The following is a 241,278-nucleotide window of genomic DNA, read 5'->3' as shown; positions in this document are numbered from 1 at the left end:
GGACGTCCGTTTATCATCCACAATCGGACGGTTTGGTTGAACGTTTTAATCAGACCTTAAAGTCGATGCTGAGGCGATTTGTAACACAGGAGCAGAAACATTGGGCATCGCTTCTTCCCTACCTCCTTTTTGCGGTGAGAGAAGTGCCGCAGAGTTCAACGGGGTTCTCCCCCTTTGAGCTCCTGTACGGCCGGCAGCCTCGCGGCATTCTCGACCTGCTGAGGGAGGGGTGGGAGGAGCACAAAGGCTCGTCTAAAAATGTAGTGAAGTATGTGCTCCTACTACGAGATCGGCTGGATTTGGTCGGTCGTTTGGCCCAAGACAACCTCAGATCGGCTCAGCACCGACAACAGCAGCATTACAACAAAAATGCACGGATTCGAACCTTTCGACCAGGGGACAAGGTAATGCTGCTACTTCCCTCCTCAGAATCGAAACTGTGTGCTAAATGGCAGGGGCCGTATGAGGTGATTCGGGCTATAGGGAAAGTAAATTATGAAATTAGACAGCCCGATCGCCGAAATGAACGTGAAATTTATCATGTCAATTTGTTAAAGCCCTGGCAGGCAAGGGAGGTCTTATTTATAGCCCCAGGCAATATGGAGGATGATTTAGGTCCCTGTCCAGAGACCCCGAGCACAAGAGCGATTTCTATGGGGGAACAATTGGTTCCGGATCAGCAAAGAGAGCTGCGTAAGCTTATTGAGGAGTTCAGCGATGTTTTTTCTGACGTGCCCGGCAGGACAAACTTAGTTGAATATGACATTATCTCTCCACCAGGTGTCACAGTGCGAGAGAGACCGTACCGGATCCCGGAAAGTCGACGAAGTGGCGTTCGCAAAGAGGTATGGGATATGCTCGAGCTTGGGGTGATTGAGCCTTCCAGGAGCGAGTGGTGCAGTCCGATCGTCATAGTGGCTAAGAAAGACGGCACCAACCGCTTCTGTGTGGATTTCAGAAAGGTGAACGCTATTGCTAAGTTCGATGCATATCCCATGCCTCGGGTCGACGAACTTTTAGACAGACTGGGAAAAGCGAGGTTTATTTCCACTCTGGACCTGACGAAGGGATACTGGCAAATCCCTTTAACCCGCAGCTCCAGAGAGAAAACCGCATTTTCAACACCAGAAGGGCTGTTCCACTTTAAAACCATGCCGTTTGGGCTACATGGTGCGCCCGCTGCCTTTCAGAGACTGATGGACCAGGTTTTACGCCCACATCATGAATATGCAGCAGCGTATATTGATGACGTGGTGATTTACAGCTCCACCTGGCGAGAGCATTTGGCTAGGGTTGCAGCCGTTCTTCAGTCTCTAAGGGCAGCCCGGCTGACAGCTAACTTGAGGAAATGTGCGTTTGCCAAAACAGAGACTCAATATTTGGGATTTTTAATGGGGAATGGAAGGGTGAGACCTGTAGTCACCAAAATACAGGCTTTGGTTGATGCAGCGATCCCCAAAACCAAGACTCAGGTGAGGTCACTACTGGGCTTAGCCGGTTATTACCGCCGCTTCATCCCCGAGTACGCCACAGTGGTTAACCCGTTAGTCGACCTCACCAAAAAGAGTGCTCCAAATTTAATTAAATGGTCAGCTGAGTGTCAGGGAGCGTTTGATACTATTAAGCGTACACTTTGCCAGGCCCCCACTCTTATCACACCGGATTTCACCAAGAGATTCATCCTCCACACCGACGCATCGGATGTAGGTTTGGGTGCAGTCTTGTCCCAAAAAGTAGCTGGAGTAGAACACCCGATATTATACCTCAGTAAAAAAATGTTACCTCGGGAACGCAACTACTCCGTAGTCGAAAAAGAGTGTTTGGCCATTAAATGGGCTACTCACTCTTTACGATACTACCTGCTGGGACACTCATTTGATCTGGTCACAGACCACGCCCCACTCAAGTGGTTAAGCACAATGAAGGACAGCAATGCCCGAATAACTCGGTGGTATCTGGCATTGCAGCCCTTCATGTATCACATGAAAGGAAAGACCACCAAAATGCGGATTATTTTTCCCGGGAGGGGGGAGTAATGGGGAAGGTAGATTTAGCCGAGTGTTCCTTCGGCTCCACTCTGAGCGGTGGGATATGTGACGAAAAGATGAGTTCTGGTGATGAATCTTCCTCCCAACCTGTGAGGGCGCTAAAGAACGGGAGGAGAAGTATCTGGAAGGGCTGGCCTGACAGTTCGTTTCCGGGTCAGGGAAGTGGGTCAGCCTGGAGGGAAGCGCGACTCTGTTGTAAGACCGTATTGATTTGAAAGGTAAACGAGAGGCAGCTGCAAGTAATAAGGCAGCTGCAACCGTTTATCTCAATATCATGCGGGATTACATATAGGGGCCAGGGTAACGCTGGTCTTCTCCTTCGTTTGGGTTAACGCTTGGAGAGAGAAGGATCAAGAGAGGAGCTCTCGTTGTAAAGAGGAATTACGTGTTGTGTTTGTTTGTAATTGTCTGCGTTTTGCACCACCAGACAGTTAACTCACCTATCCGGAGCTGTCGACCAGGGTCAGCACAATCCGGATCACCACTGCACGGAACCGTCACGAAATACAGTGTCTTCACCCACCACAAGCACGTCTGCACTCACCCAGGACTGGTGACCGTGTGTTCGTTTTGTTCGGGACTGTGTCCTATTATTGCTATCCCCGTGCTTTACACATTGTTGTGTATAGCCGGGGATTTATTATTTAACGGTCACCAGACCTGGATTATAAATAAAAGCACCTTTTCACTGGAAACTGTTGTCTGCCTGTCACTCCTGCATCGCATCACCGCTATACCTGTTCCCCTCCACTAGCCACTTTGCCACAATATCGCACACATTTTTACTTTCTCTTGTTTTTTGTCAATCATTTTTCTTTTTTTATTTAATACCTGTCAATTGATCCAGTGATAACTCACTTAAAATGGTTTCCTGGTTATAGTACATTGGTTGACAGAAACGCCTAAGACAATTCCATGAAGTTTATTTAGTAACACAGAAAATGTATGTCACCAATTCATAAATCTATTCCAATAAATGTTTTTAGATGCCATTAAAAGTCTTACTTCAACCTTTTTACAGTTTTATTTCTGCAGGAATACTGTACATTCCTGAAGCAGGTGTGCCTTGTTACACTTTTCTTATAAATTCACTGAGTTTGAATTCAAGTTTGCACAAAAAACTACACACAGTTTCTTAACTGTTACACTGATCTTTTTAACAGGTATGTGAAATAACATCCATAATATTTGTCCAGTTACAACACCTCAAAGTAAAAAAAAAGAGAAAGATTAATTTAATACAGTCAGACTACAATAAATACTTACATATCTTTATGTTATCAGCAGAGACAGTAAAAAAAAAAAAAAAGGTAAAAAGTAACTGACCATTTGTTTTAAAACAAAATCTTTTTAAACACATAATTGGGTAATGCAGATATTTCTAGGGCTGTACAGTGAAACCTCTATTATCCAAAAACAATTGGTTTGTTCAAATAATCAAATATTTACTGTAAAATGCAAAACCTTTTCACAATTAAATATGTAACATACAGTAAATATGTATATGTATACATTATATGTTATGAGCATGTTATCAGCAGAGACAGTAAAAAAAAAAAAAAAGGTAAAAAGTAACTGACCATTTGTTTTAAAACAAAATCTTTTTAAACACATAATTGGGTAATGCAGATATTTCTAGGGCTGTACAGTGAAACCTCTATTATCCAAAAACAATTGGTTTGTTCAAATAATCAAATATTTACTGTAAAATGCAAAACCTTTTCACAATTAAATATGTAACATACAGTAATATAAACACAAGAGAAAGAGAAGGCTGGCTCGTGCATTTTTCGTGATGATGTGTCAGAAGTGTATTGCCCAAAACATGACAGTTGACTGTTATAACGGCTGTTTGGATAATAGCTGGTCATGAAAATTTGGATAATCCATTTTATATTATTGTGTACCTATTATTGTGTGTCATAAAGAGGTATACATACAGAACATACATCTTTTTAATCGTGGCTTGTTACATGTATTGATTAAACTTATCAAATATTTAGCACAGTGGTAAACAGCCAAACAGATGTCTTTCTTGATGAAAACTATACTTCGAGCTCATTAACTGACTGGTTTTCTACTTAAGTTATATTCTCATACAAAACTGGTGAGTATAAGCAATTTATCTTTTATAAAATTTTGCTAAATTATTCACAAAAAAATGAAGCAGAATAAAAAAAATTCAGTGAAATGGTGGTACAGCATAAATGTACAAAGAGTATTAATGGTGCAGTCTCCTTGCTTTTATTTATTTATTTTCATTAAAAAACTGTATGTTAGAGAAATATAATTGTGTTGAATAACAAATTTCTTGCTTTTTTTTTTTTTTTTGTGTTGTTTTTTTTTTTTTTTTTTTTTTTTTTTAACTGTCATTCATCAAACTGGTTTCTGGAAGCAAGATGACAGCACAATCATAAAGGGACATTTCTGAACTTCCAAACACTGGGGGCTCTGTTACAGTTTTTGAAGTTGCCTGGGGTCCTCAGTGTACAGAACTGCTTTTCTTGTTCTGTTATATATTTTAAGTTTTCTTTGTCACACATTATGTAATGTATTTTATCAGGTGGGTAAAAAGTTGAATGCTCTTATAACCAGTTTTGGCAATCGCCAAATTCATTTTGAAGGGTCAAGGTGGATTTCCAACTTAACAAAATATTAAAGTGAACCAGCGAGGTAGGCAAATGGTCCTGACTCTGGGCTGAGAAATGGCTTAAAAGCAGAAAACACTAAGAGAGTTGGCTAATGGGTCATTGAAGGGCTCTAATAACATACCTCAGACACTGCATTGAGCATGTGACCTGTACTCAGTGTACTGATTCTCAAAAAAACTCAGTCTTTACTGTGCTTTAATGGGTTAATGTGTGCAGTCTATGACTCATGGGATGGTAAGCTTACCTATCCCTTCATAAAACCTTTTCCTTTACTATCTACTGCTGCTGTAGTTGATATGATGGCCAAATAATTTAAGCCAGTGGTTCTCAAACTCCTGAGGACTCTCTAAGTCCTGAGGACCCCCTGTGGCTGCTGGTTTTCAATGACTTAACTAGACCCCTTTTTTGAACTGATAATTAGTTAATTAGACAAAAGAAAAAGTCTAAGCGTTTGAGAAGCCTTGATTTAAGCAATAGTGTAAGTGGCACCTAAATATTAAGAAAAACATCACCCCACATGACATTGTTTCAGTCAAAGAAAGAAAAAAAAACAGTACAATCTTTTTCTAACAAGAACTGCAGTCTCTAAATAGACCGCTTCTGAAATAAAAATATGTAGATGAATGCGTTAGAGATCAGTTATCCCATAGTATTAGAATACATCATGCTACCATTAAAGCAATTAGTCCTGGTTTGCACTGCTAAGGACCACGAACTCTCACTAAAATATATGCTTAACTGTTTCTGTAAAGGTTGTCTTTGGTGTGAGGTGGGGTTGTGTAAACAAATCTGAATTTGTACCTGAAAATCAAGGGATTGACACAGTGCCCACTGGTGGCTGAATGTGTTATTTATTTTATTACTTTTATAAGGCCTGTCATTTTGACTGAACTCCCAAAACTCTGCAGTTTCGTAATGTCTTTAAACTTTAAAATGTGCAATAATATTATGTAAGAACCATGGAAGCAACCTACTGTCTTCTGTACATCTTTCTGGTTATAATAAGCCAACACCAACACTCTTTCCACACATTATTATTATTATTATTATTTATTATTATTATTATTATTATTATTATTATTATTAATAATAATAATAATGTTTCAGAACAGACATTTGGCAAATCTGTTGCTGCCACTCTGATAACACACAACATGTGAGAGACCATTTAAGATACAGACTTCATAATTTCAGGGTTATTGTTTACACTATGGTAAATGTGCTTGTTATTTTTACATTGACTTCAATTTCTATACTGCTATATTGTGTGAATGTAGTGATGTGACTCTAATTTCTGGTTGATAAAGACCCAGAGCTTTGACACATATAATTGTATTCCATTTCAACAATTTCAAAGATTAGCAAAGATTTTACTGAGTTACAATTCATATAAGGAAATCAGTCAATTGAAATAAATTCATTAGACCCTAATCTATGGCTTTCACATGACTGGGAATACAGATATGCATCTCGTCATGGTATATCTGTGCATTCAAATTGCAATCGATAAAATGCAATTGTGTTTGTTGTCCGTAGCTTATCCCTGCCCATACCATAACCCCACCGCCACCATGGGGCACTCTGTTCACAAAGTTGACATCAGCAAACCACTCGCCCACGCGACGCCATACATGCTGTCTGCCATCTGCCCGGTACAGTTGAAACCAGGATTCATCCAAGAAGAGCACACTTCTCCAGCGTGCCAGTGGCCATCGAAGGTGAGCATTTGCCCACTGAAGTTGGTTACGACGTCGAACTGCAGTCAGGTCAAGACCCTGGTGAGGACGACGAGCACACGGGTAAGCTTCCCTGAGACGGTTTTTGACAGTTTGTGCAGAAATTCTTCGGTTGTGCAAACCCACAGTTTCATCAGCTATCCCAGTGGCTGGTCTCAGATGATCCCGCAGGTGAAGAATCTGGATGTGGAGGTCCTGGGCTGGCATGGTTACACGTGGTCTGCAGTTGTGAGGCCGGTTGGACGTACTGCCAAATTCTCTAAAACGGCATTGGAGGCGACTTATGGTAGAGAATTGAACATTCAATTCTCTGGCAACAACTCTGGTGGACAGTCCTGCAGTCAGCATGCCAATTGCATGCTCCCTCAAAACTTGAGACCTCTGTGGCATTGTGTTGTGTGACAAAACTGCACATTTTAGAGTGGCCTTTTATTGTCCCCAGCATAAGGTACACCTGTGTAATGATCATGCTGTTTAATCAGCTTCTTGATATGCCACGCCTGTCAGGCAGATGGATTATCTTGGCAAAGGAGAAATGCTCACTAACAGGGATGTAAACAAATTTGTTAACAAAATTTGAGAGAAATAAGCTTTTTGTGCGTATGGAAAATTTCTGGGATCTTTTGTTTCAGCTCATGAAACATGGGACCAACACTTTACATGTTGCATTTACTTTTTTATTCAGTGTATGTAGTATATATTGGGACTGGTGAATATGTAAAACAATTAGGTTTTGCAGTCAAACACCAAAGATTATATATATAATATATATATATATATATATATATATATATATATTATATATATATATATATATATATATATATATATACACACACACACACACACACACACACACACACATATACATACACACTGAGTGTACAAAAACATTAGGAACACCTTCCTACTATTGAGTTTCACCCACTTTTGCCCTCAGAACAGCCTCGGTTCATCAGGGCATGGACTCTACAAGGTGTCGATAGCGTTCCACAGGGATGCTGACCCATGTTGACTCCAATACATCCCACAGTTGTGTCAAGTTGGCTGGTAGTGGATCTCTACTCCGAATAGCTCGTTCCATCTCATCCCCACAGATGCTCAATTGGATTGAGATCTGGTATCTGGGCAGGCCACTGCAGTAGCTGAATTCACTGTCATGTTCGTGGAACCATTCCTGGACAATCCTAGCCTTGTGGCATGGGGCATTATCCTGCTGAAAAAATCCATTAGCAGATGGATACACTGCTGCCATGAAGGGATGCACCTGATTGGCAGTGATGTTCAGATATCCTGTGGCATTCAAACGTTGCTCCACTTTTATCAAGGGGCCAAATGTGTGCCATGAAAACACATCCCACAATATCACACTACCAACAGCCTGCAATGTTGACACACGGCATGGTGGATGCATGTACTCATGTGGTTTTCTCCATACCCTAGTCCTCCCATCAGCATGAAACAGCAGGAACTGGGATTCATCAGACCAGGCATTGTTTTTCCAATCCTCCAGTGTCCAGTGTTTTCGTTCTTTAGCCCACTGCAACTGCAGTTTCTTGTGTTTTGATGAAAGTGGAACTCTGTTAGGTCGTCGGCTGCCATACCCCATTCGTGTCAAGGTACGACAAGTTGTGCATTCTTTTATGGGTCTTTCGGCACCAATGGTGTACTGGACTGTCAGTTGAGTAACTGTAACCTGTCTGTTGCTCTGCACAATTCGTGTCAGCCTCCTTTGGCCTCTTTTCAAAGGCACTTAAACCTTTTGTCTTGCCCATTTACCCGCTGAATGGCACACATACACAATCCATGTCTCAATTGTGTCAAGACTTAAAAATCCTTCTTTAACCTTGGCCCTTCATCTACACTGATTGAAGTGGATTTAACAGTTTACATCAAAAAGGGATCATAGTTTTCATCTGGCTTCACCTTGTCAGTCTATTTCAAGGAAAGAGCAAGTGTTCCTAATGTTTTGTACACTCAGTGTGTGTGTGTGTGTGTGGGTGTATATATATATATATATATATATATATATATATATATATATATATATATATATATATATATGGGCCGGCTCACCAAACAGACCCGCTTGGGTTCTTTTCCCTTCACAAATCACGATCGACACACAGGATTGAAAGAAAAATAGCGCTGATGCGCACTTTTAATTACAAAAACAAACAAAAACAAAACAAACACCTAGCTCCTTCAAAGCACTGACTAAACATTCGTTGCAGGTTCCTGACTAGCTTGCAGGACGGATACGCCGTTTACCTGCCACAAACACACAAAACACAAACGGGCTTCACTCTGCACTTTACCTTTTAACGACTGCTCACACACACAGTCGGGCTCTTCACTCAGCAGCAGCCCTGAGCAGACTGGCTACCTCTCTTAAATACCCTGCACCTGGCTCTAATTTACAATTACCACCAGGTGCAGGGAATAACTAAACAATAAAACAATTAGACCCTTAGCCCATTCACCCAAACGTGCATTCTCACATGTTTTTTTAGCAGGGAGGATTTTAACCCCCTCCCTTCTATCTCACATATCTTCCCCCCCAAGTGTGAAAACACTGACCAGCCATACCAAGGCCACCAACACAACCACCCACACTCAAGTCCTGAAATGTCCATTTCCACCCTTTTCCACGGGCGGACTTGAGGGTGGGTCGGACCTTCCGGCACTTCCAGGAAGGGACCAGGAACCGGCGACAAGGGACCCCACTTGGATGACAGGGCCGACCGAGGGAACAGGAGGATGCAGCAGTGGACAAAGATCTTCCCCTGGGGACCAGCGCAGAGATGTCCGATCACCCAAGGGGAGCGAAGCAGCAAACAGGGGGAGCATCAGCGACGTCTGGCAGCAGCCCAACGACGTCTGGCAGCAGCCCAGCGACGTCTGGGTGCTCAGGAAGAGTAGAGCAGGGAACCAGGGGCAGAGCTGTGGCCAATGTTGCGGACTCCTGGGCTCCAGGTCTAGCGCAGGAAAGTCTAGGAAAACCGGTAGGGTGTCCAGGAGAAAGGGGCACGAGACCGCAACTGGCAGTGCCGGACTGGTTCGCTGGGGTGATGGAGGTGGGCACCTCACCTCCTCCTCTCTGGGCTCTGGGAGCGGCGGCTCCTCCTCTCTGGGCTCTGGGAGAGGCGGCTCCTCCTCTCTGGGCTCTGGGAGCGGCGCATCCTCCTCTCTGGGCTGTGGGAGCGGCGGCTCCTCCTCTCTGGGCTCTGGGAGCGGCGGCTCCACCTCTCTGGGCTCTGGGAGAGGCGGCTCCACCTCTCTGGGCTCTGGAAGCGACAGCAAGGCTTTTATTGCCTGCTCCCATTTTGGAGGAGCAGATCCACCTCAGTCGGGCTCTTCCCTCAGCAGCCCTTAGCAGACTGGCTGCCTCTCTTAAATGCCCTGCACCTGACTCTAATTTACAATTAACACCAGGTGCAGTGAATAGCTAAACAATAAAACAAATAAATAATTAAACAATTAAACCCTTAGCCCATTCACCTGTTTTTTTAGCAGGGAGGATTTTAACCCCCTCCTTGCTATCTCACAATAATATATATATATATATATATATATATATATATATATATATATATATATATATATATATATACACACACACAGTGGCTTGCAAAAGTATTCAGACCCCTGACCAATTCTCTCATATTACCGAATTACAAATGGTACACTGAAATTTTGTTCTGTTTGATATTTTATTTTTAAACACTGAAACTCAGAGTCAATTATGGTAAGGTGATATTGGTTTTATGCTGGGAAATATTTTTAAGAAAAATAAAAAACTGAAATATCTTGCTTGCATAAGTATTCAACCCCTGTGCTGCGGAAGCTCCCAGTTTGCACCGCTGAAAGAAATTGCCCTAACGAGGACACATTTACCTTATCATTGGCCTCCACCTGTGAACCATTAAAGTTGCTGTCACATTGTCTGGATTAAAACCCCACTGTTGAAGGATCACTGGTAAGGCTGTGAAACGGAAGGAAAATGAAGACCAAAGAGCATTCTACAGAAGTTAGAGATAAAGTAATACAAATGCATAGATTAGGGAAAGGGTACAAAATAATATCCAAGTGTTTGAATATCCCAGTGGGCACAGTTGGATCAATAATCAGGAAGTGGAAGCTGCATCACACCACCCAGGCACTGCCAAGAAAAGGCCGTCCCTCAAAACTCAGCGCTCAAACAAGAAGGAAACTTGTGAGAGAAGCCACAGAGAGGCCAACAATCACTTTGAAGGAGCTACAGAGTTCAGTGGCTGGGATTGGAGTAATGGTGCACCAGTCAACCATATCAAGAGCTCTGCATAACACTGGCCTGTATGGGAGGGTGGCAAGAAAGAAGCCATTACTCAAAAAGTACCATCTGAAAGCATGTCTGGAGTTTGCCAGAAAGCATGAGAGAGACCCAGCCGCGATGTGGGAAAAGGTTTTGTGGTCAGATGAGACCAAGATAAAGCTTTTTGGCTTCAGTCAGCTAAAAAACTGAAGCCAGGGAGGAAATCTACCTTTCAGCAGGACAATGATCCCAAGCACAAGGCCAAAGCAACATTGGAGTGGCTCAAGAACAAAAAGGTGAATGTCCTTCAGTAGCCCAGTCAAAGTCCTGATCTCAATCCCACTGAGAATCTGTGGCACTATTTGAAAATTGCGGTGCACAAGCGTCGTCCAACCAACCTGAACAACCTGGAGCAAATCTGCCAAGAAGAATGGGCCAAAATCACTCGGACACTGTGTGCAAAGCTGGTACATACTTACCCCAAAAGACTTAAAGCCGTTATTGCAGCGAAAGGTGGCTCTACCAAATATTAATGTGTGGGGGTTGAATTCTTATGCAAGCAAGAGATTTCAGTTTTTTATTTTTCTTAAAAATATTTCCCAACATAAAACCAATGTCACCTTACAATAATTGATTTTGAGTTTAGGTGTTTTAAAATAAAATATCGAACAGAATGAAATTTCAATGTACCATTTGTAATTCAGTAATATGAGAGAATTGGTCAGGAGTCTGAATACTTTTGCAAGCCACTGTGTGTGTGTGTGTGTGTGTGTGTGTGTGTGTGTGTGTGTGTGTGTGTGTGTGTGTATATATATATGTGTGTGTGTGTGTGTGTGTGTGTGTGTGTGTGTGTGTGTGTGTATATATATATATATATATATATATATAATGAATATATATATTACTGACTATATTTGACATTAATGAATGAGCTGACAAAGATAAGGACAGTGATATTTAAATATTAATTTACAAAAACATTTGTTAATCATTTTACACCAAAAGGGTATCAGACATGACAATATTGCTGAAATCTATATTTGTTGTACCTTTGCAACTTAGGCAAAATACACAATAAATGCAAATTCTATTTATTCATCTGTCCTAGTACATGCACATAACAATGTGTCACAATGTTTTATTTGTGTATCAATATAATGTACTTGCACATTTTATTTTATTATGATTCTTCTCCAGTACATTTTCTTCTGTGCTATATTTCCATGTGCTACAACACAACCATTTCCTAGCAACTGCAGAACACTTCAGATAGCAGTGTACAGAGCAATACATTGCTCTACATTTTCTACATTAACAGCAATGCTGCAAAATTGAACTTGGCTTTGTTGGGACTGAATTATGTTAATGCTATTTACAACATTAATGAAGCATCTACATTTATTCTGCCCCTAAGGAAAGGAATTTACTGTAGCGGTGATTTGGAAAGCGGATTCATGTATTATATACAACATCTGGCAAACAAAGCTTGATGAGGTTTTCATGTACTTTCATAATTAAGTAATGTACTCTATTAAAATTGCTGAATTAAGTTAAGATTTTGATCTAGTAACATACAATAATTATAAATGTTTTTATTTAAAACCTGGTGTAGAAATGCTGGTATTACCATTGTTATTTGTGTGTTTCTAGTCTTTCTATTTTTTATATCTAGAATTCATGGGACGGGAGCCAGGGCTGCGAGAAGAAGGGAGTGTTTTGGTAATTTAGGACTGGAGGCTCGGTCTCTAGAACAGGGGAGAGAGAGAACGAGAGAGCCTTCCATATGGAGTCGAGGCTAGCCCTATCGGCCCCCGGGCCCCTAAAAATACAGAGTCATCTGACTTCTCTGAGTCGTTGTAGGCATTGTTTCGAAACTCAGTTAACAACCTAGTTCAACCCTCAGAAGACGGAATGGCTCATACAAAGCCTTGAGTAAGGAAGAAAAGAGAATCTGAAAAAACAAATCATTTTTAGTTATAGGACTCAAGCACTAAGAGTATGAGGACCACGTCCCAGTAGGATAAAGGAGGAAGTAGCCTTTTTCTTGAGGCAAGATTTAGCACATGAGCTGCAAAAGAATAGTGTGGCTGGTGGTTCCCTCTGACCACACGAAGAACCTGTGGAGTTAATGGAACTCTAGGTTGAGGAAGTGAGATTCTATCCCCCCAAAAGATGGACTACTGTCTCCCCGCTGAACCCGCACCTGTGAAGACAAACAAAGACCGTGTACCAATGTATAACATAAAAGCAATAAGAGACAAACAATGACAAACATAAATAATTAAATAAATAAATGGTTAGACGAACAAGCTCTGTGTCAGCCATCTGCTCGGCAGAGAGGGGAAAATACCCTCTGTTAGGTCCTGCCGGAGAGGGTGCTCCCACTAAGCGCATGCTAGCTATAGACTGGTGTGCTGCAGTGTATCGAATGGCAGCGATCAGATGTGGGCGCTAACTGCTGAAGAAGACTAGTGCCCCTGGTCTTGATCAGGTGATGGTTGAACCATGATCTGGCTGCTGAAGAGGCTGCAGCGATCCTGATGGAGTGTGTGGTGTACAATTAGGGAGAAAGTCCTGCTCTGGTGATGAGAACAGAGAGGTAAGAAGAGAACCAGTGTCTGGTAATTATGTTTTTGGAGCAATCAATGAAGAGGGGGTCTAGGGAACTAAAAGTTTTTTACTAGATAGGAACGTGGAGTGGAGAAGGGGTAGAGAGGAGAGTCTACCTTTGATCTTTGGATGAATTGACCTTGCCGAAGTTGGTCTGTCTTGGATGCTCTCAGAAACAGGATGTTGATCTGAAACTAGAGAGAGATCGCAGGTGTGGATGCCTATGGCTGGAAAACTGGGTGATGAGGGGACTGTGAATTTTGAACTTTGCAAAAATCCAAAGAAGGCAATTAGGTACATTTCTTCCATGATGATGTCGTCGAATGGATTGAAACATCCTGACATGAGATTGATATCAGGATATCGGTGGTTAAGGGAAGTCTGGAAGGAGATGCAGGGGGGAGGCTTGTGGTGATTCCTCAGAGTGTCAGACGTACTACTGGGATAGAAAAGGGTCAGCGTGGGGATGGACATGCTGCGAAACTGGAATTAAATTCCTGAAATGTAGGTTTTTGTAGAGGTTGGGGATGAATGTAGTGTGTCCTGAGTGTGAACAATGAAAGCTATCTTGCTTAAGATGAGCGGGTGGATGATGAGATGACTGTTAACATATAGGTTCTTGCTGATAGGAGGAGGTTGGAGAGGGTTGGGTTTAGTTGAAGATAAGCTGCTGGAACAGCATGACTTGGAGGGGAGGATGGAACTGCTGCTGGAACCAGGCTGCAGAACTTGGCTACCTGTAGACGAGATAAAGAGTCAGTTGCATTATTGCGGAAGCCTGAAAGTTGGGAAGCCTGAATGAGGAAATTATGGGAAACTGATATCCAGACTAAATGATGAAGTAGTTGCACGATGAGAGGGGAGGAGGATCTGCTTTTATTGATGACGTGCTCGGTTGATTGGTTGGCGCTGAAAAATAATATCGATTTTCTGGAACAACAGTGCCCCCAGAGATGGGCTGCCGTGACGATAGGGTACATTTCAAACAGAGCTGAGGACTTAAGATGGGGAGATAAGTTTTGAATTTCGGGGGGCCAAGTACCATAGAACCACTCTTTGATTAAAAAAACCCTGAATCCTATGGATGAAGCGTCGGTAAATAGGGATAGATCATGAGTGGTTCAGATGTCATCATTGTAGAATAATCAGAGGCTGTTCCAGTGCTGCAGCAAGGTGGACCACATTCTGATATCTGTCATTGTTTCTGACGAGATTTTTATTTTTTTCCCCGATATTTTGACGGGCTAAGCCTGAAGACAGGGAACGGAGGAGCTGGGAAGGGGCAGGCCTTGAATTCTTTGTCCACTTCCACTTGAATTAGAAACTCTGTGATTCTGGGCTCAGAGGAAGCTGAACAAAAGTTTTTGCATATGAAAGGGATAGAGGGGATATTAGAAAGGAGTCGTGCTGCAAGTTCAAAGCCAGATCAGGAAGTCAAAAATTCAGGAATCAAAAATGAAATCAGACATGGTTCATTCCCAATATGAATTTAGTTATTCTCTCTCTCTCTCTCTCTCTCTCTCTCTCTCTCTCTCTCTCTCTCTCTCTCTCTCTCTCTCTTTCTCTCTCTGGACTGTTGTTTACATAGGAAGTCTAGGATGAAAGGCAGGTGAAAATAGGAAGAGACGCAACCATGGCCTCCACCCTCCGAACCCCACTAAAGTTAACAAATTATGAATGTATATAAAACTAATTTGACTTAACATACCAAACTGTAATCACCTCTTGCTCTGTGAGATCATGGAAAAAATGGAGGGAATTGTTGAGAATATTGGTAATTGTAAACCATATTTAAAATGGAAGGCTTTGGAGCACCCTGCTACCATTACAATTTTGAAATGAAACATTAATTTGATATATTACCCATGGAAGCTACACCCCCGGACCCCCATTGAGCTTGAAATGAAGTTTATTATATACATTAATTCTGCTGTGGAAATGGAACAGCAGGTGATATTGAATAGATGTAGTTACATAAAAAATATATTTAGTTATACATTTTATTTCAGTGCACGACTGGATTTCCTTGGTGTTTTATTTTTTCTTTTAGTAAAATTGCATAGGCTGATGGCAAGATAGATATGTAATTAATAGCAGATTTTATATTCCCCAAAGCATAAGCAGTATGACTGCATACGTGTTTCAATTCCTGGAATGACCCCTAATGTGTGGATATTCAATTTAAGAACCAATATTCAGATGTTTGCTTCTCAGAATCGTTAATTCTGGAACATAAATAGAACATAAATAGATTGCATTTTCCAAAATGCAATATTTTTTAATAATACAAATGAATGTAGCATAGTACCACAAGGTGGGCATATTCATTCAACCACTCAAGGATTTAAACTGCTTCGCACAACTTGCATCCTGCTTGAATTGTATGAAAATAGTGGAATGATTCCCATAATTTCATTCCACTCTCATCATTTGGCTGAAATTATGTTTAATCAGCATGTAGTAGCTTTATATAACAAAATGAAAGGAAATTGACAAACATTGTACAAAAAAATTAGATGCTCTCAAATAGGTGTTGCCTTGGGAACAGCATTTTTACATCTATTGAGTTGCATTCTGTGAATGAACAGAGACGCTTTTCTGTGGCATGATACTGAAGAAACACTACTTTAGATGAGAACTAGGTTCAGAGGTAACAGAAGTCCCAAAAAAACAGATTACCACTTCTATGTTACTTTAAGGCACTATATAAGTTCAATTTGTATTGTTTTTCGTACTCTTATTGTATATATTCTGGCAGTCATTGCTGCACATACCTGGATCAAATGCATGATTCAGTTTTGTGTTTTCTGGAGTGTTGCAGACTCCAGCATTACGCAGCATTATCTAATTAACCCAACTCTTGGTCTTTCTGAAATCGTGTGGTACCGCTCAGATTGTAATTACTATGAATTTGAGAATCAAGTGCTGCTGTGCAGATCAGTGAGGCAGTTAAACAGGTGAGGCAGAATGCCACCTGCAATTCAGTTACACAACTCAGTTCATGCCTCATGCGGCTCTTTATTTTATTCATAGGCTTTCCATACTGACAACTAAAAGAATCAGATGCCTTGTTTCTATCTGCCACTGGGATCAAGTTTCGGGCATAGTAGGACTGATACCCTTTCCATCAGCAGGACAGCGCTCTGCTCTCCGATATGATTTCAGAGCGCCCCGAATCATAGAAAGCCCTTTTGGCTGCAAATAACTTGCCTATTTGTCAGTGTAATTCATTATTTACTATACTGTGCAGTGTTCTACACTGAGCCCAGTGACCTGAGAATTACATTAAGAACTGATATAAAGCGACTGCAGAACAGTTACCTAGCAGGATGTTCTGGAAAGGTGATAGACTACAGCACTGCTAGATGTCCTCAGGAAATGCTGGATTTCATGTTTACTCATAGTTGCATTGTCTTTGCATTTTCTCTATCACGGTCCAAGCCTTAATTGATTGCTTTCAGTTCAATAAATGAAATACTTTAAACAAATACCACTCTTCAGAGGTGGGTTAGTGGGTACTGCTTATGAATGGATAGGTTTAAAAAATGGACATACAGTATATACACTCACCTGCCAGAAAACGGGGTTTGGTGGTTTTGCCTGGAGAGCAACAGAATTGAAAATTGTGGTCCACAAGCGTTGTCCAACCAACGTGACAACCTGGAGCAAATCTGCCAAGAAGAATGGGCCAAAATCACTCCGACACTGTGTGCAAAGCTGGTACATACTTACCCCAAAAGACTTAAAGCTGTTATTGCAGCGAAAGATGGGTCTACCAAATATTAATGTGTGGGGGTTGAATACTTATGCAAGCAAGATATTTCAGTTTTTTATTTTTCTTAAAAATATTTCCCAACATAAAACCAATGTCACCTTACAATAATTGATTTTGAGTTTAGGTGGTTTAAAATAAAATATCAAACAGAACGAAATTTCAATGTACCATTTGTAATTCAGTAATATAAGAGAATTGGTCAGGGGTCTGAATACTTTTGCAAGCCACTGTATATATATATATATATATATATATATATATATATATATATATATATATATATATATATATATATATATATATATATATATATATACAGCTCTGGAAAAAATTAAGAGACCACTGCAAAATTATCAGTTTCTCTGGTTTTACTATTTATAGGTATGTGTTTGGGTAAAATGAACATTTTTGTTTTATTCTATAAACTACTGACAACATTTCTCCCAAATTCCAAATAAAAATATTGTCATTTAGAGCATTTATTTGCAGAAAATGACAACTGGTCAAAATAACAAAAAATATGTAGTGTTGTCAGACCTCGAATAATGCAAAGCAAATAAGTTCATATTCATTTTTAAACAACACAATACTAATGTTTTAACTTAGGAAGAGTTCAGAAATCAATATTTGGTGGAATAACCCTGATTTTCAATCACAGCTTTCATGCGTCTTGGCATGCTCTCCACCAGTCTTTCACATTGATGTTGGGTGACTTTATGCCACTCCTGGCGCAAAAATTCAAGCAGCTCGGCTTTGTTTGATGGCTTGTGACCATCCATCTTCCTCTTGATCACATTCCAGAGGTTTTCAATGGGGTTCAAGTCTGGAGATTGGGCTGGCCATGACAGGGTCTTGATCTGGTGGTCCTCCATCCACACCTTGATTGACCTGGCTGTGTGGCATGGAGCATTGTCCTGCTGGAAAAACCAATCCTCAGAGTTGGGGAACATTGTCAGAGCAGAAGGAAGCAAGTTTTCTTCCAGGACAACCTTGTACTTGGCTTGATTCATGCATCCTTCACAAAGACAAATCTGCCAGATTCCAGCCTTACTGAAGTACCCCCAGATCATCACCGATCCTCCATCACATTTCACAGTGGTGCGAGACACTGTGGCTTGTAGGCCTCTCCAGGTATCCGTCTAACCATTAGACAACCAGGTGTTGGGCAAAGCTGAAAATTGGACTAATCAGAGAAGATGACCTTACTCCAGTCCTCTATGGTCCAATCCTTATGTTGTCCCCAATGTGTGCTGCTTGACCTTGTTCTTATGAACCGCCGTCTTTGAAATTTTAAGGATGGAAGCAACCCAACTCTCACTGTATCCCTCTGCCAGTAAAGCCAAAACTGAACCCTTCTTTTCCTCACTCAAAACTTTCCTTTTCAACTCTTTGGGCATGGTCAATAGTTATTTTTTGATTCCAATTACTTTTGAGGTGCTACTAGCACTGTTTTTCCATCCAGCTGGTCCTAATGCAAGAGGATAGTGATGATCACAGGAGTGTTTTTTATACTTTTCCTCGTTAAATAAGATTTGGTTCAGGTGATCCCCTAATAAGTACCTTATTCAGTAGAATGAGGTGTGCCTGTGTTGGAATTCAACAGACACTGGAATGGAATGGCTGCCGTACATGTAGAGATGCTGATTTAAGAAAAATTTGCAGTGGTCTCTTAATTTTTTCCAGAGCTGTATGTATAGATGCTCTTACTGCATTTGAAAAATGTTAGGGAAAAAACAATGACCTAAAAGTGTTAACTGTTTTACTCAGTATTGGATAAAAATATAATAATAATAATAATAATAATAATAATAATAATAATAATAATAATAATAATAATAATAATGTATCTCTTGGTATCACTGTATTTAATTCCTTTAAAAATGTTGAATGACAGTAAATGATTGTGGTTGACTGTATACAGGTGCAGGGGTGATGCAGTACATCAAAGAAGCAGACAAAGAGAATTGCAATCCAGTTTGGGAAATATTTTTATTTTGTATTTCCAGGTCTGGCGACCAAACAATAATTCCCCGACAGTAAACACCAATGTGTACATAAAGGGGTATACAATGCCTATAGAAAGTCTACACCCCCTTGAACTTTTTTCACATTTTGTTGTGTCAGTGCCTCAGAGTTTTATACATGAGGATTTTTTTTCCACTTATCTACACATCATACTCCACACTGTTAAGAGCAAAAATATTTTATTGAGAGAAAAATGATATATTAAAAATATAAAACTGAAAGATCATAATTGGATAAGTCTCCACCCCCCCCCCTGAGTTAATACTTGGTGGAAGCACCTTTGGCAGCAATTACAGCTGTGAGTCTGTTGGGATAGGTCTCTAACAACTTTGCACACCTAGATTTGGCAATATTTGACCATTCTTCTTTACAAAACTGTTCAAGCTCTGTCAAGTTCCTTGGGGAGCGCTGATGGACAGCAATCTTCAAGTAATGCCACAAATTTTCCATTGGATTTAGGTTGGGGCTCTGACTGGGCCACTGAAGGACATTTACCTTTTTGTTCCTTAGCCACTCAAGTGTAGCTTTGGCTGTGTGCTTTGGGTCGTTGTCATGCTGAAAGGTGAACTTCGGTCCCAGTTTCAGCTTTCTTGCAGAAGGAAGCAGGTTTTCCTCATATACTTCTCCATACTTGGCTCCATTCATTTTCCCTTCTATCGTGACAAGGGCCCCAGTCCCTGCCGATGAGAAATATTCCCATAACATGATGCTGCCACCACCAAGCTTCACAGTAGGGATGGTGTTCTTTGAGTGATGCGCTGTGTTGGGTTTGCACCAAACATAACGCTTTGCATTTAGGCCAGATAGTTCAAATTTAGTTTCGTCAGACCACAAAACTTTTTGCAACATGGCTACAGAATCTCCTGAGTGTTTTTTTTGCATACTTCAAACTGGATTCAAGGTGGTCTTTCTTGAGTAATGGCTTCGTTTTTGCCATATTATTCTTCGTTCTTTGGGATATTATTGTCACATGCACACTTTGACCAGTCTCGGCCATAAAAGCCTGTTGCAATTGGCCTCTTGGTAGCCTCTCTGATCAGTCTCCTTCTTGTTTGGTCATCTAGTTTCTAGGCAGGGTCTTGGTGGTGCCATGCACCTTCCATTTCTTAATAATCATCTTGACCGTGCTCCAAGGGATATTTAATGCCTTTGATATTTTTTTATACCCTTCCCCTGATCTGTGCCTTTCAACAACTTTGTCCCAGAGTTTATTTGAAAGCTCCTTGGTGCTCATGGTTGAGTATATGCTTTTAAATGCACTGCCCAGCAGAGGGAACCTACATGAACTGCTGAATTTATCCTGAAATCATGTGAATCACTACAATTTAACGCAGGTGGAGGCCACTTAACTTGCTGTGTGATTTTGAAGTAGATTGGTTACACCTGAGCTAATTTAGGATTGCTATTACAAGGGGGGGTGGACACTTATCCAACCAAGCTATTTCAGTTTTTATTTTTATATTAAGTTTCTACAGATTTCTAGAATATATTTTTCACTTTGAAGTTGTGGGGTAGGATATGTGATAAATGAAAAAAAAACTATTTTAATGCATTTTACTTCCAGGCTATAAGGTAACAAAAGGTGAAAAATTTGAAAGGGGGTGTAGACTTTCTATAGGCAATGTATAATACAAGAACAGACAGTACCAAATAATAAACAATATCCATCCCACAATAATACAAACACAGTCACCAGTCCTGGGTGCGTGCAGTAGTGCTCGTGATGGGTGATACAGGTTTATATTTGTGACAAATGTGCAGTGTTGTTCGGTTTAGTGCTGGCCCATGGCAACAGCTCCGGATCTGTGTTAACTGTCTGGTAACGTACAAGACAAGGCAATTACAAACAAAAAAACACAACACTGATGATTTCAGCAATTTATTCACTTTTACTATCCTTCTCGGCTTTTACTCACTACAAACCAGTGCGAAAGAACAGATTACGACTCTCTGTCCCCTTTTATGCTGTCACGCATGACCCCTTAGTAAACAAGGGTAGCTGCCTCTACAATCTGTGGCTGCTACATCGTTTCCCATTCGGGTCAGTAGTTCTTGCAATAGAGTCTCACCTTCTTCCAGACTGACCGACTTCCTGACCCGGGGAAAGAACTGTCAAGCCAGCCCGTCAAAAAAACTATGTCCTCGCTTAGTTCCCTCACAGGTCGGGAGGGAGATTTACAACCAAGATTCATTGTATTTCTGTCACAGTGATCCTTTAATTACTTTGGAAAATATTTCTTCATAATTTATACACCAAAAGAAGTACAGTACAATGTCGCATATCCAATCCCCTGTGGGTGGGGGTATGGGCGGTTTTGTGAAAAAGTCGGATTTGCGAATATTTATAGAAAAAGCATTTACACATAACATAAATAGCTTAGTGAACAAAAACAACACGCAAACTGATTTAAACAGGGGGAAATGTTTTGCTTTAAAAGTAAGCAAATGTTAACAAGATTAATTAGGCTACAAATACACCGTATTACTATGTAGTTTGCTGTATAAGCCATCTCCACACAAAGCTTAAAAAAAAAAAGTCCCTGCCTTCCTGGTTCTGAATTCTTAATATCGCTGTCACTTTCATCTTGATATTGCCAACAGCTGATATTTTAAACTAACGGCTGATAAGCATTGCGTTTATGAAGTTTGCTTTGTAGAAATTAAATACATTTAAAAGATACAACAACAGGCTGCCAATATCTGAAAGCATGCGTTCTGTCATATATACACACTGCACAAACAAAAAAGCGTTCTCGACTGGTGTACTGAAATGTCACTACTCCATGCAGCTGACTGACACACGCACACAGCCCGTCTCTCTTAAAGGGGAACACACCAAAAGGCTGATTGCTATAACGCTTTCTTTCTGTTTCCATCGCAGAAGCTGCATTTGCTGCCAATGCCATTACTCTCATAGCCTACTTTTAAACTGTATTTATTTATTTAGCGAGGCAGTTATTTGATCATAGCGGTTATGTGACGGTCAGTTATACGACGTTTCACTGTATGCATAAAATGGGTGAGTTTGACTTTCAGTGTTACATTGCATCCTTTTGTGGTGGTGTGGAAATAATTCTGAGTGACACTAATTTGAACTCCTGCTCTCTGACCTTTCTTAAACCTGATTTATAATTTCTCACAATGCCTCTCCGAGTTATTGTTTCCTGATAAAATGGTTTTCTTTTCAGATCAAAGCCTTTTCAGTCAAATACTGCTTCATGAACATGCAGAAAACACACAGAAGAAGACCATCAACAGTTTCAAATGTCCTTCTTTGCATTCAAGATGAATGAGATGCATGTGGATTCTGTAATATTCAACCTTGAACAATGAAATATGATGTTTTACCCATGGAGTAGAAATATATTGCTATTCAAATATATTGCTATTCACTGTGGAGGCTATTCCTTTTTTGTTCTCTTTTTCTATAATGCATGGCTGTGGCAAAGTGGCTAAGAGTGTGCAGGTGCAGGAGTGCTGCAGTGATCAATAAACAGACAGACAACGATAATCCAGGTGCAATGGTGTTTTATTTGTATAACACTATGTAACACAATTTTTGTTCCTGGGTAGTAAGTGTTATTTCCTAATTGCTTATGTCTCAAAAGTAAAGAAAATGGCTATTATTCCCCACAAACTTTGTTTTTGTGACCAGGACAGTGATATTTTGAAATTTACTTATTTCCAATGAGAAAACGGGCGAATTTGTGTCTTTTCATTTACATAAAGTCAGATAAAAACAACATATGAATCCAAATTAACATGTATTTATACTAAAGTAATACAAAAATGACTACAAAAGATTTAGAAGTGAGTAGTTTTTCAAGATTTACGATTATACTGTAAATACAGTAAATGACTGAAAAGACATAAATGCGCCCGTGATATTTTGAAATTTACCTGTCCTGGTCACAAAACCAAAGTTTGTGGGGAATAATAGCCATTTTCTATACTTTTGAGGCATAAGCAATTAGGAAATAACACTTACTACCCAGGAACAAAAAAAAAAAAAATTGTTACACGGTGTAATCCAAAGTCTGAAGACAAAACAGTAAACAATTATGATAACAGGCAGTACAACGTTGTGTAATGCTTCATATAATCCACAGGTTTGTCCTGAAATAATGGTCCTGATATTTTAACACCCACATGTAACACAAACACAATCACAAGTCCACAGTGAGTGTTATAGCGCTCGTGGTGTAAATACAGTTAATTGTGAACGGTGGTACAGTGATGTCTGGGTAAGTGCTAGCCTTTAGCGACAGCTCTGAATCATGTTAGCCATCTAATAACAACAAACAAGTAATTCTTTAAGCACGACAGAACCAAACAAAACACTCACAATAACAATATGGGTTTTCCTACTGGTTCAGCATTAACTGTAGAAAGGAACAGATCACTTCGCTACGTCCCCGTTTGTACCATCAATCATGACCCCATTGTTAATGAGTACAACTGCTCCTCCAATCTGCAGCTGCCATATCGTTTCCCTTCCAGGTCGATGATTTAGTGTACCGTAGCTCAGCCCCCTTTCTACATGGACGACTTCCGCCTATCCCTGGGAATGAATTGTCTGGCCTTGCAGTCCAGGGCACTCTGTTCTCTTTACACAGTGCCCTCACAGATTGGGAGGGAGATTTATTACCAAGAATCATTCTGGCTCTGTCACAATGGCTTATAGAACTATTTCTTCCTGGAAAGAACAAATTATCTCCAGCAGGGGATAAATATTGGTGCACTTTAAAATAGAGTGTGCTATGTACAGGAAAAAATTGTTCTGTACAGTCAGTGGAAATATATAATTATCCATAATACTGTTAAAAAGTTTGGACTTCTTAATCGTGCAGTACAATTGATGCTCCCTCCTTTAATTGTACAGGAAAAAATTGTTCTGTACAGTCAGTGGAAATATATAATTATCCATAATCAGCCTCTCTAAATCTGACCTCCTTTACTTTCTTGTTTCTTCTCCCTCCTCTTGACTCCTCTCCTCAGCTGATGAGCACTATTATGTCATTTTAGGTACAAATTGTTTTAATCCTAACTTGTTACCTTAAACTCAGCCTCTAAATCTGACCTCCTTTACTTTCTTGTTTCTTCTCCCTCCTCTGACTCCTCTCCTCAGCTGATGAGCACTATTATGTCATTTTAGGTACAAATTGTAAATACTTGTTATTTCATATTGTATTCTAGTAGTATTTGCACTTACTGTAAACTATACTGTATTTAAATATTCAAAAGGGTTACGCCCTATACTGTATTTATTATTGTTTTCCGCCCCTGCAAACACCTGTAAGTCGCCTTGAATAAAGGTGCCTGCCATATAAAAATAAGAATTTCCACTAATAACAATAATAATAGTAATAATAACAATAATAATAGTAATAATAATGTTACCTTTGTATTGTTTTCTTTATTGTTCCCAATGCAATAAAATACATCATTCAGGTTATATTTACATTCCTACATTTGTATATATTGGTAATGTTTTGAGCAAACCAGAATACAATGGATATACATTTGTACTGTTTATTGGTTGAATTTGTTTTTCCCCTGAACTGTTTTTTGACCACCTACAGTAAACAATAATTGAATTGATCCATTGGTCCCCGATTGGAACCACAAATTACATTCTAACCAATGTAATATAATCAATTTGTTTGTGTTTGCTTGTGGATGCTTTGTGTAGGTATCAGTGGAGTGTGCACATTATAAAAAGTGGTTAAATAAAGACTACAATGATGTATCCATATGCCCAACCACAGAGCCTGCTCATTTCAAATATCTTAGTATCTCTTCCCAATAAGGTGTTATTTTAGTATATTATATACAGTGCCGTGAAAAAATATGTGAACCCCTTAGGATTTTCACATATTTCAAACCTAAAATGTTAGTAGATCTTAATCTAAGCCCTATTAATAGATAAAGGTAACCTGAATAAACAAATGACACAAACACATGATACTTTTTCAGCATTTATTTATCCACAAATTATTCAACATTCAATATTCATGTGTGAAAAAGTATGTGAACCTTTAGATTCAGTAACTGGTGGCACCCCCTTGAGCAGCAATGACCTCAACATTGTTCCAGAAGTCTTGTGGATCATCTATGTGCTCTTTGGCGAACTTCAGACAGGCAGCAATGTTCTTTTTAGAGATCAGTGTTTCCTCCTGGCTATCCTTCCATGAACACCATTCTTGTTCAGTCTTTTTCTGATAGTTGAGTCATGAGCACTCACATTAGCCAAGGATGCATGCCTCCTGTAAAAAATAAACAAATATCTTTACTAACTTTTAATCAGATTAACAGATCAAATGAATACAATTCAAGAAAATGCTGTAACAATTAAAAAAACTTGAACGATGTACAAATGTAATACAAATGTGAGAAACTAGAGATATTCATCAAATCAATTTTAACAAAGAGAAAAGTAGGTGTAATTACATTTCTGGATTTTGGTGACACTGATAAATCATGAATGTAGCTCAAGTCATTTATCTGTCAAAGACCCAAAAGGAAACACAACCTAAATATGTACAGGTGGTTGTGCACTATTCCTTATATAACTGTTTTTCAGAAATTGTGGAGGCAAACTTTAGAACAGTCGTTATTAATCATAGTTTACAAAAAATTCAATTCTTGAAGAAAAACAGAAATAAGTTAATATAATTATCAATTTGTCAAAACAATTTTGAACATGCTCCTAAAGGCAAATTATACAGAACACTAGTTGTATTATGGTCTATGACTGCTGTAGTACTGATTTAATTAATAAGATATACTACATGCTGAATGTGAACTAAAAACACTTATGTCTCCTAAGAACCCTTCAGCATTAATGAAATGTATTTCTCTTCCACTCATACAGATTCCATCATTTCCCTGCAGCTGCTCATCTAAACAAATACCTTTCTTTCTTTATCATCTATATCCACGAAAAACATCTCGGGACTGAAAGGGACCAGAGTTGAAGTGGATTGATTAGCAGCATTTTTCTTTCTGGTCTCACAATAAAATAATGAACTGTATGTTTTGTAGAGCCAATTTGCAGAGCAGCCTTTTCTCTCTAATTACTGCCAAACTAATGCAGAAAACTCATGGGTGGGTAGAAATAAATTCATTTGCAGAAATACATGACATTTAAACAAAGACAAGAAATTGTGAATTTTCATTATCCTCAATTCTATCACACCTAAATGACATCCGTGGTTCTTTTCTTGGGCTTGCAAGGTTACATTAGGTTGTTGGTTGGGGCAATTATAAAATTAGCCAAGACAGCTACACAGTTTTTGTACAAAAATGCATGCACTGTCAAAAGTTGAACACAAACCCAATCCAAATACTTAAAAAGTAGTTTAGTAGGAAACCAATTGATCTAAATATTAAAAATAGGAAGAACTGAATTTTAGAATCCAATTAATACAAGTATTTTATAATTACCTTCATTAGTGTTCAGGTGCAAAGGAAGAAGTGAAGGTTTTTAAAGGATTCCCTTTATTAAACAGAAATAAATTACAAATATGTATTCCATTGAGTAGTCAAATTCAGATTTTTCACCATTATGGAATTTTTTAATAATTTGCAACTTGTATTTTTCGAGTAAACAAAAATGTCTGAGCTATGAATATGATACCATACGATATAATGTGTGTGGTATTATTACAAACAGACCACACCAAAACAACTGAGCATATAACGCTAAGAATTAATTGTCAACTTTCCTAGGATTAAACAGCAATGAAAATGACTGCTTTTCAAATGTCTATCTGTTGAGTTAATTTATAATTGAGAAATTTTACAAGATTATGTATAGTCACTATCATATTAGTTGACATTAAATACATGCTGCTGAGTAATTAGCAAATAACAGCATGATGAAATGCAATGCAATATACCAATTTAGATGTTGAACCTGATTAATGAGTAATGTATTCAGACTAGGATGTCTTTCGTGCAGACACAACACTCCATTTAAATAAAAACACAGAGCCTCTGCTGAGGCTTTAAGTACACAAAATAAGGATAATAAATGGCAATTCAAAAAGAAGTGCATAGATAAAGGCTCTCAGTTGACAAGATGATAAGAATATATTTTAAAAGTAATGTTTGCAGAACAAGGCCTGTGGTTTAAATAATAACTAAATAAATAATATATAAAAAAAAAAACCCAAAAAATTATGCTATTACTAAAGTCAGGGATTATTACTTGGGAAAGTAATTAATACCTAACAAAAAAAAAAAAAAACTACCCATGCAAAGTTTAATAAATATCGGGCAAAAACTTTGTTGGTAAGTTTGACAGGATGACGCTGAGTGGGGACGTCAGACCAGATTGTCGGAAGAACAACATACAGGCAAGTACTACAGTTCAAAGGCGCAGTGCGCCGTTTTTATTTGACAAAAAAATAAATAAAACACAAAACACTTTCACGGCACTTCTGAGTTTTCAGTTTCGTTTTAATCCTCTCCTCTCCTCTCCACACCCAGAGTGCAGAGAACAGTGGGTTTATATACAGGTGGCCATTTCTCGGGAGAGGGACCCCTTCTGCACAAGGTTTTTAAATTAATGTGAATAGGCTAATACAAATAAATACACATAGCTTTTGCCGTCATTTAAATAGAAACAATACAATAAATAAATCATAATAAACAAACACACCACAGGGGAGACCAAAATACAAAATCAAAATAAACAAACAATACGTTTAAGCAGGGTGTATCATGGCGAGCTGCCTGTTATTTTTAGAACGGGGTCTCCCCCTCCGCCCCTGTGTTATTTTGTATTTGTTTATATATATATATATATATATATATATATATATATATATATATATATATATATATATATATATATATGTGTGTGTGTGTGTGTGTGTGTGTGTGTGTGTGTGTGACGGCGGAAGCCGTGTGTTTGTGCATTATGATTTTTTTAATTGTATTTATGTATTGTAAATGACGGTGGAGACGTATGTTTTGTTTTTCAAGCCTGGATGGGAAGCCCGTCCACGTTGATTATTAAACCTTGTGCAGAAGGTGGGCATCTCCTGAATTAATAAGTGATTAACTTGTTGCTAATTGGGAGATGGTCACCTGTATAAATACCTACAGCTCTCTGAACTTCGAGGTGAGTGTACGGAGGAGAGAAGAGAGGAATTTAAAAAACTAAGAAACATATAGGAACAGTGAAAGCAACTGCCCAGCCTCACCTATTTATGTTCGAGAGTTGTTTTTTTGTTTATTTATTTTATTTGTGCTCTGTGAGCAAGTGTTTTTTGTTTAAATATTTTATTTATTTTTGGTGTTAAATAAATGGCGCAACGCGTCTCTTTTTTTACTGCATTACTTGCCAGTGTTTTCATTTCCTCCTTCTGGCCTGACGTCACCACTCAGCCATTTCCTGTCACACAGGGCTTTCTACCTCCCTCCTACAGTAAGCAACAAATGTTCTTAACAGAATGTCAGGAATTACATTTGTTTCTGGCTGTTTTGGTGTGCCCATAGCTAAAGGGTCATGTATAAAATAAAGTTAAAATACAGTCAAATTCCTAATGAATAGTTTGAATTCAAAATGACCTTGCAATTGGTCTAACTTACATGGAATACCAATCTATATTACACTCCCCTATTCTGAACACAGTTACTGATTCTAAACTCATTACATAAATTACATACTGTAACCAATTACAAAGGACCCAAGAAAATTACCAAAAGATTCCGAGCACAATAAAATAGGAACATTAAGTTAGAAACTCAAAATTCACACTGCAAAGACACGGCAATGCATATAAATATAGTTTTCCATACAATTTGCTTAGGTATGAATTTAAAATTCTAGTTTCCATTCAAAAAAAGCTTGAGAATCTGTATAAATTTTCCTGTCATAATGGTTATTTTTTAAAATTGTCAACCAATGATTAATTTCTTCTTACATTCAATGGATTATCACACTATATCATTCAAGTCAGGAAAATACAACATTTGTCTACACCAAAAAATTAAGCAAAAAGTCTTAATTTTGAACATTAAAAAACATTTTTAGGCTAGGCATGTGTATTGTTCTTCTAAAACTGTTTAATAGCCTCCATTTCTTTTATAGAAGTATAGTATAGTAATGATCATGTACTTATTTTTTAACAACTGTATTTATTCTCTTACATGTCAAGGAGCTTCTATGTTTTAAACTGCTGTTTTGCTTAGAACATTTTTTCTCTAATTCATTTTGGTTCTCCAACATAATGTCTTGCAGAGATCTTCACTGGTCCAAATGAATCAACCCAACCGGACCCGATGTAGAATTCTTATTATTAGACCCGGCCCAAAAAATAACAGTGGAACATTTTTCCTATCCCCAACTTAGTATATGCACTGACTAGATACAGTATTAAAGCAGTATTTTTCCAGTCAACCTGGATGTCTGGTAGAAATACAGACACTGTTTATTCCATCAGGAACCTACACAGAGGACTAAAATTAAATATATACTATGTTTGTGTAAAATATCTTTGTCCACACTGCAGACTTGCATTTTTCTTTTGTTCATGGAATTCATTTTTCTTAAGTTTATTCTTTCACGCCCTTCATAAACAAATCTATTACTCTTAAGAATGACGTAAAAGAAACCCCTTTGATATTGGTCACGTGTCTGCTGCTGCGCCCTGCAAGCCATGTCATGTGCTACTGGGGGAAGCCAATCCACACAACAGGAAGTATAAACAATAATTTTTAATACCAAAGAGAGCCTCTTTAATAGTAACCAACAGTTTGTGTATTCTGAGTAAACAAAATCAAACCGACTTGACCCAAGTGTTGCGTGACAAGTTTGCACCCTAAAACCTGTTCGGTACGGATTAGGTTTCTGGTCCCTGGGTCTGGGTTGGAACTCGAAGGGTCATACTCAATTGTCATAATGCAGCAGAGGTCTATAAGTTCTTGCTGGCATTTTTGCAACCCTGCCATCACATTTTTACGCTGAACTGGGTCTTTGTTTAAGACTTTTATTTCTGCTACAAGAGTACCCAATTAGGCAATAAAGAATCTGATTAGCAAGCTCCACATCTAAATATCTAGAGCCATCTGGAATTTTGGCTTAGATGCTCTAGCTTCCATGCTGTTTGATAGGATTCCAAGAAGGGTAACAATATAAGCTTTAAAAACAGTGACTGGCTTTTTAGTCAATAGCACAGAAAGGTAGGTAAAAGGGAGGGAATTTATATCAATGTTCATGTTACTCAGACTGCAACTTAAATTCCTTTCTTTTAAAGATGAAGATGCACTACTGTCTTTTGTGCTTGAACCGTAAGCTGTTGCAATCCACAAAGGCTGGTTACCAAAAGGCTCACATTTTTATAACATCTTATTTAAAAATTTTCTGGGCAGTTTGCTACATTTGTCAATCCTATTACTGAGGAATATTTCCTCTTATATTCCCAGGACAGCGTTTCTCGATTTGGAATTTCCAGAATGACATTTCTATTGCTATGAAAACCTTCACTTCTCTCCTGCAGTTCTCTCAACAGTCTTTGCATTAGTTTGCAGTTTTACTGGAAGTGCTTTGGGCCTAGTGCAATTTTGGGGCAGGCAAGGAACAACAAAAAGGCTCCGGGTTGCTGCTGAGGTGCTGCGGCACTGATGTTTGTTTAGAAACAGCATGCAGCTCTTGCTGAAAGTTTACTTCATCCGATTCTTCCACTGGAAAATCGTGAAAATCAGCATTGTCAAATTCTACCAGTTCCTGATTGAATATCTGTGGGGTCCTTGTTCCAAAACCTTGGTCACCAATGTATGAGCGATTATTTTGAGACGCAGCATTCAGAGTAATAACGCTTGAATGTTTACTCCTGCTACCAGAGCCACTTTTATAATCAACTTAGTTATTCATTACTAATTGATCATCTGCTTCAAGGCTGGCACGTAACTCCTCATCTGATGGCCCTACATTGTTATGTATAACATCATCCGCATTTCTCAGTTCTTCATCCTTATTCTTCACTTCTTATTTGGTCTCTCTGTAGCATTTTCTGGTTCACCAAGTAACCTACTGAGAACTCTTGTAAATTCTTCCACAAGGACCTCTACTTCGCCTCGTATCACTTTCACATTGCCAGGTTTAAGCAGAAGAACCCTAAGATGATAAATAATTTCCCACTGTAATAAAATTTTGGTACCAGGATGGAGGTTGGCATGAAGAACAGGAATAGGCTGGTATTCCATTCCCTGAAGCTGCTGTACTCCATCTGTCAGCTGAAGCATCAGCAGGCAGTTGGGCTTTATTTCCCAGGGCTTTTGCGATGCCTTTATATAACTGCGGTAACATTTTAATTTGTTGCATCTTTACCTCTCAGTTTCTGAATCTGAGAGTATGCAGGTTGACTCACACCAACCAAGGAATCTATATATAGACAATAAAGTCCATTAACCTCCATTTTTGCAGCCTGTGAAATGTCATCAGGCAAGACTGGATGTTGTAAGTCTCTGAGGTCGCTTAGAAGCCACTGCTCAAAAACCTGTAACTTAATCTGAGCCTGTGTAAGGTTTGTACTAGCATTTTCCTGCTGAATCCAGTTGATACATGTTTCAAGTCACTGGAAAGGGGCTTTTATATGCCATGTTGCCTGCAGCCTAGTTTCCACTCTTTGTATACCACCAGATGGATTCATTTTCAAGTCAGAAAATAAAGGCTGTTGTAGTATTTCATTGATGACAAGTTCCTGAAAAAAGGAAATGCAACATGATAACACAAGAATGAATTTATAAACAGGATGTTTAGCATCTACCTCATCTAAAAAGTCTACAAGTAAACATATCATACACCCAATATTGGCTATCAGTAAACTAAACAAAAGTTTCTCAAAAACAAATGGGACCAGAATCAATAATTATGGCTAAATGACAGTGTCATTTTTCAAAACTGGTACACAAAATCCTTCAGATATTCCAGGGAATGTTCATGTCTTCTTTAATAATCTTTATGAAATGGAATCTAAATCAGACACACAGTTTTTAATTTTAGGTGTGTTATAAACAAAAACAATATTCAATTCAGTAAACTCCACAAAGGAGAATACATGTTTAAAATGGTTAAATTACATGTTGTAACCGTTTGTAACACAATTTCATTCCGTTAAATAAACATAATGTACAAGTAGATTGACTGTCCTGTTTGGTATTTACAATTACAATATTTTAACTGCATTGGCATATGGTCATTGACAGTATGTAAATTATTGTGTTGACGTTAATAAACACACCAGTACAGCACATTTTTTGTTTCTGTTCAAACCACATTCAAATTTTATTTCAACATAACCAGGCGCCAAACTGGCGCCCGAACAACCGAAACAACGCGAGATTAAATAGTTAGGTATGTGGGCGTTACTTTTTTATTTTATTTTTTTAGTCTACAACCAAAGAAAAATAATTATAATTTTATTCATTTGTCCATACGAACCTTGAAACTCTTGTATTTTCAAACTGCGTTTAACATTTCAGCAGACACTATTTAGATCAACCGTGTCGAAGAAACACGGTGCTCTGCGTGTCCAACCAAACTACTTTCACAATCGACGTTAGCTTGGCCCGTAGTCCGTGTCTTTAACATGTTGGCGTTCTGATTGACCAATTACGTTACAAAACGCAGTCATAATGAACCATTGCCTTCCAACCAGAGTGCTCCGCGCTGTGACTAGGACGGAGCTTTGCCCAGTATCAGTCTCGATGGTAAAACCTGTCGAGGAGATTAGGAAGAGGGTATCAAAGTAAGTAAGTAAAATAGATCGATTACACAAAATACCCAGCAACATCTAATATTTTAATTAAGGTAAATTAATACACAATGTAATAGATTCTGCAGTTCAATTATGGAATAAAATAAGTAAAATCATTATGTTTTTAGGCCGTAGATTACGGCGTGGTGGTTTGGGGGAGAGAAAAAGGCTTTGTTGTGTAATAATAAACTATAATAGTGGATTTATGTTACACTGCATTACGCTTCAGAGCCTACAGGGTATTATCTAATGTGTCCAGATGTATCGCCTTTTATTATTAGTAAGGGAAGCAAATAATTCGTTTTGTAACTATCAGATTGCACAAAACTAGGCCTACATATTCATATTGGCTGGTATAGTCCTGATAGAATTGCTATTGTAATCAAATTTACGTTTGCACTGTTTATTTTATATCGTGGGATAATGTGCAAGACCCTCTTTTCTGTGTTTAGTCTTATTAATTCGATTTAAATGTGTTTGTGCAGATATACAAGTACCTGCACGGACGAAGCCTGTGGGGTTTTCGCTTCAGTACAGAGCACGGGCAAACGAGTTATTAAATTTGTCCTGTGCAGATAAAATAATACTGTGCAAATGCGAATGGCCAAAGTAATTTAGAAATCAGTTAAGCATAGTGCAGTTTCTCACAAGTCTGTTCACCCCCTATGTGTAAAATCTATGAAAACAACACACCCGCTAGAATGCAATGTTTTGAATGACCAATACCTGGTAAATTAGAGCAGCCATTTACTTTTGCGAGTTGATCAGAAGTACGCACTACGCTGTATTTTAATGCAAATGCCTTTCAAGCTGATGACCACCTCAAAAATAGTGGCTATATTATAAGATGAGAAAGGAGGTGATACATATGTAATACCTGATATTTATAAATACGGTACAGTAGTAAATCGGATTATTTACATTCAGATGTTTGCCATGGCGATATTTGGTGTCCCCAAGGCCCTGTTGCATCAGCAATCGGTCGTTTTATTATTCTACTGTAATTGTTTTTATAATGTGGTGAAACAAGCAAAGGCGCAGTACACTTGATTAAGTTGTATTTAATCTTTTTTGGAGAATAAATGTATCGGGTCGTTGATAACATTTGGGGGAAAAAAATAAAATCTGAAAAAAATGATCCCAACTTACATGTATCGTGAAATTCCTTGGGGATTTTTAATTTATTTTATGTAAACCTGATCAAATATCTTGCTTGAAAAAAAATGTACTTGAAAAAACTGTATATTATATATATATATATATATAATATATAGAATATATTGATATATAATATATTTGGGATTGGGGATTATATGTCATTAATAAAACAGTTTATCCAACAAATAGGTTTGTAAACAAACGGTCATTGACCAAGAAAGAGTGGTTTATTTAGCATTTTAAATTAAATTTATAATCGGAAAATTTAATTAATATTGCCTCTCCTTTTCAGTTTTTAAGCAGTTCTAAGAGACGAGTTTCCGCCCACAACACGCCCATTCAGACTAAATAAATACCGGTAAGTGCCTGAATCAAATTCAGTTCCTCCAAACATGGGTAAGGTTATTGTTGTTAGTTTTGCTTTTTGTCATACTCTTTTTTTAATTTTTTTATTTTCATGTAAATTTTTATAACAGGTTCTAGCAGTTGGCCGCTGATAAGAGTCCAATTTCTGTCTAATTTTGTGACCAAAAAACTATGGAGACTGAAATTGAACAGCAGGAAGAAGAGACAACTTTCAGCAACACAGACACAAACGGTGAGGGTAAAATTATCGCTGCTTTACCATTTTCATGTTGAAGTTGTGTTATTCACAATAGCATCTAATTCAGTTTGGCAAGCATGAGTGATGCCAGCTGTGTGACTGCCTTATTTGGAAACTAAAATATAACCTAAAAGGTACTTTATAAAAAACACTTTTGCACATGAGATTTTGCTTCTCTTACTGGCACAGTTGCTTTTGTTCAATATTTACTAAGTTGAGCCATAAACCATAAAGCTAGCTGAGCAGTTAGATTAGTCTGTTGGGTTTATGTACCTAGAAACCGATACATCTTCGTAATAGAAATTTAGACAAATTGTGACAGCTGAATTAAATGTTTTGTTTGGTTTTTTAAATACATTTGATCAGTGGCTTTATTTGAAGGTCAACTAACGACTGCTCCAGATTTTTACTAATGTGTTTATTTATTTATTGAAAAATTTGTATATTGTGTTACATGCTCCTAGATTAATAGCTACTGCTGTCTGATTGACAGGTTGATTAAAAACTAATGTTCTTTACTTCTAAGGGAGACATGGGTTTTTCAGTACATAGTCGATGCAGAACTGGACAGTTAAGTGGACATTCACTAAGGTTCTGTAAATGAATGATTGTCTGCCTTTGTATTGTGTCTGAAAGGGAACATGATTCAGGAAAGTGGTAGCAGGGTAGAGGTTCTTTGGTTGCTATGCCAATAACTAAAGCAAAGGTTCACATTGTTGTTTCACATTGACACAAAGCTTGTTAATTAAATGCAGCTCATTAGTTAGCAGTCATTTACATTTCTACTGGCAGTTATTGTTTTTGAAAAAGCTGTATACATTTGAACATGTCCAGTGTTTCTAATTTGCAGATGAGGCTCTCCAAAGAGCATTGTAATCTAGGACAGATCTAATAAGGGGCACATTTGGCATACAGTAGTATTACACTTACATTTTGCTGTGCATGAATAACCTTACTGTCATCTTTTCTAATGTACATTTCACCCTTTTTGCTGTTAGGTATTTCTACAACCTGTCAACAGTTACCATACAGAACTTAAATGTAAAAATATGGCATAAAATGCATTTGTTGTGAGAATCATGCATTCTTTTCACAATTGGGGGGGTGTCCTTCCTGCTTGCATAATAAATGCAATATATGCATATTCCCTAGGCAAGCGCCCAGCAGAGGATATGGAGGAAGAGCAGGTCTTCAAAAGGTCCCGCAATACTGATGAAATGGTGGAATTGCGTGTTTTGCTGCAAAGCAAAGTAAGTTAACATTTTTTTTTTTTATTTAAATGATTCCATTTATACATATTTAATACCAAACTAATTTTGAATTTCTTTCTGTTTAAGAATGCTGGAGCTGTGATTGGCAAAGGTGGCAAAAACATTAAAGCACTACGTACAGACGTGAGTATTTATTATAAGTTATACACCAAAGAAAGCAATTTTGTATTGCTTTTGTAACTTACTCGTTATACCTTCAGTACTATTGGAGATTTAAAAAATAACATACACTTTTTGGGGGGGTTGTGGTGGCTTCTGTTGCAAGCCATTTGTAGTGATTTGAGTCCATAAGGATTGAGGGTTTCACTGTTTCCACCTCAGTTTGACTTTCAACATTTTTTTTTTTTATTCAACTTCTCCCAAGTACTAACACGATACGATAATTACACTCCAGCTGTTATTTAAATCTCAATTAGTGGCAGACGCAATGCTGATGCACCCTTTTAATTACATATTTTCCCTTAAAACAAATCTTCCAAATAATACATAATCCCTTGCGGTGGCTGGCCTAAACCAGAGTTGTTAATTTTTTTTTTTTCTTCATAACATTTCCGCCTATTCTTCCTTCAATAGAACATTGTATATGAAGCCTATGTAAAGATTTCATGATTTACAATGAATATTGATCATAAATCAATTCTAAACACTTAGTAACAAAATTAGTAAATATTAAGTTTCCCAAGTAATGTTTCTATAGGTTGGCTCATGTGACCAGACATTTTTTCTTGTGTTCAGTTACACTATTCATAAAAAGAAGAAAAAAAAACACACATTTAAAGGGCAGATTGGCAAAAGAGAAAAAATCTAAATACTCACTTAATAGTAAGGTTTTATTAAATTTGTTTTACATTAAAAAAATACAAATTTTTGCCCAAATAAAAGCTCTATTAAACATGTCTCTACTATCCTGAGCTGACCTATAGTCTTGGTTAGATGTTGGTTGTATAGTTCTGAATCTAAGCAGTAGTCCTTCAGTCCATTTTTGTTGCCTTTATAAAGCTGTGCCGTATTCAAAGGAAGAAACCGTGAACTGCTCTTGTTCATTCCTCAGGATTTGAGTCTGTTATAGAGGATTTAATAGTGATGAGTATAGTTTGTATTAAATTAAAATGTATTCCTTTTCCCCCTCTTCCCTCTCCTTTTTTTTTTTTTTTTTTTTTTGGCCACCTATCTCCGTTGCCCATGTTCTGGATCGACATGCCCCTGCGTTGCCCATCATGACGTTGGCCCATCCACCCCTGAACGCCCATGTGAAACCCTGGTTGGCCATGCCCATAAATGTGCTCATTGCCAAACGGGCACCTTACTTGACAACTGATTGAATGCCCATACCCAATGCCAACATCCACGAACGCCAATGACCAATGCAGTACAATGCCAGTGTATCAGTCCCAGACAGCAGTGGCCCCGAGCGGTATGTCCCAACAGTTTATGCCTCACTGCCTGATTAGACAGAGAAAAATGTATTTAATAACCTGCCTTTTTATTTGTTTAATAGTATCCCCTTTTAAGACGGTGTACTGTTGTTTTTTTCTGTCTTATTTTCCCCATTAAGTCTTTTTTTTTGACGCTGCAATTATTACGTGAGTTGCCCAACAGAGAGATCAACTAATTCATTTGAATGGAAGGAGCACAGCTTGAAGTGTTGCATATTTTGCTGCGTTGTTAATGATGAATTGTTCAAAGCAGTCTTTTTCGCTCTGTCCTTGTGGCCCACCTTGCTCCCCCTCCCCGCGCCCCCCTACCCAACATCACCTGTTCATAATCTATAATGAGAAATATGCCGGCGTTCTGACCACTGTTTCACTACTCATTAGTGTTGTCTGTTTTGTTTTGTCCTGCATTCGTATTTGGTTTCTCAAAGGGCCCATCAGTAATGCTGTATCTTCCAACTTTTTTCATAACTTTGCTCCAGATTTCTGTCCAGCACCTCTACAATGTTCACCACTTGCATACACTCCTGCTTTTTTTCCACCGAATGAGAAGGTGTGCCAGTGTTACGAACGTGATAGCGAGACTTTTTTTCCTAAATTGCTGGTGGTGGGGAATTTAATGAAATTCAACATTGTCTGGTCTCGGCTATGAAGTTTTCTTGCCCACTTAATCTGAGCCCTTCCAGTTGCCCATTCTTCAAGACCTGTCATTTGTTTTTACTGTATGTTAGGTTTAAAAACAATATGCATGTTTGTATTCTGTAACTAGTTTTATGTTGTTGATGGGGACTCTTGAGTGTGTAACTTGTATTTCTAAATTCATCATTAAATGTGGTGACTGTAAATGTGATGTGTAATAGTTGAATCTCGTGTGTCTGAGTTACAATTGATTGTTTTTTTCATTTTTCCCCTTTCTAAAATGCCTGTGATTAATGGTATTTCACAGTATTCTGAGTATCAGCGCTGACATCGAAACAATTGGCGAGATTCTGCTAAAGATCATCCCTACCTTGGAAGAGGTATGAATTTTGTTCATTTGTAGGAGATCTAAATGTAGTTGTGCAATTGTCCTCATTTGAGAACAGGCTACTTTTATCTATCTATAATAGGGGTATATATATATATTATATATAATATCTATATATATATCATTTTTTTTTAGCATTTCTAAAAGATTGACCATAGGTTGGCAATTAAATAACAATAACCATGTTAACGGCAAAAGTGAAGTCTAAATGTAATGTATAAATTAATACAGCATGCTAGTGTTAGAACAACAGATTATTGGATTGTAAATGCATTATTGGTAATTGTTTTCTTAACTGTTACCCAATATGTTTGTGGGTAAAAGTAGCTCTGAATTGAAGCAGTACTGAACTGTGTGTGAGGCTTAACTGTGGTTTCACAGCAAGCTCTTCACATGTCTGGTGAAGCCTTTCACAACGGTTGTGTAGCGTAAAACGCACAGCCTCTAAAATACACTGGTTATATTTCTGTCTGTGTCAGGCATAAATGTACTTTAACCAATATTTATAAAAAATCAGTGTGGCAAGACTGTTTATTACCGTGTTCAAAATGAAACAATGTTTTTTCCTCAATAGTAATAACATTCAGATTGTAAATGGCTGTTTCTGAGTAGGCTACAGGACTACCCCGCTGAATGAAAAAACAAACAGTTTAAAGCTCACAAAACAGACGCAAGCACCTCGGAAGAGAAAACCTCTGGTTTATCCAGTTTGCGAAAAGATGTTCACCCAGTCTGAAGTATTTAATTGAGCTATGTTTTGTTTTGGAGAAAATTTTACATTTATTTTCAGCAGACCTGGGATGGGACCAGGGGAATGAATGTTAGAAAGAATCACATGAATACGCTGCATTGTACAAAAAAAAGTAATAGCGTAAATATGAATGAATCATTATTTGATAAAGGTTGGCCTACATTTTGGGTTCAAAAATAAATCAAGAGCTATATATGAAAATCCCAACTGGGGATTACGGTAACACACAATCTGTTTGGAATGTGAATAGTCTGTTTGGAATGTGAAGCAGCATTTTGCCATACCATTTCTTTCTGAGACAACTCGCAGTAGGAAAAGTATCACAGCGGCAGAATTTTAGGACGTCAAAATATCACTAGGCGAGCAATATTTTGCAGCTGAGATTTTTCCCATAGTTCCAGCTAGCTGTGACCTATCAGATGGGTGGTTTTGGATTGCATGATACCGTTTTTGGATGAAAACATCAGACTATCCCATCAACGGGAGTTGTGTGATTTTAATATCCTATGCTACTTCACCACACACAAGTAACAAGAACACATTTGAATTGCATTCAGAACTTTTTGGCCTGGTTATTTGGTTCCTGTTGGGGTAATACAGTTCTTGATATTGAATTCTGTAAGAACAGAAAGTTAAAGGGGGGCAGTGAAGCTTTTGGAAACAAGGCAATTTTTTTTAAAAGCATAATTAAGGGTTACCCTGTGAAATTAACACCTCCTTCATTGCTATTTATTTAAAATGTAACAAATGTCAAACACATTGAAGCAATACATGTATAGTACATTTCAATTTTGTAACATTTAAATTGTTCCAGTTTTCTTTCCTGGTCCGTAAATAACAATATTTTCTTTAATAAATGAACTGCATATACTCAACGGCATATTTAATTTGTGGTCAGTTTGGCTGTGTTGGTAGGGGCACGATTTACTTTGGAAACCGCTGCTGCATATGCTGTTGTGTGTCCACCAATCTTGTGGTATCGCTCCTCACTGCTCCCCGCTAGCCGTGCCACTCGTGTGTCCCAGGCTTTAGTGTGCTGTTTATGCCACATGTTGTCTTCAGAGTAGGTGTTTTTTTTTTAAATTTATTTTTAATGTATGTGTTTCATTTATTTCTTCCCTTACAATAGTACCAGCATTATAAAGGGATTGACTTTGATAGTGAGCTGAGACTACTCATTCATCAAAGCCTGGCAGGAGGCATTATTGGTGTTAAAGGAGCCAAGATCAAGGAGCTGAGAGAGGTAAGAAAATTGTAATGTCAGACCTGGTCCAACATAGGAATGCAATGGATTAATAGTTTTGTTTGATCAGCATAGCAGATAAGAAGCAAGTCATTATTGTGTGCTTATTATATTACTTTGGCTCACTAACAACCTAGACATTAACCTTACTACAATATTTGTGATGCTACCTTCCTTGCTTTATCTCCAGAACTGCTTTTTATAGCTTAGCTATAGTTTTATAATCTAAATCATTTAAATAAGTCAGTAACCCTGATTTGCATCTACAGACAGTGCATAAATGAGAATTTCATAATAAACTGGTAACGAAACTATTCATTTACAAAGAGAATTCGAAATGAGTCCATCAGCAAAGTGGAAAGAGGTGCAAATACAGCCCACAATACATAGTTTAAATAATTTGTTGAATAAATGTTTTATATATATATATAATGTGTGTGTGTGTGTGTGTATATATATATATATATATATATATATATATATATATATATATATATATATATATATATATGTATTACACACACAAAATCAGCATGTCAATTGTTTTTATCGGTGTTTAAAATGAAGCGGTGTGTATATGGGTGTTTCCAAGTAGCCGACAGAGCACTGCCCCTTTAAAAATAAAAACAAACAAAAAAAACAGTTGAAAAGCCAAATCGCAGACAGGCATCACAAAGATCCAAAGGACTAAACAGAAACCTCTCGTTTTATCTATAGTTTGCAGGAAAAAAAGATGTTCAGTCTGAAATATTTTATTTAGCCATGTTTAGCTTGAGTATTTATTTTCAACAGATTAGAAATAAAATGTAAGTATGAATTAATATTAAGATGCAAGCCCACTTTTTCGTTTCAAAATAAATTAAGGCGGTAGGTGTGAAGATCACAGCCGAGTTTACAGTAACATGCAATCTGTTAATTTATGTGCTTGCTCAGCTACAAAATACAAATGTCATTCACTGACCTACATATCTACACTTAAATGCTGCGTGCATTCACAACCAAGCAATTTACAGGTCTAATTTGTATTTTCACTGCATGACATACTGCATTTTTAAAGGAAATGCATAACTAAATGTGTTTTTACATCCATTTCCAAGATTTCACTGACTGTTCAAATTCACATTTTTCATGATTTCAGTGGCCTCCAACAATCGTACTGAATTTATCTGGTCCTCCATTGTGGTGTTTTTTATTACACTCGTTGATCTGGCTACCTTGGGATTTTTCACACATTAATATTTATGTAAGACCTGCTTGTAATAGTAATTAAGTGTAATAAGATTGCTGTGGTACATGATCACTGGAACAGACAGATGCTTCAAAATCAACACATTTGTCTGAAATTGAATGACCCACTTATGTATGTGTGTACATGTTACATTTTTGCATTTTGTAGGAAAAGCTAAATATTTGGCAGCAGTGCAACCTTTTAAAAATAAATAAATAAATAATAAATTACTTGTCTTTTTTTCTCCAGAACACCCAAACAACAATCAAACTGTTCCAAGAGTGCTGTCCTCACTCGACCGACAGAGTAGTGCTTGTTGGAGGAAAGCCTGACAGAGTTGTGGAATGCATTAAGGTTATTCTTGAACTGATATCAGAGGTAAGATTATTTTTACACATTGTTATATTGCATATTGAAGCCAGTGTACATACGGATTTCCCCAGTTTTATTTTTATTTTTTTATTTTGACTTGATGTGTAACAGGGCAAACCTTTACATTTGAATGTCTTATTTTTTAGTCTCCTATTAAAGGGCGCGCACAGCCTTACGATCCAAACTTTTATGATGAAACATACGACTATGGTGGTTTCACCATGATGTACGATGACCGTGGAAGGCGTCCCATGGGTTTCCCTATGCGTGGTAGAGGGGGCTTTGATCGCATGCCTCCTGGTGGAAGAGGGGGCCGACCCATGCATCAGTCTCGCAGGGATTACGATGACATGAGCCCCCGCAGAGGACCACCTCCCCCTCCCCCTCCCCCAGGCCGAGGTGGCAGAGGAGGCAGCCGGGCTCGCAATCTACCCCTCCCGCCACCACCGCCCCCAAGAGGGTAAGAACACTAGGGATAGGTGTAGCAGAATGTTCGTTTCATGTTATGGTTTTGATAAATGAGCCTCAACCTGAATCTTCACATTCTGCTATTTTATCCATCTGTCTTGCATATTCTGAAGGTCAAGCATATGGAAGCATGTTGGCTTTATAAACAGACCTGTAAGGAGTTTTAAAATATGCTGTTCTCGTATGTATTACTTTGCCCATATTCATTCAAGTTTTCAATTTTGTCTGTAGCTTTTAACATTTTGTTTTGTGTATTTGCATACTTAAGAAACCTGTCCCACACGCTCACTGACTGCAACATCACACGGTTGCCTTTTCTATTGGGGTAAATTCTTGGGCAGAACTTCTGAAGTCTCTGTCTGCCCCGCAGACATAAATTAAGTCCAAGGTTCACAGAGATCATAATAGAAGTTTATTATGACTCCTAGTTCAACAGACAATCACTTTGATATTAGTAGAATCTGGCCTTCGTGAATTCTGCAGTATTTTTGTATATAATTTATTTTAATGTTTATAGTTCAAAACAATATGGGTATTAAGCATTTTAAAGTTACAAGGTTCTATATTCCCCGTTCTCAAATTATTTACAGAAGTGAGCCGTATTCCTTTGAGAGCTATCCTGCCAGTTCAGACGACGGAGCAGAGTAAGTTGTTTTACCCGCAATTGGGTGCACTGGAAAAACTGCTGTCTGTGTGCGAAAGAATTGATGGGCAAAGCAATTGTTTTTGTAAACTACTTCCATCTGTAAAACATGTAACATGTATTGAGTCACAGGTTTGGTAGATATGGTCAAATGCTGGAGAACAAATATTGTTTCTAAAAAAAAAAAAAAAAAAAAAAAAGGATTTGTAGCATGCAAAGGTATGACCTTTCTGGGGGTGGGGTATTTAAGGTGACATTTCTGAAACTACTATTGAATACGGTAAAACCTGTCTAATCCAGCCCCTCTGACATCCTATTTAATTTGGCATGATTATTTAAATCCTTATTGAAATATATAGTGTGATACAATCTGGAACCTGTCTGTGGTACAAAAAACAAGAAGACGACATTGCATATATACCCACTTGTCCCACCAGCGTCCTTCTTAATTTTATAGTTGTTGAACAGCAAATAACTTGTGTGGATGTTTAGACATGTTATGTCATGGAAAAAAAAAAAAATGCACTTATCAAAAAAGCTGAATGTTTTCCAAAACCTACAAAGAGCTCTGTGAAAATTTAAATTACACGGCAAACCATTTTAGACATTCTTAAAAAAAGAAAAGAAAAAAAAGAAAAACAAAAGCCTGTTGTAAAAGCAACGCAGAAAACCTTAATGCCAACAAAGCACCTGAATCCCGCTTGCAGATGCACTGTACCAAGTGAACGTCTTTCTATGTTAATGGGTTAAATAGGCTTGTACTAATAACAGGTAAAGATTTTTGAGGCATTATTGTTTAAGCATTCATAGTTTTGCGATTAGGTACAGTATTTGTTTACAGTAATTCCTGTAATCCAGCACACTGTCTAATCAAGCAATTTTCTGGACCCAAGTAATGACAGGTTGTACAGGTTTTACTGTAGAAGTTCTACTTCCTTCTTTGAACTCGCTTGTGGTGTGTGTGGTATTTTGCTGTGTTTCTCACTCAAACTAATCCTTATCTTAAAATGAAATGTTTTACCCATCTAGCCTCACAAATTTGTCTTGGTTTTGTAATCGAGTAACGTATGTATATTTTAAAACTCCCAACATTAAAATTTACTACTGAAAACCGTGTTTTAGTAGAAATCTTACACCTCTATGTTGTAAAGAGACCGTCTTTATGAATGGTCAGGGTTCCTTGTAAGGGTGAGTTGGTATACAGGTTTTGAGGTTTACGGGGGGTTTAGGTAAATTGCTGTATTGGCACTGTTGTGCTACACCGCAAATATTAGCAGGCAAGCGACTGCAGCAGGATAGCCTACTGTGTTTTCGAAGTTCTGTTTAAATAAGTTATTACAGTATTCAGTCTTTTTTTAGGAAAGTTGCATTTTTTTTGTACAAACTGTATCAATAGTATGCTTATTTGCAGTGTCACATGAACTGCAGATATAAAACCAATAACAAACATCTTGGTGTTAAAATAAAATGTAATGGTGTTGCTATACGTATTTTAACCCTTGTCAAAAATAACTGTTCTGCACTATTAAATAACTTGTTAGTAAGTGTGTGTTTTTAAGCAGTGTAATCATTTCCCAAATTTATTTACCATCAACTAAACAAGGATTTTTTTTTTTTTTTTTTTTACATTAGGATAATAGATATTTTACGTCGTGGTGTAACAAAACTGTTTCCTATGGGTTCAAAATTTCCGTAAAGATTATTTATTATAAGATTGATATTATATATATATATAATGTATAGATGGATGTGTTTTTATAATATATATAATATATATATATATATATATTACTATATATGTACAACTATATAGTTGATATAAAATGTGTAACACATTGCACAACTTAGGATGTTTTAAATTGTCTAAAAAAAAAAAAAACACTAATTGCTATGACTTTCAGCTTTTGGTCATCATGAAATATAAAGTAGACAAAGTTTTAAAGCATTCCATGAAATGAATTACTGTAATATTTCTCCATTTTGAGTAAGTGTTCATTTTGCATCTTGCATATTGTACAACCGGTAACGAAACTATTCATTTATGATGATTTTTGTCATGATTTTATCATACCATGGAAATTGTATAAATTGTCTTACTGCTACCTGTTTTTAGTTTTGACTGCACATTTTGTTAAAGTGCAACTACCAAAAGAGAATCAATCACATAACTGGAAAACAAATGTCCTTTTTTTTTCTTGGAAATAAATTGCGAGGCAGTCTATACCTGCAGGTGTATTCATAAAATGGGTTAAAAGGAAGTGTTTCAGAGAATTTCTGTTAAGATTTTTTCCTTTCTTTTTAAGTAATGATAGAAGAGGAAGACCTGGTGATCGCTACGATGGAATGGTAATGTAATTTATAGAAGCGCATTTAAGCAATATATTTTGTTACCAGAAAAAACATTAGTGATGTGCTGAAAATCTGTAGCTTTAAAGGTTAACATAACTTGAGTCACTTAATTGTATGATAAATATGTACATGTGTGGTGCAAGCTGGCTCTGCTTTTCATTGCAAGGCAATACATTTTTGCTGGTTGCTTCAGTAACTAAGGAACAGTTGAATTTGTAGATAAAAGCCTACATCTGTACAATGAATTCTGAGCTTGTAAAATAGTAATTGTAAACAAGTCTTTTGAAAGTGACTGTATAAGCTATACCTGTGTAACAGATGTATCTATTATAATCAAGACCTTTCTGTTTATTGGCATTTGTAATGAATAGAAATCCTGTCTATTTAAAGTGTTTTTAGTAATCCATTTTCTTTTTTTTTGCTCCATGCAATGGGAATGGAACAGGGTGGGGCTGGATATGGTGAGTGCATTTTACTTGATATAGTGCATTTAATTCTAATAAGTTGGAAAGATGTATTGTTGGAATGTGGTTTCAAGTCTTACACTTGAATCATTCAATTCTAAAAATCGTATTGCACTTCACTCATGATTAATTGTTTTTTGTTTTGTTTTGTCTCAGATAATAATTCATCGTGGGAACCATTTCAATCAGGTAAGAACGTTTTAATCTTGCTATGACCATGTCTCTTTCATACTATTAATTTTTTGACAGTAAATATCATTTTAAAAAAATTGTAAATTTCTTGTAAAAGGTTTAACAGTTGGGAATAATAAAGTTCCTGTTAATGTTTAGCCAGTGATTTCAGACATGTTACACCATTTATCTTGTCTGAGTAGTTAATTATGTAGAAATACTGTAATCACCAGGGCTTTGCATTATATGTTAGGTGCTCTGCCTCTTTTTTTTTTTATATATATATTAGTTCTACTATAGTGAAATACCAAAGGAAAAAAACCTGAATGTTCATTTTTTTTATTTTTGTAAGGTGGCCGGGGTTCTTATGGAGATATTGGAGGACCTGTTATCACAACTCAAGTTACCATCCCCAAAGATGTAAGTTTGTCTCCTGACAAAATAGCAGTTGCATTTTTTGCTTTTTGATGGCTCAGTCTCGGAGACAAACATGGATATATTAAAATAAATTGAATTCATGCAAAGAGAAGACATTTGACAGCCTTGGTTTCAATGGTTTTGCCAGATTCAAAGTTGACCTTGCAGACTGAGTACCTGGCGATGCAGTTGGTATGCAAGTAAATAGTTTTACTGAAATGTTGAACTTGTGTTCCAAGGTCAAAAGTTACACTCTGTTAAAGACCTACTGTTTTAATGTTCAAACCTGGGCAAACGTACACAATCCCAAGGGTTTTCTAATCTAGTGCTTTTTTTTTTTTTTTTTTTTTTTTTTTTTTTAAACTGGTAAATCATTTCTCTGTTTTGGTCCCAATAGTCCTTCTTTTTTCCAATCAGTACACTAGTATGGAATATAACCCAGGAAAAAAAAATGCAATGCATAATTCCTTTATAGAGATTCAAGTTCTATTTAAAAAAAACAATGAGTACTGTGTTTTACTTTTTTTTTTTTTTTTAATACAGTTCCTAACCTTCTGGTACGCCCTAACCTATTTTGCCCTTTCTTCTTTCAGCTGGCTGGGTCAATAATTGGGAAGGGCGGTCAACGAATCAAGCAAATCCGACACGAGTCTGGTGCATCAATCAAAATTGATGAACCTCTGCAGGGATCTGAGGATCGCATTATTACTATCACAGGCACACAGGATCAGATCCAAAATGCTCAGTATCTGTTGCAGAACAGGCAAGTATTTACAGATATGCATGTCCAAGTGTCTTCATTTTATTACTGAACTAACTTTTAAATGACTTCTACCTGACTACATTTTATAACAACTCTTGCTTCCTTTTTTCTTAATGTTCTACTAATTCCTGGGGGACAACTTTGAGGCTTTCTCCTAATTGTGAAACTGCTGCTGTATTGTATATTTTATATAAAAATAAACAAATATAAATAATTTAAAGAAAAAAGACATTTCAAGTAAGACAACTTGGAAGATCTGAAAATTGGCCTAGTTCTGTGTGGAAGACTAGTGATTTTGTTGTTTTTAGCTAGTTGAATTGACAACAAATCACAGTCTGCCATATGGCACAGGCCTAGCTTCATCTGGACGAGTAGAAAATATGTATTTTTTTTTAAAGCAGCATTTCACACGTACTAATGGGGGCTTCTTTCTAACAAGTGCATTGCAGTTATTTATATGTAATTTTTTTTTTGTTTTGTTTTTTACTAACTAGTGTGATGGATGTCTTCGCTAGTTAGACAGGTAAAAATGTAATGCTTTTGATCTAAACATTTTATACATTTTGTTTTGCATATTTAATGTGTTAATGTGTTTTTTTTATGTTTCAGTGTGAAGCAGTACTCTGGTCGGTTCTTCTAAAGGAGAGTGTGATTGAAGGAGATCTGCGCTGCTTGGTTTGTCCTGTCCCTGCTTCTGTTTAAAGAGCCAACATTCCTCTGCCTTCGGTAGATGATCTGCATTTGGGGTGTAGTTCAAGTTCTGCTTCTTTTCCATCCAGTGTAACGTTTTAATTCTTAGTGAACCTTACTAAATGTTTGGAATTTTTGAAATAGCAGCAGAATGAGTGGATTCTGTATTTTACTTTTGTTATTGTTTTGATGGTTTATTGTAATGTGTTTTCTGTAACTAAATGGTGAACAGACTCATTATTTATGTACACTGTATGGGCAAAAGTACTGGTCTAAATGTGCCAGACATCCATTCAGTACAATGTGCAGAATGTAATCTTGTTTTGTAAGGAACATTTTTATGATTTTTAAAATAAATTTAGTAAACTACTTGCAATTTCAGTTACTAAAAGGTTAGGGACTGTATAAAGAAATGTAAATATACAGTAGTAATTTCTAAGACTTTTTTTTTTATTATAGAATTTGAATCTCCATAAAGGAATTATGCATTGCATTTTTTCCCCTGGGTTATATTCCATACTGATGTACTGATTGGAGTAAATAAGAACTATTAGGACCAAAACAGAAATGATTTAAAGCCCAAAATCAGTCAAATTAGATCTATCATCTGGATTCAACAGTGTATTTAGATCATTGCCTGTTGCCTTTTATGGCTTTTAAACTATATGCCCCATATAAATACGATTCAGTCCTGTTGTAGAGCACAAGTTTCTCTTTTTTTTTTAACCTACACTTTGATCTCACTGAATAAACTACATTGGTCTTACTGTACCCTGGTTTCCAACTGTCAGTTCTACCTAATTTACTGTAAATGTTGCCATGATAGAATGACTGCTCTCTGAGAGAATCTGGGATCTATTTTGGCATCGTAAATACCAGCTTTTTTGACTTATTTAGCAAATTCTTGTTTGAGGGGCAGCCATAAGTATTACGTCATATGTTTATTTTTCTGCACAGATTTGCTATAAAAATGATTAATTCATTTCAGAATATTTTTTTGTAGGGAATATGAAATAAGCGATCACCAAGAGCCTTTTTATTGAATATAAATGCGATCTTGCACCATCCATATGATTATTGTTGGCATATGTTTCAGCTTCAATAACCACCACTGATAAGATGTAATCATGTTCATGGCTTCTGTTGCAAAACAGTACAGGATTTAAATATATTTTCATTTCTACTATATTTTGTTTAGTTTTCAGAAGAAACAAATACTGCACTTCATACAATGTTCATAAGTACATGTTATTTGCAGTTTAAATGGGAACTAACTTGTAGTCCAGTCCCTTTGTGTATACTTAATATTTTGTATTGCTCATGGTATTTCTGTTCTAACAAATAAAATACCAAAAAATGGATCTGTACATTATTAGAACATTCTTTTAAAATTGCAAACAAAGCTCATTTTAATTGAGTGTTGGATTTCTAAAACTAGTAGCAAGCAGCAACAACTTTGGGTTAGCAAAAATATCATATTTTTATTTGTATGGGTTGATCTTAAAAACAATTCTTACATGCTTTAACAAGAGGAAAAAAATGTAAAAACTAATCCAATCTTAACTTCATGAACAAAAAATTTAATCATAGAACTTAGAAGTTAGGTGCATTTACACTTGCACAAATATTCACAACAAATGGCCAAGACTGTGTATACTGGAAGATTTTGCTAGTGTGAACCCTAACGAGCACGTCCTCTTATCCTCGCAAAAGTTTGGGGTTAGATATTGGCACAGCCAGATTATTTCCTAGTGTAACCACGCTGAGGACATGTTCTGGAACGATCAGAGAAAATTCCCAGCAGACAGTGCACACACGGCAGCTATGTCGTCATCTTGCTGCCTTCCTGTAATTAACTAGGCGGTAGCATTAAATACTGGGGTTAAATATCCACTGCGTTACACATTACATGAACATAGTAAAAGTAAAATAAGATTAAGATTGTTGCTTACCTTTCCAAAAGTGTTTCTAATCCTTTTCATTAATGTCCACCGCAAGCACTGAAGAAGGTAGCATTTTCAAGTGATGCTCAATGTCAGACCATAGTTTCAGATGTCTTCACATTGCAAAGTGTGCATGGTCATTCTGATAGAAGTTACCCCCCCCCCAGTGCTGTTTCATGTACTTTGTATTCCAACACAAAGTAAATTGCGTTGCTATAGAAAGACAGTTATTCTGTGTTAGATTCACAAATTGCTTTAAAAGGGGGGAAAAAAAGGTTTCATAAACTAGTGCTGACAGTGTTCTAACTCGTTTGTCAGGCCATCAGGTACTTTAATTTGTTATTGTTTCAAACTAGTTGAGCTTGTACATTCTCAGGCAACCAAACTGATAACTTATTTCAGGTCTGATGATAGTGATGACTTATTTAATACAGGGTATACAACACATAGTTAAAAGAAAAGCTTTTTTTTTTTTTTTTTTTTTTGCAAGATCAGGAAGCAAATTTGATCATGGAAACACATTCATGTCAGTCAGATGAACAATTCTGGAAGGCTTAATGCTGTGGGGAGTGTTATTTCTCTCATGCTTTTAACCGCTCAGATGGAGTGGCTATATTATTTGGCCGATCTCTTGTAATTAAAGCAGAAGGAATTTCTAGAATAGTATGTCCATTACTAGTAATGGCAGTACCAAAAGTTGTAATAAATCACTTTTTTTTTTATTTCTCTGGAAAAAGTCTATAAAATCAAAAGGTTGGTTCTCATTGGTCCCCTAAAATTTGGGGGTTAAATATGATTAACTTTGAAATTCTAAATAAATCTTTTAAAATTGGTTGGATATGAAAATATTTGGTTAACAATTAATATATAGTATGCAATTATTAATGCTGTACTAAATAAAGTGGGAGGTATCAAGTTCCTGTTGCAATGTGACAGGTTCAAAAGTTACCTATTTGTCACCATTTCATAAGCAAATTTTAGAGATATGGTGTCAAGCTAGAAACTATAATACTTATTTCTCACAAACTATTATTTGGAATTATTAAAAATCATAAATAAGGGAAAATCTATTTTCCTTGATAGTTGATTTAATTCAGGTATCAAATACAGCACTGACATTGTGGGTGTTGTTGGGAACTTCCTTGCATAACAGCCTAATAGAAAAGATCAAAGCCATATTATATCAAGGAGAATATGAAATGATTAAGAAAGTTATTCCAACCAGTTTGCTTAGTCGTATAAAAAAATGAAATAGTTATAATGCTAACTACAACATATTCAAGGAAATTTAACCTAAAATAGATGGATTAACATTGCAATCTGTAAAACGCAACAATCATTTTGTAAGAAAATACTTTAACTCAAAAATACCACAAACAAATAATATGACAAAGTGGCAGATCATCTTGGATATACCAGAGGATATCGATTTTATGAGTGCGTGTGTTCCTGGCTGGAAGCTCCCTCTTCCAGGACTCCAGTCGGACTGTAGCGGGAACTGGTCTCTCCTGACCTCCCCCACCTTCTTCATGGCCGGCAGCTCCCCTTGTGGGGCTCCACACCGTACTTCCTGCCGCAAAAGCGCAGCTGGTCTCCTGACCCCCCCCCCCCCCCCCCCCTTTTCTGAGGCGCCAGCCCTGGTGTGTAATGGAATAATTGCATAGAACCATTCCTGGACCTGTTTGTTGCTACTCTGTACTACAATTATTCACTGAATTATACGCTTTAAAGCATTTTGAGTTTATGATCTATTATGTTTATAGAAATACAGTAAATGTATTAAACTGCAGGTACGTGTAGCTGAAAACCAAACTGTAGGTGGTGTGACAAAAAGAACATGGCTTCAGCTTATCGGTTGATCAGGGCGAACCCACCTTTCCACCTAACCTTTATTGTACTACCTCGTAAATACCTGTCTCCCTTTCTTTGTTACACCAACTGAGTTGGCTCTAGCTTATTGGTTGAAAGGGAAACTACCCTGTCTCTCTGTAAAGGTATAATAACTATGCTAACTCTGTATGAGAGAACACTGCTCGGGGCTTCCTAACACTGATGTGTTGAGCTGTTCTCGTTTGTGCAAACTAATAAAGCTTTGTATCTCTGAATACCTGGTGCAGTTCCTCTTTTAGTTGCGGACCTGAAAAGTTCCACGACATTTGCTTCCTGTGGCCCTGCAGGACTAGCAGCAGCCCCAGGAGGCACAGAGCCCTCAGCGACCCCAGGCGAAGCAGAGCCTTCAGCAACTCCAGGCAAAGCGGGACCCTCGGCACCCCCAGGCGAAATGAGACCTTTGGCAACTCCAGGCGAAGTGAAGTCTCCTCATTCCTCGCTCCTCAGTACACCCACTCCGAACGTGGAGAGCTGCAGGCTTTTTAAACCCTGGCTGAGGGGTTTAACTAGGTAGTAATTACTCTATTACCCCTCGGCCACAATCTGCACCAGTTTACTAATTTATTTATTAATAAAATACGACACGGGTGCAGAGGGGGAGACCCCATTCTAAAAATAACTGAACAGGGCTACTCGTCCTGTTACAAGAAAAATTGTCAAATATTGCCAAATCTAGGTGTGCAAAGTTGGTAGAGACCTATCCCAACAGACTCACTGCTGTAATTGCGGCCAAAGGTGCGGCCAACAAGTATTAACTCAGGGGGGTTAGACTTATCTAATTATGATCTTTCAGTTTTGTATATTTTTTCTCAATAAAAACTTTTTTCCCTTTAACAGTGTGGAGTATGGTGTGTAGATAAGTGGTTAAAAAAAATCCTCATTTAAATGCATAAAACTCTGAGGCACTTCAAGGGGGTGTAGACTTTCTGAACCTGCACAAACATGAAAATCTGTAAAACTGGTGAATTGTATAAATGCTATTTTGGATAATACCCTGATGTTTATGATTATCAATAAAATATGATAAAGAGATTGTACACCTTTCCAAAAAAAAGTGTCCATTTTACACAGCAGTGAGTTAAGTCGTTTACAGTTGCACAAGATACGCACACACACATAGCACAAGCAAACAACCAGGAAAAAGGACATACATACACATACAGAAGTGGCGCACCTGTTATGCTGCTCTCTATATACTGTACGTAAATATTTTCACTTGTAAATAATTGCCATGAAAATGAATTGCTACAGTTCTCGTGAAAATAAATGTGCGTAATTATTGATAGTAAAATATATTGTTTTGTTTTCACTACATAATACCACTACATAAAGGTGTGGTAATATTTATCGGAACTCAGCTGTGGCTGAATGTAAACCCTCTATATACTATACTCTACCAGTGTAGTGTTATTTTCAGGTACTCAGTAAAAAGTGGTACTCACCGCACTGTAGTTGCTCGCGCATAAGCAATGCCTAAACAACTTCCGCTAAGAAAGCAGTGAAGTGCCCAGTCAAATCTGGTATTTTATGCAGTTTTACATTTTAGTTAAATTGAACATATTCTCCAGTCTTTTATATCGTTGGTAATGTACCGTTAATTTATCAAATTTTTCCACCATTAGAAAATAGTATGCAAATATTTGTCACATGCAATACACTGGGTCTTGTGCGGTAGACTTCTCATTTTGCCTCGTTCGTGGTGAATTGTTTCATTTTAGAGAAATTGATTTTCTGTTCCCTGTTTACACGGGTCAAGTTTTGGTACCACATTCTGACGATATACCGCTTTCTAACACTACACCGGTATACCACAGATTACCACAAATGTTTCAGAAACATTTGAACTACGATGAACCCGAGCTCTTCTTATTTTTATTTTGTATTATTTATTTATTTTTCTCAGTTTACTTTGTTGATGTAACTAGCTGGACGAGAGTCCTGGGGAGAGTAGTAATACCGGATTGTAGGGCTTAGTTAGTTTTTGTTGTATTTTACTACACATAATCAAAGTAATACAAAACGTGCGCGTAACAGAACTGCTACAGTTAATTATGTAGTCTGTTGGTCAACTGGCCCTCCAATCCAAACACGTCGAAGTCACATATTGCCTGGGCCAATCGAGAGGCTGGAGGATTAAGCTGTAGTGGTGGGCAGAGCTACAAGCTTCTGGAAACAGAGAACCCGAAACTATAGTTCCATTTTGCCAGAGGAAGATGTGGTGTGCATGGTACGTGTGCTTTTAGGTTTCTTTTGTCGTAAATCTTGAAAACGTTTATTAAAGGACTATGAAAACTGTTTTTTTCCGTCTAAATTCTAATTATATGTATGTTGATGATGAATCGAAATACTATAGATACTGCTACTGTTATAGATACTAACGTGTTTTGCACTACATTGGTAATACATTTTGTCTAACAGCCTTTTTTTTGTTACCCTATCTAGTGCTGTTATCTGTATGCGGTTGCACACAAGTATTTAGTTTCGATCAGCAGATTAATGGTATAATAAACATTGCCTCTTGTTCTTTTCCAGTGCAAAGTTTGCCCACGACAGAGGTCGTCTCAGTGTAGAGTGCAGCGCAGTATTTAACGCTTGCATTTTATTGAGATTAAACCGAGACTTAAATATGACACACTGTCTTACACATATTGTGGATATGGGTTAAAAAATGTTGTTGTATAAATTATACATATTGAAGCATGGCTATTCCCAGAACAGTTTGGGATATTATTCCATCAAATACGGTATATTATTTCTTCTTCTTCTAAAAATGTTTAGATTTTATAAAAAAAAGCATGTGTCCCACACATTTAAGTGTTTCCTACAGAAATAGCAACAAAACAAAGTACTTTTAGTACTTTTCAAAATACTTTTGAATTCTTAGTTAAATTATTAGTGTCTGTATCCCCCACTAGGGATGGAATCCCATGTGAAGGGGATATACTGGAGCTGGTCATGTATCTGGACAACCACCTAGCCAATTGTCACAAAACTTGGTATTAACATTAATGAGGATGAGTTTTTTAGTGTCTGTCCAGTTCATCCATCTGTCTCTGTTATACTTACATTTGTGCATGTATCTGGAGCATCGCTCCCAGGTGAAACATTTCATTACTAATTCTAAATCTTTACTATTCTGCACATACTGTTGATATATGCCTTGTGTACTGTTAATTATGCAACATCTAATGTTGAATGGCAATGTATGTTACTGCTATACTTGTTTGTTTTTTTCATGAAAAAGGTGCACATTGAATTTTGGGAAACCATGTCTAAAAGCCATTGGAACAAGGGCTTCAGGTAGAAAAAATGTGTTTGTTTTTTAAATGGAAGAATTAAATTTAACGATACATTTGTAGAAGTGTAATACAGTATTGGTAACCACAGCTGTTTACAAAACCATAGGTACATTGAATGTTTCTGTCGTGCTTGATTTTCAGAGGAAGGAAAATGGAAGCACCTTTGTCTCCAAGAGAATCTGGGAAATGTGTAGCAGAGAACAGCAAAGATGTATTCATTGAAGAGGAAGGAGTTAAGAAGATAGCAGAGACGCTGTATGCTAAAAGAGGCTGTGAAGGGTTCACTGCGCAAGGCTGGAAACAAATGAACCCACTGGCTCCGATATGCATGAATGACGAAGCAGTTAACTGGGTGTTTGTGGTGGACACTCTTAATTTCTCCTTCTGGCCCGATAAAGATGATGAGCAGTGTTTGGTGACATACAAGGATAAAACTTACAGTGGGTATATGTCACTTTGTGCTGCTATCAGCAGGGCAATGGATGAAGGTAAGTTGCAGTGGTTTTCGACCCTGTTCCCTCTTGTTTGAACTAAATTGAAAACATAATGTACCAATTAGTATGGCCTGGTAATACATTGCAGCCAGGATTTGGCTTTTTAGAGTAAACTTGTATATCATTTTAAAGAAACTGAGGTCATACTGCAGATGATCCTGTACTACTGATGTCTTGGTCTTGTCCATGTCAACACAAATTGCTTTTTGCAGCATTAACATGAATAGGTGGATCTTATTGCAATTTTTTCAATAATTCGGTGTTAAGGTGCTTTCCCATGAGTTCAGAATTTGCTCGTCGGTTCTAGTTCCCTGATCGATGACCTAGAATTGTAAGACAGTTGGGGGTGTAGCTCATGATACCCTAGCTTTACTGGTACTAGAAGTATCTATTTGGCTACATGGTTCCACTTTCATCCCTGGCAAGCTTATAAGTAATGTTTTTAAATGTAGTAGCTTCAACTTTTGTTTTTATTTTATCTATTTTTATTTCCCCTACTGTTTTATGATGTTTGCAGTCGTCCTCAGTTCAGGAGTGGCAGCTAATTTCCAGTTGCCTGCCATAGATGCATGCAATATCGGCTAGATGAACCAGAGTCTTTAGTAAAGTAAGAGCCAGCACCATCTAGTGAGCTGCCACTTTTGTTTTTGCTGGCAATAAACAGAAGCGATCTAGATGGTGATTGGTGCTTACTAATATAAAGACACTTTTACTGATCTAACCTACAGTAAACATGTGGCAGGCAACAAGAACTGAAGAGCACTGAACTCAGTCAAAGCACTATAAAACAGTCTTATACAAAAACACTACATTTGTCTAATTGTAAAAGAACCACTGCAAACCTCATACAAAATGTAAGGAACGATAAATGAGAAAATGTAACTTACTCTTTAACGAAATAGTGTATTTTTTCAGGTATTCCAATCACAGAGGCATCTTATTTTGCAAACATGACCTTGGATGATTTGAAGCATGTGTTGCGTTCAGACAACAACGTGCCAATGCCCATGATTAAAGAAAGGCATCAAGCCCTTACCGAGGCTGGAAAAGTGCTGTTGGAACACGATGGCTCTTTCCTTAAGTTTATTAGAAAGGGGGGTAACAGCGCTGAAAAAATGATCAAGCTCATTGTGGAGACAATACCATCTTACAGAGACGAAGCTACTTTCGAGGTGAGCTTATTTTTCAACTGTCGGAAGGAACTTTACTATAAAATTACATTTTTAGATGTGGCAGTCTGGTATTTGTGTTGTAACTTGTGTTTTATATAAATAGATTCAAATCTAGTTTTTATTGTTGCAGCCTGTTAACATTGCATATTGGCAGGAGGAACGCAATACTTGGATGTAAGTTCCTCTGTTCAAGTGAAAAAAAAGTTATTAACATCCTTCTGGTTGGTATTTCAACCATTTTTACTTCAGGGTAAAAAAATTGCTTTTTACAAAAGAGCACAGATCCTTGTGGCAGATTTTTGGGGCATATTGGAAGCAAGAGGAGAGGCCAGCATTCCTGACATTGGCTACCTGACCATGTTCGCTGACTACCGGGTCCCACAGGCTCTCGTCTACATGGGGGCGCTGAGATACTCCAGTGAGCTAATGAAGACTCTCAAGGAAGGTTTGTAACACTGATCTTACTTGGGTTATAACACAACTGTTGTAGCTGGTTCAAAGTGTTTCAACCATTCACGTTCTGAAACCAAAAGAATGTGCCGTTTTTGCATATCCACCTTGAGAGCAGACACAAAAAACAACAAAGCCATTATACTTTGGCATAATAACATAACAGGGTTATTGTATTATTTTGTATATTTACTGACATACTGGAACTTCTTGCAAATGTGTATGGTAACTTTCAAGCACAATCTTTGTGTGTTGTAGGGGTGATTTTGGCATCTGGCGATCGACGGGAAGTGGAAATCCGGGGCTGTTCCATTTGGTGTGTTGAGAGGATCAAGCAGCAGTTGTGGGATATTGCTGAACAAAGAGAAGGGTGCAAACTGGAACATGTCAACTCAGCTGTTATTGATTTCTACCTGTGGTACTTTGCCAAGGAGCATCATGCGGAAATGGCACACATTCCAATCCACCACACTCGCTGCATTTATTACTAGTCCAAACACAATTACATTTTATTTTTAAATGTCTGTTTTGATGAATTTATAATAGTAATAATAATAATAATAATAATAATAATAATAATAAGTACACCAATGTTATCTCTCTGTTACTGTAAAGCTATCATGCCAAAAACCATTTTTACTTTGTATATTGCAACAGGCCACCAACATTTCTGAAGCAAAATAGGTTTTATGGGTGTGATTCACCAAATATTTTTGGCATTACAGTATGATAATTCATGGTAGGGCTGTGCTCTGTTGCACTTTGTGTCATTTTACCTCAGGAGTGTCTTTGGAACCACTGGTGGCCACTGGTTGCAAATCCTGTCAGTCATTGGGGGAATTAGATAGTTGGTTTATAGCAGGTAAAGAAGATGTTAAAGGGACGGTCAATTTCCCTGTATAGGGGAAATGACACACAAAGTGCAAGACTACCTGAAAGTTAGGTAAACAAACAACTTCCCTTAACTGAGTATGGTAGAGGATGTGTTGGTGATTAAGTGAAGCGAACAAACTCAGCAAATAGGAATGCAAACAACGTGCCATTTTATGCAACTAGTATTTTATATCATCTGTCAGGTATGGCCAGGGGGAGGGATTGGTGTTGATGTCTTGTTGGAGAAAATTGAATAGGTTTGATCGATTGTTTTTGTTTTTTAAATCAAAATTTTATTTAATGAATTGAATCTTAATATTATTTGTTAAACCAACCATATTCGATTGTCAAAATAGATTTTTCTTGAATACCATTGGTTAGAGCCTATTTTAAAATATAAACTAAAAACTTACAAATACACTACAGTTTAAAAAATGCATAAATAAAATACCTTCATCATTTTACCAACAGAATAAAGCAAAAGGCGTATTACAGATAATGCCATTTTGTTCAGTAGAACCGCCCGCCCAATGGGTTTGCTATTACAGGAACATACAAATAATTACCAGTTTCACGACTCGGCGGCGCTGTGCTATTCTTGTGTGACATTGTCATTGCTGTAATGTTCTGGGTCTCACTTGTTGGCTGAGTTAGTGGCTGCGTTCACGATACTTTTTTGACGGATAGATTGCAGACGGGAGTCTGCGTCTGATGGCACGGTCTGTGCAGCCGGAGCTTGGACACGATTTGGAGGTTTGCCGCAAAGCAGAGAACAAACATGGAAGCCGATTGAGTTGAACATTCTAACATACTCTCCTTAGACTTTCCACTTTTAGAAAATCATAATTTTACATTTCTGCTTTTATTACATAACATTTTATAAAATGGTATCGGGTGTTTCTATTTCTCCAAAGGCTGTTTAATGACTATTTATATCTGTGGTTTTCGACCCTGTTCCCTCTTGTTTGAAGCCGTGGTTGCTCCAGCGCAGTACCTGTCAGGAGATACGAGATCTGCGCAGAAACCACGCTCTGGAGATGCGTGCCCTGATGACGTCTTTTCCGGATGAGTTTGCACAGATGGCAAAGTTGAACCGGTTTTGCGCAAAATCTGCGCAGCATTAGGAAAATATGTGTACGTGAACGCAGCCAGTAACTTTAAGTGGTTGCCAGGTAATGGTGAAAAACAATAAAGAGAATCGAAGCAGAAAGGGTAGTAATGGCATATCAGAGACGTAATCTCCTTCACCAACAAAAATAGCGTCGCCTGTTTCTGCTGACATAAGGATTTGGTGGGTCATCGTTTTGAAAAAAAAAAAAAAAGATTACTGTATATTTGGTAAACATCTGTCCACAACATGTTTTACAAATCATCCTGCAAACTGAAGGGAACACGGATGCTGGTAAGACAGACAGTTTTGTAAATGTAAAAAAAAAAAAAAACAGATGACCGCTTAATAAACGGTTAGGCAAATACATACAATGTATAAATCAGATGGATGTATGTATGCACAATGTTTGTGTAGTAAGAACATTGAAACAAATAATTTAACAGTCCATCGATATAAAAGATTACGAAAAGTTAAAATAAGCTATATAGTGATTGTCGTGGGGGTCCAGTAACATGCAATCACTCGCTCATGAGCAAAATATTTGACAGCTTGCAGCATGCAATTTCTATTAATAGAATTAGGACACGGTTTTCCATTTAGTTAAATAAATTGCAATACAATATTTAAAAGTATTTTGATGCAACAGGGCCCTGATGTCTGTCACTGTAAAATGTGACGAATCCAAAAGAGAAACTACGTTAATTAAATAAAATTTAATTTAAAAAGGATATCATTTTACCATTTTAATAATCTGCCTTTAAGTACCAGGTCTGATACATATTTGTTCTACCTGTACTACGGTACATAACATGCAGTATGTTTTACTTTTATAACATTTAGAATACCACATATTATGCAGAACATTATCAGAGTTATCTTTGATGTCACACAATCATCATGGAAGAGATTCCTGCCAAGGTCGCTGTGCGAATAAGGCCTCTGCTTCCAAAGGAGATCCTCCACAATCAGCAGGTTTGTCACAGTGTTTGATTACGGGCAGACTGGATCAAGAAAGACACACACCATCGGCGGAGGTCATGTTGTTGAGTGCTGAAATCATGATCACCTTTGTGGAGCAGGTCTACATTGAGATGTCTTTAGATGTAGCAAGTATTAACAATCACAGTCCAGGATGTGTGTCAGGATCCATTTGCATGCAGAAAAGTATTGCTGCTGTATATGGTTGGAACATGCTGCACCAGACCAAAAATAGTTGTAACGGACCACATAAAGGCATTCGTGTATTTTTTTTAATTTATACCTTATAACCTATTAAATTACCTATAAATTACTGAGATTTTACTTTTTTTTAATTTTTTTTGAGACTTCATTAGCTTTATGGCTGGATATATACGACATTCCACAGCATACACAATTCTAAAACCAGAAAATGAAACACAAAATAAAAATGTGAGGAACTGTTCTTAGCATGGCAATAACCCCTTATATACCTCAATGGTGTGTTTGTTACTACTATCTTGCTCTGCAGCAACGGGGCCTCCTTAATGCAAGAATATGTAGCACTTTAAAAATACATTATACAAGAACTTCCTGATGCTGATTTTTTAAATTATTTTTATTTTTTTGCATTGTTGTATTACATGCATGAAACATTTTAAATGGAAGGAAACCATATGCTGTACAGTCTGATGTAATTGCAGTATTTTTGATCTTTGTAAGTTTCCTCATCTGATGAAGAGAAAGGCATTATTCCAGACGCTATCCAGGAAATCTTCCACAGCATCTCTGAAAACCACAACTTTTTACAGTCTTTACGGTAAAGGTGTCCTATATAGAAGTCTACAAGGAGGAACTGTGGTACCTGCTGGAACTTGAAACTTCTTTCAAAGACATGCACATCAGAGAGGATGAAAAGGGAAACACGGGTACATGTTTTACAAATAGAGGCATCACTGAAAATAAACATATGACATTCTAAAAAACTGGCTTTTGCCGCCATTAAGATTTTCTTTTTAAAATTATAATTTAGCTTTAAAGTGCTTACAAGGAATCGTTCAAGCCCTATTTTCTGATTCCTATTTTGATGGTAAACTTTTGAACTTTACTGTAGTGACCATAGCAACATACAAAACAAGAGTAGTACAGTACCAGTTATTTTAATACTTTGACTTCATACTCAGTTTGATTCTTATCAAATTTCCAGTTTGTAATAATTTCACTGTACATGATATTAAACCCTCCCTTAGCAGGAAAAGCTTCAATTAAAACCTGACAACCAAATACATAGCTTTTCAGCTTTCTGTACAATTTTACTTTGTTGTCAACACGTTAAAATTGTGTGTCAACACCTTTATAAATATATATATATATATATATATATCCTATATATATATATATATATATATATATATATATATATATATATATATATAGTGAGAGAGAGAGAGAGAGAGAGCATTCTAGAAGAAAATAAAGGGTCTTGGTTGTAATGTAGGCTAATTTGTTATTCTTTCATGCCCTTTCACTTTATGAAGTTTGGTGGTCTCAAATTAGACCCCACAAAATGCAATAAAAAACAAATTTGTTAGCTAATCCCAATAGTACTCAAAGAAATGAAATAAGTTATTTACAAACCGCTAACCAAGATCATGCAACAGTCTCTTGTACCGACAGACTTGAAAATTGCAAACGTAATACCGATCCACAAAAAGGGAAACAAAACTGAACCAGTAATTACAGACCAGTAAGCCTGACTTCTATTATATGCAAACTTATGGAAACTATAATAAGATCCAAAATGGAAAATTACCTATATGGTAACAGTATCCTGAGAGACAGTCAACATGGTTTTAGGAAAGGGAGATCATGTCTAACTAACCTGCTTGATTTTTTTGAGGATGCAACATCGATAATGGATAATTGCAAAGCATATGACATGGTTTATTTCGATTTCCAGAAAGCTTTTGACAAAGTCCCGCACAAAAGATGAATTCTCAAACTGAACACAGTAGGGATTCAAGGAAATACATGTACATGGATTAGGGAGTGGTTAACATGTAGAAAACAGAAAGTACTGATTAGAGGAGAAACCTCAGAATGGAGTGTGGTAACCAGTGGAGTACCACAGGGATCAGTATTAAGTCCTCTGCTATTCCTAATCTACATTAATGATTTAGACTTTGTTATAGTAAGCAAACTTGTTAAATTCACAGACGACACAAAAATAGGAGGAGTGGCAAACACTGTTGCAGCAGCAAAGGTCATTCAAAATGATCTAGACAAGATTCAGAACTGGGCAGACACATGGCAAATGACATTTAATAGAGAAAAGTGTAAGGTACTGCACGCAGGAAATAAAAATGTGCATTATAAATATCATATGGGAGAAATTGGAGAAGGAATCTATGAAAAAGACCTAGGAGTTTTTGTTGACTCAGATATATCTTCATCTAGACAATGTGGGGAAGCTATAAAAAGGACAACAAGATGCTCGGATACATTATGCACAATATAGACTATTCTTTTCTGTTCAGATTTGGTGTTTACTGGAGTAGTGACCTAAAATGAGAAACTGCGTTGTTGTAGTGGAGTAAAGTAAAATATTACAATGTTTGCACAAGTTTACAAAATCTAATGATATTTTCCAGTGCCTCAAAAGTCCTCAATGACTAATGTTTGGCAATTTATATCTTTTTTTAAGGATGCCTTGACTACAGATGAAGAAGTTTTCATTCAGAAAGAAGCTGAAATAAAGGAATTACAAGCTCAGGTTAAGTCACCCCTCCAGGAGAATGAGGAAGATGAAGATAGCAAACAATGGATACAGGTAAAACTGGAGTTTTACTAGCTGATTTGTGGGGTAGGAGCTAATAAATGATGAAGGCCAAAGCAACTAATAATAGATCAACTGAGGGAAGGATTACTGAACATCAAGCAGAGCAAGTCCTGTATTTGTGTGAATGGTGCTGCAGATGCAGCAGCCTTCGTGACCGCTTCCAAAAGACCTTACAGTGTTCCCCTAAGTAACAAACACCAGCCAGACTCTTTTCAGAATATCCCCAGGCCAGACACCAGAAAGGTACACTAATGCATAAAAAAAGTGGGATTGTCATTAGTTTAAGATGTCTTTTTCTAACTGTAATTGACTCAAATTACTTTTCCACAGCTGCAATCTCTTCATCTATATTTTTTAATTTAACTACATTTTCTAAAACAGTTTTCCTGACATGCTGGAGATCTATTCAGAATCAGTCACACCTCTTTTTTTAAGTCATGATTATTGAAAGTTACAGTAAAGTCTATAATAGGACAATTTTTTTTGCAATGAAAAAAAAAAGATAGTTCAATGAGTATTTGGAACAATTAACTTGTTCATTAAATCCAAATAAATATCGTCCCGCATGCAATAAATATTGGTCCATATGAAATTTAATGGGTCGGCATGTTTGTTGCACAGGTGCACACCAGCCCCCCTGCATACTCCCTGGAAAGAGTAATGGCAGCATTCAGAACCCAAAGCCAGATGCTGCTAGCACAAATTGAGGAGCAAAATGGGGTTCTGTGCCACGGGATTTCCGATAGCAGCGAGGAAGAAGAAAAGGATGATGAGATGGAAAAAGGAGGGAAGTTGTCATTCAGGTCAGTTCCTTTTTAGGGCTAGACATGTAAACGAGTTTAATTAAACCAAGGCCATTCCGTCTGCCCTTTATAGGAATTGTCTATCTGCAATGCAGCTTCTTTATTAAGATTCATTCTCTCTCCCAACTTAAACTTCTGTGGGTAATGCTTGTGATGTTTCTTTGTACCCTTTTCCTTTTTTTAGGACCATATTCTGAGAAATAAGAATGCACTTTTGATTGTACCATACTGTTAGTAGGGTGCTAAAACCTTAATTGACCGAACTCAAAACTACTGTGTATTTGCCACAATGATTTAAAAACAATATATAAACAAACAGGCAGTATTGTTCAACAGGAAAAACCTGCTGTACTTAATAACGAATGCTGGCATTGCATTTGTAAACACTGACTTAGAAGTTCAAAGTGTCCAGTGTGTCTTGCCAGTAAATTTGTAATACCTTGGATCTTGCTGCCACATGTGAAGTTTAGAAGAAAACAAGTGTCTGTAGAGACAAGGACAATGCCTACTTTAGTATCCACTCTGATAAACCTACAAATGACTTAGATACTGGTTTTAAGGACATGTGTACAAAAGGAAAAATTATGTACAGATCAGGTCACCTAAATAAACTGCTTTTACTAGGCGTTCTATCAGTCATACCTGGACTCTGAGACAGACTCCATTAGTTACTGAGCTGAACTGCTGCGATTTGTTCATTAACCATAAAAAGAACAATATCCAGAACGAGAATGATCCTGAGACTATACATACTACAGGTAAGCACTCTTGGATATAAAAACGTATTTATTTATTTAATATAAAAGGCAGGGGGATATTCTAAACCGGTTATTCTTTAAAAATGCTAAATTCAATTTTTTTTATGACATATGTTTAAAATAATTTATATCATCCATAACTATTTACACTCAGTAGTTGTAAATTTAGAAAAACAAAAACAATAATGTTTGTTTTGTAGGGGATGAGCTTGAGACAGCCTTGGCAGAGGAAGCAAGCCTCAGACAAAGCCAAACTCTAAATCTACATAATCTAAAGGATGCTGAATTAAGACTTACAGAAGCCAAGCAGAAGACAAAGAAACTAGCGCTTAATATCAGAATGAAGGAGGAACTTATCAAAGAATTAGTGAAAACAGGTGAATGTATATTTTTGTTCATTTGATCTATCTATCTATCTATCTATCTATCTATCTATCTATCTGTCTCTTTTTGGTGGCCTCCATTTTAAAAAACGTGAACAGTCTAACTGGTTGAAACTTGTTGTAACTAGTACTTATTTAAGGGAGAAATGCACAATAAAACTTCAGCTGTATTCTGATCCAATGCTTTCAGGTAAAGATGCCCAGGAGGTGAACAAATACTATTCCATGAAGATTGCTTACTTGGAACAGGAGGCTGACCAGGCCAAGAAGGAGCTGGCAGAGACCCAGAAACAACTGCAGGAGCTGGAGAGCAGAGAGGTTCAGGACGGTACAGAGATAGTCAGGCTACAGAAAGAGTTTCGCAAGAAGGTGGATACAGCTAAGCTCAAAGTGCAGGTGTGTTCAGTTTACAAATCACCGTCACAGTTATCTAGTTTGTATCAACTGTTTTCTTTACAATAGTCTGTTGTCAGAAACATTTGCTTGTTACAGCTGAGATATTCTTAATAATGTAAGAAAACTAAAATCTAATAAATAACATTTTCTGTCCGGATTAAAAACAGTGGCAATTGGGTTGTATCGCCGTTTCAGCATGGAGACAAAGCGTCTTTAGTTTTCTAAGTTTTCAGTTAAATAACATGCTCTGTTGTTGATATGGTTGCCTTCTAGATTGGGTACACAGTGTATACAACTGATGGATTTATCGATTGCTCGGTGAGAGTAATCAAATGACAAATAGATGGACATTTCCTGACCTAGTTTTCGTATGTGATAATGATACATAAATTTGGAGAGTGTTAGTTTGAATAATTTCTCATGTCTGACAGGTGCTGCAGAAGAAGCAGCAAGACACAAAGAAGCTGACATCTCTGTCATCTCAGACTGAGAACTGGCTGACTGAGCTGGAGCAGAACGTGGACCACATGAAACAGCAACAAACCCAGCTTCACAAAAAACTGAGGGAGGAGACTGAAAAAAAGAAAAAACTGGAGGCAGAGATATACAGGGAACAGCAGCGTATAAAAGTAAGTAAATAAATAAATAAGCAGAGAAACAATCAATTAACTTTGTTCTTTGCAACTTTCCCAAATTTGCATAAAATTTTTGGCGGGGAATATTTGTTACTTTTTTTAATGAGTGACAAGTAGCGATACATTCTTGATTTATACAGTTTGTCTGAAATACTGTGTCTGTGGTTCCCTAAAGAACTAGTTGTGCAGCATCTTATTTGTGGTCACCATTATTTTATTATTATCTTCCAGGATCTGCAGTTAAAGACAGAGCAGCAACAGAAAATTCTGAGACTGAAAACCAAAGAAATAGTTGCATTTAAAAGAAGGAAACGTGCTGTCAACACTCCGGATGAACAGCAGGTACTAGCCCATTATTATTACTTGCAGTTGTCCTGCAGAAAATGTGAATTGTGATTAACAAATACAATTTTGATAACTATTCAGGTCAATGGTAGCCTTAAAGAACTAATTATTCAGTCATAATGCATACTGTGTTATTAACGACAGACGGATAATAAAGTGACTGACTTTCCAACATTCTGTACCCTACCAATAAGTATTTTACTTCTCACATACCTGGCTTTAGACTAGCATAGCAATTTTTTTCTTTGAAGCTTTGAATTTGGTCATGAAGAAAACATTAATTGGTTGATTTAGTGATGTTTGTTAAATTACCATACATATGAGATAATGTTTTGGATTCTATGTGTGAAAAATGTATTTGCAAAAACAATATTTTTTTTTTAAAGATACAGTGCATGGATAAATACATATATTATTAAATATTTTTGTTGTTTGGAGATTAGAAAGGCAGCGGAAATTGCTTGATGATGAAGTTGAAAAGGTTCTTTGGCAACGACAGACTTTAGCCGAGCTCGAAGATGAGCTGAAGAAGAGAGAGGAGATTATTGCCAAAAAAGAGGCCCTATCACAAGGAATGAGCCAGCTGGAGATAAAGAAACTGCGATCCAGTCAGGTTAGAAAAAGGGAAAAGAAACATTACGTAAATCCTACTAGTTCCTCTAACATTTCTGACTAGATTGTGTTTCAACTTCAGCCCTGGCAAAGCCCGTTGCTCATTGTACAGCAGGTATAGGATCCTGTCTTGCACCACAAAAAAGTCCTTGTGCTGCAAACAGAGTTTAAAGTCTCAAGTCGGATCCTAGTACCTTTATGTAAAGGGAGTGAATCTACAAAATGGTGGCAGGTTAAATAAACTTCACCAGAGGAAGTGAACAAAGTCTGGGAAAGTTTTAGCGGTGTTGTCTCTAAAAGCTAAGGGGGAGCATGTCTTTCATTTATTCTGCTTTTTAACAAATAGATTAGAGTGGGTACTGTAAAAAACGAAGTTAGGCTGTCTTCACGCTGTTTAGAGCAGGTGTGTCAACCTCATTTTGTTTGATGGGCCTAATCCAATACCATGGTGCTTGGTGCAAAACCTAAAAATTCTCTTATTTAACAACACTTCTCATACATACCATATTTACATTCCCCTAACTAGTACATATTTTGATTATTTCACTCACCACAGAACATGTGTGCAAACATGCCTCTGAGCGAGCTCCTTCACATGAGCAACGCAAATTATAATGTTGCTGTGATTGCTGTCTGGGTGAGACGGCAGTGTGCCCACTGGTTCAAATTACAACACCAGTGATACCAGAGTAAGGTTTTTAGTTCTGATTTGTAAGTTCTGTAGTGACAACTGTCATCATGTCTTTATCCATGTAGAGAAATGTGGACTTAGTTCATTTGCAAACAAACTGTTCGAATCGTGGTTCACTTGCAAACACAATTTTTTCAAGCTTGCTTCGGTTCGTTTCACACAAGAACAGTTAAAGTGAACATGAGTTTCTTTTAAAGTGCATTCAGATTCCTTTGTTTGGTTCAGTTGCAGCTTCATCCAGACTAGAGTTGCACTTTTTCAAACGCACTTGACTGTCTTGCTGATTACAAGTACATAAGTTCTCTCTGGGAAAACGTTTTCCATCATGCCGAACATGGAGAATAATTCACATGATGTGATCGTGCTGTTGTCATGTGTTATTTTGGTTTATGTGGTGCTTACAACATCAAATCATTGCCGAAGAAACATAACATTCCGAAACAGCACAAGTAATTGTCGTAAAAACACTGTTCTTTTGAAGGAAATGCCAGATGATCATGATTATGAAAAAGATGTACATTCAACCAACTGCAATTTAGCGATGATGATGATGATGATGATGATGATGATGATGATGATGATGATGATGATGATGATGATGATGATGATGATGATGATAAGAAGAAGAAGAAGAAGAGCTTGTTGTACGTGTGACAATGTTGTGAGATACAGGTGCAACAGGAGCTCAGGCGGAGTAGCACAAATGCCACCGTGATTAATGTCAGTACAGACAATACTGCTTTGTCTTGGCACAATGTTTCCCCTGCAGGTGTATATAGCACAATAATAAAGTCAGATGTAATACATGTGCTAAATCTTATTCAGTTGTCATTTGATACTTTTCTTTGCTTGTGACAGTTTTGCTATTATGCTTAATGCACACGGTTGCTGCAGAAGTAATTCAATCTCAAAACACTATTAGCGTTATTTCATTGAATAGCCCGGGATCCGCCAATTAATAAATCAGCCCATAGTATTTTGTGATGTGCTGTTGTGTACATGTGACATCATGGTATTTAACACAGTATAATCAACGAGACAGAATGTTGAAGGTACATTTAGTCCTTTTATTAACGTTATAACACAGCACCCAATGAAAAACGTGCATTTTGTACAGTTTTATACACAACCAGATTTTGCAGTGTGCACCAGCATTAGACAGTCAGGTTAGGAAAATGTATTACAATAACATTGCATTAAACACAACACTACACTCCTCGTCACTGATATATATATATATATATATATATATATATATATATATATATATATATATATATATATATATATATATATATATATATATATTCATACAACATTCCACCTCTCATTCACGTTCCACCCAGTAACTGCATTTATCTGTCTGATCGGACAGTTCAATACAACTCTATTATTATTATTGTAATTATAATTATTGTAAACTGTACTTTTTATGCGCAAGTGTCAATGGGGTTTCTCTTAATTTTTGTTCCCATGCAGCAGGTTATATTGCTCCATGGTTTTATATATATCTCGATTCCTGTCTGGCTGTTGCCAATGGTACTATGCAAGTGTCACTGGGGTTTCTCATGTTAATTCCTTGTTCCGAAGGTCTGCCTGTCACTCATAACAGGAGTGAAAGAACGGAGGGAGTGATTTGCCCGTAACATATATACCAAACAAACCTTTTTTCCTCATTTACAGATTTAACCTAACAGGAGGTTTGATTACTCTTTTTGGCCTACAATTTCCCCCTTCATTAGAAGTAATAGATTCTGTAATGTGCTCTGAAGGGTCGTGGTTTTGAATCTGTGTATTCCCTTCAATTGCCAGCTCTGGTATTATTTCCAGTTGTTTACCCATCCCAGTCTGAGCAAGCTAGCTCCTGACTACACTTCTCAGTCATTTGGTTCACATGAGTTTAATTGCATTTTCCATTTACATCAACCAAGTATGTTACAGGATCCAAAACTCGCATTACCACACCTTGACTCCACTTTTCTCCCCTATGTCATTTCTTACTAGTACCACCTATCCTGGGTAGAATATCCTCAAGTCCTGTCTGATGCCTGTCTCTTTTCTCATATTCCCCCAATGTCTGACTTTCAATACCACTTGCGAAATTTGGTCTAATCAGGGACAGTCTAGTACGAACCTGTCTTTTCAGAAACAATTTTGCAAGTGTTTTTCCTGTTGTGGTGTGTTCCTATAATTAAACAGAAAATGTGCCACACAGTGCTGTAGTGACCACCCTGAATGTACATTTTTATCCAGAGCTTTTTTTTAAGGCTCTGCACCAGCCTTTCAGCAGCCCAGAAGGAGGACTAAATACAGCAGAGTATTTTTCACAACATTTTCCCACAGCATCTGTTAAGCTGTTTGCTTTGGACCAGTTCAATTTATTTCTACAGTTTACAGTTTCTGACCAAGAGTGCTAGCCCATTCTCTTTTGATAACAACAGCTTTAATTTAGCCAACCATCCCCACTTCTAACTTCACGTGTTTGTTAGTTCCCAATAACTCAAGTACCTGTAAAGTGTATGTGCTTAAGCTATGTGTGTGTGGCTGGCATTATTTTTACTCCTTTAAATTTTCTCTTCTACAGTTTTTCTGAAATTACAGACATTGCTGCACCTGTATCAACCTCCATTTTAGTAAGCACATCATTAATTTTTAACATGACATAGTATGGCTTTACATACTGACACAGCCCGGTCCGTTTTGGAAAGTCCTGGCTTCTCACAATCCTCTGGGACGGTTTGTTCATTGTAGCCTGTAACACCAGCCAGTTCAGTGAGTCCTTCTTTGCCAAATAACAGGTACTTGTCTGTGACGATCGTATCCGCGGTGATGCAGTGGTTGGTCTCTGTGCTTTGCAAGCCCATGCAATGTGTCCAATTTTATTGCAAATCGACATTGGTAGGATTTAAATTAAATATATATATATATTAGGGGTGGGCAACAATATCAATGATAATTTCCATATTGCGATATCATGGGAGTTTAAAAAAATTCATGTATACTCGCAGACTTTTTATTGTGAAATACAAACAGTATAATCAAGTTTATTTTACATTAAGATATAAGCACTGTACATACCAATCATTGTCAGTCTCGTAGGCAGACGCCACACACTAAAGTATTATTTAACCATTTTATTCCCTTGATTGGTATTTAGGTACCAAACGCTATTTGCATGCAGATTCTTTTGAGATACTGTAAAACTTCACTTAAACGCCTCTGATGTACAGTATTTGACAGGAGACTGGGAGCGTATTGGAGACTTGGTGATTATTTGAGGACATATTGAGAACTAAACACGCTTAGACAGGTACTGATACTGGGGCTTGGGAGCCGTAAAACTGCCTGGCAGTTCTAGTTATTTTTGTTGCTGTTATTTATTAATCCTGAGCGTCACTTTCATTGCTGTCACTTATTAGTAATTCATTATGCTCAAGGTGCTCCTCATCTTCCTGGTTTCAATGGCATTGACAGCATTTAATAGAGACTCAGCATTTATTTACAGTGTTTGCCAGGAGACCTGGTGCGTATTGGAGACAGGCAATTCTTTTAAGTTTTACAGTCTGCAAATGCGTCAGTGGTTCATTTGCATTTTGTCTGTGTGATTACTTACACTATTAATATATTTTTAAAATGTGAACTTTCGATTTTCTAAAAGATACGTACTTTTACTAAATCAAAACATATCTCAAAATAATGCAAAATTCAGCATAACACCGTACTTACTATCTTTAGTGGTGTCATGAGCCAGCATTTATACTCAGAGCAACTGAAGATTCAGTTACTTCCAGATTGGCTAGAAAATTAACAACCCCGGTCTGTGTGCAGTGAAGTATAGAAATATTTTGGTTTTGAGGTGGTTGATGATGAAATAGTAAAACAATATAACAAGACCTTTTTTTTTTTATCCATGGATATTGTGAAGCAATGCACCACTAAATTAAAGTAAGTTATTGCTTTTCATATGTAAATACAGGTAGTGGACAAAAAAATGGAAAGTCGCTTAATAGGGCGTTGGGCCACCACGTGCGGCCAGTACAGCCTGTATGTGCCGTAGCATACCAGCATCTGGAATTCAGGAGGGATGCGACACCATTCTTACACCAGAAAGTCAATCAACTCACACCTGGTTGATGGAGGTGGAAAACGCTGTCTCGGGCGTCGTTCCAGAATATCCCGTAAATGCTCGATTGGGTTCAGATCTGGTGACTGAGAAAGCCATGACATATGGATAACGTCAGTGTCATGATCATCAAACTATTGGGCGACCACACGTGCTCTGTGGATGGGGGCACTGTCATCCTGGAAGACCCCCCCCCCCCCGGCAGGAAAGAAATGCTGCAACATGGAGTGAAGATGATCACTTAGTACCATAGCGATTAGCATTGACCTTGCCAGGAAAATGCGCCCCACAACATTACAGAACCACCAGAACCCTTCACTGTTGGAACCAAGCACTCAGGGCTGTAGAGTTCTTTAGGTTGGTGCCACACGTGCACTCGTCCATTTGATGAGAACATGGTGAAGGATGATTCATCTGAGCATATCACATTTCTCTATTGCTTGGTAGTCCATTGCCTGTGCTCTTTGCACCACTGGACTCACAGTCATGCAAAGCCAGGTGTGATAAGCGGTTTGTGCACTGCAACCCGACTATGATATCCCGCGCTGTGGAGTTCTCAGTGAACCGTTTTTGATGAAATTGGCTGCTCGTGCCCCAGGTTGACATTTGTAGTCAATTGATGTGCAGTTGCTCACCTGTTTTGTCTTGCACTTTGAATTAATGCATGGATATCACGATCCTGGAGTATGCACTTCTGTCCACTGTTGCTCTTTGCTGATGATGTCTTTCCCTCAGAATTCCATGCCACCATCAGCTTAGACACTGTTGCTCGTGAATCATTAGCAAGTTGAGCTGTCTTGGTTACTGAAGCTCCTGCCAAACGCGTGCCAACAATCACCTCTCTTTCAAAGTCACTGAGGTCTCCTCTGGCAGCCATGCTAGCCATAACTGTAGGCAACCAGCATTTTTATACATGACCCTAAGCATGCTGGGATGTTATTTGCTTAATTAACGCATGAGCGACACCTGTGTGGAAGTCCTTACTTTCAATATACTTGTTGCCCGTCATTTATCCAGGTGTTTCAATTTTTTTGTCCACTACCTGTATCTGTTAATGTATGTATGTTTCTTATTGAAATTGTGTTATTATATTTTTCTGTATTTTGGAAGACTTCAATATTATCAATACAGTCAGCACTCACATATCAGGACATAACATTTTGACTTCAGTGACATTTTTCAGGGAACATAAAAAACATACAATGTAAAAAAATACATAGCTAAAAGGGCTGTTTTAAAATAAGTAGGCTTCTGTTTAGATGTATTGTATTGGTTTTGTTGGTACAGTACTATATTTTCAACAGAAGTAGTATTTTAATTCGGAATGATATGATTCTGAAAATATGTAATACAGTACATACTTTTAAATCTGGTATGTATTGTAGCAGTGTGTAAAATTCCCCATTCTACAATGTAAAAGGTAATGCAATTTAGGAAAAGATAAAAAAAAGAAAAAAAAAAAAAAAAAAATTTCCAGAATTAAAACAGTATCCAAAGTCAGTATTCAAAATTGCAGAATATAGTGCTCGATAAGGCACTAATGTCACAGTTCACTTGCAAATGAAAATCCACAAAACCAACCAAAGATCACAGTGTCTAAAACTGTATAATAATTAACATGTTGCCATAGCTTGTCTAGTTAGCTTTGTTTTGGCTGCATTTTCATCAGCTGGATTAATTTCTTACATATATATATATAGAATGGGGATTGATTTTGTTCTTAATGCAAGGGCGACTGACGTGTATCCGGGTAAAAGATATCCAAGTGTTGACTTTATCAAAATACGTGCATGATATACAAATTTATATATAGTCTGACAGATATCTCAAGTTTTATTGGTGTCCTTTACAGAACAAGGCAGTTACGGTCTTGCAGAACATATTAATGTTTATGAAGCTAAAGTTCAGCAACTGGAGAAAGATTTGTTCTTCTACAAGAAAACAAGCAGAGAGCTAAAGAAGAAATTGAAGGAAATAGTGGCAGATTCGCTGAACCAGCAATGTGCTTCAACAAAAGGTAAAGTATTAATTATTGCAGAAGAATACAAAGAACAGTGTGTATTTCACATACCCATTTTTTTATTAAGAATTTTCAAAATGACAGTGTTGTTCTGTTAATGTTGCATGCGAACAACAAAATCCATCTCCAAACAATATTTTAGATTCCATCTGTAATTTGATTGGTTTCTGGAATGCATTAATAACTTTTCATTAAGACACTTTTCTTTTCTGATGAATCTGTTGTTGTACCAGCATTACACAATCAATGTCTGTTTTATAGAAAAAAAGTGCCTATACCTTAAAACAAAAACATGTGGTGAATTTGGTGCTTTTCTAATGATTTCTTTTTTTCCTTAGGTAATGGGGATGGCCTAGAAAAAATTGTCAGCATCTCAGAAGAAGACAAATGGGCTACCAAGTTTGAAAGTAACAAAGCTAATGCAAACTCTCAAAAGAACAGTGATAGTCTTCCAACAAGTGCCCGAGCACAGAACAGCAGAATTTGGGATGAGATTACAGAAATAGCCCAGACTCCCACTTCTGCAAGCAGGAGGCGTTTAGCCAGCTATGAGGAACAGTCAGCTGGAGATGAAGCCCCTTATTTGATCACCGCTGTTTCATCAGTTCCACAAAGTGGAGACCGTGCAGCACAGCTCCCTGGGGTAACTCCAGTCAGGGTGTCGAGGAGGGGACTGAGGCAGATTTCTGCATCAGAACTGTCAACCAGAAACTCCAGCCTTGGAACCAGTGTGACCTCAATCCAGGAAGACTCCATTGAAATATCATGAAAATCCTCTGACTTTAAGGATTAGTAAGCACTTAAGTGGAGGCCTTAGAAAAAAGTTTTACAGCATTAATTTAACAGTGCACAAAACACATTCCATAGATCGAAAGTCAAAGTAAAAACAAAATACAATCAGCAGTTGTATACATTACAGCACTTTCATTCTTGCGAAAAAGTTTAAAAGCAGCGCAAGAACAAGTTCTGTCAAATATAATAGGTGTTGAACAAGAATAAAGGTTAATTTACTGGAGCTATTTAGTAGGGGTAGGTATTGGGACTGAGGATCTGTATTGCAATATATTACGATACATATTTGAATTCAATGCCGAATGATGCTGATGATTTTTTGCTACCAAAATAAATCTACATATATAAACTCTGCTTTTTGTCATTTTTATGGAATTTAAAGTATTAGAATGTAATGTGACAAATTAAACTTTCATATGAAATGCCCAGTAACAAATTTTTCTTGGATCCTCTGAAGTACTTGCATGTGTTCCCAATTTGAAAAATAAAAAAAACTGCTGGTTTGAAAGCTATTTAAAATTCTGTAAGAGCACTTATTTTAAATGTTATATTTAAATTATTATGAATAATATCTATTTTCATTTTATAGTAAACATATTTTTCAAAGGTGTGTCCTATGACTGGCCATAAACACGGGTTTAAAGCTGCTTTATATATCGCTAAGGGCGAGACCTGGGATTTGAAATAAATGACTGCCCTTGCTTTTAAGAAATATATATAATTACAAAAGCATAAATAAGTGCTACATATTTATTTAAAATAAAAACAATTTGGCAAGTAATGTTGTAAACTACTTATTTATGTATCTGCTTTGACGCCACATCTGTCAAGAGAGCAGCGTCTTCGTGCAATCGGCATGTTGGAGGCTGGACTAGGGCAGCATATAGAGTACAACGTAAACGCCATCTTGGGTTCTTACAGCCAGCAATTTCAAACCTGTCAAGACGGTATAACCAGACACACTCTGTCAATGACAGGCCACACACTGGGAGACACCTGCCCAAGATCAGCAGATCATTTTGCTTCATTTTTGTGATGTCAATTGTTAATCAGCAGAATAAAAAGTCACTTCACCTGCTCTAAAACTAAGTTTGCCTTTTTATCCAAATATAAGTGGTAAGTTTCTTTTGATGCTCAGTATAGTTAGATCTAGAAATGTCTGACGGGGATGTAATATCCTGTGTTTAGTGTAGGATCATTTTTTCTTCCTCCCTTCCCTCTCTTGCTGCAGTCGAGGAATTGGAAGCGCTTCGGTATTGTCCATTGTAGATTATATATATATATATATATATATATATATATATATATATATATATATATATATATATATAGCTCAGTATGGAGTGTCAACACAAGTGTTCTCCCTGTACAATTAGCAAGTTCACATAAAAACCAAAATCTTTTGAAAACTTTTATTCCAGAATAAACGTCTGATCTTTTGTCAATTGCTAAACTTAAATGTGTATTTGTTATCGCACAAATAAAATTTTAATCGCGTTTCCAATTTAAGATTACACGGTGACTGAATATGTTGAAAACTTATATGGCGGGTCAAACGTTGAATGGGACTCAGTTTCCACAAAACCCTTTTGAAAATCACCGGAAAACTTTTAGTGTCTTAACACAGAATTGCAGGGCTGGAAATACACTAGTTGTTAGGCAGTCTCAGAGGTCATCCTCTTAAGAAATTAAATCCTCCTCATCATCATCATCTTAGGCTGTGTTTGACCTACCACTTCACTTTGGGGGACATTGTCTGCGCAGCCATTAAGTTTGGTCACATTACAAGCGTGCAGACACAAAATAAATGTTTCTTTTGCAAGTTAAATCTGAAGCCAACATGCAAATAATCCCCACAATCTGACCCAACCCCCAAAGCTTGCCAAATAAATATTTATTTTGACAAAACCCAAATTTATTTTCCCAGATTTAATTGTCAAATTGATTTTAGATGTTTATTTGTGACTTGTGTTTTAAATGTTTATAACATATAGTACAAATTTCAAAACTTAACGTTTTTGTTAAAAAAAAATATGTATAAAGATAAATCTGGGGGCGGCGGGGGGGGTGACATTTTTGTTTAAAGCTAGTGAGAAAAAAAAATCTAGATTTAAATTAAATCTGGATTATTTTTTTTTTTTTTAAACTTGTTACCGCATATTCACTTGCTTTAAATTGTTAACATAACTGTTAATAGGGCAGAGCTTTGTACACAGTTCAATTGTCTATATTTTCTAAGAAAACAATAAATTAAAACGTCTGTGTACTATACATGCTGAATTACTGCTTAAACCGATCTCCATTTATATATTTATAACATTTATACAGATACCAGCAAGAAAGCACTATTTATAAATAATTCAATAAAGTAAATACGTCTATTTCTTTGTTACCCGAAAGGTCATCGCCCTTCTCAACTTGCTGAGTTCTGAACAATTAGCACCACAATAGACAGGCATGTCGGATAATACAAACACTATAAAATGGAAAGAGAACAGACGTATATAATTAATATAACAGACTGATTTCTTAGAAATACCCTCAGAGAAACTAGTCCAGTTAGATTCCACAGACTTGGTGCGTATAATTTATTACCGCCTCAAAAGGTATTATTTCCTACTTTGCGTAAAATACACAATTTTTTACTTGTAAGTAGTAAAACGACGTAAATAAGCATAACAGACTGCTAACCGTTAGAAATAATACGTAAACGAAAAATAGAAAAACGACACCACTGTACGTACACACCTGCAGCTGATAAGTAGCTTTGAAACACTACCAGGGTTGCCATATTTCTGCAAAGTTCATAGCCCAATGTTACTTAAAAATAGCCCCAAAATAGCCAAATTATTTGTTTTAACTGAAAGCAAGCTTATTATTAACACGTAGGCCTATGCAAAAAATAATAATCAAAAGTTGAAGAAAAAATACCTAGTATAAATTTGATAAAAAAATACGAACCTCAGTACAGTTTATCCACACGTCACTAGCAACAAATTCGTACCGAAGCTCTCAAGGGACAAATCAACATTCACACCAGACCAGCAACCGAATTACAGTGTGATCATTTTATTGAAATACTAATGCTGGTACTGTATCCCAAACAATATTACAAACACGAAAACAGTTCAATCTTTTAGAGTTATACGACTAATCTAATTACATTATCAACCCGCGACTCCTTAATATTTCCTGCGGCAGTTATGTACTGATACCCTAGATAAGATGGCGTTTCTAAATGAACGTAAAAATGACGTCATGGCCTAGCTCATCCTTCTGGAGCGATGGCGATACGCAGTGTTGTTTTGTACTTCCAGGCCACTGTAGTTCAGTCCTTCGGCTGGCGTGCTGAGAAGCGAGAAACAGAAGATACTCACACAGGTTCAGAAACGTTTTTATTTATTAATTTTAACAGCTGCAATCTCATAGATGTGTTTAATATGATTGTGTTAACATTATGTTTTATTAATAGACGATGTTGTCATTTATTTACGTTAATGTCTTGTCAGATGTACTCATTGTTTCTACATTTGAAAAGGACTGTTCGTTAGTTGTCTTGTGGTAACTAGAGCAGCAGTTAAGTTAGTGATGCCAAACTCTGATTTACTTTGTTGATAAGTAATATTCGTGAATATGATGCTTTTTTGTATTGCACTCAGCTTCTGTTAGATTTAATAATTGTTTAACCATTGTTTCGTAGTTTTGATTATTACCGGTGTAGGGCCAGAAAATGATACATCGTCAGAATGTGGTACGCGTACTAAAAACTGACCCGTCTAACGCGAGAAAATGGTACACTGTCAATGTTGTGGTTGACTACAGCACAAATCACTACAAACAAGACAAACTAGTACACCACAGAATCGCAGCCTATGTCTTTACAGTCTTAGATAACCCAATTTGATGCTTATCAGTAGTCACATAAATTTGTTGAATTGTGAAAATGTATATATTAAAAATAACTCAGTACATTGTACCCCCTTCAGATAGGCTTTTTCTTCTTTTCTGAGCCAAAATAATTTGTGAATTCCCAGGCAAGCGCAGTACCCTGTGTACCACTTTTTAACACATTTCATAACACCACACCATACTGTATTAATTTCCTAGAGGGTAATCACTGGTGTTTTGTATTACTTATCAAGTGAAGTTTAACACTATAATTATGCAGCAATTTTAACTAAATACCCCCTTTTTTCACAGACACAAACGATTATTTGTTTGTGTAAATGTAGGGCCTACATAGTTTGTATTTTGATGCCGCATGGAATGTCAAGTATTTTAGTCAAACTTCTGTGCTTGAAACAGGATAAACTGCTCTATCATAAACTGTACAGTACTGGCCTAAATACCTCCAAAGTGTGGGCCTAATACCACTCTGTTTCAGTTGTGAGGTCTTGGTGACTTTTTAAACATACACATTGCCGCAATAGAGATCATGTCTAACCTCCAAGTACATTTGGTGCACCAGATTTTAGCTACCTACCCCCTTGCAATAATTCATCTAGTAGAGGTAAGCAATACATGCAGTGAAAAATACCACATTGAACAAATTGAGAAGTAGGGGCAGAGTGTTTCAGGGGGACAGGTTAATTCTAGAGCATTCTAGAGCTGTTTGTTGAGGCATCAGAAGTGCTATTAAAAAGTCTACAGGATGTGAAACACAAAATTCTAGAAATGTAAAGAATTATTTTTTGATATTTCATGCCCATAACAAGTTTCATTAACAGTAACTGTTAAATTGATCCAATGCAGCCCCCTATTAGACATTAGTTTGGACATTAAGTGCAATGTAAACCAACCTGCCACCATCTTTTCTATCAGCTCTATTATGGATCGATTGAATCCTCAGTTATTCTGAGGAAAAAGGTTACATGTGACAGAATACAAATAAGACAATTCTAGTTATTTTGCATACAGTTCTGTAAGATGCTTTACAGATTTCAAGAAATTGTATTGCAGATTGACATTGTAATTTTGAGGTTTTTGAGTTGATTCGGGTTATGCAGTCATTACAGCACAGAACCGTACTCTATGGTAAATCTGTGACTTTTTCAGTTCACAGGTTCAAACGCAATAATGACGTCAGCCGTGATCTCCTCTGTTCCCACCACTGCATCCAGATTTGCCTTGCTGCAAGTGGACAGTGACAGTGACTCTGACTCTGAGCCTGGGAAGGGGAAAGGTGGTCGGGATGCAGGCAAGTCCCGGACTGGGAAAGCATCTGGGAGTAAATCTAACAACAACGAGAAGAAAAAAGAAAAGAGAAAGAAGAAGAGAGAGCAACAGCAAAGTGAGGCCAATGAGGTAAAGAAGGAGCAGCAGCACACTGATTCTAACACATTTTTATTGCGGGTCAGTGAGAGCATCAGCATCTGAGGGTATCTGTTTGTTCATGTATGTACTGTATGTCTTACATTTTTGCAGAGAACCACTTATCCAGGAGATTCTTTTGCACAATTATTCACATATTTTGAAAATATCGGGCTATATGTTATGTGTATGTTTCTGTGACAGTCACAGTTGGAATACATTTTTAAATATTACATAAGGTGAATGTATTTTTTTTGTTCTTTTCCATTGTACCGATAGCTGTCATTATCCCCTGATGGTGATGCAAATTAGTTTAGAGTTTTAAATATCCAGAAAACAGGTTACTATGAACTTACTGAGTTATTTAGGACAGGGTTTCCCAATCCTGGTCCTGGGGGACCCATGTGTCTGTTAGTTTTCATTCCAACTGAGTTCTCAATTACTTAGTTAAACCCTTAATTGAACTTTAGCTGAATTATGCCTTTAATTGTTTTCAGCTTTTAAACAGTTGGAGATTTCAAGTTAACTATACCATTTTATAAGGAACTTGAAATCGGCAACTTTTTAGGAGATGAGAACAACTAAAGGTCTAATTAAGCACATTATTAGTTGAGGGTTTGGTTAAGTAAGTAATTAACCTGTTGGGGTCCAAGCCTTTTGTTCATTATATCGAGCGGTTCGTTATAGCGAAAGGACAATCAAAATGAACTATAAACTGTTGGAGTATGTTAATGAGGTGATATTGTGAATAAAACAAGCAATTACATGTACCTGTTTGTCTCATGTATGCAGTATTCTGCCTTTGCTTTATCCAATTCATTAAAGAATTAAAACACAGTACAAAAAGCATACATCCCAAAATGAAGCTAAACTTTGATTCAAAATCAATCTGACATGAATCGTTTCGAAGTGCACCAAATCTTAATCCAACATGCAAGAATCCCAAACTGAGATTTTATTTCATGTCAGCTCGACATGAAAAGTTCATCAGATCCTCAAGTTTTTTTTTTCTTTACTCAGTTTTGCTTTGCCGCATGGTTGCTGAACAAGCCAAAAAAAAGAGTGCTTTTTGACAACCTATATTCATGACAGAGATATGCCTGTGTTACTGCTTTTGTCAAGCGATCAATATAGTTTTCAGCTTTGTTGCAACATACAATGATTTTCGTTTTGAAGGCAGTTACACAGCATGTGCTTTTTACTAACATAAGAGTTGACTTCACAGCGGAGGTGGCATCCCATACATACAGACAAGGATGTTGACAGTGTGTGTTTCATATTATCTTTTTTTGTTTTTTTTATTTGGGGTCCAGGGGCCAGGTTCGTTAGAATGAAGGACGTTATAGCAAGGATGTACTGTATTTAATAGGTGAACTAGTTCTGTACAGATTTTAATTTAAATAAATACCACTGTATATAAACTGTGTGAGAAAATACAGTATGGAAACTTTCAACATGTATACGATTTGGGGATTAATTTAATTCAAAAAGTAAAAAAATGAGTGAGTGAACCTTCTTTCTATTTGATTTGATAGTTGCGAAGTCTGGCATTTAAAAAGCTTCCACAGAAATCATCCCTGGCAGCATCAGGCCTCAGTCTTCAGAACATTGCTGCAGATCTGGTCCACCACAGCACAGCAGAGCACCAGGCACCGGGACCCAACTGGCAGCAGTGGAAACAAAGGGATGAACAGGTATCTGACGACAGGGAAGCAAGGGGGCTCTTTCCATTTATTATTGCAGTGGTATGAACAATGTACTGGAGGTTTACACAGAAATCTGGGTTGATGTGCTTTCAGTATATCTGGGAGGGGGGGAATAGATTTTGGGACCATGCCTTCCTTTGTTGGTTGGCTGTCCGATTTTTGTTTTTTTTTTTTGTTTTGTTTTGTTCCTGTCTGTTTCTGAGTCCAGATCCTTCACCTTCCTAGTTTACTTAAGGGATATGCAGAAATCTTAATGTTATGGCTAAAATCTTTTTTTTGTAATTTATTATTATTATTACTCACAATACCAGCCAGTGCAGTGGTTAAATGTCAGTGGAGGAGATTCAGAAACTGAAGTTCAAATTTAAATGCTGTGCGCTTCTAGTAGTTAGATATTACATTTTTTCTAGTTTCATCTTGTTTTGTTTGCAGTTAACAAGTGAACTATATGAAACGGAGCTTGAAAAGGCGTTGATTTTAAGCAAACTGGAATATGAAGAGCACAAGAAGGTATTGTCAGAATCTCTTCCTTGAGAATCATTTTGTTTTTGGTGTTACAAAGAAATATATATATATGTGTGTGTGTGTTAGGACCTGTGACGAGGTTCCCTCCCCTTGGGATTATTTATGTATGTATTTCATTTGTGTTGTTGTTGTTGTTGTTATTATTGTATGTGTTTGTTTGCTGACGGACGAAAGCTGGTCTCATAAAGGGTAGCTGGAATGGATGGGGTTAAATACCCATCCTGATAAAGGCCGTGGGAATGTGGCTGGAGTTTTAGTAAGGTAATTGTTTAATAGGTAATTAAAGCTCCAGCCACAGTATCAAAGACCCACTTCGGATTAAGAGTTGAGAGGAGAGTTAGGAGAATTGAGATCGAGAGTGAATGCCAGCGAACAAAGGTACTCGTTGTTGATAAGTATTAGTATTAGTATTTTGTTATTTTATTTTGGCCAATGTGCCCTTTTCTTTGGAGTGTTTTGTTTAAATCTTTTGTTTTATTTAATAAAGCTACAGCTGGGGCCGTTTTAGCCCTGTATCATTTGTGTTTGTGCTGCTTCCTGAACCTGACGTCACCATCCACACGCACCACTCAAGCCATATGTGACAGGACCCCAACCCAAAATACGTCCCCATCTAGATCGGGTCAGCAACATCGGGTTGGGGTTAATTGACGTTTTTAGAACCCCGAAATCTTTCTTATTCTGAAGAAGATCATCCGAAGACACAACCTAACTCAAGCAGTAAGCAGCAATGTCACAGTGCTTGTCAGTCTTCCAGTTGAAGCTACAGTATCACATTAGCTATGCAGAACACAAGTACCATCATTTTCGCTGTTTTCAGGTTAAAATACCACATCAAATAATAACCTAAATATTTTACATTTGTTTAATTCTAGCACATAATAGCATTAGTAAAAAAATCTGAATAGTGTAACTGATCCAGAATGCTGTTGCTGCAAGAATATAAACAAGTACAAAACGAACTGAACATATTACATCTATCTTGGAAACTTTGCATTGGATGCCTTTTAAGATTCTTCTGTTGACCTTTAGGGTTGTCTGGGGAACTGGCCCTAAATATTTATTGGACTTGCTGCATCCCTACATCCCTAGGGCTCAGCTGTGCTCTTCAAGTTCAGAGATACTGGCTGTTCCCTTGACCAAGTGTGTCACTCTGGGAGGTGCTGGCTGTTCCCTTGACCAGGTGTGTCACTCTGGGAGGTGCTGGCTGTTCCCTTGACCAGGTGTGTCACTCTGGGAGGTGCTGGCTGTTCCCTTGACCCAGTGTGTCACTCTGGGAGGTCGAAGTTTCTCCACTAGTGCTCCTAAACTTTGTAACTCTTTGCCACTAGTTGAGAGAGGCTTTCATTCTCTTGAAATGTAAAGCACTGCTAAAAACACATTTGTTTTTCCTAGCTTTCGGTAATCCGGATAGTTAAAAAAATAAATAAAAAATACTACTACTACTAATAATAATAATGTAAATTGTTTTGTAATGTTTGTAATCTTGTTTTTTTGGAAGGGTCGGGTTCGGGTTAAGTGAATTTTTTGCATCGCGATGGGGTAATTTACAGGACAATCCCACCCTGAACACGATGGGGTCGTATTTTGGTTTGGGGGTCATTTATTTTTACATATATAGTAAATCTGGACGAGTGAAGGGCTATTAGTAGAAAATTATTGACCCGAGGGATGACTGTTGTTACCGACAGGGGGCTATAATGCCCGAAACCGCAGGGGGTCTGACTGGAACACAGTGAAGACATACCTAGTCTGGTGGACATTGCCAAATATTCATGATGGCTGTTATGATTCTGTCAAGAAAAGATTTTTAGACAGTCAGTTTGAAACAGTGTCATTGGCTGAAATAGGGAAGTCTTTTGTAAATGACTAAAATGAATCCTCAGACTCTCAGATTAAACTAGGGGTGTTTCTTTCTAGGATTATGAAAGTGTTGGAACTACATCGCCAAAATCCAAAAGTGGGGGTAAAAAAGAGAAAAAAAAGATCCAACAAGGCAAAGACAAACCAGTAAGAGTGTCTTTAAAAGACTTCCAGACGGAAGAAAATATAGGTACGTTATTTTTTTTTTTGGGGGGGGTGTTGTTGTTGTTGTTAAACTGTTTAGTGTTATAAAAAGATTTAGCTAGTGATTCTAATTATTTTGCTTTTTTTGTTTCTTTTTTTACAGAGCACCTTAATAAAAAACAAGAGGTGAGTACTATATATATATATATATATATATATATATATATATATATATATATATATATATATATATATATATATATAAACAAATAGAAACAGTAACAAAGCAATTGCCATAGTTTTTGGGCTAGGTCTCAAATGTAGCACCCAGTGTACTCACATTCATTATGAAAATTCTTTTAAAATCTGTTTTTTTTTGTTGTTTTTTTTTTTTGCAAAAAGTGTAACAGTTAAATTTTTGTAGCATAAGTAATTCATTATTTAAACAAAATGAATGCAGCAACTAACATGTTTTTCCTGGTAGATTGTAAATCAAAGTTTTTGTGTTTTTGTTTTTTCACATATAATTAACAGGAAATAAAGCCTGTGAATGCACCAACCCTGGATGACCGTTTTTTTAACAAATTGAAAGATGATGTGAGCAAAATATTGCTGAATGAGAAGAGAAGAGAACAAGTAACCAGCTCCAGTGTAATAGAAAACTGTGCATCCAATGACCAGGAATCGGTGTGTTGACAAATTATATAATTCAGTTGCCAGGGTTACACTTTAATAAAGGTAATATAAAACTGGAGCAGTTAGGATTGGCAAGAGACGCCTACAGTTGGCAGTTATAGGTTACTGCTTTCACAATGGGATGGAGAAGCTACAGTCTAACCTTGTATGTCATGTAATACTGGAGACATTATTATGCTCAAAAAAAAAAAAAAACTTCCTCCATTTTCTTTTTTATGCAGTGGCTTAATTAAGGGCTAACCACAGGGTCTGATGAGAATGCAATGCAGTAAGTAACTCAAGGTGGTTAGCTTTTTTTTTTTTTTTTAAGGAAGCTGTGTTATTGTTGAGGTCACTTGACATATGCTTTTGACTTTCCTTTATAAATGAATAAAAAAGAGAAGCGCTGCTTATGCTGTCAATCTTACTGACTGCAACGGAATCAGTCATTCATTTGGCATCTTGTGCATTGCTATGAGAGCCATTGTGGTGTGTTTTTATCCAAACTGTCTGGTGACCAAAGAAAGAGAATAGGTTAGGTACTCTACTTGTCATGGAGTACAGTATGGCCTATCTATATTGAGGTATATTTATGAATGTGGCAGGCTCGGGGGGTATGATACTGTGATATTAGGTGGTCCATTTCAAGCCTGGCTCTGTTGCAAATATACAGGGATGTTGGCATTTGCCAGTTGCAAGGTTCCGTTTTTTCGTGTAGCAATTGTGATGTAACGCTACAGGCACGACACCAATGGTAGATTAGAATGCTTATTATAAATATATACATTTAAGTATTCTGTGTAAAATACAGTAAATGTAGCTTTTGTCTTACTATATTCAATGTTACTTTTTTACAGGATGTTAGAACAGAGCAACTCAAGTATGAACTGGAAAAAAAAGACTTGGAGATAGAAAAGTTAAAGAAGGTTATTTCACAGTGGGAGGTAAGCAGATACATGTACCTCATTAAATTCTGTTATGCAATATGATTAAAAGGGCGGCTTATTAAAGGGCAAATTATTTCAATCTGTCTGAAGCACATACTTTATCTTTTGCTATCCATGAAAACAAATAATACTTTATTTTTAGGTTTTTGGTTATGATAATACAACACTGCAAAAAAAATACAAAATAGGTATTTTTAATATGATTAAAATATATATTTACTGCAGTTTCATTCTGTTCTGTGTAGCCTATGCTGATGTGCTTCTTAAATGAGAAACACAACATGGTCAATGTTTATAGTTTAATATTGTGTGGGAGGTCCCTAAGGTCACTGTAATTGACTCTTAAGATTTATTTGTAATTTGTTATCTGTGGTAGACAGGCTAGAATTTTATGGACAGTAAATAAAGTATCATTTAACTTTTTTTTTTCTTTTTACACAGAAAATAGAACAGAGTGATAGGGTTTATCATAATATCACAATTATTTATTGGCCAAAGCAAACACAATCTGATTATAAATCAACATGGTTTTATTGCAGACTAAGTATAAGGAAGTAAAAGCAAGAAATTCACAGCTGCTGAAGATGCTTCAGCTAGGGGAGAGTAAGTATAACGGAGTTCTTTGTACTAAAAGTTGTGTTTTTTTAAATACTTTAGTGCCATTGTATTAATTCAGAATGATTGCTTCCTTATTCCCAATGAACTCTCAAATCATTTTGAGCATGCAATATTTGGGGAAACTAACTGGTCTCATTTATGTCCTAATTTGGCGAGACAGCAATGGTTATCCCCTGCCACAGGGATATAGTGGAGGCATACATACATATGTAGAGCATTAGTTCCCCATTTGTGGTCTGTGAATAAATCTGAGAAATTCAAAAAATTAGGCAACTGCACCTGTCCAGTTCCACAACCTCATTCAGTAACCCTATATTGCCAGAAGCGTCTTTCAAGCAATGTTTTCTAATTTACACGTATTTGCTATTTTTCCAAAGATTCTGACATGGTTCTAATTTTAGAATTATTCAAGTACAGCTGAACTCTAAGCACATTTACAATTACATAGCAATTTTGCTAGGTATCTTATAGAGTTCAATGGTCTTAACTGCATTTTAAAGACTACATTTTTTTCTGATTTTAGTGAAGGATAAAGCAGAAATACTTCTACAGGTTGATGAATTGATGAATATCAAGCAGGAGTTATCAACGCAGGTATGGAAACTGTCTCTCATATTACCCAACATTAATCTAGAAAACCTGATGAAGTGAAAGTGATATACAAATATGAGCAGACATTAAGTACTACAACATCACAATAAAATAATAAATTCTAACATTGATTGTATCTGTTGTGTACACTCACAGGTACACATTCAATTGTTTTTTTTTTTTTAAGATGTTAAACATGTTCTACCTGGAACACTAATAAAATAACACAAAGGCACTGTTTGGGTCCTACAGTAGGGATGTGCTTTTGGTACATTTTTGTGACCGTTTAAATGCTACGCAGGTTTCGGCACTTAAACGTTTAGATCATAACCACATAACTGAATGTAATACTGAAAAATCAATGGAATCTAAAAAAATAAATAGCAATTTGGTCTTTTAAAAGCATTTCTATTATTATTTTGTATCTAGTAAATGACTCTCTTTGTATTTGAACTGCACTATTGAGATGTACCTGTGCTGGCTCTATGGTCACAAAGTGAATAAACTAAAGTTGTTGTTATTATTATTATTATTTTATTTATTTATTTATTTTTTATTTATTTTTACATTATATTATATTCAAATAACAAAACAAAACCAATAATAATAAAAAAAATCACCTTACATATGTTACAGAGTCTATCAAATGCACAGATTCAATACATTGCTATATTAACTCTGCTGTTCAGGGATCGGTGCCACAAATGGGAAATGTCCCCTTTTGTTGACAGATTACATAGATATAAAGGACTTTTTTTTTTTTTTTTTTTTAAAACAAATGATTTACGTTAAAATGTACTGGTAAATTAAAGCCTATACATAATTCATTTACACTTACACGCTCTCTGTATTAATATATATAAAAAAAAAAATTAAATCCTTTTTAAATCGTGTAAGGCTGGGGCGATGCCTAATTTTCCACCATCATTATATCGTTCTCCAAAAAAGCGATTTATCGACGTTATGAAAGGGTTAAAAACAAAAACCCTGCAGTAATACATGCAGAGCTGTGGATTACTGTGTAACATTGCTACTATCACTTTAAAAACTGTTATGCATATTAAATTGATTACATTAGTTTATGCATATAGTAATTAAAAAATATAGTAACTATATATATATATTTTTTACCTTATTCGTGTTGATTTGTATCAGTTTGGGGGTCAAAGCATAAACCAAAAAAAATAGTTGTTAAAATCCATAACCAGGTCAGAGTAACAACTAATCAAAGGGGGGTGGGGGGGGGGTGGGTATCACTGTCCACAGCAGTTTAGTAACAAGAGTGTTTATATTTTAATTGTTTTAAAGAACATGACAGTGTCCACATTTTGTTTTTATTTAAGAGATGACTGGCACTTGCTCATCTGCCCAGCATTACTGAATACCTGCTCTCTAGGGACTGGTATTGCCAGGATGCTTAATACTTCTGACCAAAGATACAACTTTTGGAAAGATCTTGGTGGTTTTACTTCATTTTTTACTCCGGGGTAGTTCAGATGAATAAATGCAGATTTTGTTTGAAGTTTTGTAGGGTGCCATCTCATTAAATGGTCACGCAGATTAGTTGTGTTACCGGAATATCCCAAACATTACTTTCTTTACTTTAGCTTCTTGCATCTTACTTTAGAAAGTATTTGCCAGACATCGGAAGGCATTGTATTTATAACTAGATCGATACAGTATTTAATTCTAAAACAACACTCTTAACTTGCTCTGTTATTTTTAAGACTCCTGCACAGATGCAATCCCATCAGTAAACACTCACAGGGGGCGGGGCAGGAGGGGAGAAGGTGAGCTCAACCACATGCAGACTCAGTAAGTCAGAACTGAAGGGAGTAGAGAAGCTCTGTGTTTAATGCAAAAAATTATTGCAGATTCCCAATTTAATAAAAACAAAAAACTTTGCTTAAACCCTTTCCACAGATGCTTGACTATCGATACTTGTGGATAAATCAATGCATCGCCTTAAAATCCTATTATACGTATTCACAGTCGCCGTCTAGATCAGTGGCGCACAACTCAGGTCATGGAGGCTCATGGCATAATTATTTACATACCACGGTTTTCTCGTCTGGTTTCTCAGAATAATTCCAAACATGGTTTTGCCTTGTTCCTTTGTTTAGAGATGCAATTTTATTAAAAAAATATAACAAACGACAGAGAAAACACTTTTCTTACCCCAAGTGGACTGAATCCCATATCATACCACTTCCACTACAGCATGAACACCAGAGTGCATCAATGAAGCGCCAGATCGACCAAGAATAAAACCCGCCCCAGAGTCAGTCTTTCTGTTGCACCAATTAAAAAAAACTTAGAGGCAATTGCTAAACCCCTTTCTTTTTTAAATGTCCACTGTGGTACCACAGCAGTTGGATACGCGACTACTGTATATGTTAATAATATCTTTATTTTTATAAAGCGCCTTTTATAGTGGACCACTATCACAAAGTGCTTTACAGAGGTAGGCTGTGAACTGTGCATTATATGCCGAGTCACTTACAATAGGACATTGATTTAATATCTCATCCGCAGGATGGAGCACAAGGAGGTTAAGTGACTTGCTCAGTGTCACACAGTGAGTCAGACCGTGGCAGAGGTGGGATTTGAACCATTGACCTTCTGGTTACAAGCCCTGGACTTTTACCACTGGACCACGCTGTCTCCTATGATGATAAATTGCTAAAATTAATACATTATAAAATATGATTTTGGTGAAATTTGTCACGTAACCGGTTATACATCTAACATATTCTTCAATGTTTAATCACTTTAGAGTTTATACATTTTAAACATTTTAAATTCCCATCCCTATCCCAGAGCCCTGCATTGTGAGATCATATATAATGTTTTTCAATTATGTAATCTGAAAAAAAAAAAATTACATACAAGAACCTTTTTCCATGACTGCATTTATATTTGCACAGATCCCCAGGAATACCATAAACATGTTACTATTGAACAGTAATAGCTTCTCTTCAGAGAAAATGATCAATGTGTTTGTTTGCATAGGTCACCTCATTACATGCAGCCCTTGAACAAGAAAAATCTAAAGTGAAGGGCTTACAATCTGATCAGCCAAAACATCAGGTAATGTATGTTAATTTTTCAGAACTGTAACTTCACACACAACTACAGACTACTATTGTAATACACTGATAGAAAGATAACCACTAAAGACGATTGACTAACCTTCTGTAGGCCCTTATACTATATAATTAGTTGTCTTAGGCTAGGGATATATTTTTCTAAAGTTACTTGATAAACACTTTGCTGTAAAATACCAGTATTTAAAAGAATGTTGTGTAATTAGAATAAAAGTTTGTTTGATTTTTAGTTGTATTTTGTAGTTTTCTTTCTTGAAAATATATAACACTATGCAACACAATTTTTGTTCCTGGGTAGTAAGTGTTATTTCCTAATTGCTTATGCCTCAAAAGTATAGAAAATGGCTATTATTCCCCACAAACTTTGCTTTTGTGACCAGGACAGTGATATTTAAAAATATCACTATTTCCAATGGGAAAACGGGCAAATGTGTGTCTTTTCGTTCACAAAGTCAGAAAAAAACAACATATGAATCCAAATTAACATGTATTTATACTAAAGTAATACAAAAATGACTACAAAAGATTTAGAAGTGAGTAGTTTTTAGAGATTTACGATTATACTGTAAATACTACACTTACTACCCAGGAACAAAAAAAAATAAAATAAATTGTTACACGGTGTAATGTAATAGCAAGATTATAACCCTTTGCAGAAATGTGCTTGCTTTTGTAGATGAAGAAATTGTTCATGAAAAAGGTAACAATATAATCAGATGTATTTAATTGATCTGTTAATTTCTAACAGGTTGATGTGACTGAACTTCTTTCAGATGTATTTAATTGATCTGTTAATTTCTAACAGGTTGATGTGACTGAACTTCTTTCAGATGTATTTAATTGATCTGTTGAATTGAATCAGTTATTTCCCACTTTGGTAACTTGAATGAAGTTCATTAAATACACCAAAATACTTTTTTGACTAACTTATAATCAGTAATTGTATGTACAGTAATTGAAGTGATCATTATAGATTAGACAGTATTTCTCTGTTAGAGCTGTGTTTTGAAGATTTGTCAAGTGTAGTCAGCAGTATGTAAAACTGTAAAATCTCACATTTAATATCGCTGAAACACAGTAACTGAAATATACCTGTTACTGTGTTAAAAAAAAAAAAAAAAACCTGCTCTGTCCTGAAAAAACAGGACTTCAATTAAATGACTTAAAACACTACTAACTGTTCTTAAATTTTTCAGAGTTCAGTTTTTTGTATATATTTGTTCTGTTTATCTAGTTATGAATACACACACATGTTTGTACATATTGTGACTCTGTGTTTTCTTTGGTCTGCAGGGCAACAAGAGAGGTAAAAAGAACTCTGAGCCTGATACATGAAGACTTAAGGGACAAAGCTGATGGCAAAAAACAACCTTTGTTCAGGGCTTCATTTATACTGTACATAGTTCATACACCATATAACTGCAGCATTTAACTCAGTTTGGACTATTTAGACTTTGAATAAACACTCTGTTTGTTGCATTTTTTTGTTAACCAATAAGTGATACTAATAAAAGCTACCAACTTTACCAAATGCAATACATAATTGTTTTTTTTTTTTGTTTAAAGACCAAAACATGTAATTACAGTGTTGTCTTTCATTAGTAAGTAAATAAAGTTTAGGCCTACTTTTTTTCTGAATAAAGCTGCATGTTGCTTTATACTGTCCTATATACAGTATTGCTGACTGAGATTATTTTCCATTTGTTCCTTATAAACATCTGGATAATAACCAAATCTTTAAGAAACATTTTCTTGCTGCATTACTGTAACAAATTACTAGCTATTAGCTGTTTGATTCACATTGATATTTTAAATGTTTTATAACGAACAGGACAACTGTTAAAGTTTTACTACTCCACACTATTTTCATAAAAAAATACCCAGTTTGGCTTTTGATTATTTTCACACATTTAAAAGTATTGTAACCAACTTGAACCAGGTCATTTTAAAATCCATGTTCAACAGGAAACCAGAACTAGGCTGATGCAGAAAATTGTCTGCCTGCTTTATCGAGAAATGGAAAAGATGCCAGAATCTGTTTTTTCTGTTTGTTCTACCCTGTTGCCATAATAATATCACTTGCTAAAATTCCCTTATTTTAGTTTTTTGAAGGAAAAAAAAAAACCCCATCACATTCAAACAATAACTTTCAACAAATGTGTAGTAAATAGTTTGTCCAAATATATGACACTGCTAGCTCAGTATTTAATATAACTGCATTCAATGTATTAACTTCGGTAGTAGCCACACAATGCCACCACTGCAATTGACAACTACTGCACCGTTAAGGGCAATGAGCATTGTAAAATATTTAGATTGAGTAAAATTTATTACTCACTCCATTCACTGTTGTAAAGCTGAATTAGAGCATGCGCAGTACAGTGCGTCCTCAAAGTAGACACACCCCTTAGCCTTCACTTTTCTAGCAACTTCCCTAGAATATGTACGTCACTTTTCTGCAGGTAAACAACCTCTGCAAAACGAGAGCTGATTTGTACCTAAACATTTTATTTAAATATTTTACAAAACGGCACCGCCCTGATTTGTCGAATATTATGAAACTGACAAGTTGTTAATAAACGCATTGATGTTGCTTGCGCTTTTTTTTTTTTTTTACCCATGATGCCCGAGACGAGGTTGTAAATGAGGAAGCAGTAAATAGAAGCTGTTAGTTTCGCAGGCATTGATATTATAACAGCTTTCTTTTAATTCCAATGGTTTTGTGAATATTTGATACCAAACGGGAGCATAAGTACAAACTGCGAGTATGGCAGAGAGTGGGGAGACCCGGGGACATTCCTCTGATGGCAAAATCATCAAAGTGACAGTAAAAACTCCCAAAGAAAAAGAGGAGTTTGCCGTGCCTGAAAATAGCACCATCAAGCAGGTCAGTCTCCTTACTTTTCGTAATTAATCATTTAACAAAGAAGTGTTGTCAGTGACATTGGCTTAAGGCTGGTAGCTTGCATTTAGAACTGTCAGAAGTGGGAAGCATGCCGAGTAAGGTGACTGTTATTCAGCACATTGATCAGGTCAGCCGGGCTCTCCACCCTCGACTAGTAAAAATACAAATTCGTGAATATTTTTTGTATATAACGACAAATGAATTACTTTTACATCTTTAATTGAGATGTCTATGGTGTATGCACTAGCTGTCCTCTTGCAAGCTGCTGTTCCGCGTTTTTGGTTTTACTTTAAAATAACTTTTCCTGGAATGTCGCATTTTATTTTACATTTATTAAATAAGGATACAATCGGTAAAAAAATAGTTTTTAATTGAAACGTCGGTAAAAATCGTGGGGAAAAAAAATCTCAGTATACACACCTTTTTACATGTAGCATATGATGTGTAGCGGTTTAATGTCATGTCTGATAAAGCACAATCTGCAAGTTGAAGCCACATTTTCCCAAGTTAACTGGTACTTTGCGAACGTTTGAGCAATCGCTGTGCTGACGGAAACAATCTCTACAGAAGGTATGAACATGACAGGTTTATTCGCCTTGAAATCATGAAAAGTACCAGAACTGGATGGTGCAAGCCATCGGAAGACGCGTCAAAAATCACTCTGGACATTTCCATCAATGCGTTCCATGTAAGTTTATCAACTAAATCATCACAATTTTCTGTCAAATATGTATGATTAAGATTGTTGGCGTTAGGCTGTGTTTTAACTGATGGACAGTACGAAATCACTGATGCAAACCTCTGCAATAAACAGTGGCTGTCCATCAAAGCACAGCGCTCTGACAAACCTGTTAACACAGTCATTCTGCGGTGTCTTTTTCAAGCGTGTGTAAACGCCGCATAAATGGGTGGCTTGTTAACTTTGTTTTAGTTTAATGTGTCGCTTATTTTCCAGTATGTTCCTTTACTGTCAGCGAGAACATGTACCTCAGTGCAGCAGTATTTGCAGCGCTATGCATCATCTGACCCACTTGTGCTATTTTTGCTTTTTGTACACTTTGAAACATTCATTTTCTTTTGAATATTCATAAACTGATTTACCTTTTCTCCCCATTCCTCATCCACTAAAAATATGATATTTTTGTGTAAGTATTTCAATTTAGTATTTAATCAAGCTTGTAGTTACTAGTAGTTTGTGAAGTGACAGAGAACCACGTTTGAATGTTATTTGATCCTGACGTCTAAACGCCCGCTGTATCCCTGTGTAGGGCTGCTTATTACAATGTCGGAGTCTAAATAAAACAGCATTTTAATCAAATTATTGTGTATTTCCTAGAAAACAGTACTGAGATAATACTGAATAATAGACAAAAATCGTGTATCAGTAAAAACCGACGTCCAGTTAAAAAAGAAATCTTGTAATTTTTAGGTAAAATTCGGAATAAACCGGAAATGCAGAAGACTACTGATGATGTACCAAATTTGGCCCCGCCCCATAGGCTACACTGTTGGGTTTTCAATATCAGTAAGGGTCCACACCTTGCTGTATATGTTGGATGTTGCATCAGACCCACATACTGTAATTACATAATTTGTGGTTCTGTCTAGTAGTACAGCATAGAAGACCTTTTACATTTTGTAATCTAGAGTACTGGAAAATACATCACTATCTCACTAATCCCCATTTATGAAACCAAAATGCTGTTAATCTACCAGCATTCCTCATCAGTATTTTTGTCAAATGCATAATATACACGATCCTCTTAAATTTGTTCAGGTTTCAAAAACTTAATGTTGGACAAAGTCAAGTCAAATTGATGACAAATAATGGGATTTGTTTTGTTATGTGCTGTAGATGAGTATATTGGAAATAACATTGCCAAGGCAGCTAATTCTAGCAATAATTATGACCATTTTCATTTACAATATTTAAATAAACCAAATTATGCCTAAAGGGAGAGTAGACACATTGGCCTTTTCAAACACCCTGTGCTGAATTTTCAATGTGATGTTATGGAAACAGCTCTGAGAAAATCAAATGACATTTATGTTGATCTGAACACTGACAAATTGTGGTTGTGTGACTTTCAGGTTTCCGGATGATAGACCTTACACTGTCATATATTGACTTTGTACTCGGAACAGAACTGCCGTTGTATTGTAAAAGCTTCTTGTCTAGGTGGCCATTTAAAATAGGGACTTCAAACTAGCAGTGTTGTAAAAACTGTAAGGTCAGCATGTTGGTGAGAATGACATGGCTACCAAATTAAGGCCTTTGACTTTGAGATAGTGTGTATTTACAGTTGGCACACAGCTGTGTTGCCCAATAAACATATTTTTTACTTTATGCTTACAAACTATTTAATCAGAGATGCCATTCCCCCATTTATGCTGCTTGGTTCTCTTTCAGTTCAAAGAAGAAATTTCCGAGCGCTTCAAGACACGGATTGATCAGCTTGTGTTGATATTTGCTGGTAAAATCTTGAAAGACCAAGACTCTCTTAGCCAGCATACAATCCATGATGGGATGACTGTTCATCTGGTCATCAAAACGCAAACAAGGTAAAGATAAGCAAGCCTAACATAAAAAAGCAAACTCAAATAGGAACAAAAAACTATATACTATAGGGGGAGGTGGGGAAGGGAATTTAAACAATGGCAGTGTTTACATCTGAATTTCTGTTTTTAAGGTCACAGGACCATGCTGCTCAGTCATCCAGCAGCTCAACTACCAGCAATGCGACTACCTCCACAGAGTCCCACAGCACATCTACATCCAGCAGCCTCTTAGGACTGGGTGAGGATCTCTGCTGCTCTGTACCTGTCATTCCAGACATTTGAAGGCTTCTTCTATCTCCAGCAGCAGTCACCGAAAAATGCTTAACAGTGCTGTAGTTAACATGTGATCATGACGCATCTTCAGTAGTCAACATCTCAAACTATTTGAGATGTACACTTCATATTTTTCAGTGTTGTGCAAAATATACCTCTTATTTTTATCTGTGACCTAATTATCCTGCAATAAAATGTTATCAATCGCCTACTAGCAATCAAAATCTGATATCTCTGAGGCCAGTTTAGTTAGTAAATCTGTGCTGGTATCTCTTTCAACAGCTCATAAACCATTTGAGATGCTGAGTTATTATTTCCATGGCTTAACAAAGCAGTCTGCAAAGAGGAACGTTGACTGCTGTTAAAGAAAACATTTTAAAAATCCCTAGTGTGAAGTTGCAGTATACAGTAGATATCGGCTAAAAGGCAGTCAACCAGTTAAAAGATTTTCATGCTCGCCTCTTTTAATGTTAACCCTGGCTTGTAAAAGGTAGTCTTAAAGACTGTAGCCTTTCAGCGATCTTGTTACTCCCAATATCTGTGTCAGTTATCCCCCATGTACTTCGAACTTACATTTGTTCGTAAATCTAGAAAACCGTTCATCTAGTTGGGATAAAACTTGGCTAAGGGCATTCTATAGTAAAATTTCTTAGTATTGTATATAATATATATTTTATGATTCTGATGGCATTTATATAGTATAGCTTTCATGGTAAGCTGTGATCATGCTTCTGTTATTATTTCAGGTGGCCTTGGAGGGCTGGCAAGTCTAAGCGGCTTTGGAATGAACTTGTCAAACTTCTCAGAGTTACAGGCCCAGATGCAGCAGCAGCTTATGTCGAATCCTGAAATAATGGCCCAGATAATGGAAAACCCCTTTGTACAAAGCATGCTGTCCAATCCTGATCTGATGAGGCAATTAATCGTGGCAAACCCCCAGATGCAGCAATTGATTCAGCGAAATCCCGAGATTAATCACATGCTCAATAATCCAGATATAATGAGACAAGTAAGTTTAAGCACTCACACTGTACCAGCAAAAAAAACATTATGTAGCATAAAAAATTTGTGAGCAAGCCAGGTACACATACTTGTCACTACTTTGTTAATGCAGTTCTAGCGTCAACCAGAAATGCACTTAAAGTACATGTACAGTACCAATCATTCAAAAAAGAGGATTGAATTAAATAAACAGTGTCCCAAGTATAAAATGCTGTTATGTCTTTACTAAATTATGGATTTAATTGTAAACGATAAATAAACTACCCACCCCAGATACATACATATGTACATACTTACATACAAACATACATAAGCCTGAGTTTATCCCATTATAAAAGTTGCCCTTGCACACAAAGGGTTTCTAACTTTAGCTTCTAGGCTGTGCAGGTGGTATAGAGGGAACAAATTGTGCACACTGCAATTCCTGTCTCTGTTGTAATTTTAACTTGATTGGTTATCAGGACTTCTCAGCTAATCAAAACTTCTGTAAAGTACTGTGCTTTCCGGCAACACCAGATAGAACTGATCAATTCACTTTCAGACAGTTAAAATCAGAATCCCATATATATATATTAGCTCAAAGAGCCAGCTGCTATATATATATATATATATATAAATATAATAATATATATATATATATATATATATATATATATATATATATATATATATATATATATATATATATATTTCATTTATGCTGTATGTATATTTTACACTTTTTTAAATACATAGTTCCAATCATCGAGCATACGCTATTTGCTTTACGTGACTGGGTATTATTTGGTAAAAGGGGAATATATTATTCTGTCTGTAGACATTGGAGCTTGCCAGAAACCCAGCTATGATGCAAGAGATGATGAGAAATCAGGACAGAGCTCTGAACAACCTTGAAAGTATTCCAGGAGGCTACAATGCATTAAGGCGGATGTATACTGATATTCAAGAGCCAATGTTAAATGCTGCTCAAGAACAGGTGAGAGGATAATAACCAATGGGCTTCCAAGTTTTCATACGACAACTCTGGTTATGTGCCTTTCATGACAAACCAAGTTCTCGACAATTAAAAAAAAAAAAACTAGCAATTTGTAAAAAATAAATTGTATACAAAAAGTAAAGCTGTTTAAGTCCAGGGCTTGTAACCAGAATGTCACTGTTTCAGATCCCTATATATATATATATATATATATATATATATATATATATATATATATATATATATATATATATATATATATATATATAGGCGCGCACACACACACACAGTACCGGTCAAAAGTTTGAGTACACCTGCTTGAAACCAGGTTTTTCATGATTATCTATGCTTTTAACTGTATAAACATTTCATTATATGATACATGTACTTATATAAGCTGATAATCATAAGTGAATTGCATTCAAAAATTTTATTTTTAAATCAATTTCAATGAAATGGTCACCCAAAGCAAGGGGATTTCAGTCTGAAGCCCAAGTCAGTTACAAGTCTGAAATGTGTATAACACGGTGTTAGAACACTGGCCTAAGTATAAAAGTGTCTTTGTTAGATGTTCTCTGAGTTAACTAGCATGCTACCTAATTAACCTTTTGTCTCCAATTATTGTTAACAGGTGAGGGTCCATGATTACTATAAGTATAGGTTACATAGGCACAAGTTTGTCATTCCTGAATGTAAGAGAGCTGATAATGGGGAAAATACGCTCATGTAAGCCAATAAAAAAAGTCTGTAATTACTTTAAGAAATGAAGGTCACTCTTTAAGACAAATCATAAGAACTTTGCAAGTGTCTGTAACTGCTGTGGCCAAGACCATCAAACGATTTGAAGAAACTGGCACTCGTGAAGACCGAACAAGGTCAGGCAGGCCAAGGGTGACCTCAGAATCAGAGAACAAGTTAATTCGAGTCATAAGTCTGTGAAACCGGCGATTAACTGCCCCTGAAATACAAGCTCAGCTAAATTCTACTAGAAGTACAGATGTTTCAACATCAACTGTTCAGAGAAGATTGCGTGAAGCTGGCCTAACTGGAAGAATTGCTGCAAATAAACCATTGTTAAGAGTGCAGAATAAGAGGAAGAGACTTGCCTGGGCCAAAAAAACACAGAAACTGGACGTTTGAGGAGTGGAAGTTGGCCTTATGGACCGATGAGTCAAAATTTGAAATATTTGGGTCCAACCGCCGAGTATTTGTAAGACACAGAGAGAATGAGCGCATCAGTTCTGCATGTGTGGTTCCCACTGTCAAGCATGGAGGAGGCAGTGTCATGGTCTGGGGTTGCTTTGCTGGTGACAGAATTGATGATCTTTACTAAGTCCATGGCAAGCTCAACCAGCATGGCTATCATAGCATACTTCAGAGGCATGCCATTCCATCAGGATTACGGCTAGTTGGGCAGTCCTTCATTCTTCAGCAAGATAATGACCCAAAACACACCTCAAAGTTGTGCAAGAATATCTAATAAAGGAAAATACATGGATAAAGACTCAATACCATGATGCCTGAAGGTTAAATAGAGGGGAATTATTTGTTTAATTATTTTTTTTAATTGTTGCATAAATAACTACAATATGTAGTAAATGACATCACAAGCACATTAGTAGATTTAAATATACTGAGCATCAAAACAAACTTATCACTTACATTTGAGCATCAAAAGAAATGCATCACTTATATTTGGATAAAATTCACTAGATGTGATCAAAAAATGACAAACTTTTAGCAGGTGTAGTGACTTTTTATTGTGCTGATTAACAGTTGAAATCACAAAGATGCTGCAAAATGATCAGTCAATCTTGGGCAGGGGTTGTGACTCTTGGTGTCCCAGTTGACAGAGTGTGTCTGGTTATACCATCTCGCAAGTTTGAAATTGCTACCTGTGAGCACCCAAGATGGCAAGCCACAGTACGCTGCCCTAGTCCAGCCTCCAACATGGCATTTGCTTGAAAGCGCTGCTGTCCTGACAGATGTGGCTTACTGTTTTTTTTTTCTGATTTTCTTTATTGCTTTTATTCAAGCTTGCAATTCAACAGCTGAAATCACTCCATATCCAGTGTCCAATCAACTGTCTCACTAATTAGGTGATTAAGTGCATGTGCTTCAGTCATAGTTACTCAAGCATGTCATGGTCAAGGATGAAAGATCAAGTGATTAAAAAGAAAACAGAAACATTTCGTCAATGTCCATCATTTTATATACCTTTTTTCTTCCAAAAAAGAAACGTTTTATAAAAGTTCCTTTTGATGCTCGGTATAGAAAGAAATGACTGTAGTGACCATAGCATAAAAAGGCTATAAGTACCTCCACTGTTTGTTTTCAAACGTTGGCAAGTGGGATGACAAAAATGTATTCCACGCTAGATATATCTTTTTTGTTCTGTTAATTTTACTGTAATTGATGTGTTCTCAATTATCATCCATTACTGTTTGGCATATTTTCCTGTTGGGTAAGACTGAGTAAGGAGGAATTTCCATACTGATATTAGTATTAATATAAATGGCACTAGTGGTCTCTAATGGAAATTTCTTACCTGCTGAGTTTTGAAATTTGTTATGATTTTTTTTTTTTTTTCCTTTAAGTTTGGTGGCAATCCCTTTGCTTCTTTGGTAAACAATCTAGCTGCTGGTGGCAGTCAGCCATCGCGTACAGAGAATAGAGACCCATTACCAAACCCCTGGGCACCTCCTGCAGCAAGCTCGCAGACCTCCTCCTCCACTGCCACTGCTGCCCCCAGCCCAGCACAAGGCCCTAGCCTGCCAAACCTGGGATCAGGCCTGGGAGGTAAGGTGCATAATAACTACTTCTTCATATTGACAAAACATGTCCAGTGTTCTCTCTAAGTACTTCAGATGAGGGTAGCTTATCTGTTTTTGAAGAACTGCTGCACCTTAACTTTGACCCATTGCCTACAGTAAGATGACTGCTATATTTGTGTTTAATAAAATTACATTTCTCTATTTCAGCAGGGATGTTTAACACACCTGGAATGCAGAGCCTTTTGCAGCAGATAACAGAAAACCCACAGCTAATGCAAAACATGTTGTCTGCTCCGTACATGAGAAGCATGATGAATTCACTCAGTCAGAATCCAGATCTAGCTGCACAGGTATGTAGGGAAAGTAAGTGTGTGTGTGTGTGTGTGTGCTAATCTAATTCTGTGTTTTAGTCAAGAGCTAATAATACTTCTGATTTTCACTGCAGTACATGTTTCACTCTTTTTCCCAAATTCCATATGAAAAAAATAACTTGTTGCATCCACAACTGCATTGGAAGGCTTGCATGTGTTTTGGAATTTAATTGCAAATCTAATGGTTTGCTGGCAAATGTATTGTAGTTGTATTACAGCTCTATTGGTTTGCAGGCATATGCATCAGTTTATTTACAACACTGTTGCATTTTATGTCAGAGCTGCCAGTAGGCCCCTCTGGGGAGTGACGTCCTTGGTTCCGCCTACTGAGGGAATAAGTAGTCACTTTGCGGAGATCACTTTCTCTTTTGCATCGAACCCGCGAATGCGAGTGATGTGACCTCCTAAGGATTGTTTCAATTCGAAGACGACCAACAACAATACTTTCGGCTCCCTTGCACTCGCCTCTGTCCTCGGAGACCTGAGAGCGATGGACGTCTGCTTACACACCACCCTAACGTGTGGTGGGAGCGGGAACACAAGTATCTCCCTAGATGGTGCAACTCAGTCATCTTGGACCACTTACATACGCCTCATCGGGTCGATCGGCGTCATGTTTACAGTCAGTTACTTCGAGGAGATTTCTCCCGATGAGGAGAACATCTTGTAGAGATGGGAGGGGCGAGTCCCCTCCCGCTCTGGCCGTAACCATAGACATCAGCTCTGACATAGGTAGTAGGTCACCCTGTAGTGACGAAGTCCTCCCGAACAGTCACTGCTTCCAGTAAAATTGACACTGTCTGTTTACCGACAGACAAATAGCTGTTCTGACAGACGCAGATGGTCTAGGTACCATGTAGACATTACAGACTTGGCCCGTCTCCTTTAAAATTCAGTGACAGGAAGAGGATCTTTTTCTTCCCTCTACCTTTCGGAGATTAGGGTGGCTAAAGCCTCTAATACCACGATTTCGGTTAAGGGAAAGGAATCCCACCTTTCGGAGGAAACACACATTGTGTGTAATATGCCCTGTTTCAAACCCCAGTGGGGTTTACAGGAGCTGTGCATGTCCTGACACGAGACTGTAGGACAACGGAGGTGGTTGCTCCAACAAAAAGGCTGTCATTCCGAGCAGTATCAGCTCTACAGAGTCGAGAGGCTCACATATCCGGTCTTAGTTAGAGCCTCAATACCATGTCGGAGATTATGGTCAGATCTGGTGAGGAGGTCCTCCATCGGCCAAAAAAGTTTTTGCAGGAAATGAGCTTTACTCGGGGACCCCTGGGACCTACCCTCCTCTGGGAGGAGATCCTCTAGAAACTTTAACATTTATTGCTAACGGGCCCGTAGATCTATCCCAGTACTGGAGTCCTGCCTGGCAATACACCAATTTTGGAAATACCTCCACTTATAGGCGTACAATGACATTGTGGAGGGGGCCCTAGCATTCTGCAGAGTACTGACAACTGAGTCTGAGAGCCCTAAGATGGAGAGATTTATTTATTTATTTATTTATTTATTTATTAATCAAGACCCAATGCACCAAGATAGGTGGTTCGATGTATCTGTAGAGACTACTTTTTTAAAACTGTGAAGCAGTGAAAAAATAGGCACTCACACACACACACACAGCAGAAGCTGAAGGGGTAGGGTTTGTTTGTTTATTTTTATTTATTTATTTATTTGGCTCGCCCACACTGAGTGGGTGGGCCAAGTCAGTCCAGCAGTGTTGACTCAACAGCGGGCGTGCCAGAGCTGGGTCCAGGTGGAGGAATCACGTGTCTTTTTTTTTCTATGTTTTATAGCTGCAAATAGCAGAGGAAGATACACAAAGCAGCAATGCTGTAGGGTTAAGAAGTAGACTGCAGTCGCCAGGTGATGTAGGCTGTTGAAAATTATTATCTTTTTTTTTTTTTTAAACGCAGTGCTGCGTTTATAGCTCAGTCTTCAGAAGCTGAGTTTCTGATTCCAGGGAAGTGGCAAGCAGACTTCCAGCAATAAAATTTCAGGGGAACTACCAGAAAATTCGTAGTGAGAGCTCCTTAACACAGACTCAGTCACAGCAACTGGAGAGGTTCATTTATACCTACCTTACCTACCTGATTGTGAGAAGCAATGTGATCTCCACGGAGTGACTACTTATTCCCACGGTGGGCAGGACAGAGGACATCACTCCCTGGAAGGGCCTATCGGCAGCTCTGACATAAAATGCTTATTAAATACCTGATCTGTGGCAGGCATATCCCAAAAGTATTGTTGTTGGTTGTCTTCGGATTGAAAGGGAACTGCATCCCTCTTCTCTGAATGCAAGGATCATAATAATAGAGATCTCTACTATCATTGGTTGTTTCAAGTGCCCATTAAGAGAATGGTTTATATTATGAACTGGAGTGGTTCCACCTATTGCTCTCCATTTTTTAATAAAAACTTGAAGCAGCCAATGATAGCGCTGTCAGGGAGGGACTGTTAAATTGGAACCCCCCCCCCCCAGAGATCATTGACAGAGCCCGGAGACCCTGCATCTCCAAACAGTCCAGAGGTTAGGCAGGTATGGCTCACCTTGCAAGCATGAGCACCCTCCCTGTCTTTATGAAAAATGCTTTCCTGTTAAATGTACTGATGGACCGCCTTGACGTCTTAAAAACAATATGGAAGTCTGCATTTTTCTTTATTGGTTTGCATGGGTTGCATACCAGTTATATAAACCCCTTCTTATAAGGCATAAACTAACCACCCAAAATAATGGGCATAAAACGAATGCATAAATCGATACATAAGAACATAAGAACATAAGAAAGTTTACAAACGAGAGGAGGCCATTCGGCCCATCTTGCTCGTGTGGTTGTTAGTAGCTTATTGATCCCAGAATCTCATCAGGCAGCTTCTTGAAGGATCCCAGGGTGTCAGCTTCAACAACATTACTGGGGAGTTGATTCCAGACCCTCACAATTCTCTGTGTAAAAAAGTGCCTCCTATTTTCTGTTCTGAATGCCCCTTTGTCCAATCTCCATTTGTGACCCCTGGTCCTTGTTTTTTTCAGGCTGAAAAAGTCCCTTGGGTTGACATTGTCAATACCTTTTAGAATTTTGAATGCTTGAATTAGGTCACCATGTAGTCTTCTTTGTTCAAGACTGAACAGATTCAATTATTTTAGCCTGTCTGCATATGACATGCCTTTTAAGCCTGGAATAATTCTGGTCGCTCTTCTTTGCACTCTTTCTAGAGCAGCAATATCTTTTTTATAGTGAGGTGACCAGAACTGCACACAATATTCAAGATGAGGTCATATTAGTGCATTGTACAGTTTTAACATTACTTCCCTTGATTTAAATTCGACACTTTTCACAATGTATCCGAGCATCTTGTTAGCCTTTTTTATAGCTTCCCCACATTGTCTAGATGAAGACATTTCTGAGTCAACAAAAACTCCTAGGTCTTTTTCATAGATTCCTTCTCCAATTTCAGTATCTCCCATATGATATTTATAATGTACATTTTTATTTCCTGCGTGCAGTACCTTACACTTTTCTCTATTAAATGTCATTTGCCATGTGTCTGCCCAGTTCTGAATCTTGTCTAGATCATTTTGAATGACCTTTGCTGCTACAACAGTGTTTGCCGCCACTCCTACTTTTATGTCGTCTGCAAATTTAACAAGTTTGCTTACTATACCAGAATCTAAATCATTAATGTAGATTAGGAATAGCAGAGGACCTAATACTGATCCCTGTGGTACACCACTGGTTACCACACTCCATTCTGAGGTTTTTCCTCAAATCAGTACTTTCTGTTTTCTACATGTTAACCACTCCCTAATCCATGTACATGTGTTCACATAAATCAGTACATATGCCAGTAAACCAATAGAGGTAATAAAATTCCAGTACATTTGCCAGCATTCTAATATATTTGTGGATGTAGTGAATTGTTTCCTGAATGGCGCTTCATAAATACCAATAATATTATTTTGATTGTAATGTATTTTTTATGTTAACACAACTGATTTGATTGACAGTTTTCCATTTTCATAATAAAAATCAATTCTGTGTGAAATACTTAAAGCAAATGCTTAAACTAATTCCTTTTCCACTCAACATTTGGTGTGTGCTGTTTTACAGATGATGTTGAACAACCCTCTTTTTAGTGGAAATCCCCAGTTACAAGAACAGATGAGACAGCAGCTACCAGTCTTCCTTCAACAGGTAGACAAGGCAAAGATAAAACAAAAAATAAACAGAATGTTAAAGAGTAAACTGTCTCCAGATCATTTTTTATATTGAAAATACTGTGTTTAAAAATCTGGATGCTTTAGCTTTGCTTAGGAGATTGCAGAGGAGAATGTGTACTAGTAATGCCAAAAGCTTCACATTGGTCTGTGCCAGAACCATAAAAACAGTCATTTTGGAATGTGAAGCTGACTGTAAACTTCACACTGAGTGAAATGTCAGATCAATAACTTTTTTTTTTTTTTTTTTTTTTTTTACCATTGGATTTGAAAATAGGGCAATGACAGAATTGTGCAAATAAATTGTAAAATGTCTGCATTTCTGAGCAGCAGTGCCATCTAGCTGTCATTGTTGGTTAAGGTGGGATGAAATGAAACAAGTTGTATTTTGCACATTATGCAGTATAACTCTTCGTAGTCACTGTCCAGTGCATTTGATAAACACTCACGATCAGGATTGTAAGAGCAGGGGAGGGATTATTGTTGTGGGTCAGTTAATTCAGCCTGTGGTCAGTTTCAACCTTCCTAATCATCATTTAAAAAGACAAAAACAAATCTTGGAATTCTTTTGGGGTAAAAAGCCTTCTGCAACTTCTTTTTGTTTTCAGATGCAAAATCCAGAAACCTTGTCAGCCATGTCGAATCCCAGAGCAATGCAAGCACTATTACAAATTCAACAGGGCTTGCAGACACTGGCAGCAGAAGCACCTGGCTTTATACCAGGGTAAGATTCTTTCCATCATTGGTGGTAGAGGGGGCGAGACAAGGATAGGTAGTATTGTATTCAACCAAGGAACACGATTTCCATGCATTTAATTATTATTATTTTTTTTTTAAAAGGTGACTAAATAGAAAATATATTTAAATTACTAAAGACTGTAAAACAGTGATCTCAAAACAGTGTATTATATAGTTTTATATTATTTAATGTAAATTTTTAAGTGGTAACATAGGTAGTGTATCTTTTTATTATCATGTATCTTTGTAAAACAATCTAGGTATTCATGATATGGTTAATTTTCACTTGTGTGTGTATAAAAAAAATAAAAATCTGAAATGATTTGTGTGTCATTTCCCTCAGTTTTGGGCAAGGTAATGTGGGAGGTATTGGTGGTGTTGGAGGCACAGGGAGTACCCCTTCCACAGGGTCTAATACCAGCTCTCAAGGAAGTGGAGAGACAGGGCAGCAGCAGTTTGTACAGCAAATGTTACAAGCACTTGCTGGTGCAAATCCACAGGTAACAGATCTAAATCTAATCTTGTTGGGCAAGACCATTCATCTGTCAACAGCCCAATGCCTTTTAACCCTTTGATTGCCACTTAGATAATTTGCACTTACTTGTTTACCTTTTAAAATATCACAATAACACCGTGTAACACTATGCAACACAATTTTTGTTCCTGGGTAGTAAGTGTTATTTCCTAATTGCTTATGCCTAAAAAGTATAGAACATGGCTATTATTCCCCACAAACTTTGCTTTTGTGACCAGGATAGTGATATTTCTAAATATCACTATTTCCAATGGGAAAACGGGCAAATGTGTGTCATTTTGTTCACATAAAGTCAGAAAAAAACAACATATGAATCCAAATTAACATGTATTTATACTAAAGTAATACAAAAATGACTACAAAAGATTAAGAAGTGAGTAGTTTTTCGAGATTTACGATTATACTGTATTTACGTGTGAAATTGGAGCCTATACTTTGGGCAGTAAATAGTTTTTTTTTTTTTTTTTTAATCTGTCATCCATAACAGACGCAGAGCCCTGAAGTGAGATTTCATCAGCAACTCGAACAGCTCAGTGCAATGGGATTTCTTAACCGTGAAGCCAATCTGCAAGCTCTGATAGCAACAGGAGGCGACGTCAATGCAGCCATTGAGAGGCTACTGGGCTCACAGCCATCGTAGCATTATTTCTGTAAGCTCCAAATAAAAAAACGTAATATATTTTTTTTATGTTATTGTTCTAATTGTTGCTTTATTTCACTTTGACCCTTGAGACTTGGATTTGGAAACGTAAAGTGGAGTGAAGTGTCGTAATATGAGCAGTGGGAATCCATGCTTTGCAGTCAAACTGTTGCATGTATACAAAACAAAACAAAATGAAGACAATCTTAAACATATTTATTGTGTAAGTCAGGCTCTGCTTTTATAGTTGTGTGAGCCGCTGACATTTGATTTAAAACTGTCCTATTAATATTTGATTTTGTTATAGTCTTCAGTAGTAATTTATATTAAATATTAAAGTATACAAAAAAGCTAAACTAAAATTGTTCAGCTCTGCAATTTGTGGTATATTGCTTGTTATCTTTGCTAAGATTGCCTTAAACTTGAATTGCCAGAAACATCTGCCTGGTTTGTTAAAATAAATGTCTAGAACAGTGTTTCTGGGGAATAAAAAAAAAAAAAAAAATCACGATTCAAATGAAAACCCACAGCAAAAAAAAGTTGCTTTTGCAGCACAGAGCCATTGACTTGTAAATGTTTAATTTCCCCGTACAGTATATGAACTATCTTTTGAAGTGGCACAGTATTGTAAAAAATATACAGTGACTAATCATCTTTGATTGTAAATTTGTGTGTGTGTGTGTGTTTGCCTATTGTTACTTGGCTTCTGCCAGTATATCATGAAATGCACTAAGATTTATAATGGAATATGTTCAATTCAAGTCACTTGTGATATTAATCACATTACTTTGTAAAACTGCCTTGTAAACAATATACTGTATATGTATTCAGTTTTTATCAATAGTTTATTTCTCTTGCGCAGATAATTAAACAAAATATGAATTAAACATCCTTGGCGTTTCATTTTAATATGTTGGCAGTGCTTTTCAATTAAGTATCGGGTCATTTGACTTTTTAGGTTTCGGGTTGACAAAATCTTGATAAAGCTTCAAAATACTGGTTTCATACTTCGTACACAACTGTACTCTTTTTCCTGGTCAATTTTCAATTCAGGTTATCGTTTAGGTGTTTGTTGTAAAGACATTACATTTTGAGTTATTGTGTTCATGTTTGAACAGCTGTATGTTTGTTTGATTTTCGTTCATGCAATTTCCATGTCAATGATAAAGGCCATATGCTTTGACAGAGTCTTTACAGTTGGTAATCTGGTACATTCTATGAGTCTCTCAATTTCTATTTCACATTGTTTTAACCTCTTGGCATATCAATGACACTTTTTTCACAGATCAATTTGATCTCATGTAACATTCCATTTGATTATGCCCTCATGAATGCTTTGTTTTTGTTCACAAAAACTCCTAGATCTAGGTTACATTTAAAAAATCCTCAATAAATATCTGCAGCGTAGAACTGAAATAGTTTTCCACTTGCTGATGATATCGAACAGACCATCACCTTACCTGACATCTAAAGGTGTGTATGTGCCTTTTAATGTCACGCTTCATAATAGGAGTAAAACTCTTGGTGTTACTTCATTAAAAAATGCATTGCATGTCATCAGTAGATTTTTCAACTGGGGGTACGACTAAGGTTCAAAGGAGTACGCAAGACGACAGAAATTAAAGTAAAATAATGATCTTGGATTTATTTTTAATTATTATATATTATCTCTAAACCACTGTGCATACATATTTATTTTTTGTTTAGCATGTCAAAGGTTAATATAGTTTCATCCACCTGGTATTTGGGTGGGTGAAACAGGCATCTGGTGATTCTGCCTATGGAGAGCTCTGCTAAGCGTGCTGCTCGTGAACACTGCAGTTTTCAATTTGTCGTATAATTGAATTCTAATCAGCGAAGCACAATCTGCATTTTTTTAGAAGTAGAAATGCTTCGTTAAACAAATAACAAACACAGTATCCATTGACAGTTTTTGTTTTATTTATTAAGCGCGGCTGCATTTTAGTAACAGCAATTCCAACTGGTTGAATTTGTTTCTGGTGTTTGACAGAGTACATCTAGATAAAAAATGTCTTACTTACAAAATAAAACAAAGGAAGGAAGGAAACACAAGAATACAGAAAGTACAAAGCAACAGAAAGTTATACCGAGTCCTATCAGATAATTGTTATGTTAGCTTTAATAAAAAGTACCATTGTTAGTTATTATAGTTTTATCTTAAGGTTCATGTTTTTGATGTGAACACTTTAAATGGCGGTCTACGTACGCTTAAAAGCAATGCAAATTACTCAACATGCACAAATAATAAGCTGCAATCGTGATAAATAGGGTCACAAGAGTGACCACACTTCCGCGTCAGCCAGGAGGTAAGGTGAGTTAGTACAGAGAGCAGTAGGAGCTGTATGAGATTTGTGGAGCATGAAAATCAAACCAAACAAACAAAAAAATATGTCAGAGGAAGGGCTGTAAAGTCCTCTTGGCACACAGAATAAAAAGTTTTCTGAGGAGCTGAAAGTCCTTAGGTCACTGAGGAAAAGCCTCAGCCAACATCAGTAATGCTACCAAAGAGGCCATATGGTCCTCTGTAGTGGAGAAAGTCAATGCTGTCGGTGTTACCAGAAGGACAGTCAACCAGCTGACGGAAGGTGAAGTTTAGCTGTTGGTTCTAGGATGACCTGCAGAGTGAGATGATAAAGCCTTACTTCTGCATCCTCCGGCATAACAAACAAAGTGACCCTGGGTTTGAATATGCAATGACAAAATCCTTATAACGTTTGCGCCCCGTTAGGATTCCAAATCCCTACCCAATTCCATGTTATTTTCTTCATTTGAATATCATTTTATGTCATTTGTTATTATTAATTATTATTTAAAGCGACTTACATTTAAATGGATTAATGATGGCAAAGTGCTAATTTGATAGCGGGTGCAGAACGTCAGGTGAAAACATACTCTACATACAGTATGTTTTTAGTGATTGCTAAACACGGTGTCTGTGTGCAAAACACTGATTTTGGACGCAATATGGGTGTTTTGCTGCCGCAAATCACTTTGCACCTATCCTTACATTAGTCCTTTAATGTCATAGCAGTCTTGGCAACAATATCTTTAAAACACTGACAAACTGCATATTTTCAATATTATATGGGAAGTAAAATGCACTAGCATTAGGAACCACATACTGTTAAATCTAACAATTAGGTAACCAAAATACAGTATATTGCATTTTTTAAGTTAGTCAGGGTGATTAACTACCACGTTTGAAAAAGATGCAAGCATTTTACAATAACACAGTTCATAATGCATTTTATGTTTATTTTTTCATTCTTTAAGCAGGAAAAAAAAAAAAAAAAAAAAAAAATTGAGACTGAGGCCTCATTTACAAGAGTGTCTTGGCAAGATGACCAGAAACAGACAGCAGTAATTTCACATCACTGAAAACAAGACAACATTATACATTCAATCTGGGATCAGAAACATTTACACTTATTCTTGGAACATACTCATTATGGTGAAACATGAGGTAAAGACACTTTACAGTACATTAGCTAAAACCTCAGCCAACAAAAAACAATAATGATCATGATCTTGGGTTATCTGAAAGATTTGTTTTACAGACAAGTCTTTCACACCCTTTCAGCTTGTTCGATAGTGAAAAAAAGATCGGAGTTGAGTGACACAACTGTTTTGTATTTGTAATTAATTTAGAACAATTTGTAGATTTTATTTTTCACTTTGACATTCTGGACATTTTTTAAGTTGATCAGTGGCAAACACTCCTAATTAAATCCATTTTGATTCCATGTTGTAACACAATAAAATGTGGAAAAGTCCAAGGGGGGTGAATACTTTTGAGAGCCATTGTATGTGTTATAAAAGCCATTGTATGTATTACTACCAAACCAACAGCACCCAAATTTTCACTCTAACAAGGATTGTAAATTGACACCATTTTCGTTGCGTTAACAGGAGCAACATATGTAGGTACCATAAAATTAAGTACATACCAGTGGTGATCACATCTTCAGCCAGCCGGGGGAGGGGGGAGGGGATACATTCAATGTTCAAAAATAAACTTTATTAAACTTCATAACTGAGCTTAAAGGTTGCAGTCACTCGATGTCACTCAGAATTTAATTAATTTGTTGGTGTGCCAGCTGTCCTCTCAGTGCAGTCAACTCAAACAGTTTCCATGGTTACAAAGAGCATTCTCAATCTCAGCCATAATTTCGGTTGTGCTTTTTGCTATTTCCACAGTAATGAAATTCTCGGGTTCAGCTGGTGGCTCCAGTGCATCAAACTGGGACTGTATTAAATTTTCTGCCATGTAATGCCCTTTCCGTGCTGCAAGCCGCTTAGTGATGAGCTCTATGGTCCCATGCAGGAACACAAACAGCATGTCTTTACTTGGGAACTTCTCATCAGTAATGGAATCTAGAATCTCAGACCCCATCGCCAATATCTGCCTGTATAGTTTTTTCAAGGCAGAGCAGGCTAGGATTACATTTCTTCCTGAAGACCATTCCCTGCACACAATCACAGCAAATGCCATTTTATTTTGACCAACAAAAATGTTTTGTTAATCAGATTTACTTCTCGATTTTGTTGTTCCGATTCCTTTTGTTTGTTTAATTTATTTATCCCAAATTTTACTATAATTTTCAAATGTTGCCCCATCACTTGCCAACGGGCGTCAATAACCAGCAGGGGTTAATAAAGCACAATGAAGTAAACTATCCCCATCCAAATTTCCTCCCTAACCCGTGGGAGTGCAAAAGTCAATAACGCTCCCTGTAGGTCTTGTGTCTCTCCCCAGCCAGCACTTCAAGTGGTGGTGCTACTACTAGGTGAGCACTTAATTTGACCAATAGATGTTATAAAAAAATTCCCAACAACATCAACAAATGCCTGCAATCTGCAACGTCTCCTGCACCAGGTCACATGCAGATAATAGCAGTTTCAATTGGTTACAGAGGTTTAAATATTTCTGGTGTTCAATAATAGTGGTAGTAAGAAGCAATTAAAGTTTAAATAATTATACTGGTCTCAAGAACTATCAGCAAAGAGAACAGCTGTCTGGAAGGTTTTTTAGTCATCTACCAGGTCTGAGACTAAACCTTGCATGCACTCCAGTAAGTTCTTGCATACAACCACTATGAAATGTTAAAAATCAATTACGGTATCTGTGTTGCCAAGCTTCTTTAGATTCTTCAATCTTTCATAAATTTCAGCTGCTTAAGGGTGTGGAAAGAAGCTATTAGAACATCCCCATCACGTGCACACACTTCTAATTCAAAACGGGAGTATAGGTTTCAATTACATGAAACTTGTATGGCATTAACGGGTCAGGAATTAAAGTAACTTCCTCTGACTGTAGTTCAACATGTGGGTTTTTATGTGCAAACATGTTTAATACAATGGGACTGTTGATTTAATGTAATAAACTGCTTCTTTAATATATATATATATATATATATATAATATTATATATATATATATATATATATATATATATATAGCTCAAAGAGCCAGCTGCCCAACTTTTGATATGTTGTACATATCTTTCTCAAGGGAGCCTGTGTTTGAATCAAAACATTGGAGGTATTTATAGGTGTTTGACAGCATGACAACTACTTGTTATTGTTTATATTCAAATCCATGATTTATTCTTACATGATGTAATGGTGTTCTATATGTGACATCACTTTTACTTATATCTTTAAATCTATATTAATTCTAATTAACATTATTTTATATAAACTTATATTTATATTATCATGCAATGCTGGCTCTGAGGATCAGCCTTCATATGGTCTCCCCAGCGCATCAGCATGCACAATTTTTTAATTAATTTTGTTTATTTAATTATTTTTAACTTTTATATATTTATTGGAATGAATTAGTTCATTCTTTTCTGTTGAGTCCCGCTGGCATAATTGTGTTCAGTCTATTTATCCATTTACTTTCTTTTATTCTTCTATATGTCGCATTATCTAATTTTAGCTGTTCTAATACTACAAACTTTATATTTATTTGTTTATATATATATATATATATATATATATATATATATATATATATATATATATATTAGTGTTTTTGGATCTGTTTATTGTGGGAGAACGTGTGATCGCTACCTAAACATTGTACATCTTAATTTATGTATTTTGTATGGCCATTTTTCTTAGAAATATAAAACTAATATACACAAAAGTTTAAAAAAAAAAGTATAACCCTTTAAAACGATGTGGCTGCTGCCTAGTTATTGTACAGCAAACATAAATTACCTTATTATTATGTCATGCAAAATCTGTAACCAAGGTATCCTGTCCTGTTGAAGAAATGAATTGAACATAATCAGAAATACTGCCAAATATGTATCAAGTATCAACTTTTATTCTTTCGCTATTCATTAATCTCTAAAACTATTATTGTTGAAAAGATGTTTAAAGTGGACAACAGTCCTACATGATTATATACTCCTAATATAATTTTGTTTAAGCACAGGAACTGTAACAAAGCATATTTGCAACCCTCTAGTTTATGTGTGTGATTAGCTGCTTTATGGTGCTTCAAGCGTTTTGAATCACTTCTATAAATCTACAAAGATTATATCATCAGAGGGCTTCCTAAGAACTTGAGTACCTGATCATTTAGGGGTATTCCACTTGACATCTTGTCTTTGTTTCCCTTGGGATGATAGTCATCTGCATCATAAAACGTCCATCCCAGCTACAATAGAGAAATGTGCGTGAAATTAAACTGGCAATTATTCAAACTATATTTAATACAATTACTTTATATTTGTGTACATGATATATGTATATATACCTTATTTCCAAGACATGACCCCACAGTTGTCCTAAAAAGGATATATACAACGTGGTGAATGAAAGGAAATACAGCACATTTCTTATTCTCAATTAGACCTACAGAGTAGTGTTAAAAAAAAATTAAAGATGCAGTTTGCAGCCAGTGTGACGTTGATAGTAATGCCCCTGCCTACACCGCAATTTGTTTTGCAACGAAATTGAATAGCATGAAGGGAACCAAATGCACGAGCTTCGACTAACACATTACCAGCTAACGACGTGTTTTTTGTTTTGTTTTTTAAGTATAGTACTGTACTCATCGTGTGTTCAAATCCTGTGGCTAGTGAAGGGAACTGTTGACGCTGTCCACCTTTGAAGAGAACTGATTCAGGCACACATGATATTTTTACCAGCCCCACTTGAAATGACTATAAGAGGAAAAAGTAAAAATACTGAATCACGCCTGTAGAAGGCTAATGGTTTCTAAATAATTTACAAGTTTCGAAAAAAAAAAGAAACACAACAACAACCTACTTCCCACTCCCGCACACTCCCATTATTACAAGTATCATGTCCAGGTGTATGCTGTAGTATTGATCACAAGCAAAATGAAGGCCTCTTCCTTTCACAGCCCTGCTACTGTTACACTACCGCCACAGGCTCACAGTAGGTCTGAAGTCTATGACGTAAATATCTCCCGCCCCTTAAAGTTACACAGGGCTAAAACGGGAAAAGACACGTTTTTCCCTCTTTGTTGTACACTCTGTACCAGTATGATATGGGTTTGTACCAACTCTGGCCGATGATAACCTTCATACTTGACATAAAGTTGATAGTCAAGTTTATTATTTTTTAACACTACTTTGTGCATTTATTATTATTATTATTATTATTATTATTATTATTATTTATTATTATTATTATTATTATTATTATTATTATTATTATTGTGAAATCATTTCTGGTCGATATAAAAATGTTATTCCTCATTCATTGAGTTCGGAGGCCATGTGTTTCCAGTAGAACGTTAGGTTATTACCATAACCCTGGTTCCCTGAAAGAGAATGACAACCATTACCAAATGGGAAAGAGCCCTCTCCATCACTGAACAGATATAAAAAAGCTGCCCAATCAGGGCCCTGCTGTCAGGGGAAGTCCCTCCCACCTCCTGCTGAAGAGGGTCCTCTTCACAGTAACATATCCTCATTTTCTTTCAAAATCAGAGGTCAGCTGGGGATACAGCCTCGATGGGTAATGGTTGTCATTCTCTTACAGGGAACCAGGGTTATGGTAATAATCTAACATTCATTTTCAATGGAATGACCACCATTACCGAATGGGACACTGTACCAAAGCTGTTGTGGCTCCAGATTACCGACAGTACATGCTAAGGGCATGCCACCTGCAACACCCTAGAGCCCAGAGAGAGTCTCGCTCGGTTTGCAACATCAAGGCAGTAAAAACGTGCAAATGTCTGACTACTTGTCCATGTATCAGCATTGCATAACTCATCTAAGGAGACACCATGAAGGAAAGCCCACGAAGTAATATGTCTGTTCATTCACCAAGTGTATCACATCTGTCACCCAGTGCGCTAGACGTTGCTTCGATAGGGCCTGACTTCTAGAGTGGGTCCCATAGCAGACAAACAGCTGGTTGGACTATATGCTGTATATGAAAGTGCTCTTTCCCATTCGGTAATGGTTGTCATTTCATTGAAAGGGAAGAGTATATGTGAATGGAGAGAGAGAGAGAGAGAGAGAGAGAGAGAGAGAGAGAGAGAGAGAGAGAGAGAGAGAGAGAGAGAGAGAGAGAGAGAGAGAGAGAGAGAGAGAGAGAGACTGATTGCTGGAAATTCCTCGCTTGGGAGAAACTAAAGCGACTCACAGACCCAGAAGAGCATCAGAATCTTGCCTAGACTAGATGTAGAGGTGCGGACGGTACTCCCTTTTGCTCTTATATGCGAATGCTGAACGTTCTAATATTTTTACAAAAAAAATTACACAGGTTACGCTTTACGTTTCAGTTAAAGTCTGGTTGTTTTGACATGTAGAATTAAGAAAAAAAAGGGGAGAATGAAAATGCTCCGATTTCGCAGTTCAAGTATCAAATCCTTAAACCAGGGGATTAAATGTAGCATCAGGCTGCTGGATGACTCGGAGATCTCATGCACCATACAGGTATGTTGGATGCTTTCATTATCTGTAATCTGTTATTTTACATTTTTGGACAAAAAAAAAAAAAAAAAAAAAAAAAAAAAACATATATCATTAATTACATGGAGTTATTGTAATGAAGGTGATTTCATGGTCCACTCTTCATTGGACACTGAAAGGTATGGCAACTGGTTTGTGTAAAATGTTAGGAAACCTTCTTGTTTACCACCTAACAATCCTAAACAGTTTTGCCGTAGTATCAACAGATAAAACGAAGATGTACGCGATAAAGCAAGCAGACAAGTTTTTGAAACGTTACTGGCAATTATGTGTTCTAAATATATTTAACGTTAATGTAGTTCAAAAAATGTGTAAATAGACGTTTCTTGTTGCATGCTATTTTAGGATTGCTTTTTGTAACCAATAACCAGTGTTTATGCAAATCCAAACAGCTATCGCCAGTAAAATAATAATAATAATAATAATAATAATAATAATAATAATAATAATAATAATAATAATAATAATAATCAACTTAAACAATAACAGGCTACATTATTGTTGTATGTCTTTGTTTATCAAATTATCAAAAACAATGTACCAGTGTAGTGTACTTCGTCAGAATGTGGTAAGCCTACCAAAACCAAACCTTGATCAGTGTGATGTCAAAAAGTGGTACACTGTCAGATTTTGGTTCAATCAATTACGATCTGATGAGTGTTTTCCTGTTGTCAAACAGAGGTACATTTACCATTATACATATTTGTTTTTGCAAACTTAAGCTGGAAACAGACAATCAATTTCACAAGTAAAAAAAAAGTACAAGTGTCTATTAGTACCCTGTGTATTGCATATGATAAATATTCACATACTATTTTCTTAATGGTGGAAAAACATGATCAGTTACATTAACAACGATGTAAAAGACTGGAAAATATGATACATTTAATTAAAAAGATGTAAAAGACCGAAAACAGTATAACATACTAGATTTGAATGGGCCCTTCCTTGCTTTCCTAGCAAAAGTTGTTTAGGCATGCGCAACTTTTTACCGCACACCTGACAATAATGCTACACCAGTGTAATATAAATTTTTACTATCCTGTCAAAATTTGCTACCGGTAGCAAACTATGATACTTAATGTCATCTGCAGTATAAACACTTTTTTTTCTGGTCTAGTTAAAACAATCCAACAATTTGGCTCGGTGGTTATAGAGTAGTTTAAAAATATTCTAAAAATTATAAAGCAGAACTAAAATAATGTAATATAATTAACATTACTTATTTCGAAACTAATATCAACAAATAGTATTGGAACTCAATCCAGCAAATAACTAATACAGTTCCCATATGTACCCAATCCTGCGTGCTGTGAAAATGTAATACAGGACTTTGGTAATTGTTCTAGATCTACCAATTGATAGATGCCTAAAACATGTCATACTTTGATAATGTTCTTTATTGAAGGCAACATTTGATGGATGCAGGTCAGCGATCAAAGTTTCATACAGTTTTATGCATGTGCTTCTGTAATGTCAAAATATCAAACTTCACCTTGAACTGCATTAGTGACTCATGTTATAAAATCTAGTGGAATCTATGACTGACACTCTCTCATATAGTACATAATGGCTTTCCTACCAATAATAATAATAATAATAATAATAATAATAATAATAATAATAATAATAATAATAATAATAAAACAATTTTACAAAGGTGTACTTGAGGTTATTTAAACACTATGCTTCAATGTAAAAAAATTGCAGCCATCGTATAGGTGCATTTTTCTTTCACTTTTTTGTTTTTTTTAAAAAAAATGTAGCTCCCACTGTAGTACACTTTCCCGTTCATTAACAGCAGCTGTCTGTATTTAATAGAAAACAAATGAGTTACAAATGGTGAAAGTGGTAGTTTACAAAACAGTACTTTCATATGCAAAGGGTGTTGTTTTTTGATAAGCGTCCTCAGTCTACAAGGCGTGTACCAGGCTACTTGTGTTTGTGGTATCCACTGTTTTTCTATGCGTTTCGACACGCCACTCCTCTGGCACTGGCACTGTTTGTTTTACTTTCATGCTTGACTACACGCTGCCCATTGCAATCAAGTACAACGCTATTTTTCAGTCGCATTGGGCAGTGTATGGATTGGACGATTGAGTTCAGTTGGCTTGCAGAGTTGAAGTATGTTTAATATTTTGTATGATTCCCTCGCATCGGTATCTGTGTTATGCGACGATCACATCGGGCAGTGTGTACCGGTGTAGTTTTATTTTCAAGTACATGGTATAAAGTGGTACTCAGTGCACTGCGCTTGCTCATGCATGCCTAAACAACTTCCCTAAGAAAGCAGTGAAGTGGCTATTCTAATCTGGTATGGTATTCTGTTTTCGGTCTTTTACATCTTTTTAAATTGAATTTATCATATTATCCGGTATTTTGCATCGTTGTTAATGTAGTTTATCACATTTTTCCACTATTAAGAACATAGTATGCAAATATTTCTCATATGCAATACATTGGGTCTTGTACACTTTTTTTACTTGTGCAACTTTTTGGTGGACATTTTGTCTTGTTCATCGTGAATTGTTTTTTTCTTTAGAGAAATTGTATGTTTAAGTTCGCAAAAAAAAAAAAAATAGTGTATAATTAATGGTAATTAAGAAAGCACCCATTAGATTGCAATTGATAGCACCTGTACAAAATATGACAGCGTACCACTTTCAACTTGACAACATACCATGTTCTGACATTATACGGGTCAAGTTGTGGTACAAGCACCACATTCTGATGATGTACCACTTTGCAACACTACACCGGGCATAAGTAGAATGTGTTACATTGGTTGTAACACAATAAGTATGAAACACAGTTTTGACAAATGATTGAGGAAGACAGAATTAAGTAGCAGTACGTAATGATAATAATATTGAAGGTGACAGTTTTTGAACAGATGTGTGTCAGGTACTGTATAATAGCCAACTTCCGCTTTGAAATTATTAGATAAAACAATAGAACCGATATATAGGCCATATTCACAAATCAAGTTATTTGAGATTTATCTTTTTTAAAGTGTTTGCTATTAATTCAACTGTTATAAGCTGTCGCAGTGCCGCCCACATGTGGTGGAGCAACTGGGAATTTTGTCCTGGGCCCAGACATTTCTGTGGGCGACACTAGGCTGTTGTTGAAGAAGCCAACAAGAAGTCAAAAACATGAACTCATTTATGGTTCAAGTTCTAAGAACCATTTGTTTTATTTATTGTTTCATCACAGTGGTACTGCTAGGTTACCATTTATTCTTCTGTACTGCTCAACTGATACTGTAATGGTATTGAAAGCTAAAGCAAGGTTTAGAGTTGACATCCATCACATACCATTATGACTGAGGACTTACAGGCAATTGATGGTTTTAGGTTAAATAAGCATTTTTCTCAGTAATTTTGTTACATGTTTACTTCCTGGGTCATTTCACAGCTCCAGTGTCTTCTGGGTCAAAGCAATTTGGTTAATGACAAAAAAAATAGCCATTGAAAGTGGTAAAAATGAGAAAGCAAATGCAACACTATCTCAGAAGCAGATATTTCTTTAACCAGAAGGAGATATCATGTTTTAAAATGCATGTTTACAGTTGTGTATGTCTTTCAAAACTGCAAATTTGAGGCCAATGTAACAAATGAAAGTGCTTGGCTGATAAGATTGGAATGGAATTGTTGAGTTAGCTACACTCTCGTTCATTATAATATTCAGTAGTAGTAAGAGTTTAAACATTTAAACTTAATTACAATTTTTTAAAAACTTTTTAATTATCATACCACCTCTCCCCTCAGCAATACAGAAAAATCAAAACAGTTCCATTCAGTTATTTTTACTTCCTCTGTGCCAAGCAGTGCTTACAAAGGTACCACGAAATGTCAGGACAACTGAGGAAGTCAGCACCTCCGGTCACTTTTTTTTAAAGTAACAAAAACCCGTATTCACTGCCAAGCATGAACTACTTTAGAAGTGTAATGAAAACAGTATAGGATACTGACCTTAAGGTTAGGGTTTCGGTGTAAGGAGAGGATTATTCCTTGTTTTATTAACAATCAGAGTGCAGTGTCCTGACAGGAGAATTTCGTGGTACCTTTGTAAGCACTGCACCTGCGCCAAGGCTTGCTCCACCCCTCTTCCAGTCTACCACATGATTAATCTTTAGCCAGTCAGAGGAGACTGATAGAACGCAGCATGCAAGTGGAATTCTGTACTCTGTTTGGACCTATTTTCATATGCAGTGATTACTCGGCAACCATCTTGTTTTTGCCTGCAATTAAAATATATAGGGTGGTGCAGGGTTCTCCCAGGAATTTTGTATAGCTGGGTGGCAGAGCATTATAGCCCAGAGCACTTTTAATGGAAAAATAAAATTGCCTTACCTTAAATATATAATATGACAAAGAATTTGAATAATAATAAGAAATTGAATAAGTAAGGGATAACACACGACAGGACGTGCGTTTTGTTGCTTTAACATATGGCTGTAGTTGGGTTAGAGGCACAAAGCAAAGCTAACAAAGCTGTATGTTAATGCAACACAACACACAAGTCCTGGAGTGTGTTATCCCATCCCAATCATGTATTTTTATTGACAATGAAAAGATACAGAAAATGAGGCAAAGACAAAGTTCACGATCCACACATTACTACTGTTGACCTGGAGAAGCCAACAATCCAAAAATACATTACTGGCTTTTTTAAATGCTTGCTCACTAACAGGCTAATATTGCGGTTTATGTCAGCACTGTTTACGGAGGAAATGAGACCAGCATGGAGGCTAACAATAACATTCAGAGATAGAAATTGAGTATTCTTAACCAGCCGAATTATGCACTGAAGCATAGAATTCTTGTAACAGACCGTTTAAATTTTCAAGACAAACAGTTTTTAAGTCACTTACCGTTTCTTTATGTTTCTTCCAATCAATAAAAACATCAGCTGCTCAAGCATTTTGTTTTTGTAAGCAATAAGGAACGAGAGGGCTTGTGCTGGATATTGTCACTTCTTTGGTGCGTTGTTAGGTAACCAACCAGGAAGTGACAATATCCAGCACAACCCATGCACTCAAGTGCCTTGTTGCTTTTATAAAACTGATTTAAATCTATATACTTTCTACAGATTAATTAATATTTTGAGGTATAACCTTCCACAACGGAAAATAGTCCTTATGAGCTAAACATAATATTCAAGTAAGACATTTTCATTTTTTTTTTTTTTTAATAAAGACTTTAAATAACTATAAAAACCTTGCTAGATGTGTTTCAGTTCATTTTTATGACTTTAAATAACTATCAAAAAACCCCTGCTTTGTTGTGTATCTGTGAGATGCCTGCCTTCCTGCATATTCTACGTAACACTGTTGCTAGGTAATTCACTCCCATTGGCTCTTTGTTGGGATGAAGATTATTAATTATTAAGTAATTCATTCAAAGTCAAATTGTATTTTTTTTAAGCTTTTAACAGCCCACTTTATATGTTTTGTGGTATTAATTTCATTTTAATTTTTTCAGCCGGATGGTTAAGACATCGAGTGTAGTAATGTGACTACTATCAAAAAATATAAAAATATCCACAATTAAAAATGAATGAAGACGGCTGACACCAACTAAAAGGAGAAAAATAAAGCTCAGTATCTGACTGAATCCGACCAAAGTTACAGAAAATAACTGATTATGATGTACTATAAATAGAATACCAAAACAGTGTCTTGTTTAAAATAGAAAACTGGTTCATAGTGCAAATTAATATAAACTGGAAGATATGACAAGACACCTTGATGTCTTCATTATCTTCCATGACAGCAGGTATTTTGACAGGTGTTTTCTCTGATGTTGTGTGATGCAGTGATACGTGGTTAGCACAGGTGCACTGATTTGCCTTTGTTCCTAAGTACCGGTAGTTCCTAATCATGACATTGTGCTGGATATTGTAACAGCTTGGAATCCTCATCTACCACATGGTAGAACCCGCATCGAGAGGGCTTTATTGCTATTAGAAAATGATTTATTTCTTTATTTTCTCTTTAAAAAAAAACTTTAAAACCTATATTTACTTTGAACTTCTGATATTTCACAGGTAATATTCCGTTGAGGAAAATAGTCCCTAACATAAAACGACATACACGTAGAGAAACTGTTATTATTATTAAAATTATTATTATTGTTAACATATGTATTTATTGGGGTCTTACCCTTTCCTATTGTAATTTATCTGGACATGTACAACTGTTAATTCTGATTCCAAATTTGTTTTTGGAGGCGGGGCATCATTCAAGCAGGCAGGGAGTGGATTGGTTGGTGCGGAAAGAACTGAAACAGTGTTGGGAGTTTGACTGGCTGGTTTTGAGGAAGGGTGTTGTTTGGATCCAGCCGATGACTTGTGGACCAATTGTGTCTTCTCTGTTGATTTGCTGTCCAGTAGCTGCGAATTGAGCCTTCATTACGGTGCCCTGTCACAGACATGATTTTCCTTGTCTCTAGACCAGCGTCAGAAAGTATGTTTAAGTAGCTTTTTATGTTATCAGATTAGTTGTAGATTAGAATGTTAAGGGAAAAAGACGGTATTTATACGCAGATTGATTTTCAAATGTAATTCACAGTTAAGCACTTCAACGTTCCAGCAGGCATCTGTGCAAAATAGACACCCACTAGATCTGGTAGCTGATTGGCTGTTCGCACTCAGTCATTTTTTAATTAATAATAATCTACCCTAATTTGTACACAGGCAACACTTTCTGGCAGAGCTTGTACGTGATATCACCCAATTCCTTGCTGTAAAAAGCCATTTCCATTTTCTTCCCCACATAATATCAAGTTTCAGTTAGGCAAAAAATAAAAGACTGAAATACAAGTTGGAATAACAACAAACAGGGCTTGCGCTCACCTGAAACTGCTATACCGGTATAGCTTAATGTGGAAGTATGACGTGCAAGTGTACACGACATACAATATCTCATAACAAAAGGACTACGCTTTTTTTTGGTACATGTATATAGCTTGTATGTAGCTTATATATAATTATTACAAATAATTGTAATATTTTTAAATAAAAGTAGACAGCGCAAATATCGTTTTAGACAATGGATCATGTCAGTTGTCGGCTCATTTTGAAGACCGGCCTGACAATGTTTCTTTTTTTTTACTCACTGGCCCCTTTTGCAGTTCTTCCAATTCGCTTTCTCCAGTTGCTCGTTTTCATTTTCTACAATTTCTTTTTCTTTTTCGTCATCCATTTCAGTGTGGTCATTTCTACATTCATTCACTATTTTTGCTTTGAAAATAATTGTTTTTTTTAGCAGTCATTTTAACGTTTCAGCCTCTCAAAGTGCTTAAAACAGAAAACCTACCCCTGCAACTATCTGACTGGTCAAATGCAGTGTCAAGATGTAACATAGCTGTGGTTCCAAGATTTTTCTTTTTTCACCCAGCGCGTGCAAGTGATCTAGTCTGTTATCAGCACAATCAATTCTTATCGTTAAGTCACAGTAGCTAAGTCGGGAGGCTCAGTGTTTTTCAGCTGGGAGGCGACAACCACTTAGCCGGGGTGGCCTGCCCAGCTGAAAAGGCCTAGGGAGAATTCTGGTGGTGGCTGAAGAGATTTGGTCCAGATTCAAAGTTAAAAACTTACGATCAGTTGCTGTACTTTCGCTACAAACCACTGCAATTCATTGATACTGATATGAGAGAGCAAATCTATTGTGTAGCAAAGGAGGAAATGCATACAGTAATTATCCCTACCAACATTGGCAGTGAAAAAACACAGGCATATGAAACCGTATTGTCAAACACAGACAATGAAGCGTCCTCAACTCGCACTGAGGATGGAAAGCTCCTGCAGAGAAGCCGGGACGTGCCAAATGTGCCCTCATTGCCAAGTTTGAATGATCAAGAATTTGAACAGTACTTAACTGAACCCACATTGTGAATCATTTAACCGTTAAATGTCATATTTAAACACTTAACATGCGTGTTCATTTAAATGTAGATTTAGTCTTAATATTCAGACACACTGCTTGGAATTAGTTTATTTTCTAGTACACAAAATAGACACCTGTCTACCTCCACCTGCAAAACAAAACTGGATGAACACTGACACATTTCTCCAGGCAGTATACAGCACCTGATGCAAGGGGCAGGTGGAATGACTCAGCTCACCAGCAAAACAAATAGCTTTAGCAACATGGCACAAGAGAATAATTCAATACCATCAGGCCCTGCCCATTGAAAAACTGTACCACAACCATGCTTCAGCAGATAACATGTCCAAGTAAACAGACACCCAATTAATACAGATCACGCCTCACTGCAATTTCTAATACTTGCATGAACAAAATATCCTTATGTTGGCACAGATAACACACGCAGATACCAAATGCATTTTTTGTTAAGAAGCAGTCCTTCCAGTTGAGCAGTTCATTATTATTAGGATAGGATGGTACATGTTTGTCATATTTTCCCTGCACACATTAACTGACAGGTGCTGTTATGGAAAAGGCAACTATCAAATACCTTTTTACCTTTTCTAGATATGGCAGTCTAAGGAATATTTTCGTTTCTAATTAAGGGTGTTTGCTTATGCTACTTTATGTTTTTCAGTCGCAAGGTTAACATTTTCAGTGCTATTAAAAATATTGAGTTTCTAATAACATTAGAAAGAGTTTCTACTAAAGCGTCTTGTCTGTGAAAAAAAAAAAAACAATTTTCCCATTATTTGTGTCTTTAACAAGCATGCATTACTGTTTCTGCATTCAGGGATAGTTAGTATTCAAAAGTTACAGGCATATTTTTATTAAGGTGGAAATTCTTTAATGAGGCGAGTATAAAAGTGAAACAAAGGGAGTGCACTTCAGGTGTGCAGCAGTAATTTCTTCCCCCTGAAATGAAAAATGAAAAATTGCGATGAAAAATCTCTGGTGCACACCCTTAGCGAGCATTTGTATACTGACAAAGGCTGATGACTTCATTAAATATGCCCAATATATCCATGAGTTCAAAAAATAAAGTAAATTGTGATTAGGAATACAGACCATGGAAAATTAAACACGGAACTGCTGGTCTTACATGTTGAGGAGGTCACCCCAACAAAAATAGGCCCATTAAAATGATCTGTAGACGTTTTTTGTCAGCATTGCTAAATTTGCAGTAAACATTCCTTGGGATTTTATATACCTGCTGGCTGCCTAGTAGCAGGTCAAGACATATTTGTTCTAATTCACAGCACTTTGCTGGCACGGAAATGCTATTTATTTATTTATTTATTTATTTATTTATTTTTAGCGTTTCTTAAATCAGAACTGTTGAGTGATAATAGGTATGGATGTTCACCAGCTCAACAGCTTTGCTGGGATTTTGAGCATGGAGATTCTGAGGTTGGTGTTTCACACATTAAAAATAGTTTTAAGCACTTAATGGTTTGTAATTCAACTGATTGTCAGTTTACAGGCAGCATTGACATACACAGACTTCACCCAGATTGGCTCCAAGAATCTGTATACTTTTTTTTTCATTTTGTGTTGATAAATTGATTAACTGAGTGACCGTTTGATTGAACCAGGATGTATCCCTCCAAGTTAGGCAGATTGTGTTCAAAGGAATTTTGTCTTTTCTGCAGAGAGGCATATCACTTTACTAACCAACAGATAGGAGTATATATCACAGCCTTATGCACAGAAACATTTGTTACGAAATGTATTTTTGGTTTAACCCTTTGCGGTCCTATGTCGGACCTTGTCCGATATCATCAAAAAGACGTCAAGCACAGGTCTCTAGTCGTTTTTTCTCTGGAAAAAGCAGAGAAAACCTTTCAATGGCCCGAGTGAGACTGATAGGAGCCGAAAAAAAGGGGCGGATCTGAGCAATACACATAGTCTCTGCACCACAGACCCAACACGGACAAACAAGAAAGCTGCTTCTGCATGCAGCGCTCAAGGAATATCACAGATATTTGCAGAGCTTTTTGAGATGTTATAATAACAACGGGTCGCATTATTGAGGAGTTTGGTGATAAAACAAGTGATCAGGAGATGATTTATCAGTATGCATGACTATGAAGACGTTATGTGATAAATACAGCTAACAAGGGGTGGGGCGGGGGTGGAGATGTAGTACAGTGTCCTGTTGATATGCAGTGCCTTTTAAACCTGTTTTACTTTGAATAAAATTAAACCACATGTGTGAAAATAAACTGGACCTGACACACCTGACAGGTGGTGAGTAAATGGCCAGGTATTAAATATAAGTATTGAAAGCAGGAATGCTGGTTAAGGATATATGTGTCCTGTTACATTAATTGGAACTGTTTTGCATAAAGACAGACCTTGCCATTTCACTTTTTATCCAACAACTACTGGCAGGTGTAAGTTCACTGAAATAAGGTTTTAAAAAATGGGCTTCTGTAATTAGCCAGATCATGTTTTTTGAATGTGATACCAAGCCCCCTTTTCTGCTTCACAAAAACTTGGCTTGCTGTGCACCTGCTGAATCCAACTGCTTCTTGCTTCTTCACCACACACACACACACACATACCCCCACACACACACATGCACACAGACACACACACATGCACACACAAACGCACACACACACACACACACACACACACACACACACACACACACACACACACACACACACACACACACACACACACACACACACACACACACACACACACACACACACCATGCAAGGTAAGACATACAGAATGAAGAATTATTGTTAGAGTATTGCAAAATCAATTAAACTCTGAACAATTCCTTGATAAATAATAACCAAACACTTCTAGCATTTTTCTCAGAGCATTTTTGGCTGACATTTTCATTCACTTCAGAAGCCCAGCTACAGTATAATCTGTTCATTGATATCATGCCAATACCTAACTAAGAGAGATGCAGCAAGAATTTTTTATTTTTTTTTCCTGTGGGGAATGAAGCATGAAAATTATCTTGCTAAACAGAAACATGATGAGTTAAAGGTCAGTTAAACCTTCACTCCCCTGTTACACAGTATAAACTGAATTTCCTTTTTAAACAAAGCATTCTACAAAGGACTACAAGGCAGCCTGTAATTATAGCACTTTGTTATATAGCTACAGTGCCTATAGGAAGTATTCACCCCCCTTGGACGTTTTCACAGTTTGTTGTGTTACAACCTGAAATCTTGATGCATTTTAATGGGATTCCTTTGATTTACACAACCGACTAAACACTTTCAATGTGTGAAAAAATGTGTGGGGAGTGTGTGTGTGTGAAAAAACGAACTAATTAAACCTGAAAAGTCTTCATTGGATAAGTATTCCCCCCCTTTGCTGTGACACTCCTAAATAAGCTCAGGTGCAACCAATTGCCTTCAGAATTCACACAAGAAGTTAAATGGAGTCCATCTGTGTGCAATAAAAGTGGTTCACATGATTTCAGATTAAATACACCTGTCTCTGTAAGGTCCCACAGTTGAGTAGTGCATTCGAAGCAAAGATAATGCCATGAAGACCAAGGAGCTTTGTGGCAAAGTGATAATTAGTCAAGCAGGTGTACAACAGGTGTACAGCAGGTGTGGTGCTGGTGCAGTAATCCCAAGAAACAAACAGACAATAAAGTATGGATGAAATGGTTTGTTTTTAATGGTTTTATGACCAGTCAGTAAACGATAACAAGCTTGCAATACAGAACAATGTGTATTGCACAGTAGTGAAAGGGTTGCAGTCCTGCAAATAATAAGCACACACACGATCACAGGTCCAAAGTGAGTGCTCTCAGTGCTTGTGGTGAAATACAATATAAATACATGCTACAGTGGATAAGTGTTGTCCGGGTTTATTGCTGGCCTATAGTGACAGCTCAGGAACTTGTTAGCCTCCTATAAAGACACAAGTAACAATTATAGACATGACAAACAAAACAAACACTATTATTTATTTTGCGCCTGCAAGGGTTCTGCCAGGTTAGGTTTTGTAACCAAAGCGAAGGAAAAGATTACTGATTCTCCGGCCCCTTTATGCTATTACGCATGTTCCCTTGGCAAACGATTGCAGCTGCTTCCTCGTTTACCCTCTAGGTCAATACGTTCCTGCAAGTCTCGCCTTCATCCAGGCTGACTGACTTCCCAACCCTGGAAATGAATTGTCATGCCAGCCCATTTCAGGACTTTTCCTTTCACTATTTTGTGCTGTCACAGGTCGGGGGGGGGAGATTTCCAACCAGAACTCATTATATTTCCGTCACAAGCTTTCAAAACAACTCTGGGATAAAGTTGTGGAAAGGCACAGATCAGGTGAGGGATATAAAAAGATTTCAAAGGTAGAGATTCTGTAGCCATGTGGCAAAAAGTTTTGTGGTCTAAAATGGAACTTTTTGGCCAAAATGCAAAGCGTTATTTTTGGCGCAAACCCAACACAACTCATCACCCAAAGAACACCATCCCTACTGTGAAGCATGGTGGTGGCAGCCTCGTGTTATGGGATGTTTCTCATTGGCAGGGACTGGGGCACTTGTCAGAATAGAAGGGAAAATGAATGCAGCAAAGTACAAAGAAGTCCTTGAGGATAACCTGCTGCCCTCTGCAAGAAAGCTGAAACTGGGATGGAAGTTCACCTTTCAGCATGACAACAACCCCAAGCACAAAGCCAAAGCTACACTGAAGTGGCTAAGGAACAAAAAGGTAAATGTCCTTGAGTGGCCTAGTCAGAGCCCCGACCTAAATCCAATCGAAAATTTGTGGCATGACTTGAACATTGCTGTTCATCAACGCTCCCCAAGGAACTTGACAGAGCTTGAACAGTTTTGTAAAGAAGAATGGTCAAATATTGCTGTAATTGCTGCCAAAGGTGCTTCCATCAAGTATTAGCTCAGGGGGGTGGAGACTTATCCAATTATGATCTTTCAGTTTTGTATTTTTAATATATAATTGTTTTCTCAATAAAAACTTTTCCCCCCTTAACAGTGTGAAGTATGATTTGTAGATAAGTGGAAAAAAATCCTCATTTAAATGCATGAAACTCTGAGGCACGGACACAACAAAATGTGAAAAAAGTTCAAGGGGATGTAGATTTTCTATAGACACTGTGTCACAGATTATAACAGCATCAGAATAAATGGGGATTCATAAGCTGTCCACCACCGTATTCTTTCCAAAATCTTTGGAAAGTAGACATTTCAACGGGAATATTTTTTTTTTTATTAAATATTGTAAAATAGAATATTTATGAGGTGCCTCCTGTTTAACACCACTGACTCCCACCCTCCCCATGGTTTCTTTCTTAGTTCTCCGATTTATTGTGCTTGTCTGCTTTTTACACTTGGGGGTAGATGTAAGGATACGCGCAAAGTGGTTATGCAAACCTCCATAATGCGGCATATTTAAAGAATGGTGTTCACCTGGCATCTGCACCCACTACCAAATTTGCACTTGACATTATTAATCCATTAAAATGATACTGAAATGCATTTAAGTGAAGAAAATAGCATGGAGTTGAGCAGGATTGAAATGCCACAGTTGGAATGTCTGGAGGGATAGCCCAATTCACCTTTCCCAGAGTGCTAGGCACATTTCTAGATATCATGCCGAAAAGGGTAGGCGAATACTGTACATATCATTTCCTAAGAATTCATGCAGAGTGACCTCAGCCATAAGGACTCTCCTTCTCAGAAAACTTTTCTGTGTGCCAAAAAGACTTTGCTGCCCTTCCTCTGACATTATTATTATTTTTTTTTGGTTTGTATTTTCGTGCTCCACAAATGTTATACAGGGCCTACTGCTCTCTGTACTCCGTCACCTCTGGGCTGCAAGTGCAGCCACTGCATAGACAGATGTGCTCATGTGACCCTCATTATCATAATTAAGATCATTATTTGTGTTGAGTAATTTGCATAAGCTTACATAGGGCGCAATGCAAAATAATTGCCTGGCCACAATGCAGTTTTAATTTTGCATCTGCAGTTATTTGCATTGTGCCTATACTTACATCTACCCCTTGGTATCACATGAAAGCTTTCCTGCTGCATTAATTGGGATACAGTGTCAGCTGCAGTTGTTTGTACCTGCAGCAGTCTGGACTGGATTTAAAGCACAGGCTGACAATGTAACACCTGCTAAAATATAATCACATTGTAAACAAGAAAACAGCAATGAAGTCTTTATCAAAATGCTGAATGAACTTGCAAATGCTTTCATTTCATCCAGATAATCAAAACCAGAGAAATGAATTGCAGCCTGTGGGGCAGTCTTAAGGAATTGGAGTATTTTGTATGCAAAGTGTAGTGCTTTAAAAATTAATATTGAAGCTTGGGTGATTCTGAATACTGCTCAGTGGGGTCCTGAGGTGTTTTGGTTTTATGCAGCAGGCAAAGCAAAAGCCAGTTCCCTTAGTTCTGTGAATATTACTTTGCATCACCATTCAGTAACATTGCCAGTGATATTGGTGGTAAAATGCCACCTGATAGCCGATGGCATCGCACAGCTTGCTTATGTATAACAGTGCAAGTTAATTTTTGTCTTTATATGTAGTTAAAATGTTGAAGCTTGATTCTATTTTAATATTCAAAATGCTGATATTTAGAGTAGACTGAAGTATAATATTCAGCTTGGTTAAATTACAAATGACATTTACACAAAGTTATTAATACTGCAGCATTTTGGATGCAAAAAATGAGTAATTTACAATGTTTCTAACAGTCTGCATTACATTACACTCAACATGCATGCCCAGTAAAAAATAATATTAGCCTTGTCTTTTATTAATAACCACAATGTCATTGCTCTAATGTAGCCATTTAATTTTTTAGGTCCCTAATGCACATAATAATAATTCCAGGTACTTACCAGAAATAAGTAGTAACCCAGTGCACTGCAATAAATTACACCCAAAGAGGGAAACCATCAAATCAAGTCAAGGTTCCTTCCAGCAGAGGCATTAGTTGTGTCCATTTTATTGCCGACAGAGCAAAACCACAAGAGTATTGTAGTTTTGTCATACCAGATCGGAAGTTTGGAGTAGCACCAAAACACAAATCATTTGTGTTCTCACCTGGGAGTTCGGAGTATTTGAGATCCGGTTTTTAAATTAAAATTAAATTGTGAATTTTGATACAAACACAGTGAGAGTTTCCGATCCATGCTGGTTGCACTGATCTACCAGATTCCAATATTGCTAGAAACAACAGCTGCTGTGCTTGCCTGGGGAGCCCATTTCAAACAGAAACCATCAAATCAAGTCAAGGACCCATCATAATAATATTGCCTGCAGTTGGTGTTTTTACCACCAAGATATGCACCGTTTTGTGAAAAAGAAAACTGTGTTTATATATCCCAGTTAATCTAATAAACAGTATTAACTCTTCAAATCTATTAGTTATTATTTAATGAATGTTAGGTGGCAATCTAAAAACAGTGGAATAATCACTTACAAATCACATTGACACAAGAGACCAACAAATATGTTAGCTAAAATCACTTGACTAAAATCACTTGCCCAGCTCTCCAGATAAGCTTTTGGGTCTGGGAATAACTTACCCTCAAGTTTTAACACTGAGAGAGTAACAATTATTTTCAGAGGGTACTATGCAGCATTACCTTGAAGTCATGACTAATCTCAGTAAATACTGTACAAACTGGTGATGGGTTAGGCATTAAAAAGAGCCTTCCATTTTAACTGCAATGATACTTTGAACTATTGTACAAAAACATAGTATAAAGATAAAATCAGAGACAACTGTTATTTTTATTCACTTTATTGATCATAGCCAATATGACTTTGAAGATAAGCACAGAAACAGAACATATATGTAGATAGAAACAGAACTTAAATTTGAACATTAAATTCTTAAACTTGGTGAACATGTTAAAACTTCAATATAAAGCCATACAGACAAACAACATGAGGAAATGCATTAATAAGTTATAAAACAGTTTATTTAATATTACAGGCACCTTTTTTAGTGGTTGCCTCTGACGATGGTTCCAGTTGGATTTGTAGCTGGACTAGGGTGTTTACACTTCAACCTGTGTAGCTTCAAATTTTCTTATTCTTACTGTGATTGGCTGCAAAGACAACAGGGCTAGCCAGAGATTGGATAATGTTTGTTGGGTTAGGTTTTCTCATGTACAGTTTCCTAGTAGCTGAAGACATTGCATTCTGGGAGTTGTAGTTGTTAGTGGAAGTTTTAGGGGAGACATGTACCTTTTCAGGAGCTTGTGAGTTTCAATTGTTTACAGTTAAAGAAAGGTTAAATAGTATTTACATTTTGTTGGGAGCATAAAGCACTGAATATCAGCCAGGCAGTCTTTTATTACCATCCATCTTCTGCAGAAATGAATGTACTCTATTACTGTCTCATCTTCTGTTTATTTATTACCAGTATATAATACATTTTCCGAATGCATGGGGTATGTCTCTGGAAGCACTGTGTTTATGTGAATGGAGTAGGAAGGCAGTTTGATTAGATGATAAATTATCAGTAGGTGTCTGTGTGTTTTTCAGTAATCACAAATCTATCTTTAAATAGTTTACATTACAGTCGATGGGATTTATAAGTGTCTGCAAAGTGATGTAATTCATCTCACCAGAAGCAAAAAAAGAAATTGAGTGTACTACATTGAATGGGCACGAATTCAATTCAAGCCCACCAAAGCAAGGAGCATCTCTATAATTAAAGGTAAAGTAATAGATAAAAAAGTTCTACATAAATGGTGAGGCAATACCAACTGTGTCCGAGAAGCCAGTGAAAAGTCTAGGGAGATGGTACGACGGGGATCCAAAGGACGCAGTTCGTGTGGGAGAAGTTAGACAACAAGCAGTGGAAGGGTCGAAGAGCATAGACAGCAGCGCTTTACCAGGCAAACTAAAACTAGTGCTTTCAGTTAGGTCTACTGCCAAGACTGCTGTGGCCACTAACTGCGAGGTTTCCTTGACAAGGGGCACGGCTACAGAACCCATACCCATAGTATTCGTTCAAAAACTGATTCAACGCTTCACACTGTATCTGTGTTATTGCAGGCATTTCTAATCTTGTGTCCAGACAGTTTTTTCCACGGAATCATTAACACACAATTAATTAAAGCACCACAGCAACCACATAAAGTAACGAGTGAACGCCCACCCTTAACATTGGCTGTTCTTACAGCTGCAATTAAATTATTTTCAGAATAAAATAAAATACTAATTAAACCTTTTTAATGCTTTTTCCTGCATATGAGACCCACTAAATGTGCTCTTGATCCCATTCCTACTAAATTATTCAAATATGTTTTTTTTTTTTTTTTTTTGTGATAATAATACTCACATTTTTAAAAATTATAAATGGATCACTTTCCTCCCGTATAGTTCCCTTAGCACCTAAGGTAGCTGTGGTAAAGCCATTGCCCAAGAAAACTAACTTGGACCCCAAGGTCTTTAATAATTATAGGCCAAACCTGCCATTTTTAGCTAAGGTTCTAGAGAGAGTTGGTTCGAATCAATTAAGTTCTGACTCAATTTTAATTCTCATAGATCTCCCTGATACTGTGAAGCACTCCATTTTATTGAATCATCTTAAAAGCTCAGTGGGATTGTCAGGACATCCTATCTTGATTCAGATTTTATCTTTCCAATAGGTTTTAGTTTGTCTCTGTTGTGGAGGTGAAATTGGCATTATCTGAAGTTGTCTGCGGTGTTCCAGAGGGCCCTATTTTAGGTCATTTGTTATTTTTGTTATATATGTTACCTTTAGAGGTAGACAGTGAACTTCCATTGTTAATCTGATAATACTCAGAACTTTTTAATGTTAAATTATGATAAAAAGGAGAACCCTGTTGCTGGGATGCGTAAAAGGCAACCAATTGAGCAGGTAGGCTCGCCCGGCACAGAGCTGATCAAGAGTGTTCGATTAGCCAGGGGGCGTGGTGGGGGGCATGCCCGGGGAGGCTGCGTGCAGTTCAAAAGGCGTCTGCACTACAGCCTGAGGTGACTGCAGTGCCATGCCACGCAGGGGGTCATTATTTTGACATTTAGGAGGAGAGCATCCACTTTGCAGGATTAACTACTATGGAACCCTTCCACTGCAAGACAATGCCTGTGAAGGCGTGTCAACACCCAGTGCTCTGTGTCTGACTCGTGGTTATTAGGTGACGACCCACACATGTAACACTTCCCCCGGTTACAACAGAGGCTATGCTAGTGGAGTGTCAGAACCAACTTAAACAAATTTTGATTTACTTGAGTTAGTCTTTAGCAGTCTGTGTAAATAGTGTGGGTGTTTTTGTGTTTTTTTGGTGGTGGTTGGGAGGGTTGAGGTTAATTCCTGTCCCTGCCAAAAATATGTGAGAATAATTGGTGTTAATTGGGAACAGCCACATCCTAGAGCGAGAGCGAGAGAGAGAGAGAGAGAGAGAGAGAGAGAGAGAGAGAGAGAGAGAGAGAGAGAGAGAGAGAGAGAGAGAGAGAGAGACTGACTGACTGCTGGAGATTCCTCGCTTGGGAGAAAGTGGCTCATGGACCCAGAGGATCAGAATCTTGCCTAGACTAGATGTAGAGGTGCGGATGGTACTTCTTTTTGCTCTGATATGCGAATGCTGAGCGTTATAATATTTATACAAACATTTTACACAGGTTACACTTTACATTTCCGTTACAAAGTCTGGTTGTTTTGACATGTAGAATTAAGAAAAGAAGAGGAGAATGAAAATGCTCCAAGTTCACAGTTCAAGTATCAAATCCTTAAACCAGGGGATTAAATGTAGCATCAGGCTGCTGGATGACTTGGAGATTTCATGCACCATACAGGTATATGGGATGCAGTCATTATCTGTAATCTCTTATTTTCCCTTTATTGAATCAATAACAAAACTTCATAAACCAGGATAACCACACCAAGAGATTCCAACAGGTCTGTTAAAGCTGGAAAATGGGCAGCAATTGAGGGTAGTCAGTAAACAGGTGATATACAGTTTCGGAGGCAGAGCAGAAGGGACACTGATCACTCACTCCAGGTTCCACGTGGCTCAAGTAGCGGTTTGTGGCCACAATGCTGTGCAACACATGCCACTGCATATCTCCTGAGCGTTTGGGCAGGGGCATTTTGTACAGAGAGCGCCAGCTAGGGAGCCCAGCCTCGCTCACACACAGGTGCGCCCTCCACTTGGTATCCACTAGATCTCTCAGCTGGGGGAGCAGTGAGATTTAACACAAAGCTGGTACAGTTGTTTCTTCTCTGTGGCATGAAAATGCAGCTCAGTGAGGTTGTACACTGACAGCAGCCTCCCAGGCTGCCCCTCCTCTGCCAGTGGGGCTGAGGGAGAGACCAGCACTGTGGAGAACAAAGGCTCGGGTTCAAGGGCCACACGCCACAAACCCAGAGAGAGCTGGGCTCAAGGAGGCCTGCAAGTCAGCCAGCAGCTTCTCCAGGAAACTCTCTGGTCTGATACCCAGCAGCACACTGTTCCCTATTGGACCTCCACCGAATATCTATAAATTCAATAAGGTGGCCCAGTTTTGTAAATCCAGCATTTAAAAACACACCACACAGAGTGACAGAATTCAAATGGGAACAATTAAAAATAGGATTAAAAAACGGGTTCTTCGAAGATCCACTGGCTACACAGAGAGTAGTCAGTCCTACTCAGGAGGTGCCAGGCATTGAACATAGTACTGTAAAATATGTCCAGTCCTGAAAAAAAGATGTCTGTCCAGCCGGCCCGCCCCGCACAGCAGAGAGAAGGCCAGCCCCTGCCAGCACAGCCCCGTGCAGTAGAGTCGCCACTGGGCTGCCTGCAGTCGGAAAGCAGCCACCCTGCAAGACAGGTTAATCATTCCCAGGCCCCCCTCACTTAGGGGAAGGTACAGCACTACGGGGTGCTGCCAGTGATGCCCACTCTTCTGACATCCCCCATGTAGCTGTGCCATATCCAGCAGGTTGCAGCCCTCAGCTTTATATAGTTCACTATAAAACTCCAGTGCCGCTTGGCGCAGCTACGCTGGGCTGCTCACCTTCTTCCTGCAGGGCAGCCTCAGACATTAGATCTTTCTCTGCTCCAGCCTCCTCTTCTACAGGCCGAAGAAGAAGGCTGTGGGGGCGTCCATGTCTCTGAGCTGAGTGATGCGCGCCCTGAGCAGCGAGCCCTGTCCCCTCTCCTCCAGCAGCCTGCCCAGGCACTGCACCCTCTCCTGCAGGCTCTGACACACTGTCTCACTGCTCTGGCCATCCAGCTACCTCTCCAGCTCCAATATCTCTCTCTCCAGTTCACTGCTGTACACACCTGGTGGAGTGCTGAATGCACTGTTGGCAAAACACTTTAATCTGTATTTACAGGTGCTCATGTCCTCAGCTGTCCTTGAACAGGAGGGTTTGCCTTGGGCAAGATTAGACTCAGCCGTGACACTCCCTCCTGACTCCGAATCACCTGGAGTGGCAGTACTGGGTGGATCCGCCTGACTGCCACTGTCCACGGAGACGGAGACAGGGGCTGAGACCCGCCACTGCTGGCTTGGGAAACCGAAACAGGGCCCCAGATGGACTCCTCCCTGCTCCCCGAAGCCGCCGCAGAATTCTTTTTTCCATTTTTCTTTTTTTTTATTATTCCCGTGAACATACCGTCACATTCAGTCACCATAGCACTCACTGAAGAATTCGCCAGTGCAGCAGTCTGCACTGTGTGTTCCTGCACTTCCGCTGTTCTCGACTGTCGGGGTGGGGGTGCAGGTTGCTGTCTCACCGGTTCTTCTTCCTGAGCCTCCCCAGGCAGTGATGTAGTCAAGACCAAAGATACCGAGACCAAGACCAAATGTACCGAGACCAAAACCAAGACTGAGACCAAACGTACCGAGACCAAGACCAAGACTGAGACCAAACGAACTGAGACCAAGCGTACCAAGACCAAGACCGAGACCAAGACCAAGACTGAGACCAAACGTACCGAGACCAAGACCGAGACCAAGACCAAGACTGAGACCACACGTACCGAGACCAAGACTGAGACCAAATGTACCGAGACCAAGACCAAGACTGAGACCAAATGTACCGAGACCAAGACCAAGACTGAGACCAAACGTACCGAGACCAAGACCGAGACCAAGACCAAGACTGAGACCAAACGTACCGAGACCAAGACCGAGATCGAGACCACACGTACCGAGACCAAGACCGAGACCGAGACCAAACGTACCGAGACCAAGACCAAGACTGAGACCAAACGTACTGAGACCAAGACCGAGATCGAGACCAAACGTACCGAGACCAAGACCAAGACTGAGACCAAACGTACCGAGACCAAGACCGAGACCGAGACCAAGACCGAGACCAAGACCAAGACTGAGACCAAACGTACCGAGACCAAGACCGAGACCAAGACCAAGACTGAGACCAAACGTACCGAGACCAAGACCGAGATCGAGACCACACGTACCGAGACCAAGACCGAGACCGAGACCAAACGTACCGAGACCAAGACCAAGACTGAGACCAAACGTACCGAGACCAAGACCGAGACCAAACGACCAAGACCAAGACCAAGACCAAGACCAACCAAGACCAAGACCAATATATTTTTGTTGTGACCAACCTTATAAACTAAATTAATTTTTGCTAGAAGAACAACAATGATAATAATAACTATTTCTTTTTTGAAAGCTATTTTTCTTTTAATAAACAAAATAAACAACAAATGTAACAACTGAAAAATTTGTTCTATTGACTTTTTCCAGTTACAATCAATTCACTTAGGAATACACCCCTGAAAAGGTGTATAAAAACACATTTATATATATATATATATATATATATATATATATATATATATATATATATATATATATATATATATATATATATATATATATATATATATATATATATATATATATATATATATATATATATATATATATATATATATATATATATATATATATATATATATATATATATGCGCTTCTAAAATTCATCTTTCACATCAAACTTTTAGAAAAAAATTAAATTAACTCAGCAGATCTTCTTCTGATTATTATTATTATAAGCAATAAGCATGATATAGAATTAAGTACAAGCTGCCATTGAGATGTAAAGTTATGGAGTACAGGAGACGTGTTGAAAGGAAAAAAAAAAGAAAGTTGGCTGAATCTCCAGGGCTCCATATATAAAGTGTGATGGTAGCTCCTTTTGTAATAGTACAACATTTTTACATGTTTTTTTTTTACACCTTGTGTATCTTGATCTTTGATTTATATAACATAACACACAGACCTTGGTTGTAAGAATAACTGACGTTTATTCATAAAACCACGAGCCTGTCACTAACTGTAAACTGTTTCGCTAGATAGAACAGCTATACACACATAAAAAAAAATTGCTTACCTTGAAAAAGAAGTTCCCAGCACTTCTGTCACATTTGTTTTACAATGCTTGCACTTTGCCGTCCATTTATTATTATGTTCATCAATTTTAAAATTGATGTAGGTAAACTGAGTGATGGTGGCTGCTTCGATGCAATTTCAGCTCATAGAGAAGAGAAACTTGGTCTGAATTTGTTATGGAAACTGTCAGTAGCCATGTTTCCATCCAAAAAAATGAAAAAGGAAATTGTGCTAAAATGTATGCGTATGAAAAAAAAGCATGACGATGGAAATGGCAAAATTCGGTTATTTATATATTTATACACACACACACACACACACACACACACACACACACACACACACACACACACAAAATCACATGGAAATAAGTACATTATTCTGTGAATGCACCAGCAGTTAGCTTAGTCATTTAAAATATACCTGTAACTTCATACGTTATTGCAGTGGGGGGGATAGTAATATGTAGTAATAATAATAATAATAATAATAATAATAATAATAATAATAATAATAAATAACTTGTACTTTATATGGCGCCTAAATGCAAAGCATCTTAAAGCGCTGTACAGTTTCAAACACGTTCGGTAGAAAAAACTTAGCAAAGCACAAAATGCAGGTGCAAACATATTTTATTTTTGGCTCGACAAAAACAGTGATATCTAATTCCAAAATTATAAAACCTAAGCATGCCAATAAATCAAGATGCGGTTTTTGGTTGTTATATGTTTTATAAATATATATTTATTTATAAATAAATAAGAGAAAAATAATATACTTAGCCTAATATACAAGCCAGGAAATTCCTAGATTAAACGGGTTCCAGGCAGGAGATTGTTTCTGACCAGGAAACTGGTCTTGAAAACGGGAGGGTCCTGATCAAAACTGGACAGATATGTACAGATAATACTATTTCTAGGCATTTGTATTGCTGGCACAATTTTGTTAAAGTAACTAATATATTACAGGAAATTTATTTGGTGGCAGGAGGAAAGTTTGCTTCATGGGAGAGGCTGAGAGACACTGTAGCAGCACGAAGTCTGATGTGTTAAATTTAGTAATGATAATGGCTACATTATTTTGTATATAATAGCTGTCAATATATAAAAGTGAGTGCATTTTGAATGATAAAAAGGGATATATGATAATCAAGGAAATAAAATAATCTTGAGAATGTTTATGAATGAGACTAATCTGCTTGCTGTCTGCTATCAAGACCAAGACCCGACATGCCGAGACTGAGACCAAGACCAAGACCTTAAAATGTGGCCTCGAGATTGGCCTCGAGACCGAGACCGGGTCTCGAGACTCCATCTCTGGCGTCAGATCCAATGTATTTTTATTTTACACACACCGTTTAAAAGTAATTTTATTCAAAGTAAAACAGGTTTAAAAGGCATTGCCTTTTCATAGTCGTGCATACTGATAAATCATCTCCTGATCACTCGTTTTATCACCAAACTCCTCAATAATGGGATCCAAGTCATTATTTTATTGCTATAACATCTCAGTAAGCTTGGCAAAGATCCATGATATTCTTTGAGTGCTGGATGCGGAAGCAGCTATTGTGTTTGTTTATGTCTATGTTAGGTCTATGGTGCAGGGACTGTGTATTGCTCAGATCCGCCCCTTTTTTTTTGGCTTCTCTCTGCGCTTATCGGTCTCACTCGGCCATTGAAAGGTTTTCTCAGCTTTTTCCAGAGAAAAAATGACTAGAGACCTGTGCTTTATGTCTTTTTCATGATGTCGGACAGGGTCCGATATCGGACTGGAAAGGGTTAAAAAAAAATTGTCAAATATGGACCTGTCGGGAGCACAGTGTGTCTGGCCAGGGTGCACTGCCTCTGTCATCACTGCTCTCAGCTGACTTGACAGGATGTTGGACAGGATTTTATAATCCATCGACAAGAGCGATACGGGTCTCCAGTTCTTTCTAGAAGTCAGGTCTCCTTTTTTGGCAGCAGGGTGATGACTGCCTGTCAGCAGCTCAGGCTCTCCTGCAACACCAAGAGCAAGTCTGGCCCCAGCAGAGCCCAGGACTCTTTATAAAATTTGGTGGTAAGGCCATTGAGCCCCAGCGTCCACCCATTGTTCAGCCCCTGCAGGGCGGTGGTCAGCTCTTCGAGGGTCAGCTGGCACCAACCCCCCGGCTTTCTCTTCTTTGATCTTGGGAAGATCTATAAGAAACAACTGCCTGGTGTTCTGGCCTGGCCCCGGCGTCCGATGAGTACAGGCCTCCATAGAAAACTGCAGCGAATCCACAGATCTGCTCCCTGTCTTCCAGCACTCGGCCCTCGGAGTGCATCAGTGCATCACCCTGCTCTGCTGTGTCTTCCTCTCCAGCCCAAAGAAGAACTATATTGGCACATCGACCTCTGTGATACTCTGGAAACGAGACCTTATCAGTGGCCCCTGTACCTTAATATCCAGCAGACTGGCTAACTCCTGCTTCTTGAGTTTCACATATTCAGTGAATCTGACATTGTGGTCCATCTGATGAGCTGAGTACAGCCCTGAGATCTCCCCCTCCAGCCTCCTCATAGCCTCATTCAGACTGTCTGTGGTACCTTCAGTGTTTTTTTCTGACAGAAGAGTCTGACCTGGGTCTTCCCAATGTCCCACCACTGCCAGAGAGAGTGAAAACAACTCCCTGTATTCTCCACCCCTCCCAAAAAATAGCTAAAACAGTGCTTAAATTCATTATCTAAAAGCAAGCGGTTATTTAAGTGCCAGTAGGCACTGTGTGCCATTCCAGAGGGGATAGAGCACAGCAGTGTGACCAGGCAGTGATCGGAAAGACTATTAGGGGTGATCGGACAGCCTCTGCATAAATTTAAATGATGTCTGGATTAATAAAGTCTGTCTAGCCAGGCCACTGAAACCTGACCTGGGGGAACCCAGGTGTATTTCTTTTTAATGCAATTCTGGTTCCTCCAGTCATCGACCAAATAATGTGAATGGATTACCTTCAGAAGCTGCGTAACTGACTGCACAGTTCCAATCCCCCCAACAATCAGGGCCTCCCCTGTGTCACAGCCTGCCAGTACATCACCCGGAGCAGAAAATACTTCAGTTCTGTCTTGGCTGTTGTTGGGATTATATATATTTACAAAAGCAAACCGTGAGTTTCCCACCTTAACTTGCACCATCAATACTCTGCCTTTGACCACCTCAGTTGTTTTTATACAATCAGGTTTAAAATTATTTTAAAATAAAATTGCTACAATCACACTGACATTAGTGCTGTGACTTAAAACAGGTCTCCCTTCCAGCCCTTCAACCACTCAGCCTCATTGATATCACGTGAGTGTATTTCTTGTAATAAGATTACATTCAATTTTTTTTGCATTGAAAATTCTAAAATTCTGAGGATTTCTGGCCCCTTTAACATTCACTGCCAATCTTAAAGGCACCCATATTGAAAGATAAAGATAAATAAAAATAAAAAAGACAGTAAAGGAAAGACAGAAAGTAACTAAAATGATCAAACTAATTGCATTATCTGTTTTACTTTTTTTAAGTTACACATTTTTCTTTAGTCTGTAGCACTCTTTAAAATCAGCTACAACAGCATTCTGCAATATAATTTGTCCAGTGCTCAAAAACTTTTCTAAATCTGGGAAACACTCTTTTACATTTACTCCCCGCTGTCCTTTAGCCTGATATGAAAACACGTTAACATCTTTGTCACTGTACCCGTCTACCTCCAGACTGCTTGCAAAATCATAAGACTGGGAGTCATCAGTCAGCTTGTCTCCGCTCTCGAGGCCCAGCTTCCTTTAGAGAGGCAGGCGCCTTGAAGATGTATACAGCCTTTTTAATTGTTTTTCTTTTGCTACTTTAAAAAGTCCACTATCTCCTTTATCTAATATTCCCTCATTAATTGCACAATGAGCCTGAACTACAAGCCCCTGTCTGTCTACCGTCTCTGCTTTATTTATTTTTTCACTATCGGGGCTTATGGTGGCTCCACTCCCTCTCCCTGGCCGTCGTCAGTAATTATTATTTCTGCTTCTGACGTTCTTTCCCTGAGGTCCCCCTCCTCACCCCGCGGCTGATCACCATCAGCAGCTTCTGACTGTTCACTTCGCTCACCTTCCCCCTTGCTGTTCTCCCAGCCTGGCAGCAGGCTCTCTCCTCAGGCATATGCCCCGAATATGTCCTGTGTCTTTTAAAATCACTATAACTGTCTTCGGAATGACATGACGCGTCCCAGCTCCGGAGCTGTGGAGACCAGCTGCACTCTCCAGTCCCGGATGTGAACTTTCAGTGGCGGCTCAGCTTGGTAACCAGCAGCTCGTTCTGCAGAAATGGGGGTACATTTGAAATAGTCACCTTCACTACCGGGGTGTACTGGCAAGAAAACCCCCCTCACTGTCACCCCCTCCTCTACTACCCAGTTTACTAATTCTTCTGTTTTAAAAAAAAAAAATACAATTGCCTTATTCATTTTAGAAGCAGATACAATGTTATCGTATACTATGCGGCTTCCCAGAGCTAGCACACAGTCCTCCACAGACATGTCTTCCTGGCTCACTCTTTTTAAACCATGTCTCTGGGTTAAAGTTTCAAAACTAAAAACCGGAGGAGGTCTGTATTTTTATTTAAAAACTCATCATTATAGTGCAAGACTTTTTATTTTGGCTCTATGAGCTGTGTTTTGGTTTATAATTTTGATTTAGCAAAAATAAATTTGCCAGTTCTCCAGTCCTGAGTCTCCTTTCTGCCTCCCGACCACCATAGAAACCCAACCACTCTACCACACAGTCTCTCATCAGAACTAAAACTAGAAATAAGAAATGTGGCAGTCATCGTTGACCTTGATCTATCATTAGAGACTTGTATTAGGAAAGTTACTAAAGTATCCTTTTATCGTTTGAGAAATATAGCTAAAGATCTCTTATTTCTGTATCTGATGTTGAAAGACTAATGCATGCCTTTGTTTCATCTGCAATTGATAAGTAATTAAGATTCAGGGTATGTGAAAAAGTAAGTGAACCCTTGGTTTTAACAGCTCAATTAAGTGGATAATTAGAATCAGGTGTTTAAATAATTAGGTAGATCTTCAGGGGTGAGTTTGGGAGGCCCCACTCTACATAAAGATCAGGAACTTTATGAGTTTGGTCTTCGCCATATAGGTGTGTGGAAACACCTCATGCCACGATCTAAAGAAATCCTGAGGACCTCAGAAAAACAGTTATTGATGCTCATCAGTCTAGAAAGGGTTATAAAACCATTTCTAAGAATTTGGGGCTCCACCAATCCACTGTCAGACAGATAGTCTACAAATGGAGAAAGTTCAAGACCACAGTCACTCTACCCAGCATTGATCGTCCTACCAAAATCTCTCCAAGAACAAACTAAAGTAAACAATTGCTATTCATGCTGGATTTAAACCAGCACAATACTTGTTTGTTGTTAGTGATTTGTTTTGTCTGTTTGTCTGTGTCCTGCATTTCCTAGCCTGATGTAACCACTAGCCAGCCTGTTCACATAGCCTTTTTACAGTCAAAACCACATTTTGTATCTCTTTTTTATTTCTGTTTTAGCAAATTCTGTATTAGACACTTTTTTTTTAAAAACTTTCTGTGTGTGTGTGTATGAACCGCTTTGGGATCCTTATGATGAAAGGTGCTATATAAATGTGAACTGCTGTTGTTGTTGTCTGTTGTTGTGTAGTCAGAGGAGACCAAGATTAATACCTGGGACATTTGAAACAAGGCATTGGCATTAATCTGCAGACATCTTGCACTTCCCCGTCCTGTAGCCTCCAGTGTTTCTGATAATCTCAGTCGGTGTTTCTGATAATCTCAGTGATCGCATGTCTAAAAGCATAGGACAATAGAAACGGACATATTTCTCTGGGGTTGCTGGGATTTGCTTAATTTTTTCTAGCATTGAGGTGCATTGACAGAGACAGTATGAGAGAAACGTGTGCTATAGATAAGGTTCAAAGCAGACTAAGGCAATAAATCAAAACTAACAATCTCCCCAAAAGGTTTTTAACTATGCCCCCTGGGAAGCTCCAAGAACAAAAACACTGCATATTTTAGAAAAAATGAATTGGCTTATATTGTCATCAGCAGTTTTGTGTTAGAAGTTCCTGTACTGAACCATCAGAAGTGATGCTGATGGGTTAATACGAGGGCTGTGGTTGCTGTCGTTGCTCATACACAGTGCCATCAAAAGCTGGTCTGTTACAGTTTTCATTTTTCAAGTTATTTTCACAGGGCTATCTGAACTGAGGTGTCATGATTGCTGATTATCATGGGAGGTGTGAGAAGTTCCTGATTTGCTCTTCAAACCCTCTGGAATGGCACATAGCGCCCATCTGCAAAGCCAAACCCATGCTACTACTTACAGCATAACACGCTTTGCGGCTGTGGAAGATGAACAGTTATACCTTTAGAAGCCTTTTCAAAATATTGTAGATTCCAAGCCAGGGTTATGTCTGGGTTATTTTTTGCTGTAGGCCCAATTTGCATCTAATGGTTAGGGGATGAGGGTAAAGTTTTATATTTAGAAAAGCTGTATCCACACTGGACGCGAGTGAATCATTTAGAAGTCACTGCAGTGAAACGGGAGTATCCACACCAGTAGCGAGCGATGCAGCGACGTTGCTTTGAGAAAATTTCACGTAGCTAAAATAGGGCTACTTTAACGAAACTGACCAATCAGAAGCAAGGTGAACACCCTTAAAACACGTCAGACACATGCCTCAAACACATGTAGTCGCAGTAGTCGTGGCTTGCAGGTGGTGCATTTAGCAGCACCGAGACATTTTCTTTACGATTATAGTTTCATAAAAATAGGTTTATTAATGCAGTCTACCTGTCCAGCATTTCAATGAAAAATGTGCACTTTTGCTGGCTTTTAAAAAAAAAGTCCCACATGCACACAACTTGAACATGTGACCTCATTTTAAGCTGTGGCTTTTTTTGGTTTGTTTGTTTGCTTTTATGATAAATAAAGTTGTGTTCACTAAATTGTTCTGTTGCACAGATATGTGACAAGAAGAATGTCATAAAGTGAATGTATGCATAAAGAGATTCACCAAACAAACAAAAATATTATAGAGGTTCTACTATTCTATATGCTGTAAAAAAAGCCACCAACAAGTTGCTATTCTATGTGACACATCCCAACATTACCAAGCTCATAGTTTTGAAGATTATGAGCCATATTTGTTCAACGGACTGTTTTAAAAGGAAAAACTAAATAAAAGTCTTGCGTCTTGCCATGGCACACAACCTTGTTCTTTGTATAATTATTCATAAGTAAATGAAGACAGAGACGGCTCAAACACATAGTCTTGTGTCACAGTCTTAAATAGCGTTTACGATAAAGTAGAAAAATAGATGTGAAGAACGGCATCGGTAGTAATGCAAGGTAAGTGGTGACTTCTGCATAATAATAATAATAATAATAATAATAATAATAATAATAATAATAACAATATTGCACTTTAAAGTACTTAAAGAAGTTAATAAAAAGGATCAATGAAGGAATTTGTAAAGAAACACAATTGAGTTTGCAGTAAGTTGTATATATAAATGTATAACAATAAAATAATTTTGTTGAAAATATCAGTTCAACAATACTACTATTGTCCAGCTGTCTGCTCCAGCTGGAGATGTACCGGGCTTCAAATCAGACTACAGTACTACTGGTACCATGAAAGGAAAAAATACTACTACTACGAGTATAACTGTACAATTACTACTACTATATGATAACAATAAAACTGTTGGATATATAGGGGTGTTCAATAACTCTACAAGTCCAGCATTTATTTTACAATGGAGTTGCTGGAGGTCAAGGTGATAACCTTTTATCAAAACAAGACCTGTTTTGTAATGGGACAGCCTATCTCTAGTATCTCCAATAGGAATGCATGGGCGGGGCCATGTATTTATTTTCAGTCTTTTGAATCGTTTCCAAGTCGCGTTTGGTGTGGATCGACATTCGACGACTTCACTCGCATCGCTTGCATCGCTCGCATCCAGTCTGACATTGTGCTTAAAGACTGACCTTGTGTTGTTTCCTTAATTATTTACATGCAGTTAGCTGTAGCAGCTACTGATGCTCAAAATTAAAACTTGAATGCCTTGGGAAGGCATTCTGAAATCTCTGAATGGTGATTCAGGGATACCTGGGCAGCTGGCATAATAATCTTGAAAAAGCACTTAAGAGAACTTGTGATGGAACATTGAAGTGCATTTTATTATACATTATTTATTGAAAACAACATAGGAAAAATACAAGCCTTCAGGCTATAATAGCATATAGATCCCTTGCTTCACATTTACATTACAGTGTTAACTAATAGGGCCAATGTTTTCTTTCTTTTCAGTTGTATCTTAGTGTAGCTTGTTGCATCTACACTTTTCTTGAGATCTTCGAGAAATTAAAACTTTCTAGAAGCAATTAAATAGTTATCTGTGCCCTAAATGATTGTTCTCCCGAGACATTTCCCCCTCTGCGACTTGACTTCCCACAAGGGTAATATTGTATAAGGCTGGTCAAATTGTGGTAAGATGTTTTTTTTTTTTTCAGAAACTTGCTGAAACCACATTTTGAATTGGTTTTCATTTTTCAAAATAAAAATAAATGAAAACAGATTTAATTAGTTTAGCAAGGATTCCTGAAATTAATTAATTAATTCATAGAAAGGGATCAAATTGATTACTTGGGTCAAACATTCAGAAGAAGATGTTTTAACATCATGGGATTGTCCTCCCAAAGCACTCTAACAGTATAAACCAATGGCAACACTATACAGTACATCTTGGACAATTTGGACCCAGTTGCATAATATTCAACATAATATAACTAAAAAGGTATGGGACAAAGATACTGTAGATTACATAGGACATCATATAGTTACTTAAAGGCAGTGTTAAAATGAAGCACTAATGACATGATATCTATTAAGCTATTTGCCTGCATCTGTTTATCTGCTTGTCTGTCAACCCACCAATCCAAGTAATGTATTGTGTCAATAAGAGAAATAAAAATAAGAATTTTATGATTGGGCTTTACTGCATTATTCATTCTTTCCTGTGTATTACTACCCATTAGGCATTACGGCCTTGTGTACTGTGCAATACATGCATTATTTATTTAAGCTACATTACCTCCTGGCTGCGTCTGACTTCCTGTCAAGAGCTGGATCGCCAGACAAATACAAAATGAGACAGAGAGAGAAAGTTTAGATGCACATATTTAATAAGGGTCTGCAAGGTAGAAACATCAAGGTTTATTTATTGCTAGTTACTACTGTATGTTGAGTCAGAGTCCTGTGCTGGTCTGATTTTTATGACCTGCTTCCAATCCAGACCGGCTAGGCTGACCACCTTTTCAAAATGCAAAAATGTGACACCTGCCATTTCTATTTACATTTTTTTTTGTGTTTTGTGTTTCTTCCGAAGAGCGGGGGGGATGGGGGGGATGGGGGGGATTAGTGATTAATTGTAGTGATTGTGAGAGTAAAATGATTAGAAATGGAACCAGCGTAAAATATTTGTGAGCTAGTTTTTCCTTTAAATCTGTATTTAAAATATGTCTATTTGTAGCTTTTATTTGGCTGTCACTCTAGTTGCTGTTCTGTTTCGATGGCAGCGTGTTGTGTTTTTTAATTTTTAAAAAGGGAAACTCAGGAAAGAATAGAACACAGCACTGTGACTGAAACACTGTACAGCATGTTGATGCAGAGTCGTTATCGGCATGAGATAAGATGTCAGTGTGTTTCAGTTGTGTGTACCATATGAAAGATTTCTGGGAGTGCACCTGCATACATACATACATACGAGCGAGGGAGTGTCGGGCACTGCAAAATAATACGACAGGGGTAGTGCTATGATGCGCTATAGACAGATATGCTATGGTTTGACTGGTGCTAAACTCTATGATTGACTGTGTCTATGAATTCAGGACAAATGCCGTCCCGAAGGCATTAAACCCGGGACCGGGACTTGATACTTACATTTCGGGACTGTCCTGCCCAATTACGGACAAGTGGTCACCATAGGACCAGCTATTACAGAACCTGACTCAAACCCGCAACCTGCTGCAGCACCATCTTCTTACCTGTGACCCAACCCGCTTTAATAAGGCCTGTAACCCGACCCGAACCCACAAGTGTTTGTACTGTACCTACTTACTGTCTGCCTCGACTCTGGTATACTATTTCTAAACAGTATACCACTAGTTTGAGTTTAAATACAAAGCAGTATGTCATGGTGTATCAGATTTAACTTCATAATATAAAGCTGCTCACCACTTTTCTGGGAAAGGAAACAAATACTGAGCAAAGTGACACTGTGACAGTATTTCTTCAGAAAAATTGAAATAGCTAATTTATCTTATCTTCAGTGGCTGTGCCAGACTTTCCCTGATGAGGGGGCTAAGAGGGGTGGGGGGGGGGTTTTTGAACAAAAACTACAACAAACTACAACAAACTTTGTGGGGGCCCCCCAGATAAGTGAAGTAGTGGGACCAGCAGGCATTTGAACATGTGCTGTATGTATTTTACCCAGGAAAAGGATAACTAGAAAGTGAAATTGTTATGATTCATTTTCTTAAAACCAACATACACAGGAATATCTTATATGAAAACCGGGACTGGGATTGTTCAACACAAACATGCAGTTGTCATTCGAAATTTGGTCCCTCGTGAAATATGTTTGTCTCTGACATTTGTCATCTTGTAACATTATATGAGACTTGAAACAAGTTGAAATGTTTGTTACCATTTCATGTATTTGTGTCCGAAGCAGTAAATAACTGTAGAACTTAAAAAATAGCTAGTTAGGCAGGCTATAAAAGCTGAACAAATACTTTGACAGCTGTTTAATATTCATTTCAGATAAGAAGCTCATTATTATTATTATTATTATTATTATTATTATTATTATTATTATTATTATTAGTAGTTGTAGTAGTGGTAGTAGTAGTACTGTTGTTGTTGTTGTTCACGTTTAACTTTAAATAAACAAGGTAAATTTACAATTTTTCCATGATAGTAATATTATCAATTGTATTGTAAGGGAAAAAAGGTTTGCCAATGAGACAAAGGTATGACAAACTAGGGAAACTGACCAATGAGAAGCGAATAGATGTGGCACATAGTTTAACAACCCTGACTGTCAAATTTGTATACAGCCTGAGATCACAGTAATATTAAGAAGAAATTGGCAAATGGAGGGACAGAGTATTACTTTAAACATATGTAATAAAACGTTGTGTTTTTTGAACATTGATAAACTTAAATTAATGAAACAAAAATAGAGATGCCTGAGTCTATGCAATGTATTTAAACACCAAAAATAATTTAGAATAAGCAATATATTGTGATCAATTTGTTGTAATAATCGTGTATAAAGTGCTTGGTATTGTTATAAGTTCAAAAATCTAAATGTGTCTGGTAGATAAATTAGTAGCAATATTAGAGTTGCAAGTGGTACAGGTGCAACAATATATTTTCACAAAAGCCAGCCCTCTCTTAGCCAAAAGGCAGCCCTTGCTCAGGATAGCATAAGACAATGTGTTTGGCTTTGCTTGCTTAAAAACAGCAGTATAAGAGAAGCCTGACAATAATTTTGGCCTCTAGCCCCCCCACCCCTCAAAACCCCAATCCCCCAATCCCCAAGCCCCCAAGCCCAAGCCACGCCACCCCCGTGCCGCTGCCCCTGCCTCTTCTTTGAGGTGTGGAGTGTTTTTCATGTGAAGCTGTAGGGCTTCTCTTACCATAGCAGCAAATTATCTGGACAAAGCCCTTAGGATTTTCTTTTGATCTTATTCAAATTAAACAGCGCAAATGATGCATCCAACACACAGATCGTAAACAGATACACCTTTCTACAGCTCTGGCCAAAAGTTTTGCGTCATCCTATAGAATTAACTCATTTTGGTTTATAAAGTTGAATTTTTTTTTTTAATTATGTCTCAATCCTAAAATTCTAGATGATGCAAAATGTTTAGCCATAGCTGTATGTTCACTAACTAACCTTTGTTGGTTGTTGTGCTAGCACAAGTGTCAGTAGACTCCAGGGAAAGCATACAGATAAGCAGCTACAGTTTCTTGTTTTTGCCACTTGCCCTACTGTAGTGAAGCATAATTGTCCTTATATAAAATTAAACTAGAGTTTTTTTAAGGGCATATGGCATCTAGACAGGGTATCTACTGCCATGTCCTCCCACAGAATATGCAGATAGGTCATTAGCAGCTCATTGACCTCTGAGATGCTCCCGATTACATATGCAGAACAGATGCACCTGTGCATAATGCTATGTGCTAAAGTGAGCAGCTAATTGCTTCATTACCTGCACATGCTTAACTTGGCATAAATTATGCGACAGGGCTATAAAAAGGTATGCTTGCGTGAGTATGTTCTCCAGACAGAGCTAAGTCTTGAAAAGTCATGCCATGTGGTGTTTCTGTCATGGGCAGATGTGGCAATAGCATAAAAATACTGTATGTCATGACCATTAGTGAGATATCTTGTTTATACCAATAATGCATGCATCAGTAATATACTGTTTAATTTTGTTTTAAACACATGGCTTTGGGGAAAAAATGTGACATCTCTGACTCAGTGCCTTCATTTGTGTGGCTTAATTTGTTTATGAAGGACTGTCGCTTGTCATTCTAGCCAATTATTGTTTTTTGACAGTGACAAAGAAAAAATCAGCCCAGTAGTTACTAGTGATGCTGCTTCTGTTTTGTATAATTTGTTTCATTTTTCAATAATTGTTTAATAGGATGTTAGTAGTTAAAACAAAACAATATGTTAGAGACAGATAAAGCAGAAGATCATACTACCATAATCTTCAGGTAACTATAAAAAATGTTGATAGTACTACCCCCGTTCCTTTGAGCTCAGTGGTTCATTTTTGTCACTGCTAATCTTAAAAAGAGTGTGTCTCCAGGCAGAATGTATCTAATTTCTGAAACAGATTGTGTGAACAGTACTGTAGTGACTACATCTTCCTTACAGGGAGAGGAAAGCAAACAGTTTTGTTCAAGGAATGTACAGCTAGAATTTACTTTGGTACGTTTTATCGTCGTCTGATATTCACGATGTACAGTCGTTCAGATGGTCTAACAATAGCTGTAAATTAAATAAGGGTGTTTAGAATATTAAAGGTGCCCCTATCAAAACCTTTATGGTTGTTTTAAACAATATGCAGTATGCAATATAATACATTTGCGTTGCAGGGTGTCGAAAGAAAAAAAAAGATTTTGTTGAATTGAAGTTTCTGTAGACATGAGAACGATCTTTTGACTATCATGATCCCTTTGCTTGTGTGAAAGCGTTGACGGTATTGTGCCGGCATAAATTGCACAATTTAGTGCCGTGTGAATCGGTTTTTAAAAGATTTTTTTAAGCGTCTCTGAGATGACGCGTAAAAGACTGTATATAGAACTTGTGGTGTTATACTGCCATCTAGAGATTATGATTGGAATTAAACCATTGGCTTGAGTGAAGCAGGGTAGAATTTATTTGGTTATTGTGATGAAAAGCCTTGTCTATGTAGAATAAAATTTGCATATTATTTTTAGATTTGAATAATACATATATTCAATACATGTTTTAGGACAGTTAGTCATGTATATGATTAAGTTAATGCAGTATTTTGTCACAGTTCGGCGAGTTGAACTCGCCCTCACAAGTTATGAAAGTGCAGCAACACGAAGCCAGAAGATTGCAGTACTGAGACACATAGCTTGCAGAGCCTGATGAAGCTGCCTGGTCACCATGGCAATTTACCACTCCACACAGTCACTCAATGAGGGTGTTGCCGTGGTAACCATGGTCTGAGGCGCTGGTGGAAAAGTTGCAGTACAGCAGTGTCGTTGGAGCATGTTGTGACCAGTCAAAATCACGAGCCGCCACAGGCTGAAATGGAGTTTGAAATAGCCTGGATAGGTCTTTTAAAACGTTGAACGTAGTTAATGGAAATCCAGGGCAGGATCTTCTGAAGGAACAATTAATTGTGCTGGCTCTGTGGGAGCGGGGGAGGGGCGCTTGATTGCCAGTGAGGAGTAAAGAAAGATTCTGCAGACAAAGCTTTGTGGTGGATTTAAATAGAGCTATGGCAGGGCAATCACTGACGAGGGAATGTCAATGTCTTGTCGAAGGAGCTTTTAAAGTTTAGCGGAGGCCAGTCTTTCTGATAAAAATAATTTGGACGGCGCTGTTGCTGGGCTGGAGGCTGGATGGAGCAGGAAAGATTGACGTTGTAGGTCCTGGAGCCGAATAGAAAAGTTGAATGATGAGAAGAATCACCGGAGCAGGCAGGAAAATAATTGATACTATCTTGCCAGCGCTGCGCAGAGAAGTGACCTGCAGTGAAAGGCAACGAAGTTTAGATATTAGTGGTGAAGCAAGAAGTGACGGCGCCTGAGCGTTTGCAGCAAAACGAAACACTAGACAGCGAAGGTGCAAGTGATCAGGGCTTAAATAGAAAATAGGTACTAATTAACAGGAAATTGGAAGCCCTCAGCTCCATGCCCCCTGACCTACGCTGCTAACATTTAAAAGGCATGTCATATGCAGACAGGTTTAAAGAATTTATTCTATTCAGTCTTGAACAAAGATTACGCGGCGATCTGATTCAGACATTCAAAATTCTAAAAGGTATTGACAATGTTGACCCAAGGGATTTTTTCTAAAAAAGAAACAAGGACCAGGAGTCACAAATGGAGATTAGATAAAGGGGCATTCAGAACAGAAAGTAGGAGGCACTTTTTTACACAGTTGTCAGGGTCTGGAACCAACTCCTCAATAATGTTGTTGAAGCTGACACCCCGGGATCCTTCAAGAAGCTGCTTGATGACATTCTGGTATCAATAAGCTACTTACAACCAAATGAGCAAGATGGGCTGAATGGCCTCCTCTCGTTTGTAAACTTTCTTATGTTCTCATGTAAATATTAAATGTGTTACATAAAAGGAGTGTTCAACTACCTAAAAAGATACAGCTGTCATCAAACGTTTACATACGTAAATGTACCATACATTTGGGTATGTAACCAGTTGATGGCAGCTGCTAAGCGCTCATAGTGCTGATATTTTGGAATATATATACGTCATCAGCACTAGCGCCTGATCTCTTGGTTTTTTCTGCTTTTTTATGTTCTCGTAAAAGTGCGGTCCTGATGTTCTTCCATTTATATTTTATTCCTTCCTCGGTTAAAATCAATTACATGTCAAAACTTTGTTTTAGACAATTCATGTCCAGTTGAAATAAAAATTAGGTTTCCCTTGATGTACTTATGTCCAGATATCCTTAGCTAGCACAAAAATATCTTCACACAATTCATACATTTTTATTGAATGGTAATGTATTGCATAATGGAGGTGCATAACCAGTTTGGAGTCATGCACTTGCAAAAATAAAAGTTAAGTGAATAAAATGATTATTTATGTGAGGCTGTGAATGCAATTCAAAAAGACAAATGATATTGTGCATACAATTTCACTTATAGTTTTAAGTAGTTATTTACCATACCTTAACTTGGGGTGCTTATAGCAATGAAATCAATATTAAGCCATACACTTTAAGTCATATATATATATATATATATATATATATATGTACATACATAAATACAGACCTGTAAAGCAAAAACCATTCATTTTGCCCAAATGTTCAGACAATTCCTTCTGGGATTGTCTTCTTTTATCCCGTTTGAAATATTTTTCATTTGAAGGATCCCATAAAAACCTGTGACCTGAAACAAAAGCGTGTGACAAATTGCAAATAAACTTTTTATTTTATTATTATATATACACATCTATAGTTTATGTACTTATATTTAGAAAAGTAAGCTGTGGTTTCTGGCATTATGACAGTCCTAACTGGAGTTCTTTAAGCTTGTTTTAAATATTTATTTATTTTGTAGCCAACGAAAACCTTTAATCAGACCACTGTCATCAAGTCTGATGCACTGTAACAGCTTATTTCAGAGATTTGTTTTTTCATTTTAAAATATAGCTTTCAACTTCCTACAGTGTTTTCGTTTTATGGTTTGGGTGGTTTAGAGTTTTGAAAACTCACTCAATTTGGACCAATCTGTGGATAATCCGGATGGATAAATCTCTAAATCTATCTGGATTATAGAATAATAATAATAATAATAATAATAATAATAATAATAAACGTTTTATTTTTATAATGCTTGAATACAGTGATGTACACAGTGTAATGTACTATAAATAGGGCTGATGGTTTTTGGTGTTTGAGGTGTTTCTCTACACACCTTCTAGGTTTCTTCATTAAAATTGAGAAATGTGTTAAATGTGTTAATTGTGAAATGAGTTAAATTAGTAACTGGTGTGATTCTTATTGTGGCTTGGTCTTTTAAACATGGTTTGAATGTAATTGGAGTTAGACTGCAATTGTTTGATTAGGAACTGATGATGTTGCGATAAATAAGGTTTGCCAACATTTATTTATTTTAAATTAGATAAGTCAGTCATTGAAAAGAAGACGCGCCACACTGTTTTCACAGGTGTGAAACGGACAAAAGTGGGGGAGTTTGAATGATTATTTAGCAGTGTAATGTTAAAAAACAAAACAAAAACAAAAACAAACAACAACAACAACAAAAAAAAAAAATACAAATAACACGTTTTAATTGTAATTAACAATAACCAGTAATGCCCGAATACAGATTGAATTGAATTTGTAAAGGGGAGGAGGAAAGTCGGATGAAAACACAGAAAACCAGAAACCCTAACTATAAGCTGTCTCAAAAAAACTCGTCGTCAGCTTTAAAAACCGGTCTTATTATTTAGTAGTTATTTAGTAATTTAGCAGATACTTTTAAACACCGATTTACATTGTTTGTCAACATAAGAATACATTGTACTATATATATATATATAAAAAACATTACGTGTAACATTGTACACATCAACTAGGTTGCACTAGGTGACAACAGTGCAATCAAAAACCATTTGATCAATGCAGTCTCTTCGTTTGTTCCCCACTGCAGTCTCTTCCGTAGCCATGCTTCTATTTTTTTCCCTCCCAAGTCGACGTCTAGATGTCACATGACGTAAATCTGGATCATGTTTCACCGAAGTTGCAACAAAATCTAAATGATCTAGTTTTGAGTAACTTGGAGGAAATTGATTGACAATGTCGCAGGCAACTAGTCGCTGCAACCGTTGCCTGAAACTGTTGCTTGAAAGTTGCCTCGTGTTACATCGGCTTAAGAGTACAACTATAATAAACACTGATTGTAGTTATTCAAATATATAAATAAACTCCTGATGTACAGGTGTTTTAGTTAGTTGCATCACAGATACAAAATGATTGCCAACTATTACTGCTGCTTTGTGGAATTCTGATTTTTCTTGACGTTCAGTTTTGTAACAACAGAACCCGTTTTTTTTTTTTTTTTTTTTAACTGTTCTACCAAAATACACGCAATATTTACAGTAGGCTCCATCAAATTCTGCAAACACTACATAAACACATTGCCATGCGATTTACAGTCTGTATTTTATTTTATAATAATAATAAAATATTGTACAGATAATCTCATAATGTATAAGCATTTTATTTCTGTCATTTTAAACACATTTGTCAATCTTCATGTTATAATATTTTCACAAATCGATCTATTGTGCATGTCCAGTAAATGCCTAATATCACTTACGTTCAAATTCACTAAAAATAAAGTTAATTTTTTTTTTTTTTTTATATAGCGTTGAAATTTAAAAAATATGTAAATATGGTAAATGGCAAACTAGGTAAGCAACACTAAAATTGAAAGAAAAACAACATTACATTTTTTGCCACGGAAAGTTTGTCTTGAAATGCTTCTAAACAGTAAACTGTATGTTTTGGAAAACATCCCAACAAGTGCATGCTTGACCACAAAGTAGACTCAGAAATAATCTTATAAATTACACAACACGATTTTTTTTAATCCACCAATACCTTAGCAACTCTGTTTTTTTTTTTTTTACTAGCTTGTTGCATTTAAATGTCAGGTTCGTGTCAAGCAGTATCACTTATTTGCTCATTTACAAAAAGCGTAAATAATACTTTAAGCTTAAAAGATTAGTCTATACCTACCAGAGGCTGTCTTGCAGCCATTTCTAGGTTCTTTTGTAACCAACAGAAGATCAGCTTTTTCCACAGCTAACCAATCAGAAGTGATAGGGCTGGGATGTAGACACTTTTGAAAATGTTTGTGTGTAGATGCTATACTTCCGCAATTCAGTTTTTAGAAGCTTGCGTGGCTCTCTACAAATATACCCGGGGTGTTTTTCTGACAACAAAATGAACATAGGAAAAATAAATAAATAAAACCTAATTGTCCAATGGGCAAAGTATAACGGCAAAACATGTCCCTCACACCCGGGCGTCTGGCGATATGATTTTCACACCCCTGTGTTCACATTATACAGCTGGCTCTAATCTAATAATATTAATGAACAGGTTACTACTTTTAAATGCTTCATGCTCTGCAGCTACTACTGACTATGACCCTCAAGGTTATTGTCTCTAGCCAATAAACTTCAGTATAACCACCAAAGTCTATAAACTCATGCCCATGTCATTCACATTTTTCACACTTCTGTATGCATCAATGAAGACTGCTCCTGCAAAAATCTTTGTTTCATCAGTCCTCAGTTTGGTTGGATTAACCCTGAGCTGTACCAACCTGGCAGCACCCATCCCTGGAAATGACAAACCTCATCATCTTCTTTATAACCACAGTAATGAAAGTGACGTACCTGCGTTATTGAAATGGTATACCTGTCTTTTCACGGGAATGACATGTTTTTGGATTTGAATGAGATATGGAAATGACATGTGTTTCAGAAGGGTGCACAATCAGCCATACACATTCATAAGGCCAGGCGAGACCTTGGTGCAACAGCTTCCTATCTGGCAAGAACAGACTGTAATCAGTTGCACTCCTGTAGGGAAATAGGTTTCAGTCTGTTTCACTTCAGCTTCAGGTATTTGACAGGCTGTTAGCAAGAGGCCTTTTTATTTCTCAGCACTGCTCAAAATAGTGGCCGCACAGTCTCTATAGAAAGGATATTTGACCTCACTGACTTGACAAGCAGTCAATGCTGTTTTACAGTGTTAGTAATGTGGCCAGCTTCAGAAGGCTTATGTAATATGGAAGAGCAATCTCCCCTGTGTTTTGAGCAGCTCATTACAAGAGATTGTGTGTGAATCTTAGCTTTCCCACACTGCATCTTAGGGCAGGGGTCGGCCATCTTGGTTCACTCAGTCCATTCCATTGCAATACTGCTCTTTGTTCCAGTCAACTACCCAAACTATACATTACCCAACTAAAGACCAATTAGGTAATTAAGGACCTGTTTGAAACAAAGTATTGCTATGGATTGAACTGGAAGAGATGAAGGTTGCCTGTCCCAGTGTTAGAGAATGAAGAGGATATTTCACCAAGCCTATCCACAGCTTTTCTTTCTGCCTGCAAAGTTGACTGTTAGTGCCAGTAGAGATGCTGTTGGTGATGTGGTCACCTGTTTAACTGGATTGAGAACTCTAAAATTAATTTCAACCTCAAGTATCCTTGCCTGGAATTGAATTCTCTTGTATATTTTGAAGTTCTTGCTGTGAAAAATACATTTGAAGCACCCTTACATTTCCTGTTACAAGACCAGTGCTTTTGTGTGGTTGTGGGATTGAAAATAACTTAAACACAATGTTATTATTGGAGGATTGACACATCCCTGTGGGCAGTAAAATATATCAAGGTGAGTGCCTGGAAATTACATAAGATATAATCAGCTGATCTAATTGCCAATAGGTGCTTAAGTAAGTATATGTGTCTGTGTGTCATCTTTTAGGTTGGCAAATTCATCGACAGTAAATATACAACTGTAAATTGTACCACCATCTAATTTACTGTTATTTTGTAAAGGGAAAATACCTGTTTATTTTGCTAATCAAGAAAGACACTTGAGATTAAACACCTGACTTGTTTAGTTCCTGTTGACCAAACAAGTCAGGTTAAATGAAGACTAAATGAAAACACTTTTGGAAAAGGCTCACCACACTATATATATGTGTATACTCCCAAGATCCAATTCTGCTGTGCATTGTGAAATAGTATATGAATTCGATGCAGTATTTTATTAAGGGGGTGGTGATTTATGAGACAGAGCTTTCTTCTCCTAGTCTGAAGGTTAAAGGATCTATGCTTCTCAGGATAACGCACAAAACTATTCCAACTACAATGCCCCTGTGGTGTTAATGAGGTCTGTAAATCAGCTTTGTGGATATCAAAGACCCCAAGGTCCCTGTTGGAAGAGTGCAAGGGCATTGAACCAGGATTCAAGCTCAGTTTCCCACAATATGGTTTAAAGAAGGCCTCTTGGCAAAAGAGGATAGGTGCTGAAAGTTGAGTCATATTCAAAAATCTTTGTCTACATGGCAAGCAAGGAAGCAGTAGTTTAGGAGTTTTTCAGGAAACATCTTCTCCACTATAGAGTCTGATAATTTGATTTATTCCACTGTGGTAATATGCTTGGCAACATTGCTTGTGAGGATGATTTTGCAATCAGAATTGAAGCAATCTTTGTGGAAACTAGCCATTGGTGATACTGTACAATCATTTTCAGAATTTAATTACAGTAGCCTGATCTCTTGTTGTGAGAGTCCCAGAGCCGTCTATCATTTCTAAAGCTACAGTGCATTAATTGGTTGCTGTTTGGTGAACCTCTTGACTTCTCATTTAATTTACTGCTGTATGCATTTTCACCTTGTTTTTTACTGAAAGCCCAGTTACAAAGAACTGACTTAAAGAGTAAGTAGCTGGGTTCTGAAAAATACAACGTTACATGTCCCCACGTGTTGCTACAACTGTTTAAATAATGTACCTGTCATTTTTATTTCATTGTTCTTTGTACTCTAAAGGTCTTCTTAGGTTCAGTCTGCTTTCACAGTCATTAGTAATTATCCTCCTATAACCATACTGGGGTAAAAAAAAATGACTTAATATAGATTATAGCATGCATCTGGCAATATGATTAGGCATAATCTATTATCAGTTTCAATAGTCTCGAACTTTTCTTGTTTTCCTTTTACTCTCTCTTACAATGCTCGGTTCTGCTGCACTATTCCCATGACAACCGTAAGCTGCAGAGAGCTAAGACATATGCAAGTAACTTAGGTGTTTACCTAAGTAATATGAACCAATGCTGTTCCCGTAGATCTGACTGTATGATAATCTTGGAACAAAGTTCTAACTAACTGTAAAGAAAACTGCAGTTACATTCAGAACACCATCATTTGGGCTGTGTGTTTTTTCATGGTAAAAATGTCTTACTTCATGGTTAAAAAATGCCAAGATATTTCAAGATTAAACATAATATTCATTAAAGCAGTAAAAATAGGATTGTCACATTCTTAATTTATCATTTTCTCTAGACTGTTCAAATGTTTACCTGAAAAGCAGTAAACGCTAAATTTTCGGAATATTTCATTTTTTATGCCAACTTTATTTCACCATCAGTGAATTATCAAACAAAATAAAAACATAAGTAAATGTAAAAATAACAACAGACACGTGAAATGTTCCTATCTTGTACTGGACAGAGCGATCTTTGGCAGAAATATTTCCGCAGCTCTTTCACTGAAATAATGTTAAAGAAATCGTGCAGCTGTAAGCAATGTGTTCAATCATTTACCGGGAGCAAACTGACTAAACTGGCTGTCCTAAATGCAATGTAACAGGTTGCATCAATAAGGCAAACATTGGCAGAATTGAATTTCGAGTGATAAAAAATAGGTATATTTACACTATTCTTTCAGAAATGGGAATTTTCAAAGGGAAATTTAGCATAAATTGTGAAATGTTTGATAACCTTGAAAAAACAGTCTTAGCCATAATATATGCCATTTAATATTTGTTTTTCCTATAGTTCCTATTTTTTTAAATACTGTTACAATTGTATTTTCTACTAAGGCTAATTTGACAACAACCAAGTAAATATGTATCAATTTTTTGTTATATGTTTATATTGAAAAATAATTTAAACACAGATGTTCAACCTTAAACCAGTTCCAAAGTAAGTATACTTGAGGACATGCGAGATGCGGTTAATAATAATTAGATGAGGTGTAGCTCCCCTCCCTATACAAGCAGTTACTTCAAATCTTAGCAAGAATGAATGGTTCTCAATGTGGGGACAATGGACAGAGTGGATCTATGCTACTGGTTGCAGTGCATGTCATGCAATTTCTTCTTCTAAGCTCCAGTTGTTAATTCGTAGAACCTGTAGGTTATTAGCGATGTAAATGACTGAGTGCTTAACAAGAACAGATTTGAACATGTCTCTAATGGTAAGAATGAAATGAAAATGTGGTGTAAATCATATGAGCTAGCCTTTCCAGCTTGAATGTCACAATACCAGTGACTATGGTTATTGCTTAAGTAGTGATAACAAAGCCATAAACCAGTATGGATGATTATGTTTAATGCCATCTGATTCATCAGCATCAGCACAAGATTTTTAGCTGTCTCATGTCAGACATTTGATATATTTACACCCAGGACTGTTTTTCTTCTTTGAGCTCAGCAGAAGGACTCAGCTGAATTGATTTTCTGAGGCTAAATGGTATCAGTTCTTCAATTGAAGGTGAGCTTCAATGTCAATAAACAAAATATGTTGTGAAGTGATTTGAGCCACAGTCAAATTGACAGCTGCATACATCTGTTTACATTCAATTGACTAGAGCTTAGCACATTTATTACCAAGATATAGAGTTCCATGTTCTTGAGTGTCTTAAGTGCAATATTTTTTTGAATGTGTAAATATTAATTGATACTGTATTTTGTACACTGTCTGTAGTAAAGCCTCTCACAAGGTTTTACTATCAGTTGTCAAAGAAATTCTAAATGGGGGATAGCTTCAAGCAGATTAACTCCATAGTTCTTTCCAAACATGAAGTCCCATCACAGACACTAAAATAATGTTTTTATTTTAAAGTTTGCACCAGTGAAAAGCTTACCCCCTCATTTTTTGCAAGGAGAAAAGCAACCAAATGGTATGCTACCAGTAAGGATAATTTACAAGCATTCACTGTGGCGGTGTCTGCATGTTTTTTTCCTTGCAGAACGAAATGGGGGGAAAACACTGCGTTGAACAAAAATAAGGCCTTTAATGCAGCTGTGGGATTAAAACAAATCAGATTTAGCTTAAATAGTGCACTTTAAACAGTTTGTTCCCTTTGATTTGTGCCCACATCTGCCCCGCTCCAACATGTAATAATGTGCTGCCCACGGGTAGAATTTTGGCTGAGCTGTTGACAATGCCAGCCTCATCATGAACAGGATATACAGGAGGAGGCAAACTCCTGGTCGCCATGGTGATTTCTTAAAATAACATAGAGGGTTGTTTTTAATCCTGTGAACGGGCAGCCTGTGTGCTCTAGAGTGCACATGCTATTGCTGTTTAGGTGAAAACTCATCTGAAAACAAGTTTGTAGAAACATTGCAGTGTTTCTGCTGGGTATGGCCACTTGTGTACAAAGTGTGTGTGAGGGTGGGGTGCTGTTGTGAGTCTTCTGGTAGTGGCTAGGATCTTGCCAAGTCAGTAGACATCAACAAATAAGAGAGAATTGCATTTTTATTTACATATTGCATCAAGCAAAACACTCAGCCAGTGACTCATGCAGCAAAGTATGTCTTTAACCCATTAAGTACCAAGTCATTTCTTCTTTGAAAAAAAATCTAACAAAAATCTGAATTAAAGTCTTAACTTTTGTGGTTGACCAAATTAGAGTAATCATAACAATATAGTTAAACAGAAAATTTAAATAACAGGTAGATGCCAGTTAAAAATGCAAAGTAGCCTGTCCTCAAATGAGGACAATGGCACTTAGTGGGTTAATGCTAGTAGAAATAAATGAACAAATCAGCGTGTAGGAAATAAGAGTGTGTGGGTCAATTAACAAGAATACAACCAGGTGTGCATATACTATTGAAAGTGCTTTCAGAAAATCTAGATCTCTCGATCCGTGGTCAGGCCTCACTATAGTTCCCTATATATAGTGCCACTACTTTGTAACTGGTCAGTTAGTTAATGTTAAAGTACTGTGTTATTTTCTTGTTGTGGCATATCCAGGGGTTGATCAGGTCTATGCGTCAACGTTGCCAGGATTGTGTTAATGCTCAGGAAGGTCATACCTGATACTAACTTTGTCATGTTTTCATTTTGACAGTGTGTCACGTTTCATAATGAAAACATATAATGAATCTTTAATCTGAATTTTTGTTCACATTTTCATAAAGTTGTACAATATCAGTTGTAGCACAATGCCAAATAGGAACTCAGACAGAAACATGTACTCTCCCATATTTTAATATTAATGAGGTTATTTGCATTTGAAAGGTTAAGTAGATACAGGAATATGAGCCATGGGGGTAGTGTTTCTGTGACAATGGGTGCAAAACTGCAGAGATGCAGTGCATATATTCTGAATACTAATTACTTTACTACTTGTATCTCTATTCCATGTATTGTCATGTAAAAGTAGAAATTTCATGTCATTTTTGGCAAGGGGTAGGCTATTTACATTCAATAGGAAATTGTATTAACCTGGGTAATACCTAGTTAAGGAAGTGAGTAATAAAACATCATGTAATGAAAAAAGAACCCCAAAAAAACAAATTGAAATACCTTTGTTTAACTGTTTTTGCTTTTAAAAAAAGGGGCATGACGAGTGTGCATAAGGTACTGCAATTGACATGAATAATCTCATTCCTCCCCATCATTTCTGTAGTTTAAATGTCCACCTTGTGTAAAACAGTTAAATAAAGATCAAAATTACAATTTAGTATTTCCTATGTGATTGATCGTAGAAAGTTTCTGTTGTGCTATTGGCTAAAAGAAATATAATAATGATATTGTCATACAAAGAGATTATGTGCTGTAGTTTTACCTATTTTCTTTTTGATTCAACCAGCTTGAGATACAGGCGCTACATATGTCAAATGCTTGATTAGCTCTTTCCTTCTCATCTCAGATAATGGATCTACAGACTATGCAGTGTTAGCTGTCAGGGTTCTTGTTATTTTTTGGAAAAGTAGCAACTTTAATCTCTGAAGCAGGATATTGCCTGTTTGTGATTCCCAGAAGACAAAAATTACCAAGGAATATGTTTCTGAAGTATTTATGTTTTTGAAAAAAAGTGTTTGAAGTTAAGACATTTTTTAGATTCCAGAAGTATCCCAATATACAGGCAGAGACTGGGTGTAAGCTTGGGATCTTGCACATGCCAATTCCAGATCTGAACCACTGTGTACAAAAAAAGGAACAATTCTCAGACAAGCAGCAGTAGATCTCTTACCATGGTCCAAGCCACCCCCCAGCACTCTACAGTACAGCTTTACATGGCATACACATATGCTGCACACAATGGTAAGCCATTCATTCATTCAGTGTCTTAACAATATTAATTTGAACATTTTTTAGTAGTGTTGTTGAGGGTGCCTATACTGATTAACACAGATTATACTTAGGATATTTGTTTCTCCGTAGCAGGTGCACTGAGATCTACAAAGCTGGTACAGTACCTACCTGTATTGCGTTCCTTCTTACTTGCATGGATAAACAAGGTTTGTGGAGAATGGTCACTTGAGCATGCTGATTAAATAACCCGTTTGTACAGTCAACATTAGAAAGCAGGTGGCATTTTGATGTGGATTCATAACCATCATATCCTTACATCATTAAAATGTATCTTTAGTTTCCTGCTTTAAAACGTGCTGCATTATGGCTCGATATTCTTGTTGCCGAACAGATTTTTTTTAACATTTTTTTTTCATTTTAATTTTGTTGGCACTTATTTTTCTGGGGGATATATGTCATACATCAAGAATGTATCAAATGGGTGTGGCTATGGTTTCTGCAGTAAATGTGTGATGGAAAGCCAGATTGGTGAGTTTGTTATTCCATTCAAACCAAAACAAAGTCTTTGGAAACGCTGGAGATGACCACCAATAGCATCTAATCATGGTTTGCAATGTAATGTAGTTTCAAAAACAAATCCTCATCATCTTTAATCTGGACAAATGATTTTTTGAAGCTGATTACATTTTGGTTTTACGTCTGTTATGTTATAGAAAAGAAAGTATTCATTGGTTGGAAATCTGAGAAACAAAAAAAAATCTCATTGACTGTTATTTAAGCTGTGTCTCTGACTTCAGCAGCTACATGTATACTGTGGAAATAGAGGCTTAGCAGCTAATGTGCCTTAACACTTTACTTCCTAATGACTTGTTGGGCATACACCAAAAAACCTATGTAATCGAGTGAATTTAGAGCTTAAACTGGAAAACCTTTTTTTGCACATTAAAACCAGGGAATTATTACATGCAGCAATTTAGGGATAGGGGGGAACCATACAATAATCAGATTTGAAAGGTTCTGATAATTCATGCTTTTCGCCAGTTATGCAAGCCTTGACCAAACTTATTCTCTGTATCAAAAACATGAACATGTAAGAGTTAACATCAAAGGTCTATGGGAGGACCCTGACACTGGTTCAGCTGCTCTGCTGCTTGCTGAACAGGAAGGCTTGCCCAAAGCGGAGCTGATTGGGAGGCCCTAATTGGCTGGTGGGGGGCACCTGGCGTGAAGGCGTTGTCCAGCCGAGACCATCAGGAAGAGGCCGGAGTCGGGACTTGGCTAGTTTAGTTTAGGGGATTTGATCCCAACAACAGCACTGAGGGTTTCATAGGGTAGTCTCTTTTAGTGAGACTAGCGCTCGCCATGTGTAGCAAACTTGTATTTTTGTTTTGTTTATTAAATCCATTGCTGGTACCATAGTAGCAGCACTTGTGTTAATTAAATCTGTGTGCCTGTGTGGCATGTCAAAACCAACTGCTCTGTGTCTGACTTATTATTATTCAGTGACGACCCACGTAGGTAACATTGCCGTTACACTGGTTTTGCTCCCTTTTTCTTTCGGTTTCTCTCGGCCATTGAAGGTTTTATCTGCTTTTTTCAGAGAAAAAACAACTAGAGACCTGTGCTTTACTTATTTTTGATGATGTTGGACAAGGTCCAACATTGGACTGGAAAGAGAAAATTGTAATGTTGGACATGGTCCGACATCGGACCTCAAAGGACTGAACATTATTCGTCAAAATTAAGAATTTTTTTTTTCTGTTTTATTCCCCAGCTAATTATGAACAATGATTTGTGAATTCACAGCAATCAGGAGTATGTAAACAATATACCGTTGTGATCTGTACAACGCTGGATACAGGAAAGGTAAATCATATGACAGGAGGAATGTCTCTGCCAGTCACTTCATTGGGATACCAAATCCTGTTATCCTGCCAGAGTGTACTGTATATAGTGGATACAACAAAGAGCACATGCTTCTATTAGATCAGCACTATTTGTTCAAATACAAATTAAGTGGATACTTGATTGATAAAGGCACCTAATGGGAGAAAAGGTTTATAAAGGTATATGGAAGTATAGTATAAGTAGGATAAACATTGAATCAAATTATCACTGATCTTGGACTACTGCATGGCTCTGTTGGCACATATCCCACCCGCACCACCAACCAGGTGCTGAAACAGACACTACTTGTTTAGTCTAAAAAAAAAAAAAAACTTATTTGGTAATAACCCACTGGCCTGAAGATGTAAAACTATACATTTGTTTGACCTTTAGCAAGAAATTGAAATTCTGTCTAGGAATTCTAACATTCAAATGTTAACCTTAGGCACACACATACGCTACTTATTATCCTGGAGGATTGTTTGCAGAGATGTAATACGAACATGTTTCCAAGGACATCTTGGTCAAACTACTTAATTGGTCTGCAACTGTTATTGAAATGCTTCTTCAGCAGTCTACCTGTGTGTAGCACCTTCAAAAGGAGCCCCAACATAAAACTCTGATGGGATCTTTGCAATTACCACCTGGGATGGGCTAATTTATGGTGTAGTCAGGGATCAATAAAAAGCAATTACCTCTGGCATTGTCCGCATTCAGTATGGAATAATGCTCTGCTATTTGTCCTTTTTATTGTAGTTTCAGCAAGAACGACACTTGCTCCAGGAAAGCATTACGATAATTCATCTTTAAAGTGCTCTGTCTTCCTTGAAGGCAGTTGAAAAGGAAATACTAAAGACTGGATATACAGTCATTGTAATGGAAAATAAAATCATAATAATAAAATTGTTTCAAATGTGAGACAGAACAGATCTGAAATTTAACAGCACTTACTGTAAAGGAAGAGGGCATGACAGCAGATCTCACAGAATCTGATTATAGGTGCTCAGCTGGCAGGTCCTTCTGTATTCACATTGGCTGATATTTCATGAAGATCAGTTTGTAAATAAGTGATGACTCTATTGACCATGCTGGCTAATGGACGTTGTTCCAGAGTTACACCCAACCTCCCTGAAAGATTTAGAGGCACGTTAGTAATCATAAAGGAATGGTCATGCATCACTCATAAACAATTTGAACACTGCACCAGTGCCGACCTGAATATTGGCTCTACACCCTATTGACACCGTTATGGAAGATATTCCTAATTGTATCGACCCCTTTTTATATACAGAAGGAAGGTTCATACTGTCCCAAACACTCTTATTAGGGTGTTACATTTGATTTGAAGGGAACACATGTTTATACTACAGTTCACTTTATTATTTTACAATGTACTTAAGCTTCTAGTGGTATCTTGTATATAATGTACAATACAATGGGTCATATTTATCAATTCATTTCCAATAAAAAGCAATTTGCTCCAGCTTTTGATTAAGTAAACTAAAACTTAGTCTTACAAAACATGCAAAAAATAACTCAGAAGGCTAATTTAAGGACTCAAAAGTGAAACGACTAAACTACTAAACGGCTGGTGTTGTTTATTTATTTATTTATTTATTTACATGTATGGAACATTAGCAGTTTTATTGTCCTTTCACATAAATTGATGCAAAATTGACTGTGATAAATCTGGCCCAATGTATGTCAAAACATCAGCCTCAAATAACTATTTGTAACAAAGTCATCTTGGGTGAATATCTGTTATAACAATGTTTCCCAACCCTGTTCCTGGCGGAACACTGTGTCTGCTGATTTTCACTCCTATGCACTGCTCAATTGCTTAATTGAACCGTATCAACAAATGAAGAACTTGAAAATAATGGGAAAATGCCCAGTTAATCACTTTATTAGTTCAACGAAGGGTTCAATTAAGCAATTGAGCAGTGCGTTGGAATGAAAACCAGCAGACACAGTATGTTGCCAGGAATAGGGTTGGGAAACACTGTGTTATAGGCTTATTTTTTTATGGAAAGTGATACAGTGTTCAAACCACTAATAATATCATGACATGTAATCATTTTTTGTCAAACAAACTATTTGTTTGCTGAGGAGCAATGGTGCTAATTCGCCATTACAAATCGGCATCCTAACACAATATGCAACGACACACACACACACACACAGAGCTAGGAACACACATAGTCCTTGCAGACATCACTTCAAATGTCTGGTAATTGTAGTTATTGAAAAAGTAATATGAAACAAACTGCAGCGTGAACTAATAGGATCCATTTATGAGCGTCTCGTCACATAAAACAATTGACTACCTTAGCTCCCTTGGAGCACTTACTGTACGTTTCAGCTTATAGAAACAGTACCAACAGTAGCATGTATTACAGGACATCATTCTTTGGGGTACTGATCTGTCAGGTCTACCAGTGTGCTGTAATGCTTGGATAAGCAGCTAGGCCATGTTTGCTTTGACAGACCTTATTTGCCCTGGTATTTAATTTAAGAACATAAGAACATAAGAAAGTTTACAAACGAGAGGAGGCCATTCGGCCCATCTTGCTCGTTTGGTTGTTAGTAGCTTATTGATCCCAAAATCTCATCAAGCAGCTTCTTGAAGGATCCCAGGGTGTCAGCTTCAACAACATTACTGGGGAGTTGATTCCAGACCCTCACAATTCTCTGTGTAAAAAAGTGTCTGAATGCCCCTTTTTCTAAACTCCATTTGTGACCCCTGGTCCTTGTTTCTTTTTTCAGGCTGAAAAAGTCCCTTGGGTCGACACTGTCAATACCTTTTAGAATTTTGAATGCTTGAATTAGGTCGCCACGTAGTCTTCTTTGTTCAAGACTGAACAGATTCAATTCTTTTAGCCTGTCTGCATATGACATGCCTTTTAAGCCCGGAATAATTCTGGTCGCTCTTCTTTGCACTCTTTCTAGAGCAGCAATATCTTTTTTATAGCGAGGTGACCAGAACTGAACACAATATTCAAGATGAGGTCTTACTAGTGCATTGTACAGTTTTAACATTACTTCCCTTGATTTAAATTCAACACTTTTCACAATGTATCCGAGCATCTTGTTAGCCTTTTTTATAGCTTCCCCACATTGCCTAGATGAAGACATTTCTGAGTCAACAAAAACTCCTAGGTCTTTTTCATAGATTCCTTCTCCAATTTCAATATCTCCCATATGATATTTATAATGTACATTTTTATTTCCTGCGTGCAGTACCTTACACTTTTCTCTATTAAATGTCATTTGCCATGTGTCTGCCCAGTTCTGAATCTTGTCTAGATCATTTTGAATGACCTTTGCTGCTGCAACAGTGTTTGCCACTCCTCCTACTTTTGTGTCGTCTGCAAATTTAACAAGTTTGCTTACTATACCAGAATCTAAATCATTAATGTAGATTAGGAATAGCAGAGGACCTAATACTGATCCCTGTGGTACACCGCTGGTTACCACACTCCATTCTGAGGTTTTTCCTCTAATCAGTACTTTCTGTTTTCTACATGTTAACCACTCCCTAATCCATGTACATGTGTTTCCTTGAATCCCAACTGCGTTCAGTTTGAGAATTAATCTTTTGTGCGGGACTTTGTCAAAAGCTTTCTGGAAATCTAAATAAACCATGTCATATGCTTTGCAATTATCCATTATCGATGTTGCATCCTCAAAAAAATCAAGCAAGTTAGTTAGGCATGATCTCCCTTTCCTAAAACCATGTTGACTGTCTCCCAGTACCCTGTTACCATATAGGTAATTTTCCATTTTGGATCTTATTATAGTTTCCATAAGTTTGCATATAATAGAAGTCAGGCTTACTGGTCTGTAGTTACCTGGTTCAGTTTTGTTTCCCTTTTTGTGGATCGGTATTACGTTTGCAATTTTCCAGTCTGTCGGTACCACCCCTGTGTCAAGAGACTGCTGCATGATCTTGGTTAGCGGTTTGTAAATTACTTCTTTCATTTCTTTGAGTACTACTGGGAGGATCTCATCTGGCCCAGGGGATTTGTTTATTTTAAGAGCTCCTAGTCCCTTTAACACTTCTGCCTCAGTTATGCTAAAGTTATTTAAAACTGGATAGGAACTGGATGACATGTGGGGCATGTTGTCAGTATCTTCCTTTGTAAAAACTTGTGAAAAGTAATCATTTAACATATTTGCTATTTTTTTTTCTTCCTCTACGATTTTGCCATTTGTATCTCTTAAACATTTAATCTCCTCTTTGAATGTTCTCTTGCTGTTGTAATATTGGAAAAACATTTTGGAATTGGTTTTAGCTCCCTTAGCAATGTTTATTTCTATTTCTCTCTTGGCCTTTCTAACTTCCTTTTTGACTTGCGTTTGCAGTTCTGTGTACTCTTTCTGCGTACTTTCTTTTTGGTCCTTTTTTAATGCTCTGTAAAGTGCCTTTTTTCGCTGAATATTTTTTTTAATTGATCTATTAAACCATTTTGGCAATTTAGTTTTACATTTAGATTTGTCTACTTTAGGGATATAATTGTTTTGCGCCTCTAGTACTACATTTTTGAAGAACAACCATCCTTCTTCTGTGGGTGTTTTCTCTATTTTACTCCAATCTACTTCTGTTAGTCTCTGTTTCATACCTTCATAGTTTGCTTTTCTAAAATTGTAAACCTTAGCTTTAGTCTTTACTTTTGGGGATTTAAAAAACACTTCAAATGAGACCATGTTATGGTCTGAGTTTGCCAGTGGTTCTCTGACCTCTGTTTTAGTTATTCTATCTTCGTTATTTGAAAAGACTAAATCAAGACATGCCTCCCCTCTAGTGGGTGCCTTCACAAATTGTGTTAGGAAGCAGTCATTTGTCATTTCCACCATTTCTATTTCATCCTTCGCGCTACCCACCGGGTTTTCCCATTTTATTTGGGGGAAGTTGAAATCCCCCATTAGTATGGCTTCTCCTTTGCTACACACATTTCTAATGTCATTGTATAACAGATTATTGTGCTCACCGTCTGAATCTGGCGGTCTATAGCATGCTCCTATTATTATGCCTTTTGAATTTTTGTCTGTTATTCTGACCCATATTGATTCGGTTTTATTTTCTTTGTCCAGGTTTAACACCTGGGCTTCAAGACTGTTTCTTATGTATAGCGCTACCCCTCCTCCTCTTCTGTCCTGCCTGTCTTTCCTATACAGTGTATACCCACAAATATTATATTCGTCCCCATCACTCTCAGATAACCACGTTTCTGTAACACCTATCACATAGTTACCTGTTAGTGCAGTAGCTTCAAGTTCTAGAATTTTGTTTCTGATACTTCTAGCATTTAGATAAATATATTTAATGGTTGTCTTACCTGAGTTGTTGTTCTTGTTTTGATGCGGTCTCCCTTTAGCTGAAACCGATTGAAGAAGGCTTTGCTTTGGCAATAGTTTTCAAACAGTACAGTTGTAGTGCAATTTAGAGAAAACAAAATGGAGGCTTAACTGAGTAAGTAGCGGGGTTCTGAAAAATATAGTGTTACACACCCCCCCGTGTTGCTACAACTGTTTAAATAACATACTTGTAATTTGTGCACTAGGGGGGACATTTTGAAAAAAGCTTTGAAACAGACTTTAAAGTGTAAAAAGTTGTCAGGATGTTAACAATGAAAAGAAAAATTGCAGAATTAAACAGTTGTAGCAGCACGTGGGGATGCATAATGCTATAGTTTTCAGAACCCCGCTGCTTACTCTTTAATATAGTCTTTGTTATAAAAAATGTGCTTCCGTTGTTGTGAAAATAATTAAAATCAGGTTACAGTAATAATTAACTGTACCTTTTAAATTCCAGGACAGATCTCTTTTGTTTGTATGTGGAGCTGTTTAGAAAACAGAAATATGGACATTAGTCCCTTGTCTGCAAGGTGTTCAGGTTGTTTTGGAAGGATTTGTGACCAAATCTGGGAGGGAAGCACCTGCCAAGCAGCCCTTTATCAAGTCTGTATAGTGAGCTTTGACCATCATGGCTCAAGCTAGCATAGGAGATGTTCTGTTTACATTACATAATTCATGTAATTTACACAACAAATGTACATGTGGCATGTTTTCTTATTTGTTGTCCAATAAATGTATGGTTCTGTTGTCAACAAACTACAGAATATAAATAAGAATACAGCCTAAATTGCCCTGTGGCTATGATCTAATGTTATCTTAGTGGGCCAGTAAATTTTGTTTAAACTGGTGTTATTGCCTGAAAGCTGCCGCTTTGATTCGAGTGTGCAACCCATCTGATGAGGGATTTTTGCTTAGAGATTTGTGCAGTCACTTTAACAAAGAGGGGATTTAGCTGGAAGCAGAAGCAGTTTTACAATGTAATTGTAAGTAGGCAGCGCCACGTGCAGTAGCAGCGACACCCTTATACAAGTTTACAACAGTACATCTGCGTGGTAATTTTACCACTTTACTACTATGCATTTGCCATAGTTTAACATGGTTTTCCATGTTTTCTAATATGCTTTACCACACCTCTCTAAGCTTACCAGTGCTTACCAATGCTCTACCACTCTTTCACTATGCATTTTTATGCTATGATTTTACTATGGGAAACTTTTCTAAGTGTAGCAGAAAACAACAGAAAATAAATACTGTAAATGGTATTAAAATAGTCTTCATTATTTTATAAAACTGTATTAAGCATTGTACATTTTACTGTATATTTCTGCATCTACTGTACATTATTATTATTATTATTATTATTATTATTATTATTATATAATAATAATAATAATAATAATAATAATTTCTTAGCAGACACCCTTATCCACAGCAATTTACGATTGTTACAAACCATCACAGTACAAAGTATCACATACAAAATATCACATTCTAGAATATCACATTACAGATGAGGGAAGTTATAAAGTACAGTAAAATCAGTAGAAAATAAGATCAATTTAAAATAAGAGCAAAATAAGGAATACAGTAAATAATTACATTTAAGAGTGAGTTCAACTAAGAGCAATTAAACGTATAGTAAAAATATTTGCTTATATAAGTAAAGTCCAATAAGAGCACGTAGCAAGAACGATACACAAATAAGGATACCTATAACAGTAAAATAAAGTACAAATACAGGAAATAGTTTAAATGAAGATTTTAGTTATTTGATAAGCTTTGAATATTATTATGCTAACTCTAGGGTCCCTCCAAACATTAAATATCCCATCTGATATGAGTTGTTACAAACTGATCAAAACTCTGCTTATCCACCCAGCAAATGGGTAAGATCAATACCTTTCTGCTGGCCTTGTCCACATTTACTACCATAGGTAGTAAATACATTGAGGATAGATAGCATTATTACGTGTTTTATGATGTGCGTTCCAGGAGTAAGGGTGTATAAATAATGCATGAGCACTGCTGGTGTAAGACTATAATGACATTCTTCCTGAATGGGAATGGATAGCATAAAACATTAAACAATGTTAGTTATTGCATTTTTCATGATATAAGCAATAACATATGAACAGCAGGCTCTTGATCAGACAGTTAATGTTATGCTAGTTATTGCCTTAGGTGCTGTCCGTGGGAGGAATGACCAGATGGGTATTATTTTTGGAAGAAACTCAATATATGGATTTTTTTTGTTATAAAGTAAAATGAACATTCTATAGTAATCTGACACCTATATGATGGGAAACACTGTTCCGAAATAATGAACCAAGAACTTTGTTTTTACTTTGTAAATCTGTCAACTTTGGGGTCCATTCTTTTGATTACATTAAGTAGCCCGTAAGTAGTCACATACCATGGTCAAAGTACAGCAACTAAATCATAATGAAAGCATGGCACGTGCAGTAAATGGGTATCCGTCAATTTGTCACACACTTTTCATCACCAGCAATTCATCACCAGCAATTCATCACCAACGACAATTCATCGTGGACAACAACTCACCGATTAGGGTTAGGGTTAGGGTTAGGGTTAGGGTTACAAGCGCCGCACCAGTCATTCTCACCTGTGGCGTTTTAACAGCTGTGATGTGATAATGTACTGTACCATCCGTGGTGAATTGTCGCTGGTGATGAATTGTTGGTGATGAATTGTCGCTGGTAATGAATTGTTGGTGATACATTGTCTGTGATAAATTGTTGGTGATAAATTGTCATAGACCCTTGTAAATGACCATAAACCATGGTAAGTACTATAAACCATGGTAAGTACCATAGACCATGGTAAGTGCACACAAAAAATCTGGGAAAGTTATAAAATCTCTTTCTAGGGCGACACCAATAACACCACTCAACCTACATTAGCCCATATGCCAATCAGACATTGGTAGAAAGCAGGTTTTGTTGTAAAGAAACTGTAAGGTTTAAAGGAATTGTGGCAAGTGACTCATCTATATAACTCAGTCCTGTATATTAAACACTTTCTTTCCTACTGTGTACTTAAGGATATGTGCTGACATTCATATAAGAAATCTATTGCACTTCTGTATTCAAGGTACATTTTTTATACAATCAGTATCAGTCATCTTCACTTACTTGTTTTACAGAGGATTACACCTTGTAAATATATTACTTTCATAGTGGAAATACAGATATTTAATAGACTTACCGGTAAATGGCGTTGGAATTAAATCTCATCAGGTGTGTTTTTTTCTCTTGTTTATTTTTCAGAGAGACACAAAAGGCCAGTACCTCCTGGATCATGTCTGCAACCATTACAGTCTCCTGGAGAAGGATTATTTTGGTATCAGATATGTTGACACAGAAAAACAACGGGTAGGTCATTAAAATACACTAACACACTGAAACACTTTCTGCTTTACTACCTTTCTACACAGTAACTACATTCATTCAAAATGATTAGTTATTGTGTAGAAAGGTAGGAAAGACAAAAGGATACGGCTGTTCTATTCAGTTGTCAATTTAATAATTATCATTTTACACCATGAACTTGAAAGATTGTGTACATTTTATGGAATCCCACATATTTTCAGCCTGGTCATACTTGAAAAGGAGACTTGAAAAGGAGATTTTATGTGATTACACAAAGAACAAATACATAAATAATCGTGAATCAGATGAGATGTAGGTTTGCATACATTTCTTTTTTCTTTTCTCTTGTATGTTGTCACTCCTCCTGTACCTGTATTTTTGCCTCCCTGTCAGCACCACCTTCTCCTGTACGCATTCCTGCTTGCTTTCCTCCACTGCTCCCTACCATGACTATCTTCAATATCCTCGTAATCATCTCCTATTGTTCCTGTCCTCCATCACCCCCCTGCGACTGCAAATCTAACTCCTCTAACCTCATATCGCTGCCTTTCCCTCTTTGCTCTCCATTTATCGTACTTAGTACATGTTCTTACTGGACTTCACTCATCTAAGCAAATGTTTACTATAAGTTTAACTGCTTTTAGTCAAACTTATTCTTACTTATAATTTACTGTATTCTTTATATTGTTCTTACTGGAATTTGATCTTATTGTGCTTTCATAACTGCTCTTATCTGTATTATGATATTCTGTGATGTGATATTTTATAATGAGACAACTTGTAATGTGATATTATATAATGCGATTCTTTGTACCGTGACATTTTGTAACAACTGTAAGTTGCCCTGGATAAGGGCATCTGCTAATAATAATAATAATAATAATAATAATAATAATAATAATAATAATAATAATAATAATAATAATAGTGATGTAGGGATTACTTATTGTCTTCAAAAAAATGTCTGGTAACCCTTTGGAATAGCTGTGACCCGTGAATGTTATGGGATTCTCCAAGGACCACAAAATTTCTTATTGGCTCTGTACTATAGTGGAAGTCCATACAGGTACTTACTACAAAGTCTCATTAACAGTTTTTTTTTCTTTGGAAAGGAGAAAAAACATTGCAGTTAAAACAAAAAACAAACAAACAAAAAAAACTCTTTAAATAAATAACTGAGAATTTGAATCCATTGTTAAATTGATTATTTCTGGTTTTGAAATTAGAAAATTGTGACACATTTTGGAGGGAAAGGCTTTGTTGTTTTCCTACATTATTGCTGCATAATTCACTCAAAATCTAAATTATAAAATGATCCAAAACCAAACTTCATTATATTAAGTAGCTTTCAGGTAATCTCGTTATTCATTTATTGGCATACAGTTCTGCAAGATCAATTTTGGAAAAACAAAACAAAACACATATGTTTTCCTTCTCTCCATTGCACACAGGGTGACATAAACGCCCAAAATCAAAACAGTTAAGACTTGGTTGCCATAGCAATAGAAACCGAAGTTCAGTACAGTTTACCAAGAGACAACACTGTGCCACTGATACTAGTAACGCATTATAAATTATTGAGGTGTCTTTATGTTTTAGTAATAATGCTGTTATGCTCTTGCATGAAGTGTGTAACCACTCAAAGCAAGCTACACTGAACTTAAAATACTTCAATTTTTAATTGGCAGTGAGGCATGAGATGATAATTAATGATGATTAAACATATAGACATAGGCTAGAAATAACATAGTAAAATGATTATCTGCATACTGTTACCACCACTACTATTTCGAAGCAATACAACTATGGCAAAGGCTTATACATATTAAAGGCCCCTCTTAATGGTTGTGTAGATGAAGTCTTGTAACGCTAAACCTACCTCTTAGCATAAGATTGTAAAACAAATACTTATTAGGTACAGTTCAGTATATTAAAATGTCTTTATATATACTACTGCTTACTGTCACTTCTAACCTAAATGGTCAAATTCCTTTTGGAATTACATTCATTTCCAGGGATTACCTTGGTCACTGTAAAACTGAGATTCCACAACTATCTATCTACTGACAGTGGTCTGTGTGTTGGTGCATCATCGTCCATAAACACATTACATTTCTGTATTTGAGTATTTTCTTTCTTGATAAAAAAGAATTGTTGTTTTTAATCTTAAAATGTGTCCTTGCCTTTGCACAAAATCAATGGGATCTGTAGTGTCAGCAAACCAGTTATATCTATATACTTTTCAAAATACCTCTGCTTTACATTTCCCACACTGATGTGAGAAAATATCTAAGACTATAAATCTAATTGATTTGTGTCTCCCTGGATGGGGAAGCAACAAGGATACATTTAGTTTTGCATATATGTGCCAAGTGAAGCATATTTGTTTAAAATGTTCCGGCTGCAGCATTCAAGACTCGCTGCCACCCTAAGCTGTTTATATTTATACACAGCTCTGGTTAATAAGAATGATGTCTGTCTTTCTCTTGCAGCACTGGCTCGAGCCTAACAAGACTATTGTGAAGCAAATGAAATGTAAGTGTTGTCAGTATCTTTTGTTGTTGTTATTTCAAGCAAACAATGCTTAAATATGTATCCAGATGTTGCTGTCTTAGTCCTGTGCCAAATTGAAACCCTAAAAGGATTTAAATATTTACTCCTTTGCAACACATTTCAATATGTGTAGAAAGGCTTGGCTTTACAAATCATTAATGGGTGTCTGGTTTCAGCAATAGGGCTGCAGGACATTTTAACTCATTTAACCCAGTCCTCGATTGCTCTCACAGGGTAAGCCCTGTTATAACTGTACACAGAGGTATTGAAACCCATTCATTTCAAATCTACCAAGGTCATTAATAACATACATGCAGTAGATGTTGTGAATTAGGTAACAAAAATGCCTATAAAAAGTAGGCAGTGCCTATAGAAAGTCTACACCCCCTTGAACTTTTTTTACATTTTGTTGTGTCCGTGCCTCAGAGTTTCCTACATTTAAATTAGGATTTTTTTCCACTTATTTACACACCATACTCCACACTGTTAAGGGGAAAGAAGTTTTTATTGAGAAAAAAATATATGTTAAAAATACAAAACTGAAAGATTATAATTGGTTAAGTCTCCACTCCCCTGAGAAATACTTGGTGGAAGCACCTTTGGCAGAAATTACAGCTGTGAGTCTGTTGGGATAGGTCTCTACCAACTTTGCACACCTAGATTTGGCAATATTTGACCATTGTTCTTTATAAAACTGTTCAAGCGCTATTAAGTTCCTTGGGGAGCATTGATGGACAGCAAACTTCAAGTAATGCCACACGTTTTTGATTGGATTTAGTTTGGGGCTCTGACTGGGTCACTCAAGGACATTTACCTTTTTGTAACTTAGCCACTCCAACGTAGTTTTGGCTGTGTGCTTTGGGTCGTTGTCATGCTGAAAAGTGAACTTCCGTCCCAGTTTCAGCTATCTTGCTGAGGGCAGCAGGTTTTCCTCTAGGACTTCTCTATACTTTGCATCATTCATTTTCCCTTCTATCCTGACAAGTGCCCCAGTCCCTGCCGATGAGAAACATCCCCATAACATGATGCTGCCAGCACCATGCTTCACAGTAGGGATGGTGTTCTTTGGGTGATGTGGTTTGTTGGGTTTGCGCTGAACATAACGCTTTGCATTTTGGCCAAAAAGTTCCATTTTAGTTTCATCAGACCACAAAACTTGTTGCCACACAGCTACAGAATCTCCTGAGTGCTTTTTTGCATATTTCAAATGGGATGCTCTGTCATCGAGTTTGGAAGGACTGCCTGATCTAGCAGGGTTTTGGTGGTGCCATGTACCTTCCACTTCTTAATAATAGTCTTGACAGTGCTCCATGGAATATTGAAGGCCTTTGATATTTTTTTATGCCCATCCCCTGATCTGTGCCTTTCAACAACTTTGTCCCGGAATTCTATTTAAAGTGCCTTGGTGCTTATGGTTGACTCTTTGCTTTGAAATGCACTACCAGGCAGATGGAACCTACAGGAACTGCTGAATTTATCCTGAAATCATGTGAATCACTACAATTTAACACAGGTGGATGCCACTAAACTTGATGTGTGATTTTGAAGGCGATTGGTTACACCTGAGGTAATTTAGGATTGCTATTACAAGGGGGTGGACACTTATCCAACCAAGCTATTTCAGTTTTTATTTTTAATTAATTTTCTACACATTTCTAGAATATTTTTTTCACTAGGAAGTTGTGGGGCAGGATGTGTAGATAATTGAAAAAAAAACAAACAACTATTTTAATTCATTTTAATTCCAGGCTATAAGGCAACAAAAGGTGAAACATTTGAAAGGGGGTGTAGACTTTCTATAGGCACTGTATATAAAAACCAAATGATAAACACCAGTTGAACGAGTCTGAAAAGGGACATATGCATGAATAGTTGTGCTGCAGTAGTGTACAGTATGTGTTGTAGCTCTCAATTCACTAAAATGACCCAGAGCCACTGCTTTAGTCACTTCGATACTGTAATACAAAACTTTTCAAATTTTAACCAGGAACTCGTTGTTTATGTTGGCAAAGATCTGTACAGCACATATCTATAGTTCCAAAATCATTTAGAAAACTCAATGTGACACACCCTACAATAGCTTCTCTAACTGCCTAAATGGATCACTGGCCAAATATAATGTTTCAGAATGCTCCAACAGGTGTCCACATGTGAGATGTAATATTGAATTGGAACTGAAAGCCCATATTGCCTCATTTAGTACTACTTTGTCAAATCCTAGCAAAAGGTATTTACTAAAGTCATATCTAATGTATGGCAAAAGTACTGGATATCAAAACACATACAGTCAGTTTAATTGACTGATTGAGTACTCTCTACTGTACATGCCTTGTTGTCTCGTTTTAACTGTATTAACACTAGAACTCATGCATGGCTCCACCGACCCAAATACTGTTGTTTCAATTAGAAAGTTTGCTTTTTTTTCAAGCACTACCTGACAAGATATGACATTAATCCCTGTGGCAAAGCAATGATTTTCACTGTGCTATCAAATAATGGAGTCTGTCACAAAAAATGAAGAAAAAAATAATATTGTGGCAGGTTATTTAAAAAAAAAAATCTTCTACAATAATTTTGGGAATGTGTGTAATACAGGTCAGTAATAATATCGACATAGAGTACGGGAATGCCCTGCAGTTGTAGTGTGCTGCCACTGTTGCAGTATATGAAACATATATAAACCTTAATATTGGATGAACAAAAGAAATGCATCACTCAGGTCTAATGGATCTAATTAAATATTTTAAACATAGATCTCAAACAAAATCACAGAAAATGTGAACAAGAGTACAGATCAAAGAATTATGATAAGTTTTCAGTATGAAACATGACACACTGTCAAAATGAAAACATTACAAAGTTAGTATCGGTTATTAACACAGTCCTGGCGGCGTGGATGCATAGACCTGATCAGTCTCTGGATAGACTGCTGAGGGATGTTCTGCCACTCTTCCTGTGCAGCTGCAGCCAGCTGGCGAACGTTGGCTGGTTACGGTTGTCTTCTATGGATGACACTGATTTGGTCCCACAGATGTTCAATTGGACTCAGATCAGGAGAAAAAGCTGGCCATGGCAAGACCTCAACATTGTTTTCTTGAAGTCGTGTAATTGTAATCCTAGCACTGTGTGGTCTTGCATTGTCCTGCTGGAAAATTGACGCTTCCGGATTGGCTTGCAGGAACAGAAAAACTGTTGCCTCAAGGACTTTGTCAGTGTGTCGCTGAGCAGTAAAGTTGCCCTCAAGCTGCACCAAAGGCATTCTTGTTTTAAAGGAGATTCCTTCCCACATCATCACACTTCCACCACCCCACCGGTTGGCTTGAACAATGCAACAGTTAGCATAACGCTCACCATGTCTCCACACATGTTGTCAGATCTGTCAAGAGAAAAATGGCATTCATTGGTGAATAAAACACTCCAGCACTCTCTCTGCCGCCACCTCAGATGTTCTCTGGCCCACAGAAGACGCCAATTTCGTCTTTCAACTATCATCATGTTACCCCTGAACGGCCTCCGAGCATGCAAATCATTTTCACTACAGTCATTCTGCTAATGCGCAGGTTTTTTCTTCCTGGAATTTCTCCTGCTGTAGCCACTGCAATTTGAAAATGATTACGCAGATGGATCAGTCGTGTGTGACGATCCTGGGCTGGTGTGGTGACCCTCTACCTTCCAGGATGTGGCCTGTCCCTCACAGAGATAGTTTCCTGGGTTCTCTGGACTGATCTGCTGATTGTTGAAGCAGAACATCTGATTCTCCAGGCAACTTCTCTCACAGACAGGCCACCTAGAATAATGCCGATAGCAACAGGCGATCATCATTACTCAAGCAGGGCATGGTCGTATCTTTCGCATTAGTTAAAATCATGTCTTTTCGAATGGCTATTTATACAGATTCTTAATCGGCTCATTTTAGCAATTTTAATTCAAATTAAATACCAAATACTGAGCACCTGGCGTTTTATGAAATCACATGACTTGATCTCAGTATTTTGTTATCCCAAGGAACAAGGCTACTCAAACAATCAACAAACCTGTTCTCTATTTAAAATGTAAATGACATTATGTATGTGCCAAATGAGCTGTTGATGTAAAACTGTTGCATTTTCATTGTGTATCAGTATATGAGAGGGCTGTGGTGTGCAAGTTGAATTATTAATTGGGATTTGAGAAAAAAAGACCCTTGTCTTTTTTTCTGCAAAGGTACCTGAACAAATTGATACTGATATTGGAATGAAATGATGATCAGTTTTTTTTTTTTTTACTTTTCATGGCATCAGTGTATTTGATGTGTGATATACTTTGAAACATTGAACACGGTCATCATTAAGACTGGTTGCTTGCAGTTTGCTTATGTTCACGCTGTCTGATGCCAAGGCTTCTCTGAAAGAAAGGAAGAAAAGGGCCTGCTGTCAATCAGCTTGCTTTGTATAATCCCATCTTTTCTGAAAATGGCAGGAGAAATGTTTGGGTAACACTTTAGCCAGAGGGCATGTTGTGTAGAATATTTATTCAGGTCTGTTGCTGCTGCTGCATTAAAAATCAGCAGTATAGGCAACCTTGTTATAATATTGAATGTAACCGAGAACAGGCTTGGATTCACAGTATAGTACAGTGTGTCACAAGTCTGACAGTTTATCAGAAAACATGACAGTAGCTATTTTAAATGTACAGATGGTCATACACCTTACCTGTGTTACTAATATTTGTCTCATCTGTTCTCAATTTTCAGCTCGTCCACCATATACCATGTGCTTCAGAGTGAAATTCTATCCCCACGAGCCCATGAAGATAAAAGAAGAGCTTACCAGGTACTTTATAATTTGATATGCACAAAATTAGATATTACAAATCGTTTGAAACGTCAACAAAGTAGGAAGGTGTTTCTTAAAAAGTCCAGGATATCGACCCCAGGATTGTAGCGAGTACGACTCAGGTTTATATACATATAAACGAACACTGCAATAAACGAACACTTCAATAAATATCAGGGACCTACAGTGATTAAAACATATTAATATAGGGATTGTCCACTGAGGTGTGACAGTAGCAAAAGTTACACAGAAATATACAGGCATGCATATATATATATATATATATATATATATATATATATATATATATATATATATATATATATATATATATATATATATATATATATATATATATATATATATATATATATATATATATATATACATCAGGACATTCATTTAAAGTTGTTGTAGCTAAAACATAAATTAATACATTTTCCCTGTCATGTAGTTCCATTCACTATATAGTTCTCAATTTGCAGTTTATAAAGAAAAACTTGTTCTAGCAAATATTTATTTTCATTTTAAAACATGACATCTAGTACTGTGCTATGTTAAAGAAACGTGTTAGTTGTCTTGCCTTGCCTTCCAGGAAATCTGTTTCTTTGGTCATTTCACCTCAGCAGTGTCTTTAGGATCAAATAATCTTACTGGTTGCAAAGCAGCTCAGTCATTAGTGGAAGAAGCTGGTTGGTTACTGACAAGAAAGAAGGCCCGGAAGGGGTGGGGGACATTTCACTCTCCAGTTTAAATGACAGAAAACAAGCCCTGCGTACAGAGATTTCTTTAATCTAGCAGTGAAGTACCAGAGATCATGTTTTTAACTTGTACATCAGTTGTACGGTTTATGTACTGTATTTTAACCCTTTGCGTCCATTTATTAAGCTCATGTCAGACACGTCAGGTCCAATTTATTTTCACACGCGCTGTTTAAAAGTATTTCACAGTTAAACATGTTTAATAGGAAAGGGTTTTATTTATATGTTGAGCATATTCATCATGACTGCCATCAGTAAACTTCATAATTCCTTTCACACAATTGCACAGCATTTTCAACAAGCTATGCAGATATTGAACACATTACGAGGGCCATTTCAGTCTGTCAAAAAAAAAAAAAAAACTGGTTAGTGACTGTTATAGTCAGTTCAAATAATAAAAACAAGCAAGTGCATTACAGGATTTTCTGTAAACAAAGCAACATTTAGATCAAAAGACCCATTTGGATTAGACCTGAATTCTGTACTCTGGCTGGTATGGTTGGTAGTATTTTTTTCACTAAGAACCCTTTTTGCTAGTTATTGCTGTTGTATTGTATAAGATCAATAAGGACAAAGTCATTATCAGTTTGGATGCTTGCCTTCACTAAGTTTATATCTGGTGACCTGATGGTCATTATGCGTTGTTAGCATAGTGCTTCAAAAAGTAATTATACTGTTATCTATATATAACTAGAAAATCCTCTGAAAGTTCCCAATGGTTTAATCTGATATACTCTTTGTATTTAAACAATTCTCCTCTATTTCTTGTCTTACATTTTTCAACTGCAGAAAAGGCTGATGCCATTCAGGATTTCAAAGTGAAATTATGCTAGAGATGGCAATACATTTAATTATGTGATAAAAAGCTGATGTGGATTATTTACTACCACGATTAATTAGGATAATAACAGGAGGCAACCAACCCAGAGGATGTAAGTAATATTTCCCCATGGAAATGTATTCAATGAGCACCAGAAAGCCATGACTTTGGAATATGTTCAGGTCGCTGCAGTCGGGAGTGGTAATCTTTGAAGCAGGTTTTCTAATCATATTGAAACATAACTGATAATTTCTTGTAAGACAAACAGACACACTGTGCTTGTTTAATGCAGAACATTTATTCACATATTAAACAGGCTCTGATCACTCTGGTCTGTCATCGTCATGTCTCTCGGCTTCAGCTGAGAGTCTGTTCCCAAGGAAACGCTGACACTGTGGGTGTTGTTCACAGCGTGCCTCTCCGTTAGCTGACTAAAGGACAGATGTATACACAGTGGAGCAAGATAGAGTGCTCATACGGCTCCAAGACTAATCTGGAGTAAATATGCTTTCCAAGAGTAAATTAGTTGTTAGGCTACTGATCAACAATAAGATAGCTCAAAATAAAATAATTAAATCACAAGCCTCACAGAGCAATGTCAAGCACACATCCATAAGTAAAAATAACAACATTAAAACAGCTGTTCAACAACCCTTAGAAAAGTTTACTGTGGTAAAGTAACGTGCAGTGAAACATGGTGAAAGAATTGAAAGCACAGTAAAGGTAAAAACAGTATGATAAACCAATTATGGTTAACAATAGTACAGTATAGGAAACACCTAATTAACCAAAAAATTACCAAGCACCAAGTTTACTATGAAAAACTTACAACTGGCTGGAACATGATCATTAAAAGCACTATTTAAGGGCAATATTTTAAATTGCTATTAAAAGATGCCTTACCCTTTCCCTGCTCTTCATTTATTTATGATCTGAAGTGTTTTATATTCTATGGTGCCTGATACCACTCTATTAACACTTAAATATAATAATTGCATTTGTACAGACTTCATAGGGGGTTATGAGGAAATCAAATGGTTGTGTTGCAAATTATATATGCTAATAAGATTAGGAGCGACATTTCTGACTATACCAGGTCCTCTCTGTGACATTGTTAATGAAGCCGAATGCTAGGTTGGAATATTCCCGTGGACTTGTTTAATGAGCTACTCTTTGTTTGCTGAAATAAGATAGTGAAGAGCAGGCTTTGATCACAAGATGGCAAGATAAGTGATGTGTGATTCCAGCAGTCTTCTGAAAGGGAGGAGGAGGGATTTTGATCCCAGGGCAATTCAATGCATAATGGAAATCACTCCAACTTGTACAGTGTGGTAAAAAAAAAAAAAAAAAAAAGGTTTATGTAGTATGAATACTGAAGGTTCTGTTTGCTATCATTTTTGAATCCATGTGGCTTCAAACAGTCTCTCAATTATTCTCTCTAAAGACAGACAGTGCACCAGATTGTTCTACAGAATGTGGTATTTCTTTCTTCCACTAGGGGCAGAATGTTGCAGGAGTTCGGGTTATTTTTTATACCCCCATGAGGCAACAGTTACCACTGAAACTGAAAATGAGATGTAAAGTGATTCAAAACAACAAAAAGATCAAATTCAAGTCTTTATATTATTAATAGATAACGCCACCTACTGCCAGCAAAACAAAAGGACACCTGAGCACTAGATATTGACTCTTACTTTAATAAATATGCTTTGGCTGATTCAACCTATGGTACTGTGGCTGGCAAATAGAACTGAAAAGCAGTGTGGCTCCCGAACTATGAAAAGATAAAAAAAAAACAAAAAAAACAAACCAGATAACCACCCCCCCCCCCCCCCCCCCCCCCCCCCCCCCCCCCCCCCCCAAAAAAAAAAAAAAAACACCTGGGATTTGAGTAACTGCAGTAATGCAGACATGAAAATGTGAGGCTAAATAAGTATGTACTGCAGAATGTTTGTTGTTAAACCCGTATTGGCTTATTGTTGAGGAGGTATGTATGATGTGAGGTTAAAGGTGTTTTAAAGAGGAGACTCGTATGCGTTTGCTTTTTTTTATTGTCATTGCTTTCAAAACTGGACCTGTAAACAAAGAAAAGGTTGTCTTTATGCAAGATGATTAAGGAGATGCAGCTTCTAGTAATAAACATAATTACTGGGATTTACTCTTGGCAACAGAGCTTAGACTACTAACACAATGCAAGCATTGGAACGTCAGTCACTCATTTCACTCATCCTTTGTGTGTCAGGGCTACAAGAGTTTACCTCTGTCTCCAGGGTCTCAGTCTTCCTTCATTTTTTTCCTAATTTCAAGATAGATCTGGTTTAGAGCCATTAGCGAGTGCTGTTATTGTTTAGAAAATCAATGGATCTGTGTCAAAAACCTTGTTTGCATGGATTGCATGACAACATCTGCTAAGGCTAAGTTTGCTTGTACAAGTGTGTGATATGCATTGCCTGAAACTTGGAATCATCTGACACAACTGGTCCATTGCAAGCACCCTGGGCATCAACAAAGACAGAGAGGAACCTGCATCAATGTGGAGTAGGAATGAGCAAATGCAGAACTATTATCCTAATACATTAGGAAACATTTGAAGAAAAAACTAAAATATATACTGAACATCAACAGAAATATATCACTAATATTTGAGCATCAAAAGAAACGTATCACTTATATTTGGATAAAATTCACTAGATATGATCGAAAAATGACAAACTGTTTTAGAACAGGTGCAGTGACTTTTTATTGTGCTGATTAACAGCTGACATCACGAAGATGCTGCAAAATGATCTGCCGATCTTGGGCAGGGGTTGTGACTCTTGGTCTCCCAGTTCATGGCCTGTCATTGACAGAGTGTGTCTGATTATACCATTTCGCAGGTTTGAAACTGCTGGCTTTGAGCACCCAAGACGGCAAGCCACAGTTTGATGCCCTAGTCCGTCCTCCAACATGCCGATTGCATGAAGGCGCTGCTGTCTTGACAGAGGTGGCATATTGTTATTTTTTGTGTGATTTTTTTATTGTTTTTATTCAAGCTTACAATTCAACAACTGAAATCCCTCCATATCCAGTGTCCAATCAACTGTCTCACTAATTAGGTGATTAAGTGCATATGCTTGTCATAGTCACTCAAGCTTGTCATGGTCAAGGATGAATTTGATCGAGTGATTAAAAAGAAACCAAAAACATTTTGTCAATGTCCGTCATTTATATACCTTATTTTTTTCAAAAATAAAAGTGTTATAATAGTGATACGTTTCTTGTGATTCTCGGTATAGTAAATTTCGCTCTCAATGCACTGCGTTGGTGTAATAATCTTGCTTTAATGAAGTAAAGAAAATGCTGCCTCTTTGTTACAAATAATATAATATATTTTGTATACTTCAGGATCCATAGGAAACAAATGAAAATTGAAACTTTACAAGGGTCTCCAAGTGTTTTGCAAATGGAATAGCAAGGGACTATTACCATATTAGAGACCTTAGCATAATCATTAACATTATGTGTCATAGGTCTTAACATACGAACCTGAATATCTTTCTTGTGAACCTTGTCTGCTGGTGACATTCTGTGTCACTGTTGGTGATTGAGTCAAAACTTCAGAAAACACTGTTAAAACATTTTGGTGAATGCAATTAGTCAAAAGTACAATGCAATGCAGTGCTATATGTATAAAATGGTAGCTCTCTGTTCATTTTATCTTGTTAGAAAATATTTATACTGCCCACAACAAACTTGCCACTATGCTAGTGAGCCAAATACCCATGATCCTTTATCCAAGGCAACTTACATAGACTAGGGTGTGTGAACTATGCATCAGCTGCAGAATCACTTACAACATCTCACCTGAAAGATGGAGCACAAGAAGGTTAAGTGACTTGGTGAGGGTCACACAATGAGTCAGTGGGTGAGCCAGGATTTAAACACAGAACCTCCTGGTTACAAACCCTTTTCTTTAACTGCTGGACCACGCAGCCTCCTAGATGTATAGTATTTTCTTTGGTCTTGCTCAGGAAGTAAAACTGAAGCTGATTAAGTGTATAACGTGGTAAGTACATGTTTTATAGTTTGTTCAACACAAACCATAATTACGCAAATCAAAGAACACCTACCACTAAGCTGAGGGGTGTCCCATTATCAGTACAAGTGGGTAATGAATTCACTTCTTGACTTTTTAAATATAAAAAAAAAACTGTATGGGCCATTACACATTACAAAAAGCTTAATTAGGCATGTTTATTTGGTATTGAGTTTGAGTATGGTAGTCAGTATTGAATTTAAGGATCTTTATTTTAATTTTTAATAATGTTTAGTCAAACCCTATAGCTCTGCACCAAACATAATATCTCAATTAAACGTTCTGCATAAATCCTATTACAACTGCTTTAATTGCCATTTCCAGTCAACATATTTTAAATGTAATAATTTAGCATTTAGTAAGTCTTTCTAAAAAATACATTCATTTTATTTGTAATTAATTCGAAGTATTTAGTATTAGCTTTCAATTTATGGTGAATAATTAATTAAAACCCTGTACATAGCTAACACTAGAAAGTCCTGTATTGTTCATTCATTTTGAAGTAGATCTGATGTGATCAAGAGAAATCCTTGTGTCAAAGTCTCAAAACTTAAAATATGATCTGTTTGTATTCTCAGTGAATGTCAAATATTTTGGTCCTAATTTAATGCTTCAATTAGAAACAGCTCCATGTAAAATTACAGTATCACAAATGATTAAGTGAATAAAATATACAGTAGCTGCAAAAGAATGTAAAAAACGCCCATGGTGCGGTGCCTAACATTCACATATTTGTTATGTTTTAAATAACATTTCGGTTGTACCTTTCTTTAGTTGTAACCTGTGTGGTTCAGGGGGCAGGAGCCAGGCTCCCCAGCCAATCTATCAATTAACCTCCCTATTTAAGCGCTGGGTTGAACACTCATTCTCTGTCTTGCTTTTTGCGTTTTCCACCTTTCTCCCCTGCCCTCCAAAACACAGCACTACCTCTGCAACAGTCTTCTTCTGGGTGCAAGTGACGTTCACTTCCGAACCTTAGGTCTAGCCGAGCTGGCCTCAACCTCCGAGAGGAAGGTTCTCCGAGAGCCAGAGGGGACCCCCGGCCAAATCAATCTTAACAATCTTTCTATCATTCCAGGTTCAACCTGGGGGCAGCACGCATACTCCCAGCCTCTCTTATTGTTATGCAGCACAGCAGACCAGCAGTCGCCAGGCTTTTGCTTACATTGTTACTTTTTCTGTGCTTTGGTTATGAGAAACTTTTATAGGAGAGGTTTGCCCTTGTTTGTTTTATATGTGCTTGTTTGGTGGGCTCTGCTATACCTCTCTCGGCTTCACAGTGCCTGCTGATGCTCCGCTGTGCTCTGACTGCTGCCTTGGCCCTGGTTTACAATACTTCCCTATGCAATTTTGGTAATAAATTATCTTACAAAGTTACAAATTATAGAAAAGTGTTTATTCTGCTGTCTGTCCATGCTCTATTACCCTCCACCTCTGAGTAGGCTCTAATAATGGTGTCTGTAGTGATACACTCATGGAATCATGGGATAGCATGAGTGAACCATGGGATTGATTGTCCCATTGTTCTTTTACAATCCTTGCTTTCACTGCGCCTGCCCGGCACTAAAGCTGCCAATATTTCAAATTTGTGTTATCTCATTCAAGCTTACAATGCTCCCTATGCAGCCTGCTGCACCTTGACCAGCAATTCGTTCAGCAATATTCTTTCTCTCCTTCAGCAGTAGCTGTAAACTCCCAAGTGAAGCCCTAAGCTACAAGCTCACTGTCACAAATCAAACTCACTGTGGCAAATAAAGTTCACCGTCACAAGTCGAGCAGTTGCCGATTTCTGCTGCTAGGCGTCTCCCCTCTTCCAACAGTGAAATTCTCAAATCTTTGGTGGCAAACAATTATGCAATAACTTTATTTCTTCATTTTGTTAGATCAAACTATGCCATTTTCTGGTCATATGCAGTCTCTGTGGCAAAGCCCATTTGCTCTTCACTCCCTGATCTATCCAGCCATGCTTCTCCACCGCATATGGCTCCTTGGATTCTCTATGTATTTGCTGTTGGAACCTACTTCTCTCTTCCTACATTCTCGCTCCTCCTACGCATTCAACTGATGTGCCTTCACAACCTTCTGCAAGCAAGATTGCATCTGCCCTGCACCCTTCAATCAGGATTTAATTGAAGTCTTTCCTTGTTCACGCAAAAGATAATTTACATAATTCAGCAATGTGGTATTTCACAATTCATCCCTTCACAATAATAATAATATTAATAATAATATCTTTATTTTTATATAGCGCCTTTCATAGTGGACCACCATCACAAAGCCCTTTAAATCTCATCACGCCTGGGCAACATTAGATGGTTGCTGCCCTCGCTCCATCTATTCACTCACCCTGCCTGGTCTCCTCGTCTGATCTTTCTCAGCTGCCTGTACCTCCATTCATGAAAGCTGATATTCAATTAAATCCATCCCTTTCAAATCTCCTCGCTTCAGCTCAAGACTATATGGCCACTGTCATCGCTCAATCCACCCACTCCTCCTACTCAACAGACTGGTCTACCTTCACTGGGTGGTGAGATTCATCCTTAATTATATAATACAAATAAAAAAAAATTCCTCCAGTAGATTGTCACTAATAACACTATGTAACACAATTTTTGTTCCTGGGTAGTAAGTGTTATTTCCTAATTGCTTATGCCTCAAAAGTATAGAAAATGGCTATTATTCCCCACAAACTTTGCTTTATGTGACCAGGACAGTGATATTTCAAAATATCACTATTTCCAATGGGAAAACAGGCAAATGTGTGTCTTTTCGTTCACATAAAGTCAGAAAAAAAACAACATATGAATCCAAATTAACATGTATTTATACTAAAGTAATACAAAAATGACTACAAAAGATTAAGAAGTGAGTAGTTTTGAGATTTACCATTATACTGTAAATTTACAGTATAATTGTAAATCTCGAAAAACAACTCACTTCTAAATCTTTGGTAGTCATTTTTGTATTACTTTAGTATAAATACATGTTAATTTGGATTCATATGTTGTTTTTTTCTGACTTTATGTGAACGAAAAGACACAAAAGCTCCTGTTTTCTCATTGGAAATAGTGATATTTCAAAATATCACTGTCCTGGTCACAAAACACAGCAAAGGTCTGTGAAAAAGAAAAGCCGGAGCATTCAAGAAGAGCATTGAGTTTGTCAGAAAGATTGGGAAGCATTGTTTTGTGTAATTGAAAACAGGGTAAGCCATATTGTCTGCTTTGCTCATCTTTCCTGACAGTTTGCAAGATGTATAAAATAAAACGACACTTTGGCATGCAGAGTTCCACAAAAAGTACCCCACTGGTAGTGAGGAAAGAATCTTAAAAATAAGGAATCTGAAATGGGATTTAGAAACGCAAAAGTCGTCTCTTATTGCTGCCTTGACTGAGTCTCTGTTGGTGACTTTAGCATCGTTTCGTATTTGCTGGCTTCTAGCAAGAAAATGCAAGCTGTTTAGGGATGGGAAACTTATGAAAGAATGGTTTCTTAGGCATCCAGTGAAGTGCTTTTTCAACATATGAGAAACAAAGACGAAGTGATTAGTAAAATATCTATGTTGCATAGATATTTTACTCAGCAGAGATATAGTTAGTCGCCGTGTTCAGCGTTTAGCTGACAATCTGTCAGGGGGAAATAGAAGAGGCTACCGCAATAAGCCTGGCACTTGATGAGTCAACAGATATAAGGGATGTCGCACAGTTATTTGTAGGGGTCTACTTAAATCGCTGTAAATTTACGTATTTTTCACGGGTAGGTTGGGGAATAAAATTAGAATTTCGCTGACATTTCGCGGACCTGTTTAAACATTAAATAAACCTAGGTAGACAGTACTTCAGAACAAACTATAAACCCTAAAAATAATGGTACTTGCTTATTTACTAAAACAGAGTGCTGTCATTTGTTAAAGACAAGCATGAAGCACCCTCCTGCAGTTGACTTGCCCATGCATTGAAACTACACGTCTGCATCCACTGAATTGATATGAAGTGTAAGGCAAAGCTTTGTGGCTATTTGGGTCTAAAATTCCAACTGCGAAAAAGTAAGCAGCAGGTTGAAGCGAGGTGGCTGTGCTAGATCGTTGTAGTACTGATTTAACTTGCAGACAGGAATACTTTTTGTCTGGGCTGACTTTCCAGTTTGGTTTCTGAAAGCTGTTTATTTTAGATCTGTTCACCAGCCTCTGTAGTAGCCGTTTAATGTGTGATTCTGAAGCTAAGTAGCGATCAATCGTATTTTCTCCAAAGACACATTAAGATAGGCAAAACAATTACTTCCATCTGCATGTACAGTTTCTTTGGGAAATATCTTAAAACTATCATCAGCTGAAATATACTTTGCTTTCTTTGTCATCCAAGTCTTCTACTTCACCTCCAATGCTGAAAACTAGATTTTAGCAACCGAAATGAAAGCAATGCATTGCCCCACCCCCTACTGCACAGTACAGGTCACAGAAAAGCAGTGAAGACGCACTGATAGGCTGATTAAAACTTTGTTGTCATTTGAATAGTAAACAACAATATTAACCACTTTGGAGATTTTTTTGGTAAATGTTTTTTGTGGATGTTTTTTTGCTTAAGTGCAATGCACACAGGACGCAAAGGAATAAAAAAGGGCTGTCTACAGAAGGAAGATACGTAGTTTGCATACGTTGTGTAGTAGGTCATTTAAACAATGATTTTTTTTTTTTCTCTCTGTGTACTTGCCCGAAACGCATTGGCCCCTAAAAGAGATTAATTTCGCGGTGACCTCTCAATTTCACGATTTCCGTGAAATCCGCGAAAATTGCCATTTAGGTAGGACCCTAGTTATTTGTGTGGGTGAGCTATATAAACAGGAATTGCAGGGGAACTTTGCATGGATTGCACAATAAGACTCGCGGAGAAGATGTTTTCAGTGGGCTGCAAGAAGTCTTCTAATTTTGGAGTTGAATTTAAAAACGTAGTCACTGTAACGACAGATGGCGCACGTTCCATGACCGGAAAACACAAAGGTCTGGTCAGTTTCATTTGAAAAGAGAAACTAGGCCTTATTGCTGTCCACTGTTTAATACACCAGCAAGCTCTATGCTCAAAACTGGGAAGTGGTTGCTTGCATGAAGTTATGAAAACTTGTTGAGACCGTAAACAAACTTTGCAAGCATTCGCTGCAACATCGTTTGTTTGCTCAACTTGTTTCAAGTGTACAGGATAGCAACTATGAAGACCTACCTTACCACACAGAGGTAAGGTGGCTCAGCAGGGGTCAGGTTCTACAGAGATTTTCTGAATTGCTCCCATAAGTACACAAAATGCACGATTTAGCTCAGATCAGCAATGACAAGTGGCTGCTGGATTTGTCATTCCTCACATATTTAACTCTGATGCTAAATCACCTGAATTTGGAACGCCAGGGTAAAGACAGGCCCTAAACATTATTTTCCAGAAAATTTCAACCTTCATGAGCAAACTTGATCTGGTCATCATGCAGCCAGTTCAGTTTGTCAAGAATCCCTTTTCTTTCCCAGTTGCAAATGCAGGTGAGATTGATGAATATCATGGCATTGCAAAAGAAGACAAGGACAACGAATTGCTTGAGCTGCAAACAGAAGGGAGAAACTGCAGAGGGGCAAATGCAGAGGGTACTTTAGAAATGTGGAAATGCATTGAAAAAGCAAGTCTAAGAAATGCAGCTGCAAACATCCTATCAGTGTTTGCTTCAACATACTCATGTGAATCAACATTTTCTGCAATGGGGAGGATTAAAACAAAACTCAGATCCCATCTAACTGACAAGTATTTTGAGGCAGAGCTGAGATCCACTGTTACTTCACTTGTGCTGGACTTTGACACCTTCGCACAAAGTGTTAATGCACAGCAGTCCCACTGAGCCACAGCAAGTCCATTTTAATTTTGCTTTGTTCTACTATGCTTTCAGTGTGTATATGGTAGCAGTTCACTGTGATGAAAGGTTATACATACTGGTTATATAGCTGCATACTTGTATATATTGACAGATATCCTATGTGTATTACAGCTACAAAGCAAATTGCGGAAATTGGTTGTATTATTTTTAGCTACTGTATATGCGGCCCATTTTAAGAAATGGTTACATTGATTTTTTTGGATAAGCGACCTGTGATAAATGTTGAGTTGTGCACCTTTGCCGTAATCGTAGGCTTTCCTTGTAGGTGGGACGACTTCTAGTCTTCTCAAATGTATCTGTTATACTTCTCTTCATTTTCCCCTTGGTGGAAGTAATACTTTCTTCCAAGCCTTGGAGGCTGATCGGTTCGGTCTCACCTCCGTGAGGGTGGCTCTCGGTGAGAAAAGGGAAAGCACGTCATCTCCCTAAAGTCACAAGCACATAATTCCTATTTCAAGTCCCAGAGTTTACTCTGCTCAGCCCTTGCTCCTGTCCTGTGAATCGGTGCGTATGTCAATTTAAATATCCAGGTAATGGCTAGATTTGTCCAGATACATTAGAATCTGGATACAGACAGGATGTTTCTTATGAATGCAAAAAAAAGAGTTAATCAATTGATTACACATTCAATATACAGTGGATACTAGGAGTATATTTGGCCAAATTAGTTAACTTGTTCTATAAACTACACCATTATGTGCTTCACTGTGATTGATTCGCTCATCACTGTCTTTGTATCATAGCCTAAATTGATCATCCCTGTCTGGATAAAGATGTACAATTAGTATGTGTGGTTAGTTAAAAATCAGCTATCTGCCAAGTCACCTTGAAATGTTTTTTTAGTTTTTAATGCTGCCTACTCAGTGATTTGCCCATGAATTGCATTTTGGTACTGGTCCCTATTTTGAGACTGTAAATAATAATAATAATAATAATAATAATAATAATAATAATAATAATAATAATAATAATAATAATTATTTTAATATAGTGCCTTTCATAATGTACAACCATCACAAAGCGCTTTACAAAATACGAGAGTAGGGCACACAGCCTCTTCTAAATACAGATACAGACACACAAGCTCTATAGCTGCAGAGCTTGGCTTATATTTTAAACATATTAAATGTAAAAAGGAAAAAAAAACATGTTTGACAAGCTGTATCATATCAACAGGCAATATTTTATCATACATATCAAAGCTGTCAGCCTGTACAGATATTCATCCATATTGTTACTCAAGAGGAAGACCAGACTAGAATATGTTATTTCATGTGGAACAGGATGGGATGCTTTTTTTTATTAAAAACCTGACACTTTCTAATATGCCCAAGTACAATTGTAATGGAGATTAGTCATGTCCAAATTTGCAAATTACAATAACAGTTATCATCATGCTAACTGTCAAAATCATTACTGCCTTTACTAATAATGGAACTATCGTAGAAAGCTTGTTGATGTGATCAGTGTTAACAACTTGAAAGGTGACTTGTGACTTTACTCAGTATGCAGGATGAGGTGCGTTTCATAACATAAAGCCTTATAAGGTGGCCTATAAAATGTTAATACATATTTCCTGTATTGAATACTGTAACCCACAGTGAAAATATCAACTCAATCCATATTCCCTGTAAAATGTTATCAGTGCACTTAAAACAAATGTAGCACATGTTTACATTTGCGCTAATAACTCCTCAGACCCTCTGCCCTAATTGGTCAGCCACATGTCAGCCTGTGAGGGGTTTTATAGTTCAGTCACGAGTGCAGTGACATGGGTTCCAGGTAAATGGATACCTGTAAAGGCTTGTCTACCCACAATTTGATCATACAATAGACTTGCACAAATGCCTGAAAAGTACATTGTGCTGAAGACATTTCAAAGACCACATGGTGTAGTCCAGACTCCTGCCAGGGTTTAAATGCAATTAAACCATGTGTCCTACAGCAAAGGTAGCAGGATGAAGCAGTTCATTTGTTGCATTTTAAATATATGCATGTCCTTTAACAACCAGAAGATTATCAGCACAATACAATGAAGACAAATAATAATGAAGATAATGCAAGCAGAAAACAGAGTTAAAAAACTTAGTTAGCACACCTTTAAATGTATAAAATTGAAGCTACCAAAATATTCTGCAAGTGCGGTGCACTCCCTAGTGTGAGACTTAAGCATTACAGGAGCACCGTCCTAGTGCTGTGGCTGTAAATTCCATTCACAATGTATTACTTATATGAAAAGTTACATAAAACTGTTTGTTTAAAAATAAATATATAAAATTATTTATTAATAATAATAATATATATTATTATAAAATAATATAATAATAATAATAATAATAATAATAATTGTTTGAATTAATTATGGTACTTCATTCTGGATGCCCTCTCAACAAATAACAAATGTACATACATTTCCAGATTAATGAAGGTTAATTGATGGGTGTTAAATTAAGCTTCTCATAAACAATGGAGATTACTGTTGGGGCTTTTGTGGGCTAAGAATTTAATTCCATTAATTTATTCTATGATCCATGAAGAATAAATCACTGACTCACGAGAAGAGTCTTCAGAGTCTTTCACAGAATGTATCACAAGAGACAGGTAAAAGTTTGCATTTGTTATTTAGTTTTTGCTGCCCGAGTGTGAATAATTGCACAGGCTATAGTATGGTAACTTATGACTTTTGGTCTTAACAGTTCCTTGTCCCATTAAGCTATTGTTTCCTAAGAGTTTGTGACAACAAATGAGCATAACAAACTGTGCCCCTCTCTCCTGTCTTTACAGGTACCTTTTGTATCTGCAGTTAAAGAGAGACATATTCCATGGACGCTTGCTTTGTTCCTTCTCTGATGCAGCATACTTGGGGGCCTGCATAGTGCAAGGTGAGTCTGACGGCAGAGGCTAAGCCCCTAAAACTATAAGTACACTCTAAAAAATAACTGGTTGGAAGCTGAGTTACATGGTTAATATTAGTAAAAAATAAACACACGTTATCGTGAATCAATTTAAAGTTAAGAGACCAGCAGCATCAGCAATTAGATCCAACAGCTTTAAATTGAACCTTGCTAAAATGTGTTTTTGGCCTAACATTCTGAGCAGCCTCACTCAAAATACAAGTTAGGTGACTATTTAAAATGGACACCCTCCACTTTTAATGTAAACAAATGCATTTATTTTGTAAACAAGGATATATTTTGTAGATGTTTCACATCCACAGTTCTTAAATCAAATAAAAAATAAATATATATATATATATTTTTAATTTATTTAACGATTTTCATACAAAAAGCACTGTACATCTCATGTCAAAGCATTGTACAAGGCAAAATAGAAAGTCCAAATAAAATACAGTTTGATATAATATAATATTACAAGCACATTTTGAAAAGTGAAACAATGTGTACACAATTCACTTTGGAAAAAGCTAAACTATGAAAGTATGTTTTTAATTTTGACTTAAAAGCACTAATTGATGTAGCTCTTCTAAAAGCTCTCTCTCCCTTCCTTTTTGCGTATACTTGTGGGATTCACAGCAAGCCTGCATCAGCTGATATTAGATCAATGGAGGTATATATGTGAATAAAAGCTCCTTTATATAATCTGGTGCAATACCTGTGTACTGTACTGTATGCCAAAAGTTACATTTTTAAATAAAAAAAATAAAAATAAAGCCTGTGCAGTGAGGCCAACATAGGAGTTACAGTATATGGTGTCTTTTTTTAATTCTGCTGAAAACCCTAGCAGTTGCATTCTCTATAAGCTGCATTGAGTTATGGCATGACCAGTGGTGACTTTGAGAATATGAGATTCAAAAGATAAATCAGAGTCCAATAAGATCCCTAGATTTTTCACATGTTTGTGGTTAAGTTGCCCCCATCTATTAATGCACTCTGATTCCAGCTGAATTGCTCAAGGGCTGCTGTCTCAGCTATTAATTACAGAGCGCCTGAAATCTTAATCGCCATTGTTTTGTTTCAGATGAGCTGGGGGATTATGAACCTGATGAACATCCAGAGGATTACATCACAGAGTTCAAGCTGTTCCCCAAACAGACACAAAAACTAGAAAAGAAGATTGTGGAAATACATAAAAATGAACTCAGGTATCTCTGACAGCTACTTTTAAAAAAAAAAAGGTACACCAAACAGCTATTCTAGATGTGGAAAATGGGGAGGAAATAAAAACAGTAAGTAAGGTGAACATGGTGCACAAGCAGGTGACTTGCATTTGGAAAAGTTAGGGTTGTATAACACAGCACAACAGTAAGGGAACAGCCAAGGTAAATGGAGGGCAATTTGAGTCTTCATTCAAAACCCTGACCTGAATTCCTCTTTGATTTCATGTGCATGTCTCTTTTTACCTGTTTACCTTCGTCTGAATTAGGTCTCACAAACAAAACCCCTGGTGTACTGTAGATGTGGTGCTGTGTGATAGTTGAGCTCTCCGGGATAAATAATTATTACTTGACTCCAACTGCATTTGTAGTGGACGTTGTTTATGAACAGAACAATATTCATGACTTGGCTCCATGTTGTCTGGATTTTCTATCTGTGTGGATTTGAGTGGATTATCACAGTTTGTGTTATTTTTGCTAGAAAGGTTTTGACACCTTCCTTGGCTGCAGGTACTCAATTAGACCCTCCCCCTTCAGCCATGGCACTAATTGAACAGACGACTGACTCATGGCAACAGCTTCTTTAGGGTGTATGCCTGATAGCCGCCTGTGTCCTGCTTAAATAGGAGAACCATTCTTAATCAACTTTAAATTATGCACGGCCAGACTATTGTTTCTACCTTTGAAGCAAGTCTGTTATACATTTTACCAAACCAGCAACACAGCTTTAAGCAAGCCTGAATGCAATGTCTTTGTTCTTTGTATTACACCTGGAAAAACAGACAAAGTAGGAAAAAAAACAAACAACCCTACTAAATCAGCAGATGTATATTCTCTTTTTATAATCGATAGTAGACTTAACATGCTGTGTTTTGATTTTTCAGAGGCCAGAGTCCAGCACTCGCCGAATTAAATCTGCTCCAGAAAGCACATTCTTTAGAAACCTATGGGGTCGACCCTCACCCATGCAAGGTAATTTACCTGTTGTCCAACACTAGCTTGTCCAACACTGGGCTCTGAAAAAAAAAATAGTGTTATACGAACCAGCAATTTTTCTTTTCATTGTTAACATCCTGACAACTTTTTACACTTATAACTTTGAAACTCTTTTCAAAATGGCCACTTTAGTGCACTGGAGTTTGAAATCTGTCCTCTAAATCACTGCAGAAAGAGTGATTAAAAAGCAGACAAACAAGCATAACAACAAATGGTGTGGCTTTTCTGTTTTGTACCACATTATGGATCGTTATTGCTGTCTTATTGTTTGACATTGTGGGCAATAATCCTTACACTAATAGTGCACTAGAGTGACCATTTTGAAAAGAGCTTTGAAACCAGTTCAAAGTTATAAGTGTAAAATGTTGTCAGGATGTTAACAGTGAAAAGAAAAATTAGAGGTATGTTATTTAAACAGTTGTAGCAACTTGGGGATGTGTAATGCTATATATTTTTGGAACCCTGCTTGGAACTTAGTCTTTAAGCTGTATTTTGCCAATAACGTGTGATATCATTTCAAACTCTGAGGTATAACAACAGTATAAAAAAAGATGTACAACATAGACTAACAATTTTCCGTTATGTGTACATTTAATTTGTATACCCAAACTCAACTCCCCATATGTGAGTTGTGGTACACACAAGGTGGGCTTTTGTAATCAAAAATAAATTACAGTGCCTTGCAAAAGTATTCAGACCCTTCTTATGGTGTCCCATTTTGTGAAATTACAAAATGATGCATACACATTTTTTTAAACTTAATATTTTATTCAAAATGCTCAAACTGAAGACTTCTAAAGGTAAGATAAGCTACAGTAAATGTCAGCAAAAACTAAAGAGAAAAAACTGAAATAAGTTGATTGCATAAGTATTCAGACCCGTCAACTGAATATTTGGTGGAAGCACCATGGCAGCAATTACAGTTGCAAGTCTTTTTGGGTAAGTGTCACAAAGACGGCTGTAGTGGGTGACGTCAGACCAGAAGCCAAGAACCAGGAAATAAACAACAGAGAGGTGGAATTTTGGGAAAGCTGAGCGCTTGCTTGCGCTCAGCATTTAATGAATGAACAGAACAGTAAATTAAAAGGTTGTAACAAACAAAAACACAGGACACGGCACTTTCGCCAAATTAAAGAGGCAAACAAAACGGACTACACAGACAAACGTGGTGAGCTGATATTTTAACAGATTTATTATTATTATTATTATTATTATTATTATTATTATTATTTATTACCTCCGTCTCCAATCCCGTTCTCCATTCACCGAACACACAACCCTGAGGGAGTGAAAACATGCGGCTTTTATGCAGCTGTACCGAGACTCGATTGCTAATCAATCATTCAATTGGAGTCGCGGTACAACTGCACGTGAATTAATAAAGTGCAATTCCCTGTTCTCACATATTATTAAATTTTACTTGCACGTGAAATGCTGTGCAATCCTCGTGCCTAAATACAAATATACATTTTAAACACCTGTGTTACACAGACGCATTTATATCCTGTGTACCCATGACTAGACACCAACATTAACACACAACACGCCACATGTAACACTGAAATACACACAGGGGCGGGCACAGTAAGTCTCTACCAACTTTGTACACCGGCTTGGTGCAATTTTTGCCCATTCTTCTTGGCAGATTTGCTCAACCTCTCTCAAGTTGCTTGGGGATTGCTTATGGACAGCAGTTTTCAAGCCACTCCACAGATTCTCAATAGGATTCAAGTCAGGACTTTGACTGGGCCACTCAAGAACATTCACATTCTTATTCTTAAGCCACTCCAGTGTAGCTTTGGCCTTGTGCTTTGGATCATTGACCTGCTGAAAGGTGAATTTTCACCCCAGTTTTAAGTCTTTAGCAGACTGAAACAGATTTTCCTCTAGTATTTGCCTGTACTTTGCACCATCCATTTTTCCTTCAATCCTAACAAGCTTTCCAATTCCTGCTAAGGAGAAGCTTCCCCATAGCATGATGCTACCCCCACCATGCTTGACTGTAGAGATGGTGTTGACTTGGAGATGTGCTGTGTTGGCTCTGCACCAAACGTAACGCTTGGCATTTAGACCAAAAAGTTCCAGCTTTTGCCACATTTTTGCAGGATCACTCGAGTGCTTTGTTGCAAACTTGGGCTTTGATATGGCTTATTTTTAGTAATGGCTTACTTCTTGCCACCCTGCCATACAGGCTACTTTTGTGAACTGTTCTGAATATTATTGACTGATGGACATTTTCTCTCATCTCAGCCATTGAACTCTGTAGCTCTTTCAAAGTTGTCGTTGGCCTCACAGTGGCATCCCTCACCAGTTTCCTCCTTGCCCGGCTGCTCAGTTTGGAGGGAAGACCTGATCTAGGCAGTGACTGGGTGGTACAATGCACCTTCCATTTCTTGGTGATTGAGTAGGCTGTGCTCACAGGGATATTGTGACAGAAATACAATGAGTTCTGGTTGTAAATCTCCCTCCCGACCTTTGAGGGCACTAAATAGCGAAAGGAGAAGATGGGCTGGCCTGACAATTCCTTTTCCGGGGTCGAGAAGTCAGTCAGTCTGGAAGGAAGCAAGACTGTTGCAGGAATGTATTGACCTGGAAGGTAAATGAGGTAGCAGCTGCAAGCAATAGATGCAGCTGCAATCGTTTACCAAGGGGTCATGCGGGATAGCATAAAAGGGGCCACAGAAACTGTAATCTTTTCCTTTGCTTGGTTTGAGGTACAAGGAACTGGAAGGACCGGGAGATTGTCCCTTAGCGAAACTGAAATATTCGTGACTGTTTTGTGTTTTTGTATTGTCTGTTAGTAACTGTCTGTGTTTGTTAAACCACCAAACAGCTAACACGAATCTGGAGCTGTTGCTTTGGGCCAGCACCAAAACTGGATCATCACTGCACTTTCACTCACTGTTTGTAGATGTTATCACCCCTCACGAGCACTACAGCACACACCCGAACTGGTGACAGTGTTTTGTATTATTGTGGTGCAGATAAAATAATTTATTATTATTTGGTTGTGCAGAACCAGTTGTGTTTTTCCTCATGCTTTACAGATAGGTGTGTATTGCCGGAGGTTTATCGTTTGGTCGCCGGACCGGGATTATAAATAAAATCCTTCCTTCCTGTGGTTATTTCTGCACTGCATCACTTCCACACCTGCACGCAATCACCAGCCACTTTGCCACAGATATTCAGAGACTTCGCTATTTTTTTGTACTCTTCTCCTGATCTGTGCTTTTCAATGACTTTATCGCTGACTTGCTTTGAAAGCTCCTTGGTCTTTACTGTTGAGTGTATGCTTGAAATTCACTACCTGACCAAGGAACCTCACAGAGAAAGGTATTTTTATTCTGAAACCATACCACTAATATTGCGCACAGACAGAGGCCATTCAACTAGTTGTGTGGCTCGTTAAGGTCATTTTGTGCACCTGAATTAATTTAGGTTTGCCACAGCAAAGGGTTTGAATACTTATGCAATCATGACTTTTCCATTGTTATTTCATATTAGTTACTGTATCTATTTACTTCGGAGTATTATACAATAGAAACATGCTTAAAAAGTAATAATTAAGCCAGTGTGTGTATCTCATAGTGATACTGGATACTGAATTTTCTCTTTGAAAAAATCATGTGTCACAGCCACCATTACCTTGAGTAAAAGACAACCCATGGACCACCTTGGCTATTGTTCAAGGTGGGTAGACCTTTTATTCCATGGTAATGGTTGGCCCCCAGATTATTAGCAATTAAATCAAATCTTAACAATTAAAGTGCAAAACAAGAATAAACACTGTTGCTGTTCATGTTGCCCCTTTACAGTATATTGTGCACTGCAGGCAATACAGGATGTGCTTTAAATGGATATTTTCTTTGTTTTCTTTAGGATTTTACTGGATCTACAGCTTTCTTAGGATTTACTGCCACAGGTTTTGTGGTTTTCCAGGGGAATAAGAGGATTCACCTGTTAAAATGGTAATCACACTGACCTCTTATAAGCCATCTTATTATGTACAAAGTGGGCAATGGGGAGCTCCTGTTAGCTTGGGAGCTGCAATCTAGTTCCTTTAAGCCCGTGCCCTCATATATGAAGTAGCTTGGTAAGTACCTGTAGGGACCTCAGGTGCCTGTTACATTCCCAGCCATCCAATAAATATAAAGCCATGCATCTCTTAACCACCTACAAACCACAGGCAAATAACCAACTCCTCAAAATTAAAAACCTTTTTTGACATCACTTCAGCCTATACATGAACGCATGTGGTATATTGCAGTAAATCTGTACTGCATCCATCCCCAACACAGGATAATAATCAAAGTTGCAATATCTGTGCCTGCCACTTGTATTTCTGAAAGGTACTGCTTTCACTTTAATGTAGACATTTGACAACAAACTCAAATTAACCTGTTCTTAAAACAGTTTTAGTGAAATTTTGCACTAATGGACGTGTATTTTGCACTGTAAATGTATAACTCGTGCAGTTGCTCTACTGTTTAAATGATCTTGCAGATCATTTTTGTCCCTGTCATTCATCTTTAAGCACATAATGTTTTTGATGAGGTGGTGCTCTGGAGTGGATAAGGGACTCTGAGCCAATGCACTTCCAATGGCAACACTCTGTCTGTACCTCAGGCATCTCAACACCACTGTTTACTCAACTAACGACCTTGATTAGGGAATATGCTGCTGCTTTGTTTAATGAATATTTCATATGAATTTACCGGTACTGCTTAAATGTTCTTTGGCATTACTATTTGCACTAGCTAAAACATTGGTCCACAGTATTTTAAACTTCAGTTATCTCAAAGACAACATTATAGATGAAAAGCTCCTGCTGCTTCTTGGTACCTGATCACATTGTGTGTCATAGTTCAGACTTATTCCAATGATCCAGCTGCACTCTGATCATGTGACCCACAGCAAAAGTTTATCTATGGTTTTGTATCTGATGTGTATATCCTAAAAAAGCACAATTATAGGTGACCAATAAAGATTTTATGGTTAGCGCTTCTTTAAATTTTAACCACCAGCTGTGGCCCAATTATAGTTTTCACAGCTTCAGATTGGTTGTCTTATTGTGAAATACTGTGCCATGTATGGAACAAGCATCATTTATCCACATTTCAGAATCCTTTCATTAATTAAACAAAATCAATATTTACACAAGGAGTGTAGTAATTGATAATGATTAATCACCCATATGGAAAAAAAAAATATGTTTCATATAACATTCTGAATGTCTATTATAGAACATGTGTATCATATAAGGCTTATATGGCCTATATGTGTTTTGCCAGGGATATATAAGGACACATATATGGTAAATGTCTGCATATATTGTGTATGTCTGCCCATTTAACTGAACTCTGATTAAGGTATAACATGCAGTTATTACAGCATCTAATAATCTATACATATTTAGGAACACATTTGGTTTGACAGCATCTGTTTTTGATTCCAGGGCTGATGTCAGCAAATTGAAATTCGAAGGGAAGACGTTTTATGTGATAGGCATTCAGAAAGAGGTAAGCTAAAGCCATGTATGAAGTTCATATAATATATAGTAATCTCTTCAGAAGATTGTTCTCTTTCTGAATGTTCTGAAATGTGTTTGCTTTAGAGCAGGTTATTTATTACCCCATTGTTGTTGTTAACAATCTTCTTATGTGACCGTGACCAGGGTTTGTTTACCAGTTATACATTACTAGTCCGTAAGAAATCCAAGTGTCAGGTGTCTGTAACCATCAGTTTAAATAATAATGCACTTAATCTATGAGTAATAGTGATATATCCAGGACATATTGTAAGTCATGGGCTACAAAGTAGAGCCGGTATTTAGTAATTATAGTTTACCCACAAATATAATTACCTGTAATGTCTCAGAGTGTGTATGATAATGTTTTCCATGTTGTTCTTATTTCATTGTATAAAATGAATGATTATTTATATTACAGATCTCTTTCAAGGGCAGGATGCAATGTAATAAAGTGGTGGGTCAGAGATTATTGAAGGCCTAATAGCCTCCATAGCCCCATGGTTCTATCAAATGACATTTCCTAGAGTGGAACTACAATAGAACGCCACCAACCAAACTCATATATCTGAAATAAAAGGTTTAAGCTACCAAACAATTGCACTCACCATTGCCACTGAAGAACAACTTGTTACAGACAAATACAAACATTCCACTTCACCAATACAGCACGAATACTGACAGACCAGACTGAAAGAAACCCCATAGAATAGACATGAAACCTTGACATATGCAGGTATGGCATTGTACTGCAAGGGCTCTGTCTTTTGAAGTAGCTGCGTACGTCCTGGAGCTGATGTGGAAAATGGTTGTTATCTGAAAGTTTGCAGCCTATATTAATCTTGTTTGATTTGTAGCCCTTTCCTTGCCTCACAAGCAGGTGGTGATACTGTTGTGGTGACAAACAGTGGGCCCTAGTCATAATGCTTCTTTAAAGTTATTGAATGAATGTTTTTGTTTGTGAACTGGGCTCAATAATTATTTCAGTTCACAAATTGCATAAACAATAGAATAAGATACAATGAACATGTCGGATACAGTTTTTAAACATTCCATAACATTAGGGTGTTCATCGAGACTGAAGAAGTCTGACCTTATCCATTATGCCTATTAACCTGCATATTGTTTTTCAATGAAAATGAAACATGCTAGACAATTTTTTTGTTTTGTTTTTGCTAATTAAGTGTGAAATGTGTTTTTTCAAGTGCCCATTGCAAGCACAGCTCTTTATGCAAAGTGACACTGAACTTAAGTGCTTGCGTTAGGCATGATAATGATTTGCAGGCTGTGATATTCTTGCACGTATGCATGAATTCACTTATAAATGCCGTTATGATTGCATATTACCCAAATCCAAGGGTTTAGTTTGATAAATGATTGAGACTGATTACTTGCAAATCCACAGTTGACACACATGAAGCCACTATCGACACGCATTGAAAGCACAGCATATGAACTAGTTTAATCACACCCTATAATCTCACTAAGACAATGTTTACTTTAAATGCCTGAAACAGTTTTTTTTTTTTTTCCAAAAATGTTTTTCAAAATTAAAAAAAATAAACAGCTGAGCACTAAAATGCTTTCTTTTTTGTGATCACCAGAAGAAGCTAGTGCTGACATTCCACATGTCTTCACCTGCTGCCTGCAAGCATCTCTGGAAGTGTGGGGTGGAGAACCAGGCTTTCTACAAGTATGTATTGTAGCGTTGTTTAACTTCACACACAGACAAAATGAAGCAGGGAAGTTCAAAGTAACCCGCATCCATTAAAAAAAAAAAAAAAAAAAAAAAAAAAAAAAAAAAAAAAAAACTCTAACTAATTCCATCCTGGATTTGTAAAACATGGAACAGCCTTCATCATTTGTGTAAGCAAAACTTTTGAAATAGAAACGTTGGACACAAACAGCCTTTCTGCTTTACAAAGCATGACTTATTTGAAAATAATTCATTCAAAATATGTTTTTTTTGGAAAATTCAAAAAGCGATATAGCTTCCTTGTTTTCAAGTTTTTTTCTAATTTTTCAAATTTGCGAATAAAAAGTATTGATACAGATACCAAAATGAGGAAGTAACTGGAACACACATTACAGTGAAATGGCTTGGCATGGCCCTCTTTCATCCAGAAAGATACTCCCCTGACAGCACACTCCTGGGAGCTCAGTATGTAGAATGCTGTAGACACAAATCTCCAGTCATTTACCTAATTACCCCAGCTGTCCTAAATAAAGATGTAGATTTTGGAACCTACTACAGACCGTAATACCTACATATTGAATTTTCTAACTTAGATTATCTATTACAGTGCATCATTTTTGTTAAAGCGCTTTAATAATTGCAGAAAGGTCAAACAGACAGTTTCATTTGTGTAATATCCACTATCAAGTCAAGCCAAATCCTAGGGGCCTTAATACATGGATTTTTTTTTTTTTGGTGTGTATACAATGATATTGTTTAAATACCATGTAAAACATGTGGTTAAACTGTCATAGTAACACTACTGGTGTATTTTATCAGGTATGGGAATATGTTGATTTATTTATGTTAAAAGCAGGGGGAGTGAGTCCCGATTGGAAATAAAAGGAATTGAAGGAGGGGAGCGCATGGCCATAACATGCTCTATACATGGCTAGAGATTTAATGATCTCTTATCATTTTTTTTTCTTATATGTCTTTCTTTCTCTTAATAGATATGCAAAATCCAGTCAGATTAAGACTATGTCCAGCAGTAATATATTTTTTAAAGGCAGCAGATTCCGATACAGGTGAGCTATTTACATTTCTATGTCTTTTTCTAGAATATATCTTAATTCTTTACCATTGCACATAGATTTATAAATTTAACGAGGGATGATGTGATGCATAAATAGTGAGTGTTTTATGTAAACATTGGAGAATTGCCAGACAGAGTTATGCTTTTGTTGAACTAATTTATTTTTAAATAGTGATGGGCACCAATATCGATATTGTTAGATATTGATAATAAATGTTAGCCTTAGGGCAAAATTCAGGGGATGGTAGCTGGGCTGATTAATTAGTTAATATCTTTCATCATTAACCTTCTATTTAAACCCCAATCTCACACTCCTTCTCTGTCTAGCGTTTCACTTTCTTGCATACGCTGCGCTCCATTCTCTGTGCAAAATTTAAAACTCTTAATTTTCAGCCTGAACCGACTCCAATTCAGATCAGGAAATCTCCCTGTCGGATTCTCCTCAACAATATTTCATTCATTTCTTTGATCGAAGCTTAGTACCCTCTGCTTCTAATAAAGACTTCTCCCAGCAACCAGACCTGCTGCCCTGGCATTACGGAAATCATAACGCCCCGCCAGCAGGCTCAGCCTCCAGAGCAGCTGTTTTACAAGGATTGGTCACTCGCCTAACTTAACCCCCCCCCCCCCCCCCCCCCCAAAAAAAAACCTGCACAACAACAATATCAACATTCCAGCTGGAAGCAATAGTACGTTGTTCAATATTTATTGTACCTTTTATATCTGCTACACCATGCTGCCTGCTTCTCAAGCGTACTTCCAGAAACTCGCTCCCAGAGCATCAGGACAGGCAGCAGCACTGTCTTCCTCTCCAGTCATGGTCACTTTCTCCTGCCAGCACAGCAACCAGGAGCGCAGCCAGAACAGATCCCACTATAAACAACATTTTCGATGACATGAAGTCCTTCATTCATCCATTCGCAGTCTCATTTGCTTCAATTAATACACCTCCCACTTGACGTTCCTTCTTACAACCTGGTATCAGCTCCCTCGATGGTCCATAGCACGTGCCTGTAGTGAAAAATCAAGTCCAGCGACCACATGTGGCTTATACTTTCGATATTTTTGAAACCTTATGGGCTAGATTCTCAAAGCTATTTTTCAGCACATTAATTTATTTTCTAAAAGAACATTTTTAAGTACAGTTCTAATTTAAGACTGCTTGCTAGTACTAAAAGATATGGCCAGGTTGTTTTGTCAAGTTTATTTTGAAACAGGCTTCACACTGCTATTCGTGCTGGATTTTCCCATCCTGTACACTTCCAGTTTCACTGCTACTGATTAAAGATATTTTCATAATGTATCATCGCATGTTCACAGTAACTTACACTCAGCAACCTCGGATCCTTAATTTCTAAAAAAAAAAAAAAACGGGACCTGCAATCCCTACTGGGCCATTTCAATTACGCAATTCGCATCATCCGCCAGGGTAGAGCCTTCATTTCACATCTCTTCACTCCTTTTTACAGCATCAAGCCAGGAAGCTCAGAAAAACATATCCGCGCAATCCAGGAAGGACATCAGAATGTGTGCATTATTAATTCAAAACTAGAACGTACTTTCACTACTCTATGAAGACTACATCTCAGCCCCTCATGACTTGTCCCTTTTCACAGATGCCTCATTTTTAGATTTCAGGGGTTTCATGAATCACCAGATTCCGTAAGCTCATCACATCAGTAGCTCAGTCCCATTGCAGGCGTTCCATCCACAAGGTTGTCTTGCAGCACAGGCTGTAACGGCTATCAGTCTTCTGTGCTCAAAACTGTATTCTTCCTATCTGTTGAAATTTAGACTGGATCCTTGCTTTCATCGCACATGCAAGAGACTTTTTCCATCTGGTTCTAGGAACAGTTAAATCATACATTTGTGGGATCCAGTATCACTACTGTTTTATTGGCAGTTTTTTTTCCCCTATCTTGCTGCCTAGCCCAACAGTCCGTCTCACACTGCAAGGACTCATCAAGCATAGGCCGAGTACAATTTAGCATCAGTAATTGCATCTGGTTCTCATTCAACTTCTAACGTTAGGCACCACACTCTCTCTAAACATTCGAAAGCAAACAAGATATCCGTTTCCTGACAACTGGAAACATAGTTTAAGCAGTAACTTTCAAGTCTTACCAAAGAAATAATCGATGGTAAAGATATCAATGTTACACCCAAGTCATGCGACATTAAGTTCGACACCGCCGTCAAGAGCCGGATCAAGATTTATTCTACATTATTGAGCTCTGTTAGATACGGGTGTACTATGTACTATAAAACATTCTCCGCTAAAGCCGCTGCCATTTCAGCGGCAGATAAGTATTTTGTCGATCTGTCTTCCCCTGATTTGTCATCTTTTAACTACATTTTCAGAGTTTCGCAAGCTTTGATGCATTCACAGCCCATTCTACCTCCCTCTGTCCTTGAGTCTCCTATTACCTGATTCAAATGATCAAATATTTCTTTAGTCATTAGTGTAGCATCCACACCTAAATCCAGTAACGCCTTGCAAATTGCAGCTCCCTGCATCATAACTGGAAAATATGGTTGATTACCTTTGATTGTGACATCTCCCAACTTTATTCCTGGTATTGTAACACCACCCAGGTCTGACACAGGATGCATTTCCATGCTTCGCACCTCACTTTCTGTTTCAGTGGCTCCTCTCTGCCTGACTATTAATCTGGGGAAACTGTATTTTTTCCCCGTCTACACGTGGAGGTAGCTGTTGGTGCTGCAGCCTGTGTGTTCTGTCTTTGGGCAGTGCTGACACCCGTGTCACTTGGGGCTGCTGCTTTTGTCAGCTGCTTCAGTTTCCTGTGTCTGCTTAAACAATTCCTTAAGCAATTGTGTTTTTTAATCTCTGATTTAGCCTGGGGGTACTCTTCCTGATACAAAGTGTTTTTAAACTTACCCCCGTTATTTCTATTCTTATGACATTGTTATTACCCCACCGCTGTCTAGCTTGGTTCTTGTTAACTGAAGTGTTACTGTAATAATTGTCAGACTGCTGAGGTCTCGCCTCCTTTACCCGGTACTGTTGTTTACTTGTTTTAGCGGCCGGCAGTTCTGATCCCTCTATCTGCAGGGACGGCTCCTCGATTGCTACCTCATAAATCATATCTGCAGCTACTGTGTCTTTCCTATGGAAAATCACTATTTTACGGGATCAGATTTCTTGTGCCTTATCCACTATCACACCCACTGGGGAAGCAGAGTTCACAACCAGCCTGGTTAACTCTCCTATCACTGGATGCAAGCTATTCAAATACAACTGTCTAAAATGTACCAATTTATTGGGATCCTCACCTGGACCACAACCTGCTTGGTATGTGCACTTAAGCTCATTTTAAAAATCATGAGGATCTTCCCTTTCCCTACATTTCATGTTGTAAGCCCTAGGTAGGCTACACCTGGGTTGGAAAAAGAGGAGTAACCCTTTATTAACTCCTGACATAATTTGTCAAAGTTATTTTGCGTGGACTCCAGTAAATTATTTACACAAGCAGCATGCAGTAACCTTTGATAAGAAAAGATGACTTTTGCTCCTCTTCTACAATTCCAGCCGATTTAACCAAACCTCTAGTTGTAGCAATTAAGTCTTCTATATGATTACCCTTTTTTGTCGGGTCGAACTGTGGAGGTTTAACAGTCATGCTTAACAGTTCACTAAATGTCATTTTAGACCCTAACTGTGTTCTGTGTGAGTCTCTTGTGTTCGGAAAGCCAGGTTTTATTCGGGTGCTGGACTCGTGGAAACAGCATTGACAATGCAGGCTCCTTTGCGCCTGTATTGCGGATCTCTCTGGGATATTGAAAACCCGGACTGCGAGCCTGTGGGTTTCGGAGAGACAGTGCTACACACTCAACCTCCTCAGCATCAGCCTTAGTTCTATCCCACGTTACCATTGCCCTCTTATGTTCCAACTCTTCAATTCTATATTTTAATGCAGCCTTCTCACGGATCAAACCACCATTCACCTCATTATTCCTACATATTGCTTCATTAAGCTCTGTGTTACGCAGTTGATACCTACCCAGGCTAATCCTCAGATCTTGAATTTCAGCTGCTGTTTTGTCTCTAAGCTTAGCATGCTGTCACCTCAAAATCTGATTTTCTCCAGTTAAAGCCTGAAGCTCTCCAACCATAACCTGATTTTTGCTCCTCAAAACCTCTCCTGCACCACCTGGCATTTGTCCTGTGCCAATTCCAACCTTTAAGTTGATAGACATGCTATAGTAGCAATTGCACTAATAGGTCTCACAGCCTTATCTTGAAGTTGCCTAAACATATTTTCCTGAGCCCTCCTGAGATTCAACTTTGTGGGAAAAACAACAAAATCCGCTGGATCGGGAGCCTCTGGTATATTCTGTTTAATCACCTCTACCAAATATTCATATAGTCCCTGCTCGGAAGCAACTTCCAATCTAGGCATCTCCACCATGGCATCAGTGTCTGATTCTGAACCTACAGACATGGCTATACTTTCTAACATGGCTTTAATTAAGCGATAGAGCTTTAAAACCTTAAAACCTATATTTACCTTGAACTTCTGATTTTAACCGGATAACCTTCCGCTGAAGAAAACAGACCCTAACATAATTTGAATAGAAAAATGACATACATGTTGAGAAAACTGTTTTTATTATTATTATGACATTGCCAGATAAATGAACTGCGGATGTTGTTAAATAATCTGTGCAATACAGATTCTGACTCGAAATAACTGAAACAGCTGATTACAAAATTGTGGATCTATTGTGTCTTTTCTGTTGATTTTCTGTCAAGTAGCTGCGAATTGAACCTTCATTATGGTGTCCTGTCACAGACATGATTTCGCTTGTCTCTAGACCAGCGTCAGAAAGTATGTTTAAGTACCTTTTTATGTTATCAGATTAGTTGTAGGTTAGAATGCTAAGGGAAAAAAGGTGGTATTTATGCATGGATTGATTTAAATTTAATTCACAGTTAAGCACTTCAGCGTTTCAGCGGGCATCTAGATCTGGAAGCTGATTGGCTGTTCAGACTCAATCATTTTCTAAATATACCTGGGTAACCATCGGATTTAAACAAGATGGCAATACGGTTCTTTATTTAAAAATATTCACAAAGATGCCTTTATTCCAAAATAATCTAAAAAAAAAAATAACTTATTCAATTAAAACTAGCTGATCAAATAACATGGAACGTTGCAGTTAATAAAGTTGGATAAAACTGATTCCATAGAAATCTAAATAATCCTGTCTTTTGCTTGTTATTATAGTGGAAGAGTTGCAAAAGAGGTCATTGAAGCCAGCTCTAAAATCCAGAGAGATCCCCCAGAGGTGCACAGGTAATGACAGCGTTCTACATTGGAAAGTGTCTTGGGATTGGGTCTCTTCAACTAATGCAACAAGTCTGATTTAATCAGACAGGGTCATTTATGGTCCCTTATTAACATCACTAAATACAATTAAAATAAGGTTAAAAAGGGTCAGTGATATATCAAGGAGGTTTAGGATGGAAGAATTTATATCTTCCAGCAGATCATTATAAGTACAATAGGAGGTATTGAATTGATCTAAACGGTTGTGGTTTAATTTGTAAATCATTATAATTCCTTTGCGTTTTACACAATTTTACAGACTGAAATACAACAAAGAGCCTCACATGCATTTCAGTGCTAGATGTTTGATTTCCATAACTTTGGTACACAAAGCACACATGTTCCAAACGGTGCCTGTATTTAGATCTGCCACTGAATTGAATAGACCCCAATAAGGACTCATAACCTTTTTTTTACTTTTTTACATTACCTTTCCAGGTCCACCATTGGCTACAGTAAAAGTTTTAACTCTCTAAACAAGCAGCTGATCATGAACGTGGAGCCCCTGTTACCAGCACTTCCCTCTCCCAGCGAGTCTGAAGAAATTGCCTTTGAAAATGGTAAGAAGGATCCTTCTTGTCATTGGGATGAACCCATTAGTATCTAATTACTACTGTAGCAGGATAGTTGATATGGGACTAAGATTCCAAACAGCTGGTGTTCAAACCAGTCAACAAAGTTGTCTTGTTTTCATTCAGTCTCTTTTATAATTGTATTTGAAACCTTGTATTTTAAACTCCTTAGCTGATCAATGCAGTTTTTTTTGTTTGTTTTTATTTCCGTGATGCATTCAATGAAAAAAATATCAAGCCTGTAACAGCAACAGTGATTGGCTCGCATAACATGACTAGTCTTGGAAACCTTATGACAGTAGAATTAAATTAGGCTAAAAACTGCCTGCTAACATTTATTGAACAAAACTCCTGTCCGATTTAGAAGCCAGACACAGTGGGCTGCAACCATTACATGCTTATAACAGGTGTCTGGAGATTAGATATGTCATTCCTTGTAAAAAGTGAGCAGCTGATGTTTATGCCAGTCTTTTTCCCTGTGGACCAGAGTATGTACAAAACCAATAAGAGGGTTTTATATTTATCTAAGAAATACCAAGGGGAAACTACGCTTTTGATTAGCCTGTGTATCAGCTGACATCCTGGAAATGCAAAGGGACTCCACAGTCACCAGCCTGGCTTTAACTAATCAAAGGTTCATTAACAGCCTTGTTTCTGCCTCTGTTTGATTGTATGGGACATAGTGGCGTTTAATTTTGAGAAAGTAGAGAGCACCTGATGTGTAGGCACAATCTGTTTCTCCTTTATAAACAACAGCTGAAAAGTCACTTGAAATGGTTGCTGCCTGTTGATGGCACAAACTGTTGGTTAGGGGGAAAAAACATTCCTGAACAAAATGTAGTAATTCTGAATAAAAGCACTTGGTACAATCCTGAAAGCCAATTTATACAAGGAATAGATTCAAAACTGCTTGTACCATTATTCAAGGCAAAAGTCAGGAATAAGCCAAAGTAGCATTAGGATCAACAGATGATGACAATTATTTTGTATTTATTTAAACTGTTTCCCTTTTAGTAATCATTTTTAAAACTGACACATTTGTCTTTCAGTATTACAGGTTTAGAGCATTCTGCTGTTTTTATTTCTTGTAAATAACTGTATACCTGAACAAATAATTCACCTGCTCTTACAGCCAATGAACCCAGACAAGATTATTTTCTGAATTGAAGTGAAAATGGCACATTGAATAGTCATTAGCAGTTACAAATGTTCAGTGGCCTGTTTATTCATGTTTAAAATATTGGACAGAGATTTGTCGAGAGAGACAGTCCTTTAGTATATGTACTGAGGTCATTGTACTGGTTAATTAATTTCATATAGAACCCCAGTTCAGTTTTCTTAAGAATAAAACTATACAGGGCCACAATCTTGCATTTTATTTAGCTGGTTCAAATGTCAGGCTTTTGTAGCTCATTGTTTATGCCTCTATCTTTTTACTCGAAATCTCATTTATCTCATCTTGTCAGTTCCAGCGACATAAGTTGGCAAAACTAATAAGAATAGGATACAGCAGGAGCAAAGCTTGCACATCCAGTGGAGCTGCTCTGTTAAATTGATTTAACGCATGTCAGTGCTGTGTACTGGTGTGTACACAGTCACTTCAGCCTTTACTAGAGCTTCTCTTCTGGGGTTTATGCTGACATTTGTTTGCCTTTCAGGTAATTTTGTTTGTTACATTTCATGTTTCCTCAAAGGGAAATACCAAGCCTTGTTCTCATGAGCATAAACAAACAGAATGCCAAGAGAAGTCACCTGCTTGAATAAAACATGGAACATTAGGTTATTATCATAACCCTGGTTCCATGAAATAGAAATGTAACCATTACCTCATGGGTAATAATCCTTTGATACCATCTAACCTGAATCGATATTCCAAAGCTGCACACAGTGCCAGTGACACAGTCACGCCTGTCCCCGAGGGTATAAAACGACTGCTGACACGGTTATTATAATTTTTCCTTCAAGACTTGCTGCAATAATGGATGCACTGATCTTGAAGGTTCTATTTCAGGGAGCCGGGTTATGGTAATAGCCTAACGTTCCCTATCAAATACGAAGTGTAACCATTACCTCATGGGTATGAATACCAAAGCTGTCGCAAGGCAATATTGCAGACCATCTAGAATGCTACAAGGCTAAGCAAATGGCCACCTTGCGCGTTACCATGAGGAACCCCAGTACAAGTAGCTAGGGTTAAAAAACTGAGGGAAATCTCACCTCTAATTTTATGCTGTAAGGGTCGAGCTCGAGGCTGCTGTCTCAAGTCTAGCCGAGAAAACCTTTCAATGGTCAAGGGGGACCGATAGGAGCCGGATGAAGCTGAAAAAAAGGGCGTATCTGATAGCCCCATGCACCACAGAGATAACACAGACATAAACAAAGGAGTTAGCTGCTTCTGAATCCAGCGCTCAAAGAATATTACAGACATTTGCAGAGCTTTTTGAGATGTTATAATAATAAAATAATGACTTGGATCGCATTATTGAGGAGTTTGGTGATAAAACGAGTGATCAGGAGAGGATTTATCAGTATGCACATCTATAAATAGGTATGTGAAAAAGACAGCGAACAAAGGGTGGGGCTTGGTTGGACATACAGTACTGAGTGTCCTTTTGCAATTCAGTGCCTTTTGAACCTGTTTAAAAACTTGAAAAAATTTAAACAGCGTGTGTAAAATAAACAGAGTATGTGAAGATAAATTGGACCTGTCGCGCCTGACAAGCGCTGAATAAATGGACTGCAAATGGGTTAACACTCTTGTTTTAAAACCAGGGTTTGGTGGATCCACTGCATTGAGTCGGTAGAACCTAGTAAGGTATGGGGAGTAGCCCACACCACTGCATTACAGGTGTATCCTGCAATAAAACCTACAAAATTGCCAAACCCCTGTAAGGAATGAGCGGTGAGTGTTTCTGGAGGGGGCAAGATGACCAGCTCATAGGCAGTCTTGACTGTGTCTGTGATCCATTCGGGCAGCCTATGCTTAGACAGGGCTTGATCATGGAATGTTCCAGAACAGACAACACATCGTCTGGACTGCCTCCAGCTTTTTATCCTGTCAGCATAGCACACTAAGGCCCGCACTGGGCAGAGCGTGTGGAGCTGCAGCTCCCTGTCAGACTGGAAAGAGGTGGAAAATCCAGACTGGTTGACATGGAATGCCAAGAAAAAAAAACAGGATTGGTACGAAGCGTAACCGTTTTCCTGACCTCTGCAAAAATTAAGCAGACTTTTGCAGTCGAAAATGCTTGTATCGCACCCACCCACTGCATTCTGGTACTTTTTTCAACAGGCAGAACCTTGACTTAAGAGTTAACTTAAGAATCAATTTAAGAATAATTTCAATGCATGCGCCCGATGAAGCAATCTGTTTTCCGTGTGGAAATCAAAATAGTCTTTCTGTACCATGCCATTAATATTCCCTATGTGCCACTACAGATGGTACACGAATCAGAGTCTCCGTCTCCGATAACCTGCATGTATTTTAAATGTTTGCAGAGTCACACACATCTCCTGATTCAGTCAGTCGTCCTTGTGATGCAATGAAGAGAACACTAGGAGCTTCTATTACAAACTACAGTACTAAAGTTTAATAGGTCTAACTATGTTTTTTAGTAAAAATGCTGAAGAAGAAATAGCCAAATTTTGTTTTTTAAAGCGGCCAAAAACTGCACTTGCATTTAAGATATAATATGTATTACAAAAGCATAAATAAATGCTGCACAGTAATGTTATAAACTATGTAATTATATATCTGATTTGCTTGTTTTTTTCTCACAATTTACACTACAGAACTGCTGTTTTATTTTATTTATTTATTTGTCTGATAAGATCAAATGCGGTAGGTCCAAGAAAAAATACGTATTCTGAATGTTGTGTAAAATTAAATTGTCCAGAACTGTCAGTGGATACATTCTTTAAAAATAAATTGAAAAACAGTTGTAATTGTACAGTTCTGAAATTGGTTGTGAATAAAAAATAACAGCGTTTGTGTGATTCGTAATTGTAAGACAGGGGGAGGAAGTGATATACTATACAGGACTTTGTGGTGATTGAAGTTCTGCACAGGTGATGACCTCATAATCAAAAGGAATAGAAAAATAACATTGATAAAAAAAAAAATAACTTGACCACCAAAAACAGTATTTACCTGCAAGATGCTTTCAAAACAAGACCAATTTGGCTGGAAAACTGCCAATCTGGCAGCATTACTAGGGGAGTAGCATAAAAATGTCCCATGTGAGACTCCTGCATTACCTATTAAATGTTACCTCAAGCTCAATGAACAAATAAAAAGGGAATTTGTATCATTTTAAATGTTTAAGACATCTATCTTTTGTTGGCATTCCGGTTTGGATTTAGGACTACACCACTGCTTAGCGGATGTGATTGCAAGCAAGGAAGCCGCTTTCAAAGATAAATATTTCAGCCCAGTTGAATGCAAAGGCTCAAAGGGGGCTTCATAAGTGCTTCAAGCACCACATTGAGCTTCCAGCGAAGGACAACATCCTTCATAGGTGGCCGAAGCCACTGAGCTTCTTTTAAAAATTGCCCCACCAGAAAGCTGAGCTCATGGGGAGACTGAATCAGTGTTGATATGGCAAGCTGAAATAACTGCCAAATAGACCTTTAATGTAGAGAGGGATTCCCCTTATCAACAAGTCCTGCAAAAAAAAATTGCAGTATAACTGCCATGGGACAGGTCGTGGAGTCAAAGCCCTTAGGCAAGCACCACGTCTGAAAACGCCCCAATTGTACCCATACAGCAAATGTGTGATCAATAATCCTGTCGGAAAGCCCCAGATGGCTCAAATGTTGCCGTTCAGGGGCCAGACCCAGAGCCGCAGGCTCGATGGGTTGGAATGCCACAATGTCCCCCCACACCTAACTGAACAGGTTACGATATCGGGGCAGGCTCTATGGCTGGCCGCTCAATAGTTGCATCAGAACTGGAAATCACACTCCTGGACAGTAAGGAGCTACTAATAGCACCCTGGCCATCCTGGTGGTAGATGTAACCACTACTGTTGTGTTGTCTGCACGGACAACAAACATGCTTCCCTCTAACCCTCTGCAACAATGCTACAAGGCCAGTTAAACTGCCTGCATTTCCAAACCATTATTTCGAGTGCCATTCTACAGTGCCCCAGCCTAGGCTGGATGCATTCGTGGTGATGACCTGCCTTTTTGGTGACACTGCCCAATGGTATACCGAGGTGCAGATGGGAAGGCTGTTTGCACCAAGAGAGTGCCCTTAGACAGTGATGAACACCTGTCAACGGGCAGCCGTGGTTCAATGCAGGCTGAAAAACCCTGCTATTAAACCAAGCTTGCACAGGGCTCATGCAAGATAGGGTCTGAGAAGCCGCTGCCCTCAAGCCCAAAAAAAACTGGAAGGTCATTACCATGAGCGCTCTGTTGAGCTGAATAGCTCTAACAGGTGGCTGTTCTCTGCACTCTGCCACCCGAGTAGAGTAGACAGCATGGACCCGGAGTCCAAGCACACTCCTAGATAGGAGGCTGTCAGAGAAGGTGTGTGCTGGCTCTTTGCAGATTCACCTTAAGCCCTAACCGTAGATAACCTTGTTCATTGTACCGGCGGGAACGAGAGAAGGTCTGAGACCTACAGTTACTCCAGGAGGGATATAAGGATGCCCCCCTAAAACGTTCCTGGCTGACCAATAGTTTGAGAACTAAGGAAAGCATACTGTTAAGTAACAACCGTCACACTAATTCTGCAAGCTGATCTTAATGTGGCAAAGAGACACTGAGAAAAACTGCAAGCAGGACAGCTTAGCCCAGCACCCATGTTAGGGTTTCTGTGAAAGAAAAAACAACAGAAAATACACAGAGAAAAAATGTTTTTAAAAAATGTATTTTATTTTTATGCTTCGACCGAAACTCACAGCTTAGAGACAGCATCAGTAGCCGACTTATGTGTTCAATCCCAGGGTAGGGGGCGCTGTGGGACTTACGAAAAACCACGGCTGTGTGCACAATATGTGAAATAATTTATCTAGAATTTAACACGTAATGAATCGCATTAATAGTGTAATACACTTTTTTTTTTTTTTTTAATGTAAGCAATGTATCATTAGTGATACATGTTCTCTGTGTCCAAACTGGTGTCATCTTGCTTTTGGACTTATCCACTTCCTAATGCCTCCCTTTCCAGGGGATTCTGGCTTGTCCTTCTGTATAACAGAACAGTAAAGCTCACTGGCAGCATGAACAGAACTTGTGTTGGGTTGTAAGGAGCTGTCACAAAGACGGCTGTAGTGGGTGACGTCAGACCAGAAACAAGAACCAGGAAATAAACAACAGAGAGGTGGAGTTGGGTGGAGCTGAGAGATTGGTTTCGCTCAGCATTTAATGAATGAACAGAACAGTAAATAAAAAGGTTGTAACAAACAAAAACATAGGACAAGACACTTTCTCCCAATTAAAGAGCCAAACAAAACGGACTACACAGACAAACACGGTGAGCTGATATTTTAACCATTAACTATTATTATTATTATTATTATTATTATTATTATTATTATTATTAACCTCCGTCTCCAAGCCCGTTCTCCACTCACCGAACACATAACCCCGAGTGAGTGAAAACATGCTGCTTTTATGCAGCTGTACCGAGACTCGATTGCTAATCAATCATTGAATTGGAATCGCGGTACAACTGCACGTGAATTAATAAAGTGCAATTCCCCATGCTCACATATTATTACATTTTACAATAATGTAATATTTATTTTTTTAAGTCGTATCATCCTCAAAGGCCTGATTCCGAAAGGAAATACATTGTTTCCGAATCTCATTTGCTAGTTTATTTGATACGTGTCAATTCTGCAAATATTCTGAATTAGCTGGAGCTATACCTAAGACTTTGGGGACGTATATTGAAATAACACTATGCTGCTATAATTGTGGGTAGGTCCCTTCATTAGATGGAAATAAGAACAACTCCTTCTTGGTTTTCTTTTCCCCGCAACCACTTACACTTACTTTTTTTTTATTGAATGCAATGTTAATCATAATAATACATCAAAATACAACATGCGAAGGAAACATGTACAGTGTGAAAGATGTCTACTACACAAAACGAAAGGAGATACAAGTTCCTTCCTGATGGAAAATTAGATGGAGCATGTTTGTCACACAGACTAGTGTGTTTCCACACGGAGGTAATATAGCTTACACAGCGCTTCATTGGGCATGCGCCGGTACGTTCAGAGTACATGTGAGGGTACATGCAAAAGTCATGTTTTTTGGCTCAGAAGAGAGTCTTGAGAACAATGGTTTTGGACACAGCAGTGTGGCTTTATAAAGATGTTTGGCGCATACGGACTATTATACAATGACCAAATACATTCGGAACAGCAAGGTAACATAGTTTATGTTTTATCTTTCATGTAATGCTGATGTACCCTTGTGGCATAGTACCCAACCCCTGGGCTATTTATTTGTGTTGTATATTGCGTGTAGTGTGTTAATGTTGGTGTATTGTAGTTGGTACATGGGATAGAAGTGTTATGAACACGAGTGATTTAAAATGTCTATTTGTATTTAGGCATGACGATTGTACAGCACTTCACGTGCAGGTAAAATGTAATAATATGTGAGCATGGGGAATTGCACTTTATTAATTCACGTGCAGTTGTACTGAGACTCCAATTGAATGATTGATTAGCAATGAAAGCAACATGTTTCCACTCACTCGAGGTTGTGTGTTCGGTGAGCAGAGAACGGGTGTGGAGAGGAGAAAGTAAAAAAGTAAAGTAAATAATTGATTTAAACTCACATTTGTCTTCGTCCTCTGATGTTAGTGTCTGTTTTGTGTAGTGTTAATCCATTTCATTTTTGCCTCAAGTGCTGTGTGCTATTTTTATTTAAATATTTTATTTTGTTTATTAAATGCTGAGTGCAACCAGGCGCTCAGCTTCACCAAACAGTATGTCTCTGTATGTTTGATTATTAAACTGCCCATCAGTGCCTTCACTATTTCAAAACCTGCGTTCTGTGTTGGTTCCTGTTTCTGGCCTGACGTCATCCACTACAGCCGTCTTTGTGACAACCGTTGGATAAGCTATGAGGACAGGTTAAAATAATAAAATCTCTTCTGCCTAAGGAAACGGGACGGGACTTGATTGAAGGAAAGGAAACAGGACTTGATTGAAGTTTTTAAAGTCATAAATGGTATAGATAGTTAACTAAAGGCTGTACTTCAAATTTCAAAGAGAGAAAAGAAAAAGAGGGCATAGGTGGAAGCTGAGTAAAAGTAAGTTTAGAACAGAAGGTAGGAAGCACTTTTGTCCACAGTTATAAATGCATGGAATAGCCGACCAAGTGAAGAAGTAGGATCTAAAACACTGGGAACATTTAAAAAAGACTGGATCCTGTGCTTTTAAATTAATTTCCCCCAGTAAGGGAAAATGGTGAATATTATTTAGAAACTAGCCTTAAAACTGCTGATTCCATCATACCAAGGAACAATAGATACAGTAGTCCATCGTGTATCCGCCTGTAACATAACCACCCTAACCGTCAATCCACCTTGATCTTCAGCAATGTTACCGACATGTACAGCGCTAATGCAAAATGGCTACAGGAAAGCAAAAGCAAGTTGTGTTCATTTTTTTTTTTCGTAGACCTGTGCATTTTGAATCCAGTGAACAGGCTGCCTAGTGTAATTGTAATCTCATTTAAAATCTCGCAAACAGAGTCTCCATTAGAAATGTGGAATTTTATGCCACTCAGTAAAAGGGGGGGGGGGGGTGGGATTACCCAACTGCATGGAAAAGTAGTTTCTTTTTTATTTTTTAGTATTTATTTATTTATTTAATGGGAAAGAGGTAAAGTCAACGTGAATCGAGTAACCATTTCCAGTGTTTTCCTGTGTATTTGATATAAAACAATTTCATTTTTTGTTGTATCAGAAGCCCTATATATAATGAATGTAAGGATATTTTTGTCATGTTATAATGTATCAATTATTATAAAGACTTTCTTTGCAGTTATGGAGGCAGACTGTATATTGGTGGTTGTGTGAACGGGCATTTTTGTGAGTCCTGGGAGAGTTGCAAAGGAGGTCTCACTGTCATGGTCTTGAGGAGGTTAGGATTGCTTGTCCTGAAGTGATTAACATATTGTCAATGGTACCATACCCACTTTTGATTGCCCTTTTGAAACAGTCTTGTATCTCCGATCAGCACATTATTTGACACGAATCCTCTGCCTTTATGTATCTGTGTGCTTGACTCACAAAACAACATTTGAGTTCTGGAGAGAGCACGCTGTTCTCCAGTAAAGTAACCTACAACTGACCTACAAGTTGTCATACTTGGTTGATCCTAAATATACAATAAAGTTTGTTTAAGTTTGAAAGCATTTTGTGTCAGGAGTTTTGAAGAAGGAACCTTTTTTTGAAGAAAACAAACCTTACAGGGGTAAAATGATAAATGGTATTTTGCACACACACACACACACACACACACTTTCTTCATTTAAGAGTTAGTCCATTCTGCCTTTGCACAATCAGAACTTGAAAAGAAACCTTTTTTTTTGTCTCCTCAGGCCTGCAGGCATTGAAGGATATTGTGCACCTGTCCCCATTAAAGCAGCCCCAGTCACATGTGGACCCAGGGGAGGTGACTGAAAGCAGATCTCAGGACACTTTTGGAGATGAGATGGTGGGGGTGGCCGCTGAGGACAGGCCAAGTGGGGAGGAGGAGGAGGAGTTGGGGGGGACACTGACCATCTCTGAGCTGATGTACAACCCCAGTGCCAGCGTTCTGCCCACCCCAGTGGAGGATGAGGGTATCGACCTGCTCTTCAGCAGCCCTGTGAAACCAGGAAAGGAGACAGAGCATGACAGGGAGTCCTATGAAGACCTGGAGGCTGACGCGAGTGCCTTCCTCATGGCGGAAGAAGAGGAGATGAAGGAGGTGAGGCGGGTACTGAGCCACAGCTACGAGCTGCTGGTGGGCAACAAGCAGGTGAACGCCTGCATGCGCAGCTTTGTTCGGCTTCTAGCCGTGGGCCTCGGACTGCTGCTGTTCGCCCTGCCCCTCCTCCTGGTGCTCCTGGAGTCTGACATCGACGTCTCCTTCCTCCATGAGATCCGCCAGACCCCAGAGTTTGAGCAGTTCCACTATGAGTACTACTGCCCCCTCCACCAGTGGGTGGCCTGCACAATAAACAGCATCCTGGACAAGCTGGGCAGCTCTTAAGGTTAACAACAGAAGCATCCATCTACTGAATTCTTAAACATGAAAAAAGGGTTGCTTTCATTTACCTGTGGGCTTGTTCTATTTGTAGTAAGGGTGGTAAACCTTGGGATTTTATAAGTTAGTGTATTGCATTCTTTTTACAGTAGAAGAGCTCATAATATAGGCCACCTCATTGTCAACCAGAATTCATCCAAAAAACATGTCTTGTAAAGTATGTTAATTTCTTTTAGTTGAGTGTAATCAAATAATTTTTTTTTTTTTTTTTTTTTACACATTAGTTGTGCATTTAATTTGAGCAGCCAAATTATGGATATGCTTTTCTGTTGGCAAGGCACTAAGCTTGGGCACTATATGTGAATCAAAGATTGTCCAGAGGAGGTTGGCAAAGTTGAGTATAATTTAAAAAGAAATAGAAACATAGATGTTGCTAAGCGTGTAGTCAAGGACACACTAGAAGTGTAGGCATGGAGGGGGTGGATGAATGTAACTGAAGTACAATTAACAATGGTTGTGTGAAATTCTGTTGAACAGCTTCAGTTTGAAAATAACTGTAACTGAAAATAACTACTTAAAAGAAAGATAATATAAGTCTGAAGATGAAGATGCCACTCCATCCTCATTTGTAAAGAAGATAGATCTATAAAATTACAAAGCACATTTTTTACAAAGGGAGAAAGGGTACAAAGGTTATATATTTCAGGTTGTAAGCATTATTGGGGGGGAGGGGGGGTGATCAATAAATAATTTCTGTAGTTTATTAAATTTTGACCAACCAATTCACCAACCAGTTCAGTAGAGTATACTTTGTAATTACAAGAAATGTATGTATGGATTATTTAGAACAATGGTCTTCACAAAGGTGGACAACTTGGAGTCAAACTTACAGTTGGGAATTTAATTATATCCAGTTAGGCTTGTAATAAATGCACATAATTACAGGCGATAGTTGTACTGGATAGAACCAATCATAAATTTTGGTATTTGGTAAATATAATATATTATATATATATATATATATATATATATATATATATATATATATATATATATATATATATATATACTAGATAGAAAGAGAGATAGATCAGTTTGTTGACTGTGGCAAACTGAAGCATTTTACAAGTTATGGATCATTTTTTCAGCAGCAGGATACGATACACTTGTTCCTCTGATAAACAGATAACACACACAAACTTTTGAAAGCAACCCTTGTCAAATATAAAAATAAAAAACCCAAGGCCTATACAAACAACTTTGTTTATGCTGTTTTTAATGTTTTGTATATTTTTATGTGATATATTTCAGGAAAAATTTTTTAGTACAAAAAATCTAACTTATTTAAATGTACAGATTTGTTGAAGAAATGGACACAGTGGATGCAGATGGTTTTTACTGTCTTCTGTAATGTTTTACCAGAGTGGGGAACTCAGTGGGTTTGTTACAAGTTACAGCACAATCTTTATGATCAATCTTTACAATGCTGGCACTTTATTTGTTGGGGATTAAAGATTGAGAGTAGAGATTCAAAATGAGGGAAAATAATATAACCCATTTATTGTGATTATAATCGGGTTCATCACTTGTTAAGTTTCACTTTAATTCAGAAATATGCAGATATTTCAAACATATTTACACAAATTACAGCATCCAGTTGCCTTTTCTAAAGGTCATTAGGTCTGGTTGCAGCTTGTAAATTGGCGTGAGTTTTTAAATGCATGAAGTGAATAGGCAACAGGAAGCAGCATCTATAGCATTTTCTTTGAAATTTCTGAAATGAGAAAATACAAGCAAAGAGACAAAAGACATTCAATAGAAGAAAAGGGGAACCCAGCTATAATATTGCTTGTGCTAATACGAGGCAAGAAATTAATTTTTAAAACCGTGGTTAGGACTCCTCTAAAACAAAAGAATGCTACTTTGTTAATCAAATAAAAACTAGACACAATAATTATGATTTAAATACTAAACGTCCCTGATATAATTATATTATATATCTATATATAATATATATATATATATATATATATATATATATATATATATATATATATATATATGACACAAAAAAGACAGGAATTGCCTTACCTGAGTGCCCGAAGTTTGAGGGGTGAAGTCTGGTGAGTTATGGCTTTCCTTATGGATTAAACAGAACTTTCATTGACTGTATTTATCCCACTAAAAATGTTGTTTTGGGTCATTGCTTGAATGTTCTGATTGATTGAAACAACTATTTAAGCAAACTTTAAGTTGGGTCTGACTAGAACCTTATTGTGTTGTGTTTCCCACATGGCAAGCACAGTAAAATGTTACGATTATTTTCAGTCCGATAAAAGTAGATAATTAATAGTCGATAAAATAAAATCTAGATGTTTGGTTTGGGTACTGTTACTGGGTTCGTGGATAACACTTGGGTGCCATGTGGCTTGGCTACTGCTGACCCCTGTGTTGAGATGAGGTAATGAAGTAGAAGCTCACAATCACAATTGTCCAATGATCTTTTATACAGAGGTTAAGATGGTTACTTGGGAATTGCAAGGCTGGGGTGCTGCCCCCCAAAAACCTGGGGTGTAAACTGTTTTTTTTTTTTTTTTTTTTTTTTTTTTTTTACTTGCACTTTCAATGGAGATTTTTCACATCATTGTATTGTTTCACAAAGTAATTTGGATTGTTCTCCCCCCCCCAAGCAAATAATCACATGAAATTTGAGGGCTACGTACATGTTTGTTGTGGAAAGTGATGGGTCTTTCGATTGCATGTATATTATTGTAAGTAATGTAAAGAGTATGAAGTTGAGAGGTACTGCAAGTAGGAATAAAACACTAGTTGGTACCGCAAGTGAATCTCCAACAATTATCCCCAAATAATCCTTAATTTTTAAATCCCTTCTACATTTCACAAGTTCATGGGTTTTCTAGTTAAATGCTACTGAGACACCTTGCAATTCTACTCAGTAAGGTTTCTAAGACACACATTTATTCATCTTGTGTAAGTGAATGGGCTTCTGTTTTTTATATTTTCCTAACCCTCTCTTCTAGGTTGCTTATACAAGCCACCCGGTCTGATCTGATTGGATTGACAGAAGATTTACTGTAAATAGTTAAAGTGTTAAACTCTTGACAAAGCAGCTAGCAATAATCCCCAATGTAATTTACACAGATTTATAGCATAGACTAATTTAACATTCTGACTAAGACTGCTTTTGGCTGCTGGTAGAGTAAGTGACCCACGTGTATCCAGGAATTGTACTGCTGTCAGTTAGTACAAATGAATTTAAGTGATGTACAGATATTTTGTTTATATATGTTAGGGTTTAAGCAATGCCTACAGTATATGCACAGCATGAAATTAATTTGGAAGCACAATCATTTGACATGTTAGTAGCAAACTTTGCAGTACTGTGACCTTAGTATCACACTTATAGCGAATGTTAACACAGTTTAATTGTGTTGCTTTGTATCTCTGAATGACCCCTGTTGTCCGTCATATTGGCATGTGTTGCTGACCTAGCTGCTGAGTTGGATCCATATTCATGGTAGAATATCACCGTTCAAAATGACATGAGGCTGTTGTGACAAAGTAACAATGCCAAAATGCCTTTGTCTATTAAAGGGCACTGCCCACTGTATCGGTTTCGTAATCCATATTTAACTGAATTAATATTTACTGTAGGAAAACGCCTGACCTTCAATAGTAGAGGAGGTTGGCAAAGTTGTCTGTATCCTTGTGCTGAATGTGCGAGTACACAAATACATCTGGTGTGCAATCAACTCAATTTATAGATGAGGGAATGATGGATGATAAATTACGGAACAGATCCAGTGTGCAATGGCCTTAAGGCATACAGCAGTAATATTCAACAAGCATAAAAGAATAAATGACTTAACCAAATGAAACAAGGCAACATAACTCAGAGACAAACTGCATGACACATAAAAGACCTGATCACAACATATTACTGGATACAATTATATGATGCAAAGAAGACAGCCATTTGTATAAAAAAAGATCACATGTCTTAGTATATTTGAGAAAGAAACATACCTGGTCATATCTTGATATACAGTTTGTTGTGGTTTGGTCTAAGCTAGATTCGCTGCAGAACTATTTTTAAGTCATAGTACACTATTGACACAAAGATGGTGGTATGTGCAGATTACGTAGGCATTGTGTATTTCTATCTGTAGTTGTTTGTTGTCATTTATTTGTATGAATTGATTTGTTGTTTAATCCATGTTTGTAAACTGAACTCTGGGAGGAATAAAAAAAAACTTTCCTATGGACTGACAAATGCTGGAACTTAAGCCTTATGAACTTTGTAAAGTGAATTTTGAATCGTTGTTTGTATGTCCAAATAAATAAATACATACAGAACTGCATTTTTTTTTTTTATGTCAGTATTGCATACCCCAATGGAAATTTATAATTTCTATAAAATTCTTGAAAACAAATAATTATTTAAAAAATATTTTGTAGCAAACGCTTTGCTTTTGTGGATGAGAAAGAAAAGTTATAAAAAATAGATGTCCTAGAAATGATCTATTTCAGCATTTATTTTCAAAACACTAAAATTGCTAATTCAAAATTATTTGTACTAGGAAAATGAAATGAATAGCTAGTTGAGGCAGCTTTAGCAATAATAACCTCTTTTAAACTATTAGGGTATTTGTCAATGAGCTTTTGGCATGATTCTTCAATGATTTTGACCATTCATCAATGCAAAATTGTTCCAGTTCATTCAAATTCTGAGGACTTCTCTTGTGCTCAGCTTTCTTCAACTCACACCAAAGATTCTCAATCAGCTTCCCTGGGCCCGTCCCCAGCCAGTCCTTCACCAAGTCTGTGGGCCAGCAGGTCTCTTCTTCAGCCTGTGGACTTACAGATCAATAAGGCAGATTCTGAAAAATGAACCTACGCTGGTTATAATGAGAGGCAGAAATGGATATACCAGGACTCATTTGAATGGAAAAAAATCATCTACTTATTATGGCTCTAGCTATAAAAATGTTTCTGAGTGTGACTATTGTACTGAGGTCTAAGAAATGAACTGCAGACAGGTGACTAGTCCTGATTATGTTGATTAAATTAATCAAATAAACCAAGTCTAGTGAAAATGTAATTTTAGAGAGAATGCATCCACTTGCATCTGATTGCTCTGTAAACAAAACTATTCGTGACCAGAATGAAAATTATTTTTGGTGTCTTCTTCATGATAATTCTGATGAAGAATACCCTTATGTGTTTCCAAATAGGTCCACTACAAGTGACCATCCTTCACACCACATAGATCTTGATGAGTGCTCAGGGAAAAGTTCTGCCAGAACAGTAACAAATGAGTCTGTGATAAACTGATTTGGGTCAGTAGATGTTCCAGAGAATCAAATGCACAAGGTGACGGGCGCTACCTCCAGTCTGCATTTAAAACACTATGCTTGGGAAACCAAGGAAGACAGTAGTACAACATCTACATTGTATGCTTCAGAAAATCTGAAGTACTGCAACACTGCTGAGGTAAATCAAGAAAACAGTGACTGGCTTTTGAATCATGCAGAACTGTAAAAGATCTGAAAGTAAATCAAGGTTCAGATTTAAAAACACATAAGGAGGATTATCAAATGAATGGAGACACAATTGAAATGATGGAAAGAAGCACAGGGAGGACTTTCATAGTGAACAGTATGGGTCTGGATAAAGAGCACTGCAGTATCATGGAGGGAAAGGAAGACAAAGCCCCATATCTGAACTGCACAAAGCATAATCTTGTCCACACTGCTCAACACAATTCAAACAATATGTTCAGATTTTGTCCCGAATGTTCAAGTTTGGATCAACTGGTGCATGAATTGTGGATGTTCACTGATTGGAATAGCAAAGCTTTGTAAAGAAGACAATAGCCAAATATTGAATTTAAATGTAGAGTATGCCAATGAAAAAAGAAAAAAGATTTATCAAAAGAAAATACATACTCATACTATTCTACCTTAATCTGATAGTTCTGAGATTTCAACACCAATTGCAAGACAGAACAAGGCTCTAGTCTTAGTGTTTATGAAAAATATCTTGAACACCTCAAAGGCATTAAAAATCAGAATGGTGTGGATGGCTCTGAACTGAGCCAGTCTGAGAACGTGAAGTACGACAGACACACAGGAGAGGCAGTTGTGTCCCAACATTGTGAGCTATTTACAGGAAGTAACAGCAATGAAAGACGTGATGGAAAAACTCAGTTTTACCAGCAGAGGGAGCCCAGAGCAAGCAGTGAGCTAGATTGCATAACTTCTATCAGTGAATAAACTAATGTGCAGAGACTTTGAATTACGACTCTGAATCACTGAAGTCATACAATGTTGTATTGTTGAAGATAGAAACCCACACAGCTCTATATATAAATCACTTTTTGCACATATACACATACAAACAACATTCTGAAATCCCATGCTAATACACTATATTAACAGGTTGGTAACGGTTTCTATAATGAATTTACAGTATCCAGTTAAATAATAATAATAAAAAAATACAATAGTAAGAATATAATTAACCACTTTTATATCTATAGACATTATTTATTTTTCTTAATTCAAAATGCTTTATCTGATACAAAACATTAGTTTTTGAAATAACTATCTGCTTACTAGATTATAGTGCAACATCTGAATATGATATTGTCACTATCTTCTGAATGTTCCCCTGACAACAGGAGAATAAGGCAACTGTTACCACGACAGCAAGAATTCAGAGAGCTGAGACAAGTACCTTGTGACAGGCTGGTGAGTGGATTGAGGCTCAGAGACAGAGTAAAAGGCAAAATAAAGTTCTTTATTAAACAAAAATAGTCAAACAAACAGGCACAAGGGCCAACAAAAAGAGGTTCAAAAATAAATAACCAAAATGAACTTACAAAATAAACAGTCAGTTCCAGGTTTTCCTTTAATTCTAAACAAAAAAACTCTCCAACATAAAAGCAGACTCCCAAAGAAAGAAACACACTCCAAACAGAAAAACAGAAAAACAGCACGCACACACACACACACACACACACACACACACACACACACACACACACACACACACACACACACACACACACACACACACACACACACACACACTACCTACTCACACTCTACTCTACTCTACTGCCAGCCAGGGCCTCTCCCCTGGCTTTTATCCCCTGTGGCTGGAGCCCAGTTAATCAATAATTATTCAATTAGGGCTCCAGCCACATTCTCACTTGTTTTTCTGGCAGGGAGAAATTTAACCCCCTCCCTGCCAGTTCCAAGCATGTTCATATAGACGGGGAGTTCCCCGTCACATACCTCCTTTGATGTTGTGCCATTACAGGTTTAGGATGTGTGTGGGAGGGGGGATGAGGGGGTAGCCAGAGTGCTCCTACTTGGGCTACCAGCTGGCGACCAAGTTGGTTGTGGCAAGGGGGAAATGCTTTCTCTGTTCCAGGAGCCGGCCTCCAGGCTGGCTCTGGGGGAAACCGAGTTTGTTTCGAGGCGGTATGGAGCCAAACGGTTTTTGTGGCGTAGGACCGCTCGACCTCAGGGCGGCAGCTGCACTCAGTATGTCACTTCGGAGAGCCTCTCAAGAACAACACGGGCCCTACCAATGAGTGGTCATCTTGTGGCACAGTCCTTTTCTCCGCCAGGGGCAATGAACCCAGTGGGTATTGTTTGGTGTTGTGTGTAGTCTAAACATTAAATACAATATTTATTTATTTAAAAAAAAAAAAAAAGTATTGCACAGGCAGAGATTGAAACCGGCACCTCCAGCGCCAATCCACTGTAGAGCCACCCTTTCGTTACGAGTGCAGCAATATTCTTGTGTTGTGTCACCTACCAGTCCCGACCCCTACCCCATGCACGCTACAGCCTACTAATATGTAGCATTGCCTACTAAAAGCATACTTTGACACAAGTATACATATAACATGTTATATATAACTTAAAAATATATTATTCATATATTAAATATTGCAATTCCGTTCCATATGGGTAATACATAATTACTATACAGCTTTAAATATATTATCAGTTATTTCATGATATTTGTAATAAATCGTTTTAAACGGAATTGTAATATTTTTCCGCTGTGAAAGTAGTTTCGTATTGTTATAATGTCATGAAACTTATTCCAACGTTACACGAATATATTGCAATGGCAGCAATGACATCTCTTATATATATATATAAAAAAAAATATGCAAGTAAATATGTCTTTCATATGTAAAATACAGGTACACGGTATGGATTTGTGATTATGAATTGTTCAGTTACAAAAATTGTCAGTACATTTTGGGGTTTTTCACATTTGTTCCATTTAGTATGGTACTATAAATCGTTAGTCTATAGAAAGGGTTAGACTAACTTAATCTCGTACTTAATATCCTCTAGAGGGCAGCAGCAGTTATTTTGGGTTCCTTGCAATTGAGATCATTTTTTTAGAACGCAGCTGGGGACTATCTTGAGCACCAAGTTTGTTGCAATTGGTATTAACTTACGTACTAGTTTAGTAACAACGGGATTAGTACAGGGTTAGTACGCTACTTTCAGTTCGTTGCAGTTGACCCAATGTGTTTTTTGAAAATGTGTGTGTTTCAAACAAAAAGTGTAGCTGCTGTTTGCTTTGAAAACATGGCTGAGCAAGGCTCTTGTTTAGTCTCAATTAAAAACAGTGAACATCAACAGCACTTTCATCGTGACAACACAATATATAGTATGCCTAATGTTCACATTTTCTAAAAAGTGTTCAAAGCATGCATGGGGGGTTAGGGGCGTGGGCAAAAAAAATGATGAAACTTATAGGGATTGAAATATTCCTATAGTACCAGTAACGTCACTTTTGTCAGCGCACATGGGGTAGAGTTTAAAAAGCAATGGACAGTCAATAAGCTCTGGTTATTTTTCTTTACATTATGTTTAAAACTTTCCTTTGGCCTACTAAGGTCCTTTCTGATGAAATGGATTTAACAATAAAACAACAGTGTATATCATGAGAAACAGAAACACATTGGAAATTTGAAAAAATGCGGAATTATCACAAGTGCCCAGCCATTTAAAGTGGAGATATCAAAAACACAGGCCAAGTTTCAAGAAACCATTGGGGCAACCTTGCCCAGCACAAAGCAAATAGGCACAACTGTAAAACCACTGGGGGCCAAGGTTGCCCCAATTGTTTCTACTAACTTAGCTTGTATTTTTTTTTTTTTTTTTTGTTTGTTTGCTTTGTGCTGGGCAAGGTTGCCCCAGTGGTTTCTTGAAACTTGGCATGTTAGATAATTTGGCAATTTTTCACATTTCCAATGTGTTTTTGTTTCAGATATCACTTCTTTTTTTCACTTAATTGCTATGTATGTTGTATGTATGTGTGTGTGTGTGTGTGTAAGTATAATGGCAAAAGCATTTCAATGCAAAGTTATATTAAACTATTTTCATAGCATTCAAAGTTTTTGTTTTTTTGTGGTTTGTTTGTTAGTTTTTTTAATAGGTTTCAAACTTACCTATGCAAATAGGTAGTACAAAAGAATTGAAATGTCTTTATTAATGTTAAGTCTAGTCTAGTTAATGATTTTTACATTGGTACAAAAGTATAAAAGCATAGCAATGGTAAAAAAATAATGTACATTTCCAAAAGTTTTCAACATTCTACTAATTTGTACTTGGTTACAAACTTAAATATGCATATGAATGCTAAAGTGAATTACATGAACATATTCATTGTAGAAATTATTCTGTTTTTTGCCTACTAATCTTGTGATTTGATCAATATAGTCCAATCTTAAAGCATTACATATGTTCATAAAAGGCCATGTGCATGTCTTTTGCATTTCTTGGCCATGGTTTGACTTCAATAAGTGTGTCCTCTGCATGCACACACTTTGTAGTGCCACGAGCTGAGAGGAAATGTCCTGAAGCGACATCTCCTCCTTTGCGTATAAACTCCTGTGCACACCAGTAAACTTCACATCTTGTCACTTTGTAATATTCCTGTTTGGTTTGCCAAAGAACAAGATGGACTGCAAGCATTCTTCCTGCTGACTGAAGGACTTTGCGTTTAAGTAGTGTAGATATTTGGCAGTGGTCACATCTGCCACCATCAATAGGTGACCACTTGTGCTCCATATTAAAGTTGTTCCAAACACATGGAATGTGCACCATCAGGTACATGCAGAGTGTAAGCATGCCTCACTTCTTGATGTGCGGTACCAACATTCTGTACATAGCATGCCGTGCCTTGTGGTAACATATTTCTGGGCAAGTCTGACAATTTGGTGAGAAACTCAACCACATCTTAGTTGGTAACAAAAGGGTTTGTTGCTCACTCTGTTTTAATGAGTTGACAGTGAAGAAGACATGTTGCATAGCAAGTGTTTGCATAGCAGGCGGTGAGATGAGTGTTGCTCAAACCTCTGATTGAATGTGTGATTGCAAATGTTCCCTCACAATGTGGTAGCTTTTGTTATCCCTGAACACTGTTGATGGCTTGACGTACGAAATACACATGATCCTTCACCATGGATCCCTTGTGCGTGTTGATCTCCTTCAAGCTTATCAATTCAGGGCAGTAAAGACTTCTCAGCCTGCTGTACTTTGCAACTGCAGATGGAAGTGCTTTAATGCAGGTGCGGTCAAAGTTTATAAGGTGGAAGCCACTTAAAGAAGTAACTCTAGAAAGTGCTACAAAACTTTGGCCACAGGAGAAAATGGAGTTACCAAGGTCCATCATCACCTTTTTGAGTATCATGCCTTGGCATTTATGAATGGTGATTGAGTGAGCACCGATGACTGGAAACTGCTCTTGAACAATGTAGGCCCTGTCCATGACTTCAAACTTTGACTTTCAAAGGTATGTCTGTGTGTACATTGTTAATATGGATGGTTATGGTTTTCACCATCATGGGGTTTTCTAGATAATAGGAAACAGCTTGAAGTTTCCCTATTGCACCACTGATAAGGGCAGTGGTAATGTGGATATTTTTCCAAAGCATCAGCCTACAACCTATTTTCACTCTTATGCTAGTTTGTAGCTTATAAGCTTTCAATTTTTTTCAGCACTTTTTCGTGGCAGGAAGGAAGGCAGTCTATAGTATCCATTGCCACAAGATGAATGTCCTCCCCAGGCATACTATCAAGTATAGCGGTCTGTATCTGATTACGGGTGTCTACTGTAGGCATGAGACAGGTTGAATTTCCATCTTTGTCATCTAAATGTTTCATGTGTTGGATAATTTAGATTTTGCAGCTGTAAATATCTCCTCCCTTGATTGGTATCAGTTTTTTACTCAACAAAATGTGATCGGTTTTGTTGGTGGCTCCGAGTCTGGCATGGTTAAGCAGATTGCATAAACCCAGCCCTGCTTCTGGGTAATATTAATTGTGAGTTCATCATATGTGAACAATTTGCACAGGTCCCATATTGCCAGTCAGTTTGTGCAATTCCTCTTGAGTAAATGGCATAAAAGGTGGTTTCTCATGCACAGATGGAAGCTGCAGCAAGTCCCCCAGAAGAAAGATATAGATTTTTCCAAACCAGCCATTGTCTCTATTGGCAGTGTGGAAAATCACACATAGGCAAAGATGGATGTATAACATGGTGACAGTGGAATGGGAAATCATAGACACCTCATCAAACATTTCACCTATTTTCTTTTTCACACATTTCTTATGTTTAGATCAGATGGCTGCATTCAAATCACACACAGTTACAAGTCAACAAGTATTTTAAACAGTTTCCAGCTTGCATGAGTCAGATTTGTTTTCTGGAAGTTAATGGTTAATCCCTGTCTCCCTCAAAAACTGTACAAAACAGGAAATAAATATTAGCACTATCAAACTGCTTGGCACACATTCTAAATATACTGAAGTATATACTTAGCAAACTTTGGTTTCAGGATGTGGTTCAGCAGTAGCATTTCAGAACACAATGACAAGACTAAAGCAGTTGATTCACATTCTCACCCAGCTGTAACTGTATGCTGTGCAGGACTTTTTATGTATGTTATAAATAGTATGCATTGTTGTTGTTTCCAAAGTAGTGTAACATTCAGGCTTGATAATAATTTGAAGACATTGAAAAAAAACTTGTCAAAATGTTTGTCAGTGAATATATTCAATTTCTTTTAGCTTGTCTAAATAATACTAAGAGAAAGTACAAAAAAGCTTATTTTGTGATTACATTTTTTTTTAATGTAAACACAGATATTCAGAATTATTCTGGTGCTATTAGCCAAGCTGAAGGCTATATTCCTGCTTATCTTGAGATGGCACAGTATATTGCTATATAAAGAACAGCACTGCAAGTTGAATTCCCTTGAAAGTTTCTTTCTAACCCTGCACATTTAACTGCCTTTTCATTTTGCACTATTTTAAAACTATGATTAGGTTCCTATTATTTGATATACATTTGTTTTAGACAACTGTATCCACGAATGTGTGTACTGCACTGAGATTACTTCTGTAGTAACACACAATACTTTGGATCTCTGTGGGTTACCTAGCACACAAACTGGCAAACCAATAGCTGTCATTACAGAACAGCTGCAAATTTGTAAAGTAGAAGCTTTTATGACTTGCATAGTAGAAGCCTTTATGATTTTTTCTCGAGCAAGTTTTATTTTATTTGTTCTGTATCTTACATTTGTCTACTGAGAAGTCATTTGTCATTAACTGTCTACAGGGAATCTGGCATCTGGAATAGGTGTCTGTATAATAAACGGTCATGTGCCAGACTGATGGAATATAGTTGTATGTATTTTTTAAACGTTTTTTGTATGTTGAGGTACTTTATGAGCTGTTATCAGCTTTTTGGAGAGGTCTCCCTGCTATTTGTGCAGTATCTCAAACTTATTTTTTAAAATATTATTGTATTTATATGAATTCATTGTGTATGTATTTGCACACTGGAGAATTCAGTATAACAAATATTATAAGAATAACATATGGTGGCCCCTGTTCCTGGGCCAGAACATTTACCGGGACTTTGGTACTAAGGGGAGAGGTGGCCTTTGAGGCCATGTGTGCTGCGCACAAGGGGGGGGGGGGGCATTTGTGACAGGGAGCCCTGCCCCTATGTATATATTGTGTGCTATTTTTATTATTTATTTGTTTAACTTGGTCAATAAAATGGACAGTGTCATTATCACAAGATTGAGATGACAGGTAACTTAAGTACATAAGAGAAACAAAGTAAACTTTGCTGCCTTTCCCATCTCACGCCACTAATGTGTGATAGCTGACAAGTAATGGTCCTTTTAAAAACTGTACAGTACACCTACCTATAAAAAATGCCACTTAGTAACCCCCATCCCAGTTTAGATTAAGATATGCAAGATACTCCTCCCCGACAAGGGTACATGGAGATTGCTGTAATGAGGCTTGATAGGTTTGCTTGCAGCATGTGTGTTGTATGAAAACTGAAAATTTGGTGGACTAAATAAATGTAACACGAATGCCCGCAATCCTCTTAGTAAAGCATATGTGTTTGTTTCAGTCTGAGCCCACCCTTGCACCTCCACAACACAATAACACATTACATTAACATATTAACCCTTGCATTAGTCATCACACATATACAGTGCAAACCAATGGATGTTTGTTTTTTTCTATGCACAAAATAATCTCGTTCCCTTTAATAATGGAATTACCATATAGGCTGTATTCCTTACCCTCTATGGGAAGAGGATAGTGGTGTTAATGATCTGTGCTGTACTGTTTGTAGCCAGAACCATGACAAAGTACTTCACATTGAAATGAAGACCTCTTCACTTCTGCTTTTCCAGGCTAAAAGCTGGTAGAAGAGGTGAATCTGTATCCATACTTTCAAGGCCAAGAGATATTTAAGCGGGGTGATCAATTGCTATTTATTATTTTGTCATATGGTATTCTTGAACCACAACAGATTCCTAGGTATTCTTCAGACAAGATCAAAATAAGATCCCATTCTCTAAAAACAAGACATCCTGTGAACCTTGGATTTCTGTTACACTTGGCTGATCATATCAAGCCCAAGGGGATAACGTACTGTAGAACTACAGTCTACTGAACAGGGATGAGATTAATACTGTATTGACATTTACAATTTATGCTGTAATTATTTACGGATTGTCTTTGACAGATGGTCCTTTCCTGTATAAGGGTAGCTATATTTGATTATGTTTTATTTTTCCAATTAACATTTAGTCTTCTTAATCTTTTTGGTAAAAATAAAAATGGAAAATGGAATCAAAATTGAGTCTGGAAATATCTGATGTGCACAAACAAACATTTTGCTATTATTGGTTCTTGTCATAATGTTGCCAACCCTCGTTAGTCGTTAATCTACTGAAACCTTGGGAAGACATGATCAACTGTCATATACCTGTACTAGACCATTGTCTTTTTTCCAGTTACAAAAAAAGATATATTTTTCCAAATCTTCATGACGCGTGGTTGTATCAGTTTTGAAGCTTCTATACAGAACATTAATAATGTAAACTCATTAAACATAACATTTTCTTTTTTTTGGTAATGATTTTCTAGGCTTGAAGATAAAAAATGGCCACGCATTCCATAATAAGTTCAAGTGGAACACCACAGGAATAACAGGAATAAATTAGTAGAAATTTGGTAACCAACAACCAAGATCAGCTAATGTCTTCAGTGTTATTCTTGTTTTACTTCAGTGTTTCCAATACCATAATGAAATCTCTGAAGTTTTGTACAGACATATGGAAATCTGATCATCTATCTGATAGGGAAGGTTATAATAGGGCTTAAATTTGTCATTGTATATTTATCACTAGTGTCCACAATACCGTAACCAAATCACTCCCCTATAAGAGGAGTGCATTTCATTTGTTTTGAGCTGACAGGTTCATGAAGCTTATTAATCAGCTGCAATAACAAGGAGTGGACATCAACAATACCGAGTGCACACAAGCTGGATGGCATAATTCTCTAATTAGGAAGTAATGTAGTGACTCATTTCTACCATTCTGAAATAACACGATAGGTTTCATGATGTTTCAATGAAGAGTTCGCTCATACTAATGTGTTTCTCCATAGGTGTTGGATCCAGCTGCTTATATTATCAATGGACTATACGTTGGAACCCTAATTGCATCAGTTTCCTAACCTTATTACTATTTTGTGTGTGTGTGTGTGTGTGTGTGTGTGTGTGTGTGTGTATATATATATATATATATATATATATATATATATATATATATATATATATATATATATATAGTGGACAACCACGAAGAGGAAAAAAAGATGGCATCTCCCGTTAGAATCAAGTCCATATCCACACTGGGTTCTAAAAGCAATAGTCTTTATTTCATACCTTAAAAATTTCTCAGTAAACATATCTAACATGTTTCACAAAGTTAATGAAACAATCAAGTATGCTCCATAATAATATACAGAATCTAGCATAACAACATTAAACCTAAATTACACAGTTCATATCAAGAGACAAAGATTAAACTCCTCGCTATAGGTGGACATTTAAAACTCACGAAACACATTTCCAATAAACACAAGAAAAGTCATCAGTAATCAATTAACACATTACTTTTTCTTGCAATAGCAACAATAAATCTAATCTCGCATATCAGTAAATACAAACCTACATTTCATATTAAGGGACAAAATTTTTGTTCCTCATTAAGTCCAATGTTTCTAATGCAAGTATCCAATATACCTCTCTCTCTGCAATGAGAGCTTTATCTAAACTTCCACCACGAGCGGGTACATTAACTTTCTTTACACCCACAAACCATAGTGTGCTCTTTTTGTCTGACCAACATACCAGCCTACAAGGGCATGTCAACATATAAATTACACCAGTACTGCTGCAATTAATAAAACCTTTCATTTTTATTTTCTTACCAGATCTAAGATAGGAAATATGTTTGGTATTGATTGTATTGGAGCAATGCACACAATGGCCACATTCAAAATTACTGTCAGGGGGAGTTGGCAACCACGTTTTAGTTTGATCTATTTTAGGACTAAATGAATGAACCAGTTTGTCTCTGATGTTTCTAGCACGTTTGAATGCAGACCATGGCAAACTATCTTGTATTATTTATTTAAGAGAAAAATCACTTTTTAAAATATACCAATGTTGTATCAAAATAGTTGTATCATTCTTAATACTCTGTTTTCTTTTAAGTAAAGAGTAACGATCAAACATTTAGCTTTCTGCATTGCTTCCTTCAAAGTATCGTCATCATATCCCCCAGATTTAAATTTAGAATACATTTTTTCTAATTTACTGGCAAATTGTGATTCTGTACTACAATTCCACCTTGCAGGTAAAAATTGACCCTTTGGTATATTTATAGTTGGTTGATTTCGTAAATACAGTAGTTTTTAAAGCATTGGTTGTAGACTACTAGACAGGTCTGTACACTCCCCGCACTGCTCCTGCTCCCACAATTACTGTACCTATCTGTCTCACCTGTCCTGCTATGACTGTCTCTCACATCCCTGTTATTCTGTCCTCTCACTCCCGTCCTCTGTCCTCTCTCCACCGCTGCTCCACTAACCCCTCTAACCTCATCCCTCTGCCTCTCCACCCTCCCACTCTCCCCTCCCGCACTCTCTCTGGTGCCCTATGGATCAGTCACTCTTCTGCAAACAAAGCTGATTTCATCTCTGCCTTTGCCTCCCAACTCTCTCTTGAATTCCTTGCTCTCACTGAAATCTGGCTCTCTCCTGATAGCACTGTAACTCTTGCTGCTCTGTCCTCTCTCTACATCCTGTCCCATATTCTGCATCTCACTGGCAGGGAAGGTGGGACTGGTCTTCCCTTCTCTCCTACCTTACTCTTTTTTGTCCCCTCTGACCTCTCCTTACTCTCTGTTAACACCTTTGAATTTCACGCTGTACAACTAACCTCTCTGTCAACTCATCTATACCATCCCACTGGACTTCTCACTCACTTTCTCGATAAACTCGACTATCTCCTCTCCCCCCTCCCCTCTCTGTCTACCCCAGCTGTCCTGTTAGGTGATTTCAATATCCTTCTCTCCAACCCTATCCTCTCTGCTGGATTCCTTCCTCTCCTTCACTCCTTCAACTTATCTCTCTCCATCCCCTCCTACCCACAATGCTGGCTGTCAACTGGACCTCAACTTGTCTAGGGGGTGCTGCCCCTCCACCCTCTCTGTCACCCCTCTGGACCTATCTGATCACTATTTCATCTATTTCTCTCTCCCCTCTGTCCCTACTCCACCTACCCCCAATGTCACCTCCTGCCGTAACCTCTGCTCTCTCTCCCTCTGCCCTCTCTCCCTCTGCCCTTGCCTCCACCACTCTCTCACCTTTTTCCTATTGACTCCTTCTCCTAACTCTCTGTAGACTCTGCTACCTCCACCCTCTTCTCCTCCCTCGACTCCCTCTGTCTCCTCACCTCCCGACCTGCCCACCACTCCCCTCCCCTCCAACCCTGGCTCTCCTCTGCTTCTCTCAACATGAACCAAACTGCTCTCTGCTGAAAATAAATGGAAGACAAACAAACTCCCTGCTGCCCTAGATCTCTACTGCCCCTTCCCCTCCTCCTTCTCCTCTACTCTCTCCTCTATTTTCTCCCTATTTTCAATCTATTATCTAATCCTCTAACAACTCCAGAAACCATTCACTGTCTTTTCCTCACTCCTCAACCCTCAACCCCTAGTCCCTCCTCTATCTCCTCTGACAACTTCTCCTCTAAGATCTCTGATGTCCCCAAACTCTTTAACACCACTCCACCCCCCCCTCCCCCACACCAACATATCCCGCTCAAAACACAAACCCTCTAACCCTCTCCTCACTCCTTAGGGCCACAAACCACCATGTGCACCCTGGACCCCCCCCCAACTCACCTCTTTTAAGAGTTGCTTGTGTTCTACTCTAAAACTACACTTCTTCTCAACACCTCTCTCTTCTCTGGACTCTTTCCTCTGCCTTCAAACGGAAGCCTCTAGATCTCATCCTCCACCTCAAAAAACCTACAACCTCGACCCTACCTCCCTCCAGAACTACCATCCTGTCTCCCTCTTACCCTTCCTCTCTAAAACCCTTGAGCGGGCAGTACACCACCAGCTCTATGCTTTCCTGTCTAACCACTCTCTGCTCGACCCTCTCCAATCTAGTTTCCGCTCTGCTCATTCCACTGAAACTGCTCTCCTGTCTGTCACTAGCTTACTAAACTCTGCCAGTGCTGTGTCTCTCTCTACTGTCCTCATTCTGCTTGATCTCGCTGCTACCTTTGACACTGTCGATCACTATTCTCCTCTGACCTGGGAATCTCTGGCACTGCTCTGGCCTGGTTCTCCTCCTACCTCTCCGACTGCACCTACCAGGTAACCTGGCGCAGCTCAACCTCCATACCTCAACCTCTCTCAACAGGAGTCCCCCAAGGTCTTGGGTCCTCTCCTGTTCTCTCTACA

At 37.5% G+C, this 241,278-nt stretch overlaps 7 protein-coding genes, 1 long non-coding RNA gene and 1 pseudogene across 22 annotated transcripts; 6 read left to right on the top strand and 3 right to left on the bottom strand.

Annotated features, from left to right (window-relative positions):
- Positions 1–29,183: 29,183 nt before the first annotated feature.
- Positions 29,184–32,705, bottom strand: LOC121299390 (annotated as a pseudogene).
- Positions 32,706–32,810: 105 nt separating this feature from the next.
- LOC121299359 (heterogeneous nuclear ribonucleoprotein K-like) lies at positions 32,811–48,731 on the top strand. 5 transcript variants are annotated; one of them, XM_041227098.1, is made up of 18 exons: positions 32,811–32,899; positions 34,359–34,424; positions 34,543–34,664; positions 35,823–35,920; positions 36,008–36,064; positions 37,312–37,355; positions 38,321–38,393; positions 40,282–40,395; positions 41,873–42,001; positions 42,142–42,455; positions 43,054–43,107; positions 45,410–45,452; positions 45,901–45,916; positions 46,076–46,108; positions 46,443–46,510; positions 47,101–47,270; positions 47,765–47,793; positions 47,880–48,731. In XM_041227098.1, exons 3-17 carry the CDS (start codon positions 34,604–34,606, stop codon positions 47,787–47,789), a joined length of 1,299 nt encoding a protein of 432 aa, XP_041083032.1. In that variant the 5' UTR covers positions 32,811–32,899; positions 34,359–34,424; positions 34,543–34,603; the 3' UTR covers positions 47,790–47,793; positions 47,880–48,731. The 5 variants fall into 5 exon arrangements, with proteins under 5 accessions (XP_041083032.1, XP_041083038.1, XP_041083011.1 ...); XM_041227077.1 differs by lacking the exon at positions 47,765–47,793 and having other exon boundaries at positions 32,816–32,899; XM_041227093.1 differs by lacking the exon at positions 47,765–47,793 and having other exon boundaries at positions 32,816–32,903.
- Positions 48,732–53,942: 5,211 nt separating this feature from the next.
- Positions 53,943–63,702, top strand: c2h9orf64 (chromosome 2 C9orf64 homolog). 7 transcript variants are annotated; one of them, XM_041227023.1, is made up of 10 exons: positions 55,042–55,093; positions 55,234–55,580; positions 56,502–56,758; positions 56,889–56,932; positions 57,034–57,203; positions 57,467–59,483; positions 60,033–60,164; positions 60,873–61,078; positions 62,854–62,979; positions 63,610–63,702. In XM_041227023.1, exons 1-6 carry the CDS (start codon positions 55,062–55,064, stop codon positions 57,697–57,699), a joined length of 1,083 nt encoding a protein of 360 aa, XP_041082957.1. In that variant the 5' UTR covers positions 55,042–55,061; the 3' UTR covers positions 57,700–59,483; positions 60,033–60,164; positions 60,873–61,078; positions 62,854–62,979; positions 63,610–63,702. The 7 variants fall into 7 exon arrangements, with proteins under 7 accessions (XP_041082991.1, XP_041082957.1, XP_041082966.1 ...); XM_041227057.1 differs by lacking the exon at positions 55,042–55,093 and adding an exon at positions 53,943–54,020 and having other exon boundaries at positions 57,467–60,164; XM_041227032.1 differs by lacking the exon at positions 60,033–60,164 and having other exon boundaries at positions 57,467–59,372.
- LOC121326857 (kinesin-like protein KIF27) lies at positions 60,090–68,824 on the top strand. Its single transcript, XM_041270442.1, has 9 exons — positions 60,090–60,164; positions 62,854–62,979; positions 63,610–63,791; positions 64,401–64,549; positions 64,750–64,926; positions 65,123–65,328; positions 65,760–65,957; positions 66,195–66,305; positions 68,093–68,824. The coding sequence occupies exons 1-9, from the start codon at positions 60,090–60,092 to the stop codon at positions 68,324–68,326; spliced, it is 1,458 nt and encodes a 485-aa protein (XP_041126376.1). The 3' UTR covers positions 68,327–68,824.
- Positions 68,825–73,791: 4,967 nt separating this feature from the next.
- Positions 73,792–77,631, bottom strand: LOC121299355. The gene is made up of 2 exons (XR_005947386.1): positions 77,508–77,631; positions 73,792–74,566 (listed from the first exon to the last, which is right to left on the bottom strand). It is a non-coding gene; the product is annotated as an uncharacterized LOC121299355 (long non-coding RNA).
- Positions 77,632–77,824: 193 nt separating this feature from the next.
- On the top strand, positions 77,825–91,563 carry gkap1 (G kinase anchoring protein 1). Its single transcript, XM_041226995.1, has 12 exons — positions 77,825–77,927; positions 79,602–79,850; positions 81,392–81,550; positions 81,995–82,072; positions 84,008–84,140; positions 84,258–84,280; positions 84,629–84,781; positions 85,627–85,713; positions 86,256–86,319; positions 86,858–86,928; positions 89,938–90,015; positions 91,326–91,563. The coding sequence occupies exons 2-12, from the start codon at positions 79,623–79,625 to the stop codon at positions 91,365–91,367; spliced, it is 1,116 nt and encodes a 371-aa protein (XP_041082929.1). The 5' UTR covers positions 77,825–77,927; positions 79,602–79,622; the 3' UTR covers positions 91,368–91,563.
- An 897-nt stretch (positions 91,564–92,460) lies between these two features.
- On the top strand, positions 92,461–107,069 carry LOC121299284 (ubiquilin-1-like). 4 transcript variants are annotated; one of them, XM_041226983.1, is made up of 11 exons: positions 92,461–92,919; positions 95,348–95,499; positions 95,628–95,734; positions 96,576–96,778; positions 97,589–97,747; positions 100,345–100,546; positions 100,729–100,871; positions 105,011–105,094; positions 105,726–105,841; positions 106,199–106,355; positions 106,878–107,069. In XM_041226983.1, the coding sequence occupies exons 1-11, from the start codon at positions 92,800–92,802 to the stop codon at positions 107,028–107,030; spliced, it is 1,596 nt and encodes a 531-aa protein (XP_041082917.1). In that variant the 5' UTR covers positions 92,461–92,799; the 3' UTR covers positions 107,031–107,069. The 4 variants fall into 4 exon arrangements, with proteins under 4 accessions (XP_041082917.1, XP_041082903.1, XP_041082895.1 ...); XM_041226969.1 differs by having other exon boundaries at positions 92,462–92,919; positions 96,516–96,778; positions 100,732–100,871; XM_041226961.1 differs by having other exon boundaries at positions 92,463–92,919; positions 96,516–96,778.
- A 3,716-nt stretch (positions 107,070–110,785) lies between these two features.
- On the bottom strand, positions 110,786–114,454 carry LOC121299270 (probable gluconokinase). Of its 2 annotated transcripts, XM_041226940.1 has the most exons (5): positions 114,338–114,454; positions 113,823–113,853; positions 113,637–113,723; positions 113,279–113,322; positions 110,786–111,517 (listed from the first exon to the last, which is right to left on the bottom strand). In XM_041226940.1, the coding sequence occupies exons 1-5, from the start codon at positions 114,373–114,375 to the stop codon at positions 111,166–111,168; spliced, it is 552 nt and encodes a 183-aa protein (XP_041082874.1). In that variant the 5' UTR covers positions 114,376–114,454; the 3' UTR covers positions 110,786–111,165. The 2 variants fall into 2 exon arrangements, with proteins under 2 accessions (XP_041082874.1, XP_041082883.1); XM_041226949.1 differs by lacking the exon at positions 113,823–113,853 and having other exon boundaries at positions 114,338–114,426.
- Positions 114,455–115,700: 1,246 nt separating this feature from the next.
- Positions 115,701–223,568, top strand: frmd3 (FERM domain containing 3). Its single transcript, XM_041226931.1, has 14 exons — positions 115,701–115,983; positions 174,263–174,367; positions 176,857–176,899; positions 181,650–181,728; positions 196,079–196,176; positions 197,273–197,396; positions 198,293–198,380; positions 202,284–202,372; positions 203,860–203,923; positions 205,536–205,624; positions 206,620–206,694; positions 211,955–212,023; positions 212,495–212,616; positions 222,202–223,568. Exons 1-14 carry the CDS (start codon positions 115,879–115,881, stop codon positions 222,855–222,857), a joined length of 1,806 nt encoding a protein of 601 aa, XP_041082865.1. The 5' UTR covers positions 115,701–115,878; the 3' UTR covers positions 222,858–223,568.
- Positions 223,569–241,278: the final 17,710 nt, after the last annotated feature.

This window comes from Polyodon spathula, chromosome 2 (assembly GCF_017654505.1).
Source record: "Polyodon spathula isolate WHYD16114869_AA chromosome 2, ASM1765450v1, whole genome shotgun sequence".
In the NCBI taxonomy this organism is placed as follows: Eukaryota; Metazoa; Chordata; class Actinopteri; order Acipenseriformes; family Polyodontidae; genus Polyodon; species Polyodon spathula.
Note: the sequence above shows the minus strand (reverse complement) of the source record. Positions and strands in the feature narration are given on the sequence as shown.

What these genes read in the sequence shown, in the direction of transcription:
- LOC121299359 (XM_041227077.1), top strand. Translation starts at nt 34,604, where the DNA reads ATGGAGACTGAAATTGAACAGCAGGAAGAAGAGACAACTTTCAGCAAC. An exon ending in AGTTCAGACGACGGAGCAGA is followed by an intron (nt 43,108 to 45,409) that starts GTAAGTTGTTTT and finishes TTTCTTTTTAAG; the next exon opens with TAATGATAGAAGAGGAAGAC. An exon ending in CAGTATCTGTTGCAGAACAG is followed by an intron (nt 47,271 to 47,879) that starts GCAAGTATTTAC and finishes TTTATGTTTCAG; the next exon opens with TGTGAAGCAGTACTCTGGTC.
- c2h9orf64 (XM_041227032.1), top strand. Translation starts at nt 55,062, where the DNA reads ATGTCTAAAAGCCATTGGAACAAGGGCTTCAG. An exon ending in CAGCAGGGCAATGGATGAAG is followed by an intron (nt 55,581 to 56,501) that starts GTAAGTTGCAGT and finishes GTATTTTTTCAG; the next exon opens with GTATTCCAATCACAGAGGCA. An exon ending in AATGAAGACTCTCAAGGAAG is followed by an intron (nt 57,204 to 57,466) that starts GTTTGTAACACT and finishes TGTGTGTTGTAG; the next exon opens with GGGTGATTTTGGCATCTGGC.
- LOC121326857 (XM_041270442.1), top strand. Translation starts at nt 60,090, where the DNA reads ATGGAAGAGATTCCTGCCAAGGTCGCTGTGCGAATAAGGCCTCTGCTT. An exon ending in AGATCCTCCACAATCAGCAG is followed by an intron (nt 60,165 to 62,853) that starts GTTTGTCACAGT and finishes TCTTTTTTTAAG; the next exon opens with GATGCCTTGACTACAGATGA. An exon ending in TGAGACTATACATACTACAG is followed by an intron (nt 64,550 to 64,749) that starts GTAAGCACTCTT and finishes TTTGTTTTGTAG; the next exon opens with GGGATGAGCTTGAGACAGCC.
- gkap1 (XM_041226995.1), top strand. Translation starts at nt 79,623, where the DNA reads ATGACGTCAGCCGTGATCTCCTCTGTTCCCACCACTGCATCCAGATTT. An exon ending in AGCAGGAGTTATCAACGCAG is followed by an intron (nt 86,929 to 89,937) that starts GTATGGAAACTG and finishes TTGTTTGCATAG; the next exon opens with GTCACCTCATTACATGCAGC. An exon ending in CTGATCAGCCAAAACATCAG is followed by an intron (nt 90,016 to 91,325) that starts GTAATGTATGTT and finishes TTTGGTCTGCAG; the next exon opens with GGCAACAAGAGAGGTAAAAA.
- LOC121299284 (XM_041226961.1), top strand. Translation starts at nt 92,800, where the DNA reads ATGGCAGAGAGTGGGGAGACCCGGGGACATTCCTCTGATGGCAAAATC. An exon ending in ATCCAGATCTAGCTGCACAG is followed by an intron (nt 100,872 to 105,010) that starts GTATGTAGGGAA and finishes GCTGTTTTACAG; the next exon opens with ATGATGTTGAACAACCCTCT. An exon ending in TTGCTGGTGCAAATCCACAG is followed by an intron (nt 106,356 to 106,877) that starts GTAACAGATCTA and finishes CATCCATAACAG; the next exon opens with ACGCAGAGCCCTGAAGTGAG.
- LOC121299270 (XM_041226940.1), bottom strand. Translation starts at nt 114,375, where the DNA reads ATGATACTTGTAATAATGGGAGTGTGCGGGAGTGGGAA. An exon ending in GGAGTGTGCGGGAGTGGGAA is followed by an intron (nt 113,854 to 114,337) that starts GTAGGTTGTTGT and finishes TATCCTTTTTAG; the next exon opens with GACAACTGTGGGGTCATGTC. An exon ending in GGTCATGTCTTGGAAATAAG is followed by an intron (nt 113,724 to 113,822) that starts GTATATATACAT and finishes TCTCTATTGTAG; the next exon opens with CTGGGATGGACGTTTTATGA.
- frmd3 (XM_041226931.1), top strand. Translation starts at nt 115,879, where the DNA reads ATGAAAATGCTCCGATTTCGCAGTTCAAGTATCAAATCCTTAAACCAG. An exon ending in TATTGTGAAGCAAATGAAAT is followed by an intron (nt 176,900 to 181,649) that starts GTAAGTGTTGTC and finishes CTCAATTTTCAG; the next exon opens with CTCGTCCACCATATACCATG. An exon ending in GGCAGCAGATTCCGATACAG is followed by an intron (nt 206,695 to 211,954) that starts GTGAGCTATTTA and finishes TTGTTATTATAG; the next exon opens with TGGAAGAGTTGCAAAAGAGG.